Consider the following 247,168-nt stretch of genomic DNA (forward strand, 5'->3'; position numbering starts at 1 on the left):
CCTGAAAAATGGCATAGGTGAGAGCTCTGATGCTCTGTGCAGGTTCATCCGGGACTGAGCGTGACAGTCACTGACTGTCTCTTTCCCAGACTAAAACCTTCCATTTTCACAAGGTCTCAGGTACACACTGGAAACAGCCCAAGCTTTAGGTACTAGACATTCCTAGTTATATAGGGCCATATTTATCAATGTGTAATGCTGTGCTGTGTTAAAGGGAAAGTGTAGTAATGCATAGTATTTGTCACAATACGGCTCATCCCTGCCTTTATCCTGCGCTGGCGCACAATGTGCTGCCCAGTGCCAATGCAGGCACACTTGCACCATGTTGCAAGAGTGCTTGCGTTGCAAGCAGGATTGTTTTGTGTAGGAAGGAAAACCATCCTGCACAGAAAAATCCCCTTTTACTCTTTGTAAGTGTGCTGTAGAATGCTGCTCACAAATAAAAAGATAAAAAAGAGGAGATATAAACATATTACTCCCCATTGCGCCTCCCCTGGGAAGGTGCATCATTTTGGCTTATTCCCAGGTCTACCAGTAAGGGTAAATATGGGTATGTGTCAAAATATATGGGTGTTGCATGCAAACACCCACACAACACCCATGGAACGCCTCCCTGAGTCAGAGGAGCGCAGTGCAGCAATTTGTGCTGCGTTGCATTCATCTGGATTTATCAAGCCATGCAAGGTGGCCTTGCGTGGCTTGATAAATCGCATTTCAAAGGTTGCGTCGCTTATGTACCAAACATTCCTTTGATACAAATGGCCTCCCGGTCGATGTTGGCAAGAGCCCTGTACATTCTGGGATATATAAGTAGAATATTCACATTCTATAGCTGGGCTTAAAAGTCCCAGAATACCAAACCAAGGGCCATATGTAGGTATCCCAATACCGGTCGGTAACAGCCGAAATTACCGAATTTCAGCCGTTACCGACTGGTATTTAGGGTTTGAGATGTAGGAGGCAGGTTTAAGGATTCGGTATTTACCAAATCCAAAAAGCTATGTAGGAGGCACTCAAGTGAGTGCCTTCTTACATTCAGCATACGTTATTTACCACCAACTACAAGTTGGTGGTAAATATCGAAAACCTTTAAACAAGCAATTTTTTACTTTTTTTTAAAGTGCCATGTGGCAGAAATTATGTGTGCCACATGTGCACACATGCACGATTCAGGGGTGCAACAGGGTGTCAATGTGATACCCTGCCACCCTTGAATATATGCCCCCTGTTACCGATTCGGTATTTACCGAATCGGTAATAGTGAATGGCTTCCCATTCATTCCGATGGGCCTCCAGGCCCATAGGAATGAATGGGAATTACCGAATCGGTGAATACCGATTCTTAAATACCGAATCGTACAGATTCAGTAATATTTACCAAATTGTTTCCTACAAACCACTTTCCGAATCTGAAATACCGAATCGGTAAAATTCGGTATTTTAGAATCGGTAAATGTAGGTTACCTACATATGGCCCCAAGTGCTAAAATGCAGGACTCTCGGAGTGTGTCAGCTATGACATGTCCACTTGGCAGCAATCTCATAAGGGTAATGCCCAGGTCCTGCCACTCTCGACTTTATGGGATCTGCCTAACTGTCTCTGGAAACTGTACATCAGCAGGAGTGCCCATTAGGAAGGGCCAAAGATCTGTCATCTTCCCCTCAGAATTCAATAACTAGACCTATGAACAGATGTCTGGTGCAGTTGGAACCTCACCCTCATTTGTCTCCATGGCAATGTTTCTGTGGTGATAACATAGGAAACAAGCATTGATAATGCATCGGTTTCGCCTATGTAATGAATAAAGAGCTGTTTTCATCGTCTGGAAGAAGGAAAGAGCTCCCTGACCGATAAAAATGGGAATGGAGAGGATGTGCCCAGCGGCCAGAGCTGCCTTGCTGTGAAACATAATGTGATTCCTTGTCAATCACTTAATCTCCCCGGGTGATAAATTGTTATATAAATATGCTGCAACAATAAAAAGCAAAACTGTATGAATATATAGTTCCACCAAAGCGGATATTAAAAGTATTTTGGAGGTGGGAAACTGATAAGAGACGCAGACGAGGAACAAGCATTGGTACGTGCAGGAAAACATGCAACAGCCAATAGAAATGGAGGAAATGTAAGTGGCACCCACAGGAACTAATGAGAAGCCAGAAAAGAGAGGGGGCTAAAAATGAAGTCACTTTGCGACTTTCTATCAAGGATTGTAAGTGCTTTTAAGCCTGCTTTAGACTATTAAATAACACAAAAAAGAACAGTTTCCCATCACACGGACGTCATACTTCAGTCCAGTCGTGATAAACTGTCACTCAAAGTGCCACAAGCAAGACATTGCAATGTCACTCATAAGCACACTCAAAATATGGAAATGTCACACATCAGCAAACTGAAAACTTTGCAGCTATGCGTTATTGTCTGTTATCCGCTTCCAGTACTCGATGATTTTATAGTATCTATCGAGAGTATGAAAAGTCTATTTACAAAAATCCTTTCAAGGAGTAAAAGCAAAGACGAGGTTGAACGTGATGGTTGGACGAACATAAATGTTGCTTGTTAGTAAGGGAAATGTCAGATAAATTAGGGTAGATTATTTCAGGTATGTTATTAGTACATTTTAAGAGAAAAAAAATTCCAACAAAGCCACAGCAATAAATAAATATTACGACGAATTTAACAGTTTAAATTGACACAGAGTTACCACTTGGTGGCGGTAGATACTCACAAATGGCTCAGGAAATGCGTGCACATCTATATAATACTTTTGAAAATCACATCATTAGGGAAACTTACTGGGCTTCATGTAATTGCAAATGTGAGCGATTTAAAATCTGTAAATGGGAAAATGTGTAGTTCGACTGGCAATTTCTATTTTTATTTTGAATATATATGGTTACCAGTGTGTGGCTAGAATTTAGGGCCATATTATCAAGAAAGGGCGATACATTATCGTCGCTTTTTTCGGCAAGAAACTGCCGCTAAAGCTGCGATAATGGGCCCTTGTGAATTCCCATAGAAGCCCAGGTTCTGGTGTTAACATGGGCTTCTATTGGAATTCACAGGGGCATATTATCAAGCCCATAATCTCCGCTTTGGCGGCAGTTTCCTGCCGAAAAAAGCGACGATAATGTATCGCCCTGTCTTGATTATATGTCCCACAGTCTTTTGAAGATTAATAGAAGTAATGTGATATGTGAGAATATCGAATGTATTTAAAAGATTTTAGTGTTTTTCCTTTCGCACAAAGATATGGGGCCGTATTATCAAGAAAGGGCGATACATTATCGCCCTTTCTTGATAATATGGCGCATACTTATTTCCGAAGAAAAATACAATAAAACACATACCTAGTAACTACATTTCAAACGTATATGAGCTAAATTTAAAAATGAAACCTTCTTTTATAGGACTCATAAAATGAAATATTAGACAATGCTATAAATATCATAACATCAGTATTTTGGCTACCGTGTTCCTGTCTCTTCAGCAGAAGCTTATCTCTCTTTGAGACTTCTTTAGTAATGACTTTGAAAAAGGTAGATGACAAGGCATAATAAATTGTTCTCATAAACTAAAAAAATATATTTTTATTTAAATGTATGTAAGGGCAGATTTACTAAATTGTGATGCAACGCAGTGCAGCAAGGGAATGTTGCTGCACTGCATTTCATCAAAGGGAAAGAGAAGGGGAGAGATTTACAAGCCCCTTGCGCCACTTTTGCGTTATTTTTCCCATGTTAAAAGTGACGGAAAAGTGGCGCAAGGGGCTTGTAAATCTGCCCCAAGAAATTTAGCATATTTACTAAAATACGGCGTAGTTTTGCTCCCTTTTAGCACTGGCACACTTCTGGCCATATAGCGCCAACACAGGCACCGTTGTGCTTTGATGTAAGGGTTCCTGCGTTGTGGTCAGAATTATTTTTGTGTAGGAAGAAAAATCTTCTTGAATTAAAACACATGCATTGATAAAAAAACAAAGATAAACATAGTTAGTTTTTATTTTATTATTTTATGTAGCGCAAACTTGACCCAAAGATATCAGGTATCAGAGCACTTTACATGAGCACCAGTTTCGTTACATGAGGACACATTCGTTTTTGTTAGGCACGGGCAGATTAAGTGATTTGCTCAGAATCACAGGATGTTGAGCGTCGTTGCCGAGACTCGAACCCGATTCCCCAGCTTCGAGGTCGACCACTCTAGCCGTAAGGCTACATCCTCTCCTCGTTACGCCAGCCTCGGGGTAGGTGCACTATTTTGGAGCAAACCCATGTTTACTAACTTCAGTAAATATTGATTTGCTGAAAAATACCTGGGTGGATGTGTGGGAACGCCCACGCTCCAATCACGTAACGCCTCCTTGACACAACGTTACGCAATGCAGCATATATGTTGCCCTGCATTTCTTTGTTTTACAAACCCACTCAAAACCTCACCAAATTCACAATCCACAAATCTTAGTAAACCTGGGCTGTTAAGTTTAAAATTCCACAGCAATGCATTTCCTGCAAGCTAAACTGCCTTTGGCATGCTTGAAAGGGCCAGGCTCTACTCTCTTCATCTTAAATGAATTAACTTTGGAAAATCCGTGGAGAACTACCATACCAGCTCCGTACAGTATCCACGCGACTACGCAGATTCTCTCCGAAGCTTGCAGTGTGAATGGGAGTTTTCAACTCCATGACTCCTCTTGGAAGACATTTTAGAAATATGTGGGTCTTATTTACAAGCCCTTTGCGCCACCAGTACGTCACTTTTTCCCATATTAAAAGCGTGTAAATAAGCCCCTGTGTTTGGCTTTCCACCCCTTGTAATTGATCTTATGGCGCATCTGTTTTTCTGGTAAAATATAATTAGCCAGTCTTCACTTCTCCAAATGAATGAGGCTTCACTCTGATTTGTTTTGGATTTTTTTTTTTGCTGTTCTTATATAGCGCAAACTTGGCCCGAGGGCATTACAGGGCACTACTTAAGCACCAGATGACATTACAGAAGGTCAGAATATTAACATTATTATTATTATTATTTAAGGGAAAGGGAGATTCAGCGATTTGCCCAGGATCACAGGATGTTGAGCTGACGCCGACACTCACCTAAGTGCAAGTTGGCAGCTCTGGCCTCAGGTGGTATTTGCAGATGTCGTTCTGGTTTTACCACGCCTCTGGTGCACCCTCTTTTAAGTTTCTTCCTTTTCGGTTGTGGTGTCTGCCAAGTGCTGTGCCATAGATACAGGGCCACCCTAAGGATTTTATGGGCTTCTGTTCAGAAAAAAAAACGTATTACTCATTTCAGTCTTACAAGCCCCTGTCATATCTTCCCCATCAGCAGTCGGTGGTTAACTCGCTGAGCCATTTTGCCCCTCAGTGTCACCAGAGGGGTGGAGTGAAGGATGCATTTAAAGGGAGCAATGCATAGAAGTTGATGAGGGGGGAAGAACAGCGCAAATAAATAGGATAGCCAGACTTTATGGCAACTGTAAGAGTGTAATGTAAAGCAGGCAGGAAGGGGCGGTAGAGCTGAGAAGGAAGCTGAGCAAGAAAGGAAAGCATCAGCTAAGGGATATGTACACTTGAGGATGAGCCTTAGAGCAGCAGAGAGGATTGCTTAGTGGGTTCAGCACCTGCGGCAGAGATCTAGACGCAACCCACAACTCAAATCCCTGAATCCCAATGGTGCAAAAGTCTTTCAATATTCAGAGGTTGATAACAATAATTCCTTCATGTGGTTACTAGTAAGGCACATCTTTTGAGCATCAGTGAGAATATAATTAATGATGTGTGATAAGCAAATAATCTACAGTAATATTAAGGGTGACCCATGAAATGTTTTGTTTTGCCCAACTGTTTGCCTCACAACTAATAAAGCTGCCTGCGCTATGCACTTCTTTCCACAATTTTAATGTTAAAAACTAAAATATGTTTATGATGGCTCATATTGGCTCACAGTCCAATTATGATACTTTTAGTGGTGGAATAGAGCTAAATATGGGGCTAAGCCTATTCCCTCACATCAAATAAAAGAAAACACACAGCTTCATCACCACCTTTGAAAGCAAAGGCTGTAGATGCCCAAATTATAAATAATCAAGAGAGGTACCCTCTATAGGAAGGAGGAGGAAGGGAAAGACATTGTATTGACTTGCAGATAAACAACTGAAAAGAAACAATTTTCTTTTTCATAAAACCTTCACCCACCCGCATTTACCCTTGGTGGCATGCTTTATCATAGGGTCTATCCCTGCCCTCTACGGACAGGGGCATGCTACGACCAACGGATACGCAGGAGCACTAAACTCGTAAAATACAGTGGTGGCCTTATACACCTAACGGCTTATGGTGAATCAGAAGGAGGTGGTTTGTTTTTGCAAAAGTAGAAAGAGAAGTCAAAAATACCAGTTTAGTGGGTCCAAAAAACGATTTTATTTCTTATCCCCAAAAAGGTATGCTAAAATCTGGGGACGCGTGGAAAAACTCTAGGCATAATTACCTGGAGTGGGAACATCATTTTTTCCTTTCTAGGACCTGATCAAATGCTTTGGGGATAGGCATGAAACTAGTTGACCACTAAGGGAAACATTAGGTAATTTAGACAAGATGATGGGAAATTACTTTTGACTGCTACTGATATTGGCTAAGGAGTTTTATAATTTCAAGTTAAACTTTATGAAAATTGTATATTTATTCAACAATATGTTACTGAAAAATTACTAAAGAAAACAGAATATAGGCAAATAGAAAATTAATTTAGGTATTAGGGTAGTCTACAGGACTGCCGAATTCATGGTGGCACGGCGGTTACAGCCATACCAGCGGTCCGACCACCCTATTTTGAGCTTGGCGGTCAGACTGGCGCAGGCCTGCTGCAACCATTGGCATTGCGTTGTAACAACGTGGTCGTTTTAACAACCGCGTTGCAAAGGCATCTCTGTCTAATAACCACGATGTAAAGGTTGTTTCCCCCAGAGTCCATGCCGTGCAGGACAGACTTTGAGGCTCCCATTTCAGTAATACACTGGGAGCTACAGGGGGAATAGCAGGACAACCAGCCCCCCACCCAACATATATCAAATCAATGAGTGGTTGTCCCTAATTGGATACACAATATTCATTTCTATTCACAGCATGAGGGGGTTCCTCTCAAACCTCATCCTCAATTACTACGATTACTATTTAGTTATTTTGCTGTTATGTATCCTATTTCACAATAAAAATAATAACTACCATCAACTGTCCACCCATAAACTAAAAAAAGTGTGGAAAGGAAGAAAGGCACCTCTCGGTCACAACACCGAGGGGGGAAGAGCTGACTGGTACTCGCCAGCAGACCCCACTTCTCATCACTGGTTACCTTCTTTCCAAAAAAGAAATGTGTGTGCATTTAAGAAAAGACCTCAACCAAATAAAACAAAAAACAGAAAGAACCTAAATGTGATTCTACTCTCTATATATATGCTATAACAATGCATGTATACAAGGACCCCGTGAGAATGTAAAGAGATAATCCTCACTAATTAAAAATTGGTGAAGCTTACTTACTTATGATATCTTTTATTCCTTGCTGTAAGCTTTCCCACATTAAAAATGGTTCACATAGAGCCATAGTCAATCATCAATAGCCAACATGTTTCGTTGCTGTAACAAATTTAAAGCAACTTCTTCAGGGCTAGGGATTCGAATTTAAACTTTCTTGGGAGGTTCACATCAAAACCGTGAGGTTGCGTGAAGTTTGCGTACCTGCAACCTTTCCTCAAAGGGGAAAACGCGTCAGCTGATCGCGTCCCCATGTGGTGATCACCTACTGATCTTGTCACTGCGACCTGGAAACGGCAACCTCTTCACTCGTCCTGCAGAAGGATCCGTTTGGTGACGATGATACCGGGCGTTTTGGAATGCTGCTGAGCTGGGGGCTGATTTCTTTGATGGGGACCTGCGTGTGCTGAACGAAATTCGTTTAGCTTTGTTTATTTCGAAGCACACGCAGATCTCCATCAACGAAATTAGCCCCCACCGCAGTGACTCCCAGCCCCCAGTTCAGCAGCATTCCAAAACCCCTGGTAGCCAGTCCGGCCCTGGTCTCAACAGCAGACAAGGTCAAACAGCAATGTCCCTTGTTATTCTGTTCTGGTCAGGCACTTGCACCTAGACACAACACAGAAATGCAGCTGTTGTTTATGAACATGTGAACCCTGTCATATAGGCATGCACAGCAATGTAACACAAAGAAAGAAATAGATATTTTCTGAGAGATCATGCCTCTGAGATGTATAAGGTTCATCTGTGTACGCTAAGGTAAGTGGTCCACTGCTAAACACCGACGTCTTTGCTGTATAATCAGTTTGCTTTTTGAGAAGGTGAGGGATTTAGGCTATTCTGTCTTATAATATGACAGGGATTTTCATAACATACAGTTTATTGAAAATGCTGATGGTATTTTTGCTAGGCAGTTGTTTTCTGATTGTGGTATGTATACTGCATTCTAGAGCACAATGGTTTAAATAAACATTTCAAACTTCTTTTGTGTCTCTTTCATATCTTATTGTGGACGAGTACGAGTATGTGAGCGAAAGGGGTGTCCTTTCACCATGATCCCTGAGACGGTTGAGAGTGTTGTGTTCTGGGGTGTCAATTTACTTGGTCATCTGGCTATGAGTAGGAGGGCAAGTGAGGCACTATGGCTAGTCAGACTCAGGCTCACAGATACTGAGGTGGTATGGTGACTCAGTCCCTACATACTGATGTTCGAAGGTCCCAAGCATAGTTCTGTTCCTGAGCAGAATCCCTGCACCTGTACATTTATGCTAGAAGTCATTTGACTATCTGTCTCCCATGCCCTAAGTTTCTGAGCTTGTTTTCTTCTCTTAACCACAGGGCCAGGAGATCTCAAACCAGTTTCAGTAATAGCAGACCCCCCCCCCCTATTGTCGAGGCACCTACTGAAACCTTGTCAACTCCAGGGAAGACATGGCCACTAGATAAGGCCTCACCTTGTGGGTGGAGGCCCACAGGTGAGTCTGTCTCGTCAGCAGAGAGAGAGAGCTACCGATCTCAAAAAAAGAAAACAAGCTGACATACAAAGTACATGGAAGGAGAGGCCACATGCCAAGAAATATGGAAACCAAGGCGGGTGGCCCAGCCTCTTCCTGGTGATGATGGACGAAGGCAGGCCCTTTCTTGGCCCGGTATTCACTCTGGCACACGGCCAGGCACGTCCAGCATTGCGGGACACATTAGGTGCTTTAAGCGCAGGGCTGATTAGAATCCCATCCTTCTGGCAGCAGAGACCTCAGTGGCTGCTGGGGGGTGTAGTCCCACCCCGGCATTGGCAGCAGCGACAAGAGAATAGCATATTTAGAATTAATATCTGGATCATCTCATTTATTAAGGCTAATTGACTATTGGATGCATAAAGTTATTTATACATTTGGTGCTATTTTAGGTATGTTCTTGTTCTATGTATTTATAATACTTAATAAAAATATTTCGAACGTAAAAAAGAACTGCCAGGTTGAGACACAATTAAATATTAAACCCCAATAACCAAGAGCTAATGAGGTAAAGGATCATATGATGGTCTTCACCAATCCACCCCACAACTCGACAAAGGATTCTTTAATATCAGTCCTTCTCCAACACCTACAGGCCCAACTCAGGATGCCAAGTCAGAACTCTCTTCTTAACAAGTTCAGCCAGGGTTCTGTGTGGCCTAGAACATGTGATCTCATTGAAATAACCTGTTTCCAGGCCTGTGTTTCTGGGTTTGGTATTCTATGTGTATGAACACATTCCTGTGTATGCATTTTGAATTAAAATGTGGACACTCTGTGTACCTTAATTACATGTGTTAAAGATTTGTGTGTTTTTATTTTTGTGTGCATCATGAATAACATGCAGAATGTATGTTTACACTATATTACATATGCCAGTAATGATACAGTACTGCTGCTTTTGAAACAAACAGCCTCTGATGTGTAGATGTGTCTTTTTTTGCCTCTTGTTAAGAAGGCCTAAATTTGGGCCTAATCACCATTGTATTCAAAATTGATGCTGCCCTTGTCACTCTTGTTTTCTCCGCCCCACTCTCACTGCAGGTTGTCTCGGGAGCATGTAGTCAATCATATTGTTATTTGTTTATTTCCATTGCCATTTTTCATTCTGCATTCACTGAACTTTCCCTGGATCCGTCATCCCACTGTAACTATTTCTTCAAGGTCTCTCCGCTGCGTGGGTGAGGATCTTGAAGGTGATCCTCTTGTTGACGGGGAGCCAGTGCAGGACTCTCAGGTGGGGTGTGATGTGGCTGTGGTGGATGATGTTGAGAATCAGGCGTGCAGAGGCGTTCTGTATGTGTTGTAGTCGTTTCAGGAGTTTGGTTGAGGCTCCTGCGTAGAGGGCGTTTCTGTAGTCCAGCCTGCTGCTGACGAGGGTCTGGGTGACCGTTCTTTTTGTTTCGGTGGAGATCCACCTGTAGATCTTGCAGAGCATGCGGAGGGTGTTGAAGCAGGACAATGAGACGGCGTTGACTTACTTGGTCATGGATAGTGATGAGTCGAGGATGAACCCCAGGTTGCGTGCGTGGTCGGTGGGAGTCGATGCTCCTCCCAGTGCGGTCCGCCACCATGAGTCATCCCAGGCTGAGGGGGAGGAGCCAAGAATGAGGACCTCCGTCTTGTCCGAGTTCTGCTTCAGACGGCTGGTCTTCATCCACTCGGCGAGGGCATTCATTCCTTCGCGGAGGTTGGTTTTGGCAGTGAAGGGGTCCTTGGTGAGGGAGAGAATCAGCTGGGTGTCTTCGGCGTAAGAGATGATATTGAGGTCGTGCAGTCGGGGGACATGGGCGAGCGTTGCCATGTAGACGTTGAGCAAAGTTGGCCTTAGGGATGATCCTTGGGGTATGCCGCAGATGATCTTGGAGGCTACAGAACGGAAAGGGGCGAAGGGGACGCTCTGGGTTACTGTGTCTACTATTTCATATAACACACTGTTGTTTACGTATCTAGAGTTTACTACCATCACCTGATGACATTATATTAGAGGCAGAATAATTATTCATGTAGTGGCGTAGTGCTTGGGTACTAAGAGAATATAACTTTTAACATTTGTTGTGCTCTGATCTGCTGACTAAATAATACATTTGCTCACACCACAGTGACACTGCGGATTTTTTGTTAATTTCATATGCAAAAATAATGTATTAAGGCTCACTATTTTGGGGGGCGAAGCAGACTTACCAGTTCTACTGGGGATGGATGTGGTCCTTTTTTCTCCTGATTTTGCTGTCCACTTGGACCTTAGACTAATTTCTTGATTTTGCATTCTCCTCTATTGCCCTATTAACTGAGAGGCTTTGTGGCAGTCACTCTGTATCTCCTTATTTCTGTATTTTGTAATAAAACCCTTTAACTATTCTGCTGATCTAGAACAACTCAGTTATTGGCTGGGCCCTTTTATTTCATTGACTATATTTACAGATACTCAGACCCAGCAAACTGTGAGCAATCTGATTGATGTAAAATTTGAGGTGTCAAGATTGCAGGGTACTCATTCGCCCACAAATTTTCTTGTGACAAGCTGTGGTGCAAGCAACTACTGTTACTCATAGCTTGTGCTTTGGTACCTATGGCACTGTCCTGCAACAAAAGGTTTCAGGGGTCATGAAAGCCACAGTAGAAACAATAAGTACACAGTGTTCTAATAAATATATTAACATTCTGGATTTTCCACTCATTCCCGAGTCTTTAAGCAGCAAAACAAAGGTTGTAGATAGGACTGGGGACAACACTGTGATGTATTGTGTGGTCAACGAATAAGTAATGTCACTTAAAAGGCTTTACAGATGTATAGCTATGTGGTATATCACCTATTCTGTAATGAAATGCAACACGTGGAATGTGGGGATGTCATTAATGGAATTAGATGGTGGGACTTCTTTAGGGGTTGTAGGAAAGGCAACAGATTTCCTGTGCCCTCTGTGAATCTATCTTCATGCTGTAAGATAGGAATAGGTATTTTTGTGTAGAATTGTACATTGGCAAAGAAGTGAAGAACTAGAAGTGGAGGCTTGAAGGAAGGTTCACAGAGGTAAGAAAGAGCCACTAGGGGATGTCCAGAAGCAGCCGCGGTCAGTAGTGGGAGTACCTGCAGGGCTTTGACGTGGGGAGGGGGAGGAGCAGAGTGGGCAGTAGTAATGTATGGATTACGGAGCTTTACAGGTAAGTAAACATATAAATAAACAAAACGAATTTTGTTGCGTTCACTGCATCCCCAAATGCGATACAGTGCACGCAACGAAATTCGTTTTACTTATTTATATGTTTACTTACCTGTAAAGATCTGTAATCTATACATTACTACCCCCCACCCTGCCCCTCCACCTATCCATGTCACCGCCCTGCAGGTACTCCCACTACCGACCGCGGCTGTCCAGAAGCAGCTGCAGCAGCGAAGAAGGTCATTATGAAAATTGAAGGCCACTACATGTAACGCTACTGCAGAGTGGCTGAAGCGTGAGTAGGTGGAACAGAACCATGGTGCATGCCTTGTTCCATGTGCAACAGGGAAGGATCATTGTGAGTGTGCTGAACAGGTTTCACAAGGCAACATAGCATGTGATTATTGCACGGCACAAGGAGGACTGCTGCCGTTTTGCAGGTGGAACTGTATTATGGCTGACTCCCTAGACAAGGCCAGGCAGAGTGATCCCCCTGGGTGACATTTGGTGCCTTTCCACCTCATGAACAGCAGCTGTATTGTAATGACAGTGAAGCAGCCAGATGGGTTCATCCTAGAGGAACTACATGGTTATTTACGTAGGGTTTAGTTTACACATGCGCAGAAGTATTTTTGGCTTAAAGTGGGATTTGATCGCTCTGCAAATTATTGTTTGTTATTTAAGCATGCAAAAAGCTCTCTTCCCCATATGTAAATGTCATGTGTATGTTAATTTTCACTTATTTTCTTTATCTAGCGATTAGTACTTGTTAATGATGTCTACAGTAGTATTAGCTGAGGAAGATTGATAGTAAAGAATTAGATTTCTTCTGACCATCTACTCTGAACATTACATATTCCAAACATTTGGAATTGCTACTAAGGAATCTGATGAAGAACCTACACAGTGCTGGCAGAAGAACAGCAGTATTTTGCTTGAAAGTACTGTGTTGAATTCACTTCGACCAACAGATGTGAATCTAGAGTCATCATAGAGGGAATGACATCTCCATCCATGTTCTTAAACAAGGGCAATCCGTATTAGGCTGGAAAGGGGGGGCTGCTGCATGTGCTGAAGCCTTAGGTGGGACATATTTTAAGGAAATGGAAGGTTATTGATGTAAAACAAAGTTTTGTCTTTTTTCATAATCATTGGAATTATCATGCCCCAGCCCTTATGATTGTATCTTGCCACTATGAGAGGTCAATTAAAGACCAACAATATGCCTTAGAGAAAGAGAATCCTCATACATACCTGAAAGGCTAATAAAAGAGTTTAATACCAGATCCCAAAATCCATAAATCACCATCAGAGCCCTGAAGAAGCAACTGGGTAAATATTAGTGTTGCAAAACATGTTGGTTTTATCTTCTCCTGCTTGGATCGTACCTTTTAGAGATTGAAGAATCAATAAAGCATTTTAATATAATTAATTTGGATACACTTATTACTTTGGCCTCAACCATTTCTTTATACAGCGGAATGTATTTTTTCATTAAATTCATGATCATGAAGCGAAGGTTATGTGCAGAGCAGGGACATGCATGTTGTTTTCTAGCAATACGACCACAATCACCCTGGTGCCAGTGGCAGTGGTCAGAAAACTGTACATGCATGGCTTGCTGTCTCCGCTCCACCACACCCTCATCTTTTCATCTTTGATGGCATCTGTATTTTTTTTATTTTTTTTAAACTTTATTTTGTTTCTCAGTAACTTGAGCATCACAATCCTCCCCCCAAAAAGGCAGCAGTAGAAGAAAAATACAAGTGTACACAGTTCCCCGCCCCAGTACAGCTCCAGCAGGTGCAGAAATATCAGTAGTCACAATAGTTACATTCTCGGGAATCAAATCAAATATACAAAGCTGACATTAAGGAACTTGTGCATAGACATTAGGGCATTACAACGACATTTATTTATTTATTTATTTATTAAAGTTTTGTATAGCGCTAGCTGGACCCGAAGGTATCAGAGCGCTTCACAACACGTACAAAAAGGCATTAGAGAGGCAGTGCGGAAGGAGAACAGAGCAGGGAGAACATGGGTGAAGAGAAAGACTTTACAATATTAACAGGAGCGCAAAAACAGGATAGAGTCAAAAGCGAGTCATCCGGCTTTTGGACCGCAGAGAAAATGGACTTTAAAAGTCAGACGTGGAGATCATACTACAATCCAGAGCGCTCAAGGAAGAGGGCTTTGAGTAACATCTTGAATTTCGGGAAGGAGGCGGTCGTTCTGATATGTGGGTGGATGGCGTTCCAGATCTTGGGAGCATTGCCCGCAAAGGATTTGCTGGATGTTTTGTGTTTCTGGGATTTCAGAGGAATGAGTAGGAGCGTGTTGGAGCTTCTGAGGTTCCTAGATTGACCGGCCTTTTTGAGCTTGTTGGCCAGATATTCAGGTTTGCCTGTATGCAGGGCTTTGTGAGTGAGGCAAGCAGTGCGGAAACTGGCTCGTTGGACAATAGGGAGCCACTTCAGATCCTTAAGAGCCGGGGAGATGTGTTCGTATTTCCTGGTTCCTGTGACCATTCTTGCTGCGGCGTTGAGGGTAGAGGTCAGAGGACCCAAGTGAGATTTGGCTGATCCAGTCAGCGTAGCGATGCCATAGTCAATTCTGGAGAGTACCAGAGCCTGAGTGGCCTGTTTCAGGTCTTTCGGGGGAGGAAGGGTTTCAGTTTGTAGAGGAGTTTCAGGTTCAGGAAAGCACTTTTGGCAGTTTTTGAGATGTGTTCTTTCATGTCCAGTTTGGGGTAAAGGGTGATCCCTAGGGATTTTACGGAGTTAGTAGGAACAAGTGGAACATTCAGGGCGTTTAAGGCTTTGAGACATTCTAGGATTTGGGGGTTTTCATCTGTGTTCGAGATGAGGAGCACTTCGGTTTTTCCTTCATTGAGTTTGAGGTGGTTGGATGAGAGCCAATGTTGGACTTCAATGAGTGTGCAGTTCAGTCTGTGGATGTCTGCGATCGAAGTGGTTTCCAGGTAAAGTTGTGTGTCATCCGCGTAGAGGTGGTAGGGGATGTTGGACTTCCTTAGAATTGACGTGAGGGGCTCCATGTATATGTTGAAGAGTTGAGGTGAGAGTACGGTCCCTTGAGGTACACCTCTAGTGATGGGGAGAGGGTCCGATTCGCAGCTTTTGATTTTGATTCTTTGAGTGCGGTTGAAGAGAAAGGAGGAGAACCATTTCAGGACCGTCTTTTCCAAGCCTGCTCTCTCCTGGAGGACATTGAGTAACAGGGCATGATCCACTGTGTCAAATGCTGCCGAAAGGTCTAAGAGGATGAGAAGGCTACATTGGTTGGAGTCGAGCGACATGTGAAGATCGTCCAGGACATTTAGGATTGCGGTTTCTGTGCTGCAGCCTTTTCTAAACCCTGATTGGTGTGGGTCGAGAAGATTCGTGCTTTCTAGGTGCTGGGAAAGCTGAGACAGCACGCATTTTTCCAGAATTTTCGATAAGAGTGGAAGGTTCGAAACTGGTCTGAAGTTATTCATGTCCTTGTTGTCCAGGCCGGGTTTTTTTAGGAGTGGAGTGATTTGACCTATTTTAAGGCAGTCAGGGATGGCGCCCTCGCTCAAAGAGCTGTTGATGACCTTGGCCCAAGTTGGGGCTAGAGTGAGCTTCATGTCTTTTGTTATTCTCGGGGGAAGCTGATCAAGGGAGTGGGATGAGGGATTGGTGGTGGCTATGAGATTGCTTATCACTTCAGCCTGGATAAGCCGGAAGGAGGACCAGCGAATGGCTGAGGTTGCTGGCCTGATGAGGGTAGTTGCGGAGGGAATGGCTGAGGGCATAGCACAGAGTGAGCGATCGATTTTGGCAATTTTTTCGTTGAAAAAGATGGCAAATTCGTCACATAGAGATTTGGAAGCTACCCTGTTGTCTATCACAGGAATGGATGTTTGGTTCCTGATGATGTTGAAGAGTTCTTTAGGGCGGTTTTTAGCATTGTCCAGAGCGGAGCAGAAGAAGAACGACTTTTTTTTCTTGATATGGTTGTAGTAGATTTTACGAGTTGCCTTGAGTTGGTCCCTGTTGAGGGAGGTGGGGTTGGTCCTCCAGGTTCTTTCCATGGATCGTAGGTGTCTTCTTTCATCGTTGATGTCTGTGGAGAACCAGGATCTGGAGGGGATGCTTCTTGGTTTTTTTAGTTTCCGCGGTGCCAGCTGGTCTAGGACGAGCTCCAGGTTGGCGTGGTACCGCGAGGTGAGTTCCGTGGTGGAGAGGAGTTCCGTCGAGTTTGAGAGGAGTGAGCTAAGTCCCTCTTCTAGCTTATCGGGAGGAATTCTCGAAAAGTTTCTGACCCACTTGGGGGAGGTTTGAGTAGGTGGGAGGGACAGAACCGAATGATTGATGTGGAAGAGAATGGCGTGATGATCCGACCAGTCCACCGGGATGATGTGGTCGATCGAGATTGTCTTTTTATCCGCGATGATTGCATCAAGGATTGCTCCTCTATGGTGGGTTTCCTCTGTGCAGTGCTGGGTTAAATCATAGTCATGTAGAAGGGAGGTGAGAGATTGGATGAGTGGGTTTTTAGTTACATTCCATCTTATGTTGAGGTCGCCAAGAATTATTATGAAGTCGCTATCCAGAGCGGTTTGTGTGATCAGGTCCATTAGCTGAGCGCCGAATTCGGAGGAGTTGCCTGGAGGATGGTAGAGGAGAAGGCATTGAAGTGGACAGTGGTTCGGCGAATTGAGGCTGACCGAAAGGCATTCAAAGGAGTTGTAGATGATGGAGGGAGATTCAGTGATGGAGAGGACATCTACCCTTCCCCGCCACCCCCCACCACCGCATCTCCGGGCTCCGATTTCACAGCCGAGAACAAGTCCGCACTAGTTGCATCAGAATCGCTATCAACCAGCCCCTCAACGCACATCATTCTCCATGCAAGCAGATCCTCTTGCAGACGCTCATCTTTACGCGTATGCTGCATGTGAGTCTCCTCCGCCAATGTCCACTCCCCTACATCCCGGAGCCACAATGAGAGGTCTGGTGCCCTCTGTCCCATCCAGGTGATAGCCACCCGTCTTCTAGCCAACACCAAGAGCAGCTGCAACATTTTATATGAGAGGTTCCTCTTCCTGGGTTTAGGGACTAGGGCCAGCAAGCAGTGAAGATGGGTCAGGGCGATAGGCAGGCTCGTGACTTTCCTAATATGGACCACCACTGCCCTCCAGAAGTCTCCGACCAGCGGACACTCTCAAGCCAAGTGAAGGAATCAGGCCCCGGCCGTACTACATCTAGGGCAGGTATCCAATTTATCAGCGGCAATGCGGTGTAAAGCAACTGGGGTTATGTAAGTACGATGGACGAAGTTAAAATGGATCAATTTGAAGCGTGCGTTACACGACACCTTCCTAGTGAGTGTCCCTATGCGTTTGCGTTGTCCCGGGTCCAAGGCGACCCCCAGATCCGCCTCCCACGCAGCCCAGGCCGGAGATATCGGGGGCCCCGAGTCGCATCTCATAGCCTTATAGAACAGTGTTATCAAACGCCGTCCCCTGCCGCACGACAACAGAACATTCAGAGTGTGGGACACCGGGAGTGCCTCCGGATATTGCGGCCAGGTCGCCCTCACAATTTCCCGCAGGGCCCTATAATGGAGAAACTGTCCCCCAGTGAGACCAAAGGCCTCCGTGGCCCTTTCCAGGGTCACAAAGGAATCATCGGGATACAGATCCGCTAAAGTATCTCACCCGCCCTCACGCCATTCCCGGAACGACATGTGGTCTTCCATCAACGTCACCGGTGCCAATAACCACACCGGTAGCTCCCTGTGAAATGGGGCCCGCCTTAATATCCTCTCCACGACTCGCTGCCAGAGTCCAGCCGTGTGGCGAACAATATATGGCAGGGAGTCATCCGCTCCCCTACCCCGCATCAGGGCCACCTGCAGGGCCCGTTCGTCTGCTCTACCAGTCAGGAGTCGCAACTCCCAGTTGTCCGCACCCGCAAACCAGAGCGCAGCCGGCAGCAGTTGGGCAGCATAATAATACAGGTCAAACCTCGGGGCCTCCAGGCCTCCCTCCTCCCAGCGTCGCACCATCGTGCGCAATGCAACTCTGCTGCGTCTACCCGCCCAAAGCAAGGAGGTGAGCAGCGTATCGAGTTTGTGGAATATACGAGGAGGGAGAGGGCACAGGGTATTCTGCAAGTTATACAGCACTCTGGGGAGCATAACCATCTTCTAGACGGCCAATCGTCCCATAAGGGAGAGTGGGAGCGTGTTCCAGAAGGACACGGACTGTTGTAGGGAGCTGATCATCCGTTCGGCGTTCTGAGCCAGCAATTGCTCGTCAGACACGGCCACCTGGATCCCCAGGTAGCGGAAGGCCTCCACTTCCCATCTAAGTCCCAGGTGCGGGAATCCCAGTCGTGGGTCCTCACCGCATCCCGCCAGGGGGAAGATCAAAGACTTTGCGGGGTTAAGGCGCAGTCCAGAGGCCTCACCAAATCGATCCAAGTGGTGTAAAAGGAGCGGCAGCGATTCCCGGGGGGAGGTCAGGTAGAACAGCGCGTCGTCGGCGTATAACGAGATCAAGTGCACTGTGTCCCCCACTTGAATCCCCCAGGGGGCCATCTCCGCACGGAGCGACACCGCCAGGGGTTCAATCGCCAATGCAAAGAGGAGCGGCGATGGCATCTGTAGTTGAGGTTGTATGTCAGAAATTCGAGGACAAATATATTGATGTGCTAAAATATCAGGGCAAAAATATAAACTACTATTGAAGATTAGTGTTTATAGGTAAGTGTCAATTTACAGTTCTTAACTCCACATCTACATTTCTCAAAGGTACTGGTAGGTGATTTAATGACCATAATATTTTGACAGGTCGATATTTAAATGTTGATATTTGTTAGAACTGGGGGTCTCTAGTTGGCAGAGGTAAGTACCTTAGACCAAGTAGGGACCCTTGCTTCTAGTCAGGGTGAAGGAATAACCCTCTGAGATAACCCCTACTCACCCTCTAGGTAGCTTGGCACGAGCAGTCTAGGCTAAACAGAGGCAATGTGGATAATATTTGCACTTAACACAACAATAATCCCCAATCCACCACAAACAGAGACCACACAGGTAAGTATATTTTATAAAAATATATAACTTTATCTAGTTTCAGCATGAAAAATAAGGTTGTTGCACAATAATCACTTTATCAATGGAATGTTGCGCTTAATCTTAATGGTTGCAGTTAATCCTTAAGGTGGTACTTAATTTCAGGAAGTTCGTATATCAAAAACGATAGTCTCAAGTCACTTAAATCAGCCTGCAAAAATAGGGTCACTAATTTATGCTTAATGGGCTCTCGAACCGAGCATTAAAAATACTGCCCACGCGCCATGTTACTTGGGGGCTTCAAGCGCTGCAAATGCGCTTCTCCGCGAGGCTCGGGGACTCTTTCTTTCCCCAGGTGCCGCCTCGCTCCTTCTTGAGCCTCAGGCGCCCCGGGCCGTGCAGATCGCACGCGTCCCCGCCCCGGCCGGTCCCCTGTCCTCTCCGCCCGCTCTCGACAATCCAACGAGCGGCGGGGGAGGCGGTGCTGCTCACCTTGTGGGGGGACGGCTGGCCAGGGGTGCGGGACGCCTCAGATTCCCTCGGCGAGGTCGGCTCTCGCGGACGGGTCGTCTCCTCTCCTCCTTCTCTCCTCGCCTGGACCAACCAATCCCGTCGCGGCTCTTTTGACGAGCCCCTCTGAGCGCGAGGCCGCCAACCAATGGCAGCGCGGCCTCGCCGATGACGCTACGCTCCACGGGCCAATCCCGTCGCGGCGTTAGTGAGGGGGCTCGGCTCCCTCAGCCAATGGGAGCGCGGCGGCTTCGTTCTTTGCCGCTGCAGCTCCTGAACGATCGGCAATCCTCTGGAGATATTCCTGGCCCCCGGGCAGCGGCGGTGAAGCGGCCCACAGGGGTTTTTAGTGCGCCCTGCTCAGGGAAGGCCCACAAACCTCAGATCTTCCCCCCACACGTGTCGATGAACACGTCGATCTCGGCCACACAGCAGGCTGGGTCAGCGCGGCGCCCTCACTCAGATGAGAGAGCAGCCAGTGCGCTACACAGCCTAAACACAGTGTTTCACGATCTTTTCACCACGCAGCAGCGTCAGGGGGCACAGCAGAGTTTTGTAGTCCTTGGGCAACCTTTATGTCCCTGGGTTGCAGACAGGGGGCCAGCTCCTCTCAGGCCCTTGGAGATTCAAGTTTGTAGACACAGCACACAGCAAAGTCTTGGCAGTTTCAAGCAGGTAGGGTCACAGCACACAGCAAAGTCCCTTTCTCCTCCTCAGCTTTCAGTTGCACAGCAGAACAGGTCAGCCCTTAGAGCACACAGCAAGGCAATCTTCCTTTAGTTCCCCAGCAGTCCTTCTTCCAGCAGAGGTTCCTTCTTGATTGTAGAATCTTGGAATCTAATCTTCTGTAGTCAGGGGTCCTTCCCTTATACCCCTCAAAGTCTTTGAAGTCCTTTGAAGTCTCTTGTGCAAGGGGGCCCTGGGCCCGGTCTAAACCAGTTCTGGGGTTGCGAAGCACTGAGGTGTCTCTGGTTTTCCTCTTCCTGTCAGCTTCAGGGTCAGAGGTGTCAGGTGGCCGGCAGGAGGGGGAGCCAGCATGGTGGTCAGACAAGCACAGCCCGGTACTATCAGGCGCTTTCTCCTCCCACCTCCCTGGCAGCAGATGTGCCCTTTCATCCCCGGGCTGCCTCAGACCCTCTCCTCCGGGGGCTCTGCAGCCCCCCTGTCACACCCAGACCAGACAGGCATTCCACAAACCCAGGCACACAGCAAGGTTTAGACAAGAGAACAGCCACTTTCTAAAAGTGCTATTCTCCCACACAGGATTTAAAAACAACCTTCACTAAAAGATGTGTTATTAAATTCTGAGTTCAGGGATATCTTTCACTCATGTCCCATCTTGTTCCTATGAGGAGATAGGCTGGTATCCATTGGGACCAGCCTCCCCCATGTTATTCTATGGAGCAAGATAGCCTTACAGCGGTGAGCGCACAAAATGGCTGCTGCCCACTACCAGAGCATGTGACCTGCACTAGTACATGCTCTACCTTATCCATACACTGCACACTGCCCAGGGGGGTACCTTAAGCCTTCCATAGGGGTGACTGATGTGCACAGACAGGGAAGGGTTAGGCCCAGCCAGTGGGGACACTGGCCAGGCGGACATGGCAGTCACTGACTGCACACAGGCCCTGCGCTGGCAGGCCTGAGTCACCACTTTAGGGCTACTCATGTGGGTGGCGCAATCGGCGCTGCGGGCCCACTAGTAGCATCTGTCATCACCAGCCCTGGCACACATAGTGCACTTTACTAGGGACTTCATGGTGATGCAAATATGCCAATCAGGTATATTTAATCAATATGGCAATTTACAGAGGGAGCACTTACACTCTGGCACTGATCAGCAGTGGCAGAGTGTCCAAAACATCTAAACCAGCAAAAACGAAATCCAGCACAGCATCAAAAATACATGAGTCAGAGGCAAAAAGATGGGGGAAGAACCACGCCACAGGTGTCAGGTCTATCACGTGTCCCCTCCAGCTGAAAGTGGGGAGAACTACCCAACCTCTTGGGAGTCCTCATCACTAAGGCGGAAGAATCTGGACAGACCGTCAACATTGGCGTGTTCTGTACCAGGGCGGTGCTCCACCGTAAAGTCCATCCCCTGTAGGGAAATGGACCACCTCAACAGTTTTGGATTTTCACCCCTCATCTGCATTAACCATCTGAGGGGCCTGTGGTCGGTCTGAACACGGAAGTGAGTCCCAAACAGGTAGGGCCTCAGCTTCTTCAGAGCCCAGACCACAGCGAAAGCTTCTCTTTCAATGGCACTCCATTTCTGTTCCCTGGGGATTAGCCTCCAGCTAATGAAAGCCCCTGGTTGGTCTCCGCCCTCATCATTGATCTGTGAGAGTACTGCTCCCACGCCTTGCTCTGAAGCGTCCGTTTGCACAATGAACTCACTGGAAAAGTTAGGTGCCTTAAGCACCGGTGCTGTGCACATGGCAGTTTTGAGGGTGTCAAAAGCAGTTTGACAGGCCTCAGTCCAATTCACTTTCCTGGGCTGATTTCTAGATGTCAGCTCTGTCAAAGGGGCCACAATGGTGCCATAACCTTTGACAAACCGTCTGTAATACCCGGTGAGACCTAGAAAGGCTCTCACCTCAGTCTGGGTCTTGGGGGGCTCCCAAGCCAGAATGGTATCAATCTTTGCCTGTAGGGGCGCCACCTGGCAGCTCCCTACCTGGTGTCCCAAGTACACCACAGATCCCTGCCCTATCTGGCATTTACTGGCCTTGATAGTGAGGCCTGCCTTCTGCAGAGCCTTCAACACTTCAGTGAGGTGTTGCAGGTGTTCCTCCTAAGTGGAGCTGAACACAGCAATGTCATCCAGGTAGGCTGCGCTGAATTGCTCCAGCCCCGCCAGTACCTGGTTGACCAATCTCTGAAATGTGGCAGGGGCATTTTTCAACCCAAAGGGCATGACACGGAACTGGAAGTGACCCTCTGGCGTTGAAAATGCTGACCTCTCCTTGGCCCCCTCGGTTAAGGCAATCTGCCAGTACCCTGAAGTCAAATCAAAAGTGCTCAGGTACTGGGCAGCTCCCAACCGATCCACCAGCTCATCAGCTCTGGGGATGGGGTGCGCGTCAGTCTTTGTGACCGCATTGAGCCCACGGTAGTCCACGCAGAACCGAAGTTCTGGGGTGCCACCGGGGGTAGCAGCTTTCTTAGGCACTAAGACCACTGGGCTAGCCCAGGGGCTGCTGGAGGGCTCAATAACCCCTAGCGCCAACATCTTGGAAACTTCTTCTTTGATGCTGGCTCTGACCTTGTCAGCCACCCTGTAAAACTCTGTTTCACAGGCAGACTGTCTCCAGTGTCCACATCGTGGACGCACCACATGGTGACACCTGGGGTCAGGGAGAACAGGGGGGCGAACTGACCCAAGACTTGGCGACAGTCCTCCTGCTGCTCTGGGGTCAGGGTGGGGGAGAGGACCACACCATCCACTGACCCATCTTGCTCCTTGACTGCCAGGAGGTCAGGGAGAGAATCACTATCCTCCTCCCCTCCAGCATCTGTAGCCATGAGCATAGTCACTTCAGACCTCTCAAAGTGGGGTTTGAGGCGGTTCACATGTAGCACTCTCAGGGGCTGCCTGGGAGTCTTCAGGTTAACCAAATAGGTAACCTCGCTCTTGCGCTCCACCACCTCATATGGCCCAGACCACTTGTCAAGGAGCGCACAAGGCTCCACTGGCGCCATCACCCACACTTTCTGACCAGGGTGGAACTCAACCAGAGAAGTGTTCTGGTCATAGCACCTCTTCATTTCCTCCTGGCTAGCCTCCAGGTTCTCTTGAGCGAGCTTCCTGAAGCGCTTGGTCTGGTTGCGAATGGCCAGCACATAGGTGAACACATCCTGAGGGGTTTTCCCACGGGATTTCTCCCACCCCTCCTTCACCAGAGTAAGAGGCCCTCTGACAGGGTGGCCATACAGCAACTCAAAGGGACTGAACCCTAAGGATTTCTGAGGCACCTCCCTGTAGGCAAACAATAGGCATGGTAACAAGACGTCCCATTTCCGCCTCATGGGCTCTTCCAGGCCCATAATCATGCCCTTCAATGTGCGGTTAAATCTTTCAACCAACCCATTTCCTTGAGGGTGGTAAGGAGTGGTGAATTTGTATGTCACCCCACACTCACTCCACAGGGACTTCATATACCTAGAAATGAAGTTTGTCCCCCTGTCCGAGACCACCTCCCTGGGAAATCCCACCCGTGAAAAGATTCCCATCAGGGCACGGCCCACCACTGGGCTGTGACTGTCCTGAGCGGGGATGGCTTCCAGGTACCGAGTGGCATGGTCCACCAAGACCAGGATAAACCTGTTGCCTAGGGCTGTCTTGGGGTCCAGGGGCCCCACGATGTCAATGCCCACCCGCTCAAAAGGGGTGCTCACCACAGGAAAGGGTTGGAGGGGTGCCACGCACTTCCCTCCGCTCTTGCCACTGGCCTGACAAGTTTGGCAAGATTTACAAAAGGCAGCAACATGCTTCTTCATCTGGGGCCAGTAGAAATGGGTGACAAGCCTGTGATAGGTCTTGTCTTGCCCCAGATGTCCTGCGAGAGGCACGTCATGAGCCAGACCCAGTAGGAAGTTCCTGAAGCGCTCGGGTACTACCAGCACACGGGCTGCACCGGGCTCAGCGAACTTAGGCTCACTATAAAGTAAGTCATCCTCCCAGTAGATCAAATGCTCCTTGGACCCCAGGCCTGCTGCCTGGTCTGCAGCCTGCTGCCGCACACCAATGAGAGAAGGGCACTCCTTCTGAGCCTGGCAGAATTCCTCCCTAGAGGGACCACCCTCTTGCTGCCACTGGGACAGCTCAGGCAATTCCCCCAGTTCGGCCACCTGCTCCCCTGTAGGTTCCAGGGCATCCCCCTCCGGGTCTGCTTCCTCCTGGACCGTGGGAACAGTGGGGGCTGGTTTCCCGCGCCCTCTACCCCTTCCTATCTTGGCAGGTCCCTGGGCCATTGTTCCAGGCTCCATTTCTGCTAGACCGCCCTCTCTGGCTGTCATTGCACGGGTGGACACACAGATCCACGCAGGCAAACCCAACATCTCCAAGTGAGTCCTGTACTCCACCTCTTTCCATGGGGAGCTCTCCAGGTCATTACCTAATAGACAATCTACAGGCAAGGCATCACTCACAACAATTTCCAAAATACCAGAGACCCCTCCCCACTCAAATGGAACATTTGCCAACTTGCAGTAGCGCACTGAACTGTCAGATGCCACCACAGGCCGGAGTACCTTGGGAACAATTTGCTCTTCAGACACCCACCGACACCTGACAGATGTCACGCTGGCCCCTGTGTCTCTCAGAGCCTCTATTTCCTGTCCATTGATGGTCACCTTCTGCCCGTATTTCTTAGTGTTTTGGGGCAGCAAAGTTTTCTGGGCCATCTCTTGGTCTCCTAGAGAGACAAGGGTCATCAAGGCTAACCCCTTCTCCCCACTAGAAATCAAATCCCCTCCCAAAGCTACACTGGCTAACGCCGGAGCTGGAGCTGGAGCACCAGTGGGTGCTGATTTCTTCTTTGGACATTTGGGGGCAATGTGCCCCACCTCCCTACATGAATAGCAAGTAAGTGGGGCCCTTCTGTCCTGCGTGCCCTTAGGGGGCCAGGACTTCTTGGGCTTGGGGGGTTGAGACCCCTTCTCCTGGGAACCATTTTGGGGCCCTTTAGAAGACTCCGTTTGATTACCCATGTCCCCCCCACTCTTCTGCTGGGGACCCGGTCCACCCTTGGCTGGGGTACTTACCACCCCCTTGTGGACCCTGGTGCTAGTCCAGCGGTCCGCCTCTTTAGCAAGCTCACTGGGGTCAGTTAACTTGCTATCCAAAAGATGCTGGCGCAGCTCTGTAACACATAAACTACTTAAGTGCTCCCAACTAATCAAGTGACACAACCCCACATAATCAGTAACTTTGCTGCCCTTTATCCAACCTTCCAGTGCACGCGTGTACATACTCACACACTCCACCCAAGTACTTGAATCAAGCTTCTTGAAGTTCCTAAACTTCTGGCGGTACTGTTCTGAAGTGAGCCCATACCTGAGGCACAAAGCCTCCTTCATAGCGGGGTAGGATAAAGTACCTGCGGCTTCTAAGGGTGCCAAAACATCCCTCCCAGAGGCCTCAAAATGCTTCCACAATCCTGCCCCCCAATTCTTCTCAGGCACTTCATTGATCGTTAAGGCAAGTTCATACGCTCTAAACCACGCATAAATATCCTCACCCCTCTGATAATTCTGTACCAGATCCTTTGGTATGTATACCTTACCCGCCTGTACTGGTTGTGCGCTGCCACCATTAGAACTGGACTCCGCCTTTTTGAATTTAATGTCCAGCTCCCTCAGGCTCAACTCATGAGCCAATTGGAGTTTCCTCTCCTCCAAAGCGAGAGCGTTTCTTCTCTCCTCCGCCTCTGCTTGTGCTTTGAGCTTAAAAAGCTCAATCTCATGGGCCCTAGCTCTCTGATTCTCCTCCACCTCCTCTGGAGAAATAATCCTACTGGACTGGTTTCTGCCAGTCCTAGACACTGCCTTCCTCACTGGCAACTCACTGGGCAAAAAAGCATTCTCCTGTGTGCCTCCCTCTCCAATAGTAGCTTCTGGATCACCATGTTTGACCTCCCACCAGGCCCTCAGAGCTTTCTGTAGCTCTTCCTTGTTTGCGCCGCCCTTCTCTGGGCATCCAAGCTGTTTGCAGAATTTTTTCAGTTGCTCCTTGTTATAGGTGAACAACTCCTGGAAATCAAATTCCACTTCCACTTCTCCATTCACGCTTAGCGCTTTCTGAGACATGATGCTTCCTAACCTTTTCAACTAAAAGGTTTCACCAAAAAGAAAAAATCTTGCGCAACCTGTTCTGCTAAACTAGACTAGTGATGTACAAGAAATCACTGCAGGTCAAGTGCAATTATTAGTTCAAAATCCGCACCGCTGTCCAACAATGTTAGAACTGGGGGTCTCTAGTTGGCAGAGGTAAGTACCTTAGACCAAGTAGGACCCTTGCTTCTAGTCAGGGTGAAGGAATAACCCTCTGAGATAACTCCTGCTCACCCTCTAGGTAGCTTGGCACGAGCAGTCTAGGCTAAACAGAGGCAATGTGGATAATATTTGCACTTAACACAACAATAGTCCCCAATCCACCACAAACTGAGACCACACAGGTAAGTATACTTTATAAAAATATATAACTGTATCTAGTTGCAGCATGAAAAATAAGGTCGTTGCACAATAATCACTTTATCAATGGAATGTTGCGCTTAATCTTAATGGTTGCAGTTAATCCTTAAGGTGGTACTTAATTTCAGGAAGTTCGTATATCAAAAACGATAGTCTCAAGTCACTTAAATCAGCCTACAAAAATAGGGTCACTAATTTATGCTTAATGGGCTCTCGAACCGAGCATTAAAAATACTGCCCACGCGCATGTTACTTGGGGGCTTCAAGCGCTGCAAATGCGCTTCTCCGCGAAGCTCGGGGACTCTTTCTTTCCCCAGGTGCCGCCTCGCTCCTTCTTGAGCCTCAGGCGCCCCGGGCCGTGCAGATCGCACGCGTCCCCGCCCCGGCCGGTCCCCTGTCCTCTCCGCCCGCTCTCGACAATCCAACGAGCGGCGGGGGAGGCGGTGTTGCTCACCTTGTGGGGGGACGGCTGGCCAGGGGTGCGGGACGCCTCAGATTCCCTCGGCGAGGTTGGCTCTCGCGGACGGGTCATCTCCTCTCCTCCTTCTCTCCTCGCCTGGACCAACCAATCCGGTCGCGGCTCTTCTGACGAGCCCCTCTGAGCGCGAGGCTGCCAACCAATGGCAGCGCGGCCTCGCCGATGACGCTACGCTCCACGGGGCAATCCCGTCGCGGCGTTAGTGAGGGGGCTCGGCTCCCTCAGCCAATGGGAGCGCGGCGGCTTCGTTCTTCGCCGCTGCAGCTCCTGAACGATCGGCAATCCTCTGGAGATATTCCTGGCCCCCCGGGCAGCGGCGGTGAAGCGGCCCACAGGGGTTTTCAGTGCGCCCTGCTCAGGGAAGGCCAACAAACCTCGGATCTTCCCCCCACACATGTTGATGAACACGTCGATCTCGTCCACACAGCAGGCTGGGTCAGCGCGGCGCCCTCACTTAGATGAGAGAGCAGCCAGTGCGCTACACAGCCTAAACACAGTGTTTCACGATCTTTTCACCACGCAGCAGCGTCAGGGGGCACAGCAGAGTTTTGTAGTCCTTGGGCAACCTTTATGTCCCTGGGTTGCAGACAGGGGGCCAGCTCCTCTCAGGCACTTGGAGATTCAAGTTTGTAGACACAGCACACAGCAAAGTCTTGGCAGTTTCAAGCAGGTAGGGTCACAGCACACAGCAAAGTCCCTTTCTCCTCCTCAGCTTTCAGTTGCACAGCAGAACAGGTCAGCCCTTAGAGCACACAGCAAGGCAATCTTCCTTTAGTTCCCCAGCAGTCCTTCTTCCAGCAGAGGTTCCTTCTTGATTGTAGAATCTTGGAATCTAATCTTCTGTAGTCAGGGGTCCTTCCCTTATACCCCTCAAAGTCTTTGAAGTCCTTTGAAGTCTCTTGTGCAAGGGGGCCCTGGGCCCGGTCTAAACCAGTTCTGGGGGTTGCGGAGCACTAAGGTGTCTCTGGTTTTCCTCTTCCTGTCAGCTTCAGGGTCAGAGGTGTCAGGTGGCCGGCAGGAGGGGTAGCCAGCATGGTGGTCAGACAAGCACAGCCTGGTACTATCAGGCGCTTTCTCCTCCCACCTCCCTGGCAGCAGATCTGCCCTTTCATCCCCGGGCTGCCTCAGACCCTCTTCTCCGGGGGCTCTGCAGCCCCCCTGTCACACCCAGACCAGACAGGCATTCCACAAACCCAGGCACACAGCAAGGTTTAGACAAGAGAACAGCCACTTTCTAAAAGTGCTATTCTCCCACACAGGATTTAAAAACAACCTTCACTAAAAGATGTGTTATTAAATTCTGAGTTCAGGGATATCTTTCACTCATGTCCCATCTTGTTCCTATGAGGAGATAGGCTGGTATCCATTGGGACCAGCCTCTCCCATGTTATTCTATAGAGCAAGATAGCCTTACAGCGGTGAGCGCACAAAATGGCTGCTGCCCACTACCAGAGCATGTGACCTGCACTAGTACATGCTCTACCTTATCCATACACTGCACCCTGCCCAGGGGGGTACCTTGAGCCTTCCATAGGGGTGACTGATGTGCACAGACAGGGAAGGGTTAGACCCAGCCAGTGGGGACACTGGCCAGGCGGACATGGCAGTCACTGACTGCACACAGGCCCTGCGCTGGCAGGCCTGAGTCACCAGTTTAGGGCTACTCATGTGGGTGGCGCAATCTGCGCTGCGGGCCCACTAGTAGCATCTGTCATCACCAGCCCTGGCACACATAGTGCACTTTACTAGGGACTTCATGGTGATGCAAATATGCAAATCAGGTATATTTAATCAATATGTCAATTTACAGAGGGAGCACTTACACTCTGGCACTGATCATCAGTGGCAGAGTGTCCAAAACATCTAAACCAGCAAAAACGAAATCCAGCACAGCATCAAAAATACATGAGTCAGAGTTGGTTGTGAAAAAAAAAATACATGAGTCAGAGGCAAAAAGATGGGGGAAGAACCACGCCAAAGGTGTCAGGTCTAACAATATTCTGTTAGTAAGCAATGGTCGAAGTTGCTGTTTCATTCTCTTGGTTGAGTCACATCACTCTTCCTTTGCCCGCATCTTTGATACTGTCAAAGAAAGGACCACAAGAAGGTCTGCTGAGTCTTATCCTTGACTGCTGTAGAAAAGTGTGACTTCTCTCACTGATCACATGCCACCCTGAACATAATAGTAAACATGAAAGATGTCAAACGACTATTTAAGAAAGTTCTAGCTAGAAGAAAAAATATTAAAAAGGGTACAAAGTTGAAGATTCATGCAGAGGTTGTATTACAAGATACCAAACTCCCACTTACATCAGATAAGGAATTGAGTCAAGGTAAGGTAAGGTACATCTTATTGTCTAGTTAATTGAAGCCATCATAACAATATTAAACTTACATGCAAGATTCAATACATTGAACAGAAAATGTTAATAGAGACTTAATCGAACATTAGTTTGTTATAATGCAAGTGATGTTCTTCACTATATTTTCTTTGATTAAAAATTAACATTAAATGTTACAATGGAGACAGCCAATGCATTTCATCCATGATGATGCAATCCTTGAATTTCAACCTGTAAACATCCAGTCAATCCCATGCGATTGCATCATTGAATAGAATTTGCCCTGGACGAAGCGCGTTGGCTGTCTCCCTTGTAACATTTGATGTTTGTTTTTGTTTTGTTGTTTTTTGGGGGGAAAATCTATATATTGAAAAGTAATTGCAGAGCATAAACATTTAGCATCCATCTGGTACAGTGCATGTTTACAGTTTTGAATATACCATTACATAGGACAGTTATACATTGTAGCTTCACCTTACTTCTCAGCAGCCTTACAAGGATCTTTATTTTTTATCACTCCCATTGGTGGAAAGGGTCATTGATCGGCATACATATCATCCCCCTACTTTTGATCCATTTCCCTTAAATCTTGGACAATTTTTGTGGGCATCCTCTTCCTTCATAAACCACTCTTTCCGCCTGCATACATCAATCCATGTCTGCCTCCCAGTCTCGGAATCTAGGCCCAGTTATTCCTATCCATGCCCTTGCAATGTTGCACTTAGAACCATACACCCAAGGCAGACCGAGGTTATTTCAAGTCTGTTGCATCCCATATGTTAAGGAGGCACCACTGGGGTGAGACCTGTACTTCATTTCCACATAATGTTAACATTCTTGAAGTAATTTTATCCCAGCATATCTACATCACTGGGCATTCCCACCATTGGTGTATAAACGTTCCCCCCTGACCACAGCTCCTGGGGCACAATGGTGAGCTTAATATACCTATTTTATCTAGTTCCATCCTGGTATAATACGCTCTATGTAAAATCGTTTGTTGTATTAATTTAAATCGTGAACGTATCACCACCTCCCGGGTGGATGCTAATGTCTCTTGCCACTCTTTGTCACTCATGTCCCCTATATCATCCACCCATTTTGAGCGCAATTTCTTTTATTCAATGTCTTCCTATATGTTAATGATCTCACCTTCTCCTTTATATAGTCGTCCAAGAGCCTATCCCCCAAAGGTGAGGAGGCCAGGAGTTCAGTACCCTTGGGGACAGCCTTTTGTAACATGCTGCGAACCTGAAAGTATCGAAAAGTTTCCGCTTCATCTAGCTCGTAGTCTCTTGGAAGGTCACCGAAGGGGACAATATTCCCTCTAGCCCACAGATCTCCAACCTTAGAAAGACTGATCAGGTCCCATTTATCAAACCCCGGATACTGTAATTGCAGTCCCAGTTGCACCGACTCCAAAATTGGAGTGGCCTTGTTTATCGTGTTTTTCCACCCCAGCACTGCGGAGGCCGTATGCCATAGAGTGATAGTAGTTGAAGTTGGTGTATGTCTTGAAGCACCCCTACTCCCACCGTAGATTGCTCTTAAATAATTCCATGGGGACATGTTATGTCTTTCCATCCTATAGGCTGGTTCTGTTTGCAGCCAATGATTTGTCAAACCAGCTGAGATGCCCAATAGTAATATTGGATTGCTGGGAGGGCTATACCCCATCGTAGCAGCTTTTCATAAGTTTAGTCAGTGCAATACGAGAGATACCATTATTCCAGAGAAGTGTACGTATCTCGGATTCAATTGCTTGAAAATACCTTGCTGGTACAAGGTATGGAGTATTCTGCAAGATATAAACAAACCGGGGGAGAGCCATTATTTTGTACAGAGAGGCTTTGCCAAGTAACATGAGGGGCAGGGTCTTCCAGTGCTGCACGTCTTCTTTAGGCGACGTAGTGGGGGAGTCAAGTTTTTATCATAGAAAATTGTTGGGCTGATAGTGACATAGATCCCCAAGTATCGAAACCCTTTTGGTGACTATTCTAGCAGCACAGACCCTAGGAAGGTTAACGTCCGTCCCGCAAAGAACATATATGAGTGACTTGTCCCAATTAATAGTATACCCAGAATATTTTTGAAAAAGGGTAAATATGTGTAGTACTCTGTGTATTGAGGAATTCGGTTTGTCTAAGTAGAGCAAAATATCATCAGCATATAGGGAAATTCTGTCTTTCCATTCCTCTGTCCATTTAAGTCCCCTGATGGGTGGATCTTCTCTGATCCAGACTGCCAAAGGTTCTAACACCAGTGTAAATATTAGTGGAGAGAGTGGCCAGCCCTGTCGCATTCCTCTCTGCAATTTAAAGACCGATGATCTTCCTCCATTCCCTGTACCTAGAGCTAGGGGACCTGAATGGAGAAGACATACCCATGACAAAAATGTTCCCCCAAATCCGAATCTCAAAAGGGCCATTCGAGCATATCAAATGCCATTTTGGCATCTAGTGACCTTATCACTGCCTCTTCTCTAATAATCTCTGCCCTACCCAGAACTCCAGTGAGGCTCTGCAAATGAAGTGTAGTATTTTTACCCGGCATGAAGCCGGATTGATCAGGGAGACAAACGAGTAGCTAGAATTTTGGCCAGAATTTTAACCTCCGGATTTGACAGGGATATAGGCCGGTAAGAGCTACATTTTTCAGGGGAGTTTCCCATTTTTGTGTATTACAATGATATTTGCCATTCTCTGACTCTCCGCAGGATACCTCTCGCTACACACTACTCATACATTTTCACCAAATACGGGACAATTGTGGATGCATTTAGTTTACATAATTCGATTGGTAGTCCACTCGGGCACCTCGCTTTACCGGGCTTGCAGCACCCCAATTGCTTGTATCACTTTTTTTCGGTCCAATCAGACTCTGAACCTTCTCTCCAAGGAGGAAAGATCAAGGGTAGTCAACAAATCTGGTGCTCCGGTTTGAGTAGAGGCCCCATTTGGTGTATAGATCTGTTTAAAATACTCTGCGAAGGCTTCCGCTATTTCTTGTCTATCTCTAAGCAGGGTCCCTTTGCTTGATGTAATCTCAAACACCCATTTAGTGGCCTTTTCCTGCTTTTCCAACCATGACAATAGTTTACCTGCCTTATCTTCCACCTCATATATTCAGTGTTGGGTCTCCCGGTATTGCGCTTTGGCCGCTTCTTCAGCAAGATCTTTATATTCTTTCTGTTTGATCTGTAATCTATTTTTGGTGTCTGGGGAATCTAGAAATATTAGCTCGTGTTCTAGCTTGCTAATTTCTTTCTATACTTCGAGCAAATGTTTCTGGTTTTCTTTTTTATGACCGGCTATTGCAGAGATACCCTGCCACTTGATTACTGTCTTGTATGCGTCCCAGATCGTTTGGGATAAATCCACTGACCCTTCATTTTCTTGGAAGTAGTTGGTGGTCACTACAATCAGGTCCTGCCTTATTTCAGTACCTTAAGATACCAAGGATTAAGTACCATCCCATGTTTTTTGGAAGAAGGCATACCTCCGTAACGTGCAATCATTGGGGAGTGGTCGGAGATACCCCTTTGGAGATGACCCACCTCGGTAAACATTGGGAGCTGCCCAGCTCTCCCAAACATATAATCTATGAGGGACAGACTTCCATGGGCCCCAGAGTGAAAAGTATATTGGCGAGTTGTGGGATTATGGACTCTCCAGATGTCTATTAGGCCCATTGCTCTCAGAAATTCTTCTAGCGCTTTCCCGGAGGTTTGCTTTGTTTTCTATCCAAATCTCCATTAATGGCTGCACTACAGTCCCCTCCAATTAACAAATCTCCCTCTTGCAGGTTAATTATATGCAACCCTAAATCGGCCAGGGCGGAGGAATGCAATCTGTGTGGTACATAAACAGAAGTATTATTCACTAACCTGTCCTCCCAGTACCCAGACATGGTCGCAAACCTACCCAATGTATCGTATTTAACGGTTTGTATTTTAAAGAGGAATGATTTACGTAGGAGAATACCTACCCCTCTTGAACCTCTGGTATACCCTCCGTGGGCAGCCAGTTAATATCCCCATCTATTTAACGCACAGTAAGAGGTCCCCAGTATGTGGGTCTCTTGCAACATTACCACGTCCGGTGCTTGTCGCTTCAGGTATTGCAATACTACACTTCGCTTAATTCTATCCTGCAACCCATTTATATTCCACAAAGGTATCTTAAAATTGCAGGGCGGTGGTGCTAACTTTGTGTCAATATGCATCTCTCAGTTTCAGTTTCTGAGATTACCCTCTATGGATACAGGAGCTCATGCATACTTCTCAGGGCCTCACCATGCCTGTGAATGTCTGATGTTGTCACGATTGACCATCTGATGGTCTGTAATATTGCTCGTCCTGTCAATAATTCCTGCTCAGCGCATGCCCCATAAACTTTTTCTTCCATATTCCACTTTAAACATTCAACAACTCTGTAACTTTCCCTTGTGTAACTACCCACCCCTCCCACCCTCCCTGCAGCATGGACTTACAACTGCCCACCCCCCAACTGTGCAGAGTGCCTGTGTACACTTACCCATTAAACACAGCATAGGGGAACTCGGCTTAGCCGGTTTCTAGCCAATCATCTTTATCCCCCTCAAACCTATGACGTTTAAGCCCTTTTGATACATATTACATTAGTGATTTGCTCTATATTGCTGACATTGAACTGGCTTGTCTAGCATCTCACTACTTAATCCCACCCCCAAATGCTGATATACTTAACAGTGTCCAGTATTTTTGTTACAAATCGGAAGATTCCATCAGTGCCCATCTGGACCAGTCTTACTTCAGTGATTGTCCTGAGAGTCTCGCCGATGCTTAGCTTTACCCTTCTGACCCACCTCTTTTCCCAATCCTTCATTGTGCCCACGATTATCCTTATGCCTCTCTTGCCCCTGTGTGCGTCTCTGAGAGTTAGGTCTTTGGGCTCCAGGAGTTCTCCACCCCTCTAGCCACTCCCAGGCCTCCTCCGGGGTCACAGGAAACTATGATTTGACCTCCTCAACCACCCGCAGCTTGGCCCGGAAGAGCATTGCATATTTAATGTCCTTATCGCGGAGCGCACGTTTCACCTCCAGGGATCATCACATCCTCTGCAACTTTAGCGTAAAGTCGGGAAAAAGGTTAATGTAGAATTTTCAAACTTAAGTGGGGGGGCTGTGTGGGCTGTCTGAAAAATTATGTCTCTGTCTCTATAGTTAAAGATCCTCTCCAGGATAGGGCGCTGGGTGCACCCGGTCTCAATGGACCTCCTGGCACTAGGTGGGCACACTCCACCGAGAAGTATCGGGAGAGACCACAGGGTTGAATGAATGAATGAATGAAATTATTTGTAGAGCGCACGATGGCCGAACGGCTTCCTGGCGCTGAGAGCTCTAAGGAACAGGACAAACAGGGCCAGGAGGTTTAGCAGGGGTAGGCCAGGGCAAACAGAAAAGTTTTAAGCGCTTTACGGAAGTGTGAAAAGATAGGGATAGAACGCATGGAGAGAGGAAGGGAATTCCAAAACCGGGGTGCAAGAACAGAGAATCTAGTTCCACCAGTGCGAGTTTTGTGGAAACGGGGAACAGTGAGGAGAACAGAGGAAGATGAACGGAGAGTGCGGACAGGGGTGTGGAGGGAAATCAGAGAGTTGATAAAAGCCGGAGCAGAGCGATCAAGGGCCCGATAAACAAGGCAACCTAGTTTAAACAAAGATCTCTGCAGAATGGGTAGCCAGTGGAGGGATTTGAGGACAGGAGTGATGTGATGGGTTTTGGGCAAGTGAAAGATGAGACGGGCAGCCTGATTTTGGATTGCTTGGAGGCGGCGGGTTTCATAGGCAGGGATGCCAGCGAACAAGCTATTACCATAATCAAGGCGGGAAGTGATAAGGGCAGAAATGATGATTTTAAGGGAGTCAAGAGAAAAGAAGCGAGAGATTTTCCGGATCATCCGAAGGGAGAGGAAGCAGGAGGACACCACGGCACTGACCTGGCCATGCATGGACAGGTCCTGGCTGACCTTAATGCCCAATGTTTTAACGGAGGGAACCGGGGTGGGAGGGGGGCCAAGAATAGGGGGCCAGAAGGCGGGGGACCAAGGGCTGGATGAGCCGCCAGTCAGGACAAGCTCAGTCTTATCTGGATTGAGCTTGAGGTGATTGGCGCTCATCCACCCAGAAATAAAGACCATGGTAGAGCGAAAGAATGATAGGGAGTGAGAAGAAGAAGAAAGATCAAAGACGAGCTGGAGGTCATCTGCGTAGTTATACACAGAGACCCCCAGCTCAAGGAGAGAAGAGATAAGTGGATGAATGTAAAGATTGAAAAGAAGAGGAGAAAGAGAAGAACCTTGGGGAACCCCACAGGGCACCGGGAGGGGGAGAGCAGAGAAACCAGGGAGGTGAACGGCTTGTGAACGTCCTGTCAAAAAGGACGTGATCCAGGAAAGGGCGGAGCCTCGTATGCCCGCTGCGCTGACACGGTCCAAAAGAATGTTGTGGTCGACCGTGTCAAACGCAGCGGACAGGTCGAGGAGAACCAAAGCTTGGGGAGAGTTGGTGTCAGCCTTGGCTTTGAGCTCGTCAAGAACGGCTAGCACCACAGTTTCGGTCGAGTGACCCGAGCGGAAGCCTGCTTGGTGAGAAGCAAGGAGTTGGTTCTGTTCGACATAAGTGGAGAGACAGGAGGTGACGTGGGATTCCAGAATTTTGGCAAGATAGGGAAGAAGAGAGATGGGCCTGAAGTTGGAAGGGAGGGAAGAATCAAGACCAGGTTTTTTAAGAATGGGGGAAACAATAGCAGATTTAAACGAGGAAGGAACCAGTCCGGTAGAAAGAGAGGCATTGAGGAAGGAAAGGGGGGTAGCAGGACAGGAAGAGAAGAGAGTTTTAAGAATGCGAGCAGGGGCACAATCAGTGGGAGAGCCAGACTTGATTTTTGTGAGCAGAGCTAGGAAAGAATCCAGGGAAAGGGGCGGGAAGGAGTAAAAGAAAGATTTAGACACAGAAGGGACAGAATGAAGTGGAGTAAAAGGAGTGACAGAAATGTTGGATTTGATTTTAACGATCTTCTCAAGGAAGAAGTCGTTTAAGGAAGAGCAGAGGGCCTGGGAAGGGATAAAGTGGGGACAAGCACGATCAGAAGTGGCCAAATTGTTGACCAAGGAGTAGATCTCTTTAGATTTGTTGGCCAAAAGGATTACTTGTTCGGAGAAATACTTGGTCTTTGTCGCCAGAATGGCCTTCTTGTACTCTTTAAGAAGAGATTTATGTTTGGCCTTGAGGTCGGGGCAGTAGCTACGGCGCCAAAGGCGCTCGGAGCGTCTAAGTTCCAATTTGAGGACCTTAAGCTCAGAGTTAAACCAGCGGTGAGCCTCATGAGGACGGATGGACTTAACTAATTTGAGGGGGGCTACTAAATCGCAAGCGGAAGATAGCCAGTTGGCAACTGCAGCGGCCTGTGAGTCAAGGGAGATGCCATTAAGATCGGGAGGAGAAGAAGCAAGGGAATGAGAGAGGGAAAGCAGATCAGCGCGATTCCAGCTACGTGAAAAAACATTCTTGGGACGGAGGGGTTTGTGAGGAGAACCAATATTGATAGTGAAGGAAATGAGAGAGTGGTCAGACCAGGTACAAGGAAGGATGCTGGGGGGGGAGACTATGTCCTGGGATGACCAGACTTGGTCCAGAATATGTCCAAGATTGTGAGTAGGGATCAGTACATGGGACTTAAGGTTGAGACATAAGAGAGTGGCCGTGAAGTCCTTGGACGCTAAGTCCTCCCTGGGGTCGCCAGGCCAGTAATTAAAGTCACCTAGCAGGAGAACAGAAGCGTTGTTAACTACAAGCGTAGCGAGGAGTTCCTGCAGGGAGGCCACGAAGAGAGGCATGCTCAGGGGAGGGCGATAGACAAGGACAACAGTGAGAGGCGCGGAAAGATTAGAGGAGCGGGCGACCAGAAAGTCCACCCCAGCTATAGATGGTTGGGAGAGAAGCTGGAATTGAAGAGTGGATCGTGCAATCATGGCAACACCCCCCCCGGTCTTGCCTTTGGGGCGGTCAGCCCGGAGGGCATAGTAAGAGTCGGGGAGGATGGCTAGAATGTCGGGAGGAGAGGCCTCAGAAAACCAAGTTTCCGTTAAAAACAGAATGTCCGGGGAGTCTGTGGTAAGAAGGTTGAACAGTTCAAGTTGGTGCTTGCCTGCCGAGCGGGTGTTGAGGAGATAGGCAGAAGCAGTGTGAGGTGGTGATGGGGATCTAATGGAAGGAAGTCCGGTGTCTTGAGAAGGCAAGGGAAGTGTGGAGGGAGGAGACATGACACGGTCTGAGTGGGAGACATAGATATCTAATGCAACAAGGTGCTGCATAAGGGTATGGGGAAGAGGCACATCAGCAGTGCAAGCGAGAAGTTGTGCAGGTGTATATGCCAGTGAAGGGGCAAGGGGTGTAGCCCCTAGTCCCGGCCCGTCGCGGACGGGCGCAGACGGGCTTAACTTAGGCGCAACTTCGGCGCGCCTCCGGCGCGCCCGCTGCGCTCGTCCACTGCGCGCCCGGGATAGAAGTGCCATAAGTAGGGGACCGGTAGTAGCAAGGGCGTGGCAGGGGGTGGAGGGACAGAGGAGCTGCCTCGCCAACCAGAGAGCAGCCCAAGGTGGTAGCCGCGCCCGTCCCCGCCCTCGTGACCTGCCCGTCAGAGGGGGAGGGAACGCTCAGCGTGGGGCGCTCTGGCGGCAGCAGGCAAGGGGATCCCAAGAAGACAAGGGGTGCGCGATGGCCACAGCGCAGCCCCTGAAGCTGTGAGGCAGTGAGTAGAAAAGTGTCCAAGCACTGTTTAAAATTAAAGTTGCGCCGCGCCTCGGCAGCGTTGTTGCTCCCGGCGAAGCCTCGGGAGGTCTGGCAGTTCCAGAAGAGCTAGGGCGGGACTCGCCCGACAGGAGGAAATTGCCAGGGGGGGAGGGACAGAGGAGCTGCCTCGCCCACCAGAGAGCAGCCCAAGGTGGTAGCCGCGCCCATCCCCGCCCTCGTGACCTGCCCGTCAGAGGGGGAGGGAACGCTCAGCGTGGGGCGCTCTGGCGGCGGCAGGCAAGGGGATCCCAAGAAGACAAGGGGTGCGCGATGTCCACAGCGCAGCCCCTGAAGCTGTGAGGCAGTGAGTATTGTAAACGATTCTGCATCAGGTCCTCCGCGAACAAGTCCACGGCCTGGACGTCCGCCCTCTCCGGTACTCCCAAAAGTCGCATGTTATTTCTACATGAGCACCCTTCATAGTCTTCGAGCTTTGATTCCGATTCCACTGTCATTGTTTGGAGCTTTGTAACACTTATTTCCAATGTATTTTTACAGTTTTGAAGTGTGGTAATCGAGTCTTCGGTGGCTTTCACTTAATCCCCCAAATTTCACAGGTCTGCATTCATTAGTGTTACTTTGCCTGTAACATGTCTATTTTATTCTCCAGTGTAGTTCGTACTCCCTGTATGACTTCCATGATATCTTGTAGGGTCGGGGCATCGGCCTCCACTTTCTGCTTTGTGCTGTGCATTTCACTTTTTTCCCTGCAGCTTCTTCTTTGGAAGGTGCAAATGTATCCAATTTTGTTTGGTGTGATAATTTTGGCCCCTTCTGCATCGACATCTTGCCAGAACTCTTTGTACAGAAGGGAAGGTGCACCAAAATGAAGTCAGTTTTCCCCAAGTATATCCAGAAATATCTTTATTGTCGTTGATAGAAAAAACCAGACATCAGCCACAGCTAACGCGTTTTGTTCCACAGACGTAACTTCATCAGGGCTCATATAATACCGGCACATTGTGCCGCACTCAAGAAATAAGGATGTATCAATGGGTATGTCCAAACAATCTAAACAGTCAATTGCTTGTGCATAGGAGTTCACACAAATCCGTCTTAAATCAGGTACACTCCACAATACGGGTAGTGATGAGAATAGCAAGTAAAAACAGCCAGTATCCTTAATAAGACACACACACGACAGCAGTAATGCTTCGCCTAAAGATTTCAAAAACAGAATTCGCCGATGTTTCATGACACCTCTTTCGCCTGCCATTTAATTGATCCAGTGCTCACTGTTTGGGACATATAGTGAGTCTCCACATTTTACCTCATCCAAGGCGTGTCTCGGGTGCCCCAACAAAGTGGGGATTGTCTGTTTAGGCCTTTTGCCACTCCCGAGACCTGAGCATTCCTTCACCTTTCGCCGTGATCCCTCTCAAAATGGCTGCGTGCCGGGGGTCTCTAAGCCGCTCTTCTTTATACGAGTGCTTCACAATGGCAGAGCACCTTCCATCTCCCCCCGCGGTCCCAGCTAGCTATACATGTCCACTTTCTTTATGCACAGGCAGTAACTGCATTGAAGGCAAGGCAGTTCAATCTGTTCGGTCCACGCATCCCTAGTGGTCACTGTTTGTTCCGACCTTCAGGCCGGAGAGCTGCTTCTTTTGCGGGGAGGGGGTGTGGTGTTGTGGGCCCTAGGCCCACATGCTAAACGAATGACCACGCTGACACATAGTGTGGGTACTAGAACTGGCCCGAGCATGTGCACCTGGGCCCTTTTATTGACAGGCTCCTGTCACTTGTGACGCCTGTGAGGGATGCGTGTGGGGATGCAAGTGTGCCCACTCCCATAGGGGAGTGGCTACTAACGGTGTCTGTCGAGACACTAGAACGTGTCTCGAAGGACCCAACATTCCTCCCAAATTTTAATGAAAAACGAAGGCTTCCTAGTCGTACCTGTAGGGATAAATAACAATGAAAATATACACCATAGGGTCCATCAGCTTCTTGGGTCAGGCATCCAGAAGACAACTGATCAGGACTGGTGACTCCGACTGTAGCAGGATGATCTCAGTGGGCACTCATCATGTAACCTGTGTGATTCAGGAGACGAACGCTTGCTTGGTGATGTCCGCTGCACTCTAATAACATGCCGGTGGAAGCATGCCCTTTGGTCCCAGGTGGCTTCCTTTCGCTGACATTGAGGATGGTATGTGGTGGGTAACAACAGTTCATTAACTGGGTGCGTTAAGATCATGGTGGCAGTCCAAGGTGAATGTTCACTGGATTATTTCTGGATCGCGTGAAATCTCTTTTAGGCTGTCGTGCTGTGTCCGGTGACCTGGCGGTGGGGCAATGTCTCTTCCAGCTCTCCCGCCTGGGGAGGCCCTTCATCGTGCTTGCCACTGGTAGGCTGCGATGGGGCTGCATGTGTGCCAACTAGGGGCAGCTGCAAATCACTGAGGAGCCTGTAGCCAGTCTCTCGCACAAACCTCAAGGGTGTGTGGGTCTTAGAACATGCTCTCTCTGCCGCAGTTCAGGTGCAGACCAGGTTAGCAGGTAGCCTCTGAGTTTTCTTGTTGGCCAGTTTGGCAATAGCGTGGGACTCCACTCCATGTGTATTCGAGATGGTGTCGGTAGACGCATTTGATGAGGACTGACATGGTAGCATTGCCAGCCGTGTGGTGAATCGGGACGATGGCGGGTGATGACTTGCCTTGATGGTTACAGGCGTTTAGTCTGGAGTCAATCATCTGAGGCAGGGAGTGGCCAGGTACCTCCATGTTCTCTGTGGAGGCACTTGCATTCATGTACTTGGACTTCTTGGGCTGTTGGGACTTTGATGACGGAGGAGTGATGAACACGTTAAGAAACATCAGGCATGAGACTCGGTTTGTGTAGTCTGTGAGGCTTACCCTCGAACTCCCGCTGTGCGGTTGCCAGTTCCTTTTCGGGTTATCCCCCTCTTCCCCTACTGTAACAGTGTGAGGACTCACTCCTGTTGTAACTTGGGTTTCTTCATCGTCTGGCCCTGCCACTCACGACTTCCCCTTCTGAATTCAGCTGTTTGTCCGATTCTTGGTGTAGACCCTCCGGTTACACTTCCAAGTTTCTTGCTGAGTGCGGTGTCATGCACATGGCACTGATGACGTAGCTTCCACTGGACCACAAGTGGCGATGATCAGCTAGGAGAGGAGGTTTCTGGATGGACGTCGTAGCCACGTGACTGCCTCTTCTGAATCTTCTCTTGCACCTCTGGCATTTCCAATCGGGAGCAGTGATGCCATCCGACTCCAACTGCCGAAACTCTGGGCTGGACGGTCTCACTGTAAAGACATAGGAGCAAAGCGATTTACGCTTGCTGCGGCTTACGTGTGGATCTCCCTTGGTGCTGTCGCCAGGGCCGTCGGCCCGCCTTGGTGGCTGTCTGGTGTCTTTGGAGGTGTTCTTGGCTTGTGGTGCTATGAGTCCTCATGCTTCTCTCGTTGTCTTTGACACACCTGAGATCATCCAGCTGTTCTGGGTGACACGATTTCCACTCTTCTTCTGCTTCTTCTCCGGGTGCAGTGACATGCACCATGTTCTAACAAGGCCGACAGGACAGTGGAACTTCACTGGTCTCTGGACCATGCGGGCAAGACTTCTGTCGCTCTTCTCTGCTGGGTGGCAAGCAGCCACTTACTTCAGGGGGCTCCTTTTTCTGGAAGCTTCTTGAAGGTCCTTCTCCGTGTGTTCCCTCTTCTGGGAATGGCTTCCGCGAGCCGTAGGGAGCTGTGGTAATGGCTGTCCACTTGTTGTGTGCAACTCTCCTCTTGCCTGTCTTGGGTCACTGACGGCTCTTTCTTGAGGCAGTGTGAAGGAGGACACTGTGTTGTGCTCGGCCCACTATGGGCTTCGCTGCTGCGGTGGAGATGTAGAGGCTCTCCCTTCTGCATCCGGGCCATGCCAGGCCTTTTCTCCCTTCTCGACTCTTGCGATCACTGCTGATGCTGGGCATGTGTGGTGGGGCAGATGGCAGGCAGCTCCGTGCTTGTCTTGTGGTGGGAAGCAGTGCTACTCTTCCTCCTTGTGGCACCAGCGGCAGCGTCTTCTCTCAGGCACCTGGTAGGCACCCAGGCTTTTCCTGTAACTGGCATAGACTCTTTAGGCACATTCTCAGCTTGGTCCATGCACGCTTGCATCTCCTTTCCTAGTTGACCTCTTGCAGGTCCTGTCACTCCCTCAGGGACCTTCTTGGTGATTCACTTTGTTGATGGCAGGTAACCTCTCTTCCCCCTCCTCTTTGCTCGAGGGCGCAGTGCTCGCGACTCGATGTTGCACTTTCGCGGCGCTGGGTCCTGCCTTGGTTCAGGTATGCATGGCAGGGTTGGTTCTCAGGGATCCGTCCTTCTTGATAGGCCACTGGTGGCCATGCGGTTCTAATCGGCCAGCTGTTGCTGCTCTTTCATGCAGCGGTGCATCGTCTCTATTCACTTTTGGCATTGTCTCTGGTGCAGCCCTGCTGTCTTTGTTTTGCATATGATGGGCACTCCTTCTGCCCAGCAGTTCGTGGTGCTGTGCTGGTGCCTTTTTTAGGACTTCAGTTGCCCACGGTGGTGGCAGTACCTGCTGGGATTGACAGTCTACATTTACATGTTGTTGATCTCTCTATGAGGCTGGGGCAGTCTTGCTGATGCTGCAGGCTGCGCGGCTCCTTACCGGTGTTACAGGCTGTGGTTCAGAGGCTTGTGCTGCTCTCCTCATCCAGGGGCGGCCTTAGGCATGTGCAAGCTGTGCACCTGCACAGGGCCGCCAAACCCCAGCGGCCGCCACGCCAATATATATCCTTAATATAATAATCCTCTGAGGATGGATACATATTTGCGCGGCGGTCCCTGGCAGGGATTTGGTGGCCTCTGGCTCTGTTCCACTTCCAAACACCCTGACCCCCCCTGGATGTTTTATTAAAACACCTTCCTGAGCTCCGGGGTCTCTACCCGGCCTGGATCCCCTCTTCCGGGGCCCCCTACCTACGCTCCCTGCCCAGGGCCACCATGAGCCTAGAGCCACCCTGCCTCATCTTCCTCTCAGGTACTGCCTTTTCTTGGGCTTGGTGGCTTGGGGTGCCTTGGCTTCACTTATCCTGCAGTGGTGGCCCCCTGCCACCAGGGGGTGCATGATGCTCTTCCCCCCATTGCTGATTATCTTTGTCCTGGGGGAAACTGCTCCCAGCAGTGTAAACAAGTTGGTCAGTTTAGGGAGAACAGTGCAGCACTTTCTGTTACAGTCTTGGTGAGCATGCAGATCAGGAGCTGTTCACGGCCCCTGCTTCTGATTAAATTTGGGCAGAGACAACAAACCTGGCACCTTACGCTCTGACTGGCTCATTGTGTGTTGGAGAAGTAGGTGTGAGTGCAAAGGGGCTTCATTTTATTTATTTATTTAATGCGATTTTATATAGCACAAACATTACCCGAAGGTGTCAGAGCACTTTCCAAAAGAACCAGTTGCGTTACATAAGGACTTTGGATTACATGAGTTACATAGAGATATACACAGGAAAAAAATTTGCAAATGTACAAATGGAGCGAACGGATGAAAAAATTGCAAATGTACAAGTTGTAGAGTCACTCAAGGAAGAGATACAAACAAATAAACTCTAAGATCACATAGGAATGGTAGTAAATACAAAGGTCTACTACATATACTAGTGGTTGGAGTTATATATACAAGTGGAGTGAAAGGAGGAAAAAATTGCAAATGTACAAGTTGTAGAGTCACTTAAGGAAGAGATATAAACAAATACTCTAAAATCACACATTTACAGAGCAGGAAATTCACAGGGTTTTGTGTGCTTTAACTGTTTGTGGGCTTGATCAGCTCTCGCCGCTTTTCTCTTTCAAAAGTGGTAGACATGTTGGGGCCGCTTCATGCATGACAATTGTTGTGGGGTGCCAGAAAGGGACTTTTCCATTGTCCGTCCATTGAGGCTATTCGTTTTAAAAAGACAAAACTGTGTTCTACTTTTAGGTGCCGTACCACTCTTGACCAGTAGGTGGCGCTGCAGCCACTCTTAAGATGCTTGGCAGCGTTCTTCAACTTCGGGCGATGCAGCTCTCATGCGGGCAGCCCGGTGCTGGGGTGAGTGTGGGCTGGTGCGGGGGTTCTCGTGGCCTTGATTGCTCTATTTATGGAGCGGCTTGACAATGGTGTAATGTTCTGTGCAAATTTGTGGCAACCTCTGTTTTCTCTCTCGCTGGTGAGGTCGCAGTTGACTGATGGTGCATATATGCCAATAGACCCGATTCAGGCGGGAGCTACCGAATTTTGAAGCCAAAAATACCTTTATTTTAGCTGTCTCCCGTCTGAAATTGCATTTTCTACAATGGAAGTCAATGGGGAATTTTCATTCTCACAGTTTTTTATTTTAAATCTTCCACGCTCCTGTCCTAAAATGTTGGCATGTATGCTGGTGCCCGGTCAGCATGTCTCTCACCCAGGACTGTGATTGGGGTATGATCAGGGCTCGAGTAGGGGTACCACGTGGGTGAACGGCGTACCCAACTTATTTTACAGGGAGCTCCATAACTGGAGTAAATGGAGCCACACATTCACTCTTTGGCCTCTCTGGGGCGAGATCGTAGCCCATTCAGAACGCTGCTCATGCGCTGGCTTCTCTGTTGCAATCGCATCTAAGGGGTGAGCGGGGAGAGGCAATGAGTCTGATGGTGCAAGCCACCTTTCGTGACGTCACTTCCTGTCGTAACGTCAGCGTCCCCCCACTTCTTTTTTTAGGACTTGTGCCCTGGGTATGATGATATTTAACAACAAGGGGTGGTGATGGACAGAGTTTCTGAATTAAGCAGAATACTCTCACCCAGTCAAGAGATCAGGGCTAGATCCAACACCGTTTTTTAGCTGGGTATGATGAGGCATAAACAGGGCCGGACTGGCTACCGGGCGGTTGTGTGTGCTACCGAGCTGGGGGCTAATTTCTCTGTGGTGGGGGCTGATTTTGTTGATGGGGACCTGCGTGCGGTTTGTAATAAAAAAAGCAAAACGAATTTTGTTCAGCACACCCAGGTCCCCATCAACAAAATTAGCCCCCAGCTCGGCAGCACACACAACCGCCCGGTAGCCAGTCCGGCCCTGGGCACAAACCAGTGTCCGTACCAGCGGGGTAGGTGCATGAGGGGCGCACTCTTTTCTTGTTGAACAAAGGGCACAGGAGTGGGGATTCGTGTGAGGCTTCCGTCAATGAACAATGTTGTCAGGTTGTACGGTTGCCGCAGCGCCACTCACCAGGCTGTCGTATATTTCCTTGCACTAAGTGCACTGCAGGCCAATGAGACGCCGTACCCCCACAGCGGCTTTTGCAAGCAACCTCGTAGGGGCACTCCTTATGCTTGGTAGTGACCACCTGGGCTTTGGAGCAGTAGGGGCTCTTCTGGTTATTCCCGGATGCTCATGCGGGTGTTGCAGCTACCAGGGGATGTGCCCGGCGTCGTTGCCCACGCAGGCGCTGAACGTGATGGAAAGCTCTCCCCTTTTGCAGTGAAGGTCAGCAACGTAGAGAGGTGCCTCGGTGCAGTGTTGACCAGGGCCGGACTGGAAACCAAAACTGGCCCTGGTAAAGAGCTCACCCGGCACCCCCTGTTTGCCAGGGCCGGTTTCGGACGATTTTGTTACAGGAGCCAATTTTGCAGCTAAGCTGCAAAAACGGCCCTGTAACAAAATCGACCCCCAAGGGCCCAAAATCGGGCCCCCACCCCAGCGGCCCACCGGGGAAACGCCCGGTGCCCGCTACGACCAGTCCAGCCCTGGTGTTGATGATGACCCTCCACCATCTGTCGCTTTCTCTTTCTTTTCACAACCGGTCAGTACGGCAGGTTGCGGCAGGGAGCATGGACACGCCGTTGTGATCTCAACAGATGCGGGGGTGCCTCGTATTATCAGGCAACATTTCTCCCCCTGACGAACAGCAAACGGCTACCAGCTGGGACGCAGGGTTAGATCCCCTTGTCGCCAATTTAGTGTTGTGGGCCATAGGCCCACATGCTGAACGAATGACCACGCTGACACATAGTGTGGGTACTAGAACTGGCCCGAGCACGTGCACCCGGGCCCTTTTATTGACAGGCTCACATCACTCTTGACACCTGTGAGGGATGCGTGTGCGGGTGCAAGTGTTCCCACTCCCATAGGCGGGAGGCTACCAACTCGGTGTCTGTCGAGACACTAGAATGTGTCTTGCAGGACACAACATTGGGCGGGTGTTTGAACTGGCATCTAACCCAGTAATCTCTCGCTAATGCCGTGGTCGAACACGTCCAGTCCGGTATCCCGGTCCCGGCCGTAGCGCCGCACGTTTCGGGCTCCTCACCTGTCGTTGCAACGCCAGTCTATTTCTCCGTATCCTGGGCGGGTTTCTCGTGCCGCTGGGCTGCATCACTGCGTTGCCGCCAGAGTTATCTGTCCGGGATGGGGTGGGGGGAGGGAAGGAACGAGAGAACAATCGCCCACCTCCACCGGCCCCACCGTGGTTTCTGCTAGATATGAGGTGGGGCAGGTACCTGCCGCTATAGTAAGGAAAGAGGATACAGACTTTTCTTAGAAGTGCCCTGGATCTTGAATGGGCTTCTTTCATATGAAAATATTTTCTGCTGTGCATTCCTATTTGTAATAATATGTTATCACGTGAGTTTCTTTAAGGAGTTTCATTGATGACATGGAAAACAAATCACTCTCTTGCTATTGCTGCTATCTTGCTTTTCCATTTGGAGCATTCCCAGCAGCACTACAATTGTAAACACTGAGCCAGCAAGCTCCAGAGGATGAGTTGCAGGGTTGCTCTGTGTAGAGAAAGTTATTTTTATAACCTGAAATTGATGAAAAGGTTCAAAACCACCACAATAGATTTACAAGTAGAGATAAAAACACACACACAACAGTCAGATGACATGTAAGAGATAGCAAGATTAATTCAAATTAAAAAGTTCACTATTTTAAATTTCTGTTTCACGTTAATATATTATATTCAGTTTTCACATCATTTACATTTGGGTTATAACTTCATACATTATATGCATTTACTGCATTGAGTTACCATGGATAATGTTTTGACAAAAGGGGGACACCTTGGGCCAGATGTAGGTAAATCTCATTTACCGATTCTTAAATACCGAATTTTACCGATTCGGTATTCTTGAATCGGTAAATGAGATGTAGGAAAAAATTCTGTATTTATTACCGAATCGGTAAAATTCGGATGCGGACTTTCGGAATTTACCGAATCGGTAAATTCCGAATCGGAAAGCAAGCAAAAGTGAAACTTAAGAAAACAGCCAATCAGGTGCTACCACCCTCCCCCTCCCTACCAGGAAGTGGCTACATAGGCAGCTGCAACTAATTAGAAGCTTCTGGAGAGGCAGTTGGAGCAGAGAGATTGGGAGCAGCAGCAGAAAGAGTTTGTGCAGTTTAAAACCTGTAAAATGGCAACCAGCAAAGACACAGAGCAGACAGAGAGGAAGAGAAAGCTGAAATTCAGCAGCATGGAGCTACAGGTCCTTGTGGAGGAGGTGGTGAAGGTGCACCACAAACTGTTTGGCAGGCAGTCCCTCACTGTGGCTGAATCTGCCAAAAGGAAGATTTGGCTAGATATCCTCGACAAAGTGAATGCTGTGGGAGTGACCACCAGAGTCACAGAGGATTTGAAAAAGAGGTTCTATGACCTGAGGAGCCTCACAAAAAAAAAATTGGCAGACCACCACAAACAGGCATCGCAAACTTGTGGAGGAAAGAACACAGCACCCGCCCTCACTGACCTGGAGGAGATGGTGGCCTCAACCTTAGAGCCAGAAAGCGTCTGCGGACTGGGAGAAGTGGACAGCTCAGCCAAAGCTGCAAGTAGAAAAGGTAAGATGCATGCACAGCAATCCCCCTCACACCCTCATCCTTCCCTCACCCCTTGAAGCTAAGTGACCCCAGTCCCGGTGTGCCAGCACCAAACAGTAGCAATGCATCATGGTACATGTAGTCAGTTAATGAAAGACCATGTCATACAGCACAGCAACCACCAAGTTAGGCGAATGATTGCAGACATAATGAGGGCAGGCAACATGTACATTGTGCAATTTGAAAAGATTTAATTGTAGTGGCTGTGAGACATTTGCGCTTAGCTGATATACGCTCATATGTCCACAGGTCACACATCCGGAAGGCAGTCACAGGAGACTGAAGGCACGGCACCCGACAGGGATGAAAGTCAGGAGCCAGGTCCCAGTGCATCACAGGACACAGGTATACTGAGTAGCCAGCCACCTTCCCAAGACCCTGAAATCACTCAAGATTTGCAGGCATCCCCACGACGTTCACAGTCCCCTCTGTTAATGTCTTCACCAGATATGCCAGCATCACTGAATGTTGAAACACCTGCAGCACAACCTAGCAGGAGGCATGTCGTTCCCCCACTGATAGAAATGGAGACAGCTGCCGGTGGAATGGAGGTGGAAAACACACACACCTTGCCTGGAGATGATATCTCTGCCACACTGCAGTCCAGCGCAGAGGTTGTCCATAGTAGCACAAGACGCCGCAGAGTCCAAGGAAGGAGTGTAGGTGCACGTGGGGAGGGGTCCAGTGTGTTCCAAGGCCTTGAGGGGAGCATGGTACAGATCCAGAGGATGCAGGGAAAGGGCATCATGTCCTGTCAACGCCAAATGCGCAACCTGAATAGAAATATGGAAGAAATTGGAAAGGGCATCAGGGAACTGGTGGAAGTGAACAAGAACATGGCTACAGGGATACATGAAATGACACAATCGGTGCAGCTACTGTGCACCAAACTGGACACAGAAATGGCATCAAGGTGCAGGGAGAAGCAGCGTGCACAGCAACACAACAAAGCAATTCACCGCCTGGCCACAGCCACATCCCTGCTATGCAGGCGAAGCATAAACAGTCAGGAGGTGTTGACGCAAAATAGCAATGAGGTGACAAGGGGCATAGCCGGAATGACCGGTGCTCTTGAGGCGCTAATAAATGCTCAAACAGCACAAACTGCTGCTATTGATGTGCCAGAGAGTGAAGTGAGCGCAAGTAGGAGCAGCACGGCAAGCCCCCTTGTTGTAGAGACAAGGAGGAGCAGCAGGTGACAAGGTGAGGCTACAGGCCAAACGCCCAGCGAACACAGTGAGCCACATACATCTGGCAGTGCTAAGCGTGGACGCAAATGAACAGTTAATATTATGGGGTAGTTACCCTGGACATACACTTTTGAAAGTTCAAAGTTTGTGTTGCACATTTGTGCCTTGAATACCTGCGTAGTGACAACATTAAACTACGTTGGGTGCATACTCCACCTGTCTGTGTCTCTTTACTTACTTAAAAAAAAGTTGCGTGTGATCTCTTCCCGTCTGTGTCTGCCATCTGTTGGTGTTGCATGTTCAGCTGTGTGTGGCTCAGGCAGTGCTTGGTCATCATCATGGTCCTCAAAATCTGATAATTCCACTTCAGTGCCCTTCTTAACTGCAAGGTTGTGCAACATTGCACAGGCTGCAATCATTTTGCAGCAGGTCACTGGTGTGTACTGGCGTTCCCCTCCACTCTTGTGCAGGCACCGAAACCTGCTCTTCCACACTCCAAAGGTTTGCTCCACAATGTTCCGGGTCGATTTGTGTGCCCTGTTGTACCTCCTCTGGCTGGGTGTTGAAGGGTTGAGGTAGGGGGTGAGGATGAAGGACCGAAGGGCATATGCACTGTCTCCTATTTGTAAGAATAGAAATACATTACTCACATGCACATATCCACATACAGCTGCAATATAGTGGAGAAGTGTGGCTCAGGGGTTAGAGGCAGCAGACCCGGAAGCTGAGATCGGTCCTGGACCAGGGTTCAATTCCCCGCCTCGGCGGGTCTTGGGCTAAAAATTCCACGGACTCGATAATTCTCGCCCCGGTGCCTCCTCGACTCACGGGTTCACACTCTGCGACTCTGGGCAATAGCTTGCTTAATCTCCACAACGGCCCCTCGCGGCGGGATGCCTGACTTTCACCTTGTGGATACCCTGCTATCTCACAGGGGAATATCAGGACGGGTTCCCTAAGCAAGCGCCGGGAAACCCACTGCGGGTAGCTGTGCGCTATATAAGCTCAACTACATTTACATATGTATCTAGGGAGATTCACACAGTGTATTACCTAGCAAGTAGCCTTCGCCAAATTCCTCCGCTGTCAGCCGTGAGTAGATGCCACTGTTCTGAAAGAGGTAGGAGTCGTGGGTACTCCCGGGAAACTTGGCAACTATGTCCGTGATGATAAATTTGGAATCACAGATAATAATAATAATAGGGAAGCTTACAAAGCGCCTGGTTACGCGCACCGGCGTGTCCCCGCGCTATGGTGTGATGGCTGCAACAGGATCCAAACAGGGGTGACGCACCAACTACTGAACATATAAGTAGGTTTTGAGTTTAGACCGGAACCTGGTCTCAGAGGGCTCAAGACGCAGTTCAAGCGGTAATTTATTCCAGTTAAGCGCTGCCAGATACCTAAACGATCTTCCCCCCATGCGCGCTTTTGCTACCTTGGGAATTTTCACCAATCCCGAGCCCGCAGATCTTAGGGCACGGGACGGTTCATAGCGCGCTATCAGGCTCTGCAGCGGCTGTGGCGCCCTGCCATTCAGAATGCGGTGGAAGGTACAGAGTGCTTTGTACTCCACTATGCTCCTCACCGGGAGCCAGTGAAGAGTCTGAAGCGCCATTTTTGAAGGTGCTCTCTTGGTTAGTCTCAGGATCAGGCATGCCGCGGCATTCTGCAATACCTGAAGGCGACCGATGCTCTTCCCTGGTGCCCCCAGATACAGCAGATTCCCATAGTCCAATCTCGCGGTCACCAATGCATGCACCAGTGTCTTGCGCGCTTCAGTTGGTAGAAGCTCTAGAACTTTCCTCAGACTTTTCAAGACACCGAAGCAAACATCGACCACACGATTGATTTGGGATCCAAAGGTGAGGCCTGCATCAAACCATACTCCCAGATTCCTGGCTTCTTGGCAAGGCGTCGGTGCCGGCCCTAGGCAGGGTGGCCACCACGCCGACGACCACGGCGACTGTCCTCCCCCCACTATGAGCACCTCCGTCTTGCCGCTGTTAAGTTTCAGACAATTAGTGGGCATCCAGACAGCAAGATCTTGCATGCATGTTCTGAAATTGTCCGCGGCAAGACAGGGCGCGCCCGATAGGGAGATGACCAGCTGCGTGTCATCGGCGTAGGACACTATTCGTAAGCAGTGGCTCTCAACAATAGTTGCAACAGGGGCAACATATAGGTTGAATAAAGTTGGGCTCAGGGACGAGCCCTGGGGCACGCCCTGGCCCAAAGTGACCACTCTGGAATAGCAGTCCCCCTGCCTGACTTGAAATCCACGATCTACCAAGAAGGACTGGATCCATCTCAGCGCTGCACCTGATATTCCACCTTTATTCAGACACTGTAGCAAGGTGGAGTGTGCTACAGTGTCGAAGGCAGCGCTGAGATCCAACAGGATCAGGGCCATAGTTTGTCCCTCATCTGCACCCTGCCTCAAGGTCTCAGTTGCCATGAGTAGGGCCGACTCGGTTGAGTGGCGGGGCCTAAAACCAAACTGAGTGGCATGGAGTAAATTCGCCTCCTCCACATATTGCATCAGCTGGAGATTCACAACCTTCTCAGCCACTTTGGACATATAGGGCTTACCTGTACATTTATGGTGTGTGTGGATTTCCTGTTTCTATAAATGTACTCTGTGGCAGCAGGTGGGCATATTGGGATGTGGGTGCCATCAATGCAGCCAATGGCATTTGGAAAATGCGCCATCTGATAAAAGTCAGTCTTGGTCCTGACCAGTTCAGCGTGCGTTGCAGGGAAGCTGATGTATAAATGCATTCTCTGCAACATGGCGTCCAGAAATATTCTGAAAAAGCGTGACAGGCTGATCTGGGTCACCCCACCTACTGCAGCAACCACACTCTGGTAACTCCCAGACGCTAGCAGGTGTAGGCTGCACAGCACCTGCACGTGGGGTGGAATAGCGTGTGCCCTTGGGGTAGTGTGCTCCAACAGTAGTTGGAGGTCCCTGATGAGGTTCACGATGGTGTCTGGGTCCAACCTGTACCTCTGGAGTATCTCTGCCTCTGTGAGAATGAACAAGGTGATCCTCTGTCTGTAGACCTGCTCCTGTCTCTGCCATTCCCTCTCTCCTTCCTCCTGTAGCCGTAGCCGTCTCGCAATGACATAGAATGCCGCCATTGTGAAAAAAGTATTGCATTTTGGGTCCTTTTTTATAGGCTGCACCTGGTTACCACCTGATTTCAATCCATGGTAAATACAGACTCTTAAATACCGATTTTCAAGCAAATTCGGTATTTAAGAGCTTACCTACATCTCAATATTCAATTTTACCACTTCTTATTAACCGAATCGGTATATTTACCGATTCGGTAAATTTACCGAATTGGTAAAATTACCGATTCGGTAAATTTTCAGTTTCGGAATGTTTACCGATTCGGTAACTTTACCAATTCAGTAAATTTACCGATTCGGTAAATTTTCCGATTCGGAATGTTTACCGATTCGGTAAATTTACCGATTCGGACGATTTTCTGTCCCCTACATCCCAAATGCTCAATACCGGTCGGAAACGGCCGAAATTCGGTATTTTCGGCCGTTTCCGACCGGTATTGGGCTACCTACATGTGCCCCCTTATGTCTAAGATGACGTCTGCATTCACCAAATAGTTGCTGCACCTCTGGATAAGAGATGTGAGATAATTCCCTCAAGCATTGCCATGGAAGCAATTCCTAGGAGGCAGAATGATAATTAAAAGACTCAACTGCATTAGGTGAGAAATATTTATTCCTCTGTATGCCACTGTTGGTGTAGGGATGTCTCCTGCATGATGTACAGTCCTGTCCCCTGCCTTCATGCCCAGTTGCATATCTGTAATCTTGATTTCAATTGGCACCAACTGCAGAAATGATCACCTCAGGCGGTTACGTCTAGCAGAGAACTTGAGTTTCCAATTGGCTCTCCATAAAGCAAAGGCTGAAGAAGAGGAGAAGGCCAGGAATCTCAAGCAGGAGAAGCTAAGATTAGCTCACCAGTAACAAGAGGAAAGGAGGAGGGAGAAAGATGAAGAATGGCCGAGTGCAGAGAAAACGACAGAGAGAGGAAAGGCAAGATAAGACACAAAGACAGGAAATTGAAACGGAAGAATATAGCTCTTAAGAGGGAAAAGCTTAAGATGGCAGCAAAGACAGTTGTCCCAAGAAAAAGTAGTTCCACTTCAAACTCTTCTGGTGTGCTTGCCAAGGTTCTGAACCTGTATATGGAAAGGCACTATATTTTGGAATCGTTTGTGCGTTTTGAGATATCATATAAAGCTCAGGCTTTGAATGATTTGGCTAACACTGATGAGTCGGTTGCTATTGTAAGCGACAACAGTCATTGAAAGATGTCTGTGGCTGAGTGAATGGTGTATGAGCAAAGGAAAGAAACTCTGATTAGGAGGTTTGGGCTGAAACCAGCCCAGTACCTTCAGAATTTTAAAGACAGCAAGCGAGCTGAGTGTGTTTCGAAGTTGGATTTATGGAGTGCGGCGTGACTGGTATCAGTGGGTGAGAGGGATGAGGGCTATGCATTTTGATGCCCTGAATCCGCCGATGGTTGGAGTGTGACTCATGGAGAAGTGATCTACCCCACTTGGGCAATACCTGTCACATCTGACAGAGAAGGATCCAAGGAAGCCTGCAGAGTTGGCTGATAAATGGCTGGCCAACAGGGTTAAAAATGGCAGGATCATCATGACTCTAAATCAGAGGGGAGAGGAAATCTACAGAGGCAAGTTCCAACCCCAAGGGTAGGGTCCAGGGCAATTCCCAAGGTCCCACATGGAGACTGAAGCAAAAATAGAATTGGGTTCCTGGTCAGGAACAAAGGGAAGAAAAAGGGGGACCGGAAGGTTCTCTCAGGGCCATAGTGATAACCTCCATCGGCAATCACAAGGAGGGACATTTCAAGAGAGATTGTCAAGCAAAAGATGTTGTACCAGCAACATCTGTCATAGCTAGTATCCTAACTATTGGACAAGGGACCCGAGAGGGCCCTGTTGCTCTTAATCTAGTTGCTATGGGCATTTGAGAGAGAGGGACCCCGATTCTCTGAAGCATATGCACCCAAACATGGTAGGGTTTTTGCTAGAGGCTAGGATCAATGGGAGGAAAGCGTGTACCCTAAGGGATACAGGAGCTCATAGAACAATGTCAGAAACTTATTACCTCAAACCTGACAAGATTGTCCCAGATACTAACAGCAGAAGATTGGCAACTATTGGAGAAGGCTGGAGTATCCAATTATCTAAGCTGAGTTGGATCTCAATGGTAGTCTGCCATTGTAGACACATGGGTGTTAGACATTGGGTCTCTAGCTGGCAGAGATATGCACCCTGTCCAAGTAGGGACTACAAGCCTAGTCACGGTAAGTCAGTCACACATCATAAATTACCCTGTGCTCACCCTCTGGTAGCTTGGCACTGAGCAGCCAGGCAAACTTAGAAGGCAATGTGTAAATTATTTGTGCAACACAATATACAGTAACACAATGAAAACACCACAAAAGACCACACGCTAGGTTGGAAAAATAGGTTATGATTTTATAAATAAAATTTGACCAAAATGGCATAAATCCAACAAGTAGAAGATGAGTTATGAATTTGCAAAGAATAAAAATGTCTGTAGCGCCTAGAAGCAATAAAAGCAAATGGGGGTTATCTGGTAATGCTGGACCTGGGCAAAGTGAAGAGTTCAAGCCGACAGAGATGGAGCGCAGGCCAGATACAGGAGCAACGCAGGCCTGCTTGTGGTCATTTAGCAATGATTAAGTTAAGCATTAGCAGAAGACATCTCGTATTTAGAGACTATCTTACAGTTGTAACTGTCAAGATATGTCCACCAGAATTAGCTAACTGTCAGCCCTTCCCACTTGTTGCTAGCACACTCTCTGTATGACCTTATATGTATTCGAAACCAACACTCTGTGCTTTGTACCGCCTTCATTTTAGCCCCTGTGTGGGTATAAAAGGACCAAGCTCCTTCTAGTCAGTGTGCTACCTCATACTTTACCGAAGGGTGCTGTGTGAATGTAGTTCCACCTCATGAGGTTTAATAAACTCTGTCTTTTCTTTTCCAGTTTCTGTGCCAACATCTTACTATTGGTCTAAGGACTCTAAGCAGAGAAGGGCGAATCCCTTGCACTAGTAGGCCTGGCTGAGGCTTGCTACCACAAATTGGCTCATCCAACGTGGGGATCATCGGCGACTCAGATGCCCGAAGGAGTGGTCGAGATGAAGGATTGGAAACTCGCTTAGGACGTGATCACTGCCAGAGGAGACCCGAGTCTTGGCATCTATGGCGTTTTCCCTTTCTTTCCGAGCTAACCATCCAGGTGGCGCCGGTCCTCGACTGAGATCTCTTCTGTTGATTCGCCGTGCAGTGACCATTTGGTCGATTTGAGAACTTGGCAGTAGGAACCTGGACACAATTTGATTGGTAAGAGCCGTTTTGCAGCACATGCTGTAGGGTTTGACGCCTTTGACTGGTAAGGTAGTTTAATAACACTTACTGTGGCATTTATTTATGGAATTGGCCAAATAAGGATTCTTGTCCTATGTATGTATATATATGTGCTGCAACACATATAGGCAGGTAATGAGGAGATTTTTCTCTACATTTGAGATTAATTGAATGGTGCAACGTATGTAAAAGTACCTTAAGCGCTACTTTTGATTATAATACTGCATATTTTGCATTATTTTCTGACATGCCTGTTTCCAGCACACTTCGTAAGATGTGTTGCTTTTGTAGTGGTACCAGATTGAGAATCGATGAAGCACAACCGGCCCCCCCGGAGGGGACGCCTAATAATGACATGTATATTAAGAATGGTATTTCGTCCATAATGTACAGCATATTGTGGAATAAATTCCCCCCTTAAGGATCCTGAGTTGCGTTGGCCTATGCATGGGTCATTTGATTTGCGAAAAATTCAGTATGTGGAGCCACGGATGTTTAAGCGAAAGGCTAGGCAAGATATGTTTCATTGTGTACGAATGTGGGAAAAGGAAGTGCGTGAGCAAATGAAACGCGAACAGACCTTGATTGAAAAAGCACAGCGTAAAAGTATGTATACAAAAGTATTAGAAATGAAAAATAAGGAGATTAGAGAAAGTAAGGAAAGAGAAGATAGGAAGCGTAAGTTACAGGTAAATGGCCAGTATGCTATTCGAAGGCCTCTTTATCCGATTCCTAATAAACCCCAAGAAGATTCTCTTTTATTAGATCGATGTTCACCTCCAGATACTTTTCCCTCTGCTCCTAATGAGTCAGATGAGGACTCTCCTACAGAGCATGATAAAGCCTGAGACACTCGCTCAATGTTAAGTACCGAACGTTCCTCTCAGGCTAGATCTGCGGCACATAAAGCCGATCGTAGTACTAATACTGCTTCTAAAATTCTAGATAGTATTCAGAATTGGTCAGAAAAGGAACAAAAATATTTTACAAACATATTTGCTGCAGAAGTTCTGGACCGATTTAGGAAATATTCGGACAACCTAGAGCCAGATGATATAGCAGCTGATTGTAAATAATTACGTGAAGGTACTTTTGTCTTCTCCCAGGTGACTGACACGATCAGATGCTTGGTTAACCTACGTGATGAAGCGGTTCGTTTGCGGGAGGAGAAAAAGGCAGCAGACGCAACTGCACAAACATCTCGAATCAAGATGGCATGAGCTGTTTGTCGATAAATATGTCACAAGCCTTCTGGCAGAAATAGCTAGTCGCCTAAAGGCGAGTGAAAGTTCATGGACTACCTCCTCTCCGGTTTCTCTCTTGACTATGGCTCAGTATTATGAACGACAAGAATTAGAAGCAAAGAGTAAGGAGGATAAGAAATCTAAAGAATTGAAAACTAAGGTTATGATGGTTCAAGCTTATGGTCCGCCTGTTAGGGGTATACCCTATACTCGTGCAAATTTGTCTGCTGATCAGTGTGTGTATTGCAAGCAATATGGACACTGGATTTCTGATTGTCCAGTACTGCGTGCTCAGCAGGGTTCACGTGGTCGGGGACAAATGAGAAATCGTTCAGGACATTCAGGGCCTAGAGGAAACACAAATGATCAAGCTAACTTTGATACTAATACACGTGGACAAGAGGGGGCTAATACTTTTGATAGACGGAACCAATATCAAATGTCCGACTATGAACCATCTAATTTACAAGATTATGCTCATGCATAGGATTGCCTAGGATGGGGTAAGGAATCAGTTGAAGTTCCAGTAGATCAGAGGGGTCCCTATGTTACAGCACATGTTTTGGGTTCTACTGATCAGTTTCTGGTTGATACAGGGGCTACTCGTAGTGCCTTGTCTAAACACTTGATTCCTAGGGCTCCCTTGTCTGGCTTAACTATTACATCGCTAGGTTTTGATGGAACATCTTCCCTTAGCCCATTGTCACAACCACTTGCACTCTATGCTGATAAGTTAACTGCTCCATGCCCATTTTTGCTTTCTCCAAATACACCAGACAATATTGTGGGTCTTGACATGCTCAAATATTTCAGGGCCACGATACAATGTTCTCCGGAAGGAGTACGGGTTATTTTAAATGACAACCACCCCATGATTGAGAGATCCTGTATTGTTAAAGAGGATATTGCACTAGCTTCACTCCCTAGTACTTTGTGTGCTACTTCAGACACCGATGTAGGACAAATGGTTATTCCACCAGTACATATTCATGTCAAGGAGGGTGCTATACTGCTGAGATTGCCTCAGTATAAAATATCTTGAGAAGGAGAAGAAGCACTTAGACACATTGTACAAGATCTGATTAAGGTGGGGGTGGTGGAAGAAGTGCCTTATAATGTTTGCAATAGTCCGATTCTTCCCATTTTGAAAAAAGATACTGACACTAAGATATACAGATTTATCATTGATTTGAGAGAGGTCAACAAGATTGTAGTACCACAGTACCCTGTAGTATCTGATATAACAACATTACTTACCTTGGTCCCTCCAACAGCAACTACATTTTCTGTAATCGACTTGAAGAATGCTTTCTTCTCGATTCCTATTCATCCTGATAGCCGATATTTGTTCGGATTCACTTTGAATAATAGATCATACAGATTTTGTAGAGTTCCTCAAGGATACACCGAGAGTCTGAGTATTTATAGTCAAGCCTTGAAAAGACAACTTGATTCCTTTACTTTGTCTGAAGGAGTGGCTCTTATACAATATGTCGATGATATCTTGTTGGCAGCTGATACGCCTGATCAGTGTGTACTTTGTCCTTGCTTTCTTTTCTTGCTACACACCATCATAAAGTATCACGGAAGAAATTGCAATATTGTAGACCGAAGGTAACCTATTTAGGTCATCTTCTGTCTAAGGAGGGACATGCACTGACACCAGATTGCATTCAAGCAATTTTAGACACTCCAGTAACTTCCACACAGAAAGATGTCCGTGCATTTATTGGTTTGACTTCGTTTTGTAGGCAATGGATATTGGGTTTTTCACATATAGTTAAACCATTGCTAGCACTTTTGACTAAAAACACTGTGATTCCCCTTCCTTGGACAGATGAATGTCAAAATGCTTTTCGCCAGTTAAGACAAGCTCTTTGCTCAGCACCAGTGTTAGGCACACCAGATTACACAAAAGCCTTTACACTCTATGTACACGAGAAGGATGCATGTGCATTATCAGTCTTGGTACAGACACACGGTGACAAGCATCGTCCCTGTGCATATTTTTCTGCAGTTCTTGATCCTGTTGCTGGATGTTTCCATTCAGTTGCAGCGACAGCTGTGTCTATAAGTCAAAGCGAAGGGATAGTTTTGTCACACAAACTGTTGGTGCTAGTACCCCATGCAGTAGATGCCCTTTTGAATCAGACTAAGACTGAGCATTTTACTAGTGCTCGTCTGACAGGATATGAACTGACACTGTTAGCACCTCATATCACATTGAAGAGATGTGCGACATTGAATCCAGCCATTTTGTTGCCATATCCTGCGACTCAGTCTCAATCAAAGGAGCCTCATGATTGTATTTTCCTTACTGAGGAACAGACAAAGGGGTCGCATCGATTTACAAGATACGCCCCTTTCAGATGTAGATGGGGAGCTGTGGGTTGATGGGTCCTGTTTGAAGTTACCAGATGGCACAACCTCAGCCGCATATGCAATCACCACACTTGAAACAGTAGTGGAAACAGCTTGCATACCACAGAAGTTGGCTCAAGCAGCAGGACTTATAGCTTTGACACGAGCATGTGAGCTTAGTACTGATTTATGTGTGAACATTTACATGGATAGCCGCTATGCTTTTGGAGTAATTCATGATTTTGGCCTACTCTGGAAGGAAAGAGGCTTTCTAACATCCCACGGGATGCAGATAATGCATGGAGAATTAGTACATAATCTCTTGACTGCACTTACATATCCAAAGAAAGTTGCCACTATGAAGTGTAGCGCACACAAGAAGATCACTGACCAAATAGGGCAAGGAAATGCCTTTGCAGATCGTGTAGCTCGTGACACTGCAATACAGTGAAGCACTACATCTACGTACATAGTAAAATCACAAGCTGAGCGTTGGCATGATGCTAGAGAGGAAGTATTGGATATACAGAGATCTGCCTCTGTGGAGGAACTTGAGCAATGGTCTAAAGAAGGAATGTTAGATGATGAGGGTTGTTGGCGTAATAAAGAAATGAATAAATGGAAATTGCCTGCAGCCTATTTACAACCTATGGTTCAAATGGCACATGGGCTGGCACATGTTGGAGGTCTAGCAATAATTAAATTGCTTACCCAAGTCTGGGAGCATCCTGAAATTGACAGCACAGCTAAAAGAGTGGTACAGTCCTGTTTGATCTGTTGGCAGTACAATCCTGGAAAAGGGACACAAACTCCTACAGGAGGGTTTGCTACACCAACCGCACCTTTTGAAGTTTTGCAGATGGATTACATCCAACTTGAACGCTGCAATAATCTAAAATATGTCCTAGTGGTGGTATGTGCATTCAGTAAGAGGATAGAGGCGTACCCTACAAAGGATAATACTGCTCTTACTACAGCAAAGGTGCTTCCGAAGGAATAGTTTCCTAGGTATGGTGTTTGCAAGATTTTGTAGAGTGACAACAAACCTCCTTTTATTGGGCAAGTTGTTGATTATGTCATGAAAGGATTAGGGATCAAACAAAAATTCCATGCAGTTTTCTACCCACAATCAGCAGGATTGGTGGAAAGGTATAATGCTACCTTAAAATTGAAGCTGGAAAAAATAATGGCTTCCACGTCCCTAAAGTGGCCAGATGCACTGCCTTTGGCACTGTTATCCATAAGATCAGTGACACACTCACGATCAGGTCTTACACCGTATGAGGTGGTATTTGGAAGACCGATGAACATTTGGGGAGTTCCTAAAGCAAGCCCCATACCTTGTGTTCTGTTGAATGATTATTTGACACAGTTAACCAACAGTTTGACCTCTATTCATCAACAGGTTCGAGAAGCTCTTCCTGATAGATCTACAGGTGAGGCCCATGATCTCCGTCCCGGCGACCACGTGATGGTCAAGGTCTTCAACAGATCGAACAGCTTGGAGCCAAAGTGGCGAGGTCCGGAGCAGGTGCTGTTGGCTACAAGGACAGCAGTTCGAGGGACGAACAAAAAGAACTGGCTGCACTCCACGCACTGTAATCGTGTATCACCCGCCTTGGTGGAACCTGCTGCACTGACCGACCATCGAGAAATTCTGGAGACGGAGAAAGGCCAAGCCATCTCATCTGATGAGTCTACGGAAGTCTTCCCGGACCACAAGATTCCTGGAACAACGCGATACAATTTGAGACCGAGGAAAGAATCTGCAGTTTTGAACGAGACTGGTTGCGCTACCACCGTGGGTTTGTGAAACGGAGAGCCAATGAGGCAAGGGGGGGGAATCAGCCCTGCATTAGTGTAGTGACACCCGTCTTGGCCCGTGGTGAAGAAATCAGCGGCTACCCAAGGGAGAAGAGCTCCAACTATTGTTTTTAATAAGATTCTTTGAAAGATTAATCATCGTTGCCATAGAAAAGAATAACAAGAGAATTATTTGTGCTGTAGGGCTTGTTGTTCCCCTGGTGGTTTTGGCAATAACCACTTGGTTCATTGAGAAAGCAGTTCCTGCTCGACAGCTTTTTGTTGCAACTACTCCAGCTCCACTGGAGCACTACTACTACACTCTTCCTTATCATGAGCAGAAACATCGACAGTCCTATCTGAATAACACATTCATTCAGATGTTGCATCATACCCATAACGCTACAAATACTACTAATTGTTGGGTGTGTGGGATGATACCTGCACACCAGAAGAAAGGAGGAACGCCTTTTATTCCTCTACCGTTTTCCCACAATGGTTCATGTCAAGCTTGGTATGCCCTTTTGTTTGCTTATGGAAAGACTTCAGTAGGTGGAATACTTTTCCAATTAAATAAAGAATGTTACCAAGATGAAAATGGTTATCCTCAAGCTAAAGGGACTAAATGGGAATGGGATGAATACCAACCGGACAATATTTCGACACCATATGTCTTTACAAATGTGAGAACGATTAAAAATAATGGACTTTTTCTGATATCTGTAACAAGAACAAAAGCAGATTTATGTATTGGTAGCGTTGGAAGAATTTCCGTAGGACGAAGTGAATGTATTACTGTACTGAATCAAATCAAATCAAATATAACTTTATTTCGATTTCCTCAAAGAAATCATAAAAGTATACAGCAATATATAAAAAAAAAATACAAGCTTCAATAAAAACCACGATATATTTTACATAATAACAAATTACATAAACATTCATTCCGATTTCTCATGACTAGAACTAATCTTATGGGTGTTGGAAAGCTAATAGTTGATAGAAACCCTTCCTGACAAATAATTGCGCGAGGCTGTTGAACTTGATGAGGGGATAGGTGGGGTACTCGGGTAAAAATCATGAAGATCCAGAACGGAAATGGAGCCATCTTTTTCATGGGGCTGGGAGAATCGTAAATAGGGGACTGTGTGCCTGTCCCTAAATTTAACTAGGATTAGGTCCCCAGGAATATCTTTAGCTGTTGTCCCCAGCCAACCCACCCTTCTGACACAGAGGATGCCACCGTTTTTATTGGGTGGAAGGGGTCTATTTTTTGATAGCCAAAACCGGACTTTGTGAAATAGGTCCTGATGACTTTCAGGTTTTCCACGGGTAGGTGGAGGTACTCCTGCAAGAACAAGCACAAAGGGTGCCGCTTCTGGGGGCAAATTTATGCAGGAGGCTCTGTTGAGTTCTGCTCCAGTAGCAGAGGAATTGGATGGCATTGGTTTGGAAGGGAGTTTGGTGGCGATTGCAGATTTTCTCTTAGGAGGTCTAATGGATGTATGGACTGTTCTAATAGCGGTATTAGGGGAACAGTTATAGGATTGACTTACAGTTGGGACAGATTTTATAGTGAGAGGCACTTTGGGGACAGTGGGAGAAGTGGAACAGTTAGGTATAACTAAGTTTGCCGGTTGGAAAGAATTGGCTTTGATGATAGCCTCTAGGCTTGTCAACCTATCCCCTAAGATGTTAATTTGGTCAAGCAGGGGTGCTAGTACAGATCTTAGCATCAAATCGAAGTGGGGCAATAGTTGTAGGTAGGGGGAAGCTGCTTCGTCCTCCAAAGTTCCAGTGTGCACCTTGGATGGAATAGGAATAATGGTGGGCGATGGGAAATCAGTACAGAGGGGTGACTCACAAAGTTTATCTGCACGAGGGTCGATAGTAGAAGCTGTTGCGGGGGAAGGGGCCATAACTGGAATAAAATTTGTCCCGCACAAAGCATTTAATTCCTCCCAATATGACCCTTTTTCTGTCCTGCCAGAGGATTGTGGGAGGGTTAAAATTGGATCTAGGAGTTGACAGCGGTCATCAGATTCTGTGTCACTGATAGTGATGAGTGGCAGATGGCTCTGAGTGAACGTGTCCAAAACCTGGCCCAGGCGAGCTTTTTGAAAGAAGATAGGATAGTCCCCCTTGGAAGTCATACTTTTTATAATGTGGCTAAGTAGGTACTAAACTTTGATGTCCTTGAATCTTCTAGAACCGAGAATGGGCAATGTACCTTCTTTTAGGCGGAAATGGCAAGGGGTCAAGCCCGTCCCCGTCCTCCTTGTGCCTCTGAGGGCCACAGAGGGCCCGCCCTTTGCCCGGGCTTAGCCCCGGGCGCTGACCCGCGCGCGATCCCGCGACGCGGGGGCTTGCGCTGGCCTTATGCGCACCTCCGGGGGCGGGACAGGATGCGCGCCCTCCTTGGCGCAAGTGATGCTGGGGGATGTAGTCCCGAAACGCCGCCTCGCCACAATGGCCGGGAGGCGGCAGGCAAACGGAGGCAGCAGGACAACAGAAGAACCTGGTGGACGTCAGGGCCCAAGCAATGGCCTCCCAGACCTCTCAGGTCAGTGAATATGGTAAGTCCCCCGCTCCCCCGGGGCTCGCGCTGGCCTTATGCGCACCTCCGGGGGCGGGACAGGATGCGCGCCCTCCTTGGCGCAAGTGATGCTGGGGGATGTAGTCCCGAAACACCGCCTCGCCGCAATGGCCGGGAGGCGGCAGGCAAACGGAGGCAGCAGGACAACAGAAGAACCCGGTGGACGTCAGGGCCCAAGCAATGGCCTCCCAGACCTCTCAGGTCAGTGAATATGGTAAGTCCCCCGCTCCCCCGAGGCTCGCGCTGGCCTTATGCGCACCTCCGGGGGCGGGACAGGATGCGCGCCCTCCTTGGCGCAAGTGATGCTGGGGGATGTAGTCCCGAAACGCCGCCTCGCCGCAATGGCCGGGAGGCGGCAGGCAAACGGAGGCAGCAGGACAACAGAAGAACCCGGTGGACGTCAGGGCCCAAGCAATGGCCTCCCAGACCTCTCAGGTCAGTGAATATGGTAAGTCCCCCGCTCCCCCGGGGCTCGCGCTGGCCTTATGCGCACCTCCGGGGGCGGGACAGGATGCGCGCCCTCCTTGGCGCAAGTGATGCTGGGGGATGTAGTCCCGAAACGCCGCCTCGCCGCAATGGCCGGGAGGCGGCAGGCAAACGGAGGCAGCAGGACAACAGAAGAACCCGGTGGACGTCAGGGCCCAAGCAATGGCCTCCCAGACCTCTCAGGTCAGTGAATATGGTAAGTCCCCCGCTCCCCCGGGGCTCGCGCTGGCCTTATGCGCACCTCCGGGGGCGGGACAGGATGCGCGCCCTCCTTGGCGCAAGTGATGCTGGGGGATGTAGTCCCGAAACGCCGCCTCGCCGCAATGGCCGGGAGGCGGCAGGCAAACGGAGGCAGCAGGACAACAGAAGAACCCGGTGGACGTCAGGGCCCAAGCAATGGCCTCCTAGACCTCTCAGGTCAGTGAATATGGTAATTACTGTACTAAATATTAATGTTATGAATAACAGCAGTTTCACCTCATCACACAATACATATTTCGTATGTGGTAATAAAGGATATTACCAATTACCTATTGGGTGGTCAGGGGTATGCTACATATCATTTTTATTGCCCCCTGTGTTTTTGGCACCTGCATCATATCATCTTGACTTGAAATTGTACAATGATATTTCTAAGAATAGATTTAAACGGACAACAAGTACTGATGACATTGATCAGACAGACACCGCTCTACAACAATATGTCGATTTCAATTTGTGTTTGTTCTTCTTTGTGGGTGCTGCATTGAATAGCAGAAAAATTAGACGATTGAATTGTGTAGTGGAAGCTGTCACCAATCAGACAGCTATGGCACTTGGGAACATTACAGAAGAACTGCAAATTGCGAGAATTGTAGCCCTCCAGAATCTGATGGTGCTCGATGTAATTTTGGCTGATCGAGGTGGTGCATGCCGCATCATCGGTAGCAGTTGCTGCGTCTTTATACCTGACCACTCACCTTCAGTTTATGACGCAATCTCTAAGCTGCATAAGATTGCTGCAGACATTCACCCAGAGACTGGTACATGGACATTTTCAAACTGGATATGGACACTTTTTGCTACTTGGGGCTGAAAACTACTGACTTTTCTATGTATACTACTGGTGATACTATTTACATGCTGTACTTGTATACAATGTGGTCCTATGCTTTGCTCCATGTGCATCACTGCTTGTACACCTGCCAAAAGAAATGCTGCAAAAGAACAACCAATGCTAAATTATGAAGTTACTGAGATGATGAACATCAATGTACAGGATGCAGATTTAGATTACCCCAGATAGACGAATGTTGAAAGGGTAGTCTGTGGTAATTTAGCAATGATTAAGTTAAGCATTAGCAGAAGACATCTCGTATTTAGAGACTATCTTGTCCGTTTACGGAATCCATTTTGTATGTCTGTCGGCCATTTTGCTTGCCATGTGCTCTGTCCTACCTTCCTGTTAACTGCTCTTGAAATCTGCCTAGAGACAAGATATATTTGTCCTCTTCTGCTTTGCACATGCCCAGTTCAGCTTACAGCTGTCCCCAACTTGAAACTGCCAAGATGTGTCCACCAGAATTAGCTAACTGTCAGCCCTTCCCACTTGTTGCTAGCACACTCTCTGTATGACCTTATATGTATTCGAAACCAACTCTCTGTGCTTTGTACTGCCTTCATTTCAGCCCCTGTGTGGGTATAAAAGGACCAAGCTCCTTCTAGTCAGTGTGCTACCTCATACTTTACCGAAGGGTGCTGTATGAATGTAGTTCCACCTCATGAGGTTTAATAAACTCTGTCTTTTCTATTCCAGTTTCTGTGCCAACTTCTTACTATTGGTCTAAGGACTCTAAGCAGAGAAGGGTGAATCCTTGCACTAGTAGGCCTGGCTGAGGCTTGCTACCACATGCTGAGCTCAGTAGCTTGATCCTGGTCTCAAGAGCGAGAATCGGGGTGCAGACAAGCGATGTGCAGATGTCAATCCCCCAGTCGAGGTTATGCGTCGATTTTCTTCACGCAGTGGTGACGATGCGCCAGTTCCAAAGACGATGAGCCAAGCTGAGAAGAGTTGGTTCCAAAGACGATGCACTGGTTTCTCCAAGCAGCCAAGGGGATGCATCGATACGCCCACAATGCACTGGGCACAATGCATTCACTCTGGTGATTTGGTTCTTTAGGCAGTGCGCTGGTTCCGACTGTGATGCGCTGATTCTGTTCCCACAACAGGGTTGATGCACCAGATCTGCTACATGTAGACTGGTGATGCTTTGATTTCTGTGGAGCAAGTATTTGGGTCCAATTAACCATGCACAGGAGCAGGTGGAAAAACTTTGATGTTCTTGAGTCTTAAGCAACAGAAGGCAAGCCAACAAGACCTTGGAGATTCATCATGGGTTCAAGGCAGAGTCCAGCTCTCCCTCAGCAGGGTCAGAGAGCCATAGGCAGCAGGCAGCACAGCAGAAAACCAGTTCCAAAGACGATGAGCCAAGCTGAGAAGAGTTGGTTCCAAAGACGATGCACTGGTTTCTCCAAGCAGCCAAGGGGATGCATTGATACGCCCACAATGCACTGGGCACAATGCATTCACTCTGGTGATTTGGTTCTTTAGGCAGTGCGCTGGTTCCGACTGTGATGTGCTGATTCTGTTCCCACAACAGGGTTGATGCACCAGATCTGCTACATGTAGACTGGCGATGCTTTGATTTCTGTGGAGCAAGTATTTGGGTTCAATTAACCATGCACAGGAGCAGGTGGAAAAACTTTGATGTTCTTGAGTCTTAAGCAACAGAAGGCAAGCCAACAAGACCTTGGAGATCAATCTGGGTTCAAGGCAGAGTCCAGCTCTCCCTCAGCAGGGTCAGAGAGCCATAGGCAGCAGGCAGCACAGCAGAAAACCAGTTCTTCCTGAGCAGCAGTCCAGCAGAATGACAGTCCTTATAGCAGCACAGCAGTCCTTCTGACAGAAGTTCTCTACAGGTCCAGAAACGTCTGATTTGGTGAGGTCAGAGATCCAGTACGTATACCCAGTCGTGCCTTTGAAGTGAGGGTGACTTCAAAGGACTGTATTTGAAGTGCACAGAGGTAATTTCCTTCCAGCCCTGGCTCCAGACTTACTACAGGGGGATAATCAACCAACCCTTTGTGTGGGGACAGGAGACTGTCTATTCAGGTGTAAGTGTCAGCTCATCCCTCCTATCCTGCCCAGCCAGTATGAGCCATCAGGATGCAGATGGGCGCACAGACACACCTAGCCTTCCTTTGTGTGTGGCTGTCTAGAGGGAATGCATGAAGTCAAGCTGTCACCCACCACAGACACGTATTGGAGATAGGCTGCAGGCACACAGATCCTTAAGAGCAGAGAAATGTCCACTTTCTAAAGGTGGCAAGCCTAAAATAGTAATATTAAATTAAAATTACCAGTAAAGAGGGTTTATCATTACCATTCCAATGAAAAGAAACATGACACAGCCACTCCTACTCAATCAGCAATTACAGCGTAACAGTGTAATAAGGAATTCCCAATGTTAACCTATGAAAGGAGTAGCCCTTACAGTAGTGAAGAACAAATGCAGGTGTTTTCACTATCAGGACATGCAAAACTTAAAAGTACATGGCCTACCTTTTACTCACACAGCACTCTTCCCTATAGGCTACCTGAGGCCTACCTTAGGGGTAATAAAAAGGGTGTTTAAGGCTTGGCAACGTGTTTTACATGGTAAATCTAAGTGGCAATGAAACTGCACACATAGGCTCTGCAGTGGCAGACCTGAGGCATGTTTAAAGGGCTACTTTTGTGGGTGGCACTATCAGTGCTGCAGGCCCAATAGTAGCATTTAATTTACAGGCCCTAGACACAGATAGTACACTCTACTAGGGACTTACATATACATTTAAAACTTATTTGTAGATATACCAAATGTACCCATGTTTAGGGAGAAGCACATGCACTTTAGCACTGGTCAACAGTGGTAAAGTGTGCAGAGTCCTAAGGCCAACAAAAAGAATCAGCAAAAAGAGGAGGTAAGCAGGCAAAACAGTTTGGGGTAAGACCATCCTAAGGCTAACAGATCTAACAAGAGGTGTGAAATAAGTAAGGTACTGAATTTTTCGCGTGCAACGATTTGATTGCTCTTTAGTTTTGTACCAGGACCCGAAGCCTATAAGGTATGGACAACGTTAGCTGTATTGACCGGAGTACAGGCTGCATGTCTCAGGAACAGACAAGAATCATTCCTGATTTTCAGAAATTTGAACAAGGTAGACAGTGTATCAGGGCAAACTCTGAGAGGACACTTGTTGTGGTAGGATGTAGAGGAAAGTGAGATACCCGAAGCAGGCCAGGTGTTGGAGTCTAGGTCACTTTTAGAGTTGCAAGAGCTTTTAACAATGGCGCCTCCTCCGCCAAGGTGGAGGAGCATAGCCCCACTACTTAGTTTTACAATTGAAGTCAGTGGCTCTCGGAGTGGGCGGGGCTGGCCTGAGCATGGAGAGGAGTGGTTTGCGCTCCTTAAGTGCCCACGACTGCTTGGCTGGCCCTGTTGGGCCGGCCAAACAAAACAGTCATGCGCAGTTTGCATCTTTCCCACCAGGCTGCATTACACCGCATGGTGAGGAACATGCAATGGCTCTCTGTCGCTGTCTGAGCGCTGAACCAAGGCACTCAGACCAATCACAACGCTGTATTGCAGTGTTGTGATTGGCTATGGGGAGCCTGGGAGCCCGGGTGCTTCCTCCTGCTTCCTGCTGCCGGACCGGAGACAGGAAGAAGAGGACGGTGGAGAGGCGGTGGCCGGCTGTCACATGTAAGTGGTTTTAAAAAAAACTTTTTTTATTGTTTTTCCTCCCCTCTCGTCTCCCCTGCCAACCACCCAGGTCTGATAGCAGCCGCTACTGGCTTTTAACTGGAGGACTTACCAGGAAGAATTCCGCAAGTCACAGATTGAGTGGCGTATGCTTGTAGCACTTCAGAAGGAAGCCCAGGAACAGGTTAGCAAAAGAATGGTTGGAAGACACTGTCAACTACAAAGGATGGCCTCCTATATGGTAAACTGGTGAATCCTGGGTCATGCACTACCTCGAGGTTAGTGGTTCCACTGGTGAAGAAGCATTTCCTGTTGCCACTGACCCATGAAGTGCCCTTGACCAAACACTTGGGCATTAGAAAATCCCAGGATAGCTTTGATCCTCTGTTCTATTGGCCAGGAGGTTGATTGTGCAATACATGGGTCAGGCATAGGAAAACCTCCAGGCTAGTCAATCACTGATGAAGGAATGGTATGACCAGAAGGCGATGCTGACTGTGTACCAGGAAGGTCAGTAAGTGCTAGTGCTAAAGTCCATTTGTCCACAGTGCTAGAAGACAAATGGTTAGGGCTCTACAAAGTAGTACTAAAGTTATCTCAGGTGACCTACTTAGTGGGCACAGGTGGCAGAAGGGAACCCAAACAGGTGTTCCATGTGAACCAGCTTACACCTTACCATCAAGATTATAATAAGGTGAAAATCACAGCTGTGTCACAGGATGTCTAGGAAGAGAGTGAGCCTCTTGCTGACTTGTTGCATAGTTTCACGGAGGATGTGACTGTGGAATGGGTCAACTTGCCTCTGAGTTAATGCTGGATCAGCAGAGAAAGTGGAAAGAGGTGTTGGTGAAGTTTGCCCATCTCTTATTAGTGACTACCGGGTTAACACGTATCTGTCTCCCTCAGATAGCCACAATAGATAGTCTTCCTGTCTGTCAAAAGCAAGGCTTATCACATGTCTGACTGACTCCAGCAGTGCATCAAGGCACAAGTGGCCAAGCTGTTGGATTTGGGGGCGAGTGAGCAGTCATATAGACCTTGGGTGAGCCCAGCAGTGGTGCTGGTGTCCAAGCAAGGTTCTACAAATGTGGGGTTTTATGTGGACTATTATGGGCTCAATGAAGCCACCAAGACGGATGCACATCTGATCCCCAGAGCCCATGAGTCTGTGGACCAGTTGTAAAGTACTTGCGCACCTTAAATCTTTTCAGCGCGTAATCAGGCACACCGGCACTCTAATCCCCGGCTCCTTTTTATTGACGACTCACTCTCACATCCCGGCTATGGACGCTTCACTCGTCTTCCGTGCCTTGATTGAGAGGAATGCTTCCTCCCCCACCTGATCTATCCTCTCGCTTTCATTTCACATTGTGTCACTGCGTCGTCACTTGTCACCAGCACGCCCATTGCCCACTCGTGTATTATGGTCACCATACACTTTAATTGTATAGTAGTGCTGTTATAACTACCTAAAATAACAATTGGTTCACTTCAGCCTTCCTGTTGTGTTCTCCTTCTTCATTTTCTGCCGGTGCTTATAATGTGTACTACTTATTTAACTGCCCTTGTTAAATGATTCCCAGCTGAGACATTGTTGTATTGTTCCAACAATCTTGTTATAGAGCCTAAACTTCACAGTTAAGCACAAGGTCAGGTCATGCAGATGGCCTTTCCCATCAATTTAGACTATCAAACAATTGAGATTGTGCAATGGTGGATTTAGGTTCCCGGTAGTCAGATCTGGGAGGGACATCCATCTGTTAGGATGGGAATGTCCCCTGCATGATGCACAAATGTGTCCCCTGCACTGTATACCAAAAGTGCTTATCTGTAGATCATGGTTTTTGATTTTATGTCATACCACACACTAATCCCATGTGTGCACATTGACCTAGGCCTGGTCTTTTGACAATCATAGGTGCTGGGCCTAGCTCTGAACCAGGAAGGGTGCACCAGGTGCACCATCATGTTGAAGGAGACTACCACCGCTATTGTGGATTTCATGTGTGGAACATGGTTGTGGCAGCAAACTGTATTAGTGAATATTGTGACTAACTTTTTACCAGTAGGACATGGATGTGCGCTTACAGGCCAATTCATCTAAAGTTCCATTGCTCATGAGGATCCTAGAATCCTGAACTCTACTTCCTATGCATTTTTAATGTTTATAGGTGCTAAACATGATAGTGCGTCATGCACGAGTAATACAGGCCTGCGAGTTCCTTTTTGGAAGCCCACAGCCTAGACCACAGTACAAGATGGAGGAGAGGTTGCTTTCTCCAGACAGCATGTGTGTATTACTGGCATCTCCTAGATATGGGGGTGGGGGAGGTCTAAGAAGCAATAGGAAGGAAAGAGGACATCGTTGTTATTAGATCTGCTGTTAGGAAACATGTCCTTTAAAGGGGAACCGATTCTTGACTCTCTTCCAGATCTGTGTGAGAAGAGGTCATAAATAGCTGGGTGCAGACTGCACTCACCTTCTATGGTGGGCACTCCACCTGGAGACTGCCCTACTGGGCAAAGGATCCTTGCAGACAGAGGCCAGGTCTGGAAGATATATGGATGGAGGACCTGTGAAAGCGGCACCGACCCACACTGATTCAAAAGAAGCAGACCTGGAATACATATCCTCTGTCAGTGAAATCAATATAAAGGTGGGAGCTCAAGACCCATTGTTGATTGGCTACTTCTACCTAGGAGGGGGTACACCACAGAGTACTCAAGGACCTCTATGCAGCCTAGGGTTGATGTTGCACTGACAGCCAACTGCCCAGAAGCAATAGCACAACATGTGCCCATGTGGTAGGCCTGAATGAAGCTGGGATTAGTGGCTGCTCATGACCCGCATGTCCCACAAGTGGATTGTGTGACCCGACACTGCCAAGTGTGTCATTAGGCCAGAGCCGGTTCTGAATTTTAAGTGACCCAAAGGGGAGCCCTGGGGGAACCTCATGAAATATTGAGGTCAATGCCTCAATGTTTGCCAAGGATAGTGTAAGAAACTGGCTCTATATATACTGCACTACAATGAGGTACAATGTGTATAGTGTCCAAGGGTCTCCAGAGGTTTGGCAGAGATTAAAGTTAGATAGAACCTTACTCTCTAAAATGGTAGCTTGGTGGATTGGTAAGGCAGTATCAGAGGACAGTGTGAAGCATTTGATGTACACACTCAGTCAGCAAATGAACTCACACACTCAAGAACTGAACTCTAGGCCAATTGTTTTGTATAAAATAATATACTGTTGTTTTATTTCTAGAACCAAGCAAGCCTGGCACAGGTAAGCATAAAAAGTATTTTCAGTAGTAAATTACTTGTATGAACACAGTTCAAAATTGCAGTGTAACTTGTACTGGTTTTGGTTACAGTTTTAAGTAAGCAGTTTGCAACACATTGCAGGTATAGTACATTATAATGAATGGGCTTTTTAAGAAAAATGCAGTTAATTACTTTTCAGATTACTTTTGCTAACAGAGGGCTGGATCCTAGATTCAACCCTGGGACTTTCCTGAAAACAAGTGAGTAAATGCGTTTTAGTTAGAGGTACGATTTTTAAAGAATATTATTTCATTTCAAAAGTTGACACTTAGAAGCTTTTTCACATAGAATAACCAATGTTATCCTATGGGAGGAAATTCACTTAGCAGGTAAGTTATGTTAACAATACTTTTTCTTACTCAGTGCTAGATACCTAGATTCAGCACTGGGACATTTCCTGAAAATAGTTGAGGAAATGCGTTTTGGTTATTCGGCTGATCTTTAAGGAATATTTGTAGTTTTCAAAAGTCGACACAGAAACTTTTTGGGAGAAAAAGTGTTAATGTTATTCTATGAAGAAAAAGAAAAGAAAGAAAAAGAGGTTATCAGTTTCCAGGTAGGTAATCGGTCTTTGGAGTTAGGGTCCTGGAGTTAGACTCAGGGGACTCCCAGGGTCAGTGATGCACTGTTGTTGCACCCTCAGCGGCACTCGGGCGGCCGGGTGCAGAGTGTTGAGGCCCAATGTTATCCTATAGAGGATAGGGGGAGTCCGGTTGGTGGCTGCTGGCCAGTGAACGAGGCCCCGTGCATGTGGCAGACCTTGGAACACGTCTAGTTGCGGGATTGATTCCGGTTTAAACACAACTTTTGAAGAAAGATGTGCTGAATGCATAGGATCCAATTTTCCTCCTCATAATTGCACATTGGAGGTAGAAGCTTTAATGAAATAAAAGAATATCTACCGGTGCGACGCCTTGAGAACTCTCCTTATTTCAGAGGCGTATTTCGAATCAAATACTACAATTTGATAACACGAACTATCTCAGCACCTGAAGGTGTGCTGAATATATAGGATCCACCCTGTCCACAACCGAATTGAGCAATAGAGGCGGCAGGAATAAGAATTTAACGAATATCTATCGGTGAGACGCCTCGAGAACCCTACTGAGTTCAGAGGTATGTCTTGGACTTAATGTACAGCTGGGCCCCCTATATATTTGTGCTAATGTAAGCCAACGATAGCACTATTTTTCAACTTTGTCCCCGTTTACAGGCGTTTTTTAATCAGGAATCAACCACTGTCAACTTGAGTATATGGACTTACTGAACACCAGAAGTTGAAAATCATAACGTGGCCCGGGAGATCTCAGCCCCTGGTGACTCTGTCCCTCTCGCCCCCTCCGCGATAGGAGGTCGCCCACCCACAACTCCTTTGTCCTGAAGAAGACCCGTTCTGTAAGGACCACTTTCCTACTTATAATCTGGGTCGAAACGTAGACTACACAACAATCACCAACTCCTACCCCAAATAAGACCTTAGTGGCTGACGTGGAGTTTGGCTGTCTGCATCAGTTGTTTTCTGGACTCTCTATGAGCCTTATGTTGTGGCCTTTGGCTAAAGGAACCACATGTACTCATTTTTTGAATTGAGAGTAATACCTGTCACTGAATGAATCAGACTATTCCTATACCCTATCCTATCCTGGACACTTCCCTCACTTCACCCCCTCCCCGTTGTGAATGTGGGCACATTTAAATAAAATTTGTCATTTATATATAAAAAAATGTATTATGTGTTCTAACCAATGAAAGGTAACGTATGCAAATCTGAATTAAACTTTTTTGCAGTCAATAGCTTTGCTTTTTGAAATAATTGTTATCTTTTCAAACCAAGGAATATTTTGAATCATTTGTTCCTTGTCTGGGACCCCTTCCTTTTGTACTGACGGCAAGCAGGCCGGGGCGTTGAGGGAGCAAATCTCCTAGGGTTAAGCACAGGGCAAGTTGGGGGTCAAGTTAGCACAAAAGGGCACCCTCAGTGGCACTAGGGCGGCCGGGTGCAGGGTGCTGTTTTGAGGTCGGGTGCCCTGTTGATTTCAATGGAGATTATCCGGACAAAGAAACACTGCAGGCTCGGGGACGAGGATCTTCCTGGAGTGACCACCATTTCGAGGGGTAAGTTGGGATGTAGCGGGACGGTTAGGCACCGCTGGGTTGGGCACACAAGGCCGTGGGGCGTCGGGGCAGCCGTGCCTTTGGACACCGGATTTTCTTACCTGTTCTAGTGGCAGTAGGGGAGGGGTCCTCTGGATTGAGGCTGCAGGCGTCATCTGGAGCCTTGAGGTAGGTCAGGGGTTGCCGTATCTTGGGTCAGGATCACAGGGGGGACCTCCTCGTGGTGTTTATCCACTCAAACTCAGGCCAGGCTTGGCGGGTGCAGAGTGGGCTGGATTCGCAGTTTCTGGCTGGCACCAGAAGATGCAGTTCAAACACGTCCGGTGTTTATGGGAGAAACAGCTTGGAAAATGAATGCATGCAGGTCCTCTGGGTTTTTGAGGTTGCTGCCCGTTGGATACACCTGGGTTTTGCCGGAGCAGGTTCGAGGGGAGACACGCCTGTAGGGCTGGGGCCAAGTCAGTGGGCATCGTCCTCTTGTTAGCTCTGCGCGGCTTTTCGTCCTTCTTCTCCTTCTTCCTTTCTTGTGATTGCTGGATCTGAGAAAGGAAGGTTCAGGGTGCCCCTAAATACTAAATTTAGGGGCGTTACAGGCAGGTAAAGGGCAGGGACCAATGGGTCCCTTCCCTGGGGTGGGTACACCCCCTATTCTGCTACTCTCCAGTGGGAGGGGGCAGGAGCCTGAACCTGGTTGGCTGGGTCCCCCATCCTCAAGATGGCGGGGACTCGAGGTTGTGCTTCACCTCGCCTCCCCCACCTTAGGGGTGGAGTAGGGAAAGGTAGGCACACCTCTCTTCCTCAATTTGTTTTTCCCGCTGGCCTCCCATCCAAAGTGGGGAGTAGAACCAGTGGGTACCAGTTGCTGAGTACAGCATAGTTGTCTGGAGAGGCTCATAGAGACGGTATGCCTTTGAAGCTTCTCCTTCGTGAACCCTGCCTGTCCTGGGGAGGAGGCTTAGCACCTCGTCCCAGGATGTGCATTGTTTCAGGCCCCCGAGAGCGGCAAGCTCTCGACCCAGGGGTCCAGCAACTTGTCTGGTGGTGGCAGCCTCAGCAGCCACTCAGTCAGGTCACTGGGAGTTGGTCTAGTTTCAAGGGGCATCTCTAAGATGCCCTCTGTCGTGCATTTTACATTAAATCCCACACTGGCATCAGTGTTGGTTTAATGTGCTGAGAAGCTTGATACCAAACTTCTCAGTCTTCAGTGTAGCCATTTTGGTGGTGTGGAGTTCATGATGTCAAACTCCCAGCACCATTTAATCCTAATGACAGCACTGCACTTACAGTGCCCAGGAACAGCGTTCCCTGTAAGGTGTGCGCGCCTGCGCGCACGCACATCACTGACCCCCGAGCGCGCAGTGTCCCGAGGGAAGCGCGCACACATATCGCAAGAGCTTTTGTGCCACTGCTTTTAAAATGCGAGAGGCGCGAAAACTGTAACTTCCTGTTTGGGGCACATTCATTGTCCAGTGGCTCCTGCACTTCTTTCCTAATGGGCCGTGGTGCGGGATGTTTGTAACCACTTGTGGAAATATTTGTTAATTGCAACACCATCATGCGCTGCAATCAACAAACATACTTTCACGCTGGCTCCCAATCAGCCCCCAGCGGCGCTCCATTAAGAGAAGAAATGCAGCAAGTCCAAAATCACAACGTGTGCTTTACACGTCGTGCTTTTGGATGCTTTTGGACGATTTTAGTTACAAACAGCCCGCAGCCACGGCCCATTAGGAAAGAAATGCAGCAAGTGCAAAACAAAAGACGTGAATAGGCGTTGTCTCACGCCTCTACTTTGCCACCACCTTAATCATGTCACCAGCCCCTCACCAGCGGTACAGGTCTCTGTTGTGGGTGGCGCAAGCAGATGCATGTGTGCTCTGCTCAGCTGGCAGCTCTGGTGAAACAGAGCCATAGTTGCCAAGGTTTCAGATTCCTATGAGTGACATTTTTGTAATTTCTGTGTAATTTGAGTGACATTTCAATGAATATGAGTGACACTTTCTTGCAAGCAATGAGGACGAGGGAAACATAAATATGAGACATTACACCCATTTGAGCTTCAAGACTATCTGAGGGACACTCTACACACATAAACTCACTGTTATCCTTAACCCCTTCCATGCTGGTGATGGAACCACTCCATCACCAGCCATGGGTGGGCTGTACTAATGACGGAGTGGTTCCGTCACGGCCCGGCCGCCGCGCTTGCGCGGCACTAATTTCGCACCTGGGCGGCGCGTTTTAATGGGCGGGAGGGGCCGTGACGGAACCACTCCGTCATTAGCACAGCCTACCCGTGGCTGGTGACGGAGTGGTTCCGTCACCAGCTTGGCGGCGCGGCGCAGCCCCCCCCCCCACACCTGCCAGGTTTCCACGGTGCTACAAGAATCGATTCCATCCATTAATCACTGATTTGCAAAGCATACCAGGCACAGGAGGAAAGATGTTTTGTCCAGAATCATAGAGTTTGGGAAAGGGAAGCCAGGATTCAACTCATGATCATCTACCGTCAAAGACTGAAACTGGCTTCGGACCGAATCAAGTTGGAAATACAACCTGTGATGAGCATAGGGTCGAGTAGAAGACATCAATGAGGAATATTTTTCATATATAGTGTTTAAGACCACAGTTTTATTGTCAATGTTGTAGAAAAATATGCTACTGTTGCCCAGTAAGGTACTGAATTTAATAACAGTGGAAGGATGAAATGCCGAATTGGCCTTGCTGTGATTTGAACTTGTCACCGACGGGTAAACTTTAAATTTATCACACTTGCATAATAAGTGAAAATGCCTCGAAACATGAAGTGGAACGAAACGCATGGGCAGTGTGCTTAGACACGCACATCCGTGCACACAAACGCAATTATGCGCGACACAGATCCATAGTAGGGTCCAGCCGGCCACTGCCTGATATAATCCATCACTAAATAATAAAGTAGTCTATTCTATATACTGGGGCAGTGACTCAGTGGACTAATGCATTCAATCCAGGAATCTATGCTTGACATAAGGGTCCCTTAAATTCTTATCCTCGCAGGTCCAAGGAGCCTTTCATCCTCTCGAGGTTGGTAAAATGAGTACTACTGATTTAGGTAACAAGAAAACATCTGTTATTTCAGCGCCAAGAGTAGTAGTATGTAGTAAGTATACTTGTAAAGCGCACTGTTACTCCATCTCGAAGTGTCCTGGCGCTGTATGCCGCTGGGGAACCCGTCCTGGCTTTCCCTGTGAGATGGTCCCTCCTGGGCACCTCCAAGGTGAAGCCAGGAATCCCCGGCGCTGATAGGGCCGTTGTGGAGATTAAGCAAGCTATTGCCCAGAGTTGCAGAGTGGGACCCATGATTAGCGTGGGCCGTTGTGGAGATTAAGCAAGCTATTGCCCAGAGTTGCAGAGTGGGACCCATGATTAGCGTGGGCACCTCGGCGAGAATTATCGAGTCCGCGGACATTGACCCAAGACCCTGCCGCATCGGGAATTGAACCCTGGTCCCGGGCCAATCTCTGCTTCACGGTCTGCCGCTTCTAACCAGTGAGCCACACTTCTCCACCCCAAGGGTGTATGTTACTAATCCACCTTATGTTATTCTGACCCTACCGGCACCCGACCCAATATGAATCTCCTGCAAACAGTATGAAACAGAGCCAAATACCAGGTAACCATGCCCCTTTGACTCCAGTCAACAATTACCGCAGAACCACAGAGGGTCCCTAGATTTTAAAAGTCCTATGAGACCATACTCATGTTATTCAAGCACTATACAAATGCACATAACATACCATGAGCACTTGTCATCATTGCATGCTTAACTCGCTGAGCCATCTTGTCACCAATACATGACCACAAGATGGTGCAACAGAAGAGCGTGGTTCATTCTTTCATTCATAGTATGAATTCATAATGGGGGGGGGCACTGACTTTGAGTGACCCACTGTAGAAGGGGTCCCATCCCACCCATCTTGGAACGAGGGTTCTTCCACTGACTACATTGGGACTATCCTCTTAGCAAACATACCCTTTCCTCTAAACACAGAGGTGTTGTGTCTGCTTGGTTTACGCCATCACTGGCGAGTCCGCAGTATCCTCTCTTCTCCAGTTCCCAGTCAGGTCCTCTAAGGACGAAAGACAGCCTCAGTCACAAAACAGGGATGTCAACCATGCGACCCTCCTGCACTTTCGGTTGGCAATGGCGCCTCGAGCAGTAAGAGGCCTGTCAGCGCTACAGGCTGCGCCTGCACGTTGAGGGAGAAATCCTTACATTGTGAGGTGCTGGGCACAAGGCACTGTGCGGAGAGAGGCGAATCTTTCAGATGCCGTTCCGAAGCTGTACTTCCCCGGGATCACTCTGTCGTGCTGGGCGAGCCCAGCTATCGGCATATTTACACACTCCAGCCTTGATGGAGGAATGCACCTCACGCCCTTCTACCAGCGCGTGTAATTTCACACACTTCAGCTCCCTGGGGGAGGCCCTAGTCACAACAATGCTTCCGGAAATCTATCTAGATACACTTCGCAGTCGAGTGTGACCAGGATTGCACACTCAATGTGTGACAAAGATGCCCAAGCTTTCCTTTCTTTGTTTACTACACCTGTCACGTGGCCCCAAGCCTTCCGGGGGCAGCACGCATTGTGCGCTGCCCCTGCAGCTTGTATCATGCATTATTTATTATATGGGGGCTCCAGGCTTAACAGCTGAGGAAGGCTATTATGCATGACTTTGCATTTCAGTGCAGTGGTGCGGACCACCACACTGAAATGCGTTAGTCTAACGCGTGATGTGTGGTACTTGGCAGGGCTGCAGAGCTGCACCCTACAGGTCGGCACTGCTGTCCTCCAGCCCTACAGTGTCCCAGAGGGGCTTCTAGTCAGTGCAGGCTGAGCAGCAATAGGATGTTTTCATTTCAAATTCCTGTCACAACAAATAATTGCTTCTGCAGCCCTCAGAATTAATAAATTAAACATACTCCATGGCCTCCTCAACAGTACTCCCTCCCCTGGTCGAGGGGGTTCCCTGATGACCGTACAAGTTATGGTGAGACTGAGAGCAGGCACGTATGTCCAGAGGCATAGGGCACAGCTCGGAAAGTGTGCCACGCCATGACCTCTCACCCTTACTACAATCTACAGCTGCAGATGGTCCAGTTTTGCCCCCAGTGCATCACAACACTGTCAGGTCACCTGTCTGCAGCGAGTGACCCCACAGACTCGAGTTACAGAGACCAGGCTGAGCAGCAGGAATGATGTACCCAGCACTCAGTGAATCCGTGGGTAAGTTTAAGATATTCATGTTCCTGCAACAGACAGATCAGAGTTCTCCTGTGCAACTTTTGACTCCTTGTCAGCTATGTGTAAAGCACACCCGGGCTTTTGGGCTTGCTGCAGCCAAGCCTCCTAAAAGGTATACACAGCAGTAGTTGGCTGCCAGATTGTGAGCTGTGCATGGAGATAGGCCAAGGCCGCTGCCAGGCTTTGCTGCATGCAGCTGACTATACATATAATGAGGGTGTTGTACTCGTGTGAAGAGTTGGATGCAGGGAATGGCAGAAGTTCCTCCATGCAGACAAACCCTTTGGCTGAAAGCTGTGCCCAGGGCCGGCTCCAGGTCGGTGCCACCACACCGGACACCGACTTAGGTTGGAGGCGTCATTTTTTGCAGGTATTTTAAAGGTTTTAAAGCACCTGCGTGTTCCTGGCCTCCAGCAATTTTCAGGCATCAATTAAAAGGTCTAGATAACTCCAATGATTAATCGTCTTCCTGGAAAGAGACCGGAGGTTTGTCTAGTGGAAGTTTTGACTCATCCAGGGTCGCTCAGTGGGTTTAAATGCCTGCTGCTAAGAACGTGTGCCATGCAGATAACAAAGTGCATGTGATGTAAATAGGTCAGTGGGTTACTGCTTCTGTAAGGGAGCTCATTTTGATACTTGTGGTTTGTAAGTCAAAACCCTAATATAGAGCATTGAGCAATTAACTGTCATCAAACAGCTGCATGTTAACTACAAGTATTATGTTAGAGCAATATGGTTTTTTTGCCCAGTCTTTCATTATACTAATCTTGCCAAAAGGGTTCATTTGGGTAAAAAAGACAATTCTTGTTTTTTAAAGAGAACCTCTAACAATAGTGTTACATTTTAAATTCTTGAATTTGTACTTTTCCAGAATAAGCACTCTTGAACTAGTATCGATGACATGTTATTCCTACACTACACCTTGTAGTCCTGACTGATGTAACACTTCCAATACACTGATTTACACACCTATGATTGTCTCTGTGCAATGTGTGTATCATGTAAAGTGCTCTGACACCTTACACTGGTATGAGTGGTGCTATAAAACTAAATGAATCAGAGAGACAGAGGTTCTGGAGACTTGAGGGCCGCTATTAAAGGGCGCTAGTGAGGGAATCTGTGGTAGAGGTGGCCATTGGGGGGCGCCAACAAACATTGTCTCACAGGGCGCCACCAGTGTTAAAGGCGGCCCTGGCTGTGCCTAGTTGAACATGGCTGCCCAAAGTCCAAAAACACGACGTGTAAAGCACGTGCATTTCTTTTAGGTAACATGTAAGTTAGAAATCTCTCTGCTTAGCCTAGTGTGCCGCCTCGCTGGTATTTTGTTGCTTCTTTCTGTCTGTGCATCCAGATATATAATACAACATTACACCTACAGCCGAAAAATCTTATGATGTTACCACCATTGGAGTCTTGTGCTTTTATAAACCCGAAGTGTACTTGCCTGTGAAACCAATTCATGACATGGCGTGTGTATCTAAATTGCAAACCTGCCTTAAGACCCTTAACATGGCGCTGTATGTGTGGAAATACACAGTCTTTTCACTTGTTTAAGCATAAGTTTGGAGTGATAATTGGCACTGCACTCACACGCGCTGTATAGTTCCTGGTGCACATAGCCATGGCTGCAGCGCACAGAGACCCTACACTGCCGCACACAGAGAAAAAAAATTAGAGGGAACATTGCCCAGGAATGGACCTGGGTACTGCACCTGTACCCTTACCACTGGCATAGGGCCCCCAGCTAGAGGGGTGACTGATGGATGCCAGGGCAGTGGTTTGTGGGCATGGCACACAGGGATGTGTGCCATGTCGACTCTACACTTTGTTCTGCACCAAGACACGCAGCCTGCAAAGGCAGTGAGTGAGTGTCAGGGTACAGGGCCTCTAAGGGTGGCACAATAAGTGCTGCATCCCTTAGGGGCCTTCTCTGGTCACAGTGCTCTGGGTACCTGTGGTACCATTTACCAGGGACTTACCTGTGGCCAGCGATGCCAATTGGGTTTAGGTATCAATGCAGTTTTAGGGATGGAACGCAGGCCCTGGGTACCTGATTGGCAGGAGCCCAGGGCACACTCAGTCAAAGCACATCAGCACTTCAGCAAAAAGTGGGGGCATACCATGCAAGAAAGAGGGTACTTTCTCACAGATAGCTCCTAGCTTCTGCTGCACTAAAGAATCGTCATCTACAGGGCATGTGGCTGTCACTTTCATGAAGAACCACTGAGCTCTCATTAAAGTACCAGAATGAGCCACGCTGTGAGGCAAGAACACATTGGAGTGCAGGAGTGACCTGCAGTACTTAGACCAATCAAATATAATTCCTACGGAGCAAATTTTAGGGGCTTTGTTTTCGAAGGAAGTACATTTCTAAAGACACAGAAAACATTATTTACAGTAATAATAGTCAGAGGGTAAATTAGTTATACTACATTCAAGGATGATTCTTTTTTACCTACTAATGCCTTGCAACAACAGGCTGTGGAGTGGTGTCACTCACATATGCTTGCAGGACATCCTGGGGGAAAAAAGACCATAGAGCTGCTTAAAGACAAATTTGGTGGCCCATACTTGCTCATGACATGAAGTAGTTAGTGCACACATGTAACATTTGTGCCCAGAGCAAAGATACACATCAAGCCCCCATGTGGTTGCTGCTTCCACTGCCTACTCCTCCCAAACCTTGGCATACACTTTCTATGGATTTCATAGTAGGTCTTCCAAGGACAGACCAGGGAAATACGGCAGTTCTGGTAATAGTGGATTTGCTAACCAAAATGGCTCATTTTACCCCCTTACATGGTTTGCCAACATCCAAGGAACTTCTGTCTATTATTGTTTCTGATCAAGGTCTGAAATTCATCTCGAAATTCTGGAAACATTGTGTGAGACATTGCAAATTGATGTTTGGCTCTCTTCTGGATATCACCCCCAAACAGATGGTCAGACGGAGAGAGTGAATCAATGTTTAGAGCAATATATCAGGTGTCCAGTGCTAACTAGTTTCAAGGACTGGGATGTGATTCTTGGGCAGCAGAGTTTGCATATAATAACACAGGCATAGTTCCACAAAGACCTCACCCTTCCAATACAATTATGTGTTTCATCCTAGGTTAAATTTGCTTCAGTCACTATCCTCTTCTAAAGTGCCAGCAGCACAAGACGGATGTATGACGTTACAACGCATACTGTTAAAACGCATACCCTTACAACGCATTTTTTACAACGCAACATCCATTACAACGCATTCCATTACAACGCATGCCATTACAACGAATTTTCAAAAACCACCTTTACAACGCATTCCATTACAACGCATACTACCTTTACAACGCATACCATTACAACACATAACATTACATTGCATGTTTGGTAAGTATTGGATAGTGTAGGGGTAAAAATTACTATTCTAACTCCGGGGGGTGCAACAGTAGGGTAAGTGTTGGATAGTGTAGGGGTAAAAATTACTATTCTAACTCCAGGGGGTGCAACAGTAGGGTAAGTGTTGGATGGTAATGTTATGCGTTGAAATGGTATGCGTTGTAATGACTGCGTTCTAATGACATGCATTGTAGTGGTATGCGTTGTAGTGTCATGCTTTGTAATGGTTGCGTTGTAATGGCATGCATTGTAATGGATGTAGCGTTGTAAAAGTTTCGTTGTAATGGTAGTGCGTTGTAAAAGTTGCATTGTAAAGGTTGTTTCCCGCACAAGACTATGTTGAAAAGATGAAAGAACTACAACAGACAACACAAAACAATTTTGAACAGGCAAAAGTTGTATAAAAAAGAAATGCTGATCAACATCGTAGTCCTAGCCTTCAATACCATAGTGGAGGCAATTTTGGACTCAAAGCGAATATGACGCAGACTTTATTACTTAATCCCCTGGAAAGGATATGGTCCGGAGTACAGAACATGGGAACCAGCAGGGCATGTTCACACTCCTCATTTCCTTTGTCTGTTTCATCACTGACACCCTGATTAGCCCAAACCTGCGGGGAATGCTATTGGGGAGTGTACTGTCGAACCTGTCCAAGTGCAGGCCCAGAATATTGTGGTGCCCTTAAGGGGAGAAGCGCATAGCCGTTAAGACTGCACAGCCTCGGGAAGTACAGGGCTTAAGACCTAAAACACGCCTGGGCTGTGTTTAATTAGCGAGGAGGCTGCACCATCGTACAAGGGGGGGGGGGTGTAGTCTGGCAGGCTTTAGAGGGCCGGGGATGAAGAAAGGTAAGCCCCGCAAATGATGCGACAGCAGCAAATGTGGCTGTAAAAAAGGGCCTGATTGCTTCAATAAGTGAAAATGCAATTCGCATCGGCGGTGAATATAACAAATAAAAAAAATGACAGCAGGAAATTAGAAGAAAGGAACTGCCACTGTAAGAGGCCTGTCGGGGCCCACGCACCTTTTAATGATTGAAGAGGCTCAGAAGGCCTCTGAAGCCCTGGGCCCCGGCCGGGCGACATGGCGTGCACACCATGTAATTAATGAAGAGCCTCTGAGGCCCGGCCGGGGCCCGTGCGTGCCGTGTGCATCATTTAATTTATTAAGTGCTGGGCGCCCGGCGCACCATTTCACTTCATGAGGAAGTGAAGGGGCCCTTGGAGCGAGGGGGGCCCCCCCGCAACGCGGGGCCTGTGTTACGCCCCTGTACATGAGAGAACTGTTGCAGGAATAAAACAAAAAAAAATAGCAGGCCATAGAATCGGAGCGACGCAGGCAAAAGGCACACAATCTCATGCACAGCATGAACAGACTGTACAAGCAAAAATAAGAATAAATATGACAAAATATACAATGACTAAAGAACTTCCTGGCGAACAATAGCAGGCCATAGAATCAAAACAACGCAGGCAAAAGGAACACAATATCAAACGCAGCAAGCACAGGATGCACAAACAAAAATACAAATATTTGTGACAAATTTACAACCACTAAAGAACTTCTTGGTGAGGTCTGAGGAGGGGGGAATTAGTTCTGAAAGTGTCTTTGGAATAAAAGAGATTTGAGGTCCGCTTTGAAGATCTGGATGGAGGTGAAACAGGCTGCCAAAAAGCCCCTTACTCTATTTAGAGATGAAATTAACTCTCTGAAATACCTAAAGTTGCCTGTGAACGAGACCTAAAAATTAGCCCATTGACAATTATGTATCCATCTGGAATTTTTGTGGGAGAGGGTGGGGGATTAACAAAACAGCTAACTTTTTAGGAGCGGCGTCTCTTTATTCTAGAGAGATTCAATGTGAACATAGGGTTCAAGTTGTGTTTTTTAAGACACAGAGGAGTGACGCATTCTAACATGAAAGTGCCTGTATTCCAAGAGGCACAGTCTCCTGCAACTTGCTGTGGAGGGATGGAGCTCTCGCTCTGGCATGCTGGGAGCTGCTGGCGCGCGTGGGACGCCGGGAGTTGTAGTCCCGACGGCCGCACGCAGTGACCTCACAGGAAGTGAAGCGCTGGGCAGGAAGCCGGGGGAGGGAGGGCAGGCATCTGAGAGCCTGCTTGCTGCCTCTCAGTGGGAGCCGGGCAGGGGCCGCCTCGGGGCAAGACAGCGGTCCAGCAGCACGGGGTGAGTGAACCGGGCTCCCTGGATGGCAGTGCGCGAGGTATGGAGGACCAGGAGTGGGCTGGGCCTCTGCTGCCCCTCCCGCCTAGGACTGCCCCCTTCTCCCAGGCTCTGGAATCCTTTGTGAAACCGAGGGATGCTCTGTTTGTGTTTACGAGGGCTAGTGTGACCTCCACACCGTTATATGCACTGCACCCCTCGCGGCTTAGTCTGCAGTGGCATAGGGCCCCTGCCTTCTTGATTAATTCAGAGGTGTGATGAATGACAGCATCTGTCAGTGGCACATGATCCTGCCCTCCCTCCTCCAGCCAGCAGAGCATCCCTGGTGATGGCTGAGCACTGCATGACATGGGGGGCATTTCATGAACAACATTTAGAGTGGGGCTGTGGTCCTGCCTGCACCTCAGCCCCTAGAAGAAAGGTGCAGCTCTTATTATCTTGAAATGTTGGTGGCCTCCCAGAGGTGTGTGTTGCCTTCAAACATGTGCATTAACTAGCGATCAGCATGTACATTTTTAAAGCACTGAAGGCAAATGTATTCGTTGAAGTACAGATAAAAACGTGCATGAATTTGTGAAAGTGCATTGGGTTTGTTGGGATGTCTCTATTTTGGGTCCATTCTCATAGGTCGAAGCATACTGTAGAAGGGAGAGGTGATCCCTTGTGATTGAAAGCATGAATTGTGTAGTTGCCAAAGAGTCAAATGTCATTTGACATCTTCAGCCAGCGCAGGTGTTTCAACCAATGGGACTATGCGTGTAGAAAAATGTTATACCGATGAGTTTTCCATTAAACCAAAGTCCCAAAGGAAAGTGTGGTTGGCTTTAGTGAGGGGACTGCTTGTGTTGTCTGTTGAAGCGTATGACTTTTGTGGTAAATTAGTAGCCTGAGGCTGATCATGCTTGGCGCTCCCTTGGTGTGCACTCCTTGCATGCACCCCGTCCTTCTCCACACATGGTGGGGCAAATCCAGGAGATCATACGAAATGGGTGTTTTTTATTTGGGATTGCCTTGTTTTGAGAGGTTGCCCCAAAATGTTACAGTAAGGGTCAGCGAAGTAAAAAAGAAGCCAGAAAATAGAAAAATGATAACACGAAATAATTAAACATGAATTATATAATATGAATGGAAGCTGTTTACTTGATGTACAATAGAAACACAGTTGTCACTTGTATCTTAAAGAGGCAGTGGATCTCTTTTCATGTGCATCAGATAGAGGGAATGCTTAGCGTGGTTGAGTTTTGAACTAGTGAGCGAGTGGTTTCTCACAGATATCTCTCTAAGAAGCACATTAACTTGCAGAACTATTTGACTGTGATTTAAAAAATCGATTTTCATGTCTCACCTTATTCTTTGCATTATGTGCATACGTTCCTTGGGCTATCTTGACTTTTCTTAATGATTGTATTAGCCTCAGCAAATTAATTCAAGAGAAGTCTCTGGAGATTAATCTGAGTAATATCTGGAATACCTGAAACCCACCCTGAATGTTTTATCATTGAAATCAGAGTATTAATGTAGAATTAATCCCATATACATTTTTTTTCTTTTAATGTGGTTTGAATGCTTTAAGGAGGCACCCTCTTGTTTAAATATGAATGGCAACACCAATACCCCCCCTTCTCTTAATATATTTACCCCCGTGTTAACTTATTCTTTTTAACTTTCCCCTTCGCCCCATATACCTTACCTGTTCTGATCTTTTTTCTTGGTCTTGCGAAATAAAAATTCTAATGTAGTCACATAACCATCTTAACTTGTAAGTTTAAATACATATAGAAAGCTGTGTTGTCAAATATAGGTTGGGGCTTTTCAGAATTTTCATAAAGCACATCAATGCATGTATTAAACTTATTTGTAATTAGATGTATGTAATTCTCTACTTACATAGAACACTTGTTTTTATTTTCAGTTCGTAGTTTTGTATTATTTTAAGATAAGGAGTCTGAGTTAGTGGCATATTATTGATCATGTATGTGTAGATTCATGTGTGGACTTCTTAACCTGTGAATATTTTTCAGTAATTTTGCTCTGAACTGCACAAATAATTTGAAGATGAAATCAGATTGTTAAACTGTAGAGCACCATACAGCTGTAGCAATGGTTATGATGGTCTGTAATGGGATGATTAGCAAAACACACAAGATGATGGACAGAATGTTACACATTGCCAAAACATTCACCCCCAGTCACAGATCTGAGTTTAATCCATCGTTATTTTGCTCACCATGCCACCCCAGTTCAGACATGGCCATATGAAAATCAGTCTTGACCCTGTGCCTCATGGGAACAGTCTATCCCGAACTGCCACAAACTTTCAGTGGAATGGGGTTCAAAAACATTGTTTCATGTTTGACCGAGAACCACATTATCGACCATTCAATTGTTAATATGTTAATTCTCTGGTCAGCCCATCTGTTGTAGATATATTTTCCCAAATAGAGGAGCAAACGAGAGGGGAAGGGCTATGGAAATCCAGTGGGGAATGTGGAGACAGCTAGTCAAACCAATACTGCAAGTCTTTTGGGCTAGCATAACCAGTTGTATTGCATGCCCTACAAATAGTGGCATTTGTAGGGTAGCAAAGAAATTTGACTTGTTTCATATGAAGTACGTATAGAACTCAGAATCTGAAAGAGCGTACCCCATATCATAACTTGCTTGAATTCACACGAAGCAAAAGTAACCATGCCTCCACTCCCTGGTGGAGGGATGTCCTCTGCCCATTATCTGAGCCTTGTTATAAACTCACCAGCCACCTTTCCAAAACTGCGAGAAAATTATATTGGCCCCCTGGAAGATGACAAATGGATATGTAATGTAATGTGTAATGTAATGGAGTTTTATAGAGCGCACTTCTGCCCTGAGGCCTCGTAGCGCTTAGGACAGGAGAGGAGAGGCGACTGTCAGAAAGTATGCGTTAATGAAATAGAAGGGTCTTCAGCCGTTTGCGAAACTTGAGTAGATCTGGTTCATTGCGGAGGGAGAGGGGTAGGGAGTTCCAGCGTGAGACGGCATTCCACGAGAACGATCGTCCTCCCCACCTCGCTCATTCGATTTTAAAGATTGTTGCCCAGCATGTACCCTCAGAACATAGGGCTCTTGGCGGATGGTAGGGGGAGACTAGGGAGCAAACTAATGCTGGGCCAGTGCGCCACATGGCTTTATGGGCTATACACATTGCCTTGAATTCAATCCGAGCTTGCATTGGCAGCCAATGGAGTGTTTTCAGGGCGGCTGACCCTGAATGTCTACGAGAAAGTCCGAGCAATAGGCGAGCTGCAGAGTTCTGAGTAACCTGCAGTTTTTTTATGGTACCAGCCGGAGCGCCTAGATACAAGGAATTCCCGTAGTCAAGGCGGGACAGGATGATAGCCTGCACCAAGATCCTCCGGGCATGGAATGGGAGGAGCGGCAGGATTTTCCTCAGCATCCTCATCAGCCTGAAACATGTGCAGAGAGTTTGATGGCTTGGTGGTTAAACCCTAAGGTGTTATCAAGCCATACTCCAAGGCTTTTAATCTGAGTTTTTGGTTCAGGCATGGTGCCCATACAAGAAGGCCAGTCAATGCTTGGTCCGGGGGAGGGGGACTTCCCCAGGAACATCAGTTCCGTTTTCTCCCCATTCAATTTCAAATGGGAAAGTGCCGTCCAGCTGGCTACTGCTTCTAAGCAGGTGCCCAGATTGCTCGACGAACCCTCGGGATGATTTAGGCCGACCACCAGTTGGGTGTCGTCTGCGTAGGTGACAATTTCAATGTTAAACGGGCGCACAATATCTGCTAAGGGTTACATATAAACATTAAATAAGGTCGGACTTAAAGAGGAACCCTGTGGGACCCCGCAGTTGAGGGGCATGGCTTAGATTGAGTGGAGCCCTCCGAGACCTGGAACACCCGGTCTTCTAGGAAGGATTGCAGCCAGGAGAGAGCTTGCCCTGTTACTCCGAGCCGCTTAATGCGTGCTAACAGGATGTTGTGATCCACTGTGTCAAAGGCGGCACTCAGATCTAGCAAAATAATTGCTGTGGTGCCGCCTTGATCCGTGTCTCTCCGGGCTGATTCTGTCACTGCCAAAATGGCAACTTCCGTTCCCAGCTTCGGCGAAAGCCTGCTTGGGAATCTTGGAGAAGATTGTGGGACTCCAGATGGTTAACCAGAGAGGAATTGATGTGCTTCTCTAACAGTTTGCCCATCCATGGCAGGAGAGAGATCGGGCGGTAGTTAGCCATGATTGCAGGGTCGAGATTTGTTTTTTTCAGAAGGGCTCTGACTTGTGCACATTTCCATGCCAACGGCACCATTCCTGCGACAATTGAAGCGTTTAGAGTCCTAAGGATCGCCGGTCTGATTATGTCTGCAACTGGTAGCAGGTGGCGGGGAGGAGCTCGGTCAGTGGGGGAGCCAGATAGCACTTTTAGCATAAAAATTTGCAGTGACTCCTCGTCAAGCAGAGGGAATTCCGTGAGCGGGCAGTAAGTGGTTACAGTAGTGTCCTCGGGCGAGAGATTAGATGCACTCTTAAAGGAGGCAAAAGAGAGAGAGATAAGTTAATTTTTTTTATGGAAATACTCCGCCTGTTTATTACAGCGGTCTTGGGCCTTTTTAGGGTCAGGGAGATTTTGACGTATCTTGATAAGTGTTTTCGCGATCTGGAAGATTTCCCTGTGGGAATTGGCTGCAGTCCGGATCTTCTGCTCATAAAAGAAGGATTGCGCCAACTTTCTATCTACCTTCTACTTCCTGATCACTTCTCTGTAATTTATTCGCCTTTCTGCCACTGGGGCCTTTCTCCATTCCCTCTCTAGTTTCCTGCACTTTTGTTTCAACTCTCATGGTTTAGGGGTAAACCATGGCGCATCCTTAGCCTTGTTTTTTTTATGTAGGAATTTTAGCGGGGCTACCAAATCCAACGAGGTCTTAATCCAAATGGTAAAGTTCCTATTAGATACCTCCGGGTCAGTGCCCAGCACCGGGGCACGGCCGTCAGGGAGCGGACCCATTGGTCCGTTGGAAGATTGGACCAGTTCCTCCCCATCCGCGAGGCTGTTAATGGAGCCCGGGGAGAAATCACCGTGTCACAGGTTAGAGGCACCAACAGATGATCAGTCAAAGGAAGGGGCAAAGGAAGGCCCACATGGAGCTTGTGGCTGTTGCTAAAAACCGCGTCTAATAGGTGGCCCTTCATATGTGTAGGTTCAGAGCTCTTCAATGTAAACTGTAGGGCCTTTGTTTGGTGATTAGTCAAATCATCTATGTGAATATTAAAATCACCAAGCAATGTAAAGTTTGCAGAGGATAAAGCTAATTCAGCCACATATGTGGGGAGGGAGTCGAGGAATCGTCCCATCTGTCCAGGTGGCCGGTAGATTATTAGGCCAGAGAAGGTTTGTGTATATGAGAACTCCAAGGTGAAGCTCATACTTTCGCAATTGGGTACCTCGGCTGGGCGGGAACGACATTGGAAGCAGTCCCTGAAAATTATCCCTAGTCCCCCACCTCTACCTGATACCCGGTCAATTCTGTGAATTAAGTATCCTGGCTGTAAGAGCTGGGAGATGGCAGAATCTGCCTCCTGTCGTAGCCAGGTTTCAGTTAGGAAGATGGCATCAGGGTTTAGGCTTTCCAAAAGCAAAGACGTTTCAATCGAGTGCTTCGTCAGGGAGCGACAATTTAAAAGAAGCATTTTTATAGGTGGCCTACTGTCATACGCCGTTAAAGAAAAATCGCAATGCAAACATTGTGGGGCCACGTTGTCACTACGCATAGCATGGAGGCACGTAGCATCGGTGGCACTTATGGTCCCAGAGAGGCACACATAGATTTCAAAGTATCCAAGTATCTCCACTCAGTTTATTTGATGCCAGCTAGACATTAGCAAATGCCCCGGGACTGATGCTTTCAATGTCAAGTATTGCCTGGTCGCTTCCTCCATATTGTGTGGTCCTGTCCGGTCCTCGGGCCCTTTCGGGATGGCATAGCTCACGTGCTTCAGCAGGTACTCAGACTGCCATTCAACTTGAACCCTAAGATTGCCCTGCTAAATGTACTCGATGACTAGGGATTTACGAGAAATGAGAATCCCTGATAAGACTTGATCTCACACTTGGTAAACAGGATATTGCTCTGAATTGGAGCAGCCCTTAAGTCCCCAGCATGACTCACTGGAAAAGCGTTATGGACAGAAGATGAATATTGGAAATCCTCGTATGGGTCCAGTGGGGTGCCCCAATAAACATAAAAAGATATGGAGGAGCTGGGAGAAATGTCGGGACCTTGAGAGAGACCAGTGAGGTGTCTTCTTTTGCCGAAACAGGAGGGTAATGGGTAAAGCCAGGTTGCTTTGCAATGGAATAACATAATCATTCTGTGTCTCTTTTCTGCGATTATTGACAGTCAAGTGTTTTAAGTAAATACCATATATCTGTTTGTGACTTCTAATGCCAACAGTTTATTTGTTCAATAAGTTTGTTGGCTGTAAGGCATAAAAATGTCAACCCAATAAAAAATGTGTTTAAAAAGTACAGCGTGAGCCTCTAGACAGCTCTCCAAGATTTTGGCAGGAAGGTTAGTTAGAAATCGGATGAAAAATAGTCAGATTTCAGGATGTGCTCATGATATAGGCTGACCAGATTTTGAGAAGCAAAAACCAGAACAGGTCGGACATAAAAGTAGGATTGGCAGGACGACCTCCCTGTGCCCTCTTCCCCACTCTGTCTCCCCTCTGCTGTGAGTATGCAGTGAACCTCATCCTGTGCTGCCTGAAAGAAACCGATAAGTTAAATCACTTTAGAGGCATATTTTGAAAAGAGAGTAGTTTCATTTCAACTTCGCAAAATGAATGAATGGATCAACAAATTGATTTGATAATGTGCGCAAATCACCCCAACCATGGTATCTCTTCGCACAGTGATCAATAAAAGGCTAAAACCAAAACAGTTTAGTTTGTAGTGCTTTACTAAACTTGCTGTATTCAGGACAGGATCTAACAGAAAATGGCGATTTTTTTTCCAGAGGGTGGGGGTCAAATAGAAGGAAGATCTTCCACCACATCTGGATCGTCTAATACGTGGGACTGACAATAACTCCTTCTCACTGGAACGCAAATTCCTAGTGGTGTGATATCGTTTAAGCCTCTGACAGAGGTACTTGGGACTCTTGCTCGGCTGAGCCTTGTAGGTTAAGGAGCACTTTTTGAATATTATCCTATTCTTTACTGGCAGCCAATGTAGAGATTTTAAAAGGGGACCAGAGGCAGTTCTAGGCAGTCGATTACAAATCAACCGTACAGCTGTGTTTTGCTCGACCTGCAATAATGACTAATTGGCAGAAGCCAGTAGAGCATTGCCGTAATCACAACAAGAGCCTGTTCCAAGGTCTTCCTGGCAGATAGATGAAGAAATGGTAATGCCTTCTTTAGTAAGTGTTACCAAAGGGGATGATGGACGGAGCATTTGAGCAAATCAACACTCACCCCCAGTCAACTGATCTGGGTTTAATCCATCATCATTCTTTAGCTCACTCCACCACCCCAGTTCAGACATGGCCATATGCAAATCAGTCTGACCCTGTGCCTCATGGGAACAGTGCAGCCTGAACTGCCAAGCCAGGTGTTCCCTGGACCGGAAACAAGCATCCTGGGACCGGTTTCGGGTTCATAACCCTCATCAGCCAGGCTATCTTGAATCAGTGGCAAAGTGAGCAAGGGACCCACGTCTGGGCATACCCTGCCAACTTAGGGCTAACAAAGCGATACCTAAGGCGATGATGGACGGAGCATTTGAGCATATCAAACACTCACACCCAGTCAACTGATCTGGGTTTAATCCATCATCATTCTTTAGCTTGTTTCTGGTCCAGGGAAGACATGGCTTGGCAGTTCGGGCTGGACTGTTCCCATGAGGCACTGGGAAAGACTGATTTGCATATGGCCATGTCTGAACTGGGGTGGCGGAGTGAGCTAAAGAATGATGATGGACTAAACCCAGATCAGTTGTCTGGGGGTGAGTGCTTGCAATGTTCAACACTTCGTCCATCATCCCCTTTGGTTTTGCTTCTTTAGTAAGTGTAGCATGTGAAAGCAGGTACAATCTGTAGACAGGAGTGATTGTTTCCAATTAAGTTCCTGATCCATCTTGACTCCTAGGTTTTTTTACTAACTTGCTTGGGATGGCAGCCTTGCTTAACTTTGGCGGCCCCACACTGGTGTCCACAGGGATTGGGCTTTCGCAAACACAATAATCTGTTTTCCATGGGCCCAGGTGGAGGAAGTTACCTGCCATCCACTCTGCAATCGCTTCATACCAGCCAAGAAGCGGTCCTTCACTTTGTTAAAATGTTCATCAAAGGACATGACCAGATAAGTATCCTCCGCATGAGACAAAATTTCAAACCCATATGCTCTTAAACTTTAGCGAGAGGTGCCACATAAATGTTAAATAAAGTAGGGCTCAAGCCTGACCTTTGTGTGACCCCTTTATCGACCCACCGGGGTTTTTCTTTTAAGGCTCCCAGGGAAACACACTGGATTCTATCTTTCAGGAAGTCCTGGAACCAGGCCAGGGTAGGCCTATCAGGACTTGTTTTGAAAATTAGGAAATGTGTCAGGACGCTAGTCAGTCCTCTGAAAACCAGGACTGTCCGAGGAAATGCGGGACATCTGGTCACCCTGTCATGATATGAGGGGAGACCTGATACTCTTTCAGACAGCCAGGGACTGTACTTTCTGATGTAGATGTGGTTGTCAGGATCGTTCAGTGGGTTTAGCGGAAGGGCTAATCTGTTTCAGAAGTGAATGGGATATTGGTTCTAAAAAATGGGAGGATGGTGTGGTTTTAGCAACGGTGTTGAGCATTTCTCAATGTGAGATTTTCCTTACGGAGAACCTGACATTCTTACATTTCCGGATGGTGTTGCCGCAATCGTGGACTATTGGGGAGAGTTGAACTTTCATTCTTTTCTCTTGAAACTGTAATATTTTGCTGTAATGTAGATTTGGTACTTTTTCCTCACTATTTAGAGCAACTTTTATTGCAGTTTATATGCTAGTTCAAGTTCTATTTATATTTCCTTATCTTGCGCCTTTGTTTTGTGAGGTTCTCTGAGTGAGAGTGCACTTGGAGCCAAAATTCCACCTCTGAGAAGTTTCCTTTTTTCATTCAAACCTTTTGAATAACATGATTCCATTTTTAGTTTTTTTTATTCTTTAGAACTTCTTCGGACTACTTTGTCTGATTTCTGTCATTGTCTCGATGTATTGGGTTGTATGCCCATTGACTTCTTGTGTCTTGGCCAGATCAGTTGAACTGTAAGCATGCAGCTACTTTATTTGCTAGGATGGCAGAATCCATGGTTCCAAGGTCTCTGATTCATTGTTTGTGCCTTTTCCAGTGCTCTCTATAGTGGCAGCTCTGGAGAGAAGAGATAAGGGCATAAGAAAGACCAATCTAGTGGGATAGATGCCTCGATCTTGCGTGTCCCTTCCATTTAAATGAGGGGATCTAGAATGGAACCTTTGAATGGATGACAGCTGAATGCAACTGAAGAAAGTTTTTATTGTGTAAAACGGAGGACGGATGCTATACAAAATTCAAATGAAGTACATGAAAGAAATGGATGCATCTAGTTACTGAATATCCGATAGTACACTCTATAAGTTGAAAATAAACCAACAGGAATCGGGTCTGGATTATGCACTGTTCCATACTGTGTTTCATCTCCTCTTGCACATTTATGCCACCACTGAGGGCCCAGAGGTTCTCTTTGAGATCAGGAAGGGACTGAGACACCCTTTACATTCGTCCGCTCTTTCTTTCCACTCTCTGTGCACCTTGTTCAAAATAAACCACACCTAAAAATTGAGTTTCTTAGACTTGGGAGGCGCAAAATTGGTGTGACAAGAGGATGTAAATCGGGGCTTTTATTCAAGGTTTCTCACGGTGGACAAAAGGAAATGTAGTCTGCCTTCTTTCTGTTTTCTTCTCTTACACAACACGTTAGGCACACTAAACATGCTTTTTGGACTTATCTCTAGCTTTTGATGCAGTTAATGTCAATTCCCTACTGATTTGCAGGATGAGTAAGGAAGGGCAAGTCCTGGAATAATTTTCATCCTTTATCACATCACGATCACAAATTGTAACAAACAGTGGTAAATGTAAACAGGTCTGGTTTATCAATGAAAGTGCCTCTTAAGTCAAAATTATAAAATGAAACCTAACAGCGGGTGGCCATCTTTCAGTGATGATGTACATAGTGTATCATTGTTTTACATAGTTCCAACATGGCTGACACATTTAGAATTAACTTGTTTTCCTCCTTGGGGCAAGCACTAAAAACAATAATGCATTAGGCATAATACCATCTCATGATTGCCACCCAGTAAATATTGCAATGGATGGCTATCTTCGAGTGCCAAAGTGCATAGTTTATTACTGTTGTAGTGATCCATGTTACCCAAAGTAATGCTTCTGAACATGCTTGCCATCTTGGGACATTAAAACAATGACGCATTATGAATAATACCATTCCAAGATGGCTGCCAGAAATAGTGGCAGCACATGCTGCTGCACACTGTAGGTAAAATGAGTAGCTTGTTAGTGCCCCATTTGAACGGTCTGGGGAGTTTCAGGACACGCAAATAGCAGAAGGAAAGAAATTAAAGAAGGCCTATAAAAGGAAAAAAATAAAACTAAACAACTGGTCACCATCCCAGTAATGCCGATAGTTATAGGGCAGTAGAGCCAAAAGCAGAAATGTATTGCCCCATGCAGTATAACTCCATGAGGAGAAGCAGAATATGAGTGTCACTTTACTAGAAAGGAGAGGCCTGACCCCAAGCCCCTCAATGTATGTAGAGTTTTCTTCTGTTACAATGGCATAGCAGACAACTATGTCTGCTAAGTTCTCCTAAAAGGGTCTAGCAGGGATTATCACAGTGCGCATTTCCTACCCCCGGTGTTTGTCAAAGGACGCTACCAACTTCAATAGTCTGTGATTCTGCTAACACTATGCCAGTCTATGGGCATCAACACAGTGTCTGGAAAAATCATAACGTTTTTACTAGACCTTCATGTTTAGTGACTTAAATAATCTACTCAACCAACGTATAATGCTCTTAACCCATTAACTTGTTTCAAATGATGTGATTCCGGCCAAATACTTTAATTCAATGACCTTCCATTTTCTTCTTTATCACACATGAGAGCACCTTCAAAAGTGCAAGTTCAGCATGTCTGCTGTACAAAAACACGTTTGTTTGATTTCTTAGAATAAACTTTTGCTCCATATATAATCCAAATGTAGCCACATATAAGATACACATGACCGCTGACTTGCCTCTTAGTTCATTAACAGCATTTTCATCAGGACGGGGGTAGAAATGTTTCTCGAATTATGTTCAGAAACTATCACTTTTAATAAATACAAACCTAAAGCATGAAGTGGTAGCACACTTATTTACAATCAACAGATGTTCCATTGAAATGGCCACAAAATTTCCCATTGACATGCGGTTTTACTGTTAAAACTATATAGTGTCATTTTTGAGCGTGAGGCATTTGCTGTGGTCTGGGCACCGAAGAAGTTAAAACCATACTTGTTTGGGACTCAGTTACGGGTTCTGACAGACCACAGGCCCCTCAGATGGTTGATGCTGATGAGGGGTGAGAACCCAAAGCTGTTGAGGTTGTCCATTTCCCTACAGGGGTTGGATTTCACAGTGGAACATCGCCCTGGTACAGAACACGCCAATGCTGATGTCTGTCCAGATTTTTCTGCGTTAGTGAAGATAACTCCAAAGAGGTAGGGTAATTCTCCCCACATTTCAGCTGGAGGGGACACGTGTTAGACCTGGCACCATTGGCATGGGTCTCCCTTCCATTTTTTTGCTGTTGCCTCCTGTATTTTTGCTATGTTTTTGCTTGTCTAGATGCTTTGGGCTTTTTTCCACTGCTATTTAGTGCCAAAGTGCAAGTGCGCCCTATTGTAAATTATTGTAATGGATTAGTGACTCCATGATTGGCTATTTGATTTACTTGTCATACCCTAGTACATTGCACCATGTGTGCCCAGGGCCTATAAATCAAATGCTGCTGGTGGGCTTGCAGCACTGGTTGTGCCACCCAGAGAAGCAGCTTGTAAAATGTGACTCGGGCCTCCCATTGCAGAGCCTGTGTGCAGTCTGGGACAGCCATGTCGACTTGACAAATGCACACACTTGCCAGTCCCTAAACCTTCCCTTTTCTGCATGTTAGTCGCCCCTAAGGTAGGCCCATGGGTAGGGTGCATTGTATGTCAAAGGTAGGACAGGCCCTAATGTGTGTGGCATGCCCTGATAGTGAATTACAGCCAATTACGTTTTTCACTCTTGCAAGGCTACCTGAAGGCCAGAATGGGCAGTTTGATTATAACGTCTTATAATCCTAACTGACCCAGGGAACAAGATGGGAAAATACATTTTAGTATGCCTGAACTCAGAATGTAAAAATAAATATTTTTGTGAGGGTGATTTTTACATTCGGTGTTTGAAAATACCATTTTAGAAAGGGTATTTTCTTGTCTAACCATCCAGTATACCTCTGCTAGGTTTGTGTATTCCATGTTTGGCTTGTGAGTGACAGGGGGCTGGAGAGGACCTTGGCTCCAGCAGTCTGGTGGGTCAGGGCTGGGCTGAATATGACCTGAATTGAATAGAGAGTAGGGGGCTGAGCTTTCCTTTCACTGACCTGAGCCTTCATAGAATAGAGAGTGGGGGAGGAGATTTCCTTTCAGGTACCTGGGCCAGGTCTGCTTTCAACAATGCTGTCTCCCCCTCCTGCTGAAAAGCTGCACCAAGGAGGACAGAACTGGTTCTCACAAGGTAGAGACACTCTCTGCCTTCAGAGCACAAAGGATTTTGCAGTATAAATATTGGTGCCCAGACCCCAGAACTTTAGATCACTTCTGGGAATCAAGACACACCTTTGCTGATAAGAGAAACCAAGGAAACTGAAGGAGGCGACTGCCCCTGCGCTGGTGACTATTTGGGGTAGGCCTTCTGGGGTTACTTATTGCCAAAGAAAGGAGAAAAGGAACTGTGTGTGTACTTTTACTATCTTGAGCAAGATCTCCATTCCCAGCTCACCCTGAATTCCCTTGCTGGGAATTCTACCTGCAGAGAGTTGCCTGTTGTTTGGGCCCTCTGAGAAGACTGCATGTCGCTGGGAGCGCCAAGCAACGAGGAAGAAGCGTTTCGCCGCCTCAGCAGTTGCCGTCGCAACGCCGAAGAAGCGTGTTGCAGCCGCAGCTGTTCGCCGTCGCAGGGACGAGGAAACATGTCGCATCGCCGGAGAAGCGTGCCGTCGCCACAGAGGTCACTGTCGCATCACTGGAGAAGCTTGTCACAGGGCCTGTCGCGACTCCAGAACATCGATTTCACCGCACGGCTGTCGGGCGTGCACGCATTGCATCAAAGACGTCATTTTGTCGCATTGCACCGGATCGTCGCATCGCGTCGAGGCGCCATCTTGATGCATCGTAACCAGAACGCAGTAAGAAACAGACCCATCACCTTCTCACCTGTAAGGAACTGCTGTATCACCTCCCCTGCGCTGCAGTAAGGAACCGATGTATCACCTCCCCCAAAGCAAGGAACCGACGCATCACCTTCCCTGCAACACTTTTGTTTGTTTTGCGTTACGCATACCAGGTACTTTGAGAGTAAAGTGCTACATTTACCTTCTACATTGAACAAAGCCAATTCTACCATCCTAAAGTCTTATTTTTTTTTTGCTGTATTGTGGATTTTTGTTGTTTGGTCTTGTGTTAAGTCTAGATAAAGATTACTTATTTTTCTAAACTGGTGTGGTGTCCATTTGTAGTGTTTCACTGTGTTACTGTATGTGTTCACAAATGCTTTACGCACTGCCTCTGAGATGATCCTGTCTGCTCGTGCCAAGCTACCAAGGGTGAACAGGGGTTATTCAGGAGTGTATTCCCCTTACCCTGACTAGAAGCGAGGGTCCCTATTTGGACAAAGGTGCAAGCCATTGCCAACTAGAGACCCCCAGTTCTAACAGGAGCCAATTAAAAAGATGGGCGGAAAGTGGGCGGAGCTCTATGTCCATATCCTGAATACAGCTTGGCATGAAGATACAGCACAATCGCTGCCTAGGCAAGACCTAAAAAAAGGTTAACAAATGTTCACTGAAATGCATAGAGAAAACCACAGCATTGTTTTATGTAAAGATGTGATTTACCTCACCTCCATTGAACTTTGTACCATTGAGCCGGAGTCACTGAGAGGTTAACATGTGCCCCGCTTGCATCTCTGCGTTACTGTGATAAAATGCAGATTTCCTTCTTGATTTGAAATGAACAAATGTGAAGGTGGAATAGGATTCCTGTGGAAGAGGTGTGGCGCAGTGAAAAAAGGAGTGGCCTAGCGGCCGGGGTGCCTGACTCCGGACCAAAGGGTTCACGGTTCGATCCCCGGCTCCGGTGGCAGGTTAGCCCAGCATCATGTGACTCTGGGCAATAGCTTGCTTAATCTTCCCGACGGCCCCCAGCGCCGTGACACCTCTCCGGAGGTAGCTGTTCGCTTTACAAATGCTGGCATTTGCATTTGCATTTATATTCCTGGTTTCCCCTATCCAATAAATAGTCATAAGGCTTCTTATGTGTCTTTAAACAGTACCCTGCGTATAGACAGAAGTGAGCGTTAATATGAATTTTGAAGACAGTTATCCAAATGTGACCTGTGCACTCATGCAGTAAAATACACCAGACTTTTTGTGTGTTCTTAAATTGGGAGTTGAACTGTTTATCTTTTGTGTCTGGGCACTGAAATCAGTGGAGAAATGCTCTCATGTCAGTCACTATACATTTTAGGTCTCGCCTAGCAACTCAGCGCATGCGCTGCACGCCTTAGCGAGATCTATTGTCGTCGACTTGGTTGGCGAAGGGGGACAATAGATGTGCACTTGTCCAGACAGCCTAGGTGCACGCTCACGGCATGGCGCGCTTTCGCTTTCCCTCTTGCTCGCTCCCTCTCTGTCTCCATCAGGCCCATGGCTCGCTTTCACTTTCCCTCCCTGCGGCCTTTCAGCTCAAGATGTGCACGTGTTTGCTGTGCGTGCATGGCGCTTTGGTGCGCCTTCACTTTCTTTATGGCATTTTAGCAGGTGGTGTAGGTCTGGCGGCCTCGCTGCTGCTCAAGTGAAGATGGCGGACGAGGAGGTGGAGGGTCCGCAGAGGAACAGGGAGGGCCCGCTGGTGCCCACAGGGGGAATGGGTGGCAGACTTGTGTTACGGCTTAAATGTGCGCGGGCAGGTGAGCGAGGGCGGCCAGCTGCGGAGCATTGGAGGAGAGCTGTATGTGCTGCTCCAACACGTTAGTGTCGTTCTGTCAGGAGGTGCTGCCTACCGTGCCGGTGTCCGACGAGCGGACCGGATCCTGGAGTTGTATGTACCGGAGAGACCACAGGTCTGTCATTTCTTTCGCTTCCTATGATTTTGTTAAATTTACACTACTTCTGGTTGCTAGGCCACGGCTGGAAGTTGCTGAACTATCTGTGGCATAATAATAATTTTCTTTTTTGAAGTTTAGCTGAATTGGTTAAACACTGTAAGAACTTTCTGTGTTTAAGTTGGGGTTGGGAAGGGCTGTGTCCAATCATTCGTCGTTGCAGTGGAGTGATTTAAATTGGTTACCAGCATGTGCACAGCCGGACAGTGTATGGGAGGCAGTAGTCTTCAGGCCTTGAAATATCTATAAGCAGCAATGAAAGCATTCCATAAATGCTAATACAATACTGTCTTCTATTTAGCACTGAAGGTGTCCATGCCTGCAAATGATTTAGTGGTAGATCTGTTGGGTTTAAGTCCGTAGAAAGGAACTGAGGGTGTGATCTACCCAAGATAAGGTATAGAGATAAGGTATAGATGTGTAGTAAGCATTCAGATGTCGATGAACACTTTTGAAAAAGTGCTTGTATACATTGGGCAACATTGCTGCACAGTTTAACAATTTCAGGGATTAGTATATTCTCGTGGTTGAGAGATTGAATTGAATTTCATGAGTATTTGGAGGGGGGCAGCTTTGGAGTATTGTATTGTATGTATTGTATGTATACCTATATAGCGCGGTCCTGTCACCCCAAGGGCATCCTGGCGCTTGAAATCAACAGTATCACCACATACGCTGCTCAGACAACCCTGGTGAAGAGATGGGTTTTCAGGGCTTAACAGTGCCCATTTGGGTGATAGCACAAAATAATGGTGGTACCGTGGTTGCGTATAAGAAAACGCTTGGTGAGGCTATAGGACATGGAAGCCACAAGTAGCAAGGCTTCCCTTTGCTAATGTGGGCTGAGGGACTACACAATCTTCAGAGACATGCACTTGGACGTTATGTTTGGTAACTAATTAAAACAAGCATTTGCAATGCAATAGGTGTCGCATAGTAAACAATACCTTTTTTTATTGTAAATAAAAGGCATTGTCATTTAGAATGCCAATTGCTTAAACTCACGTAAATGCGAGACCTATTGCATTGCAAATGCTTGTGTAAATCTTGCCTAGACAGCACATGCGCTGTCTATCAAGACATTTTGTTTACATACAGTGGGCTTACATTCCACCCATTGCTTGCAAGAGGCTGGCAGCTTTGTCACTCTCATTTCCCTGCTTCTATATGGTCTGCGCTTGCTGGCGTCACTTTTTGTTGTTGTTTGCTTAACCCTCCTATGGCCCAAGTACCTGTTGTCCACCCACTGCTTTTCCTCTGGGAGTTACTTTGTTCTTAATCTTTGAACCATCCTTGCAAATGCACGATTCGCCAACCTGCCTTATTTTATTGGTGTTCTAACCTCTCTTTGGCGAGTAGCAGGTGAGCAGGGTTCATTGGATTTAGGGCGGTACAATCCGAGGTATTGCTTTGTTTCAGTATTCCTCGCTGCTACAGTTTCGGAACATCTGCCCCAGCTGGGCATGAGTACTAATCCGCCACTTGGTCCTGAGCAATATCGGTACTTCCTGGTCATTTGCCTTTGTAATTTTGCATTTTAGTGCTGAGACGGCACTTGGTCGCTGCAAACGAGTTTACATCTCTGAGGTGTGCAAGCGATGTGACCCACTGGCGAAAGCTGCCGCCATCGTAATTAAGGGACAAGGTTGGAATGCCGAATGCTAAATTTTAAATCAAACGAGATATAGCGTTCGACACTCCGTGGTAAACAGTTGAGAAGATGTTTTAAATGTAATATTTTGCTCTCACGTGATAACAGCATAGTTCCGTTGAGAAGCACTGAAATGCCCCCATACAAAGTGCGAGTTATATGGAACCACAGATTACATATATAAGCAACCCCATCTGGCTTTCTGTCTTAAAGCTAAAATGTTATTTTTGATGAAGTTCTAGTTACAGTATTGAGTTGAACAAAAATAGTATATATTAATGCCATGCTCGACCCAGGCCTCTTATCTATTTGTTTATCCGCATGAAACATCGGCGCAAAACTCACAGGGGACAGGAAGTGTCATTATAGCCAGATCTGTCTAAGTTAGAGCTGGTGAACCGGGTTCGAGTCGCAGTGTTGACTCACTATCCCGTGATTCTGGGCAAATCACTTTATATTCTTGTGCCTAAAATAAAAACATGTATGATGTAACTAGTGCTCAGGTAAAGCGCTACTTCTGTTCTGGTTTGCAATTAATGCATCAAACAACTTTATGAAGAAGAGGTCTGTCTGCGTACGGCTAACTTCTCGAAAGCCCTAAACGGTACACATACCAGCCAGGGTTCAGGTGTCGTCACTGTGAATGCAACAAACAAAACCACAATCACTTTGTCTAGTTCTCCATGTTCGAAAGTTAACAGAATAAACCGGGCACTGATATTCAGTGTGTCTCAATTTCCACTTCTAATACTGGCTCACTGAGGCATGTGGAAAGAGGGCCTCGGGAGAATGAGAGTGAAAGGAAGAGGCCACCCCGTGGGCACACAGTTGGGTTGTTCACACATTGCAGATGAAGGTGTGGGTTAAGTCTATCTCCACCTCAGTCCCTCCCTCCCGCCCGTCCACAGGAGTGTTAACTTGCATTCAGCATACATATAGATTAATGGAGCAGCAATGATTAAAGAAAAGTATAATTCTGGCACGTTTTACTGAATTTAACATTCCTGCCGCCATATTGACGCTTGTAAAAGCAATTAAAGGCTAGGGCCACTTTTGTGGCCTTGACCGAAGAGCGGTTACAAAAAGTAGGGGGAGTGCACACCTACAGTACATTAAACGAAACAACCTTTGCTTATTTGCCATTTACTTGATTAAACCATTAATATAGGAATACATGTTTAATGAATACTATCAATCTGCAGTACAGTCACAAAACGTACATACCCAATAAGTAGTGTGTTGGGAGGTTTACCATCGATAATGACACAACAGAAAACTGTTGTGAATGTTTGTTACTCAAAAGTTTTGAGAGTTCAACCCTTTAAACGAAAGAGACAGAGTTAAAATACTTAACAACAATAATAGGGCCATTGTGTGTATTCTGTCTATAATCTCCCATGCAAACACAAGGAGATGATGGACTGAGCGCTGAAACTTAAGAAAAAAACAAAGATGTTATCAATAAAATAATTTATGAGCCAAACAAGAACCGTCGTAATTGCATTTAACTATTTAAATCTCCCTTTCTATCTCATTCATCAGTTCTCAAAGTTCCTTTTCTCGCATCACATAGCGAATCTTCCTTTTCCTTCCTTCTAATTTATTTGTAAAAAAAAATCTAAGACTGGGATAGTCATTCCCTTTAGTGATTGTGTTTATTCTTTAAATATCACCAAAACTAGCGATTTTTGTGGTCTATCTACGAGGGATGCTCTTGTTGGTAAAAGACAGTGTGCCTCTAGGGTGTTGTATGTAGTTGAACATAATTCATAGTTGGCTATTCATGGAATACCCTCTCATACATACTCTGTACCAACTATTCATTGATGTTTTCTGCCATATGATAGCACATTCAAGTTACCCTCAAGGCGGTATGTAATCATCTGAGATTATTTCATCAGGATCACTTTTCTGGTTTTTCGAGTGATTCGCAAACGGTTCCTATTGTGCAAACTTAATGCCAGAAAATAATCTAAGTTCCTACAAAGAATAAATATTAAATAATTTTGAATTTTTTTGTTCTTTAATAATTCTACTTTTTTTCACACCCATGGGATCTAATCTTAGCTCTTAACTATAGATTCACTCATTAGGAGTGTGAAGTATAAAAGCCACATTTTTCAATTGTTGGCTAATGATCTGCACAGTCGGAGACTTTCCTTTTTATCTCCATTTTTTGTTCAATGTGGGGCTTTTTTTCTTCTTTCTGTCCTCGTGTTCTATGAGTGTTGAAAGAAACTGACCAGTCTATCTGGTCACCCTTCCTCGGTGTTAATAATACATTTAAATAACTCCTGCTAGTCTGGAAACGCTGGAGTTACTTCCTACATTCATTCCTAATCTCCCAAAGTCTAATGGTTGGGGTGACAGGTCATGGAAATCTTAACACATATACCCCTCTGTGGCCCATGCTGGAGTAACTGTTATCTCAATAATTGATACATGAGTTTAATGAAAAATAACTCTCTTGCATTAATTTTTAGGACAGTAACACTGTTCATATTCAATGCTTAACAACTAATTATAGCAGTCTTGTCTTCTCGATTGATTCGTCGTAGGTCTAACAGACTCCGCTGTTAGTCCGTTCTTTATAAACCTGTTATCTACCAGGCATGTGTCGGCCATCTCCGTCTCAGAGAGGCTGCCATGTTGATGTCAGGCTAAAAATCATACACCATTACGGGCGTGTTCCTATTTCTATGAGTATCCTATTTTTTGTTGAATTTGCAATCGTCATACCCACGTGCACACTAATAAGGGCACTATTCTTATTATATAATTATTATTATTACTCATTCCCAAAACGTAAAAATGTAAATCAAGGGACATCTTGATATGAGGAATAGTGTATTTACAACATCCCTTACTAACAAATCTTAATGAATCGGACTGACATACTAATATATAATGTCAAGAAACATGACTATCAAGTCATGCCTCTTGTTGGTGTCTGCACCTCCTCTGTCCAGTAATTTTGGCGGTTATAATTCGCAAACCGCTAATGAGCAATTTCGGCAATAATTCCTATTATTTATGTAGTTCTTGGCTATCATTGACATCTCTTAATTAGTCCGTTATGTCTTATCGACCTTAATGTACTAATAATAACTATGCTTACATTCCCACATTATCTTTTTACAAAAAGGTTTTTTGACTTATTACCTTGTTACTGCCCCCTCATTCATTATTTAATAAAATCCCTTCTCCAATTGCTAATATTGTTCAAATAAATTTCTTATTGCACGAGAGTATATTACAGTTTATATTTTCTAATGATATATAGCTTACTCAAAACCCAAATACAAGGCTCGGCCTACTTTAATGGTTTCCTCATCTTAAAAGTTTTTCCCATTCCTCCCTATTATTCAGACGGTATGTATATGTACTAAATTTACTCATATAAAATGTTCCCGTTCTTCCTCTTTTTCTATTCATATTTGAAATATGTTTTTATCATTTATTTTATAGATAACATCTTTGTTTTTAATACTTTGTCCTGAAGAAGGTGTGGTAAACTAGCTAGTGACCACCGAAATGCTATGTCGACAACTTGAAATATTTTAATTTTAGAATACTGTGTAATAGGCCTTTGTATATTGTATTCATTTGACAAAAACACATTTTTTTAACATACCCATGATACAATAAGATATGATATGGCTTTTATCACTGAAATTTAGTTTGTACTCGATATGGAAAAGTGTGGAATAGGGTACCAATAACAGAAAAAGATTGTTTTTAGTATGTAACAATAATTTTTTTAAATCTTGAATTGTATTTTAAGATATCTCATTTGATGAAATCTTAGATTGCTTATGAGATCAATATATTGAGATATTAAAAATTACATGATTATAATAAAGGATTGTTTTTGCATTAACCTGTTCCATTACATGGTTGGATAGGCAAAGAATGTTGTGTAAATGAGTTCCGTGGTAAAAGAGAGTTGATGCATGTGAGATTATAGATAAGATACACAAGAGAGACATATTATTGTTGTGAATGTTTGTTATACATGTGCAGATTATGCTGTTGATGGTACTTTTAAATTGCTTATTGATTGCTAAGTCTGGGGCATTGCTGCCCAGAGCGCATTGTGTTGCCATGTTGTGTTCTAGCAGAACTTCGGGAGAGTGCATCTCTTGGTGGATTAACATTTTCATTGCGAAGAGTTTGTTTTTGTGTGATGTGTGTCTGTATCCATTTAACATGACCTCTTTGTCTTGGTGTGACTGTGCTTAACTCACGCTGCAACACCATTTACTTTGAAATGTATATACGTTTGCAGTGCGGGCAGCAATGTGTAGTAAAGGTAAACACTACACTGCAAACGTATGTGCATAAATTATCGCTGCAATGCCGACATGTTACTTGATCCACCTAACCCCCAGTACAACATCAAGCCACCTCTGGTGGGCACACGTGCCCCCTTTGACATGGCATTGGAAGCCTCTAGTACACGTAAAACATCTGACCCTCACACACTGTGAGACTTGTGCTGCTCTCCAGTGCACACTGTTGGGATGGATTAAAGTCATTTTATGAGGCGTTTGGTTTGTTTTTATCCCAAAATCACATTCATATTTTATGCATAGGGAGATTAAGTCTTGTGCCCAGAATCGCAGGATTTTCATCTGACGCCAAGACAAGAACCGACTTCCCCAGTGCCAAGGTTTGCAGCTCTGCCCGTAATCACATCTCCCTGCTTCATCCTCTGAGCCAAAACCCTTCAGATAGTTTAACTGCCAGCTTCGTATGTTGTTTTATGTCTCCTTTGAAGGTAAAACAAATATCTGGTAAAATCAATCAAATGCTTTTTTTTATTTTCTATTGAAGTCATGCTACGAGCTACAAACAATACTACTTAGGATAATTTCAAAATCACCGATAGCTATCTAAAACACTGTACTGCTACGTTCACACTAAATACCTGTAAAAGAAGGATGTTGCCTTTGTTTAAAAACAAAGTTACACAGCTAAAAGAAATTGGTAAAGCCAGTAGCTCTTGCATAGGCGAGAGCTATTGGCTTTGCCAACATGCATTAAACCTGACATGTTGCCCTGCCCCTTTTGATGAAGCTTTTTAGTAGCATTCTACGTTGCATTATAATGGGATTGTTTTCTTTTTCCCGATTCCCTCAAGCTGCGGCTATATGGGAAGATGGGCTTGTGTCTTCCCTGCAAACCATGATACTAGGGAACAGGTCTGCAGTGGTTGGAAAGGCGCCCTCTCTGCCTCCTGTAGACTCTGCAGTAGCTTGTTTGTGCACAGGTTAATGCGAAGCTCAGAAGCAACGCTTACTTATCCACCTTCAGATGCCCGTGGTCTTGGGATGGGCACAAATAGTTGCAACCAACCCTATTGTTTCACAAAATTAAAAAAACGAAAAAAATCAATTCAGAAAAATTAGACTGATATAGGGTGTACTTGGCAGCAGATCACAGCAGCCTCAGATTGCTACTTCCAAATCTGTGAGGTGCAAAAAAGCCGTCACAAAAAGAGACAACTCTAAGACCACACAGGACACCTCAGGTACATTATTACTGTGATATACAGTAAAGGGAGACGGCTCTGTTAGGGACCACACAGAACACTGCAGGTACATTATTACTATGATTAGTAATATGTGTGGAGGTGCACCAGGAAAAGAAGTCCAATCCCATATGTGTTTTAATGATATTCTTTATTTTCAAAGCAAACACAAGGAAATGATGGACAGAGCGCTGAAACTTTTCAGATACTCACCCCCAGTCACAGTTATAGGTTGAATCCATCATCATTTTTAAGCTCACTTTGCCACCTCAGTTCAGACCCAGCTATATGCAAATCAGTCTTGACCCTGTGCCTCATTGGAACAGTCGAGCCCGAACTGTCAAGCCAGATCTTCCCTGACCGAAAACAAGCATCCTGGGACCTGTTTCGGGGTAACACCCCTCAGCAGCCAGACTAGCTTGAATCCAGGGGCAAAGGGAGCAAAGGACCCACGTCTTGGCATACCCTGCCAACTCAGAGCGAACAAAGCAAACACAAGGAGATGATGGATGGAGTGCTGAAACTTGACACTCACTCCCAGTCACAGATCGGGGTTTAATCCATCATCGTTCTTTATTTTCAATCTTTCATTTTTTTAAATTCACCATCCAGCCAATGCATTTCGTTCCATAACCTCCTGAAATTTCGTGAGGTTTTCAAAATGTATTGTGTTCCAAGATTATTAATTGCTGATTGTCTTCTCAGTCAATGCTCCAGCATTGTTTGCTGGCTGCTATATATTCCAATGGGCATCTCGGTCTGTTTTCCGCCGCTGAGTTGATAGACCACCGCTGGGTTGGTCTTTTGGTACATTATTACTATGATATGCTGCAAAGAATTTAATAGAACAAAACACTGAAGCTTGTCTAACTGAATCACAGTTGATTTTTATGGGACATTTGAAAGGGCCATTGTGCCTAACCCAGTCATGTGCTAACACTGCTTTTTTAGGTCTCAGCTCTAGACGGCGCACATGCGCAGTCTCGAGAGAAACGTGCTGTATCTACTGTTGTGGGCTTCAGCCTGCCCATAGGCTTCCCATTTGCTGACACCATCATTGCTGCATTTGTCGTACTCCCATGTGTTAAGGGCATGCTTACGTCATGCCTTTTCCAGTGTTTAGCCCTCCCCAAGAGCTCCGCCCAACTTCTTTTAACCATGCACAGCGGCCATTGCAGGACATTATTTTGGGCCTACTTTGTTTGGTTCATTTGAGCGCTTAACACACTCGCTCGTCTTTAAAGTTTTCTGTTTATGTGAATCCAGCTGCCCACAATATGGAACGCTCCACTGCCCCTTCGTCCCAACTGACAGTAAGATGGGCCCGGTTCTTAGCTTATCCCATGCCGCTGCCTGGCTCCTGTTGTTCTGTCTGCCAATAAAAAAATATATTCTGCTAAATGACAGCGGGAGTAGTTTATTTTGAGGGAGTTTCATTAGTCGAGGTAGGTTGGAGCACGAATGGCATTCTCAGGCGGGTAGCATGCCACCCCATGGGCGAAAGGACATGTTTTTGGTTTGAGCCCAGGTGGAAATGATTTTGGTGTTGTTCTAGAGCTGCTGTTATCTTGTCTTGGGGTCCCCAATAACTTGCAGTATTTTCCAATGTATTTACGATGTTGACTGCAGCTGTTGCGTTGATAATTGTTCAGGGTCTTGTAAATCCGGGAACAAAGAAAATATGCATATGTGGATGGAGTGAGGGAGAGAAAAAGAGATCAATTTCTACTGGGGCTGATTTTGTCTTACTGTCTCCCTTTATTTGACTGATCTGTCTAGGCCTGGTAGAGAACTGGTTGGACTACTTTAATAATTTCTTCTGTGACTGAGATGTCTAGGACTGATGGAGGACAATATTGTTAAGGTTCAGGGGGATTTAGTTAGCAAAAAAGCCTCTTGTTTTGTTCTAGTCAAATCCACCGCATCCGGCTATGAGTGACTGAAGCTATAGGGAGAGGAGCGACCAGGCACCTCATAACAAACACATTTCGACGAACTAGGCTCCTTGTTCGTTGCACATATAAAGGAGAAAACATTTCTCCAATCCTGTACAAATGCTACTGTCCTAGCACTAGGTTTCAAAACCGCGTCATTAAAACAGCAAGCATTGGCAAAGCCAGTAGGTCTCGGTAATATGAGAGTAATAGGCGTTGTCAGTGTTAATGCATTTGTGTTCGGCTCTGAGGCTGGTTTTATTAATACACACAAATGCATGAACATTGCCAACGTCTATAGCTCTCCGATTGCCGAGTCCTATTGACTTTGCCAATACTTGTTCTATGTACTTATGTGGTCTACGTCTTAGTGATTAAAAGCTATCAAAATACACTTTTTTTGAGTTTGGTTCCCACACAGTGTTCGAAATGTAAAATTAAGTATTGAACATGTGATCTGACTGAGACGGGCAGGCAGCGTAGTGTGCTAGGAGTAGAAACTGCTCTTCTTTGTTACTTAAGAGGCACTGGTTGGACAGCCAGGGAAGTGCTAAGGACGGCAGCGGTGGTGGATGGATAGAAGTAGGCCATCCTGTTAATTTTGTTCTCTTTGGTGGAATTAAATTACTGTTCACCTCACAGCTCTGCAGGAGCACAAGTGAAACGGTTAACGTTGAAGAGAGAACCAAGTGGGACTGCAGAATAAAATAAGAATTGTTGAAGCCAATACGCCTAGCAGTGAGGTGCCAACGCATGCAGACACAGGCATGGACAAATGCTGTGTGTGTTGCCATGTTAGTCAGGTCGAATTGTTTGCCTGTGCTTGTAGAATATGTTGCAAGTTTTCATAAATAGTGCTAATGGCACCTGTGTCCTGCAGAATCATGCAGGTTATAGTGGGAGAATAATTATATGAAAGAAGTTATTGTAAATGTGGTGCACAGAAAACCCCAGCGTAGTAATGCGGAAGTTTAATAGACATCTGTGCTCTTTTTAGGTCTCGCCTGAGCCAACGCATGCGCTACTCTGCGCAACATTTAGTATTGGGGTTTTCTAAGTGCTACCAGATGCTTTTGCTGGCCTCAAGCTTGCGGTTATGCGCGCCTCCACGTGCGCAGCCGCCATCTGCCTCCCTTCTAGCGCGATCACTTTCGCGTGGCCAATGCTTGTTTCTACATGCTTGTTTATTTTTTTTTTTATTGTGTTCCACTCAGTGAAATCGTCCAGATCTGAAGGGCCATAAATCTACGGACGGCAACAGCGCGCAAGCGCAATGTTGATCAGTTGCACTTTCACGGCCGTGTGGCCAGTGCTTGTTGAACTGGTGACTCAGCATGATCCCCACTTTACGATAAGCGCGGTACACTAGATTGGCAGCAATGAGGAGTAATGAGTCGCAGACGCCCCGAACCATCCTGCATGCAACATCTAGGACATACCAACGAATGACGTACAGTTTGACAACTCTGGTGGTGGAGTATCCATTCAAGATGTTCGGGCCAGCCTACCTATAATGTCCCCAACGATACCGCCGAGTTTATCCTCAACTGTAATGGGTTAGGAACGGCAGTGCCTCTTGTCAAACATAACGTTTTCCTAATCCATACACGTTAACTCAGAGAATTATGCCTTGAATTGTGCCCCCAGTCTCACTCAATGGGTTGGGACCACATCATATCACAATTCCGAGATAACAAGCAAGGGGCGCTGAACTGCCACGGCTCAACCACAACTAATTAGGATCAGAATAGTGGTAGTAGAAAGAAAGAGTGAATTAGGTCAATCTGATCAACTGCAAGAGACATGAAAGCATCCGAGGGAAGTGAAAAATTGCACACCCCACGTACCACTTAAAACTAAGTGAGCTTAATCTTTGACTCTCACATTAGCAATGTTTTTCCATAAGATAGCCCAACACTCACCTACTGTACCCCTGACCTTAACCACGCTCTGCATTTCTCGTCTTTCCAAGCAACGGTTGCTAACCACTAACGTCACTTCCGCAGCCGTAGGTTCCGAGACATTCTGAACCCTTAGTACAAGCTTACCTACAGTGCCACTTCTGTAAAATACACAAAATGAGATAAAATAAGAATAGCAACTAAAAAAGGCATACTTGTTGCAACCATAAGAGAATCCATTTGTAGAAAATTAAAGCAGTTTGTATGTTTAATTTTTTATAATTGTTTACAACATTTTCATAGCGATTCATCTTGTATCACCAAAGTTGTTTATAAGCTTACATATTTACTTTTTGTGATCAATATCATTCACCACTTCTGACAAACAGAGATGGCTGCTTCAAGTCCATACGATCCCAGTCCATATCTAATGCTCCTCCAGTGTGTAGTCCTCTGTCTATCTCTAAGGCCACTGCAGCTGTAACTTTAACGTGACGTTATACGTAACGTATATGTGTAGTTTCAATGCAATTTCTCATGGGAGTCATAGTTTACTACGGGCTGGTTTGAGTGTTTAGCCGCTCTTTCCAGACTCCATGAGCCGGCGTTTCTCGCGTGTTGAGATTGTCACATGTCGGTGAGTGGAGACAGTAAAATGACAAGAAATGGGAAACAAGATAAAGAGAAACAAGTCAAGGTAAGTACGCTTTTTCATGTGGTGCTTTATTTCCCTTCTTGTGAGCTGCATAACTTCACTTGCTGTTTCGGCTTCATGTGCTTGGAGATCAAACAAGGTAGGGAATTCTAATAACGTTGCTAGTAGGCTTGCCAGCTTTCTTTTTTCATGTAGTAATATCCGTGTTTGGGTTGTCTTCATCACCCATTTGGTACATGACACCTAATATCCCGCCTTTTCATCCCTCGCACTTAAAGGTGTCAAGATCAGGCGCGCAACACCCATTGGACTCACCGGGCTTCAGCCCCCCCGCCCCCCCCCCCCTCCGTCGTGTGTGGCAGCCCGGGACGAGACAGATCCCGGGCACACACACAGCCACACCCGAACGTTTCACAGGTCTTTAAAAGACCATTTGAATGTTAATTAGGCCTTGCTGTTGTTTCACCCCTTGTTGGAGGCCCTGCAACTCCACTCTGCCTCCTGATTAAAGGTTCAGCCCCCCACCCACCCCCCGAAATTTTTGTCTCCCCTACCCCCCGTCCCCCCCCCCTCGGAAATTTGGCTCTAGTTGCGCCTCTGGTCAAGATCGCTTATTTTAGTTCTATGTTTCGCGAACTCGACCCAAAGGTACCTGAGCACCAGTTGCATTACAGAAAAACACATTCATTGCTAGGCACAGGGATATTAAGTGATTTGCTCAGAATCACAGATATTTTAGTCTCCCTGTCAGACTCGAACCTGGTTCCCTAGTTTCAAAACCGTCCGCTCTAGCCTTCAAGGCCATGAAAGACAGTCGGAAACTGACTGGGAAGTCTTGAGATGCTGCTCTTCCGACCCTGCAGACATTATCAGAAGCATGGCTTTGGTAGCATTATACCCAGTGTACAGACGTGTGGATTCATATTTTGATTCATGATTCTGGGGAAATCATAAAAGGAGGGTGTATGTTCTCTTTAGCATAGCCACCTCATAGAATTTGAATGCTGCATGCAAAAATTTGAATCAAATGTCCTTTAAATGGCACACACTGGAAAGCATTCTTGTTTTTGCTTCGTACTGTTTTCCGTAATTATTTTAGCAATTATTGGCTAGCTACAAGTAGGAGAAAGTCACCAGTACAAAGCTGGCTTCAGCAGCCTGGCCTGTCGGGGCAGGCCTTTCTTTAGCGCTGGTGGCGCCCGGTGAGACAGTCTTTGTTACCCCCACGACTTCCTTCTCCACTAATTCCATCATTACTACCCTCCAGCAGTGCCCTTACTAATCCAAAGCCCACTCTCTGACTTGTATCATTTTTAGGTCTCGGAACTGCGAACAGATCGCGAAGCGATCTGTCGTTCCGAGACTCTATTGTAATCATTCTCGGTTTCAAGGAGTCAAGGGAGACAGGAGACAAGTGATGTGCACGCGCAACCTTGGAACTGGGATCAGGTCGCGCGCGCTTCCTGTCTCCCATGGCTCCTTGGAAGCAGACTCACATGCACGCACACACACACATACAGCCCCCCCCGCCGCGCATACACACACAGAACCCCCCCTTACACACACACATCTCCTACCTCGTCTCGGCGTGTCATCGCACTCCCTTGCCCCCGCTCCTCTGGTGCGCGCGCACCACTGGTTTCGATTCCCGCGTCGGCCGGTTTCGATTCCGTAGCTTTCGATCCCGTTCAGGTTTGCCCCCGATGGTCTTTTGTTAAATAATGTTTTTATTAGCGCAGGCGTTGCACTTTGAGGTCCGAGCACCTCTCTGGAGGAGGAACTATTTATTAGACACGTTTTAATTTATTGACTTTAATTATGCATTTGATTTAGCGCGGACTTTAACCGAAGGCGTCAGAGCGCTTCACTATAGGAACGGAACTGACACATCAGGAGAACATTCACGTGTACAAATGATAAAAACGGACGTTAAGTTACACGAGGGAAATGTGACTATTGTGAGCAATCTAACACATGAGGTAGCGCGGAGTGTGCAGGAGAAATAGTGGCAAGTGTGCAGGTTACTTGAGAGGTATAATACTGCAATGTATGCTAGCCACGCAGGCTCATGAACAAACGTTACATAGGCAATAGAGGCTCTGGGATTTAGCGCGGACTTGACCCGATGGCGTCGGAGCGCTTCACAATAGGAACAGAAAGGGTTGATGTAATTTATTTAATGTGATGGAGAGGTTCCTTATGCCGGACTTCGTTTTGCAGCTTAGTGTTCTCTTTTGAAGAGCCTTTTAAAAATCGTGCAATTTTGCATGGTGGAAAACAGACTGATACATAGGTACTTTTAAGGATGTTTTTAGCGCAAACTTTACCCGAAGGCGTCGGTGCACCTCGCAATAAGAACAGAAATTATTTAACAGGAGAACATTATATACGATTGGATTAGATAATTAAACGTTATGTTACTGGTAAAAAGTGACAATTGTGAGCAGACAAATACATGAGGTAGCTTACTATGCACAGGATGAAATAGTGACGGGGGCAGGTAAAAAGCAAGTACCTTGGAAGTATAATATGCGATTTATGCTGGACACCATGGCGCTAGAACAAACGTTCTAAGTGATATCTCTATCTCCCTAAGTAGATAGAGATATCACTAGTATATGCCTAGATTTTATCCATTTGTATCTCCTCCTTGTGTGACTTTATCTCTTGTACATTTGCAATTTTTTCTGTTTGTACCTTTTTATAACGCATGTAATCCTAAGTCTTTCTATAACGCATGTAACCCTCAATCCGTATGTTTTCAACTGGTTCTTATGTAAGTCAACAATTTGCAAATTCTTTTTGTACCGTCAGTCCTTATGTTTGAAACTGGGTCCTATGTAAAGCGCTCTGACACCTTCGGGTAAAGTTCGCGCGATATAAAATCGCATAAATAAATAACGTTAGCCTTTACGGGGGTATATAATGGCATTCTCTTGAGCCCGTCCGGCCTCTACTGGGCCTGGTTTGTTGGGGAATGATGAGGGGTAGGGGCTCGTTAACGTCTAGCTTTATTTCAGGCAGACAGAGGAGGACGTCGTGGCACATCAGGACAGGTTAAGGTGGCGCATTATACTAAGCGTTGGACTTTGAGACTGGGGACCCGGGTTCGATCCTTGGGGTCAGCATTCCCCGATTGAAGCAGTTAAATGTTAATTCAAGTTTAACAAGCACTGGAACGCTAGCGTGGCCGCAAAAGTCTACTGTGGGGAGGAGCGCTGGAGTGAGTCGCCTGCTATTTTAATATTATGCGCGGTGGCTATTAATTGTGTAGTTACACGCTCGGACCACCCAAATTAGTAGGCGGTGGGCTCTTCCCACTGATTATTGCAGGTCATATAGCGCAAACTTTACCCGTGGTGCCAGAGTGCTTTACATGTGATCCAGTTGTGAACATAGGGAGTTAGGCTAACATGCGTTGCATGCGAGATACGAACAGAATTTATTGATTATGTCCATGATGTTAGAGCATTACCTTACCTTAGGAATTAGGCAGGTTGACAGATGTCATGCTCAATTTAAGATAACACGTTGGGAATGGAGCTGATACATGAGAGCTAGTGCGGGTGTACTTGCTGGAGCGTTATGTTTAAATCGGGGGAATACAGCGCGAATATCACCCAGGTGTGCAAGCGATTCACAAGAGAGAAGCGCATTTTATGTAAGCCATGTACTGTGTCCCTCCCGCCGTTGCCGTGGGCTGTGCCTATGTTATTTATTTGTGAGTTAGTGGCGTGAACATTATCAAAGGTGTCAGAGCGCTTTAAAAAGAATTCCAGGGGTCTCCACCTCTCTTGTGTTTGGAATAAAGGCTTCATCTCCTCCCTCTCCCCCATTGTGTTGTGCTTCTTGGCCCGTCCCTGGACCCCGCCCCTCGTTCCCTCCCCCTCCTTGCTTCGGACGGAGGGTTCACTAACTCGACCCCTCTTGTTGGTGCTGTGTTCGGGGCCCACGTCACGGTATGTACAGCATGATGGTTCTGGCGGTCTCCTCCTTTCACGCAGAGGGGACTGGGCTGTGTTGCATGAGTGTATGGAGACCGCAGACTGTGCTGCCAACACCATCCGATCCTTGAGGCTCAGGCAACTATGGCCCCATCCGCCTCCTGACTTCGAGGGCTGCGTTTCTGTGGCGGGTGTCCTCCTGTCGCTGCCAGCACTCAGTAAGCGTGGGCATCACCTACAGGGGGAGAAGGGACGCCAGAGAGGGCTACCACTCCCTGCAGCACACACACCCTCCAGCACTCACTAAACCCCTCACTGGAACACACTCCCACTCCAGAACTCACTACTGCCCTCACTGCAAGCACACTTGCCCTCCAGCACTCCCCTCTGCACTGGTGCACTCGCGCCAGCCTTCACTGTCCCTTTCCCACCCTCGCGGCACCATCCGAGACGCTGCCTGCTTCTCACACTCACGCGCACTAAACACGCCTTCATCCGCATTAAAACTTTTAAACTCTGCAATTAAAATAACTACGCACCCCCACCCTCTCCGACCCTCGGTGCATCAAGCCAGCCCTCAGTGAACCCTTCCCCCTGCCCTCACTACCCGTAACCCTATCTCTCTCACTTCGGCATTTGTTGGGGACGTTGCGGGTGACAGGGGTGAGCTTCCTGCCCCATTTTACCCAATGAGGCCTCTACCGCCCCCTCTGCCTGGTGAAAGAGCTGCCTCCACCCCTGCAGTGCAGAGTAGTGAGTGCAGAGTAGTGAGTGCAGAGTAGTGAGTGCAGAGAGCAGTGAGTGCAGAGAGCAGTGAGTGCAGAGAGCAGTGAGTGCAGAGAGCAGTGAGTGCAGAGAGCAGTGAGTGCAGAGAGCAGTGAGTGCAGAGAGCAGTGAGTGCAGAGAGCAGTGAGTGCAGAGAGCAGTGAGTGCAGAGAGCAGTGAGTGCAGAGAGCAGTGAGTGCAGAGAGCAGTGAGTGCAGAGAGCAGTGAGTGCAGAGAGCAGTGAGTGCAGAGAGCAGTGAGTGCAGAGAGCAGTGAGCAGTGAGTGCAGAGTAGTGAGTAGTGAGTGCAGAGTAGTAATTCTATTACACACCACATGCATACACTCCATAACACATGGCTAAAAGACATTGCCATTTACAATGCCATTAGCTCGAACTCAAATAAATCCGAGACCTATTGCATTTCCAATGCTTGTTTATAGCGCAACTGGTAATTCACTCATACTCATTTCTGTGACCTGCATTGTACACATTCTTTGCCGCAGACACATTGATGCTTTGTGCTACTTTATTACGAGTCAAACCTGCCACTAGAAACAAGCATTGGCATAGCCAATAGGTCTCGCCTTGCGGACCTTATAAGTGTTTAGCCATGCAACAGCTGATGTTGTTGCACCAAGGATATTGTGCTGCATAACTAAATACTTATAAGGTCCCAAAAACGAGACCTATTGGCTATGCCAATCAATGCTTGTTAATTAAGTATAGATGCAGCTAGGATTGAAGATTTGTGGCGCTGTAAAGTTTTGCAGTAAATGCTACCATGTTCACAGGAGCAACCAGGGCTTTCGGTGCAATATGCTGCTGTAGTTCCTCTCGCAGTATCTTCCAACTGAGTACTTTGTTGTGCTGGATTTGGAATAGCAGGACTCTGCCATGGAGATTCTGGTAACCTCATCTTCACAACAGGAATATGAGATTTTGTAGACCAACGGATATTCATGAATTATGTATGGGCCCAATAGTAAGACATTGGTAACCACTTTCAAAAAACCTAGTTGTCTACATGATAGTTTTATGAGAAACGTACTGATTGAAATGCTGACAGACATGCTTAATTTGCCCAGTGCATTTTTTGTTGATTTCAGGGTGTCCTGAGTCTTCGTATATTCAGTCTACAATACTGTCATATACATGGTGAATTTTACTTTGGAAACCCCCTTTCAAATTGGGTCCTGAGTAGGTAAGGAAAGGCAAAAACCTTTCAAAGCCCAGGGAAAAATGAGCAGAATGTGGAAAAGATAAATGTGTATTTGTAAAGCTTTCCATAGTCGTGAAACACCTTCGGAAAAAGTTTGATTCGAGAAGTTTAAACTTGCTGTTTCTTTTTATTTCGGCAGGTGAAGGGTCAATGGAAAAAGCCATGGAAGGGCAGCTTCTGGAGGGGTTTCCTACAAAGAAAGAGCCAAAGGACACTTTTTTGGGAGAGCACAAAGACAATCTGTTCATGCCTTCTGTGGTACCTGACCACTGCAAGAGTGGGCCGGATGCAGGACAGCGGTTAGGAGGGCCTGCTGGTGGCCAGCCTAATCCAGCCAACTTGTACAATGCAGTCTGCAAAGTGGAAAACCACATCGGAGAACAGGAAGGAGACTCCACAGACACTTGCACTGAGTCTGTGAAATCCTCCACCGGCAAGAAAACTTTTAAGCTGAACCCAAAGAAGCCTTCTGGAGAACGCCCTTTTAATTGTAGTGAATGTGGCAAGAACTTTCTGCGGGGGGCTGATCTCGCCAGGCACTTGCGGACACACTTGGGTGGGGTCAGAGCCTATGTCTGCAATGTATGCGGCAAGTGCTTCCGGCGCAACACCTCCCTCATTATTCACGAGCGGATCCACACCGGAGAGCGCCCGTACCAGTGCGTCCAGTGTGGCAAGAGTTTCATCCAGCGGCAGCACCTCACCACCCACCAGAAGATCCACACTGGGGAGCGGCCTTTTCAGTGCATTGAGTGCGGCAAAGGCTTCCGCTGGAGGTCTGAGCTCATCAAGCACCAGAAGAATCACACTGAAAAGGTACTGTGTCTATGTTTCAGGTGAATGCAGCATGGCAGTATAAACCCACATAGATATTGTGTCCTTCCGCGATGTCTGTCAATTGATAAACTTATGTAATAAACAAGAGGAGAGAGTAAGGGATTTTCCACGGTGTGGAGGGGAGTACTCCTTGTCCCCTAGACCTAAATATGTATAAACACAGGGAGGAGTATCACCACTGGACCGTGCAGGTCCAAATGGATTGTGGGGAAAGGGTTTTTTCAAAAGAAAATTATTCCTTTGATAGAAGACTCCTCACTCACCAACCTGGTTGGTGACATGTTTCATCTTCGGGGTCCCACCCGGACAGCCGAGTGCCATCCGGGTGTGCTGCGACACCTGACTACAGTGGAGCGGGTAGATTTTGTGAATGTGATGTAAAAGTGAGTTAAAAATTGGCGCAGTTTAACTTAAAAAAACTTTGATAAACTTATACACATGAGCGTCTGGTATCGAAATGCCAGGAAGTTGATCTGGTGGGCCAACGTCCTGTAAAGGAATGACCCTAATTTGAGTCACTATCAGCTCACATTGGTTTCTAAAGTGAACTCAAAATGCAATAAACTTAACTTTAAAACATGTTATGCGATCCAAAACACACTCGCTGTTCCAAACCAGACTTAATACAACTTCAGACAAATGGATAGCTTTTATGTGCTGTAATGCAATTCATCAATTTTAAATTAACAAGGATGTGGCTAAAAGCAGATTAACCTGTTTTCTTAAATCAACAACATCAAAAATAGTAGCTGAAAGAAAGCATTACGTCTTCTACCTGCATGCTGTTATTTATTTATTTATTTATTTCTTCATTTGAAATCATCTTCTCTGGATAAGAAACACCTGCTTAGTATAACAGGCAAGTTTATATATGCCTCATGATGTCATGGTGTCGAGTAAAGGAATTTAAAAGCCTGTCACCCTGTATCCCAGGAACATTTTAATTAAATACTCTGTGTTCATACCATTGAAATCTAACCGGGGTAAATCATTCTGTTTTTTTAGTCTCACTGAATGCAGGTGTCTTGTATTTTTTAAATGATTTGGGATTTGGTTGACCACTAGTAGCAGGTGCAAGTTACTGATTCCTAGGGCGGGGGCACATCCGTGGATAGTTGCACAGTAAATAACAACTTGGGAGATACTTAGGGGCGATGGAGGACGGACCTGAGTCCGTCCGCCAGCGTCACGGGAATTGGGACTGTCTGCCTATATGGCGGCTGTCCCGCCCATGGAATCACAATGCAACCGCCATGGTGACGGTCGCATTGGGCATATTTACCATTGTGGCCGGGTTTGCATTTCCCTGCACTACGTGGCAGGCACCATGTGGTGCCTGACACATAGTGCAGGGAAATGTAGGGGGGGCACCTCCCCCAAGTGCAGTAGGGAAGTGCCCCTGCTGAAGGTGGGCCCGCAGCAAGCCCTCTAAGTCAATCCCCGCCAGCCTTTGAATGGCAGGTGAACCACCATTCAAGGCTTGCGAAGATGAAGCATCCTAATATGGCGGACGTTGCCTGTTAGGCACCGTCATCATTCTAGGTATGCTTTGCGGGTCGCCAGGCAATCTGAACGATCGCCTGTGGCGGATGGAATTCCTGTCTGTCCGCAAACCATCATAATTTGGCAGGCGAAGAATGGCCGCAATTTGCCAGTGAATCTGCCACCGGCAGGCTGCCGGTGGCAGATTCACCGCGATCGTAATGAGGCCCTTAGTATTTTTATTTTAGTATTTGTATCATGCTATCTTTATATCAAGCTTCTACTTCAGAATAACCTAGTGTATATGGCTTATGGTATTGGTATCTGTAAGCTTGAATATAAAATAATAAAGACACAGCTTGTGAGTGCAGAACAGCCAAGGGTGGCATGGGGCATGGAGGAAGAAAGTGTAGGGATAGGTTGATGTAGAGCAGTTGTCTCTAACGTTTCTTATGGTGGAAGCTAGTTTTGAACCCTGATATTTTCCATGAGTGACTCATGGATCTTATCACTGTTACACTAGAGACCACATCCAGTAAAATGACAACTTTGACCGCCCCATTTAGGATGATTGTTAATGACCTCCCTCTGCAGCACCACACTCACGCGGCTCTGCTCTGACGCCTGTTGATTCCTGGCCAAGTGTTCATTCGCACCGTGGTGACTGCAAGAGCTGGGCCTACAGCAGGACCAATCTATGTGCCTCTTTGCTAGATTGAGAGCAGAGACAGGTGATCATGTTGCGGGTTACACGTTTTACGGGCTGCGCAGTGGGTGCTTGTCAGTGTGTGGCCTTGTCATTGGGCTTGTTGGCTACAGCTCCGTGGACAAGGAGATGAGCAGTTCTACCTCCTTCTATATGCCAGACCCTCTGTATGACCTACTTTTCTGGACTTCACTTCCAGAAGCTACTTCCAGGGAGTTGGCGAGCTGCCAGTAGCTTCAGAACTACTTGTGGGAGACTCCTGATGTAGAGAGATCAGGAGGAATCCATAACTGACGTACAAGCACAGTCCTATGGGGGGGCCATGTGAGTTAGTGGGAAAAGGTAGGTCTTTATGTTCGCCTGGAATCGCAGCAAGTGTGAGTCTTCTTTTAGGGGAAGCACCAAATAATTCCTAAGCATAGGTTAATGCACTGAGGAAATGAATCTGCTCGAACTGGGAGTTAATAACATGGAGGCAGCCAGAGGTCTTGGATGAGATGCTGTTTGTGTCTGGAGGACTTGATAGGTTTGCCCAGAACAGTGGACATCTGTGTGATGCAGTGACGTTGCTTTATTTTTTGGTGAGGCTACAGGATTTCATTTCAGTAGGTCCAAAACCGAGAACGTTTGAAGTATCATTTGGTTCATGTCTCTCCCTTTGGCCTCTAACCCCACGTGAGATGGTCATTAGCGCTCAGTCAAGACACTTTTGTCTATCACAAGTGTCCACCTTTTTTCCAAGTATTGAAACTGTTATCTAAGTTTAGGAAACAATATTAAACACGTGGGCCTGCCGGCAGCAAATTCATCCCTATTCGCGTTTTCAGAATGTGACACTCCATGCTGACTGAACTTGGGAATTTCCAGATATATTTAGTATATTTTTGCAGTGTGTAACCTCCCCGTTTTCATATGGCATTTCATTGTTTTGTCACCCCATTCCTCGGCTTTTAGATGTGTATATTTCATAATGTTTATGTTTATAGTAGGTGGGGGATAAATAGCTAAATGAAGGAAGAGGATATTGATGTTAAAGCATGCAGACTGGTTTCAAAGCATGCAGACTCGTTTCAGGATATTGATGTTAAAGCATGCAGACTCATTTCAGGATATTGATGTTTAAGCATGCAGGCTGGTTTCAAAGCATGCAGACTGGTTCCAGGATATTGCTGTTAAAGCATGCAGACTGGTTTCAAAGCATGCAGACTCGTTTCAGGATATTGATGTTAAAGCATGCAGACTCATTTCAGGATATTGATGTTTAAGCATGCAGGCTGGTTTCAAAGCATGCAGACTGGTTCCAGGATATTGCTGTTAAAGCATGCAGACTCATTTCAGGATATTGATGCATGCAGGCTGGTTTCAAAGCATGCAGACTGGTTCCAGGATATTGCTGTTAAAGCATGCAGACTGGTTTCAAAGCTTGCAGACTGGTTTCAGGATATTGATGTTTAAGCATGCAGGCTGGTTTCAAAGCATGTAGACTGGTTTCAGGATATTGATGTTAAAGCATGCAGACTGGTTTCAGGATATTGATGTTAAAGCATGCATGCTGGTTTCAGGATATTGATGTTTAAGCATGCAGACTGGGTTCAAAGCATGCTGACTGGTTTCAGGATATTGCTGTTAAAGCATGCAGACTGGTTTCAAAGCATGCAGACTCGTTTCAGGATATTGATGTTAAAGCATGCAGACTCATTTCAGGATATCGATGTTTAAGCATGCAGGCTGGTTTCAAAGCATGCAGACTGGTTTCAGGATATTGATGTTTAAGCATGCAGACTGGTTTCAAAGCATGCAGACTCGTTTGAGGATAATGATGTTAAAGCATGCAGACTCATTTCAGGATATCGATGTTTAAGCATGCAGGCTGGTTTCAAAGCATGCAGACTGGTTTCAGGATATTGCTGTTAAAGCATGCAGACTGGTTTCAAAGCTTGCAGACTGGTTTCAGGATATTGCTGTTAAAGCATGCAGACTGGTTTCAAAGCTTGCAGACTGGTTTCAGGATATTGATGTTAAAGCATGCAGACTGGTTTCAAAGCATGTAGACTGGTTTCAGGATATTGATGTTAAAGCATGCAGACTCATTTCAGGATATCGATGTTTAAGCATGCAGGCTGGTTTCAAAGCATGCAGACTGGTTTCAGGATATTGCTGTTAAAGCATGCAGACTGGTTTCAAAGCTTGCAGACTGGTTTCAGGATATTGCTGTTAAAGCATGCAGACTGGTTTCAAAGCTTGCAGACTGGTTTCAGGATATTGATGGTAAAGCATGCATGCTGGTTTCAAAGCATGTAGACTGGTTTCAGGATATTGATGTTAAAGCATGCAGACTGGTTTCAGGATATTGATGTTTAAGCATGCAGACTCGTTTCAGGATATTGATGTTTAAGCATGCAGGCTGGTTTCAAAGCATGCAGACTGGTTTCAGGATATTGATGTTTAAGCATGCAGACTCGTTTCAGGATATTGATGTTAAAGCATGCAGACTGGTTTCAGGATATTGATGTTTAAGCATGCAGACTCGTTTCAGGATATTGCTGTTAAAGCATGCAGACTGGTTTCAAAGCTTGCAGACTGGTTTCAGGATATTGATGTTAAAGCATGCAGACTGGTTTCAAACCATGTAGACTGGTTTCAGGATATTGATGTTAAAGCATGCAGACTCATTTCAGGATATCGATGTTTAAGCATGCAGGCTGGTTTCAAAGCATGCAGACTGGTTTCAGGATATTGCTGTTAAAGCATGCAGACTGGTTTCAAAGCTTGCAGACTGGTTTCAGGATATTGCTGTTAAAGCATGCAGACTGGTTTCAAAGCTTGCAGACTGGTTTCAGGATATTGATGGTAAAGCATGCATGCTGGTTTCAAAGCATGTAGACTGGTTTCAGGATATTGATGTTAAAGCATGCAGACTGGTTTCAGGATATTGATGTTTAAGCATGCAGACTCGTTTCAGGATATTGATGTTTAAGCATGCAGGCTGGTTTCAAAGCATGCAGACTGGTTTCAGGATATTGATGTTAAAGCATGCATGCTGGTTTCAGGATATTGCTGTTAAAGCATGCAGACTGGTTTCAAAGCTTGCAGATTGGTTTCAGGATATTGATGTTTAAGCATGCATGCTGGTTTCAGGATATTGCTGTTAAAGCATGCAGACTGGTTTCAAAGCTTGCAGACTGGTTTCAGGATATTGATGTTTAAGCATGCAGACTGGTTTCAGGATATTGATGTTAAAGCATGAATGCTGGTTTCAGGATATTGATGTTTAAGCATGCAGGCTGGTTTCTGTTTCAGGCTGCAGATACCTTCGATGACATCGCTGCCTCATTCCCAAAGGAGGAGTGGATGGAATTTGAAGAGTGGCAGAAGGAACTCTACAGGAACGTGATGAGGGAAACCTCCGAGACTCTGATTTCACTAGGTAAGCAGTCCAGGTGAGATGTGATGTTCTCCGGGCTTGTGCTGGGTGTTGGTCTAGCTGTTGCTTGAGAGAGAAGTTATCCTTGTGGCATGGCACATTCTGCTTGACATAATTGTATTATTTGTATTACAATCTCTGATTCTGAACACGCCTGGGATCCTACACTGGAATTTACTTTCCAGCTCTTTTACTTTCCATGGGAAATTTAAAACTGTTTCTGAAAAACAGGAATGGATTTCTCCAAACTTCCTTTTAGAGAGTGAGATAAGCTGCTGCTATACATAGTGGTGCTTGCCTTTACCATCAGCGGATCGTGGACTTTGCAGTAAAGGCCGTGGACCATAAGGTCTCCAAATATGTATGTGGCACGTGTGAGGTTTCAGCTCCAGAGTAGTGAGAATATCACAGATTCCTTTGGCCATTCTTTCTGCTTAGTTCTACGTGAATTCTCAATGTCTGTTTCTTAGTCCCAGGTTAAACAGTGGCTGCTCACCCCACAGCTGTGAAAACCAAAACTTGAGCAAAATGTTTTATACTAATGACCTCACAATATCCAGTCAGTAACAACACCTAAAAGCACAACATAATTATGTGATAATACATAACCAAACTACTAAAAGATTCTGCAGTCCTAGTTTTACATTTCATAGTGTTAAGGGTATTGCGATGTGTGATCTTGTTTATAAGATTATTTATAGCACTTGTGAATGTATCTTCAAGGGTGAAGGCATTAGCCTTGCATTATGGGTTGCTTGGCTTTTTTGCGAGTTCTGGACCATGGGGTTCACCATAACTTGCGTATTTCAGCCGCTTTTCAGTTTTAACTTGTGACCATATTGGAACTATGTATTTTTATTATGTACTCCATATTTCTAAATACTATTAAAAAAAACTTGCATCATGTTGGCCTATCAGCAGTATGCCAAACTCTATTAATATGATGAGGATACTCATAATTGCAAACTATAAACACAGATAAATACAATGTTGTTTATATAACATTAGACATTTACAATTTGGAAAATTGCAGGTTTCTCTGCCCTCAGCCTACAGTATCGCAGTCTCAGGCAGTTCCCGGAGAATCATGGACTTGTGCTGCTGATGCAGTGTCTTTGTTAATGAAGAGAAAGCCCCAACACAGGTTGCATGTGATTGTTTCATGTATTCTGTATTTCTACTGATTTTATAACATTGCTGAAAATAAGTAAATGAAGTGACCGAATGAATGAAAACTGCATAAAGAAATTGATCTACCTTTACACAGAACACCTTTTCAGCAAAGACCTTTGATGTAAATTAGAAAGTGGAATCTTAAGTGAAGTAAAACAATCTTGTTTATTTCACTGTTGAAGTACTTCAAGAACACGCTGCTCAGCAGTGCCCCATAGAAAATATCTCACATCACAAATTGTCCACATTCTCTAGCATTCTACTCTAGTCAAGAGGACTAGACTAAGGGATGGGAAAAGGAAGGCGGCAGGGGTCAGGGAAAGAAGGAAAAGCCGAAAACCAGGCAGGGTAAAAAGAACAAAGTTATAACATGTCTCTTTCCTATACAAACAAAGGAAGTGGCAAAGGTTGTCAATATTATTTGCAAGGTCCATATTCCATGGGAAAAGAGGGCAAAGATACAATACATCATGACCTTACAACCACATAAAACCGGATATAGTCATAAGTTGTACTTAACATTTTCTTTGTGTCATTTTGGTGCGGTGATGAATCTCGGAAGCCTTGAGGAGATATTAGGCTGCCTGAACTTAAAGGAAGACCTTTTAAGGCTACCAACGTAAGAGGGTGGAGATTTGGCCTTGCTAATACGGTATATGCTTCACTGCAGACCATTTTCAAGTTCAACATTTCTAAAGACCTTTGTTATTCTTAGTGGACAAGTGAAAACAGACCTACCTGTCTTTGTCTATATCTGACCTCTATAAAATCACTATGTCTCCTACCTTCCATATATGTCCTTCCACTCCATGCATCTATTCATAAAAACGTTGGTACTTTCATTAATATTCTCCCACTTTGTTTAAAATCCTAATTCTGTCCATGGGAGAGCAACCAGGAAGGACTGATGTTGTGACGGAAGATCCTTTTTTTCACAGGTATAAATGCACTAACTGAGTTAGGCGTGGTACGGTAGGCACATAACATTTGCTCCAAAGCATTTTTGCAAGACAACCCATTCACACGGGCCCTCTGTAAACATTCATCCTGTTTATTCTTTCTACCATGCTGTTTGCTCGTGGGCAATACAGTGCAGTTGTAAGATGATGGATTTTCCATTCACATATGGAATCTTTCATGGTTTCAAAGTGAACTGAACCCCTCCATCAGTTACCTAGTACTCTGGGGCACCCCCATCCATGAAGGTGCATTCAGAAACTCTGAAAGCTTTGGTGTGGATCTGATGTGCAATTCTAGTGACCACTATAGTATGGTAGTCCATTATAACAAAGATATATTTGCCCACTGAACAACACCCTCAATGGGCACCTGGAGGTCTAGAGTCAGTTTTACCGGGGTTTTCCTGCAGTCTTCACATGACTCTGCTGGCTTACAAAACACTTTAAAATCATTACTATTGGCAGAGCTGCTACAATTTTTCACTTTTTTCTCAACCATAGAGTCTAACCCAAGACACCATTACGGGGCCCAAATCGTACTCTTGGTTATGTTCCTGTTCTGGTGCCCTTCATGTCTCAGATTCACTAGTTTATCCCACAGGATACAAGGAGGAGCCATCTTATTTAATCCCATCGGTCTGCCATCAACTATACTCCGTTCATTCCTCATCTCTCAGATCCACCCTGAGTGTTAAATTGTTTGGGCCAATCATTCAAAGTATACTCTATAACCTTGAGTTGAGTCGAATCATTATGTTCTGCCTCATTCCATTCACTCTACAATTGGATATATTGAGGATTGTGTCACTTAAGGGATCATCCCCAACACAATCCTGAGCTTTATTGAGGGACAACTTTGAGAGGCAGTATCTGGGGCCAGGAAAAATACTCTAGGCTGAAATTGTATCTAGTCCTAACCACCACCTTGAAAAATGTGGTGCAGGTCGCCCGACCACTTTTATAGAGAAGGTGGGTTTGTAATTGGTGCATACTATGAAAGGTGTACACCATTAGAAGAAAATAAAGTGGTTACTAGCCCAGAAACATGCCAGTGCCACACTTTCAATTACTGAATAGTTGCTTTCCGGACCTTATAATGACCTGGAGGCAAAGGCGATAACATGTTCTTCTCCATCCACACTTAGGAGAGTGTGGCTCCTAAACCCTTTAAACAAACATTGGTGGTGAGAAGAGTGTTTTCCCAACTAAAAAAAAACTTAAAGTGGGTGCGTTGCTGATGCTGTCTTTGATTTCATTGAAAGTATTTTGGCACTCCTCGAACCACAGTAAATCAACCACCTTCTTTAGGAGGAATCTAAAAAAAAAAGGGAACACTGGCAATTTTTGTACAAACTGGGTGTGGTATTCTGCAAGGCCAAGGAAAGATTTTCTGTCATTTTTGTCACTGGGAGCAGGCACTTTGTACACAGGTTATTTTTTCAGATGTGTACAAGGTCACTGTCACTGACACCACACCAGTCTTAGCACTTTCCCTTTTGACAGTTATCCCCATCTCTTTTAATCTCTCAAGAAAACACCTCAGTACATGGCCATGCACCCATCACCCCCAAAATTAAAATATCATCTTGAAAGTTCACAACAATGCCTTTTAGAATGTGCTCTATCCTATGCTAAAGTATGAAAGCAGCATATGTTAGTCCAATAGGAATCTACCGGAACAGATAGGCACCTAAAGGAGTGATAAACGAGGTAAGTGGTCTTGCATCTGGATGGAGCTCTACCTGGTAGTAGGGTGGTGAGAGAGCAGTTACACTTAAGCATGTGACAGAGTTCACACCGCTAAGTAAATCATTAATTTGGGAAAGGGGATGCCCCTCTACCTATATCATGGTATTGACACGCCTTCAATCAAAATTCCTTTGCTCCACCCTTTACTGTCAAAGAGTATTGGGGAAATCCTCTCTGCACATCCATTTGACTTGATGACTCCATCATCCACTAATCTCTTCCATTCATCTTCAGGAAGTGTTGTCATTCGAAAGGGAATGGGATCGATTTTGTATACACAGGGAGTGGCATTTTTGTTCAGTTTAATCCTGTGTTGAAAACATTTTAACAAATATAACTGATGCTAAAACACACTAGAGAAATGTTTACTTCTGTCATGACTCTCTAAACCCCTTTCTACCAAGAGGACAGGATCATCCACATGTGGTTTTATTTTGATCCTTTTGGTGTCTCCACCCAAGTAAGTTGGAGCCCTGTTCTGTGGTGTACTCGTTCCCAACACTGGATCTATGTTTGAAAAAGATATGCATAACTAACATTGCAGTGAGGGAAAAGGGGTCTCTTTTATACCTCCCTAGGTTGAGATCCATTTTTTAAGGGTGTATAATCCTCATTGTAGAGGATTTCATCGTAAACCACCTTGTCACTGAAAGTAAAAGGTGAGCGAGAGGCAGCAAACATTTCTACAGCATGATCATCAAGAGAAATCTCACATTAGGTGACTTCACATTTTCTATATTATCCATAACCTGGAAAACAACTTTGTTAGTTTCTTTAGCCAAATTATCTACTACATTTACTTCCTTTGCACTTTGATCCTTGCACACACAGACAAAGTGGCCTTTTTCCACATTTCATGCACGAAGCGATTTTCAGAATAACAATGTTACGTGAATTTATAGAGAGTGGCTTATCACCTTTGATGGTATCCAGGTGCTGATTAGGGCAGGTCTGAGGGAGAAGGAGTAGATCATGCCTGTTTCATCTGGAAGGGCCATGTTTTAGGCTCCTTCGGAAGTTCACTTGGGAAGGGGAGGTTCTGAGGTGTATTGGAAGTTCGTTCCAGGTCTTGGCTGCGAGATATGAGAAGGAGCATCCTCTGTTTCTTGTCTTCTTGATGCAAGTTAGGTGTGCTCTTGCCTGCAACACAGATCGAAGATATCTAGTGAGTTGGTAGAAGTTGAGGCTGTGGTTATGGTAAGCTAGACCAGTGTTGTGTAGAGCTTTGTAGATGTGGGTGAGTAGCTTGAACTTACATCTTTCCTGGACTGTGTGTATATATAGATATATAGATATATAGATATATAGATAGATACATAGATAGATAGATAGATACATAGATAGATAGATAGATGGATAGATAGATGGATAGATAGATGGATAGATATTTCTAATATTTTTGTTGGCATTTGAAAAATCTACACGACAAACCATAATGCAAAAAGACAAATGCTGGCAGAAAATTCACAGAGGGGAATAAAGTTCAGCAATCATCAGTAACCGGGGAGGCACATCTAATAAGGGAGAATCAACACAGTGGGTAGAGCATGCATATCCACAAAAATAAAAGGCATTCATCACAGCAGTCCTAGCCCTACAGTCCCACCTGAAAAAACCCGGGTACCTTCCCAACAATGATCAAGCCCACAGTAAGGGAGACAAACAAAGCGATGTTACAGCCAAACCAAAGAGCATTTTAAGGGGATCTCTGGCTTTGTGCCCGTGGCTCAGTGGCGGGCGAAGGTGCAACCAAAAGGGGATTGATTATACATCACATTAAGGCCCCTACAGTCCAGACAGGGACATGCCAATAATATAGCATCCCACTTAGGCAGAATCGGCATCCTCCATACTCCCCTAACCTCTTCCTTATATATCACTTCCCTTTCACATCCACCCATTTCACTAATTCCAACCACCACCTGTACACATCTGGACCCCGGATGGATCTTCAACTCATAGTGATTGACTGCGGGCAACGAGCAAAGCCAGAAATCTGTCAGCCGTTTTCCTACATGCAGATCGCTCATGGAGGCCCAAAAGGCACAATTGGGAACTTAGTGTGAAGTCTCTGACTGTCGCCCCTCCGTACCACCTGGAAGACCACCGTCCAGTAAGGCAGCAAAAGCGGGAAGCACCAAGCCATGTGGAAGAAACCAGCATCCTCCACAGCACACCGAGGACGCTCCGAGGTTGCGGCCGGGAACATGGCGTGTATACACCGGGAAGTCAAATAGGCCCGGTGTAAATAGAAGAATTGGATACATTTGAAGCAGGCTTTTCTGGACACTCTAGAGCCAGATTTCAGGACCTTCATCCATGACGAGTAGTTTGTAGGCTCCTCCATGTCCTCCTCTCATCGCAAATCGATTGCCATGAGAGCAGTCCGCGCCCCCTCTAGCAAAGCCCTATATAGTAACATGACCTCCTTTGTCCGTCCTGTAATAAGTAAAAGATGGCATAAGCACTCATGTTCAGGAAGCTCTGCAACTGTAGAAGCCCACCACTTGCGTATTTCACGAGTCAAGGCACCATGAAGTAAAAAAGAACCCACTGGGAGGTCATGAGACTTCTGGACATCCCAAAAAGTTCGCAATTCACCTCCTGTGTAGAGATCTCCCAAAGCAGTAATCCCGGCCAACAGCCACCCACGTAGTCCCGACCACCTTCCTCACCCCCTGATGCCCTCCCTCCATGCCCCCAGCACCAAGCCATCAGAAGAGGGAGGTCACAGGTATATGGCATCGGAGCACGGGTACACTGCAGGGCTTGGGACCAACCATAACGTGCTGTCCTAATCAATACATTCAAGGTCCACACCCTGGAGGCTGGCGGCGGCTTCAATCGAATACCAGTTAACAAATCCTTAGATGGAGAGCCCTCCTCACAGGCGCTCACACCCTCCCACAGATAGGACTGCCAGCCAGCTAGCCACCCACCGGAGTTGCACCGCCAAATAATACAACTCAACATCGCATGTTACCAGGCCTCCTCCTGCCACCGACAGGCTCAGTTTCCAAAGTACTATGCGACAACGTGACATGCCCCAGTATAGCAACAGTAGCAAGCCATCCAATTCCTGAAAACATTTCCAGGGCAGATCCACAAGATACCCGGGTAGATGCATCAGGCCAGATCATCTACGGACCCCGGGGGTGTCCCCAGTAGAATATTTTTTAGACCAGGGGTAACGGCGTCCAAAGCAGAGGTACGACATTCCGAGGACTGGTGCTGAGAGGAGCCTTTACCGACCCTAAGAGAGGCAGTTGTCTCAACCGCCCTCAACTGCTTAAGTGCCACCTGTATTTTAGTAGGGCGAGACATCACCCTGCAGCAAGAATGTGGCCTAACGGCTAGAGCCGTCGATCTCGAAGCTGGGGAACTGGGTTCAAGTCTCGACAGGGATGCTCAACATCCTGTGATTCTGGATAAATCACGTAATCACCCAGTGCACACATAAAATGAATGTGTCCGTCTGTAACACAACTGGTGCTTATGTAAAGTTTTCTGCTACGTTCGGGTCGAGTTTGTGCTATATAAAACTCACCAAAAATAACCGAACAAAAAAAGATCGATGCTGGCTAGGGCGCCAAGGTCACCACGACTCTGGCATCTCAGGTCGCACAGCGCTCTTGTCAAAATGTTCAATCTAGTCCCATGCCGCCAAAGGGTCAGTGAAAAAACAACTTTGTCTGCAGTCTGGACTCAGTCGAGCAGGGAAAAGCAAGGAGTAGAGCAGACCCAGGTTGTGTCGTTTTTTCTTCATCTAAAGGAATGACCCCCTCTGCGTCTGAACCTGGAGGGTGAAATCAGGGTACAGAGACACCTTGCGTTCTCTACTGCAAAGGGGCCATGCACGTGGGCCTGTTGCAGTAGATTGTCCCTATCCCGGAAGTGCAAGAGGTGGGCCACCACCGGGTGCGGCCCCAGGGTGAGGTATCTGCACCAGCACCCTGTGTGCAGGCTGCAAGGTATAAAATCTTAAGGGGCCCTCTGGGGCCACCACTTCCTGGAACAAAGCTTCAAGATAAGCCAACAGAGAGATCACTTCAACACTTTAGGCAAGCCCACAATGCGGACATTATTGCGACAACCTACCCTTCGTGGTCATCCAAGCGAATTGCCAGGCGTGTGGGTCTGCGCTTAAAGACCCATAATGCGATGGTCTGCAGACTTAATAGCTAATGTCCGAATTTGGTCCATGCCCTCTAGGGTAGCTACCCTCTCCGAGATCTTCCACAAATCTTCCTGAATTCGGCCCAGTTCTACGTAGAGAGAACTGATTTTACCCTCCAAATGTTCCCCGGATGGATCAATGGCAGCCATAAGTTTCACAAACTTATCATCCATGTACACCATGTCCCCACCGCCAGCGCCCTGATTGATCCTCTGTTGGTGGGCGCTTGCGGTTGCATCGTCCCTAGACTGCTGTGTGTGCCCCATGGTCTCTCCAATGAGGGCCCAGGGAGTGCTGGAACTCAGGACAACCAGTGGTGTAGTTGGCCAGGGGGATGTCAAAGGGCCACAAAGAGGGCAGTAAACAGCTCAGAGTGGGGATCAAAGTTTATAAGGGCGGTCATCCAGCCAAACAAACCGAAGCTCGGCGACAAGTCCAACTCCCCAGGACCGCTCCAAGTGCCCCCCCCCACATGCCATGAATCCAGGAGCCCTATACAGTTCACTGTGCAATCCCCAGCTGATGAAAGAGGGCAACAGCATCATAAAGTCACTCCCAATTGCTCAAGTAGAGCGCGTTCAGGTGTTCATCAGGAGCCTCTTTTCATGGTGCTGGCGGCAAGGAGCCACGAAGGTAGAGCCTCCGCCGGGCCAAAAGTGAGTGCAGCAGGAAGACACAATGCGCCAACACGGGCGTCCGCACCCCTGTTGTGCCCCCGCAGCACCCCACAACTAGAGACCCCCAGAAAGATGAGGAAGCGGGCCAGGCCTCCAGGCTAGTTAAAGTGCAGCAAAGTTAGGGCAGCAAGTTATCCCTGTACCTCGCGAAGCGTACTGCTGCAGCTGCGCAGAAAATCCAGTGTGGCCACCGCTAACAAAACCAGGCCGCCATTTTGTCAAAGCAGCAGGCTCCAATGCTAAATATTCTCCCCGTCAGCTTCCGATTGCTCCACCAACGTCCTGGCTGCTCAGCAGAACTTTCCCCGTTGGTGCAGGGAAAAATGGTGACTAGATGTGGCTGTGGGAATCACGGACAGTGAGGAGCTCAGCCGTCTGCGTCCTCAAGGCATGGTGGCTGGCTCTACCACCGAGGTGTGGAAAGATGTATTTTTTTTGTGGGATGTTCAGGGTGAGTCTGGCGGTGGCATTCTAGGTGTTTTGGAGTTGTAGTAAGACATGGGCTGAGATTCTGATGTAGAGGATGTTTCCGTTATCAAGTCTACTTGTGATAACAGCCTGGGTGACTGTTCAGTGGGATCTACTTGAAAAGCTTGCATAGCATTCACAGGATGTGGAAGCATGATGAGGCAACAGTGTTGATCTGTCTGCTCATGGAGAGGTTGCTGTCCAGAATGATCCCAAGGTTCTTGGCATGGTCCGTGGGGGTTGTGTGGGGGACCAAGTTTGGGGGCCAAGTTTGGAGGGCCAAGTTCGGAGGGCCATCAAAAGGCATCCCAGGAGATTGGGGGAGTGGTTGTTGCCGAAGATTATGACTTCGGTTTTTTCTCTGTTGAGTTGGAGGCAGTGGTTTTTCATCCAAGCAGCAATGTTGTTCATGCAGGTGGTGAAGTTTGCTTTGGTGGTGCTGGTTGAGTCGAAAAGGGAGAGGATGAGCTGGGTGTCTTCGGCATAGGATACTATGTTGATCCTGTGGGTTCTCCTATGTCTGTGTGAGGTGTCATGTAGACTTTGAAGGGTGTTGGGCTCTGCCACGATACTTGAGGGACTGCAGATGAGTATCTTGTGTTCTGAGGTGTAGGGGGGAGTCTAACTCGTTGAGTTTTGTCCGTGAGGAAGGAGGATATCCACTTGAGGGGCCGGTCCACAGAATTACCATTTGCTAAATGTCCAGAATTACCACACCGAAAGCTCTTCATTTTAGGAAATAATTTATTAACTCAAACTATAGACTCTTAGACTTTGTTGGAGGCGTTGTTCTTCTTCCACTCTTTAACAACACAAACTGGCTGATCATTGAACATCTGCTCTTTGACACAGGAAGCAATATGTTTGATTCTTTTTGCCAGATCAATAGCTTCTTTAAGATTAAAGTCTTTAGCCAGCAACTCCTCTTGAAGGATTTAGTATATCCTACAATTTGGTCACAGATATGTGAGTTGTAGAAATCTACAAATTCAATGTTAACTGGACTTCAGGGAATAGCAACATAACTTGGTTTGCTTTCAATTTTTCCTTGAATACGACCACATCATTTGTGACTTTCGAGGTCTATATTAATTTTCTCATCAAATAGCCCCTCTACTTAGGTCTTGCGTAGCGTTGCAGCGCGCAGGCGCTGCTCGCTCTGCGAGACATATTGTGAGAGAGGAGATTTCAGAAGGGGGCTTGAAGCCTGCCCCTTATTTTCATTGGATGGCGTCATCTTTTATGCTAAACGGTGGCCTCCGATTGAAAATGAGGTTTCTTTGTTACTGCCCTTTCTCCTTTTGGGACGGCCCATCCGGACTGGATTGTCTGCTTGTCTGCTGCCGTGAAGGAATTTCTCATCTAAAGGTGGCGTGTTATATAAACAAGCCGTGAAGCAAATGATCCAGTCCAGATGGACCGTCACAAAAGGTCCTTGGTTCGGCCCCCCTCCCCATACCCTCCGAGGGGAGGAGGGATAATGGCTGGACCAGCGGCCTTAGTGAGTGACGAAGGTCTGTAGAGGTCAGCGTGAGCTGCGTAATTGCAGATCTAGGGTTGGTGCGGTGTTAAAATGCACGCAGTGACTGGCATTGTCGTTGCATAGAATTTAGTAATAGGTACAAAAATGAAAAGGCGGCATGAAATTGTGGTGCAGAGAAGTTAGCTGTAGGAGCTGCCATAATTTGAAAATGAAAGGAAGGCGACTCGAGAGTAACAAGGATGTTGTTTAGAGGAATAGGAGGTATGGTGAAGGAAGCGGGGGCGATCAGATCGAAAGGAAGAGGGGAGGGATGATCGGTTTGGGTAATCGAAAGTTGGAGTACTGCGTCAGAATGTGCGAGATGAGGTGTGAGGGGGAGAGGGGTTGCATGGGGTTGGCACAATCGGGTGGCTTTGTAGTGTTTGCGATTGGGTTATTGAATCCAAGTAAGGTTTGCGCTAATACTGCGAAGGGGCATAGCGGCAGTAAAGCAACGTTTAGACAGAATTCATGTTTTTACCGGGCTCCAGGCGTGCAGCGCCCATTGGGCTCAAAGGGCTTCAGTGTGCGTCAGCCCGGGATGAGACAGCTTCCCGGGCTGGCAACAGTCTTATTGCAGCCGTGCCCGAGTACTTCACAGGTCTTTAACCCCTTGGGTGCGGCCGTGATTCTGCGCCTGTGCGGCACTTCTAAAGAGTGGGTGGGATCATGACGGCCCCCAGCTGTCATCCGCACACGCCCACCATGTTGCATGACGGACGGGGGCCGTCATCAGCATGGAAGGCGTTAAAAGACCTTTTACTCGTGAACGGGGCTTTGTTGTGTTCTCACCCCTTCTTAGAGCCCCTGCAGCTCCACTCTGCCTGTCGGCCTACTAACATGTAACTTGCTGTGAAAGGGGAGAAGCACTTAATGCAAGGACGGCAGGTGGGGTGTAGGGAGTGTTGGCTAAGTGGGTAATGTGTGAAAGGCACATGGCATGTGAAGGGGTGCAGGAAGGTTGGTTGCAGGGGTAACGATTGTGAAGGGAGACGGTTTCTCAGATGACTGGAGGCTCACTTTGGAGGTTGCGGGTTGCAAAAGGGGGATTGGGAGCACAACATTATTAAAGCGGGTAACAGTAGGCAAGATCGGGATCCCAGAGGGAGGCGACGGGCCTTGTGGGCAGAACTGTCGACTTTGGGCCAGTGGGATAAGGTGCGAATGCGGTGTGGATTAGCATCCGGGGGTCCGGGGCAAATTGTTCAATATCCTCGGGAACAGACTTTGTCTTGGGGTGAGGCACCGGGTAGTCCTGGGGCAGCCGTATACAGATTGTTCGGGGCTAGAGGGAGATGAAAAGGCGCCAGGGGGAGCGGTGGCGGGGCACCAATTTGGCAGCCGAGGAAGAGGCAGTGTCGGGTCTAGTTACATGTGGGGGGGAGCCGGGGGCAAAGAGAAGAGATCTTTTCAGAGAAGGAGAACAGGGTGGGGCTGGCTATCAGCGATTGGGGCAGTTCCTCAAATCTGGTTTGTGTTGGGGAGGGGTTGCTCCATCAGGCACCGTGGGGAGCATCACCCAGAGGGAAGAGTTTGGCGCCATACCGACAGTGTCCGGAGACCTTTCGTGAGGGCACAGGTACAATAAAGTTTTGGGACAGAGACCAGGCCACAGCATGGGCTGTGAAGCTGGGGAAACAGGGTGGGTGACCTTGGGATACGCCCAGAGGAACTGGCGTTGGATGGTTTCCCTCTTTGAAGTGCGGCACGCTCTTAACATGGAGGCAAAGTGTGCGGTGTTGAATGGAGTGGTAGAGACGGTGAGGTCTTGTAGCGCCCAGAGATGGTAGGCGGCGGAGTTGAGCGCTTGGTGGATGGGGTTGGGATGGATTGCTCAGGGCAGAGTTTGAACTCACCTTACGCATCGGCGTCTTGGTGCACTGAGCATCGCATCCCCAGGGGACCCGCAGTGCCAGGGTTTGGGGTCTGAGGATGGTTTTGCACCTGATGGGGAGAGAGGGAGCATCTGACAGGCGTTAAGAAAAGTAGGCTTGCCAGCTTTCTAGCATGAGGGTAGTGAGATGTGCGTTAGACTTTAAATTAAAAGAAAGTTTCTACACTTAGAGATGGTCGGCATGTTTGAGAAGCGATTTCAGATGCTCTCCTCTTCTGCAGACTGGTTTGTCCTTTTTCTGGGTTTACCACCGCACAGCGAGGCTGAAGCTTGGGGCCATAAAGGTGTACGCAACCCCACATGATCTGTGCATTAAGATGACCCGATTGTATTGCAGGGTTGCTTTGTGAAATGATAAGGGGGACAGCCTCTCTTTACCTCCAGGACCTGCCCAGTATGAGTTGCAGCAAAGACAGCACAATGGTGACCGCTGTGGTGATCATGACAGGCACTGCCAGGATCATAAGGAAGATTGGGTCAGGCATGCACCATCCTAAGTTGAAATAGCAGAACAGTGATATATTAATCACAATCACTTTAAACATACGCCATACAGCACATTTGAATAAGAGCAATGTCAATTTGTTGGAGACAGGAAAATCAAATCTATGTCCTTCTGTTTGGCAACCGTAGTTCCGTTTATTCATAATTGCCTTTCATCATCACAATGGAAACAGCCGACACGTGTTTCGTTAGTACTAATAAGTACCACAACTTCCTCAAGGCTGATAAGGATTCTGAGGTATAGTGAGGTAATGAAAATAGGGAATAGTGTACGTCCTATTTCAATGTGGCCACAAGATATATGTGTCCCAAGGTCGCAAAAAATATGGTCGATGATGTCACAAAATGGATAAACGTCGCCTGACGTATAGCGGTGGTAGGCAAAGCGGATGGTACAATGGTGGAGAGAACTCCGACCAAATTCAACGCAATGTATGGTCAGCAGCAATAACAAGGACAGATCTGGTGGAATAATAACTCGACAAGCTGTAAGGTATTCAGAATTCGGGGTATCAAGAACGAGCAGACAATCCTCGTAAATGGATTGATCTTCAAAGCAGCTCCATGCTACATGATAAATATCATGGAACTCACGTAAAGAATGGTCTCCGTGTAGTAGCGCGACTCGACTATATCTTGTGACCACATTGAAATAGGACGTACACTATTCACTATCGCCTTGCTCCTCCCCTACTTCTTGAGGAATAGTGTCAGGTAAATTGTCAAAAGGTCTCAGTCCTTGCATACTCGGATTGTGAAGCAGAACAACTTGTTTGCACAAAGGAGAGTACTTTTCACTTCCTATGGGGATTAAATCAGGCTCAAATATTTGTATCCATCGCTTCCATGCTAGCATAGTTTCTCTGAAATCATTTAGGAAGGGAGGTGGCTGCGCCGTTCTGGCAGCTACCATGGTGAAAGGATAAAAATGAAGAATAATGTGCGCACCACATCCGTTTTCAAGAGGAAAGTGCAGAAGAGACTAAGTGCTAAAAATGCAGTCACTAACACATTGAAATATTAACAAGCATTTACAATGCAATGGTTTCGCCTTTGAAAAAGTTAGAGCTATTGGCATTGTAAATGACAACATTTTTATTTATGTGTTGGTTTTCAAAACAGATAAATAAATGGCATTGTCATTTACATTGCCATTAGCTGCCAACCACAATGACACGCTCAGCCCATTCCAACTCCTTAAGGATCCTCAGCAGAGGCCTGGCTTCCCTTATGCCAACTCCAAAAGTTCACTTCATCCTGTTTTGATGCCAAGTCACGCTCAACAAATGCCACGGTGGGGGAGGAGCCAAGATGGCGACCGAGATGGCTGTATAGACGCTTGGCTCCGTGAGCCTTCTCACCCCGCACCTACATCCTGGCAATTATCCTGAGCCGTAACGGCATATTTAAGTAGGCGAAGGACAGCTTTCACTTACCGTTTGCTCCTGAGGCTCCTACGTGCGGCAGTCCCGTGGAAATGTCCCCAACTGTTTTGCGGCCTTTGAGGAGCTGGGACCGGGGTGTCGAGTGAGGAGAGTGGCCGGCCGCGACTGCGCCAACAGCGGCCTCTGGTGGAGGTGTGGAGTCGGCCGGAGAGGACCGGGATCTGATGGGCCGATGGCGAGAGTGCCGACACAGTTCATCTAGTGGAGTGCCTTGTGGGTCGTGCGGTGGGGCAGTGTCGAGGGTAGTGCACGATACTTGGCCCCCTTTCCAGTGTTGTGTCCGGGCATGATTGTCGGCCTCTCCTGGAATTGGCGGGCGGCTCCCAGGGAGCGGCGGAGATTTTGTTTAGCCTTTTGTGACCCTCCGCTGTGAAGCCTGCCTTGACTTTCGGGGTCCCCGTGGTGAATCCTGTTGCCCCCTGGTGTGGGGCCCGGTCCCGAGGTGGGGTGGAGAACGGACGAGGCCGGATCAGCTAAGATGGCGGATGGCGCCCTCTTACGCACACCACACCCGGGTAGAGAAGCCGCTGTGCGAGAGAATCCTGGGGTCTGGCGACACGAGAAAGAACCCACGACCAGAGATATCCTGGCTGCACTAACAAACCTTCACACGACCCTACTCCGGGACGTCCTGGATCTGGGACGGAGGATGGCCGCCATTGTTGTCCCGCCGTTCCACACGGGCATGCCTCGGTCTCAAATAACCGCCGATGTGCCCGCCTCTGCGTCAGTGATGAGTGCTCCAGCAACGCCTGTGTTCGTGGAGACGCTGGAAGACCCGGTTTATGAGATCGCTTTGGACAGATCTGTTGTGCATGTGAGTGACTTGTCGGCACCCTTCTTTGTTCGGCGGTTGGGGGAACAACGTCGATCTATGGTTTGGACTGCCCCGGCGGCGTTTCGGCGCTTGCCGGAAGATGTGCCTCTCTCTCCCTGGCTGATGAGATTGTGTTCGGACTGGAGGTCGATACTGGCACAGACGGATTTCCGCCATACATGTTTGGCTGGGTTTTGGTGGCTGAGGTCTCATGGAGTAACAATTCTGCCCGGTCCGCCCGGATCACTCGGACCCTCCACACTGCTCTTTATGCCGCTTGATAGGTGGACATATCTTGGTGCTACTGATAGAAAAGGCCAGGGGTGAGACCGTATAGGACATGGTGGACCTTCTTTGTTGGCTGATGGTGATTTGGGGGACACTCAGCGGGGATGTAATTGATTGTGCTGTCGGTGATTGCTATTTTCCGTGGCTGTCCTGATCTTGCTTTTAGGACGTTTACTGTACGCGGTGGTGGAGAGGGGGCCGGGTGGCTAGATCGATGGCCCTTCCCCACATTTTTCCTCTTTTTTCTTCCTTTCTCTTTCTCTATATTTCGGGTCTCTTATTTAGGGTGACAGGCACGCTGCTGGGGGGGGGATAGGCCGTAGCCTTCTGCAGGGATGCAGGGTGGGGGGTAGGGGGATGGGGTTTGTTCATTTGTCCTTTCTTTGTTTCTATGGCCCTTTGTCTTTCTTCTTTTTGGTGTCGTCGTTTTTCATGTTTCCTACAGTATGTTTCGTTTTGAGGGGTGGGGTACAGTTCGCTAAGAAACGTGTTTGTTTTTACATTTATCCTGACTCGTATGCCTTACCCCCAATACTTCAAACGTATTTGCTCTATTTGCGGATTTCTTGCTTCATGCTTGCTACTGTGGGGCCATGTATGAGCGTATGGCATCGACTTTGAGTTTTCTTTATTGTAAAATGAACCTTCTCGAATCCTGATTCTTGCACAGTACGCTTGAATGCGAATTCTATCCTGGACACTTATTAGACCCCGATTTTCGGGCTGCTGTATTTTTCTATATTGACTTGCTGTACTTACGACTTGACTAGCGGCCGGCCAGGGTGGTTGTAGGCCCATGCTTGTATTTATTTGCAGTAACAATAAAGGCTCTTAAAAAAAAAAAAAAAAAAAAATGCCACGGTGTCATGATGCCAGCACCAGAGTCACCTTCATCACATACCAGCCGCCTTTGCAAAAGTTAGAGCTATTGGCATTGTAAATTACAACATTTTTATTTGTGTGTTTGGTTTGAAAACAGATAAATAAATGGCATTGTAATTTACATTGCCAATAGCTTAATCTCTTGCAAATGCGATATCTATTGCATTTGCACCCACACACACACAGAGCCACACACAGAGACACATACACACACACAGAGCCACAGACACACACACATACACACACACACACACACACTGAATAGTTAATACCTTTTCACAGATACATACTGTGGTACTGTAAACCGGGAGCATTGGCATATCCAATAGGTCTCGCCTTTGGGACCTTATAAGTGTTTAGCCATGCAACGGTTGATGTTGTTGCACCAGGGATATTGTGCTGCTTAACTAAATACTTATAAGGCCCCAAAGGCGAGACCTATTGGCTATGCCAATGCTTTTTTTTAAAGTCACAACTGCAACCTAACAAAACCTAATCCCCTCTAGTAATCCCCACCAACCACCTATGTGAACACACACACCAGTCCCCACTAATGATCACACCTAACTCCTATTCATTTAATCCATCACAAGGAAATTGGAGTAAATGAAGGGGCCAGTTTTCTTAAGAACACAGATTCATCCCAAAAGGAAAATTCAACTGAATTAGCTACTACTCATGGGTTCTGGAGCAGCTTGCTGTGTGGCCTAGGGTGCTTCAATGCCTAATCAGGGGTAGTAAGCGGCACAGAAGTGTAATTACAATGCATTAATTTCTTAAATGCATTTATTTATGTACAGATAACATTACTTGATTAAATTGCAATAAAATATCCTTTGAAATGTCACACACATGCACAATGAAAACGCAAATGACATTAGCAACCATAAACGTCTGTAGCTATGCTAACTGGCTGACCATTAGTTGTTGGAGGCTCACGCGGACAGAGCAGGTCTCCCTGCATCACATCTATTACATTAGACCACACATCGGCCCTGGTGGCTGACCTGTGTATGGGGCTGTGTTCTGGGGCCACAGGTTTGCATGCTGCCATCTCCAGGTGTGACATGACTGTGCTGTCACCCACTTAGTTGCAGGTGGGTTGCCCCACCCACCTGCAGCTAAGAGGGTAATTGCATATTCCTCGCATCCACGGTTCATCCGCTGGTGCTTTTGGTACCGCCTATTGTATGTTGGACAGCTCACTGGCCTGTGATGGTCCAGAGCTGTGCCAGACTGTAGCGACTTTCCTCTTTGAGAGGGCGGTAGAGATGGGTAACATGGGTGGGGCAATGGCACAGAGGAAGTTAACCATGAGTTGTCTAGGAGGCAGAGAAAAGTGTACATGCAAAGGCATGACCCATCTGAGTCAGATCAATAAATATTTCATCCAATTGGAGGTGGCTTAAGTGGGTGTGGGTGGGCCAGCACTGCAGCTGTGTCTCGCCCCCTCAGGAGTGGAAAATGATCATGTGATATGAAAGTGATGTGACAGGTTGGACTCAGAAAAAGGATATTAAAATGATGACTGCTTCAGTGTCCTATTGGAATAAAGTGTGTTAGTGCCCAAGAAAGAATGCAGTGCTCCTTACTCAAGCAGGGCCACAAATTATGTATTGCTTCTACTGTAATCTTTCCTGTGTCAAGTGTCTGGTAAATTACGTGGTCAAACCACGGCCATCCCTCAGTGACTATGGAAAAACAATTTGATAGCATTCCATGGTTTGTCCATGAAGAAAAATACAGGGCTAATCATTTTATTAGGTTTTAAAGCCAAATCATTGGCATTGAGGGGTGCACGCTAGTGATTAAGCTGCAGACAGTGACACCTGCGGACTTGAACTTTGCAACCACCTTCCGCAACTGACCAATTGTTCGGCTCTAGCCAATTCTTTATCTCCCTAAGCCTCAGTCCCATATATACCAACGGTGGTGGCACTAAGAACTAGAGCAACCCCCAGTAGTAAGCTCATAGAAAATGGACAGAAAATGGACAGCTGGAACCTTCATTGGCGACCGAGCTAGTAAAAATATACATAACTGTATCTTGGACTTAGCCACAAGGCAGCAGAGGACTGTGCAGTGTCAAAGTTGGTACTAAATATATTAAGATATACATATAGACCTGTAGGTTTTTTATTTCAGACCTATTCTTCCCGGAAGGTACTACTTTCAATCTAAACTGCAGTTATAATTTCATCCTGGTGAGCAATTGTGATTTCTGAGAAGAACCTGAAAGCTCCTATCAGTTCATGCTCTAAGATCGGCTTGTAATGCATCTGTTCAGAAGACCGGGACAAACCCTAAAGCAATTAGCCTTTTTCATTACACAGTCCTATTAACTTACTATGATTGTGGTGCCTCACACTTTTCAAATTTACCCTGGTCCCATCCTCCCCTTTGTTTGTGCAGTTGCAAGTTTGAGTTCAGTAAAATCATACCAAATCAAACATGCTGTGTGAGGAGAAGATGTGGTATAACGCCCAAGGTTGCCGACTTTGGAACTGAGGGGCAGGTACGAATCTCGGCGTTGTAACAACCACCCTGTGGTTCTGAGCAAATCACTTAATCTCCCCGTGCCTACAAAAAACGAAAATGAATGTGTCCTTCGGTGATGTAACTTGTGCTCGTGTAAAGCGCTCCAATACCTTCGGGTCAAGTTCGCGCTCTATTAAAATGCAACAAAAAAACGTAATCACTTTACCACTAGAAAACAAAGTGTGGAAAAGAAAAACCCCTTCCGAAGTCTGCCCATCGGCACTCCATACACAAATGCACATGCTACTAGTTATGGCTTGGTCGAGACATTATGCTCTTAAACCATCAGCTTTTCATAATAGTCTGTGAAATATTACAGGCGCCAAATCTCCAAATGTTCTAAACGTTAAATATAAATAATCCGAAACACAGTTTTATACAAAAAATGTATTGGCAAAGCCAGACTGTGTTGCTTGTGCTCTCATCTGAAGCAAACCTGGTCTGACATATGAGGCTGGAGTGTTCCTACTTTATGAGAGCCAGGCCTGGGTTGCATATGGGTTGTTTCTGCCTGGAGTGGCATACCGAGGAAAAAGATGGAATGGATTGCAGTCCCCAAATACACCAGTGGCTGGCATGAATTCAATAAAAGACATTTCTAATACCAGAGCAATATTATTAATTCCTATCTGCCTACAATTCTCATAAGTCCCAGTGGCTCCCATCTCTTCACCCATTCCATCCTACTGCTGAGTCCTCCCAGGATTTCCAACATCAGCACTCGTCACCTACTGTCCACAGAGCTTCCGTGGAGGCATTGCATGATGTCGATGCAACGTCTAGAAAAGTACAGACAATTCAACCCTCTGGGCATGCGCACCACTATTCTAAGCAGTTTGTTTACGATACAAACAATGCCCTATTCTGATTTTAGCAAATAAACGGAACCCTTCACTTTAAGCAGAAACGTGTTGTAGTGTAGTTCCTATCATCCCAATAGGCTCTGCGCATTGGAATAATACCTACAGCAGTAAAGGCCTAGACCAGACGTTAACTAGGTCTACTACTGTCGATACTAGACTTAAAGTTTTGGGTTTGCCAGCTTAGCTCAGAGTTCACTAGAAACTTTCTCGAATGTTCAGGAAGGAATTAACTTCCCTGATTAGACAAGAAGGGATTTAGTTTCTGACAACCATAGAACATGACAACTTTGCTCTCCCCTAATCAAGAGTATATCTCGAGAGTCGTGTGAACAAAAGGCAATTTATTTTACTCAGTCAGTACGTGCATTCTTAGTCTCATCAGATTGTAGAGAAAAGGAAGAGACGGGCGTGTTCAATAAAAAGGTGTTATTTATTGATCAGTCTCTTTTCTCATACAAGAGAAATGGATCGATATTATTGCAATACTTATAGTTAAGTAAAGTGCATACATTAAAAGCAATAGTATAAAATAATACTGTAAAAACATTTGATATGGTTTCTAAGCCATAAGATGTTTAAAATGAATAAAATATATTACATACACATATACATTTGACTAAACGTACTCAACTGGTGTTTCTAAATACGCCTACCCCGTGTACCTGACCTAAGTCTAATACGTGGGCGGGAATAGAAAGTTACAGTTTAAGTTAAGTTTGTTTTTGCCAAGTGAATAACTAAAGAATTCTCTGTGAGGGGTTATTCAGTTCTGTACCTGGAATCTAGGTTGAATGAGGGATGGTATCTCTCGTCTCTGGTCTCGATATTCCAGGCTGCCTGCGAGGGCTACCCAGAAACGCCGGTGCTGGATTTCTCGGCAGGAGAAAGCAGCTTCTCTCAGCGCGTCAGGAAGTTGGGGCTGCGCCAGCGGGGTCTGCTCTGCTCTTCGCTTCGGCAAGTATGGCTGCTCCGTCTCGTCACCACGCGTGTGTTTGCATAGGGCAATATCGGTAATATTTATACCTTTAAGGTGCCGAGATTGACGTGAGGATGGACATAGATACGTCAATAAGGATGTCATACGACTTGCTCGTTAGCACATTCTTTTACTGAAGTTCTCGGTGAAATCAAAACAATGGCCGCAGGGTTTTGCCCAGGTTGTCATAGGTTTGATTTGTTATGAGAACTCCGTATGCCTTATCAGGGGCTGGAGGAATATCGCTTGTCTAATTAGATCGCAAGCGTTATGACCTAATCAGATAACACGTTCCTGTGCCGTAGTGTGACTGCGTCAGATAACGGTATCTGCATCATGGGGGTTTTCTGCCTCATGGGCTGACTGTTAGTTAACTTGTTGGTTTGTTTAACCAGAATAGGGTCAGGAATAGGGGGATCGATTCAGAACCTATAGGAATACATCACACCCACTCCACGCTAACTATGGTCATATTTACTAATCTATGCATAGTAAAACATAGTACAACATACTATAGAGTATTGTGTATACCTTACCACCCCAAAATACATAAATGCATTTTGAAATTTTCAAATATACTGAAACATTGCAGACATATGTATTGTATGCACTCAAGCTGTAGAATAACGCTAAAGTAATCGCATTAGTATACATTATTGCTATTTGAGAATTACACATGAAATGGCTCTTAATACAGAAAAAAAGTTCGAGACCATTTCATCACAGAATATAATAACAATGAACATACCAGCGGGCAGCTAATGTCTATAAGCTATCTAAAATTTAGAAACCTTAGTTCTCTAAGAATAGTTCTTACTTTAAGCAGAAGATAGTGTCCCGAAAAATATGCAAAAATATTCTGGGGCTGCTGAAAAATTGCTGTCCGTGAACTGGAGGGAAAATTGTTCATGTGACTTTATTTTTAAAGTTGAAGGTCGAATTCAGGGAACGCCGTGTGCGAGCTTGTTCAAAAGTCTCTATTTCTGTTCTGGCGAGAACATCATATCATTTAGGCTTTCGAAAAAACTGTCAACAGCTTCCTGGGAAAGTTCCACTAACTCGGATATAGGTGTAATCATGCATTCGTGCGCATGATTGTCTCCATTGACATTCTGATTCGCATTGCTGACAGAAGGTCGTACCTGGTCGATGCTGCTTTCATCTTGAACTTCACTACCCATCAATCGTAGTGGTGAAGCTTCCACGAATGCCGTCATCAGGATTGGTAGCCTTTGAGGGCAGCACAAAGCGTGAACCTTGATCGGGCTCAACAATGTTTCTGCATCCATTGGCGCATCCGATTGTAGCGTCAGACAGGTGTCTAACACGCATTCTTCTCCGCATAGCAGACACCTTAATACAGGTAAAACACATCTTTGCCACATTGGTCGAAATGATAGAAACCAAGTCATGTTCAGGTCTCTAAGCCGGGAGAGTCCCAGGATTTTTGATATCCGGTCCCGGTATCCAATGGCTAGGATTGTTTCTTCCCTTGTCGCAAGAGTATTGTCTGTGACATGGGTTGCCATATCGAAAAATAAGGACTAAGAATAGGATTCCTGCAATTAGTCCCAAGATCAGGGGAAGTCCGCCAAAAATCGAATGGACGAAATCTGGAAAAATACCCAGTATGGCTTTGAATGGTGTTAATGCCATCGAAAATACTGTCTTAAATACCTTTGAGACCCCATTGGTATCAGAAATATTTAAGATTTCATTCAGGATTTCTGCGAAATGTATGGGGGAATTAGTTGATAACAATGAATGTATCTCTACAGTCGTCCTTGCGACTTGTAGATCATACGTTTCTTTTGATGACGTGAGCCTTGTAGGCGTCTGAAGAAGCACTGTTTTCATTCTGCTTAAAGTATCTATTCGAATAGAAGTAATTTTCAAATTGGGCCATGCCCTTGCCTCCCTGTCTGGAAAGGAGCTGGGGAACAATGAGCGTCCACAGCACTTGACCTTCGCAGTCGTAGTTACTAGATAAGGAGTCCCGGGCATAAGACTACAACATCTGCGGTCTACAATTAGAATGTAACTCCCATTATAGAGTCTTTGAAAGAATGGTTCTATTTTTGTTGCAGGTGCGCCTTGCTGGTGACATGAAAGGTTGTATGAATTCCCTTCACAGGCTCCATGCAAACTAATTCCGTTACACAGAAGTGTGCCACTTAGTGACATCGCACAATTGTTGCCACTAAGAAACACTTTCTGTCCTTTATTACAGACACATGCATGTGAATAGGGCAGGTTCCATGTTGTTTTAAGATACCCCTTTCCCAATTTCTCGTACATGCCAGCCTGTATATATTTTTGGCAGTATTGAAACCTGAAGGTTGAGATTGGAATATTTATTATCCCATGTATTATCCATTCACTGACAGGTCGTTCTGACATTGTCACTGGTAATCTTTCGAGTTTCTCAATGCTCAGGATTGTATAATCAGCACCCTTTTGTGCCATACTGATTTGTCTATCAGTAAGGTTAAAGATTTGGAATAGTGACGTTGTGTTGATTAAACGCCAAGGCACATAGCCTGAACGCAGATTTTGTAACGTCCAGCCAAGCTGTACAATAGAGCGCAATTGGGACTGACCGTGTTGTAATAACAGTAAGTCTTGCGACAATATGTCGATTGCTGAAGACACAATGCTGTCCAAAGAAAAAATTCTGGAGGACAGAGTCATTAACCCATTGTCCACTACAGAAAGTGATTTTTCCAAATTAATACGGTCAATTTCCCGTATTCTCTCTGCTGTTTCAATTTGAGTAACCTTCCAGGCCTCATTGTATGCTGCATATACAGAGGCTGCTATGAAACGTTTTTGACGCTGTTTGCGTGGTCCCATAGTGAAATCACGCAAGTCAGCACCATCAGTAAGTAAAGTTAGGTGTTGCTTAATTTCTGTCAGTGTGGAAGTTTGTAGCCATTGAAGGCACAATTTGCCCACACTGTAGGTTGTTATTATCCCTGGGTGATGTCTTTGAGGATATCTAAGGTCTGGCCTGGTCATTTTGAACCCCTGTGTTTTATTCAGGAATCTGTCTTGACAGTTATTAGTATCTGTGGGCCAGATCAACCATTGTTTCCAATCAGGATGTGTTCTGTTTTGGTTTAATATATGGTTTACGTCTATCTCTTCATCTGTAGAAGTGTTGCTAAACATTGTTGGCTTTGGAATAGACGGTTTATTTAAGTCTTTGATTTTGGCTAGGCCAAGACAGGTAGTTTGTTGAACAGTGTCATTTAAAAATATCATTTGTTCTGGGATCATGCAGGCTCTAAACAAAGCTTCTATACCCTGTACTTGCCAATCTTTTGTACCCCAAACACTTTTCAATTCAACATTTTTGTCCCAATAATCAAAACCAAAGGTATTCATTTGTTCAAAGAATGAGTCTGAATATATCAATTTTGTGTTTGTTATCATGGTCTTAGTTCCTGTCTTGTTTGACAATTTGAAATAAAATGCTTCAGCATTACTTGTGTTAAAACCTGAAAAGTATGAATATTTGTCATAGAAGGTTCTTGAGCTTCCTTTTGGAGGGGTTGCACAATGTTCCCATTGATTATAATTTAAAACATTTCTAGGTTGTGCAGATTTATGCAAAAAATGGTTACCATAGTGGTTATAACAGTACATACTATCATAATATGTAGAACCCTGCAAATAATCATGTTTGGTAAATTTAGCAGACATTACTAAGTCAGACATCATATTATTAATGCTTTCGAAGTCCCAATCATCAGCAAATGAGCTTGGTTTTGCAAAGTCACTCAATGAGATCTTGATTTGGTGTGGATATTTCGGGATTTCGACCGGACCATAAATTTCATAGTCAGTGTTGTCCCAGGCTACCCCACCCGGTATCGGATTGGCTGTGAAGTTGACTGAAGAAAGTTCTCTTTTCTCGACGTGTGAAGATGTGTGTGGTTTGAGGATCAAGTTGATTTTCTGACTTGCTGTGTCCATTTTAGCATATTTTCCCTCAATAAAGCGTCCCAAAGTTAGTACCATGATGAGCCAAAGTATGAGGATAAATGCACCAAAACCCACCCAAAATTCGATCCATGGAGAAATCACATATGTTTCTTTCAGTTGTTTCAAAAGTTCTTTAGCTTTATCTTTAAAGGTGGTTGATGATGGCTGTGTCTTTGATTCACTGAAGCCTTCAAAGGAATCATCGAAGTTTATGAAGTAGCCGGATGCAGTTCTGTCAATTGTTCCAATTGCTTCAGGATTACTGTTTCTTGCATTTTCGCTAGGTACTTCATTATAGATTGGTGTGTCTCTGCTAAATGTTTTTATTTGGGTTTTCAGAGGTCTGAGTTCTATTGCATTGTTGCAAAGTCCTTGTTGTTCTTCTGTAGGCGTTTCGAATGTGATGAGCCTCTTCGTTAGGACCTCTGTACTGGTAGCAAACCTTGGTGTTCTGCTACTTATTGGGAGTCCACTTGGCCTACTGTTTGTTATCGGCCACATGATTGTGGTTTTACCAGGTCGATGGATACAACTCGGTTCTCCTTTTTACCAGCAAGTGGCGGTAGTACAACTGATCTTGTCCCGTTGATAGACAAGACAGGAACTGCTTTTCTGTAAGAAGGCCCAAATTCCTTCTTTACCGCGATCTTTTCCCTGACTAGATCCCCGACTTTTGGAATCCAGACAGGTCTTGCTGGGACAGGTGGTGGTTCTTCAGTGGTTGTTGGCTGTTGTTTCAACTTTATGTTGCTCAGGTCTTTTCTTGTTTTGTTTAAGTCCTGCAAAATAGCCAAACGGTCTTTGATATCAAAGCTTTTTTCTTCTACCACTGAAGTCTGACTATCAATGTCCGAGATCAACATCCTAGTTCCAAATAATAATTCGTACGCACTGAATCCCTTCAGAGAATTTCTTGGCAAGTTATTGAGACTACGTTGGACACTTATTAGATGTTTGACCCACCCAGCTCCTGAACCTAATATCCTTTCCGCTATAGATTGCTTTATGCCTTGGTTTTTTCTTTACACCATCCCGTATCCCTCAGGAAGGAAGTGAGAAGATTCCCGCTGTGCTATGCTCATTGGCCATGTTTCCCATCAGGCTGGAGGGCTAGAGTGAAAACAATGGTCAAACGTAGCATGCTCTTAGCGTATATGCCATTTAGACTCGCAAATCTTTGTATAACAGTCCAGACGTCAGCCGAGTGCTGGTGATCTACATTATAAGTGTAAACTAGCCTGTATATGTTAATCGCAAGCCTTCCTTTTTACTCCTGATTTTTCCTGGAGTAAACCGACGAGGTATTAAACTGTTTCTCTCCCCACTGCGATCTCTGTTGCAGTTTGGGCAGTTTTTTACAAACATGGTGTGACGCAGGCTCATGCCTGGCCACCAGTACCGTGATTGTAATTCTTCCAGAGAATCTTCTAGTTTGAGGTGTCTGAGACCCTCGCCCATATGTGCGTCTGCGATTAACAAGTTTCTCCTGTCCATGTTTGGAATCACCCTATCCCCCACTCCAGGGATTCGAGCAAAAGGGACGGAGTTTGCATCGATTATGTATGTATAATTGAGTGGATAGTTGATCGGTAACGCTGAGCAGTCGCCTTTTGATGACGTTTTCACCGCCAGCACTGTTTCACCGTCAATGTATTTTAATGTACGCTTTTTTCGAACTACGGGAGCCGATTTAGTGGCTGCCGCTGTGGCTGTTTCAGCCAATGAATTCCCTGCAACGTGAACGCCATCACGCTGATGACTCAGTGAGTGTGTCACGTTAGTCTTTGGTAGTTCTTTTTGTAAAAGAGCTATTTGTTCCCAGAGCAGTTTCTGCTTTATTGGTGCATCTGTGTCATCTTTGTAACCGTTTTGAATCCATGTCTGCAAATCCTTGTTATATGATTTGACGCAGTAATATGAATCTGACACTATAAGTGTTGGGAATTCGCGATCCGCATTATCTAGCGCCATTTTCAAAGCTAATATTTCAGTTTGTTGTTCTGAATTAGTTTCTACTGAGTGTGTTTTTGTTAATAGAGGTTTTAGTTTACCTCCGCGCCACACTTCTTTTGTAATCCCACATGTGGGGTTGTATGCCTGTTCTCCCCAAACGGGGGGTTGAGCATGTCTGTCTGTATAAATTACACAGGCGTAATGTCGTAAAGGCAGAATGTCGATTGGCAGAGGATATGTTTTTTCATATTCTAGATTTTTTAATTCTTCTAGTTCTGGATCAAAGTAGTAGTACACTTTGTCTGTTGTGATTGAATTCACCCATTGTATCCATTCCGGATTCAATGTTGTTGTTGGTAAATTACACGGTGTTGTTAGTGCCTCAAAGGCTGATTCTGCTGTTCTGACTGTGATATGTCTACCGTCCGCTTGATCTTTTTCTCTAGCTATTGCGGTTTGAACTGCATGAACAATTTTTTCTTTGTTGCTGAAGTTCTGTTCAGCTTCTGTGTACAAGTGTGATTTGAATGCAATTGGTACCTTTTCTCCCTCATTAGAGGTCAGGTATGTGAATCCGCATCTCCCTGGGATGACTCGAATCACAAGATTGCGTGTGTTATCACGTGTTTCTAATTTTGTTTTAATTAGCATGTCTGTTTGTAGGGATCTCAAAATTTCTGTGTGTATTTGAGTCCAATTGGATCTTTTAAAATCTGGTTTTATCAGATCATAAAGGGGTTTGACCCTTTCTGCGTAATTTGCAATGTATGTTCTTCCGAAATTTAGGAAGCCTAGAATCGACTGTAGGTTTTTTAGTGTTCTAGGTGCTTGGATTACGGCACATTTCTCTAGGAAATTGTCAGCCAGGCTTTTGCCTTCACTTGATAATTCATATCCTAAGAACAGGACTGTCAGATGGGCAATTCTGGATTTTTTAAAGTTGAATTTGTAACCCTCTGCAGCGAACCCAAGTATTATGGTGTTCACTCTTTTCAAGTGAGTCTCCAAGTCATCATCTGTTAAGTAAATGTCATCGACATAAGATAATGCTTCATCATCATATAGTTGTAGTAATTCTGTTACTCTCGCTGAGAATACTCCCGGGCTGTTCTTGTTCCCCTGGGCTAACCGACAGAATTGTTTTTGAGTGCCATTTATTGAGAATGCAGTTAAATATCTGCTCTCTTGTGCTATGTTTTGACAAAAGAATCCATTAGAGATGTCTAATGTTGTTTTGTATTTTTTGCGCACTATGTTATTCATTAGTGCAGCACTATGTGAGTTTTGCACTGCAAAAGTTTTGCAACATGTGTTAAGGTGTCGGTAATCCAAAACTAGACGATATGAATTGTCTGGTTTGGAGACCGGAAACAAAGGGTTGTTCATTTGTGAGGTGCAAGTTTCAATCACCCCCTGGTATTCTAGCTGATCTAGTATTTCATTTACCTGTTTTTTAGCTTCTTGCTTAATTGGGTGCTGCCTTTGTGCAGTAGTTTGTGATTTTAACTGGATTTTGTGAGGAGGAGAGTCCTCATCCCATCCCACGTGATTTTTATATAAAGCAGGAGCTAGAGCCACTGCCCACTTTCTAGCAAGTGTGTATTTTTTTATGAATAGGAATTTGATTTGAGAAGGCAGGCATAATTATTTCTTCGCCATGAGGGCACTCCCTGACAAACTCTGGTGGCCAGTCTTTTTCAGCTAGAAGGATATCATAGCCCTTGGAGAGATTATCCCAAAATAGTCCCCTTATTTTCCTAGTCTTATCTCCCTCTATACGTAATGTTATTTCGTATATTTTGTGAGGTTTGCTAACTCTGGTGTCCGCAGTTTCCACTTGAAGATATTCATTCGTGTCCACTGTCTCCAGATGATTCATAAGGACTTTGCGAGCTATGCTCACTTCTGCTGCGCTGTCTAGCATTGTCTGAGCCCATTCCCCGTTTTTCAGTTGTGTCCTCAGTATTCTCGGCATTGTTAACTATTTTAATGCTGGCTACCTTCTTCTTTGGAAATTGTAATTTCTTTTTTAGCTGAGCAGGTTCCTTGTCTTTGGACTTGGCGTGCTCTTCTCTTTATTCTGATCGTCCTCTTCTTTCCGATTTCTGCGAGGAAGTCTGAAAAGATTGAGAGGGACGAGTATCAATGTCTTGATATCTATCATAGAAGGGTGAGAGTGCCTTCAAGGGAATTTGTTCACAAGAATTTGAGTTATTTAAACCAAAATTGAGGGGATAAATTAATGATCCCTATGTGAATTCAATCTTTCTACGAACACAATAACTCACAACACAACATAAAACAAAGGTCTGAAGGTATACAAATGATATAAAGATATACAACACAACAGAACCTAAGAACACCTATCCAATACAGTACAATAAATGATACAAAAGGAAGAGGTGGAGGTCACCTCTTCCTTTTGTATCATTTATTGTATTGTTGTGTTGTATATCTTTATATCATTTGTATACCTTCAGACCTTTGTTTTACTGTATATATTGATTCAATTATTTTTTGATAAAAACTTTTGTCTATACACCTTGTCTGTTATCGTGTTTAACGTAGTTTTGATTTGTTTTATGTTGTGTTGTGAGTTATTGTGTTCGTAGAAAGATTGAATTCACATAGGGATCATTAATTTATCCCCTCAATTTTGGTTTAAATAACTCAAATTCTTGTGAACAAATTCCCTTGAAGGCACTCTCACCCTTCTATCATAATCACCCAAGCCCTCAAGGGTATTCTGGGTCGCTCACTGTTTGTAACCTTGATATCTATCAGGCTTTTTTATATTATCCCTATTTCTAAGGTTATATCTATTCCCAGAGGGGTCACTCTGCGGTGACCTCTGTCTTTGGTTCGGAGATTTTTCTCTTCGCCTAGGAGACCTTCCTCTGGACTGGAATTTCTTTTCTTTAGGATTGGATTGTTTGTTTCCATCTCAGTTCTTTTTTGGTGATGTAGATTTATTATTAAAAAATATTTTTTCAGGACTTTCAATTAGTTGCGGTTTTACTGGTATTCCACCTAAACTATCTCTACCTAGTTCCTCATAGGATTTTTCTATGATTCTGGCAATTTCAGCTGGTTGGTCTGCTATATCTGTCTCTTTTAACCTCTGGCGGATCGCCACGTTTGCTGCTTCTCCTTTTATGTTGGCTAATAGTATAGCCGAGACCTGCTTGAAGTCTTTTAGTAATTTCATACCAAGAGTTAAAGCGGGTTCAGGACCATATTCATCTTGAATTTGTTTTAGCACATCTGGTATTACCGAAATGGATGGAACACCGTGCGTTTTTGTGTAGATGGAAGCAAAGACTGTACCCCAAGTGTCACAGTCCTCAATGTGTGGTGCGATTCCCATTGGAAGACAGATAGTCAGAATCCTGTGCTTTTCTAGCGGGGTAGTGTCTGGAAACACCGCCTCTATTTGGGTGATTTTATGCGCTAGCCAGAATGGTATTTGTTCCCGTTTAGCCGGTACTTTACCTAGGCAGGACTGGATGTTCTGTGGTGTAATTTTATTTGTGTTCCCCTGGTGAGGGGTCAGCTGTGGAATTTTAATCTCTGGCTGAATTGTTGAAGTCCGCATCACATACTGGACTAATTGTCTATGTATTTTTATTAATTGTTTTAGTTGTGTTAACAGGTTAGCTGCAGACATCCCGTCGATGTCTGGATGTGGTGTGTATCCGGCTAGGACCGGCCACGTTGCTCCTGGTCTACCTAAAGGACCGAGCCTGGTGATGTGATTATTGTGTTTTAGGGCGCCATCAAATAAGAGCAAATGCTCTTGAAATTTGAGTGGTACTTCCACCTCCTCGAAAGGAGTGTACGTTTCAGGAGGTTCCTCTATTTTGTAATAGTGGAAGTACTTTGTTACAGGATTTGCTGCTGGAAAATGTATCCATGAATAGTATACCTCTGTCTGCCGATATTCGTGTGCCTCAATTACGAATATGACTGTGCCACCTCTAGGTGTCAGTCCATTTTCTATAAGTTTTAGAGTTATAGATCTCCTTTTGATGACCGGGATGAGTATTATATCCTCGTCTGCTGCCTGCATGGTAGCATCAGCTGCTGCGAGTTCAGTTGCTAATCTAACTGCCTCTCTTTCATCCTCATTGTCTGACATTTTACTGTCCAAAAGGTTATTTCTTTTGTTTGCAGATCAGGTTTCTTATGGAAACAAAGATTAGATGCACAATATTTTGGAACTGTGTATCCTTCAACGTTGACTTGTACCAAGAACCATACATAGGAGTTGCCTCCTGCGAGGTCTGGCGGATATAACCTTTCACCCACTCCAGACGTCTTTGGAGTATTTGGGAAAAGGGGTCTGAATGAGAAAGCACGACTGAGTTACTCTAAATGTCTTACGTTAGTTTTATCGCCCTTTCCAAACGCGTTGGGCGCCATGTAGTGTAGTTCCTATCATCCCAATAGGCTCTGCGCATTGGAATAATACCTACAGCAGTAAAGGCCTAGACCAGACGTTAACTAGGTCTACTACTGTCGATACTAGACTTAAAGTTTTGGGTTTGCCAGCTTAGCTCAGAGTTCACTAGAAACTTTCTCGAATGTTCAGGAAGGAATTAACTTCCCTGATTAGACAAGAAGGGATTTAGTTTCTGACAACCATAGAACATGACAACTTTGCTCTCCCCTAATCAAGAGTATATCTCGAGAGTCGTGTGAACAAAAGGCAATTTATTTTACTCAGTCAGTACGTGCATTCTTAGTCTCATCAGATTGTAGAGAAAAGGAAGAGACGGGCGTGTTCAATAAAAAGGTGTTATTTATTGATCAGTCTCTTTTCTCATACAAGAGAAATGGATCGATATTATTGCAATACTTATAGTTAAGTAAAGTGCATACATTAAAAGCAATAGTATAAAATAATACTGTAAAAACATTTGATATGGTTTCTAAGCCATAAGATGTTTAAAATGAATAAAATATATTACATACACATATACATTTGACTAAACGTACTCAACTGGTGTTTCTAAATACGCCTACCCCGTGTACCTGACCTAAGTCTAATACGTGGGCGGGAATAGAAAGTTACAGTTTAAGTTAAGTTTGTTATTGCCAAGTGAATAACTAAAGAATTCTCTGTGAGGGGTTATTCAGTTCTGTACCTGGAATCTAGGTTGAATGAGGAATGGTATCTCTCGTCTCTGGTCTCGATATTCCAGGCTGCCTGCGAGGGCTACCCAGAAACGCCGGTGCTGGATTTCTCGGCAGGAGAAAGCAGCTTCTCTCAGCGCGTCAGGAAGGCGGGGCTGCGCCAGCGGGGTCTGCTCTTCGCTTCGGCAAGTATGGCTGCTCCGTCTCGTCACCACGCGTGTGTTTGCATAGGGCAATATCGGTAATATTTATACCTTTAAGGTGCCGAGATTGACGTAAGGATGGACATAGATACGTCAATAAGGATGTCATACGACTTGCTCGTTAGCACATTCTTTTACTGAAGTTCTCGGTGAAATCAAAACAATGGCCGCAGGGTTTTGCCCAGGTTGTCATAGGTTTGATTTGTTATGAGAACTCCGTATGCCTTATCAGGGGCTGGAGGAATATCGCTTGTCTAATTAGATCGCAAGCGTTATGACCTAATCAGATAACACGTTCCTGTGCCGTAGTGTGACTGCGTCAGATAACGGTATCTGCATCATGGGGGTTTTCTGCCTCATGGGCTGACTGTTAGTTAACTTGTTGGTTCGTTTAACCAGAATAGGGTCAGGAATAGGGGGATCGATTCAGAACCTATAGGAATACATCACAGTGTCACTTTTTAAAACTGTTCACAAAAAATACTACGTTTTTTTTCCTGCTAAACTACCTAAAACGCACAGCCTTGCAGAGTTTGTAAAGTGTGGCTAGCGATTTATATATAAAATCCTATTTCGACGAGTGGATGAATCCAGCATTAGACGTCCTTCGATGGCTCGACCTTGCCATGGGTGACCCCGGTAGCGGAGAGTCTCGCATGGCCTATTTCAGCAGTTGGGACAATTAATTCAACGCTTTTTTATGCAGTCACGCAGTGTCGTGATCTGTTACCAGGGAAATGGCAGCAGTAAATGACAACCCTGGCTTGCTTTGTCAAGACACACAATGGGAGCATAAAAAACATTCTCCCTAAAATGAAACAACATTTTGGAGTGGAAACTCTGCTTATCCGAATGTACAAGCAGGGCACCCGCTGCAGCGGACACATCCTGCCGAGCAGTCTCTAAAACGGGCAGGCCAGCGTTTATTCACATGGAAGGTGCCGAATAAATCCAGCTCTTGTTTACAGATGAGAATATTTTTTTTAAAGGATTAGGCGTGTTTACCTTGAAATGCTGCAAGTGTGTTTTCCATTTAAGGAAAGTGCGATTTCCGTCCCCCTGGACCGCGCCGCTTGCCTCGTGCACTCTTATTTACAGACTGTGTAAGACACAAGCCCTAACACCTACGGGCACACGGACAGCGGAAGGGGGGCGGGCGGGACGGTACACGGACAGCGGGAGGGGGGCGGGCGGGGACGGTACACGGACAGCGGGAGGGGGGCAGGGGGGACGGCACACTGACAGCGGGAGGGGGCGGGCGGGGACGGTACACGGACAGCGGGAGGGGGGCGGGCGGGGACGGCACACGGACAGCGGGAGGGGGCGGGGGGACGGCACACGGACAGCGGGAGGGGGGCGGGCGGGGACGGTACACGGACAGCGGGAGGGGGGCGGGCGAGGACGGCACACGGACAGCGGGAGGGGGGCGGGGAGGATACCTGCCAGCAACTCTAATCGCGCAGCCCACCCCTGCAAGGCACACGTTGGAAATGAAACCAACATGCCGATACAAAAAAAAAAAACGCCCACCGCCTAAATGACGTCACAAAGGGGCGGGATGAGAAAAATTCGACAGAAACGCCCACGAGTCGCCTCGCAGGATGACGGATGCCTCTGTTTGCCAATGGCTAGCGTCCATTTATGGAGCTAGCCAATGGGAAACAGAGGCGGTCCGAACATCCATACTGTTGACAAAAGTTTTTGCCCTGGGCGGGGCACAGCAGTGCCCTCGCCAGGTCAAAACCTAAAAACTACACAAGTGATACACATATCACAGAAGAAAATTGACAATTGCAACCAGTTGCCACAAGGTGGCAGTAAAGTGCAGTTATGGTAACTGAAAAAGATCTAGCATACGAATTCCTCTTTCTGTGTAAATGAACTTCACAGTGATCACTGGAATTCTGGGGGGCGCATTAAGAGGCAGCGCAGACGCATTTAATAAAGAATGTTTATAAACCTGCACTCTAAAAATAGAGCAATCGATCTCCAGCAATCAACAAAGAAACTAAAGGAAAGAAGGCTTACCGAGTGCTCATGTAAAGCGTTCCAATACCTTCGGGTCGAGTTTGCGCTATATAAATCTGAAATCAATCAATCAATCACAAAAAATGTGTATAGCGCGCCACTCACCCGTAAGGGTCTCAAGGTGCTTGGGGGCGGGGGGGGGGGCTCGAACAGCCAGGTCTTGAGTTGTTTCCTGAAGGTGAGATGGTCCGGGGTCAGCCGTAGGCGAGTGGGGAGGGAGTTCCATGTCTTGGCTGCCAGGTAGGAGAAGGATCTTCTTCCGACGGTGGATTTCCGAAATCGTGGGACGAGGGCGAGGCTGGCGGATCGGAGCTGGAGGGTGGGAGTGTAGAAAGTGAGGCGGCTGTTGAGGTACTTCGGGCCCGCGTCCTGGAGAGCCTTGTGTGCGTGGGTGAGGAGTATGAATGTGATCCTCTTGCTAACGGGGAGCCAGTGCAGGTCTTTCAGGTGGGCAGAGATGTGGCTGTGGCGAGGGATGTCCAGGATGAGTCGTGCTGAGGCGTTCTGAATGCGCTGGAGTCTTTTCTGGAGTTTGGCTGTGGTTCCAGCGTGGAGGGTGTTCCCGTAGTCCAGACGGCTGGTGACGAGGGCCTGGGTGACCGTCTTCCTGGTTTCGGTGGGGATCCATCGGAAGATCTTTCGGAGCATGCGCAGGGTGTTGAAGCAGGTGGACGAGACAGCGTTGACTTGCTTGGTCATCGTGAGGGAGGAGTCCAGGATGAAGCCCAGGTTGCGTGCGTGGTCCGTTGGCTTGTGTGCGGTGCCCATGGCAGGGGGCCCCCAGGAGTCGTCCCAGGCAGAAGGAGATGGTCCGAGGATGAGGACTTCCGTCTTGTCTGAGTTCAGTTTCAGACGGCTGATCTTCATCCATTCTGCGACGTCTTTCATTCCTTCCTGGAGGCTGGCTTTGGCGGTGGCGGGGTCGTTGGTGAGGGAGAGGATCAGCTGGTATCGTCGGCGTAGGAGTTAATGTTGAGGTTGTGTTGGCGAGCGATGGCTGCGAGAGGGTTGTTGAAGAGGGTGGGGCTGAGTGAGGATCCTTGCGGAACGCCGCAGATGACTTCGGTGGCCGCGGATCGGAACGGGGGAGGCGGACTCTCTGGGTTCTTCCGGCGAGGAACGAGATGATCCACTCCAGTGCCGCTCCTTGGATTCCGGTGTTGCTGAGGCGCTGTATCAGGGTGCGGTGGCATACGGTGTCAAAGGCTGCTGAGAGGTCCAGGAGGATGAGGGCAGCAGTTTCCCCATTGTCGAGCAGGGACCTGATGTCGTCGGTGGCTGCGATGAGGGCGGTCTCGGTGCTGTGGTTTGCTCGGAAACCGGACTGTGAAGGGTCGAGGGATCCGTTGGTCTCGAGGAAGGCGGTGAGTTGTCTGTTGACGGTCTTCTCGATGACTTTGGCTGGAAAGGGGAGGAGCGAGATGGGGCGGAAGTTCTTGAGGTCCGTGGGGTCCGCGGTGGGTTTCTTCAGGAGGGCGCTCAGCTCGGCATGTTTCCATCTCTTCGGGAAGGTGGCGGATGCGAAGGAGCTGTTGATGATGTTCCGGAGTTGGGGTGCGATGATGGAGTCTGCTTTGTTGAAGATGTGGTGAGGGCAGGGGTCGGCAGGGGATCCGGAGTGGATGGTGTTCATCAGGTGGGTGGTGTCTTCGGTGCTGACAGGGGTCCAGGTGCAGAGGGTGGTGGTGGGGGGCGCTGGTTCGGTGGTTGGGTGCGTGGTTTGTACGCCGAAGCTGTTGTGTATGTCGGCGATCTTTCGGTGAAAGAATGAGGCGAGTGAGGCGCAGAGGTCTTGCTAGGGTGTGATGTCGTTTTTGCAGGCGCTGGGGTTGGAGAGCTCCTTAACGAGGCTGAAGAGTTCCCTGCTGTTGTGAGTGTTGTTGTCCAGTCGTTCTTTGAATGCTGTCTTCTTGGTGGTGCAGATCAGCTGGTGGTGTTTGCGGGTGGCGTTCTTGAGGGCTGTCATGTGTTCTGCTGTCTGGTCGCGGCGCCAGGTTTTCTCGAGGGTGCGGCAGGTTTTCTTGGAGTTCTTGAGGTCGTTGGTGAACCAGGAGGCTTTCTTGCTGCCGGGTCTGCTAGGAGGGTTCTTCAGTGGTGCGAGTTTGTCGGCGCAGTTGGTGAGCCACTGTGTGAGGTTGCGGGCTGCTTCGCTGGGGTCCGTCGTGTTGGTGGGCGGGTTCTGCCTGAGGGTGGTGGAGAGCTGGTCGGCGGTGATCTTGCTCCAGCTTCTGCGGGGAACCTGTTGCGGGTGGTGGTGGGTCGTGGTTCTTCTGAAGTTGAAGTGGACGCAGCTGTGATCTGTCCAGTGTAGTCCGGTGGAGTGGCTGAAGGAGATGTGTTTGCTGGAGGAGAAGATGGGGTCAAGCGTGTGGCCGGCGTAGTGAGTGGGGGTGTTTACCATCTGCTTGAGTCCGAGGTTGTCGAGGTTGTCCAGCAGGGCGGCGGTGTTGCGGTCCTTGTTGTTCTCCATGTGGAAGTTGAGGTCCCCTAGGAGGATGTAGTCTGTGGAGGTGAGGGCGTGCGTACTGATGAAGTCTGCGATGGCTTCACTGAATTGTGTGCGTGGTCTGGGGGGTCTGTAGATGAGGGTGCCTCTGAGGGTGGTCTTGGGGTCGGTGTGTATCTGAAAGTGAAGGTGCTCGGCGGCGGTGAGGGTGTCGTCGGAGTTGGTTGTGATGCGGATGGTGTTTCTGTGGACTATGGTGATGCCTCCTCCGGTTTGGTTGACGCGGTCCCTCCGGGTGATCTTGTAGCTGTCCAGAATGGCAATGGCGATGTCAGGGGCTGAGGAGGCGTTCATCCAGGTTTCTGTGAGGAAGGCGACGTCTGGTGATGTTGTGTCGAGCAGGTTCCAGAGTTCGACGGCGTGCCTGTGGACGGAGCGGGTGTTGAGCAGGATGCACTTGAGGTGGCGGTTGCTGGTGCTCGGCTTTGCGGGTGCGGTGCTGGTTCGGAGGCAGGTGAATTGGCAGGCTTGGCAGGTGAAGGGTCCGTGGGTGCGTTTCGGGGTAGCTCGGTGGCAGGCGGGGTTCCGGCCGGTGTTGAGTGCGTGGAGGGTGGCGGCGTCGTAAGCTCGGCGGGTGCGCTGGCAACGTCGAGGACCATTGGTTCCGGCGCTGGGCGCGGTCCAGGCCCGGACGGGCATAGACGGGCTTGCCTTCGGCGCACAATCGGCGCGCCCGCTGCGCGTACGCGCGGGCTCCATATGAGGCGAAGTGGGAGGGAGGAGCAGCTGGGAGGCGGGAGCGGGGCGGCCAATGGGGTTACAGAATAGAAAAGGGGGTGGGGCCGCGAGGGAGCAGCGGGGGGGCACACCAGGGGTACAATACTAACGGGCACAAAATCAATTAAACAGAAAATAAAGAGATTACAATCACGAGATGCAAAAAATGAGGGCAACAGCGGGAAGAGAAGGAACGAGCAGCAGCGAGGGGCACCGAGTTCAGGGGCGAGCCTGTGGCGCCGGGGCAGAGACACGCTACAGCTGGCGAGCCGTGCGGCGTGGGGGGTGTCCTGGGGTCAAAAAGGCTTTGTCTTCTAGGCTTGCCCTGGTAAAGTGAGTGAGAGAAAAAATAATGAAAGTATGACGTGACAGATTCAGGAAAGCGCTAAATCACCGCTGCTCTTGACTGGAAAGTGGGGAAAGGCAGTGCAGGCACAGTGGTGACACTGTGCCCGCCGAGTAAATCTAGCAGGAGAGCTGTGTCCTGAGTAGGGGTGGGCGGAATTTGCATAGTGGCGCTACGCAATGCTCCGCAATGTTACGCAAAACGGTAAAAAATCTCCGCTAGCGTACAAAAGTTATGCGAACACGTGGAATTGCTTGTTCCGCTTGTTCGCAATACTTTTTTCCTGTTTGCGAATGCTGTTTGCGTTCTCGGGAGAAATATCTTGCAAACACGCATTTTAAAAGTGTGAACAAGCAAACAATTCCGCGGATTGAGCGTTAAAGGTATCTTTATTGCTCACAAAGTGAATGATCAATAAAGATGCCTTTAAATCTTGTTATCTTGAAATATTTGCTTGGCTTTCAAAGTCAAAGGTCAAATGTCTGTTTGCCTTTCTACATTTACTTTTCTTTCTGTGACTGAAGCTAGAGGATTTTGTAAAGTGAACTGTGTGACAATCGTTAAGACCAGTTTATGGGTCAAGTACATTACAGTTAGGTCCAGTAGATTTTTCAAGTTACTAGTTCTGCAGGTCTAGTAACATTTTTATGGTTTTTCGAGCCCTGACATAGCACCCTGCCCCATGGGCTACCAAGGGCCTACCTTAGGGGTGACTTATATGTAATAAAAGAGGAGCTTAAGGCTTAGCTGGAAATGGACACCCTTTTTCTGACTGCCTTTTCGTGCTACTTACTTTTTCTGATTTAATTGTGTCACTTGTATTGTAGTTTTGCTCTTTCCATTAAAAACTCAGAGAACCGAAATTCAGAGCCACAATTTACTGAGGCTCTCAATCGTTTACTTGTTCACTTACTTGCGGAAGAGTGTCACTCAGTGTCACACTTGAAGTATGCAAATGTTGCATTTACGCACATCGCACAGATTGAAATGTCACACATAAACATACTGAAAACTTGGCAACTATGACACTGGACTCAAAGTGAAGTAATATAATCTCATTCACTTCATTGTTTTTTGTTTTTTTTTAACTTTTTATTGATTTTATAACACAAACACAAACAACTTGCAAGAAGAGAGAAAGAGACATCAGTATACACAACGTTGCAGTACATGGTGTTGGAGCGGGAAGGGCAATACCATGAGCATTTGTTCCATCGAGAAAGAATCACACAGTGGGGGGGGGGGGCAGAAGAGACAAATTGCAACGAGTATACAATAGAATGTGAAGGAACCCTCGGGTTACGGGGACGTGGGTGCAACATCTGGGTCAGGAAGAGGAGGGGCACATATATCACCACAATAAGTGTTCCATTGAGTCCATATCTTCCCCCATTTTCGGGGGGTACCTCGAGAAATATATACAGTTTTTTCTCTGAACATGCACCAGTCCATGTTTTGTTTCCATTTCCGAATCCCGGGCGGGCCCTGAGCGCCCCACAGTTGCGCAATGTCTCTTTTGGCAATCATATTGCCCAAGGTCACCCACCGAAGCTGCGACACGGAGTAATCATTCGGTTCCCATACGTTCAGCAGGCATCTCCTAGCTTCCGGCATCGATCGCACCCCCGTAACCTCACTCATCACCTCGTGCACACGGGACCAGAATCGCACTATCTCAGGGCACTCCCAGATGATATGGAAAAAGGTGCCCAGGAGACCGCATCCACGCCGACACAAACCATCCACAGAGAAGCCCATGTGTACCAAACGGGGACCAGTGACATACACTCTATGCAGGATTTTAAGTTGCACAAATCTAAGGCGCGCCTGGATGGCCACCTCCTTAGGGGAGGAGATCGCCGCCTGCCAGTCCTCATCGTCCAGCTCCAGCCCATCACCAGTCCAAACCTCTCTAAGGCGAACCAGGAGATCAGACCTGGAGTTGATTAATTTTTTATAAATAAGCGAAATCGTACTGTCAGGAACATGTCCGTCCAGTACCCTGTCCTCAAGCGGGGACGACTCCGGTATCTCCACTCCCGAAGGGAAGACCGAGAGCACCGCGTGGCGGATCTGCGCATAGCGAAAAAATTCACGATCGCTCAAAGCGTACTCGGTTTTCAATTCCTCAAACGTCTTCATTCTCCCCTTAGTCCAAACATCATCAATCCTGCTGATACCAATCAAGTCCCACCTATCGAACCCCCGAAACTGCCAAAGTGAGCCAAGTCTATCAGACGCGTACAGGGGGGTGGCACGAGTCAATTTACCAGTCCATCCAAGCGCCATGGAAGCATGTCGCCACACCTGGACAGCCGTCCTGGTGGGGCCCGTCACGTTGCGAGGGGTGAGTTTCGAGTAGAGGGCTCTATTGAAATCGCCCCCCGGTAATAACCATTTGTCCATCTCGAAGGCCGGATTCGGCAAAGGGCCATACATGCAATGATTTATCGCCCCCAGTTGAGACGCCCAATAATAGCGACGGATATCGGGCAAAGCAATTCCACCGTCGTACCAGGGGAGCGACAATTTAGCAATGGCGATCCGGGGCCTACCCCCCCACACCAGCTGCCTCTGTAAACTTTCAACCTCACGGAAGTATGTAGCCGGGACGACGTCAAGTGTGTTTTGCAATGCGTAGAGGAAGCGGGGCAGTGACATCATTTGTCAGGTACGCTCCACAGGATCCGGGTGTCGAATATAAGGCCCACCTCCAAACGTCACAAACACTCTGATATATTGTCAACAGAGGATTTGAGCCATTAGGCGAGGGGAAAAGTAAAATAATAAACAGGGAAGGGAAGGAAGGGAACAGCTGGGAAAGGGATGTACCTGAAACGACAGAACATACAGGGGTAAGACCACCATTCGTGCAACACCGTAACAACTATTGCACTTTGTAGTAGACTAAATACCTGTGGGGTAAAAGGCAGGACTTTTCTATGGGTTTTCTCTGTTCCCCCTTGAGATTGACAAGCTTGAGACCTATAGGGAACATATATGGGTTAACATCTGTCTGATAGCAAATACTGATACACACATGACCCAGGCAGGACACTTCCTTTCATACCTGATTCATAGTCTAAGCCTGCATACAAAAAGGGATTCTGGGTGTAAGTCACCACCATGAAAGAAGAACCGGACTGAGAGGGAACAATGTAGCAGTGACAGTGCAAACCTTCAGGACACGGTAATGCGTGGGGAGCAAGAACCACAGCATTCCGCTCCGTTGGAAACAGTACACCCAAAACACAAGGCAGTCCTCCGGTATCACACAAAGGGAGAGATCAAAGTAAATGATAATGGAAGGTTGTTGAAAACACAAACACATAGGCTCCGCCAGGACAACACAACCTTCTTAGGCGTGCCTATGAATCCCACGGAAACGCGTAGCTGCGACCGCCAGTGCGCTCCGCCTGTAAATAGGGACCAAAGGTCCAAAAGAACAACCACAAGCGCTTGCTCTGGCTACGCGGAGCTGCGACCGCCACCGCGCACCACCTACTTTCCGTAGTCCAGAAAACTAGTATGTCCACAAAATACACAAGAGAGGAAGAAGACACGGCAGCGTGTGGCTTCCTACCACTCCGCTCCGCTCTTCCGAGAAAATCCAAAACAAAGTGCAAGGCGCGGCAGTTCCTTCACTGCACGCACCAGGAAACGTCAACGCGTGGACACCCACAGCGCTCCGCTCAATGACGGGTAACCAAGATGCGGGGGGGCGCTCCTACCTGACTGCAGAACAACCGCTGCAACCGTCCAAGACGAGCCCCCAACAAAGCAGCAAGACGCGACCTCCCTTCTCGGACTCACGATCAGGAAACAGGATAACACGCAACAGGAAGCGTGTCTCACGGACTGAAGTAGCCTCAGCCGAGGCCTCTGGGAAATGTAGTCTTTTCCACCTAGAGGTGAAGACAATCGTTCCTACCACACAGCGCTGTAATGCAGGCGCTCTGACAGGCTCTGACATCATCTTAAACAATGCCGCTCTACCCAGGGGAGAGAGAGAGAGTTTCCCCCAAGCGACCACATCTGCCCGAAGGCGCTGAAGAGGGGGCAGTAAGTTACGGTCAAACCGCAGTGCAGGGCTCAGCGAGATAAAAATGCCTAGGTATTTAAAGCCATCTTTCACAATCGCGATAGGACAACCACTCGGCAGAAGGGGGGCGGCACCCGACAGGACGTATACACAGGACTTCGACCAGTTGATGACAAGACCCGAGTTTTTGCGGAAAGACGTTAAGACATCAAACAGCACAATGAGGGATTTACGGGGTGATGTAAGATAGAGCAGAATATCATCAGCGTAGAGAGATACACGGTCCTCAAACTCCGAGTTCCACCTAATGCCCTTCAGGGACGGTTCCCACCTCAACCAGGCCGCCAGCGGTTCCAAGGCGAGAGCGAACAACAAGGGGGACAAGGGACAGCCCTGTCGCGTCCCTCTGCTCAGTGCAAAGGGCGCAGAGACCCGACCATTGACCACCACCTGAGCCATGGGACCGGCGTAAAGCAATTTGACCCACCGAACGAACTCCGAACCGAAACCAAACTTAGCAAGAACCGCCCACAAATACGGCCATTCTATTGTATCAAACGCCATCGTAGCGTCTAAGGACGCCAAGATGGCGGGCTCACGCAGCGTCTCGGCCCGTGCCAGGACGCCATGCAACCTTCGGAGGTTAAGCGCCGTGTTACGATGCGGTATAAAGCCGGATTGATCAGGGTGAACCAGTTCCCCAATAACGATCGCCAAACGTGTCGCCAGCAACCTGGCCAAGATTTTAGGTTCCGCGTTAATCAACGAAATGGGTCGAAAAGAGGCACAGCGATCCCGAGGTTTACCATCCTTGTGGATGACAACAATAGTGGCCAGTCTCTGGTCCGGCGAGAGAAAACCCACCTCCAAAGACTCAAGAAACATAGAGCGCAGATGAGGAGCCAGCGAATCCGGGCGCAGTTTATAAAGCTCAATGGGGAGCCCTTTAGGGCCCGAGGCCTTGCCGGATCGGACCGAACGGACAGCAGCGGCAATCTCGTCCACAGTAGGCGGGGCATCCAGAGCATCTCTATCAATGTCAGACAATCGGGGAAGTGCAATATCACGCAATAGCAGGCAGGAGTCCTGCTCTGAACGATCAGACACCTGGGAGTACACCTCGCGGAAATAATCGGCAAAACATGCAACAATATCAACAGGGTCTGTACAGCACTCCCCATTCTCCGCAACAATCACAGGGACGACACGACTTGCATTCTCCCTCTTATCCAACCAAGCAAGCAGTTTCCCAGCCTTATCACCCACATCATACAAGTGTCCCTGCTGTTCCCTCCCCATTTCCTTAGCAGCTTCAGTGACCAGAGCCCTGTATTCATGTTGCTTCAACTCCAGTAGATGTAACCCCTCAGCGGTAACCCCAGATTCCAAGCGCTCCTCCAGGGCCGTGACCTCCCCCTCAAGTCGAACCATCTCAGCGCGGTTGGCCAACTTCACGCTACCAATCAGTGAGAGGGCCTGGCCACGAATGACCGTCTTGTAAGCTTCCCAAAGCAAACTAGGGGAGGAAACAGAGCCCACATGTTCCTCAAAATAACAATCGTGTGCTTTAACCAGCTCATCCCTGACCCTGGGGTCCTTCAAATACCAGGGGTTGATCGGAGCCACTCGGCCCGCCGAACCCTGCCGTGCATCAACCACCAGCCAAAGAGGAGAATGGTCCGAGATGCCCCGTGCCAGATGTTTAACTTCCCGTATGAGGGATGCATGGACCGAGGGCAGTAATACGTGGTCCAACCTCGAGAGACTACCATGAGCACCAGAATGATAGGTGTATTGCAACTGTCCCGGGTGAAGCAGCCGCCAGCAATCAGTGAGCCCCAGCGTCTCCAGGAAGTCACTCAACCAAGTCTGGGCCTTCGGCAGTTCCCTGGGAGGGTGACGATCACGCATCCCCGAGACCACCGCATTAAAATCACCCCCAACCAAAAGCAGACCCTCGGGGAGACCCAGAATAAGTCCACTCAGATCAGCAAATGTGGTGGCCTGGAGGCCCGGGGGCACGTACACAGAAATCAAAATAAGAACCTTCCCCTCCCAGCGCCCCACAATGGCGGCATATCGTCCTTTATCATCCAGAATGACATCATCAATGGCCAATGGGAGGGAGGTCCGAACCAGAATGCCCGCCCCCCTAGAGCCCGAAGTGAAACCAGAGTGCGCCACAAGGCGATAACCACGCCTATTCAAAGCGTAGCACTTGTTGCCGAGCAAATGAGTCTCCTGCAGTAAAACAACATCTGGAGTCAAACGTTTCAGCAATTGCAACACCACCCTCCTCTTAATCCCATCCCCCAACCCGTTTACGTTCCAACACAATAACCGAAGTCCCCTACCCCCCATCCCCGCGTTCAGCCCCTCCCCCGCCCCACACCCAAAGTGACTGCAAAAAACAGGATTGCGCTCTTCCCTCGCCTTGCAAGTAACAAGAAAATTCAAACAAACAACCCAGTTCCCCCAACAATGTCAAAACAACTATACCCCCCACCCCGCACCCCTGCTGAAGACCAAAGAGCCCCATAAACTTGCAGTGTGCCTGTCGCCCAACCACCCAACTAGTCTACGAAAAGAAAACCCAGGAGGAGAAAGGACCCGTTCACCCCCCACCCACCCCCAAAAAGACTATTACTTGCAAACACTAAGAACACAACATAGCACAGTTCAAAGCCAACGGGAAGGGTACGGGGTCAAAGTCAACAGCTACTCCTGCTCTGTCGGGCCACCTTCCGCCCGATCCGACTTGCCAGAGTCCTCAAAAGGTTCAGGATCCGTAGGTAGCGTGTCAAGCCAGTCACTCACGACCCCAGGATGGTCGAAGAAAAAAGTACGATCCCTATGTACCACCCGCAGACGGGCAGGAAAGAGCATGGCATACTTCATAGACCTTTCCCGGAGTCTCTTCTTGACCCCTCGGAACCCCAGCCTCTGTTTCTGGACCTGTTGTGTAAAGTCCGGATAGAAGCTGACAGTAGAGTTCTCAAAGGCAATGGGACCAGACTGCCGCGAAGCCTGCAGGATAGCGTCTCTGTCCCGGAAATGAAAGATCCTCGCAATGATGGGTCGAGGGTTCGCACCCGATTTAGGTGTGCCGCCAGGGATCCTATGTGCACGTTCTACAGCGAAGAACTTGCTGAAACCCTTGGGCGCCAGGTGATTCAGCACCAGGTCTTCCACCAATAGGTCCGTCGCGGCAGCAGTCGATGATTCCGGGACCCCAATCAGGCGGATGTTGATGCTCCTGGCACGGCTTTCATAGTCCTCTAGGCGCCCCGAGAAATAATCATTGGCTTTCCTCAGATTCCCGACTTCAGCCTGCAATTCAGAGACATCGGTGACCAGGCTAGAGGTCTGAAGATCCAGGGATTTGACCTTTTCGTTTGTTTTCGCCAAGTCCGCCCTGATCAGATTGACATCAATCGCCACCGTATCCAGTTTGAGAGTCAAGGCCTCATATTGTTGCCCCAATGAGGCCTTCATACCGGTGATGGCACCCATGAGATCTCGCAGCGAGGGCTCGTCTTCAATCGATGAGTCCTCCGGCATTGTCGTCGAGGGTTTAGCTACTGCTCCCGGCGATCCCTTAGCTAGAGTGTACCGGTCCATAATGTTTGTTTGCAGAGCACTCCCTCGAACGCCCGATTTAGGCCCACGCTTCCCACCCTCAGGCTTGGTGGCCATCTTGGATCCTGGACCCGTACGGGCCGCCTGTTGACGGGTGAAAATGGTGACTGCGGAGGCAAATGTAGGACCAAAAGGGCGAATGTGGTGCCAGTCTCAAATCTGGAAGCCGCTACAGATCGATAGTAGGAACGGAGAGACCAAGGGTGTAGGAGCGTCCGGCCGTCCACGGAGCCTGCAAAGTCAGGTTGAGCTCCGGACAGGAATCGAAACCGAAAGCTATCGCCAGCCCACGCAAGTCTGGCAGTCCGTTGTTGTTCACTAACTGGACGGCAAGCGAGACAAGATAGCGCGGGGCGTCACCCTGGAGCAGGCCAAAAAAGTTCGCTGAAACAAATAAATGAGCAGTAGAACTGTGCCAATAAACACCCGTCGTCCGAATCAGGATAAATTACAGGATAGTCGATGGAGGTGGCGAGGGTCCGGGAGCCCTGTGCTCACGCGACCATCTTGGGTGCGCGCGAAGCTCCTCCCCCCATTCACTTCATTGTTGATGTACCTCAGGAACACCCTGCTCAGAGAGTACCCCACAGGAAAGGTCTCAGATCACCAATGTTCCTCATTCTCTAACGTTCTACTCTAGTCAGAAGAACTAAAAAGTTGGGGCGGGCCAAGAAAAGGCAGAAAAGAGGCCAAGGGTAAAACAAACAAACCTACAACTGCTGCCTTTTAATCAGCAATGCTACAACAGAGATTGTGCACATGGTTTCTAAGTCACGCATAGCCTTTACTAGCTGTACTGTTGTGTTAAAATATTTTATAAAGCGCTCAATTGCCCTGATGGGCATCTTGGCGCCAGCTGAGTGATGAAACCAGGCTCAGTGATTTCTTCACTTTCAAGGAGCAAGTCTGAGGAATCTGCTATACAGGATTCAGAAACGTCTTTGGCTGAGCTTCAGCATGTCAAATAGAAGCTCAACAACAATATAAGATTAAGAGTTTTCTGTGCACTATATAGAAAATACAGTCTGAGCTGAATAAACAAGGGTTTAATGAAGCAACATTTAGTACCTTACCTCTTTTATAAGAATATGCCCACTATTGTCCACCTGAACTCAGCAGAAAGCAATATATTCATATTTTTGTAGCCCAATATAGATACTATCTTCTCTCAGAAAAAGGAATAACTTATATCCAAAAAGTTCTACTGCCTCTATATGTAAAACTAAGGATCAATGCTGAGCATTGACCGGGATGTTCTAGATTCTAAATCACTACAATCTGTCACATGAACCAGGTACTGAATCAACCTCATCTACCACTAATAGAAGAATCTGCCTACATTACATCTCTTCCTAATGTCTTCATGGCTTGTGACCTTGATTCGCTGCCGGGCAAGTTGTACATGCTTTAAAATAACATGTTTAATACTGGTGCTTTCGCACATCTGTGTATTCAAAAAGAGAAGAACATATTGGTGCTTTCATAGTGCTACTGAATCTTTTAAAAGAACTTTAGATTTTAATGCTGTACCATTTGAATTTAATTTTGGCATCGCATTATTTCAAATGGCGGTGTTGGCGTCCATTAAAAAAAAACAAAGTTTCACTTTATTACATTTAATATATGCAAATCTGTTTAATTCTCAGTGACTTTTTTTTATTGGCTTTCAGATTATGAAAATGCCTTTCTCCATCACATTATGGCAAAGGTATGGGTTTGTGGGTGTTCAACAAATTTGTTGTCCACATCTGACCTGGAATGCCCCCTGTCCGGCCCGTGATCTGAGATGAATGCCAGTGGGCAGTCTGACCAGCTGATAGATGTGCATAACGGCCCTTGATGCCAAGAAATCGTCTGTGATCATGAGTATAGGTTTGTTAACTTATATGAAGATATGGACAGTTTACTTTCTAACATATCCCTCGGATCCAAACATAACCAATGTCTTTAATTGCTCTGAGCTTGAGTCTCAAAAATGTTCATATCCACAAAGAATACACGTAATGCCTCCGAGAGCTGCAGCAGCCCAGCCATTCTCCTCTCTAATGGAGAGTGAACTTTAGAGGCCAAGGCAGTCTCTGCACCTTTTGTATTAGAATCGAAGCTATGTCAGCAAAACCAGAAAAATACATATATAAAAATGATATCTCCAAACCAAGTTGAGCAGGAGTGATGCTCCTCTGTTGAATAGATACCCAGGCTCAGAAACCTGATTCTTTATTCTCTCAGACCCTAAATTGTGGAGTCTCATATTTGGACTGCACACAACTTTATCATACAAATGTATATTAAGATTTATATCAATGTATCCATTGAGTCTGTCTAGAAAGTGAGCTCTGAGCTGGGAATGATGCGCAGCCTTCCTTTGGCCCTATAGATTCATGTCCTGTAAAACTGCTAACTCCAAAATCACTGTTTACCGAAACAAACATCGTTTAAGTGAGTCTGGGGATGCAGATTATTGCTGCTTCCTTTTTAAGTACACAACCCAGTTTTCTGTTTTCCCTCATTACAGGGGCTTCTCTACTTTACAGTTGCCAGCCCTCTGATTCAGACTCTTCTGAATAAGAGGGAATTGGCAAAGTCCTACTCATTTAAAAATTAAGATCGATAGAGAATACAGTGAAGTGTTAACTGGGATTTGAACAAAAATTGCATTGGTCGGCATGGTAAATAATCCGTTCCTGAATTGATTGTCCTGCATTGTTTGATTTTTTTATGATCCGTATTGGATCTGCAGTGCTTCTGGATGGAGAATACATTCAGCACTTGGGCTATATTTGTGCTAAGACAAAGACAATCCTTCAGAGCTTTTACTGTGTGGATCTTTTAAGCTTTCCAGACAGGCACGTTATGGTGGTAAAAACAAGAGGAGAACATGCATACTCACTGTGGCAATGCAACAACGTTTTATGGCCGGATTTTGTGTTTGATGGAGGTGTGCACTGTCACACACGTGACCAATATCCTGTCCACCAGATTTAAAGTGCTTTCGATATAATGCTTTTGTAATAAGACAAACAGGATATCTATAGTTTGGGACGTGGTCATAGTACACTTCCTCCAAAATCTAAATCAGACCCTTGGAGGCCTGGAGCCTGGTGGTGTGGAAAGAGCCTGAGATTTTACACCTCTTAGACCTGTGCGAAATGCAGTGTATGCAAATCACCACTCAGAAATCCCTGTTTCTGCTGAACCCTTCAAAGTGCCTTAGTTGCTCCAGTATCCGCTGTGATTCAGGGCTCATTGACGACCATGTGTGGTAGGAAACTGGGGCAGGTAGGGGAAGAGGATCTGCAGTGGAATGATGGAGACCATCGGCAGGGCAGTCGACTAAACCTTGTACTGAGCTTGTTTGCTGTTATAAACTTAAGAAAAGGGGAAACCAAAATGAAATTATTTTCAGAGCTGGAGATTCAAAGAGACACAACCCTGTACCGCACCCAAAGGCTTGTAGGTAAGTAACCTTTCTTTTAAGAGTGTTATCACTGTAGTTTCAGGGGGGGCATATGGTTCCTCCCTCCTCCATGTGGTGTTATGCTGTAAGATCTCCTCATGGTGGTCCTTGATGGTCTTGGCCATTGTGGCTCTGATGCCTGTAGTCAGTATTTTACATCACTGTGTAGGAAAGTCACATGCATCTTTGGTGAGTGGCATGTACCATACCATGCATGCACTGCTCTGATGTTGGACTGTAACTAACTCTACCTCTTTTGTGATGATCCCACAACTGTTCTCTTCTCTGCCTAATGTTTAACACCCATGGCATTAAGAAATTGTATTGGAGGAAATGCGATGCATTGCCTGAGAGATGGCTAGAAGACAACCTGAACTTTGTTGTGGAGAAATGAATAAAATCTTTTCTAAGGCAATAAAGTTCCTTGCCAGGATGCTTATTGTACACCATCTAATCAATTCCTTAATGTGTTTATTGCACACTAACCAGGCCTTGCGTATCAAAAAGCTGTAACGCAAGGAAGGCAAATCTTTAAGCCAACTAGTCATGTTTCCTGCTGATTAGTACCAATAGAATATGTAGTAAGATTGTTGGGGTAAGAGTTATGAATTCATTCGTCCCGGGGAACGTTTTCTTTGCAAGCAGGCCAGTTAATGAAATCTACTCTGACTCCAGTAAGAACTTCACTGAACTTCTCCTTATTAGATTTGTAAATTATCCGAATGGACGAGGAATGGAGTTCTGATTGATAAATTAGATTAAAAAACTGTTGACCGCTGTGCCGCAGGGAGTGCTGGTAACCGGATCTCCTTTAAAAAATAAAAAAGGAGCTAACAAGTTGGGTGTCACAGATTCTGTCTTGGCACTTTTTGATAGGTATGCAAATACAATACCCCTGCCTATAAATGTCACGATCTTTAGTAATAGTGCAGGTACATCAGCGGATGTTGACAAAGCATGGTCAAAGCCAATGTGATGTCTGCATCCTGAAGAGGATCTCTATGCAAACACCACATGTATAGTGTGACTTCCAGCAGTACAAGGTTGCCAGTAAGCACTCAAAACAGTCCTAGCACAGCCAGCAAGCAGCACATGCAGTGTAAGTAGAGAGGCATAAGTGGCCCCACCGCTCTCCCTGTGCATCCTCAGGCAGCTGCCTGTGGCCAAGTCGCTGATGCCAGCAGGTAGCACCCCCTCTGCTTGTTGCCGGAGGATCAGCTGGTCACGTGATCCTTCCACAGAGAGTCTGTCCTACACACGTTTCACCATAGGCGGCAGCAAACACCGCTGGATGCAAAAGAGCGCGGGCAAGGCTTTTGTTCAAACCAGTTACACGATTGATCACACAATATAGTCAAGCTTTCCTAAACTGCCCTAAGCAGTCAGTGTGGGGTTGGGGTTTTCATATTAAATGAATCTAAAATTACCAAATAATTAGCACGGCAGACATCCTGATCTATTGGAAGTGATTGGCAGTGTCACTTTTAAAAGCGGTGTCAAAACAGCTCATTTGATTTTAGCAAAAAAAGGGCCATCTTTTAAAAATGTTTAGAATTCCAGTCATTGAAAGCTTCCGGCATGCAAAATTGCAGTCTAAATAGACTACAAACTGGCATGTGGTTTATTTTAAGCATTTGCAATATAGGGAGTTAAGAGAGCTGAGGCAAGTAGTGGTCAAGTAGGGAACCAGCAACTCAAAACTCGAGTGTCCTGATTCTAAGCTTGTCTTCATGCCCCACTTGGAACACAAATGTTTGGCCAAGCAGGGTCTATTCTGCCATTTTTTATTAAATCGTTTGATTGCTGGCTTAGAGTCTAGAAAGGATGCTTATGCTTAAGTTAACGTTCTATTAGTTAAAAATTAAATGTATATTTTAATTATGAAAGAGTTTGTTACAAGTTCAGACTGTCTTCAAATTTAAATCTGTCTTACTTTGCTGCAGTAATGTATATTTTAGCACACCCGAGTAATTGTTTCTAGAACTTTTCGTTCTAATACAACAGGAGTCTAGCTGACTTATTTTTTGTTTAGGTGAAGGGCTTATCGACAAGGCCTTAGGAGAGAAGGGCCTAAGCAAAGGTCCAGAAAAGGTGGAGCCACGAGAGGCCTTCCCAAGGAAACAGAACTGTTCTGACCACATATCCGAGAACCACCGTGGATCCGCAGCCATTGCTGAACCAGGAAACCCCACGGACTGTGGCAACGCCACTCTTCTGGCACCACCAATCACACCCAAAGTGGAGCAAATGTGCGCTGCCTGCGCCGAGTGTGGGAAGATTTTCTACAACAAGAGGACTCTGAAGGCGCACCTGCAGGCGCACTCTGGGGAGCGCACCTTCATCTGCAACGTGTGTGGGAAGTGTTTCCGACGGCACGCCTCCCTCCAAATCCATGAGCGCATCCACACCGGCGAGCGCCCCTACCAGTGTGGGCAGTGCGGCAAGAGCTTTATTCAGCGGCAGCACCTGACCACCCACCTGAAGATCCACACCGGAGTACGGGCGTTCCACTGCAGCGACTGCGGCAAGGGCTTCCGCTGGAAGTCTGAGCTCCTCAAGCATGAGCGGGTGCACGAGCAACAGGTAACATGGGAGCATGCATGAACCAGGATTGATTGTTCAAATACAAGGTCAGGGAGGTCAGATGAATCTGAAAATTGATCCCACCCCCCTGCTCGCATTAACTGGTCCAGGGGGTGGGGTAAGGTGGGTCTCACAGTGTGTGAGATAAGCTTGGACTGTTACTGTCTGCACTGTTCATGTTTGTGTTTGTGAAGGTACTTTACACTCTTTATACCTGTACTGTACGGACTGTGTGGATATATGAAAGAATTGTTCACTCTTCATGTCTTTACAATATCATTTGTGTATCCATTTCCCTAATCCTGCCTTTAACTGTTGTGTTTGTGTGCATGTGTCAGTGACACTCCTGCACAGCTTCTGCCTGTGCTGTGTGATAGGTGGTTGCATTGCTCTGTCTAAGCTTCACACGTTTTCTCAGGAACGCTGTGTGTTTTTGTATTTTGTTTGTGAAAGCGTGCATTGTTTCTGGTGATAAATTGGTTCTAAGTGTTAAACACCTGCAGGAACATTTGTATCACATTTGCAGCCAAATGTAAGCAAGCGTTTTCTCTTGAGGAAATTTATTTTTGATGTTTTGAGGCAAGAGCAAGAGTCTAAAAACGTGTGGTGTGTGTTGCAGGCACTTACAACATCGTCCGGTGACTCTGGCACAGACCTCAAGCAAGAGAGGACCGATTCTGAAGAGCATCAGAAAGAAGGTGCTGGAGGGAACTCAGAGGCAGCAGAAGGTAAGGCTGTGAGAGTTCCTTTGTCATAAAGATGTCTTCAGGCATTCTCCCTGGTGAGGTCATGCGCTTGCAGTTAGATAGCATGTTGGTTCTTATGGATTGTTTATATTTTGAGGCAAGAGGTTTGGAGAAGCTCTCTTGTGGTAGGAGATGGTGCTCTGGAGCCTAGGAGTTTGGGCCGAAGAGCGTCCATCTCTGCGGCCAATGTATGTTGTGTGCAATAGTCCTTTCTGGCTACACTGCTGATGGCAGAGGCCTTTTGGTTTCATCAGCATGATGATGATATTTTTGTATTGGTGGGCTCTGTCTTTGTTAAATGGGTGTGGAAACTAGTCATGTCTTGTAAGTGTTGAGAGGTGCCTCCTAACCTGATACTTGAAATGTATGTGGCTGTACAGAGGTTGAAATGGTTGAGCACAGGCTGTATGCTTGGCATGTGCCTGGATGGGTCCTGGTTCGTGTCGTGGGTCTGCCTTTTGGGAGATTTGAAGGATGAGTGAGAAATAAAATGCCTACTGAGTGATACAGACGGCAGCAGCAGGAATTACATGGAGAGAGACATTGGATGAGACTTTGGGTATCATTCATTAGCTCTGCATGGCGTTGGATAGTATAGAAATTGGTGAATTGTGGAGACTTCGTTTTAGAAGGCCTGAACACGATGAGTGTTTGGAAGAAGGCAGTAAACAATTTCTGCTTCTGTATAATTACTCATACTTTGAGGCCAAGGGTAAGAGCAAGAGAAACATTGACCACGTTTAGCCTGCAGAGGTAAAGTGACTTGCTTGAAGGAAGATAATTGCCATTTTAGGCATCATCTCAGTTTGTTAGGAACAATGTGGCAGGTGCGGTATCCCTGTGTGCATTTCTAAGTGTGGGATGATTGGCTGTGGTACAATGGATTGTGCTGGGCACGAGTGCTGTCTGTGACCTGATAGGCTGGAGTAAGAGGCTAGCAGCTAGTGGTTCTGCCAATCTATAACTTGGAATCTATAACTGGTGTAAAAAAGCTGAATGTATACAGCAGCCTGGAGGTCCCCTTGCTACAAAGACAATAAGGACATAGATGTGTGTGACTGTGCATACCTAACTTCGTACTAGTTTTTACTCCATACAGTGTACTTTTCCCAGCTACCAAGATGGACTAGTCTCCACGGCTCCTAGGTGTAGTGATACTCTGGTGTTGGGCATTTACAAGGCTCACCAACACCCCATTGCTAAAAACTTTGCATCATATTTATAACATACCCACTAAATCTCCTCCTATACAGGAAAAGAGTATTTTCTCTTGGAGATTCAGAAATGAAGACCTGGTAGCGTATAGAGCATTTGGGTGCTGGATGGCTGCTTGCCTTAAATGGACAAAAGCACATTGCCTGTGCAGCTTCTGCAGGCCTGCTTTCAATTAAAAGTACAAAAAACAAAAACGGAAAAAAACCTGTAAACTGTTTTTGCTTTTCTTTTAAATATAATTTACAACAATAGACAGGAAGGATATGATGGGAACTACTTTACAGTAATTATGTTATTGTATGCTGCAGTGCTTTGCCAAGAATCTTGAGTTAAACACAGAGGGTGATGGGTTCGGGGGTTACATATAAGGGGCTACTGTTCTCCTGCGAATGTGGGAGTTTGAGGGGGGGGGAGGGTTGTGACTACTAGTTCTGGGGGAGTTGGGATCCATTGGCATGGCCGGCTCGGGGCTCCCTGTTCTGGACCCGGAGTCGCCCATGCCGCGACAGGTACTTCATGGTTTTTTGAGGTATAGGGTGGGGGGTGGAAGGGTGCGGTGGCTGGAGACGAGGCCACTGAGTTGGGACTGTACTTTGATAGTGACTATGATCACATTCATTTGATGGTTAGTTCTGGGGTTCAGGGTGGGACGGGAGTAGCTCGTCGTGTTTTGGGGGTGTTTTGGGGCGGGGGGGTGGGTCTGCACGTGTGTTTTGCTGTGGTGTTCTTTACTGTGCATGATGAGTGGCAATGGCAAGGACACTCTATTGGATGGGTCCCACTGGACTATGGCTGAAGAGACACATAGCCTTCCTGGGGCATCTCTGCGGGTGATCACATGGAATGTCAGGGGGATGCTTGACAAGATTAAGCGAGGTGCAGTGTTGCGATGGGGGAAAAATGAGAGTGCTGACATCTTCTTGCTCCAAGAAACCCACATGATGGGCTCCAAAGTGCTGGGCTTGCAGAGGTTTGGCTACCACCAGGTGTTCCATGCCGGTTTTTCCCGGGGATCTAGGGGTGTGGCCATTCTGATTCATCGCCGGGTGGCATACGTCCATGAGAAACAGTGGGTTGACCCGCAGGGTCGATTTATTTTTGTCAAGGGCATGGTGGGCACTGAATCTGTGGTTTTTGGGAGTGTCTATGCCCCCCCTCCCCTGCAATGGGCCCTGGCTGAGAAACTTTTCACGGTGTGGGAGGACATTCCTGATTCCTTGGCGATGATTGGTGGTGATTGGAACGACGTACTGAATGCGAGTATGGACCGCCAGCGGCGCCGAGATGTGAATGTTGCTGCCCCCCCCCCCCCTGTCCGCACCAGACTGCATGCTTTGACTGAGGGACTGGGTTGGTCGGATGCCTGGAGGCACATGCATCCTACCGCGCGTGAGTATACGTATGTCTCCGCTGTGCATGGCTCCTACTCCAGACTGGACTGTATGTTTGTGCCTAGTGGCTGTCTGTGTAGAGTGAAGAGTGCTGACATCTTGCCTAGGGGTCTGTCCGACCACTCCCCGGTGTCGGTTAGGGTGGAACTCCGCCGACAGCGCCAACCGTTTCGGTGGAGGATGTCCTCGTGGCATCTACAGCAGCCGGCCTACGTGACACACTTACGGGAAGCGCTGGATCTCTATTGGCGAGAGAATCTTGTAGGGGACGTGGATGCCGGGGTGGTGTGGGAAGCCATGAAGCCCACTATCCGTGGAGTGGACATTGCGTGGTGTGCCGCGGCGCGTCGGAAGCGGAGGGAACTGATTACGGACGCGGCCGCGCGGGTGGCAACTTTAGAAGAGCAGAACCGCGTGGGTGGAGGTGAAGCCGGGTTGCGACTCCTTCTTCAGGCTCAACAGGCCTATGCATCCGTCCTACTGGATGAGGCTAGACAGGCGTGGCTGGCTACGCGTAGTAGAATATACCAGTGGGGGGACAAATCATGTACGATGCTTCATAGACTCTGCCAACGCCATCTCCAGCCGCTTACGCTGCCGGGACTCACGTCTGCCGACGGTGGGGTCATTACTGATCCAATCGAACTGGCAGCGAGTTTTGCCGCTTACTTTGCTACCCAATACGCCCCTTGCGACCGCCTGTCCGCTGACGAGGTGATTAAATTTATTGAGGACCTGCCCCCCAAGGCAGTGTCTGAGGAAACTAGGCTGGCATTAGATGAACCCCTTACGGCTGAGGAACTAGGCGATGCCCTGGGACAGCTAAATACTGGAAAGGCCCCTGGTCCGAGTGGCTACCCGAGTGAGTTCTTTAAAAAGTTTCATGTACAGCTGGGGCCCCATTATCACCGCGCGCTTGAGGCTGCGCGTGAACGGGGCTCACTGCCCCAGGACTGGAGGCACGCAGAAATTGTGGTCTTCCAGAAGCCGGGTCGACCCCCGGAGAGGCATGACTCGTATCGTCCCATTTCCTTACTCAATCTTGAGGCTAAAGTTCTGGCCAAAGCTCTGGCGAATCGCTTGTCCCCACATATCACAGATCTTGTACATCCGGATCAGGCCGGGTTTATGCCCCATAGAGCGACGCGACATAACATCAGACGCGCACAGGCGGCGATTGACGCAGTGGGAGCCACGGGAGAGCGAGCGGCTTTGTTGCTTGCGGACATTAATAAGGCCTTTGACTCTGTCAGCTGGACCTACCTCTTTGCGCTATTGCCCCGACTCAATCTAGGCCCGGTTTTCCTGTCCTATATCAGGCTACTATACACTAATATTACGGCCTCGGTGCGGGTTGCAGGGGCAGTGTCGGAGACTTTTCCGATTGGTCGAGGGACACGACAGGGATGCCCACTCTCCCCCTATCTCTTTGCTTTGCTTATGGAGCCACTGGCTGCCTGGGTGCGCATAGATGCGCAAATGCGGGGGTTTGTATGGAATGACAGCTTAACGGATAGAATTGCGCTGTACGCGGACGATGTCCTTTTCTTTCTTACTGATCTGCAGCGCTCGTGACCGCGCGTACTGGAAATTATGCAAATATTTGGGGAAGTCTCAGGTCTCTTTCTGAATCTGCGTAAATCTATCCTCTGGGTGCTGGATGGAAGCGATGTGGCGGATCCTTGGACGCTGGAACTACAAGTGGTTACACACGGCCTGAAATATTTGGGAGTGTTCCTGTCGAGATCGGCAGACGTTGCTTGGGAGCGCAATGTCGTCCCAGTTTGGGATCGAGTACAGTCGGATGTCAAAACTTGGTCTCGGATGCCCCTCTCGATGTTTGGCAGGTCCGCCATTTTTAAGATGGTGGCGCTTCCACGTCTCCTTTACCAGTTGCAGAACCATCCGTATCCGATTGCACCCCAGTGGTTCCGGCAGGTTAATTCGATCTTAGGCCGGTTTCTATGGGCTGGGGGGACGGCCAGAGTGGCACTTCGTACGTGCTTCTTGACCACCTATTGTGGTGGCCTGGCCACCTCGGACCTGTTGTCCTATTACCAGGCCGCACATTTGCTTATCCTGAACGACTGGTGGTATAGCGACAGGGGGGATCCGGCTTATGCCCTGGAACGCTCCTTGATGGGCGACAACCCACTCCACACAGTACTTTACTCGGCCCGCTTGCGGCGGGATCTGCCGAGAGTAACATGCCTTGTTTTTGCCATATGGAGACAGGCCTTGCGCCGCATGGGCTGGTGGGGTCGCCTGACCGCGGAGACGCCGCTATGGCGTAACGGTCTATTACCTGAGTTGTCGGCGTTGACGGGATTCGATGGCTGGGATGCGATAGGGATTTCGCGACTGGGAAATGTGATGTCCGGTACGACGCTCAAGTCCTTTCAGGCACTTAGGGCTGAGTTCGATATGCCCCAATCCCAATTTTTTCGGTATTTACAACTGCGCCATGCATTGTGGCCCAGCATCGCCAACTTAGATTCCCTCCCCGATTTTAGTCCCATCGAGGCGAAAGTCTTTATGGGGGATCTGGGAGAGAAAAAGGTCTCTCGCATCTATCAGACTTTGGTCACTCATTGCTCCTCCACCCTTCTTCCGTTAAAGGCGACTTGGGAAGATGATGTTGGCCCCCTCGATGAAGATGACTGGAGGGAGGCTCTGGAGTCCCCTAGGGGAGCAGCCATTGCTATGCGGCTTAGGCTCATTCAGTTCAAAATTCTCCATAGGGCCTACTTCACCCGTGAACGATTGTGGAGGGCTGGCCTGATTGAGTCCCCGGAATGTTTGCGCTGTGGAAATGCAGTGGGCAGTTTGCTTCATACATTATGGTCATGCCCGAGGCTGGTGGGCTTCTGGAGCGGTGTGTGGGACTGCCTGTCGGAGGTATTGGGTTGGACTCTTCCTCGCACCCATCGCCTAGGCCTGATCCACGTTTTAGAGGGAGTTGGTGGAAATGTATATAAACGGCACTTGCTGCTTCTGGGTCTGGTGGTGGCCAAAAGGGACTTGGCCCGAGCCTGGAAAGATGTGAGGGCCCCCCCCCCTGGGTGCATGGAGGGCCGAACTAGACTTTTGCATGGGCCTGGAACGGCCGATCTTTGAAGCACGCGGTTGCCCCCGCAAACATTTCAAGATATGGAAGAGGTGGGCCGAGTATAGGGGGTTGACTCTTGACCCTCCAGCAGCACTGGAGGAAGACCTCTAGACTTGTGTTGTTGGCTAGTTCTTGCATAATGCTACAAATCTTATTTCATGATGTGACACAGCGGCGAATAATACACACGTGCTAAGGGGTGGGGTGGGACGTTGGGAGGGAGTTGGGAGGAATGGGTAGTTTGGGTTTAAAAAAGGTGGGGGAAGGCATAATAATGTTCCTATATATCTGTCTTTTCTGGATTGCTTAGCTGGACACTTGGTTCTGTACTAAAATGGAGAATTGATGCTTGGTGGTGATCTCCTGATTGTGGGGAGCCACGCATATTTCTTGCTTATTCCTACCAATAAAATTTGTTGTGAAAAAAAAAACACAGAGGGTGATGTGAGGTGTCCTAATGTACCTGAGTGACCCATAGGACGGGTAAGATACTCATGACAGAGACCTGCAATTACAGGGAAATACACTTTCCTCCACCATCTTTCATAACCGCTAAGCTAGGGTACCAAACAGTCCCATCAGGAAGGGAGGAAGATCCTTCACAAAGGGAGAAAGATAAAGGGAAATAATTGTGTGGCATAAAGGAACACCTCCTTGAGGCATCCTGTCTACTTGGGAATCAACTTTAGCATCAGAATCTATGCAGTAGTGCTTTGATAAGCTGGGGAAGTTATGCACAGACCTAGTGAAAGCACAACATAGCTCATCAATTGGATTGGCACATAACATAGTTGCACGGTTCCTTTTCCTCTACATGATCTATAAATGTTGGGTTAACACTGCTCTGTACTTAGAGCTGCAGGTGACACAAGTAATCGCTTTGATTGCTTCAGAAAAGTGTGACTTCTTATGACAGTGATTATTATGAAAACCCATTTTTATCCCACCCATAGAAAAGCGTGGATCTCATGACTTGTCCTAGTGACCTTATAGCCACCAAGAAAGGTAATTTAAGCGATATGAGTTTAGCACATGCATATTAGACTTCCAACACATCCTGGTGGATGGCGTCTTGTTAAAGATTTCTAGAGTCTAAAAGTTGCAGTCTCTTATCTTTTTAACTCAAAGTTAGTTTGCCGTAGTAACATAACCTGGCTAATAGTCTATGATGTGTTAATCCTCCTGACAGGAGGTATATCACTTGTCTTTCAGACTTGCACTTTTTTACAGAGAGATGGGAAGGGAGGCGCATTAGCGCATAAAGTTGTCTGTACACAACCATTATAGGAACCTTTACATTTAAAGGTTAACACCTACTGTGAAATGGCACTGAACTAACATATGACTGGCTCCACAGCCATTTTTTCAACCTTGTTCCTTTTTCTGCCTTGTTGTGTGTGGTAGGGTGTTGGTATGGTAATAATGCATGTTACATGCAAGGCAGCCCTCATTACATATAAACATGACGTCATTTGATTTTAAGCAATGTGTGTAAGTGGCATAGGACCTAGAAAAGCAAACTAATAGTTTGAATGCTCATGTTGACTGTGTTCTGTCGCCATATTTTCTGTGAGATACTCCCATGTTTTTGACACCAATCAAACCAACCGGTCTGAGGAGGCAGACTGATCACTTCTTTGGAACACATGTTGTAACTACAGCTGAAAGCATGAAAGACCTTGTGGAGATCCTTCTTGGAAAGATGAAGAGGATGAAGCATTTGCCTCCGTAACTTCCATATGCTTCTGCAAATGGGAATTCTTTGCATGCTCCTGTGCCGAAACTGGAACCAGTATGAGTGATGCCTCCTCGCTCTGTTAGACACCATTAGAGAAAAGGGTATTTAAGGAACCAGTGTAGAGATTAGATTAGACCAGCGTTTCCCAAACTGCAAGTCACGACCCACTGGTGGGTTGTGAGCCGATTTTCTGTATATTGAGAGCGTCCAAGCAATAAGCAAAGATGCCTTGAAATTCTGCGCTTTAAAGAGGGAGTTCAAATATCAGGCTATGTCTTCGGACAAATTACTGCTTATTCTTTTAACATAGGGATGGGTATTTATTTTTCCTTCTCTGACTGCTGAGTGAGAAGTTTTTAAAGAGAATTATGTGACAATCTTGCAGAAGTACAGGGAGTGTGAAAGAAAAGGAGGTAGAATGTTTCAACACAACAAAATGTAAATACATGTAAATAAACTGTATGCTTTCTGAAGCTAGGTAAACAGAATGCAAAAAAATTATCATTTTTTTAAGTGTGCTGGAAACAGATCTTATTAGGCTCAAAACACATTAAGGCAGTTTACTTAGTGATGCACAAATCATAAATATTCACAGAAACACATTTTCCACACATTATCATTTGTTTGCTATATAGTTTTATCAACAAAAACTGTGGCTGCAAATTAAGTGGCCATGTCAATGGAAATGTGCTGTCTGTAAATGATAATACGCTACTACACGATCCTCCCGTTCCATTTCAAAATAGCCCTGCCTAATGTCAATAAAGGTAGTTCGGTCGCAAACGTTTGCCGTTCTAAAAATTGGGACGTGGTTTTAAAACACTTTGGAAGCACTTGGTTAGACTCATTGACTGGTTGCTGAGAGGAGCTGCTGAAGGCCTCAATTCAGACTGCCCACCCAATGGCTGCATAAGATATGCGTTGAAAACAGTATACGGCTTGGCACAATTAAAGCTGAGTAAATTAATTTGGCCATACATGTTGGGTGGCCGACAACCTTTGAACATAATAATTACGGAATAGCCTAATATTGTAGGGATATGTAATGAAATGTGATGCTTGTTTGCCTGACATTTGAACTGATTTGCATATTGTCTTCTAATTGTTTACAATAATCATGACCATTCTGATGCACATGATTTGTAAACTGATGCTAAATATTAAATTATCTTATAGTTAAAAAAATACCATTTGTTGTGTGTTCATACTGGTTTAGGGATAGAAGCGTGAGGCTCTGCTTTACAATACCCTGCATGTGGGGGATTCTCCAATAGGCTTGTCTGACCCCCAAAAGTCCTTCTGCTTTGTGGCAAACAAGTGGGGCAGTTGGCTTCCTTGAAAACATGGGTATTGGTCACAGGGCAGACACTACTAAAAGCCCACTCAACCCTGAGGCTAATTGTGGAACACGCAACATTAGAAAAAGTCACCCACTCCCATTGCAAGCCTTGGCATCTCAGACCCTCTATCCCACAGAGTTTCCTGCACCGCCCCCCCATCAGGACACACATTGCCATTCATGCCACTTGAGTTTTTCAAACTACTAGTGGCTGATGAAGTCTCTCTGCTGATGTGTGCAGCAGAGGGTGAGATACCATGAAGACTTTGGGAGCTGGTTGTAAGCATGGTGTGCACATGTGCAGCTTACGGGGAGACTGACCGCGATCTTCCCATTAAATGCCCCATTACTAGGTCTGCTAGCCTATCTTTATATGTGGAAATTTTTTCTTTTTCACCATTCGACAACGTGTGGAGTATGTCTTTTGACACGGTCTGCCGGAATGTCATTGCATGCTGTTCTTTGCCCATGGTGAGCATGATAGCTTGCACATACATTTTTCCCTGAATCCCGTCTCTGAAACTGGTGGGTAAAAGGAAGGTTACCATCTTTTCTGTAGTGTTCTGAACATTTTCCCTTCTCAGTGAAACTTACCCTGTTCCCAGCAACTTGAGGTTTCCAACGGTGCCAGTCAGCTATGTTTTCACATTCTGAACTTGAACAGCTCTGTCTGCTCTAAGCTGTGGCTATCTGCACCAAGAAATCTGCAAAAGCTTGTGCAAAGGGATATCATGCACTTCCTCCAAATAGGTTTCCCATCTTTCCAACCATAGTTGGATAAGATTGACCCTGTTGAGTCACTGACTTGTACACCAACTGGACACCATGGAGGACCCTCATGTCTGTGCTGCGAAGAGGTGTACCAGAGGTCGAACCATAGTGGGTGAATCTCCTCTTTCATGTTGAAAGTAAGGTGGGACACCATACTACTTTGACAAGAGGTGGGAGTTAAGGAAATGGAGTGCTCGGTGAGGAGCTGACCCCTGATTGTCTGAATGACATAAATGGACCGTACCTCCCACGAAGCATAAAATGCCTACCAATCATGTGGATTTCAAAGAGCTATAAAACAAAGATCAATAGACAATGCATGGCCTGGGTCAAAGAGCAGCGGATATACATTCCTCTATCAGTTGTGATGAACCTGCAACAGTTTCAACCTTCCTCATACAGACCGCAACGGCCTTGTACGCCTCTTCTCCATCCCATGTGGGTACAGATGCTAGAACTGTCTGAATCCTCTTTTTTGCTAATATACGTGTATAGATATTGTGATTTTTTTTTTTGGTCCCCAAACCTAAATATCCATTAACAGTGGGAAGCTAATGGCTGACTGGCCGTCTCCACTCTCCTAAGGACCGTCACGGGTTTATCTTCGCCATGACCATCCCTTCCCTATAGAGATTTTATTGTGGGTGCTGACCCTTTACTAAACCTGCTTCCCCTTCAAACACAATCAGCTACTTAGGGCCCTTCACTGGTTTTAAATAGATCTACATCCTGACTTGGCACATGTTACAGAATCCAAGGTACACCAGGAACTAGCCAATAGCATACTTGGCACACTAGAAATCACATTTTCTCTAACTTTGGTGGGATCTTAGCTTTCAGGTGGCAGGTTAGTGTAGGAACCTTTGCACCATGTGGTTACTTTATGGAAACCCAGAAGCCGAGGCTTCAGCTCACTGAGTTCTGCTGTTTGCAGTTGGAGGCACTGAGCACTGGATATAGCATAGCGTACTTGTATTTCTTTACCTGACACCTCTTGCTCATGGACTAAGACTAGAGAAATTTGCTCAGACACAGGAAGACCAAAGTAAACCCGGTAATAGGATAACACTAGCCACAGATCTCTGTGACTCAAAACCTATTATATAAAGCTATTCATTAGTTTATAGCTATATCTGAACTTCTTTGTATATTCTATTTTTACTGCTCCTTTTCCGTATCTGTAAATGAATTCTGTTCTTTGCACCTATATCACTGCTTTAGCATTTCCATAGTTGAGTGTTACTTGTTCTTGTTCATCGTGCCTGGCATATCTGTAGCAGTGCTGCCTTCTTTTTATTTTGTCATGCAGGTCAGGACAAGTTGAAGCCAGATCCTCAAGGTCCGGAAGAGGCGCAGACACCGGAGACATCTAAAGCCATTCCAACAGGAAAACTGATCTCTTCCAGAAGTGGTAAAAGTATCCTCCGATCAGCACGTCCAAAAGCCCCCAAGATAGAGAGAACGCCTGCAGAGTGTGCAGAGTGCGGGAAAGTCTTCTATAATAAGAGGACCTTAAAGACACATCTGCAGGCGCACTCCGGGGAGCGCTCGTACATCTGTAATGTGTGTGGGAAGTGCTTCAGGCGGCACACCTCTCTCCAAATCCATGAGCGCATTCACACGGGGGAGCGACCCTACAATTGTCCCGAGTGTGGCAAGACTTTCATCCAGCGGCAGCATCTGACCACGCACTTGAAGATCCACACCGGGGAGCGGGCGTTCCACTGCGGCGACTGCGGCAAGGGCTTCCGCTGGAAGTCTGAGCTCCTCAAGCATGAGAGGGTCCACTTGGAAAAGGTAAAGATGCAATGCATGGTACATACAGATGGCAACTGGTGTAAACTGGACAGGAAGGACAAGCTAAGTAGCAAAAGCAAGGACTATAGACTTGTTTAGGAATGTTTTTCCAGTTGGTCGAAGTAGTCCGTAGAGCTTTCCAGAGATCTTTGTACATATTTACAAGACATTTTTTTCTGGACTTTGATTGCAGGAAGGATCTCCAGATAGACCTGCCATCCCTGCTCAATCCCTTTGGTTAGTTTTATTTATATTTAGCCTTAGTGTTTTTCTCTATCTGTGTGCAGATAATGATTCCTGCCTTTGGGAGTAAGCTCACTATTGAGAGTTCATGAACATCAGCAAATATCATGCGATGGAAAAGAAACTCACTCCCTCCTCCTCCTCCAGAACTAAGGGGATTAAATGAAATTAAAAGCACTCTTGAATTCTTGTAACAGTCATGGCAAACAGTTGTGTGATGAACTGACTTCTAAGTGCCTGAGCCACACTTCTGAGATCTCTAGGTCAGCCTTGAGCCTTCTATCCCCTGTGCAGGCAGTTCTACTTTTTCATTCCATAGACTTTGCACGTCTGTTTACTCATTGTACTTAATTTAAAAAGGTTAAAAAAAATGTAATCTATATTTTCTGCTAATTTTAGAATGTATTTCATGGTTAAAGTTATTTTTGAAGTTCAACCATTATGGCAAAAATAGAATAGGATGCATTAGGGTTAGGATAGGACTAAAATTACTTTATTGATTTAAAAAAGAAAATAAACCACTCTTCTAAAAAGTGTTTTTAATCCCACTCGGACGTGGAGATATTCAATGTTTATGAGTTCAGCAAATATTCCTATGACCGACAACCGGGATTACAAGAAAGTAACTTTTTATTTATGTTAATCTGTCTACCCCTCTTCCAACGTTCCTTCCTAGTTCCTCTAGCCCTGCAGAACAAAGCAAACATTGTGAATACAAAGTGGAATTAATTAATTCTATTTGGAATGAGCTAGATTTGCATGGAAACCAAAGCAGCTTTTCCATTTACTGCTGAGGGGATCAGTGGGATTCATTCTTTTTTACAAGTAGTGATACCTTTTATTAGACCAACAATATAATTCAGATGTGTGCGCCGTTTTGACAAAATATAGAGAAAAATGAAATCCAATGCTATGTTTTGATAAAGAGCATGCTTTGGCCAAATACTTTCCAGCAAGGTTTGTTTATTTGTTAAAAATGTGCTAAAGAGCCAAAGCCTTTTCCAGTGCATTACAGATGGAGGTCCACTTCCCAAACATGTTTGCACTTCACTTCTTATTGAAAAGCATGCACTCTAGAAAGTGATAAAATGCCTCGCTTACCTTCTATGGTAGTGGAGACTTTTGTTGCATGTAAATTACTCATTTTCTACTCCCTCAAAGGTATTGTTATTAGCTTCCATTCTCTCAACCTTAGAACTGGCCCTGTCTGCTTCATAAAGCAAGCTAGGTTATGGACTCAAGACGTAGACCTCCTTAGAGTGTTCAGTGATGTCCTTGGAGTGTTCAGTGATGTCCTTGGAGTGTTCAGTGATGTCCTTGGAGTGTTCAGTGACGTCCTTGGAGTGTTCAGTGACGTCCTTGGAGTGTTCAGTGACGTCCTTGGAGTGTTCAGTGAATTCCTTGGAGTGTTCAGTGAATTCCTTGGAGTGTTCAGTGAATTCCTTGGAGTGTTCAGTGAATTCCTTGGAGTGTTCAGTGAATTCCTTGGAGTGTTCAGTGAATTCCTTGGAGTGTTCAGTGAATTCCTTGGAGTGTTCAGTGAATTCCTTGGAGTGTTCAGTGAATTCCTTGGAGTGTTCAGTGAATTCCTTGGAGTGTTCAGTGAATTCTTTGGAGCGTTCAGTGAATTCTTTGGGGAGTTCAGTGAATTCTTTGGGGAAATCAGTGAATTCGTTGGAGAGTTCAGTGAATTCTTTGGAGAGTTCAGTGAATTCCTTGGAGAGTTCAGTGACGTCCTTGGAGTGTTCAGTGACGTCCTTGGAGTGTGTTCAGTGCCGTCCTTGGAGTGTGTTCGGTGCCGTCCTTGGAGTGTGTTCGGTGCCGTCCTTGGAGTGTGTTCGGTGCTGTCCTTGGAGTGTGTTCGGTGCTGTCCTTGGAGTGTGTTCGGTGCCGTCCTTGGAGTGTGTTCGGTGCCGTCCTTGGAGTGTGTTCGGTGCCGTCCTTGGAGTGTGTTCGGTGGCGTCCTTGGAGTGTGTTCGGTGGCGTCCTTGGAGTGTGTTCGGTGGCGTCCTTGGAGTGTGTTCGGTGGCGTCCTTGGAGTGTGTTCGGTGGCGTCCTTGGAGTGTGTTCGGTGGCGTCCTTGGAGTGTGTTCGGTGGCGTCCTTGGAGTGTGTTCGGTGGCGTCCTTGGAGTGTGTTCGGTGGCGTCCTTGGAGTGTGTTCGGTGGCGTCCTTGGAGTGTGTTCGGTGGCGTCCTTGGAGTGTGTTCGGTGGCGCCCTTGGAGTGTGTTCGGTGGCGTCCTTGGAGTGTGTTCGGTGGCGTCCTTGGAGTGTGTTCGGTGGCGTCCTTGGAGTGTGTTCGGTGGCGTCCTTGGAGTGTGTTCGGTGGCGTCCTTGGAGTGTGTTCGGTGGCGTCCTTGGAGTGTGTTCGGTGGCGTCCTTGGAGTGTGTTCGGTGGCGTCCTTGGAGTGTGTTCGGTGGCGTCCTTAGGAGTGTGTTCAATGGCCTCCTTAGGAGTGTGTTCAATGGCCTCCTTAGGAGTGTGTTCAATGGCCTCCTTAGGAGTGTGTTCAATGGCCTCCTTAGGAGTGTGTTCAATGGCCTCCTTAGGAGTGTGTTCAATGGCCTCCTTAGGAGTGTGTTGACTGGCCTCCTTAGGAGTGTGTTGACTGGCCTCCTTAGGAGTGTGTTGACTGGCCTCCTTAGGAGTGTGTTGACTGGCCACCTTAGGAGTGTGTTGACTGGCCTCCTTAGGAGTGTGTTGACTGGCCTCTTTAGGAGTGTGTTGACTGGCCTCCTTAGGAGTGTGTTGACTGGCCTCCTTAGGAGTGTGTTGACTGGCCTCCTTAGGAGTGTGTTGACTGGCCTCCTGGGAGTGTGTTGACTGGCCTCCTTAGGAGTGTGTTGACTGGCCTCCTGAGGAGTGTGTTGACTGGCCTCCTGAGGAGTGTGTTGACTGGCCTCCTGAGGAGTGTGTTGACTGGCCTCCTGAGGAGTGTGTTGACTGGCCTCCTGAGGAGTGTGTTGACTGGCCTCCTGAGGAGTGTGTTGACTGGCCTCCTGAGGAGTGTGTTGACTGGCCTCCTCAGGAGTGTGTTGACTGGCCTCCTCAGGAGTGTGTTGACTGGCCTCCTCAGGAGTGTGTTGACTGGCCTCCTGAGGAGTGTGTTGACTGGCCTCCTGAGGAGTGTGTTGACTGGCCTCCTGAGGAGTGTGTTGACTGGCCTCCTGAGGAGTGTGTTGACTGGCCTCCTTAGGAGTGTGTTGACTGGCCTCCTTAGGAGTGTGTTGACTGGCCTCCTTAGGAGTGTGTTGACTGGCCTCCTTAGGAGTGTGTTGACTGGCCTCCTCAGGAGTGTGTTGACTGGCCTCCTCAGGAGTGTGTTGACTGGCCTCCTTAGGAGTGTGTTGACTGGCCTCCTTAGGAGTGTGTTGACTGGCCTCCTTAGGAGTGTGTTGACTGGCCTCCTTAGGAGTGTGTTGACTGGCCTCCTTAGGAGTGTGTTGACTGGCCTCCTTAGGAGTGTGTTGACTGGCCTCCTTAGGAGTGTGTTGACTGGCCTCCTTAGGAGTGTGTTGACTGGCCTCCTTACGAGTGTGTTCACTGGCCTCCTGGTATGTGTTCACTGGCCTCCTTAGGAGTGTGTTCACTGGCCTCCTGGTATGTGTTCACTGGCCTTCCTGGAGTGTGTTCTGTGGTCTTGAGCTCAGTAACAACCTCTTTGTTCTCAAGTCTATTCCTGTCTCATGTGGATGTTCTACTCATTGGGGGAACACTGTATATAGATACGTTTTGTATTTGCTAATTTAATATTTTTTCTATGGAACTTGACATTTGTTCTTCATATCTGGTTTCTGTTTCAGGCATCTGAAGCATCCGTTAAGCAAGAGAACAGAGGTAAGGCTATGCATCGTTTCATTCCATTCTTGTAACTTTCTTATTTTGTAAGCAGCATATTGAAAGCATGACAAGAGAACATCTCCTATAGCATTGAACAAAGTTGTCTTTCCTCCTAGGAGGTAGGATGGCTCAACGGTTTAACGCTCACAGCTGACGTCTGCTGTGGCCTACAGTTAGCATCTCAGCCTTCCATCCTTGCGAGGTCGTTAAGCCGGGTTCAGTTGACTTGTGTAATAGTAATAACAGTTGTGTGCAGCACCGATGTGCGACATGAACTGCCATATTTCGAACAAATCGCGTTATTCCTGGCAAGCATTGGAATAGCCAAGAGGCCTCGCTTTTGGGACCTTATAAGTATTTAGTTATGCAGCACAATATCCTTGGGGCAACATCAACTGTTGCATGGCTAAACACTTATAAGGTCCCAAAGGCGAGACCTATTGGCTATGCCAATGCTTGTTGTGATTTGGTGTAAATCTGTTCAGTAGTTTGGGAGATATTAACATGAAAACACATTTGTTATATCTGGGGACATGGGTTACTGATGGATCCGACTGTCCCTGTGCTGTAATTTGATTTGCTGCCAGCACTTCAAACCAGTAGCATTTTTAAAATAAAATAAAAACATTTTTGCAGATTCCACGAATTTTAAAAAATGAAGCGCGGGCTCCCGTGCTTCGTTTGTAATCGCCCCCAGGACCCATGCTGGATTTCTATGGTTTTGTACGGGTAAAATCTGAGCCTAACTATAACGTCCTTGTAACCTTTTTTTTTTCAGTGGAGATATGTACACTTTTTTTTTTTAACTGAAGAAACCAAGTCACCTCATAACTTTCCATGCATAGACCAGTCAAAAAGTAGTACATTTTGGGAAATTTGTGCCGATTTGTCAGACAAGGCCAAAGTTATTTACAACACAAAATACGCTTTTCCAATGGAACACCTGGCCTAAATATATTTACCCAGTGGCGATCACCACTGGGTAATATATAGATCTGGATCTTATCCTAAGACACAGTACTTCCTTTTTATGGTGTAATGGAATGTTAAGATATTAATTTTGATAAATGTGAGCGAGCACTGGTGAGGGGAAACTTCTTGTTTTGTTCTTTTACTCCTTCAATGTAATGAATTTTATTTAGAGTTGATTCTATTTGTTTTTCCAGCAGCAAGGATGCCGAGGAACAGGGCTGGCAGTGAAAAGGATTCCCTGAAAGGCCCAGAGTTGAGACTCTTCAACAAAAGAGCCAAACTCCTCCGCCGCCGCAACCCTCTTAAGAGTGAAAAGGCACAGACCTGTGGGGAGTGTGGGAAAACCTTTCTCAATAAGAGGACACTCCGAGCGCACCAGCGTGTCCATACTGGAGAGCGCTCCTATATCTGCAATGTGTGCGGAAAAAGCTTCCGGCGTCACACCTCGCTTCTCATTCATGAGCGGATTCACACCGGAGAGCGGCCTTACCAGTGTGCTCAGTGTGGCAAGACATTCATCCAGCGACAACACCTAACTACACACCAAAAGACACACACCGGGGAGCGGGCGTTTCATTGCCCTGTTTGTGGGAAGGGATTCCGTTGGCGATCTGAGCTACTCAAACATCAGAGCATTCATATGCAACAGGTAAATTATTTTTCCCCATCCATTCGACTTCATCAGAAAACCCATTCATGCTTTAACATGTGTTTGCATGTGATGGGATCAGTAGTAAGACTGCATGGCCTTTTCAGGGCAGTCATCAGAAGTATATAAAAAGAAAACATGTGGTCTTTTCAGTTAAGTTCATTTACTTATTTGTTATCTTTTGAAATGTATTTGTTAGTGGCTCAAAGCCTCTTTAATTTTAAGTAGCAGCATTGCTCCATTGACAATTTTGTTTTCCAGTTGCTTTGTTATATCATAACCATGCATGTATTTCCTTAGAGGTGTTCTCCCATCTTGCTCCTTGTTGGGAAATTCTCACTACTCTTTAACAGTGCACTGCATGGCATTGCAAAGTTGTCTTGCTAATACATTGGAAACGTTGCCTCCATTACAATATTCCAGTACCAGAGAAACTTAGGGACAACAGATAAGACTCATTACGGATATGTTATGTTATGTTAGCGGGATTTGTAAAGCGCACTAATACCCGGTTGTCTAGGCGCTATTGATCCAGCAAGGTGAAGCAAACCAGAAGACCCCAAAATGACAAGGCCCTAAATAGCCAGGTCTTCAGGGTTTTCCTGAAAGCAAGAACATTAGGTGTCTCTTTGATGGAAAGAGGTAGAGCATTCCATGCTTTGAAGGCTCCCAGCACAAAGCTCTTGCCGCCACACATGGCTCATTTAAACCTGTGAAGTACAGAGAGTTTGGCATTGGCAGAACGTAGACTTCTGTTGGGGCAGTACCATTTGATGCTCCGATTAAGAAAGTCATGACTAAGATCATGAGGAGCCTGCAATTTGGAAATTTTTAATCGAAGTCTGGCAGCAGCATTTTGAAGGACTTGTAGTTTCTTTAGAATATATATATATGGGCAGTGAGAAATAGGCTGTTACTGTAGGCTAATTTAGACGTGATCAAGGATGAAGCCACTTAGCAGAAAGTTAACCTCAAATTTCCTACAGTTGTGTGAGAGAAGTTCTGGAGCTCAGTAAACTCTATTGAGAGATGTATTTTAGTTGAACTTAAGTAAGAGCCGACTGGAACGATCTGGGCGTGGAACTGAAAAACACTGCAGGCAACTGTTTAAGTTTCTAGTTCTACTTTTGATACGGTCGTAATCCTGACACAGTTGAAAAGGCAATCAGTTAACAATTACTACTCTGGGTTTCTGTGCAACAAACACTCTGCACCCTGATACTTATGAAGAATCAAAGACAAATCAAAACACAGTCAGAGCCATTTTCTATGAATACATCACAGAGGCCAAGAAACGTGCAAAGTTCTTCTACTTTGCTGTTATAAAGAAGCCAACTTGTCATAGCCAGCACGATTGAATTCATGCCAAGCTTCATCTAAAACATTGGTGTTGGCACAGAAATCTGACAGGCAGATACCTTGCCCTGCATGTACCATAAAGTTTTCAATTCCTCTTATCAGAGTATTAAACTTGCCATGCTTGGTTGTTTTTGTGGAGGCACCTCTTTTCAATGGGATATAAGATTTAATTCCCATCTCTTTCAGGATAAGAAACAATGAGAATCTGTGGCAGTTTGTGTTGAGGAAATTAATAAGCATCTGACGGTGACGTTCAAGATTATCACTTTAGCTCAAATTGTTACTTATAGGTAGAGATTAGTTGTGTACCGTAAACTCGGAGATTGATACTTTCATGACTTCCGAGCTGCATATGGACTCCTACAAATCTCTCACTGAACTAATCTCAACGTCCTAGCAGCCAATCTAGCAATGAATGAAATAAGATACTTTTTAAGCTAAACAGCAACTCAGTCCTGGTGCTGAAAGACAGTCGCACAGCAGGCAGGCAAGAAAATAAGATCAGGCCTGGATAAAAAGCCAGGTCCTAAAAGAAATAAAAGTTCTCTTCTGCCCTTGTATCTATGGAGGAATGCCGGATGTTAAGGCCTAATCAAGACAAAGCTTTCCCTCCCCACCTAGCAAGTCTAAAACGTGGAACTGTCATTAGCTTCACTGTTGAAGATCTCGGAGACCAGTGCAAGGAGTAGGTGGGACGTTTTACGTGAATAAACAATGGTCATTTGTTACAAAAGGCTCCATGTCAAAAGCATAGAGCCTTCAACTGAACTCAATAGTGAACTGGGAGCCGGTGATGCTCCTTCCAGGGAAGTAATATCTTGTTTAGACGATGCAGTTTTAGTAGTAATCTCACTGCAGCATTTGGGTCTGTTGAATCTGCGGGGTAGATTTCTGAGGAACCTTAAATGAAACATTACTCTAGTCCATGTTCGACAGAAACATAGTGCAGACCATTGTTTTTCAAACTCTCTCTGGTAGTAGAGGTAGAACTTTGCATAGTATTTTCAACTAAATAAAAGCATGAATATCTGATAGAATGTATTTGATGAATAAAGAAAGGGTTGTATCCATTGTGATGCCCAGGTTTTTTTACTTAGTCTTTGGGTATGGTAAACCGCCCTTAGTCAGTTGGCCAATAGGTTGGGGGCCAGTATGGCAAATCTCCACTTTAAATGACCTCTGCTATTGGGGCTATGTAGTTTTTAAGGCCAGATGGACTGCATATTGAGCCCTGAGGGATCTACATCTTAGCATCTTGGCACTTGATTTTAAAGCCTTCAGAAACGCTACCTGTACTCTATTGCTCCAAAACAATGTATGCCATATTATCAAAAACACTGCCCCATGCGAATTCAGCATACGCATGTCAATAGTGGCTACCCACGTGCGATTACAGGTAATTTAAGTTGAGCAATTTCAGTATCTCTGAAAGATTACCTTACTCCCTGCCCTGCACATTGTTCTTTTGGGTCGGTGTCATCAGAGGCAACAGGATCACTAGAGGTCACCACCAAATGGAGGAAGAGGGAAGGAGTGTAAACATTGGCAGAGGTCCTTCTTGCAGTGTGAGGTTCCACAGCCTCTTCCAGAAAACGAATACTGGCATTATCTACGGAGGAATATGTTGTGTTTGGTTATATCTGGGATTCCTAAATTGAACTCTATACTTTGCTCTACTTGAACCCTGAGCCAGGTCTCATGCCCCAGAAATGTGAAGTATATTTTTATGGGTCAGAGAAAACAAATTAGAAACTGCTTGCATGAAAACATGAACACCAGAGTCTTTCAGTTGCTTTGGAGTGAGATCAGATCATGATTTTCTCTTCAATTAATGTTTGTAGCATGTGTTGCTGTAGTAACACATGTTCTGTCTGCATGCTCCTGCATTCTAGTATCAATCAATTTCATTTGTAGAGCTACTTCAAAAGAAGCGTCCTGGCGCTAGCAGTAAAGCTGATAGTACAGTTGCCAAGCGGATGGCACTTAAAACTAGACTTCATTGAAAATGAAGGCTTTTAGCTTCTCTTTAAAGATGGACTTAGAGGGGACCAAGTATAGGCTAATAGGGAGAGAGTTCCAGAGTTGAGCAGTAAGAAAGGAGAAGGATCTGCCACCTTTGCTGGCTTTAAGGACTTTTGAGACTTGTAGCAGCCTGAGATTGTTGTATCTTAAAGACCTAGATTGTTGTATCTTAAAGACCTAGGTTGGTTATAAAGCTTGAATCTTTATCTTAAGTAGGAAGGCCCTTGCAAGACTAAAGCTCTAAAAGTGAAAGGAAGAGCCTTGAATTGAACACTTTTAACCACTGGCATCCAGTGTCTGCACTTCAAATGAGGAGAAATTGGTTGTCGACACAGAATTTTCGAAATCAGTCTTGCTGCTGCATTCTGCACAGTCTGCAGGCACTGAATGAAATAGGCCTGAAGGCCCAGCTACAGACTAGCATATTTAGCATAGTCAATCTAGAAGTTACTACCAGGTGAACAATAGTTTTTTGCATATGTTCAGGAACCAGATGCAACATTCTTTTGAGAGATTTAAGTTTTGCAAATTACACAGAAGAAATGTGTTGAATTAGAGGTCGAAAGGAAAGATTAGAGTCTACTTTTATTCCAAAGCTTCTAGCATTGGAGGCCGGTGCCAGGGTAGGGGCCAAGTTGATCAGGCCACTATGTGCTTGGATCAGGCAAGCAGTTTGACTCGCAAAAGATAATCTTGGTTTTAAATGCATTTAGTTTAAGATCATTTAAATTCATACAACCTGTCATTCCTCGTAAGCATTGCTTAACGGTTCTGAGGGCATCATCTTTATGTTTATGAAAGGACAAAAGAAGTTGTCATCTGCATTAGAAATTACTTCTATGCCCCATGATTCAATTAACTTGGTCAGTGCTTCCAATTATATATTAAATAACCCTGGGCATAGTTTGCGAAGTAGCGCTACACATAGCTACGCAAAGTGCACTTCGCGAGCTACGAGAACTGCGTAGTGCACTGTGCAAGATGCTGTTTGTGCTGATTGCACAGTGCTGGATGCTTGTCCGCACTGTGCAATTAGTGCAAACTGCATCTTGCACAGTGCAAGCGGTCGTTTTCTGCCGCTCGAGTAGTTTTCTACTTGAGCGGCAGCTTTCTCAATGCGTACTGGTCGTTTCTCATCGCGAGCGGTCGCAAGCATACGCGACCACTCGCAATGAGAAACCTGACCTCCCCGTGTTGAGAAGCTCGCTAGGAGGTTTATTTTCCACGCTCGCGATCGGCAACTTGATGTTGCAATTTGCGAACGAGTAAACGGTCTAGCCGGGATGTCATTTTGCTTGCTTGCGGTCGCCAACTTGACGTTGAGGACCGCGAGCAAACAATAAATGACCGCTGCACTACGCTACGCGTGTTTGCACTGTGCTACGTGCAATTCGCGTAGTGTGAAGTAGCGCAAACTTCGCAAACTACCCGAGCGTAGCGTTGTGCTTTGCCCAGGCTTAATATTAAATAGGGTGGGTGTAGAAAGCTGTCTCTATATTGTATGGCCACTAGGTAGTTAAACCATGCACAGAGTTCACGGGTTCCCCAAAAGTGTACATGGCTCAATGTAAAACCCAAAGTTCTCTATTAGTGGTAGTGTGGGTGAGAAGCCTTGGCCCTAACACATAGGAGTGCAAGACCTGTATTTCACATCATTGACCAACATTGCCACAGGACTCAAAAAGGAGGTCCACCAAAATTTAGATAAATAAGCTTTGTTTGTACTTTAAGACCAAGATCTTCACACTCAAGTAAGTACATTTTTTTATATAAATACTTTTCACTTTCAAAAATTGACACAGACAGAACAACTTTGCAGCAGTTCAATGTTTTCCTATAGGGAAAACAATATCACAGTTAAACAGGTGTATGTCACACTTACGGTTCGAGCCTTTGGTACCAAAAGTCAGCAAGGATCAGATGAGTACCCAAACCGCACCACCAGTGACACAAGGAGGGCCGGGCTCAGAGGTCAAAATCTGAGTTTGGCCCAATGCATTTCAATGGATACTGGGCTGCTCGGAGCCCACTGCTTGCAGGTAAGTAGATCGGTTGCAGGGGCCAAGCTTTGGGAGTTAGGTTAAGCATATGGGGGCACAAAGTAACACCAAACATTCACCACCTGCAGCACAAGGATGGCCGGGTGCAGGGTACAAATTCAGCGTTGGGCGCCCAATGCTCTTCAATGGAGATCCTGTTGTTTGCAAACAGGCTGCAGACGTGGCACCGAAGGTTGAAGGACGGAGACCAACAACAACAGAGTTAAGTGGAGGTATGGGGGGGTCGTGGGAGCACTGTTGGTTCAACTCACCAAGGAACAGGGGCTTCGGGTGCATGGGGTGCCTTTCGTTGTCGGAGTCTTTTTACCGGAGCCAGTCGCGGTTGGGGGCCCTCTGGATTCACACTGCAGGTGCCACCGTGAAGATCAGTAGAGGTCAGCTAACACTGGACTCGCGATCAATATCGGTGGGGAGACTTCACTGGACAGGTGAGCCACTCACTCTGGCCGTGGGCTTCAGGTACAGAGTAGGCAGGAGATGCGGATCCGCCTGGATCCAGAGTCCTTGGAGTTAGATTCTTCTGGACAGTACCACTGTCCTCGGAAGATTCAAGTCTTTTCCGAAGGCAGCAGTCCCCCCAGAGTTTCAGAGGTCGCAGGCTGCAAGACCGGTCACAGGGTTATTGAAGCTGGAAACAGGCTGGTAGGGCTGGGACAAAAGCAGTCGTCATCTGTAGTATTCTCTGCGGTGATGTCTTCTATCTTCTGAGGTGTAGGTGAGCCACCTAAATACTAAACTTAGGGGCGTTTCAGGGGAGTAGCAAGTAGGGCCAATGGGCACCTTACCTGGGGTGGCTACACCCTCTCTTATGCCACCCTCATGTGGCATGGGGCATAGACCTAGCCCTGATTGGAAGGATCCCGCCATCTTCAATATGGCGGGGATAGAAAGATCTGCTTCACCTCGCCTCCCCCACCATAGGGGTGAAGTTGGTAGAGGTGGGCTCACCTCCTATTCGTCTAGGTTTTCCCACCCAAAGGGGGAGTGTAAACCGGGGACTGCCATCTGCTGCTACCAGCAGAGGCTGGGGGTTGCATTACAAAGGCATTAGGCCTTAAAAGCTTCCCCTTCGAGCACTGGCCCATCTTTGGGGAGGAGGCGTGACGCCTCTGCCCATGATGTGCATTGCTTCTGGTCTCAGAGAGCAGAGGCTCTCCACCCAGGGGTCCGGAAACATGGCTGTGTGTGGCAGGTTACTTAAAGCTAGTCCGTGCCCACACCGGGGTAGGTTAGGTGTTCAGGGGGCACCTCTGAGGTGCCCTCTGAGTACATGGTGTAATAAATCTCAAACTGGCATTGATGTGGATTTATTACAAGGAGTTGTTTGATACCAAACGCTCCTGGTTTCAGTGAAACTATCGTGGTGCAGTGGAAGTCGAGTTGTCGAGTTGCCAACCCATGTACTCCTCATGGCTTCACTGGCACTTACAATATTTAATAATTGACTTAGGTATTGTAGAAACATATCTACACATGCCGATATGCCCTCATCAGGGGTATAGTGCACCCTGCCTTTGGCCTGGTGAAGGGGTGACTTACCTATACCTACAGGCAGTGCTGACTGGCATGGCATCCAGGCAGGGTGCCATGTTGACTTTGTTGTTTGCCTTTCACAAGGGTATGCAAACACAAGGGCAGTGGCATGGTCCTAGTGAGTGGGGTTCCATGGGACCCTCTTCAGATTCCAGGCCCTAGGTACTCAGGGTACCACTTAGTAGGGACTTATGGGGGGCAGAAGTACCAATTGGGGATATGTTTTAGGGAAGAAGCGATGGCACAGGGTACCTGGTTGTCAGGGACCTTGTGCAGTACAGTCAAAACCATATCAAAACCAGGCAAAAGGTTGGGGCTAACCATGTCAAAAGAGGGACTTTCTCACAGTGGGGCTCAAGGTTGAGCCCTGCAGGACTTCATAACAAAGCAGTTTTGAGGTGAATGTAAACGGAGGAAGATAAACTGCCTGAGATCTGTCCTCAAAGAATGATTTTAGCCAGGCGTGGGCATGTCCTAGAATACCAGCCATTCTTACCCTTTCCAAAAGGAGTGGATGAGAGTTTTGGGCAGGGATGTTTGCAACTTGTTTTTGTTCAAATAACTTTTCAGCCATGAGGTGTCTTGTGACTCTTTCCCTGCCCCGACAATGCACCAGTATATACTTCACAACCGTTTTGTTTTTCCCATCATCGGGGTCAGACTTTCTAGCACCATCTCGGGGACCAAAAAGATTTTGCACTGATCTCTTCGGGACCTGCTACTGAGACAGAATTTGAGCTCAAGAAGTGGAGAACTTCACTGGACACCTATCATCTTCGGTGCCAGCCTTCAAGACTTCCATTTCCGCAACAGAAGAACTTTACTGGGCAGCGGCTACTTAGAACTCCAAGCAGCATCCAGACAGCTCCTCAGATGAAACAGGTTGCATAAAGAATGGCTGTTCCAGGGGTTTGGGGGAGAGGATTGTGGAGAAAACCCCTTTCCTATTATTCCTTCGTCAGACCAGAATCGTGTGTGCCACCTCTTTTTGTCTCCCAAACATGAGGAGTCCACTTGCTCAGTGTGCAGACAATTTTGTGTAAGAAAACCATTAGGCACTGTTGCAAAAGACACTGGGTGCACCACAAGATGCAGCCCCAGGGTACCCCTGAAACACTGGACCTGTTTCAGCCCTAAAGATCTCATCGTGGGGGAGGGCGAAGAGCTGGGGCTTTCCGGCTTCCAGCCAGTGCAAGCGGAGCAGATTCTCTGGTGGTACATACCGCAAAGAAAAGAATCTCAGCGCAAGCGCCAGAGGATGCTCCTCCCATACGCAAGAAGATCATAAAGATCCATGCAGCAGGGAGCTGGGAGGCTCCGCAGCCAGCCACACAACTGAAGCTTCATTTATGTCGGGTCTCTGAATGTCAGGGGTATATGGATGATTCATCCTGCCAGAAGTATGTCACCCTTTCTGCTGTGTTCTGAAGGGAGGCAGCTGGATTACTTTATATGGCACATTTTCTGTCCCTATGTGCTGTACATGTCTTTTATGGAACTTGCAATAATGCCTTTGCAAGAGAAAATTGTTCAGCTATTTCCATGGAACCCATGATTTGAGCACTAATGCCTACATTTTGAAAGAGCATGTAGAGAACAGCCATGCTTACCTTTGCATGTGAAGCATAGTTTAGTCATCTGCTGCCTCTTGGGGATACTAGGTAATCTAGGCTTTAATAGTTTTAAGATCTTTTACATATGCTGCCTTATATTTTAAAGAGAATTGTCTTTATTATTTGGAGCCAGTAAAGCTCTCTTCTCTTCTTTGATTTTAATCAAGTGCACTAGAGTAGGAACCCCTTTGTAAGATCCTTTATAGATGGTATTATACTCCACAGTGTATCTACGCCTTGGATACTTTGCAAAATGCTACATGTAGTATACCTTACATGTCCCCACATTTTATGGTCACATCCCCCACATTGCTAAGTTTAGGACAGTGGCGATGACAAAAACAAAGGAGCTACAGGTTATAACCCAGTGGCATGTCCTGGGTAACATTACTGAGGCGCTCATCAGAAGCTGAATACCCATTATATTAATGGAAAGAAAAGACCTTCCATGTTGTTGACACAATAGCAAGTAATTCTTGCCGGATGGGAGATGGCGCGGGAGTTTATGGTGGAGGTCTGGCTGCATAAACGGTGGTAGAGCTTGGAGGTGAAGAGTTAATATAGACCACACTGGAGAGGGAAGAGGGTTTCAGGAGGCAGTGGGGCATACTTCAAACGTACTACTCCAGTGAGTTAAAAGATCTGAGTATTGAATATTTACGAGGGTTTTGCAGATTTTGACTCTGGAGAGTGTGGATTTGGGACCACATGAATGGGCCCTGGGGATGGAAACAAACATCTCCTGCTGTCCTTTGGCATGAAAGGGCAGTCAGTAGCTCTCAAGTCTACAGCTGGACTTCCTGTGCATGGCCAGTCCAGGGTAAGAGAGGGAGTGGTGGGGGCAGTTAATTCCATAAGCTTTCATTTATACAGATGGTAATGTCCATCTACATGCTGTCAAAACTTTGGATAAAACCCTATTGAAACTTAGGCAGGTGCACTAGTACCTGTGTGTACTGTCCCAGGACATTTAATGGGCTGGGATAGATGGTATTAAAGTAGTCAAGTTTTGAGATTACCAGATAAACATCTGGGGGGAAAGAACCTCTTGTTAGAGGCCTAAATCTGTTGCTCATATTTTTTACCATCTCCTTCTAGTAAAGAAATCAGCTTAACTCCCTGGGAATACTTGCTTAGGAATTCGCTGCTGTGGAGATATTACTTCCCAGACAACAGGATCTGAATGCATTACTGAAGAAGGCCACAAAGCAATCTCCTGTAGGACAAGTTAGACGCACGAGTATGAACTTCTTCGTGTGCACTATCCTTTTCCTTCTCTTCTCTCTCTTTGTCTTTCCCCTCCCACTTACTATCATTCCTATAGTGGGACAGTGGAAATGGGGACAGCCGAACATGTAGAACACTTACCTGTATAATTGGCATGTACAGCCAGTTTGTGATGTTACCCCGCGATGGTAAAGCGAAGATAATTGTATGTGTAAAAAAAATGTCTTAATAAAATACTTTGAATTAAAATAATTTCAATTGTTTAAAATTAAATGTCAATAATGTATTAATCACCTGTAATTACCCTTTCTCTTACACACGATCACTTTTCGAAAGCTATCCCATTAGCTGCTTTCACCTGAATTAAAAAATAACTTTGTGTTCTCCTTTCAGACCTTTTCCTGCACATGCACTCTGTCTGTAATAGTGTCTGCTGCTTCCTTTCCAGACTGCAGCAACTGCTCCTTTTCCTAAGGAGGAGGGGATGCACCTGGGTGAAGGACAAGACTGCTGTAGAAACGGAAAAGAAAATGATCAACACTCTTCAGGTATTGATTCATTACATTTTATTGGTTGAAATATTTTGGTAGTGAAGCTTTTCAGGTAGATTGGAAGAGCCCAAAAGGCGCCAATTGGATACCTGAAAAAGAAACCAGCAGGTTTATAAAGGGTGAAGTTGAGAGATGGCTTAAAGCTTGTAAGTGCACGAAAAGTGCAATCCGAAAAGTGTAATCCGAAGAAAAATCAGGTAATTCCATTCAAATTTAAACCACTGCAACAGCACCTGTATAAACCTAGTCAGACCAGGTAAGGTCTCCAGGATACAACATACGCCAACACTAGTTAAAGGGGCGTTGGTGATGTAAGTTTTTTTCCTAGTATTTCTGTTTTGCTGCATGGAAGACATGTCTCCTCTAGTACCCGGGTACAGTGTCTGTGCAGACTCTGCGTCACATCCTGGCATGCTGGAGGTGGCTAACCATATGTTCAGTAAAGTTTCTTTAAAATGTTCCTATTGCTTTTCCGTAGCTGGCTGAATGCGTTTTAAACGGATGTATGTCGTTACAACATGTGGTATTACCACGCGTAACGTTACAACGCAGGTTTTACAACGCAAGTCGTTACAACGACTTGCGTTGGGGGGCGCTGGATAGTGGAATAGTTTAATTTACTATTCCAACTCCAGTCCCCATGGATAGTAGGGAACGTGTTGGATAGTAAATTAAACTATTCCCTATCCTACAGCGCCCTCCAGCGCAAGTCGTTGTAACGACTTTCGTTGTAAAACCTGCGTGGTAACGGTACAGCGTTGTAAAAGATTTGTGGTAAAGGATGTTTTTCCGTTCCTGTTTTAAACAGGGCCGTAGCCACAGAGGGGAGGCATTTCAGGGCAGGGTCAGGCCATACTTTGCACCCCACATGACCGAGCCAACTGGCACAGTACTTACCAAAGCTCAGATTAAACTCTGTTTATCTAAACAAACCACATTCACGTTTGAATGCATACAATCTAATTGATACAGAATCAGCAAGAAAAGGGACTTTTCTTAAAATCTTGTTACATTTGACTTCACCTTTAAAGACAGAGGTTAAATGTGACAAATGTCTACTTATATTTTTTAAGTGGAGAGGTTGAATTTTTTTTTCTCTGACTGTAAAGTGAATATGTCATTCTTGCTGGCGTCTAGGCAGGGCCAGAGGAATGATGCAGTAGGGGAGGCCCAAATTAGGTGGCAAGGGTGACTTAATTATGCAGCAAGGAAACAGAAATTATGCAGCTGAATAGAGCACAATTTGTAATAGCATCACTTCATTATTTTACTATTTTTACACGTTAGCACAGTCTGGGCAAAGGGTTCACTTCATTAGTACCAGTTCCACATCCAAACACAGGGATAAATAAATGAAAGTTGACCAGTCAACCTTTGCGAAAGACCTTCCACTGCCGAGCAGCACGGGATGCAGAGTTTTTAGTAACTTTTGATCCGTTTGAGCTACAAACAACAATTTTGTTTAAATATGTGCATTATGCAGCAGATGATTGATTATGTGGCAAAAGCAGAAATTTAATAATTATCTGGAAAACCCAGTCGCAGCAGAATCGCGTAATCCTGTAACCTTGCTTACAGGAAATGTGAAAAGAAAGACAGGATGTCAGTTTGTTTCTAATACACGAAAATATGTAAATAAACTGTTCAAATATTTCAACATAAATCACAAATGAAGTACATTTCCTTGTCTAATTCTGAAGTGTGTGCAAAGAAAAATGTAAATAGGACGAAAACAAATCTTGGTGAGGCTCAAATGATAAATATTGCATTGTATTGTTGCATTTGTATAGCGTTTACCTTCTCATTGTGTGGTACTGAATAGCTTACGTATACATGGGCAGCAAGCTAGACCATAAAGGATGGTGTGTAGTTGGGACGGTGTTGTCTTTGTTTTGTGATTCTTTGTGGGAAATATTTCCATGTCGTGCGTAATGACCACCAAGGTGTGGTTATTGTGTTATCGGATGCAGCGCAGTGGTTGATACGGTGTGAGACACACAGACACGCAGTTTATGATTTCTGAGTAGACTGACAGCTTTGAGCAGCTCTGGCGGTCGCTGTATGGTATTACTCATGATTACAGTCTGCTTAGTTGTGGGCCGGAGCTGCCTTGGTTGGAGGGAGAGAGAAGTGGAGAGATCCGCTGGGATGTAAAATGTTACCATCACCCCATATCTGAGTGTTATTGTGAGATGTAAAGAGGTAGGCATAGTGTATAGATATTGGAGACCTGCAGTCCTGGGCTAGATTACAGCAGTGTGTGACACAGCTCTTCAGGTATTCCATGCCAGCTCATTTAGTGATGGCTGGATTATTGGCTGCACAGTACTGGTGATGGACAACACTCATAGTAGATATGTCTTCTGTGAATGTAAGAGGTGTAAGTCAGGGTTAGCTACCACCCGCTCAGTGTTATGGTATTAGTATAAATAAGTGTGGGCCAGAATTGTTATATATGAAATTATATAACTATATATTATGCCAGCGAACCATAGGGAGCATGAAGGTGTGACTGTCTTTCTGGGTTCTGCTACCGGAATGTGTGCTGGTGTAGTTTTCTTGGAAATAGCCATGTTTTCAGCTGTATTCTGGAGTGTATATGCTCCTGGATGCTTTGAATGCAGGCTGGTAGTTTGTTCCAGAGCTTGGCGGATTGTACTGAGAAAACAGTGCCCCCTACAGATTTCCTTTGGTAAGGTGGTATGAAAAGTGGTGCAAGCCTGGAGATCAGTGGCCTGATATGTTAGTATCGCTTGAATTTAGCTTGTTGTTCTTGCAGTCCTTTTCCTTGGAGGCTCTGTGAGCAATACAAAGTGCCATGAACATTGAATGTCAGATGTTGGGGGGCTACCGGGAGCACCAAACTGACAGGAACTTCACTGCACTGTGATTGACCGTACGGATACACAGGGGTGGATGTGTCTTCTGCTGTCTCCTGCACATCTCACGATTTGTTGTTCTACGATATTCTAGGGATCAATATATAGTAGTAAAATCAGTATTTGGGAAAAAATGCTCCAATAGAGCACAGCGTTAATGTTTGATATAGATGAGGACCATGCCTCACAAAAAATATACAGGCCTGGTTTTAAAGGAAAGACTAAGTTGGTGAAACAAATTCTAATAAACCTATTCCTTTGAACCTGGTGCTGGTCGATGTTTGAATGGTATTCACCAGGTTTTCAAATCCAGTTTGGTGAATGTCTTTTGTGTCAATTTAATTATTCATGGAATAGATTTGTGTACAACAACCACACAAATCCTTTTGTTTTCTACCAACCGCCATGCCACGCCCCTCTTTCACACCTGCTTCTCCATACCTCAGCTAGTAAGTAAGTAATTCTTTATTGCTCAGTTAATTAAAACCATTGCAATCAGCTACATGAGCTTATACATATAAACTAACTTAAAATACAATTTCATCTAGTACAAACCTTTTATAAATGAATTGGGTTAAAATTGCTTTAAAACATTAGAAACATTTCATGAGGCTAAAAAGTGCATTCTAAAAATTAGGCATCATTAGCGCTTTCCATAAACTAAGATAAAATGAATCGTTATGTGGCCCAACGTGTCTATATTCAAATCCATGCGACTGCAGGTTCTTGGAGCAATTTTGAGCAGCACCGTCAGGTGGGCGTGACAGTCAAGATAGACCGTTGGTTGCAAACCGCTTCTGCGGTTTTGTAATGTTGTGACCGATCCATAGTGATGGAAGTGTACATGCTTGTTTAAAAAAGAAAGAATTTGATATTTTGTAATTGAAATGGGCGGAGCCAGAATGTCTAGACGCGCACCTTATAATATTTCATGACAAATGCTGTTTTCTTGAGCCTCCTTCGTGCCAGCGTAAAAGTTAGAAGTGTCCGAAGTTTTTTGCATATGCAAGGTTTTAACGTTGAGGTGGTTATTCCTTGTCGATGCAGAGTGGGGCAGTTGGACTTAAATGGCGTATGAGTTTGTTTCGTCCAATCTCTCCCTTCTGGCGTTATGCTTTTTTCCGCTTTTTCCAGAAATTTGACTAGATGACTTGCTAATTGGATGTATTTGCCATCAAAGCATGCTTTGACCGCCTGCCGGCATGTTCTTATTCCCAGTTTCTTTAGGGTTGTTTTAAAAGATATCTGCTCTCCTTTTCCAGGCCTTTGCAAATGCATATTAGGTGAAGGATATCCTCTTTTGGGTCCCCACATAAATGGCAATTTGTTGTCGTTTGGGCCCGTATCCACAGGGGAAGATGGTATTGTGATGGAAGAATGCCCAGCTGTAATCGTATAAACTTCTCCTTTGTGGTCCGTGTGTGAATGACTCCTAGGTTGCTTTGATAGGAGCTGCTGGTATAGTTTTGGATGACGATCCAGCCGTGAGCCCTGTTGGCTAGTGTTGCTTTGTCCTCTACTAGCGAAATAATCCTTACAGATTTATTTACTAGTTGTTTGAACGGATTATGAGACTCCATGCTCTTCCAGTCATCTTGTAGTTCCAAGGTGTCTATTGAATGCTTTAAATAGTTTGCAGCTGCACTCTTATTTTTCCTTTCTAACTCCTTCCAGTGATGTTGATCCAAGCGTGAGACTTCGGCTACCTGTATTTTATGCCAACTTTTGGCATAGGCGCCCATTCTTTCTATTCTTTGATTCCTTAGGCTAAATTCAAGCCTTATTTGTGCCCTTGAGGTATACTTAGGCAGGTTGAATATCATTCGCATTGCCCTGGCTGTTGTGTTATCCAATATCTGCGCATTCCTCTCTCGGAGGCATTCGCATCCGTAGGTGATGGCCGGTATTAGTTTTGCTTCGATCACTTGTGGGGTAAAGCTACAGCCAGCTGCTTTCATTTTAAGATTCCTCAGTGCGACCGATATTGTGATTCCTCTCCTTAATATCGCTTCTTTCTGTGGTTGAAATGTCCCCTTTCTATCAACAATTACACCCAGATATTTGTATTCATCCACAGTTTCCAGTGTTAGTCCTCCCATTTGCCAGCAAAACTTGGGTGTAGCCGTTTTCAAGTTTATTCTCATGGCTTTTGTTTTTGAGAGGTTTATGCTGAGGCCATTCGTTGCCGAATAATTATATGTTGTGTCGATTTGGTGTTGTAGCCCTATCGGCGTGCGGCTAATAAGCACAATATCGTCTGCATACCTCAAGTTCGAAAGATTTTGTCCTCCTAGGTTCGGGGCATGAGGGTTACTTTCGTATAGCTTCAATGAGAGATCCGACATAAAGATGTTGAAAAGGGTCGGAGGTAGCTCGCACCCTTGTTTAAGACCCTTGGTCATCTGTATTTTCCTTGACAGGCAGTCGCCTGATCCCAACTTAATTTGTACCCACGTGTCCTTATGTAGTAACATCAATTGTGATAGTAGGGTTGATGGTATTTTTCTGTTAGCCAGCTTCTCCCATAATAGATTTCTATTGATGTTATCAAAAGCTGAAGTGAAATCGATAAAACATACATAAAGAGGCAGGTTGGCGAGTTTGACCAGCTAGGTTTTTACACATTTTTCTTGTGTTAACTTGTTGGCTTTACAGTTGTGTAGTTGCCTTGTGGGCAGTCATGACTGTTTTACTGCCTGGAATTTTAAACATGTTCACAGTTGAGGCAACCATATTGCTAATTCATGTCACCCCCTGCGTATGACTCCAGGGATCTTAAACACTGCATTGCTAAAGATTTGTCACCAGAGCGGATCTTCTGGCCCTTTGTAAAATTTACCACTGTGCTTTTCAACAACATTCTAAATTGCTGTAAGCTTTTCATTGTAATACATTAGAACGCATTTGCAGTGTATGACATTCTTAGTATTTAAGAAGCAGTCCTACCAAAATACCTGATTGAAAATATTTTCAATAAAAATGGGTAAATAGCCATCAATATTGTACTCATATTCACTTTCTTAAACTAACATTTCTATGTGTATACTGTTAACAAAGGGAGATCCCACTTCCCTCCAAATCACTAATAAAAATACAAGTGCGGCACATATTCAGTGAGCAGGGGGACTTCCCCATCCTCCACCCCGTCATCCCACACAGCCCATTTCTCCTCTTTAGCATTACCCAGCCACTTACCATATCTAGAGGTACACAGGCAACAAAGTGCATGCAAAAAGTTCAGTCAGGATTCTGTTGAGGTAAGATTAGGAAAGATGGTTTCTATGCGATTAGTTCCCTTGGTTTTTTCTTACTGTGTTTTAGTGTTAAAGTTACTCTTTATTTATTACGTTACTTTCATTTGAACCGATGTAAGATATTAATTTCTCACGGTTGTGAAACCATGGCGGACCAGATTCCAAAGTCAGATTTTATTATTTCACATACAATCGTTTAATGCACATAAAAGTTGTATCATAAATATTTTCTATTATAATGTAAACTGTCTTACAGTTTAACTAAGATAATGGCTTGACCTAAAGAGTAAATGTACCCGGTTAGGTAAAATTCAGAATAGTTATTTACCTTTTTGAAATGTGTCTCAGTTTAGTACAGTAGAATCTGTTACCACATTGAGCTACACTTAGTAAAAGGTATCCTTTCTAAAAAATGCTTGACGATGTTGCACTAAGTGAACTAAGAGACAATACATTGTTTTTTTGATGTGCATTATAATAAATTATTGCACGACGGGGTGCTCTACTTGGCTATCTGAACTTTATTGTTTAGTGATAAGACTTGGAACCCAATCTAGGTACTTGTAAATTTGTCAGTTAAGGACAAAGAGGTACCGTGACTTAAAATGATTTTGCCCAGGATCTGTTTACTTAAAGCTTTGTAAAGTACTAGATGCTACTTTACCAGAAAGTAATAGGTTGACATGTATGCATTTACCATTGATGTGAAACTCTCTGCCAGGCCCTCTGGACAACAGTTTGTGGTTTGCTAACATATACTACACACATTCCTGAAATTAGCACAATGGCATACAACCTTAAAGGTGATTTAACACACACTGTGGCTGTGCATACAATCTACATTATTCAACAATCTGCAGGGCCCCAATCTTCTGTAACGCTCTATAAATAAACATCTACATCTCATAAACATGCTTGCTACTACAACTTGTCTATAGCACTGTATTACAACTATTTAAGATGGAATGTGCCAAGACATCCGCTGGTGGATAATTTATTAACAGAATTTGTAGGTTTTCTAACTGATTTGTTTTTTAAAAGACCTTTGGCTTTAAGCCATAACCTACTTTGAAACGTGCCCCTGCAACCACATCAGGGGTGCTTAGCCTTTACTTTGCTTAACACGGAATACTACTTGTACAACGGATGATACTGTTTAACTTTGCCCCCATATTAATTTCAAAATGCACAACCATACTTGCCTTCAGGGCTTACTCAATTTAGAATCTATGAACCCACACTTGTACATACAGTAAATCCATGATGTATATCACGATAACCAATATGGTAACAACTTTTTGATAGATAGATAGATAGTCTTCATATTGACAAAGAATGTCATGGCGAAACGCGTTTGTCAGTTTGGGTGAAGAAATAAAATAATTAAACTGGACTAGAGTGTGCGCTACTGACCTTGCGACAGCAAGGGAAATTTATATAAATCTGTTTTTTTCCCCAAACAAATAGATACCAGAGATAACAGTAGGTAACTTTTCAATTCTTCTAGGATGCAGTTTCCATGATCCCAATCCCATCACTCAAAATACTGTTTGTGTTTGGTTATATGTTAAGAGATCGGAGTTAAAAAATTGGCCTTGTAAAGATAAAAATATTATATTCCACTTGTATTATATAAAACTATGATTCTATAGGGAGAAATAATGTGCTCTGAGTGACTGTAGTTGAATGTTTTTGTTTAATACCACCTTTGAACTGATTCGCTTCTAGGTGCTTACAACTTTGTCAGTTAAGAAAAAAGATGATGTAAGATAATTTCCTATGATAAACATTTTGTTCTTCGTCCATCAGGAAATGGGAAATGTTCTGAGGACTCGGAGGCATTGGGCCCCTTCTCAAAAGAATCCGAACACAGTGCTCTCTTGATTACAGAGGGGAGACAGGAGCTGGACAGACTGCAGAATTCAGGAGATGGACTACAGAAATCCACTGAAGGTGCAATAGGAATTCAAGCAGAAGACGGTCCACATATATCTGCTGAGATCAAGGACAGCTGCATGGATCAAAAATCCCTTCCCATTGCCAACCCGATTCGCACAAAAGAGCGACTCTTTCCATGTACTCAGTGTGAAAGGAGTTTTGTACGGAGTTATGATCTGATGAAACACCAGAGGAACCATAAGAGTGCCAGACCTTATATCTGCAATGCCTGTGGGAAATGCTTCCGTCGCAACACCTCCCTCATCATCCATGAACGGATTCACACTGGGGAACGCCCCTACCAGTGTGCCCAGTGTGGCAAGAGTTTCGTCCAGCGGCAGCATCTGACCACGCACCTGAAAACGCACACTGGGGAGCGGCCCTTCCCGTGTGTCCAGTGCGGAAAGAGCTTCAGGTGGCGGTCCGAGCTAGTCAAACACCAGCGGGTTCACATAGGCGAGGTAAGATTGATGTAATGCTTAATGTAAACTTGTAAAATGTGATGTAAGGACCTGACAGATGGTCATTTTCTTTTTTCCATCCTAATGAGGGCTTGTGAGGAGATTTAAGTACATTTTCTTGTTGTGCCAGCAGAAAACACCACAAAACCATGCAGGTATTTCCTTTCTATGGATTTGAAAAACTTTCATGTTAGTGGCATGTGTTTCTGTAGATGTATATGCTGTGCATATTCCTGCCATCTGGTGTTGGGTTTGGACATGTGCAACTTGTTTTTCTTCGAAGAAGGCTTTAAGTCATGAGGTATGGTGACTCCACCTATTACTTGTAATGCGCATAGGCATCGACTCCATTGTCAAATTGTTTCTTTCCACCGTCTGGTTTTTATATGCATCATGTGAGCTCCGGGTCGATGCCTTGGCTGTTCATCACAAGTACCTCTCAGCTCTCATGAGTCGCATGAACAGTCTTCCTTCTGCTTCAACCATGGTAACCTAACCTTGACGACAGAGTTCCTTTCATAGCCCCTCTCCTTGGGTCATTTGTCTTTCCCCTAGGTCTTCTCCTCCTTTTCCTCGATCAAGAATGCAGGCTTTGTGATGGAAAAAACCCTTTCCAGTATTGGCCAAAAAAGCTATTCCAAATTCCCCTGGACAAATCACCATCGGTTCTATAGCTTGTGTCTTCACTAGAGTGCGACTAGGCATCTTGCGTCTGCTGCCTAACCTGATCCAAAAAGACGCTCAAGTACAGACTGGACTGGTGCCTAGCTCAGCATGCCATGGCACACTGCCAAGATGATGACACCCCATATCTCTTTGGGGACCAAGACATTGAGGTGGAGCCACAGCTAGAGACTTCGGGCCACTAGGCCCTTTGCTTCAGCCTGAAACTGGGCTCTCACTGCGACTCCAAGGCAGGGCAGCTGCACCTCATCCAGCAGAAGACTTTAAGTATGAGTACAAACCACCCCTCCCCTCTACACCAGCACCGACAGCCCGAATACCGCCCTAAAGAGGGTTGGGCATCAAGCCCTGAAGCACACACTCAGACTTCCGGTCCACCACTGCCTGAAGGCATGACCAGCAATGGAAGAAAGCCAATCCAGCCACTGAAGCAGCTGCTCCAGACTCTGCCATCGGTGCTGACAAGAACTTTGAAGCTGCCACAGACACCTACCTTGGCTTCCAAAATTCCATCTGCTCTGAAATGCCACTCTACACACGTCGTGCAAAAAACGTCTGTGTTGAGTCTTAGCAAGACCTTCTTTCCAGCAAACAGAAGCAGACTTTTGAGGGGGAGCGTGGACAAGAACACTCTCCTCCACCCAAGTTGAGGAAGCATTGTGACAGGGGCACTAGTCCAGCACCACCTTGGCACCCTGCATCTGCACCTCTTCCTCCTCCACCACCCCTCCCTCAAACACACCAACCAGAGGGATCACTGTGCTCCTCTTATGAGGGGGAGCCCCTCACACCCCCTTGATCTGTAAGATGCACTGATTGGCCTGGATGCTGGTGACGATCCATGGGATGGCTATACCATTGACCCACCTGTAGATACTGACCCAGACCTCTACTATGCAAAGCCATCCCCTTCCAATATTACCAACTCGTATCACAAGATCATTAGCAGGGCTGCCACCTTCCACAAGGTAGAGTTGCATAGAAATCAAGAGGACGTGAATGAGAACTTCCTTGTGGAGAGACTCTGCTCTACCCAAAGGTCAATGCACTATCTTTCAATGCTGAAATATATACTAAAAACTGCTCCTAAAACCTTTTACAGGTCCTGTAAAAGCTAGGGTAGTAGTGACCCCAAGGGATGATTTAAAAACAAAATACAAACTTACCAGCCGATCCACCCTACATCAGGAGCCAACTTATACGTGACTTGGATGGCTCATTCAGCACGCAAGCACGCAAATGCACAGGGCACGGGCAATGCTCCTTCACCAGATCAAGAAAGCAGAAAGATTGATGCGGTGGACGAACGCTTCGCCGTTCAGTCGGTGAACCACTGGAAAATTGCAAACTTCATCGGACTGCTCTATGTTAGGACTTAGCTCAGAAGAGAAGTTCATTTCTAGCATCACTATCTGCTGTGGCCTAAACGCAGCGCATATGGCTGGGTCCAAACTGGGCTGGAGTGGTGAGCAAAAAAAAGATGGATTAAACCCGTGATTTGGGGTAAATGTTTGATTTGTTCAGCGTTCCGGCCATCATTTGTTCTTTTTGCTTTTGTCACCCTAAGTGGGAAGGGTATTCCCAGACATGGGTCCCCTGCTCACTGTGCCACTGGATTCAAGCTAACCTGGCTGATGAGAGCTGATACCCCAAAACCAGTCCCAGGATTCTTGTTTCCGGTCTGGGGTGGACCTGGCTTAGCAGTTCAGGCGGTACTGTTCCCATGTGGAGCAGGGTCAAGACTGATTTGCATATGGCTCGGTCCAAACTGGGGTGGCGTGGAGAGCAAAACAACAGTGGATTAAACCCAGATCTGTGATTGGGGTGAATGTTTCATTTGTTCAGAATTCCGTCCATGTGTTCTTTTTGCTAAATGCATGGCATTAACTCCTGAGTTCTGATTAGACGCCACACCTGGCTGAGTGTCCCTTGTTTTAAACCAGAGGTACAATAGCATCTCCCCAACCTGCCTTTTGACAGGGATCATCTCTTTGGACCACAGGTTGATGAGATGCTGGAAAAGATCAAACAGGATATGGACACTGCAAAGGCGATGGGAGCACTCCAAATGCCTTGTCTACATGGTTCCTTTCGAAGGCCCTACTATAGAGGCAACTCCAAGACAACCTCTTCTGAGGCATCTGCCTCCTACCAGAGGCAGCAGCTCCAACAAACGCCATCATGTGGCGACTCCACAGAGGTTACAAGGGCAGTAACTCCAAGGGAACAGGTAGAGGGGCAGCAGCTAAATCAGCCGCCACAGCTAAACAATGACTGCCTCTCCCTTCCCCCGATCACCCTACACCTGTTGGGGGAAGACTGCAGGGGTTTCTCACCGCCAGTTGGTCTTCACTTGGCCACTATTGCTGCCTACCTTCAGAACAGGGAACACACTTCAGTCATTAACCCGTTTACTGTGGCGATAATTTCACCGCAGTACGGGGTGTTCTATTATGTGGGCGGGCCGCGTCGGCCAATGGACGTGCGCAGCATTACGAAGGTAGTGCTTGCGACAGCCGTTGGCCGACGGCAGCAACGAAAGGGTTAAGGACTTAAAAGACATTCTGCACAGGTTTCCACCTGCCCCCTGTTGAATCTCAACATAGTTCTCACCGCCTTATGGACCCTCCTTTTGGACCACTTGACCCTAAGCCTTTTGCAGTTCCTTTTGTGAAAAATATCCTTCCTAGTGGCCATCACTATACTCAGACATATGAGTGAGCTTCATGCTCTACCCCTTCAAGAACTCTTCTTTCAAGTTCACGCGGATGGGGTAGTCCTTAGGACAAACCCCAAATCTTTCCCCAAGTTGATTCAAGGTATTTCCACCTCAAACTATCGAACTTTCAGTGTTCTCCCCACATTTAAAGTACTTGGCAGAGCGGGTGCTTCACACGCTAAATGTCAAAAGGGCCTTTGTGTATTACATTGACAAGACAGAACCCTTCCGGGTAAACACAGCAACTCTTTGTCTCTATTTCCAAACCACACAGAGGCCATGCTCTCTCTAAATCTGGAATAGCAAGATGGTTGGTCAAACGTATCCAGACCAGTTACGCTACAGCCAAACTGTTTGCCTATCCCTCCCGGACCCCTATCTACCCGCAAAAAGGGAATCACCATGGCTTTCTTTGGCAACATTGCTACAGCTGATATCTGCAAGGCAGATACCTGGTTTGCTCCACACACTTTCACCAAGCAGTACTGTGTAGATGTCTTAGCATGCCAAAAAGCTAACATTGGCCAGGCTGTAGTCCATACACGCTTCCAGTCCTCTGCATCATCCTCTGACTAGCCACCATTTAGGTAAGAACTGCTTTACACATGCCACAAACAGAAAATATTTCTTGCCCTGTAAGCATCTATTTGTGGCATGTAGTGCTGTAGATTTGCATGCACCCTCTCTCCACCCAAGAAGCTTTTGTTTGTGGCAGAGGGCCTTCTTACTTCGCATGGTCTTCTTCTTCTATATAGTTATGCTCCATTTACCCCCTCACCCTCTGTGCGGAGAAACAGTCTAACAAAGGAGCTGATGCTAATGCCTATTGCCAGTAATAGGTGGAGTCACCATACTTAATGACTCGAAAACATCTTCAAGGAAAATAAGTTGCAGTAGTCCAAGCCCTACACTAGATGGCAGGAGTATGCACCACATGTGAATCTACAGTACTACATGCCACGAACAGATGCTTAACATTTTCCATTTTGAGCAAGTGGCAGTATAATCAAGACTGTTCACTAATTCATGAAGCCACTCTTTGAGGGCCTAGATTTACTTGTGCTTTCTACTTGCATCTGTCACTATTAGTTGTCAGTTTTGTTTCCTTTATTATAATTAGAAATTGTTTAGGAAGTGTCTTGGTATCTAAGTGTTTAAAATATGCATAGGGTGGGCTTTGATGTGACTCAGAAGAGTATTACTGTCTCAGCTCACAGGCCTCGAAAACTTGAAGAATCTACTCAGCATATTTGTAATGTGCTTGACCCAAAATCTTGTCTAGTAGGCAAATATTCTTATTTACTAAGTTACCTTTTTATTTATTATGTATTATGTCTGCTGTACAAAAACGGTATGCAACGTTTACCACGCAATTTTTACAACGCACTACCATTACAACGAAACTTTTACAACGCAAAAACTTTTACAACGCATACCTTTACAACGCATGTTTTTACAACACAGATACCTTTACAACGCATACCATTACAACGTAAGTATTGGTAAGTATATAATTATTTTTAAAATGTTATATGTTTGGGTTTAGGGTTCAGGGTCAGTTTTCAGTTTTTGGGTAAAGGGGTATTTTTAGGGTTCAGGGTCAGTTTTCAGTTTTTGGGTAAAGGGGTATTTTTAGGGTTCAGGGTCAGTTTTCAGTTTTTGGGTAATGGGGTATTTTTAGGGTTCAGGGTCAGTTTTGGGTTTTTGGGGTAAGGGGGTATTTTTAGGGTTCAGGGTCAGTTTTGAGTTTTTGGGGTACAGGGGTATTTTTTATAAATAAAATAAAATTACATTTAAATTAAATTAATTAAATAAAATTAAATTATATTACAATATTTTTAATTAATTTAAATTAAAAAAATTATTATATACTTACCAATACTTACGTTGTAATGGTATGCGTTGTAAAGGTATATGCGTTGTAAAATCTTGCGTTGTAAAGGTATGCGTTGTAAAAGTTTTTGCGTTGTAAAAGTTTCGTTGTAATGGTATGCGTTGTAAAAGTATGCGTTGTAACGTCATACATCCGTACAAAAACCCATGTACGATTTACTAGACTAAACTTGTGCTTCTTGTATAATAAAAATGTAGCTCACAAACAGGGCACACAAGACCCCTGATTTGTCACTTAGTTTATTAATTGCACTGTCATCAAGGCAGAAGTGTTTCTCAGTTCATGTTTAAAACTCCTTAAGTAATAAGTACATTACTAAAGCAAGATGTAGCACACTGGCATTTGCAGGCAGATATTTTCAATTCAAATGGCCACAAACTATCCCGCTCACTAACAGTTGTACTGATAAAACTACATAGCATGCAAATGATAAGGGGCCAGATGTATGACCGTTATATTTTGCGACTCACAAATTGCGTCGCTTTGCGTTTCGCAAAATGCAATTTACAACAGTGTCTCAGACACTGTTAGCGATTCCTAATGGGGTCGCAAATATGCCTGTCTCATGAATATTCATGAGGCAGATGCTATTTGGGACCCCATTAGGAATGGCCAGCACTCACAGGGATGGGGGCCTGCTGGGGACATCAGACCACCACGTCTGTGACTGTTTTTTTAATAAAGCCTTTTTTTGTTCTTTTTTTAAATGTAGCCCATTTATTTTCCTTAAAGGAAATCAAGATGCATTTAAACAAGAAAAATGAAACGTTTCTGTGTCATTTTTTAAGAGCAGGCAGTGGTCCCTGGGACCACTGAATCCTCTTAAAAAATATTTTCGCACACACTCACAAAGGGGAAGGGGTGCCTGGGACCCCTTCTAGTTTGCGAGTGGTTTACCACCTACTTGAAGTAGGTGGTAAACTGTGAATGCTTTTGCGACCGCATTTTCATTGTGACTCGCTATTACGAAGGGACGCCCCTTGCTAATAGCGAGTCGCAAACACTATTTTGCTAGTTACTGACTCACAAAATAGCATTTGTACATGCCGGTACACTTTTTTGCAGGTACAAACGGGCCGATTTCCCGTTTGTGACTGCAAAAAACAGCCGTACATTTAGCCCAAAGTGTGGAAATCGGGTATCAGCAAATATTTATCATTTGCACATCACTAAGTAAGGTATTCTAATTTGTTTAGATCATATTTAAATATTTATTGCCATCTCTCCTTAACTACATAATTTTGGGATATATATACTGTTCATTTACAAGCTATATAAATGTTGTGTCCCCAACACGATTGTCACAGTTCACTTTACAAAATCCTCTAACTTTAAAGTCCGAGAAAGAAAAGAAAATGCCAATCTGCAGGATAAAACAAACAGTATTTGTTAGAAGATATAAGCTGAAATTTGACCTCTGCTTTTGATTACACAGCAAACGTAACTAGATAAAAACAACATTTAAAGGCATACTTATTGCTCATTTACTTTGTCACCAGACCGGCCAGTAGGCCCTACAAATAACTCGCCCTGAAAATCTTGCTCTCTATACCGAGTGGGTGAGTACATTCCTCAAGGCCTGCCTAATGCTATTGGAGCCTTGGATGTATTGTTACATCTCCATGGACGTGCTTCCATTGGAACAGACCAGTGCCTATTCTACATCTGGATAGTACACAGTCACATTCTGTGTCTGTCATGTTAAATCCTTTATCTCCTCCATACCGAGCACAATCCGTTTTGCTTCTGTTTGCCCTGCATTGGTAAAGCAGGCATTAATATAGTGAATAGCATTTGTGCACGCAACGCATTTAAACAACATTTGTGAATGGCTGTGTTTACAGGTGTTGACATAAGCCATACCTGTTGGCTTTGCCAAATGCTTGTTTTTGTGTGCGCCTAGGTGCATATTTCACACTTCTTGTCTGCATGCATGTGTGCACTACCCTTTCGTCGGCTTGTTTAAGATTTAGCCGGTTTGCTTTATTTGGGTGTTTCGTTTTTACTGATCTCCTATTTAACCCTGCAGTGACTATGCAGGAACACGGGGTCTTGTCACATTTATGTATGTATCATTTTTATAAAACATGAAGGAAATTATAGAGTTACTGACAGAGTCTGAAGCATTGTTCCCCAGACTGCATAGATGAAAGTCCTAATGTTATTGCCATTGGAATATCCAGTGTTCTTCCTTAACTAAAGGTGTCTGCGTAATGTACCCATACATAATCTACTTCCATAGCCGTAAGTCGAGATAAGCGATTATTAGTTGATGCCTTGTCCAGAAAAAATATATTTTTTAAATCTACGATATCCTGGGCTTTATTTTTTCAAGCATTTTAACACCTTCGCTGCGGCGGCTATTCCGCCGCAGCACTAAGGGGGCGGGAGGGCCGCGCGGCGCTCACACGCTGGTGACGGAACCGCTCCGTCACCAGCCTCGGGTGAGCTGTGCTGATGACGGAGCGGTTCCGTCATGGCCCCGTCCGCTCAATAGAACGCGCTGCGCAGGCGCGAAATCAGCGCCACGCAGGCGCGTCGGGCGGGCCATGACGGAACCTCTCCGTCATCAGCACAGCGCCGCCGCGGCTGATGACGGAGCGGTTCCGTCATCAGCGTCGATATGGTTAATGTGCATGATCTAGGTCCTGCAAATAAACACAATAATTGATCACAGCATGTCAAATGGGGTTTGTCAGTCCCTCGAGTGTCCGGTGGTGTGGAGGAGCTGCAAGACTGATCTTCAGTGCTCACTCTGATGGACAAAACGCGGGCTGTTTCTGGCTGTAGAACTTACTGACACCCCTGGTATCCTCAATCAATTTGTGATTTGTAAAGTGCGACAAATCGCCTGTGAGAGTCTCAAGGCGCTGGAGTTTCTAGCTGCTTAGTGGTGAACTCTTCATATGAACAGCCAGGTCTCGAGTCCGCTCCTGAATAGTAGGAGCCAAGAGTCAGTCCTGAGGTGCAGGGGGAAGGTCGTTCCAAGTCTTGTTCCCCAGGTGAGAGAAGGAGCAACCTTCGCTGTTGACACGGCGGATCTGGGAGGAGAGGGGGACACAACTATTGAGGTGTTCTACTTACCGAATAAGCAGTGTATTCTTTTCTTGGAGATTTTTGTATCAATGGGCATTGGGAAGAGAAGACGGATAACAGGCTTCTGATTCCTTTTTGGTGACGACAATAAAACCTGTTGTTTGTCCTTACTATAAATAATGTCTGCACAAACTCTAACCTGCTCACTACCCTGACACTGTGTACCACTACCCACTTTTGGGAACATAACGCATGCTGAGTAAAATCAATTTGAATTACATCCAAATATACTTTGTCCCATCCTCCTGTTTTTCCAAGCCATTTCGGTCATTCATCATCGTGACTGGAAATGTTTTTTGTTGTAGGTGCCAGTGACATTCGATGATATTGCATCATGTTTTTCGGAAGAGTGGAAGGATTTGGAGGATTGGCAGAAGGAGCTCTACAAGAACATGATGAAGGAGAATTCAGAGGCATTGATGCAACTGGGTAAAGATTTCATTCTTAGAGAGTGGAACCCCTTTGTCAACTCAGGTTAGAGTTCCTTGTCCAAAACCAAACATGCATCCAACGTTCTGGGTCCTGACGCGTGTGTTCTGTGCGTCCATATAATTTCTAACATCTATGCGCCCAACATCAGTGCCTTTGCATTGATTTTCCAAATCTCCTTTTTTTCCAGTTTGTGGTAGACTAGGGTTGCCATCTTTCAATATTTGGTCTTCAACGTTTTTATTTCAGAGTGGAAAAAATACTAGATTTTGCTTATTTTACAGTTTGTTACTGACCTTGATCTGTAAATATGAGCTGTGGCCTTAACATACTCACCAAATGTCAACGATGGGGGAGAGAGCGATAGGATCATTATTGCTTTTCTCATCCAGTCATCTTTTTTAACTCCCTCCCTCTTTTCCTCTCTATCTCACTCTCTTGTTCTGTCTCTCTTTTCTCCTCACCCTGAGGTGGTTCGTGACTGACACACCATAGCTTAGAGTCGGAGCCAGATCAGTAAATCCATCCATAGTAAAGAGTAACTACTGACTTTCATACCACTCAGAGGTGACTACCAGTTGGTGGCTGCCAATTATAATATATGGGGCATGGACGTTCTACCTTCATCCCTGAAGGAAAGAAGATAAATTCTGTAAAGCGCTCTGATACCCTCGGTTCTAGCTAACGCTATATAAAACTCTTAAATAAATAAATTTGAGCTGTGCTATAAAAAATTAACCGACAAAAGTGTAGAATTTAAACCAAAAGCACGTGCTACAAGGTAGAAGGGTGTGACATTCTTATTTATTGGCAATGTGCCATCATAAGGCATTTGTAATAGTGCAGCCAAGTCGACAAAACACACATTTACCAAACACTACAGTATGGACATGCGGACCATTTTAAAACAGTTATTTAACACACCTCCCTCAACAAAACTTCCTGATTGATACTTCTAACCACAGATTGTTCACCTTCCCTCCTCTCACCCTCTCTCCCCCGAGTCCCGGCGCCAGACAGGCTGTGCAGAATTTTGCAACAGTGCCGCAGCTCAGTGATAGGTGGCATGGTGCTGCTCGACACTGATTCTATATCGCTCTGGAAGCGATGAAACAGAATCACTTCTAAGCGCCACCCCTACGCGATGAGATCAGTTCCTTTTTTCCTCGATGTCCAACGTGGATGTGGAGCTCACTCTCTCCTTGTCGGTCTTCTGAAGACTCCTCAAACAACTCTGCACAGTGTGCTAGGGCACCCTTTCACAGTCGAAAATCATCAGTATTCAAGCTTTGATGGGAATGCAGAAACAGATACCAGCCACAGACCTGCACAAGATGTGACTGTAGTGCCCGGTCTCCAGACACGACTCTAAGTTGTGTGATAAACACTCTAATGCACCCGGTGGCAATTCGAGCTAGGGAGGTGAAGTTTTATGTCACCAAACACACGAAGTAGTCTCGGTCATTACGGAGGTCACCTTCCAAATCTCAGGCCCAGTACCCATCACAGGGCCATTCCCAAGACCGCTCCACTTTCTATTCAACATCTTCCGGTAAGTTGAAATTCAAGTCCAAGCACAAAAATAAAAAAGCAAGGTGAGATTTGACCCCATGCCATCACTGACTCCAATGAGACGGTGCAAGAACGTGGCGAGGTTAGTTGCATTCTCCTGAGGATCTGGCTATGGAACTAGTTCCTCCGTTGGTCCTGGCGTGCCATGAGTTCCCTGGGCCATCCACAACCCTGTAACAGATTAATGCAAATCTTCAGTGCGCCTTCGGTTCCCTTTGGGTCACCTTAAGGATACACAGAACCAGTTGGGTTGCCACCAGCAGGTCCTATTTCTGAAGCCATCTGTCCCCTTGGTATCCTTTACCAGGTCCGTACTGACTCGGGTCGCAATTTCCATTCCGGCACCAGGAGCCACACCGGTCCCACCACCTTTTCTGAACCACCAGCAACAATGTTTTTCAGAATTACAACCAGTTGTCATGCTGCCTGACTCTAACCCAGTACCTCTACCGTGTCACGAATACCAACAAGGGCGCCATTTTCTTTTTAGTTCTGACTCTAATCCTATGCCGCAGTAAGGTGTACCTCAGGATACTGAGGAAGATGGTGAAGGGTGGAGTCACTCGTTCACACCTCATTATGCTGATTGTACCTTATACATTGATTAACAAAACACCAGTGGGCTTTATACCTCTCCTGAGAGAGAGAGAGACAGAGAGAGCTTGACCCGTCACAGTGGCCAATAATGGAAGAAATTTGTAGTTGTGATTCGAAGCGCAGCTGAAGTACTAGAATTACACCTGCCCTCTATGGAATCTAACACAAACAATTTGACACATCCTGCATCTAGCAACATCTGAGCCCTTGTTACCATGTAATGATGTACTCACGGTACTCTCATGGCTACTTGGGTGAAATATGTTTTGGTTCACCTGATATTCGGCAGGTCGACAGGCAGCATAGGCTGGCACCCGGTGACTAAGATTTTCTCACCAAACACGCTGCTTCAGAGAGTCTTATTATGCAGAATTCAACCAGTAAGGTGAATTCTAATTAATTTCCGAGCAATCACCCCCAGGTAGATCCAGAGGGATTGATGTCTTTGGCAAATGTTAGTCTCTCAGTCTGCCACTGAGGTCTGTAAATGCAGTCTGTCTGTCTGGGCAGCCATAAACATGTCCACTGAGATTTTGGCAGCAGTCCTGGAGCACCTAAGGGCCTCTTTGGCTTAGACGACCCATGATGGGCAGGAAACTGCCAAGTACATCATCCTTGCAGGATTGGATACCACAGACTCTTCACCTCCAAATCCCCCTTTGCATACTATCTGGTACCAGCTCACTCTGATTCGGTCGCTGGCTCACTCAGATTTGTGCTGAGTTATTTGGTTAACAAACATTGCCAATTAAACTATTCAAAAATTACCACAGTGCGTACATGTCCATAGGCCACAACCATCTTGTAATGGATTTTAATATACTTTACAACTACATTAAAAGATGGTCTCCATGCATGCATGGCAGCCATCTTTTAATGAAGTTTAAAATAAAAATAAGATACTCTGTAACATTTCAGCACGGTGACATCTGTGGGAGGAAAACAAAAAAGAAAGCCAATAAGTAGACAGTAGCATGAGTGAGATGGTAAGACCTGTAGACTTTCACAGTGCTTGGTGAAGCGAGAAATGAGTCTCTAAACTTATGTTAAATATATAAGATTTACACTGTCTATCTTTATAGTTTTACAACTTTATTTATGTATTTATTTTTATTTTGGAAGTTTTATATAGCGCAAACAAGACTCTTGCGAGTAACAGAGTGCTTTACAAGTCATATGTGGAAAGCAAGAAATAACATACCACGATCTATGTGAAAAAGTTATACAAAGCTCATAATCGTAAAGACTAAGCTAACAGAAGGTCGACTATGGAGCGTAAAAACAGCACACGTAATACAATACAGTAAACAGTTATAGAGTACACGTGAATTTTGCCATGAGGATGGCTTTCACTTCTTTTTTGAATGAGGCAGAGGAAGGGTTCATTCTTGTTTCACTGGGCAAAGCATTCCAGATCCTAGGAGCCATACCAGAAAAGTATTGGTTATAGGTTTTTTTCTTGGCAAATCGTTGTGGTTTTAGAAGAAGAGTCTTTGCACTCCTGGAGGCTCTGATGCCCGCAGAGAGCACCAGTTTCTGAGCTAGGTTGTGTGGGGCGTTGTGGTAGAGGGCCTTGTGCGTCATACAAGCGATTTTCAGATGGATTCTGGCTTCAAATGGTAGCCAGTTGAGGGTTCTCAAGTCTGGGTATATGTGAGCGTTTCTCTTTGAACCCGTGATGAGTCTTGCCACTGAGTTGATCGTGGCTCTTAGCGGGGCTGTCGATTACCTACGCAGGGATTGCACCCGCACAAAGGAACAAACATATGAAGTAAAAGAAGACTGTTCAAAGATTCACATAATCGGAGCAAACATCGGAGTCCCTCGCAAGATAACCAACAACGTGTATCTATTTTGCTAGACTGTTGAATTATATTGACATGCAAAAAAGTGTTTTTTTTTAAAACTGTAAGTTTAAGGATAGTGTCATTTACTTAAGTGATGCACTCCGGGTAATGTGGTTTACCTAGAATTCAAGATTATGACGCATCAGGAGGCGTTTGGACTTGGGGCGAATTGGGAGAGAGTATACTAGGGTGGAAGGCTTTAAAAAGTGTGGGTGGGAAATGGCCCGCCAGACCGGCTCGAATGATCAGGATGAGGACGGGAGACGTTTGTAGATCATTGTATTAGGTAAGCAACAGGGCGGTAGAAGTATACGTCTGTTTAGCAATCTGTAAATGTAGAAAAGTGAAAGTATGTTTTACACTTTCAAACATAATATTCATAGCGAGTACAGCACATGTTGAACAGCTTAAGTATAAAGCAGCGCGCGCAGTTTGATTTCACGAAGGAATCATTTGGAACACAGAGTGTTAAAGGGACGGCTTGTTGTTTACGCTGGATGGGAGGGAAGAAAACTGGAATGAGTTATGGGATAACAGACTTAGTTGGATATTAGAACGTACACCCTTATACTAAGGATTAGACGCATGATGACCTAGGTAAATAATGATAGCCACATGAAAGTAGTGCTTGGGTGGGTAATGTTACGAGTATTATGAGTCAATATCTATAGATGAAATTACGTTGTGACATGGTGCTTTTAAGATAAAAAGTGTTAATTATTTGTTTGTATCGTTATTTGCAGTGACCCCCGAAGAAGGGCACACGGAGGCCCGAAATGCATTGGGTTTTTTAACTGCACAATAAATGACTACTTGCGAAGGACTTCTTGCATTTATCGCATTCTTTCAAAAAGGCCTGGAATGGCACAGTTCGAATGTCAGAAACTTGAAAATTGGCACCGGAACCCGATTGTTGGACTGAAAATAAACTAGTGAAATAAATGTTTAAAAGGAGTTAAAATATGGACAAAAATGGTTTACAGATTTAAGAATTGATAAAGGAATATGAATTAAAAGTGCACGCTAAAAGCGGCACAGAGCTGTGCATTTGGCATAGGGGCTGTATAGTCCCTCAATTCACAGATTACCTCGGGAGGCCACATAAGGTTACCGCCCCATATTCCATGCAAGGGATTACTAGGGCTTGAACTGCTTGTTTGAAATCGTTGGTGGGCAGAAAGGGTTTCAGTTTTCGCAGGGTCTTTAGGTGGAAGTTAGCTCCTTTTGTGGAGGCGCTGATATGTTTCTGCATGTTTAGGTTACTGTCAAGTGTTACCCCTAGCGATTTTGAGGAGTCCACGATGAGAGGTTGTCCATTAAGGGCTGTTAAGTGCTTCATTCAATGCAGGATAGTGGGAGTTTTGTTAGGGGGAGCGATTAAGAGGAATCTCGTTTTGAGGGAGTTTAGTTTCAAATGGTTTTTGGCCAACCAAGTTTGGGATTTTTGTAGTGTGGAGTTGAGCGATTTGATGTCATCAAGTGAGTGGATCTTGATGTAGATTTGGATGTCGTCTGCATACATGTGGAAGTGAATCTTGGCGAGGCTGAGAAGATTGGTAAGTGGTTCCATAAAAAGGTTGAAAAGGGTGGGTGAGAGGGAGGAGCCTTGCGGAACTCCTAAAGTGACTGGTATGGGGTTGGACAGGGATTGGTTGACCTTGAATCTTTGGGATCTATTTTGGAGGAAAGAGGCGAACCAGTTAAATACAGTACCAGACAGTCCCATTCTGTGTTACAGGAGATCGAGCAGGTTGCCGTGTTTGACGGTGTCAAAGGCTGATGACAGGTTGAGTAGGATTAGTAGATAGGCTTCGTTTTGGTCTAGGATTTTTAGAGCGTCGTCTAATACATGAGTCATGACTGATTCAGTGCTGTGACCTGCTCTGAAGCCTGACTGGAATTGGTTAAGTAGGTTGAATTGATCAATGTGGCTGCTCAACTGTATGTTAACGCATTTTTCCAGGAGTTTGGCTAGCATAGGAATGTTAGAAATCTGACGATAGTTATTTGGGTCCGAGGGGGTCAGCTGTTGGTTTCTTTAAGATAGACGAAACCTGACCTGATTTCAGGATGTCTGGGATGGATCCTTGAAGGACGGACATATTAATGATCTTGGTCAAGAGGGGTAGTAACAGAGGAATGAAGTATTTTAGGTATTTAGCCGGGAGCAGGTCTATGAAATGATTGGAGGGTTTCAGAGCGGTTAGCGTCTTTAATATGGTATCTTCACTGTAGATGTTGAAGTGGGACCAAGTAGTGTTGTTTTTTAGTTTAGATTTCGGGAGGTCATTAGCTTGGGCACCAGCCAGGAGCAGTGATGGGTTCTTTTTTAAGTCTGAGATGGATAGAAGGTCTTTAAGTAGATCTGATTTAATGGATTCAGTCTTAGAGGTAAAGAAGGAGGCAAATTCATCACAATTGGGAAGAAAAAGTGGTATATCGTTAGGGAGACTTGGTAGGCTCTTGGTCTGGGTTTTGATAAGATCAAATAGCTTTTTGGGGCAGTTCTTGGCTAGGGCTAGTTGAGACCTGAAGAAGACGGTTTTAGATTTTCTTATCTTTCTAAAATAAGCGTTTCTGGAAATTCTAAGAAGCTTGAGGTGGTCAGCTGAGAGGTCGGCTCTCCATCGTCGTTCAATAACTCTAAGAGAGCCGGACAAGAATCCAGAGCACACTTAGTGTATCAAATCTAATTTCAATCTTCAAATGGTCAAAATGGTTGAAGCGATGGGATAGATCAAACACGCATAAGTATTTCAAAACGGTTTTATTGTTCAACAGTGTTCTTTCCTCAGAATCACTGTGCTTATCACTCTAGCCTACACGTGTTTCATCACAGCATGTGGCTGTGAATCTTCAGGGCTGATCTGAATGATCAAGGCGCGTTATCGGGAGACCGGTGATAATTCCGTCCCGGTCCTAATCGGGATGTTTATGTTTGTAGGAGAACGGTACCGAAAGTAATCGGTTGCCGTTTCGTCAAAATGGGGATCGTGTGTAACAGTTCACACAGCGTCGGTGCTATTCGGGCTGTTTGCCCGTGGGTTGAGCCGAGTGCAGCTCCTGTTTCCGAATGCGGGAAACAGGAGCTGCACTCGGCTCACACGATCCCCATTTTGACGAAACGGCAACCGATTACTTTAGGTACCGGTCTCCCATCATACCACGGTTTTGAGTCTTTTGTAGAAGTTCTTTTCAGTTGAAGCGGGGCTATTTTGCCTAGTAGGTTGTCATGGAGTGAAAGTTGTGATTGGTCAGCCCCTGTACATCGTCAAGGTATTCCGGGGGCCAAACATAGTTTGAATTAGCTGATGCTATAAGGTCAGAGCCAACGTTATTCAGGTTTCTCTTCAATATTTTAGTTCTCAGGGGTTGTGTTAGGAGTCGTTTAACAGTTTCCAGGATTTGGAATGTAATGACATGATGGTCAGACCTGCCTCAGGGGAGGATCGAGTCGAGCTGAGTGGCGTCAACTTAGGAGATTATTACATCGAGAGTTGCGCCTTTGTCGTGTGTAGGGCTTTTACATATTTGGGTAAGATTAAGGTCAGAGAAGAAAGCTTTGAGGCTGTTTACCCCTGAGTCGTTCTGGTCATCCCAGTGCAGGTTGAAGTCCCCCAAGAAAATGTGCTTATTTTGTTGCCTGTTATTTGATGCTAGAATGTCCATGAAGTGTTCTATGAATGTGAGGTTATCTCCAGGAGGGTGGTAGAAAGTGTGTAGAGAGCATATTTATTTGTTGTTGTTGGCGATGTTTAAGCATAGGTATTCGCAAGAGGATAAAGCGGGGGCATTGGAGTTGGTCACTGTTAAGCTGATCTGGTGTATACAGGCTATCCCACCTCCTGGCCTGTCCGTTCTGTCTAGTCTGGTGATGTCATAGTTAGGGGATAACAGGATGTCCATGATGGGAGTAGATGTTTCATTTAACCAAGTTTCCGTCCGGATCAGAATGTCTGGTTCGTTAGTGATAAGTAGGTCAGCTATGTCAGCTGCATGTCTAGAAGCGGATCTGCAATTTAGGAGGATACAGCTTAGCCTCGGCTTGATGGATACTGTGGTGGTTTCGGTTGTAAGGGGGATTCTAGTGAGGTTGTTTTCCACAATGCCTCTAGAGTGGTGTCTGGTGGGTATGTATGTGTTGATCGGGATAGATTGTATACGGGAGTCTGTATGTGCGATAACTGGAAGTCCAGCGCTATGTTGAGGGTGCGGTAGCTCTTAAGAGCGAAGGAGGGCCCCTAATTCTAAACCAGATAGAGGGTTTAGCAACCTGATTGGGTGGGAAATGGCATTAGGGTGCAAACAGTGCTCCAACGTGGAGCCCTCTGAGCCTGGGAACTTGCAAGACGATGATGGGTGCGACTATAGGTCTTGGAGTGTGTGGAAGAACTGTATTCCTGTAAATAGCAAGTGGGCTTGGTTTGTTGTAAAATAAGGTTGTGTAGGGTTCGGATGTCCGATTTGACTTGTTGAAGGGCTGATAATATCTGGTCATGTCTGGGGTCAGGCGTGAGAGTTTCCTTATTGGAAGGGTGGACAGAGGGAGAAGGCGGAGTAGTAGCCTCTTCAGTGTCATTTGAGGGGGGAGTCGAGGATGAGACAATGCATAGAGCTCTTTCTGAGTGAATGTCAATGGGGTGGGGGAGTGAGGAGGCCGGAAGAGGAGGGGACTGAGAGGCGGCTATGCCAGAGTCAGTGGGGGTATAGGTGGGGCTGACGTGCAGATGGGAGGTGCTGGGAGTAAAGGAGAGGGGGAGGGTGGAGAGGTAGAGCTGGGTAAGGGGTTTGTGAGACGGCTATGCCGGGATCTGTGGGGGTACACAGCTGACGTGCTGATGGGAGGAGTTGGGGGGAGAGGGGGGGAGGTATTGCAGGGTGAAGAGGGATAGTGAGTGTATTGGTAGAGTTATGAAGTGAGGCGGTTATAAGGTTGAGTGCGTTGTTAGGTGGGGTGTCTTTGAGGTCTAGAGTTAATGTCGGAACAGATGGGGACAGCTGGGAGTTGTGACTAACTTCGGGATCCGGATGGGAGTTGAAAATATCGGAATGATTGAATGGAGAGGAGGGGTGTGTTAGGTCTTTGAGGTCTAGAGATAATGTCGGAACAGATGGGGACAGCTGGGAGTTCTGACTAACTTCGGGCTCCGGATGGGAGTTGAAGATATCGGAACGATTGGATGGCGAGTAGGGGTGTGTTAGAGTGACTCTCTCCTTGATGAGTGGAAAAATGTGATCAATCAAGTTGAGATTGCGGTCGGTTGATTGGAATAGGATGATACCATTATGATAGATATTGACGGTGTCTACTGCATTGAAGAATAGGGAGGGTAAGACCCTAAAGAGAGCGAGAAAGGCTTTTCTCCATTGAGCTCTTCTTTTAGTGTAGAAGATAATGTCGTTCTTAATGAGCCCTTTGTTAATTGAGAAGTATGGATCAGAGATTGGGGTTTCAGGATGAGGTTTTAATAAGTTGTGTTTGAAACCTTTAGCTGCTTTTTTTGATAGGTTTGGGGGGTAAGTGATGGAGTAGGTGAAGTTACCGGTGTGCTCCATAGTGTAGCTGGCACTTGAATAGCGGGGATAGACAGATGGGGAGATGTCTAAGCAATATGCTGCCCTATAGGGGGAAAGTGTAACAAGGTTGTGTGAGAGATGCTGCCCTTTGGGGGAAAGAGAGACAGGGTTGTGAAAAAGAGAAGTCCGTCCAAGATGGCTGCTTTGTTAGCTGACTAGCTTAGAGCTAGCACGGAAGTTCTCTTTCTGTTTCAGATTAAAGAATCTCATGGGAACAGTCCTTTTTCTTTGTTAACCTGTTGCGGCCATTTTGTGTGATCTGTAAAGCTATTAAGGAAGTCCTCTTTCGATTTCAGTTTAAGAATCTCAAGGGAGGCAGTCCTTTTTCTATATTAACCTGCTGCGGCCATTTTGTGTGCTCTGTATCTGTAAAACTAAGAACTTTCCCTATCCTGGAATTCTAGATTGTGGGAGGTAATCTTAGAATTATGGATGAAGTGCAACTACTTGCCTTCGGTCAGGAGTAGAACAAGTGGGCCCTCGAGATGGCTTGGCAATGTGGCACCATATGTGCCAGTCTCGATTCTGCAGAGACCTATGGGTGGAGGAAAGCTCAGACTGTTTCTGCTGAGCTCATTGGGATCATCGTAATATAGGAGGCTTATTGTCTTTTGTTCCTTGGACAGATCCAGCAATCACCTCTGATGTTAAGAGGAGTGTGATGTTTTCCCTTTTTCCCTCTCAACCCTTTCTTCCCCTTTAAGTTATGTCATTCTTCTCTTGATTCCATGTTCTGAGAATGTACCTGTGAACATGATTCTCTTTGTGGCAGTTACCTGTGGCTGTTAATGGATGAGGTTTTATTAAACCCACTCTGCTTTGCTGAAACGTGTTTACCTACTTTTATTTCATTTAATTGAACAATATTATACTGGCGACGATCGGAAACGAAACAACCTCAACATAACAACACATCATCGGAGTTCCTGACCTGCCCCCCCTCCTCCAGCGGCTGTTTTTGAAGATCTGAAGAGAAGCGAAGTCTTCCCAGCGGCAGCGGTGAAATTGACATAAGGGTGAGGAGAGCGGGAGGTTTCGTGTAAAAGATTTGGGACTTTAAATATATTTCTAAAGTCATTGCGCGATTTAAAGACAATCGTTATATGCTCGCGCTTTGCTCTCGTGCTCGGAGTTCCAGTCCAGTGACGTCAGCCTGCGTATCAAGCGCATGCGTTCCAGACGCGCTGACGCCACTCTGCGTTTCATGTGAGCCGCGCTGCGGTTCATTAGAACGCGCTGACAAAGGGCTGCTATAAAAAAAAAAAAAAAAAAAAAAGAACACGCTGAACGCGCTGAAACAGAACGTGCTGTACGGGCTGAATGAAAAGTGCATTTCATTTAAAAAGAACGCGCTGAAACAACGTCATAAAGAGCTAAAAGAAGAGCAGAGTTATACACAATGAACATTGTTCATCAGTAAAGGAAAAGTATCAGAACAGAATGTACATTGTTAGTCTCTGAACTTTCAAGAAGATTGTTCTTTATTGTAACACATTCTATCCATTCAAACAAGCATTGGATAGCAAAACATTCAATTTCCACTACCTTATGAAATAAGATTAATCTCAAAAAAAAAAATTGACTCTTATTTTCTTATTGTTTCTTTTCTCTCCACAAGTAAACATAGTTCTATCTAAAGAGAATTAACCTTAATAATAAGATATAAACTCATTATTTTATAAAAAATGCAGAATGTAACTCAGCCTGCATTTTTTCTTACAAGTCCAGGGGAGCCTAATGTTAAATGGAAAAAATGGAAAAAGATTTTCACAAATTATGCTAGGGTTTGCGGAACCAACTTGAGTGCTGAAAGAAAACACTCACTTCTTCTTCATTGTCTAGGAGGTGAAGGACAGGATGTTCTTGAACATTTGCCAGAGTTATCAGCTGCGGAACAAAGGAACCTCAATGAATACGAAATTGCCATTGTACAACTTGACAGGCATTATCTACCTAGACTTAGCACCATCATGGAAAGGTACCATTTTGGTCTACGGGAACAGAAAAAGGATGAAACAGTAGAAGACTACGTATCTTCTTTGAGAAAACTTGCTTCCTCTTGCAACTTTGGACAAACACTTGATGAACGGATACGTGACCAGTTCGTCTTGAGATGTGCGCATGACGACATAAGAAAAGAATTATGGCTGAAGGATGAACCTCCTTTAGAAGAAGTTTTGACTATTGCTAAGCAAGTAGAGCATATGACTAGATGTGTTGGAGAACTAAAAAAAGAAAAGGAAAAGTCACCCGCTTCTGAGTCTAAGGACGAAGTAAAAGTTGATGAAACTGTATGTCAAGTGAAGAAAATAGTGAATGTCACAAACAATGAGAGGAATGTTAAGTCTACTAATCCTCCTTTTTTCTCCTCTAATGGCAGATTTTCTTGTTTTAGATGCGGACAAATTAATCATTTGGCTAACTCTCCTATATGTCCTGCATTGAAAGTAACATGCAATGTTTGTAATAAGAAGGGTCACTTTGCAAAGTTGTGCAGGAGCAAAACGTATAATGATGACAACTCAAGAAGGCGGTGGCCTCAACCTCAAGTAAGGTCGATTTGTTTTGAAGTTAAGGATGACAAAGCTGATCATCCCTCTCATTTAGTTAAAGTGGAAGGCACAATGATTAATCTAAAATTTGATTCCTGCTCAAGAATAACTATAATTGATGAAAAATTGTATAATAAGTTTTTTAGTAACAAAGTCAAGCTGTTTAAATGTGATATTTTACCGTTGGGGTACAGCGAGAAACCCATTGGAATGGTGGGTTATTTTATGGCAGAATTGGAACTGGGTTCAAGAATCACTGTAGGTAAAGTCTACGTGTCAAAGAAAGGTGATGCTCTTTTAGGTTGGTTAGATCAACGCTATTTAGGTGTGACTCTTGATCCAAATGCCACTCCCCAGGTCAGAATTCAAGAAATATCCAATCCTGTATGTGACAACATGAGTGATGAAGGGTTGTCTTTGTCTTTAGCCAAACAATTTCCTGGTGTTTTTAAAGAAGAGTTAGGGTGTCTGCGTGGGTACAAACACCATATTAAATTAAGAGCAAATGCTTCTCCTGTGGTGGCTAAAGTGAGAAGAATTCCTCTTGTGGAACAAGCAAAGGTTCAGGAAGAACTTGACAAGCTTGTAAAAAATAATATTATTGAACCTGTGGAGGCAACTGAGTGGCTTGCTCCCGTAGTTATTGCAAAGAAACCCACTGGCGAAATTCGCCTTTGCATTGATCTAAGAGCTCTTAATAGGGAAGTAGTTGTGGATAGGTTTCCCCTTCCCAACATAGATGAGATAGTCAGCACTTTAGAAGGAGCAAAGTTTTTCACCACTCTTGATTTAGCTTCCGCTTACCATCAGGTAGAGTTGGATACTTGTTCACAAGACCTTACTGCCTTTATTACACCGATGGGCACATTTAAGTTTAAGAGAATGCCTTTTGGCCTCGTCTCTGCTGCCTCAGTTTTCCAACGAATCATGGCCAAGATTTTAAGAGGTTTGTCAGGTGTCAAGTGTTATCAAGATGATTTGCTAATCTATGGAAGTAGTGTTCTTGAACATGATTGTCGTGTGTCTGATGTTTTGAAACGGTTAGATAGTGCTGGTATGACTTTGAAAAGAACCAAATGCAAATTTAGAGTTCGTGAAGTCAATTATCTAGGTCATTGTATCACTGGAGTTGGTGTTTTCCCAAAGAAAGAACTTGTTGAGTCTATTGGCAAAGTTAAAGAACCGACTTGTAAGGAAGAACTTCTCTCGTTCTTAGGCATGGTAGAATTTTATGGGAAGTTCATTCCCAATTTTGCTGACAAAACACACAACTTGAGGAAGCTGACCGCAAAGAATGCTGTATATAATTGGTCTCCTGAATGCAAGTGTGAATTTGAAAGTATAAAAAAAAGGAGTTGAGCAAGGCCCCTTCTCTTCATGCGTTTGTTCCGGGCCTTCCTACTGTGATGTTCACTGATGCAAGTAATAAGGGCCTAGGTGCCGTGTTGGTCCAGAAGAGGGATGGTAAGGATTATCTTATTTGTTGTTCTTCCCGTTGCCTTAAAGGGTCGGAGTCAAATTACTCCGTAATAGAGAAGGAATCACTTGCAATTTTCTGGGCCTTGAGAAAGTTTAGGAATCTTATTTGGGGAACGAAAGTATGTGTGCTGTCTGATCATAAGCCTTTGAGAGAGGTGTTTTCTAAGAAGGGTCTTGATGCCATCTCCTCAAGGATCAGGAAGTGGATTGTTTCTTTGCAAGAATTTGAATTTGAGGTAGAGTACATTCCTGGTATTGCTAACAGGTCAGCTGATTGTTTATCTAGATTGGTTGACAGTGAGAACGTTGATCCTGATGATTTTTGTGAACTTGATGAGGGTACTAATGTGTGTGAAATAACAGATGGCGCAATTGATGAGAATGAGTGGAGGATGGAGTTGGGAAATGATGATGAGATTTCTCATGTTATGCAGTCTTTAATGAATAAGTCTCGTTTGTCCAAACCTTGGTTGTTAGTTTCGGATGAACTCTCTGTATATGATGGTCTTTTGACTAGAGGTACTAAACTTGTTCCTCCCTCTTCTCTTAGAAATAAGTTGTTAGCTCTTGCTCATTGTGGTCATTTGGGAATCGTAAAAAACCAAAGAGTTTCTACGTATGCAATTTTGGTGGCCAGGCATGGATCTTGAGATCGAAAGGATGGTTAGAGAGTGTCCGGAGTGTTGTTCGAGCGATAAGATTCTGAAGACCAAACAAATGCCTATGGTTAAGAGGGCTTTACCTGGTCATCCTTGGGATGAGGTAGCTATTGACATTGTTGGTCCTTTATCTGGGATTGCTGATACTCCCTATCTTATTGTTTTGATTGATCTCTATTCGAGATGGATTGAAGTTTCTGCAGTCAGAGAAATTACCTCTGATTCCATCATTAAGTTCTTGGAACCACTGTTTAGTAAAGAAGGTTTTCCAAATAGTCTTTTATCCGACAATGGCCCCCAATTCTGTTCCTCTGTCTTTGTTGAGTTTCTTAAAAAATGTGGGGTTGCCCATAAGAAGTGTTCATTATATCACCCTGAGACTAACGGTGCTGTTGAGAGGGTCAATAAGACTCTGAAGGAGTCAATTCAACTTGCCCGTGCCTCTGGTCTGAATTGGAAATCCACTCTCCAAGACAGGATAAATACTTATCGATTTGTTCCTCATTCTTCTACTGGGAGGTCTCCTTTTGAACTATTTAAAGGTCGAATTCCTAATACTTTGTTGTGTCCCGGGTGGATGTGTCTTAACAAAGGTCTAGTTGATAATGACATAGGTGAGTGGAGGGCAAGAGAACTGTCCAAGCAGGATGCACGTAAAATATATTTTGACAAAAAGAAAAGTGTGTGTTCTCAGGATATCAAGGTCGGTGATCTTGTAAAAATAAAGACTCCAGTTGGACGCAAACCATGGTCCAAATATACTGACGTTAGAGCAGTTATCAAGGTATTTAAAAATGCTGTAAAGACAGAAGATGGTAGAATCTGGAACAAGAGTCGTGTTGTGCTTGTTAATCCTAATTCTCTTGTGGATTCTTCTTGTTGTGATACTGCTTTGTGCAATAATTTCCTTCCTTCCTCCAATTCTCAATTTAACAGGTTATCCTCACCTCCTACAAGAAGTCAAAGAGTTCGTAGCGCTCCATATCACTTGAAAGACTATGTTTAGTCTTCCTTGTTCTTTTGTTTGCATTGCTTAATTTAGTTTGCTTCTTCCTTTTGTAAAGAAGGGAGATGTGTGATGTTTTCCCTTTTTCCCTCTCAACCCTTTCTTCCCCTTTAAGTTATGTCATTCTTCTCTTGATTCCATGTTCTGAGAATGTACCTGTGAACATGATTCTCTTTGTGGCAGTTACCTGTGGCTGTTAATGGATGAGGTTTTATTAAACCCACTCTGCTTTGCTGAAACGTGTTTACCTACTTTTATTTCATTTAATTGAACAATATTATAAGGAGAACCAGGGTCAGTTTGATAGTACTGGCCAGACTGTGTCTCTTATGCTGAGGAATACGCGGGAGGGAGAGTGGGGGGTGGGGGAGGGTGTAAGGTTCGTTCTGTTTAGATTGCTCGCGCTGAGGAGAATAGGAGAGGGAGGGAGGGGGGGTCGCGGTCGGGGCTAGACCGGGCGTTCTCTGATTACCTTAGAGCAGCCTTCTTGAGATCTTGATTCCGCGGCGTTCGTTCTCGCTTGCTGCGCTCCTCCTCTACAGCCAGGGAAGCTTCCTGCACTTCCTTGTGCTCCGCTCCGGTGCCTGTAATCCGTGAGCAGCTGTGGAGATCGCAATGACTACAAAAGTGTTAAAAAAAACTCCTCCCGAGTGCTCCGAGGACAGCTCCGAACCTTGGAACTATGAACTATGAAGAAGGGCAAATCATTGAACAAATGAAGTACCTTATTGCGTTGATGGTTCAGCACAAAGAAACCCATAGGTATAAGAGTGATGTACAAAAACTGGATCAAGAGCGGACTAGATTAATTACTAAATGACTTCTCTTTTCCAATATGAATATCTACTCTTAGTATGGGCAAGATGTAGAAATGTTAACCTACTTGATTGCGTGTTTAAGGCTCTCGGCAGCTGGCAGAAATGTGAGCTCTGTTAGTCATCCTGAAACCAAATGATAAGCAAATTGGTGTGAGCAGCAAAATTTCTAGAGTCTAATTTAGTGTGTTCTATACCGTGTGTTGCTTCTGTGAGGCAGATTAACAGTCTAGCAGTCCATAGACCGCCAGCCTCTCGCGTGGCGGTCTCCCAACCTCCCCATTACAGTAAGGGCGGTTGGATTGCCATTGCCCGCCGGAGCCACCGTTCCTTGGTGGTGTTGCGGCGGTTAGGAGGCAGTAATATGCTTGGGGTGACCGCCGAGGTCCCACCAAGCATATTACATCTTTCCTCTCCACCACGGTTTTCATGGCGGTTCCACCCCCATGAAAACCATGGCGGAGAGGAAACGAGGGTGCTTCCTGCCCTATGGATGCACACAGGGGGGCACAACATTTGAAGTCCATGCGTGTAGTAACTGTTTTGGCGTTCCCATTGCGGTGCCCATTTTCATAGCACTGCCGCAGGAACATCAAAAACAAAGCCCGCCAGACAAGAGGAAACTCCTAATCTGCTGGGCAGCCTGACCACTGCTTTGGCGGTGGGGCAGACCCGCACGGCTAAGTCGTAATCAGGCCTTAGTTTATGGCGTCAAAGTATTTCTTAATAGATCCATTATTATGCGCATCACCTGACTTCCATTCAAGGTGCATTTACAGATGTGATGAAGCACTAAGGCTTCTGCAGTTATTTTTAGAATATTTCACAATTTCAGAATAGGGTAAGTATACCACAATACAATGATATAAAAAGTAATTAATAATGAAAAATCTCTCCCAAATAATTCTCTTCTTTGTTCACCCTTTCTTAATGATCATGAAAGCCTTGTAGATATTGTTAATTTTAGTCATTCAACCGCCTCTTTATTAAGAGTATATACTTGTTGTTTTCAGAATTCAGATCTAGCACCAAGTCTGAAAAGATGAAATACATATTAGAAAGCAGGCTATTACAAAATATTACACTTTGGTGGCTCAAAACGAAACTAAGATGATACATACCATGTCTGAGTCCTTGACTGCTTTTTATTTGCCAATACTTGCCTTACCCCCACTACCCTAAAAGGAGCTTGCAATTGGTTTGACAGTTCCTCCCTCCTTTTAACTTGGCATGCCATAATCGTGAATACATTCCTACCCTTCATTCCGTGCGGTAAACATCCCTTAGATCATGGTTATCTCTACCAGAAACAATCAGTCATCATGTTCATTTGAACTCCTTTGCTACACATTTTCCAATTTCCTTTTTTTCCAAGTTTCCCTTCGAGATGTTTTTCCCATTCTTTTAATTGTTTGACACTCTGTGTTCAGATTTCTTAGGCACCTAGAGTCTGTTTTGCAGCTCCTTTGTTAGCTTAAGTCACTCTGTGAGGTTGGCAGTGTCCATTGTATTGTGTTGTATGCTAACTCTCTCTGTTTTCTGTTTCCAGCGGGTGAAAGCTGGATTAATAAACATGGGAAGGAGAACCAATACAAAAATTCTGCTGAAGTGGATTCCCAAGTGGTCTTCCCAGGAGCACCGCAAGACAGTAACGAGCCATGCTCCAAGAGTCCGCCCAATTCAGAAGGGCAAACAGGAGAGCCTCTGGAAGATGGACAGGACAAAGTCACAAAGTATGTTCATGGTTTCAGTGTTCAGAAAAACCAGGTCATGGAACAGAGCATCCCGCCTGAAGACGGCCCCCATGTATCACTGGACTCTCTGCCTATTCTGGGGCAAGGCTCGCACTTTATGGAACGGCAAAAGATTGTATGTGAGAAGCTCTTTCCATGTACTGAGTGTGAAAGAACTTTTACAAGGAGCTCTAATCTCATTAAACACCAGCGGGCCCACAGAGGCGACCGACCTTACTTGTGCAATGCCTGTGGAAAATGCTTCAGGAGGAACACCTCTCTCATTATACACAAGAGGATCCACACTGGTGAGAGACCCTACAAGTGCAAAGAATGTGGGAAAAACTTTGTTCAAAGGCAGCATCTCACAACACACCTAAAAACTCACACTGGGGAGCGGCCTTACCCCTGCCCGGAGTGTGAGAAAGGGTTCAGGTGGAGGTCTGAGCTCATGAAGCATCAGAAGGTTCACGAAGTCCCAGATCCATCGCAAGGTACTGAATATACTCGTGGATGACCTTCTGTGGCTTATCATGAGTCTGGGTAAGGTCCTTTCAGAGTTCTTTCCTAGTCCAAGCCTGAGAACTCGCCACATCGGTGATAAACTATGCATGCACGTACTTTAAGCCGAGCATCAGACGAAGGCACACTTGTTAATCCATGGAGGGTTCAAGCAGGAGAAACCCAGTGGTGCTGCATGTTAGGAAGGTTGCTGCATCTGGATACCTAAACAAGTAGATGCCGGCAATGAACCTTGCCTGAGCGGGCATGCGCTTGGCACCCGTGCCTATTGCCCTGGACATGCAGCCTCTTTTGGCCATATCTTCTTCTCCATGCTCGCGGTATGAGTTCCTTCAGCTCATGAGAGATTGCGGCAGTAGAGGCATTGAACGAGTCCTTTCCACTGCTTGTGTGTGAGAAAGATCAAGAGAGTTTTTAAATGAAGTATGAATGCAACACTAATCAATGGAAAATGCTCCTGATGATAACTTGAAATCTGCAGATTGACCTGGCAAAAACAGATATGGTAAAGAACATGTGGGACATCATTGCAAGCAAATGATTGAAAATCCGTGTTCAAATTCCCACACAACTGCAGGAGCATATAGACGTACTATAAACCTCCATGGTGCTTCTTGTTCTTATCTAGTGGAGGTGAGAGCTTTTCAGGGGAATTATGACAAGTTTGCACCCTCCTGAAAAGTTGATTGCCCCATGTTGGATTTTAATTAAATGTCTCCATCTGAACCAGCATCACAATCTGAACGCTTAACTTGTCTCCAGCTCATCGTATTCAAATCTGAGGAACCGTTCATTTTCAAGGCTCTTAATTATTCTGATTTTTTTTAAAGAAAAAATGGTTATTTAAATAGTATATGCTGCAAACTTACAGCATTCTGTTTTTTAATGCAACGTGTTTGGGCAGCCATCTCTTATTAAAAGGGTTTGTTTTTACAGGAAAAATGAATGAAAAAGTAAAGTGAGAGCATTAACAAAATACTCCTGTGCTGTCACACTAATTAGTCTATGTATATATGTACATATATGTAAATATATAAACACTGTACAGTATTTGCCCTCTGGCAGAATTAAACAAGAACAATCACGAAATCCATTCTTATTGGTTGATAACATGTGTAACAGGCCTGTAAAATAGGGAAACGTTTGTGCTACATTACGCACAGCATATCTATTTATTTTTTTGGGCTTGTTTTTTTATTTTTTTTATAATTTATTTATTTATTTTAAGGTTTTATAGAGCGCGAACTTGACCCGTGAGGGTATCAGAGCGCTTTACATATTCAAATGGTAGTATAGAGCGTAGTATATCAAAGGACCTGTACATCATAGAGCTTACAGAATTCAGGGGTCATAAGGTGGGCAGGAGATTCCAACAATACTATACAATTGGGGAAGGAGAGACTATACATCGGGGCATTTTACAGAGACGAGAGTCATACAATAGTCGGGAAACCACACGAGTGCTATACAAGGTCGCAAGATGAGGCAATAGTCTCTTAGATAGCTGAGGAGCAGGTTTAGCCAAGGAATTTACCCATGAGGAAGGATTTGGCCTCTTTTTTGAAGCGTGCAAGGGAGGGGATTGTTCTGATGTCAGGAGGGAGGGAGTTCCATATTCCTGGTGCAGATCCGGCGAAGGCTCGATTGTAAGTTTTTGTTTTCCTAAAGCGTGCAGGCCGGAGGAGGAGGGTGTTAGCCGATCGTGAGTTTCTGCTTCCTCCAGATAACACAAGCTTCTGTGCAAGATACGCAGGGGAGTTAGAGTGCAAGGCCTTGTGCGTGATGCATGCCAGTTTGAGGTGGATCCTAGCCTCGACGTGAAGCCAGTTCAAAACTTTCAAGTGAGGAGTGATGTGATCGAATTTTCTAGAGCCTGTAAGTAGTCTGGCGGCTGCATTGAGGCAGGTTTTTAAGGGAGCCAGCGAGATCTTGGGTAAGCCAGAGAGGGTGGAGCAGCCATATTCCAGTCGAGAAATAACTAATGATTGGACTGCTAGTTTTAGGTCAGGAGCGTCAAGAAAAGGGTTTCAATTTCCATAGGTAGCTCAGGTGGAATCTGGCAGATTTGGCATTTGCGTTGACATGGTCTCGCATGTTCAAATTGTGGTCCAAGGTAATTCCCAGAGATTTGGCCGAATCCACAATGGTTGGAGAACAGTTTAAGGCAGTGATGGCTTTAATCCATGTCTGGATCTCAGGGTTGTTCTTGGGCGGGGAGATTTAAAGGAACTCAGTTTTCTTAGCATTGAGTTTAAGTTGGTTTGAGGAGAGCCATCTGACGGTCAGCTTCAGGGCCTCATTCAAGGTGAGGATCTCCGCAAGGGAAGAGATTCTTATGTAGATCTGAGGGTCATCAGCGTACATATGGAAGGAGATATTTGCAGTGCGAAGGACTTCGGCAAGGGGTTCAAGATAGAGATTGAAGAGGGTGGGGGACAACGTTGATCCTTGCGGGACTCCCACCGTGACCATGGAGGGGACGGACCGTTCGCCGTTGATTAAGAATCTCTGAGATCAGTTTTGAAGGTAGGAGCTAAACCAGTCGAGGACTGTACCATCTAATCCCATTCTCTGTTTAAGGCGTTCGAGTAGCATCTCGTGGTTGACCGTGTCGAAGGCGGAGGAAAGATCAAGGAGGATCAGGAGACAGGTTTTATCTTGGTCAAGGGCTAGAAGAGCATCATCGACAATGTGGAGCATGGTGGTTTCAGTACTGTGACCCGGTCTGAATACGGATTGGCAGTCATCGAGTAGATGGAAGTTGTTGATGTGGTGACTTAACTGTGTTTGGACACACTTTTCCAGCATTTTGGCCAAGAGAGGAATGTTGGAAATTGGTCTGGGGAGGCTGGGTCCAATGACGGCTTTTTCAGAATGGGGAGGACTTGGCCAGCTTTCATTGAGGCCGGTATTGATCCCTGTCGGAAAGAGGCGTTGATTATCGCAGTCCAGCTGGGAATAATAGATTTGGCAACGGTCGCGAGACAGTTCGAGGGGAGCGGGTCGTTGAAATAGTTGTTAGGGTTCAGGGTTGAGAGGATTTTAGCGACAGCGTGTTCATCATAGGGTGTGAATTCGGACCAGTGTGCTTGATTCTTCGGTGCGGACCATGGCGGCAAGGGGAGAGGCGTTGGAAGGTCAAGGGTCGGAGGGGGGAGTGAGGCAGCCTTGAGTTCAATATCTAGGGCTTTAATTTTGTTTGCGAAAAATGAGGAGAAGTCCTTGGAGGAGATGAAAGACTTGGGGATTTCTTTCGTTGTTTTGGCCAGTTTGTTCGATTTGAAGTTTGACCATCTCAAAGAGTTTGCGAAATGTTCTGGGCATTTCCTAATTCCGCTCTGAAAAATTTCTTTTTTGAGTTGATGATATTCTTGTTGTAAGTATTTTTGGCCTGGCGAAGAAGTTTTAGGTGATCTGCCAAGGGGTCCTGCTAACCTGTGTGAACACAAAGATAAAATGTATATTTGAATGTATTTCTAGCTGAAAGTGGTGGTAAGTGCCTGCTAAGTAGAGGTCCTGAAGAAATACCTTCGACACAGCTAAAGAAATAAATATTATTCCATGAAAGAGCCCACAAAGTGTAACTGCCCATAACAGATCTATCTTCAGTTACCTAGAACATCAACCCATCTCATTCCACACTAACCATTCTTTTTCTGATCGATACTTCTAATCACAGATTCCTCACCTTTTGAATACCCTATGAGCTACACTAGATCTGGATTTTGTTTTATAGTAATAGTACCCACAGAAACCTTATATCACCCCGGAGGTGATAGCGTAAATATACATATATATGTGTATGTATGTGTGTGTGTATATGTATGTATGTGTGTATGTATGTATGTATGTGTGTGTGTATGTATGTGTGTGTGTATGTATATGTATGTGTATATATATGTGTGTGTATATATATATTTGTATATATGTATGTATATATATATGTGTGTGTGTGTGTGTTTGAGGCATATGAGCTTTAGATCATATGCTTTAGCATTGATCGCCATCTAGTGTTGGGTCCGGATGTTGGCACTTTGTTTTTCTTCGAAGAGTTCTTTCCAGTCACGAGGTAGGTGACTCCTCCTTTCGGTGATAGTGCGCATGGGCATAGACTCCATCCTTAGATTGTTTTTTTCCGCCATCGGGTTCGGATGTGCATTGCTGCTCTCTGGTTCGGTATAGTTTTCAAACACTTTCGACGTGCAATCCTCTACCCTCTGCGGTATTGTCATGGATCGCGGTTCCCCATTCGACGCGCATCGTTTCAACTGAGAAAGCCTTTGATCGGGAAACTCGAGACGGGCCGTTGGACTTACCCATTCCGACCAGTCGATGGAACGGACTCCATTTAAACTATGTCCCGGGTGTCATGCTAAGTTTCCACGCACCGATTTGCACGTGGTCTGCTACCTCTGCCTATCCCCGGAACACAACTAAAAGGACTGTGGCTTGTGTCAATCGTTCCGATCGACGCCACGACATGCAACATCACAGCGACTCCGTACTGGATATCTTAGGTGAAGATCCCGATCTCCAACATCCAGTTGAGGGAGCCGAAGAAGAAGAACAGGTCTCCGTGTCCGAAGCAGACTCAGACATGGAGGAAGAACAGCACATCACTCCGAGCCAGCGTACCGCAAGTACTGATCCCCCTGTGCCCAGTCAACATAAAACAAGGGCTCTGGTACCCCCTTCTGGCTCAGGTCGGCACTGAAAGAAAGTTTCTGATGCTCCGCCCTCCAAGAAACATAAAGAAAAACCTTCCGGCTCGAGCCAGCCCAATTCCGGTGCAGAACCAACACCTTTGGCACCGAAACACAAGTTGAAGCATCTACCGATCATCATACCACCGGCACCGAAGACTACATCTTCGACACCAAAGACTTTGGAGCCGAAAGCCTTCACACGTACAGGTTCGGATCCGAAAGCCTCCGCACCGAAAGGCTCGGAGCTGAAATCTCCTGCACCAAAACAATCGGAGCCGAAATCTTTAGCTCCGAAAGGCCCGGAACTGAAACATACCAAGCACAAGGACTCTCAGCCTAAACCTACAACACCAAAAGCGCCAGAGCCAAAACCGTCACATAAAAGACAGGACACTCCATCCAAAGAGCCTCGGTCTGATGAACCACCTTTGGATCCAAAACAGAAAAGATTTGTCATTAAACCTCAAACAGGGCACATTCCTGCCACTCTTCCCGAAAAACAGAAGACTGATCTCTGAGGACTCTCCTATACCTATTAAGAAAAATGACATGAGTACTAAACCTTCTCCCCCTTACATTCCGCCTTCCTCTCCTCCTCCTAATCCTAATTTGATTATCTCACCTCCACTTTCATCTACCAGACAGGATAACGATTACAGGGATGGGAATAGGGATATCGACAAAGAGCAGGACATACCAAAAGATCAGGATATACCACAAGACACTGACCCTTGAAAAAATATGATAAGTAACCGGATACAGACAACGACCCTGAACTGTATCCTTCTAGACCCTCTCCACCTGATGACAACATCAGATACGCTCAGCTCATTAACAGAGCTGCTCAATATCACGGAGTGGAGGTACATAAAGAGCCTTTGGAAGAGGATTTCCTCTTTGAGACACTCAATTATTCCCAAAGTTCTACTCACACTTAACCAATGCTAAAAGGCATGTTAAAGCACACAGATGAGGTATTTGTAGACCCAGTTAGGGCAAGAATACTTACACCCAGGGTAGACAAGAAATATAAACCTCCTCCTACAGATCCTGCTTACATCAATTGTCAGTTGCGTTTGGACTCTCTTGTAGTGTCCAACACTCGCAAGAGAGCTAACTCTCAAACCACAGGTGAGGCCCCCTCCTCCTGACAAGGGGTCCAAGCTCATTGATGCCTCATGTAAGGTCGCAAAGTCTATGGGCGCTTTACAATTACCTACTAATAGGGGTTCCTTTCGCCACTCCTTTTGCAGGGGTAAGTCAAAGACATTGTCCACCGAAAATCCCTCCTCCTCTTACAAGGGTAACAACCAATCCCCCTCTTCCAGAGGTTATTTTTTAGGTTATAGAGGAAACCATAACAAGGGAAAAAGCAGAGGTAACTCTACACACACTTCCCCTGCCAACAAACAGTTACTTCCTTCTACTACCCCCAGATCATTCCACGCCTGCTAGGGGACGTCTTTCGCAATTCCTACTTGTCTGAAACTCAATCACCTCAGACAAGTGGGTACTACAAATTATCCAGTATGGTTACTGCCTGGAAAATACTGGATTGCTGCTCTGACTACAACATCCAGAATGCATCTGGGATACTAATCTAGACAGCCAGCTGTTAAGGGGGTAGAAATAATAGCTTCAGTGATAGGAAGTAGTCTAAAGTGGAAGATGTGCACTGCTCTCGCCAGCCGAGACCTAAACATACCATACAGGTCATGTGGACGGCACAACAAAAACGACTTCACATAAACCACC

General features: G+C 46.0%; 1 protein-coding gene across 5 annotated transcripts; it reads left to right on the forward strand.

The window, feature by feature from the left end:
• Positions 1-85,608: 85,608 nt before the first annotated feature.
• LOC144773575 (uncharacterized) lies at positions 85,609-241,800 on the forward strand. 5 transcript variants are annotated; one of them, XM_078658691.1, is made up of 12 exons: positions 85,609-85,736; positions 118,981-119,657; positions 125,167-125,293; positions 176,269-176,819; positions 177,439-177,547; positions 188,438-188,925; positions 192,972-193,005; positions 194,175-194,629; positions 204,892-204,991; positions 212,937-213,526; positions 222,225-222,393; positions 240,002-241,800. In XM_078658691.1, exons 2-12 carry the CDS (start codon positions 118,992-118,994, stop codon positions 240,700-240,702), a joined length of 3,990 nt encoding a protein of 1,329 aa, XP_078514817.1. In that variant the 5' UTR covers positions 85,609-85,736; positions 118,981-118,991; the 3' UTR covers positions 240,703-241,800. The 5 variants fall into 5 exon arrangements, with proteins under 5 accessions (XP_078514817.1, XP_078514820.1, XP_078514819.1 ...); XM_078658694.1 differs by having other exon boundaries at positions 222,225-222,348; XM_078658693.1 differs by having other exon boundaries at positions 194,178-194,629.
• Positions 241,801-247,168: the final 5,368 nt, after the last annotated feature.

Source organism: Lissotriton helveticus, chromosome 8 (genome assembly GCF_964261635.1).
Source record: "Lissotriton helveticus chromosome 8, aLisHel1.1, whole genome shotgun sequence".
Taxonomy (NCBI): Eukaryota; Metazoa; Chordata; class Amphibia; order Caudata; family Salamandridae; genus Lissotriton; species Lissotriton helveticus.

What these genes read in the sequence shown, in the direction of transcription:
- LOC144773575 (XM_078658691.1), top strand. Translation starts at nt 118,992, where the DNA reads ATGGAAAAAGCCATGGAAGGGCAGCTTCTGGAGGGGTTTCCTACAAAG. An exon ending in AGAGGGTCCACTTGGAAAAG is followed by an intron (nt 188,926 to 192,971) that starts GTAAAGATGCAA and finishes TTTCTGTTTCAG; the next exon opens with GCATCTGAAGCATCCGTTAA. An exon ending in AGCGGGTTCACATAGGCGAG is followed by an intron (nt 213,527 to 222,224) that starts GTAAGATTGATG and finishes TTTTTGTTGTAG; the next exon opens with GTGCCAGTGACATTCGATGA.